Raw genomic sequence first — 217811 nt, forward strand, 5'->3', positions numbered from 1 at the left:
GGCTTAATAGTAATAATCAGGCGCGTCACGACCTGCCCGGACTGAAAGAGTTTGCTGCATCATAATTTGCTGGTAAGCAGTTAAGATTAGATTTAGCCTTCGGTATAATCACGAGGAGGTGGAGACAAGCTTGACTGAAAGTAATTATCAAACCCTGTCTCTTTTTCTCCTCCTCTCTCCTTTCTTATTTACTCTCAAGTCCTTCAGAAGTTTCAGGAATCCTTGGAGGAGACTAGTGGTTCTTAAGGCGGTTCCATGTCTGTTTGATGAGGCTTTATGGTTATTAATGGGGAGGATTAGGAGTCACTGAGGCTAGTTTAATAAGATCGAACCTTTTTTTGGTTAACCAAGGCAAAGTGGTCCTTCACATAATACAGCAGTTTGTGTTTTGTGGCCTAAAGTGTGTAAATGTAAGAATATTGATGAAGGTTGGGATTAAAAATTTCATAAATAAAACTGTGTTTACTAAAGATTTCCTCAAAGCACCTTGTACCGTATGTGTGATCGTACCAGGCCAGATAAAAGGGCATCGTATTTGTCTTTTTTGTGAGGTTTTTTTAAAAACCTCCACAACATCAGTGTTTTTTTCCCTGAAAAACGTCAAGGAAAGAAAAACATTGTGATTGTGCTTTGTGAGCTTTTGCAGCATTTTTCTATTTGCTGACGTTTTTTGAAGATTCGGTGCATTTGATTTCCCCACCACCGTATTATATGGTTGTTTACTGATTTTCATTAAAAACTTTTTTTTTTTAATTATTTTGAAATTTGTTAAAGTTTGTTGTCGGTTTACTTTTTTGCTTTTTTTGGGTTATTCACAAGTTTTATTTGTAGGTTAATACTTGTTTCATTGTTTTGTTTTGTTTTGTTGTTTATCTTGTTAAGTTAGTCAGGAAGAACTGTAGGGCCATTTTTCTATAAATAAAGAGACTGGTATAGGACCAGCATGCACTGGGGTGGGCCTATGTTTTTTTTCCCCCAGAGCAGGAGAAACAGCAGGAAGCAACAAAAATGGATCCTTGTTATTGCTCGCCAAACTGGATGAATAAACCCTAAAACGCAACTTTCAAGTTTGACAGTGGACTTCTTTTGCCTGCGTACAAAATGTTACCTCAGTGCAGCAGTGGCTTGTAGATTTTAAGTCTCCAGTCTCCCTCGGAATGCTGTTGAAGCTCTGCCGGAGGTGTGCGTTGAAGATCTCGCGGACTGGGGCCTCTGCTAGACGTTCCCAGCACACCCTCACTACGTGTTTAGGTGCACCGGGTCTGTCCAGCGTCCTCCCCCGCCACCTGATCCAACTCACCACCAGGTGGTGATCAGTTGACAGCTCAGCCCCTCTCTTTACCCGAGTGTCCAGAACATATGGTCGCAGGTCTGGTGATACGATTACAAAATCGATCATCGAGTGCACGTGGCACCAGGACCTAGAGCGTCCTGATGCCACGTGCACTTATGGACACTCTTATGTTCGAACAAGGTGTTCGTTTTGGCCAAACTGTGATTTGCACAGAAGTCCAATAACAAAACACCGCTCGGGTTCTGATGAGGGAGGCCGATCCTCCAAATCACGCCCTTCCAGGTTTCGCTGTTGTTACCCACGTGAGCATTGAAGTCTCCCAGCAGGACAACAGAGTCTCCAGGTGGAGCACCTTCCAGCACCCCACCCAGGGACTCTAAGAAGGCTGGGTACTCTGAACTGCCACTCAGCACATAAGCGCCTTGAGGCGTCTTTTGTTGTGATTTGGCGCTATATAAATAAAATTGAATTGAATTGATAAGCGCAGATGACAGTCAGGACCCGTTCCCCGACACTAAGGCGCAGGGAACAAACCCTCTCATCCACCGGGAAAAACCCCAACGTACCGGCAGCAAGCCGAGGGGATATTAGAATACCCACCCCAGCCCGCCGCCTCTCACCAGGGGCAACTCCAGACTGAGACAGAGTCCAGCCCCTCTCCAGGAGACTGGTTCCAGAGCCCAAGCCATGCGTAGAGGTGAGCCCGACTATATCTAGCCGGTACTTCTCAACCTCACGCACTAACTCAGGCTCCTTCCCCACCAGAGAGGTGACATTCCATGTCCCGATTGCCAGTCTTGGCAGCCGGGGGTCAGTCCGCCAGGGCCTCCGCTCCTGGCCGCCACCCGGCACACAATGCACCTGACCCCTATGGCGCCTCCTGCGGGTGGTGGGCCTGCGGGAGGATGGGCCCATGTCCCCTTTTTGGGCTGTGCCCGGCCGGGCCCCATGGACTAAGGCCCGGCCACCAGACGCTCGCCCTCGGGCACCCTCCCCGGGCCTGGCTCCAGGGCGGGGCCCCGGTAACCCTATCCCGGGCAGGGTAAACTGTTCCCTCGATCTTCTCTTCATATGGGTCTTCTGAATCACTCTTTGTCTGGTCCCTCACTCAGGACCAATTTGCCATGGGAGACCCTACCAGGGAGCAAAAGCCCCCAGACAACATAGCCCCTGGGATCCCTGGGACACACAAACCCCTCCACCACGATAAGGTAGCGATTCACGGAGACAAATTTAGCAAACCTTACATTAAAAATTTAGATGCTTTTTATTGGTTAGAGCAGTTCACACAATATTTTTATGCGTTGAGTGAAAAAAAAATCAGTTTTCCTGATTTGTGTGCACAGTTATAGGAACACTGTTTTTATTATTATTACACAGACAACAACAGGGTGCATAAACATAAAAACACATCACAAAATTGATAAGAATTAGAGTGCAAATCAACAAAAGTGACTCAATGACCACAAAACTACTAAATTATGGATTTGAAGGCAAACACTGTGCAGACTGTTTCCTACTTTAAATCTGAGATTACTTAATGAAACAAGTTTGCACAACTACCCATCTCAACATGCAGGTAAACGTACATATAAAAATAAATGATAAACAAACGTAACGTTAAAAAGCTGTGCACATATTTAGAGCACTGTTTGCATTTACAGTATTTAGGACTTTCTCAAATGGCCGGAGTTACCTGATTTTGCTGCTCCTCGTCTCTTCCAGTGTTTTATTTTGCCACAGTCAGTCTTCTGCTCTCTCTGTCTTCCTCGCAGCATGATACCGGTTGGAGGATGTCTGTTTTGGCTTCACCACTGACACAGTCCTGGAAGAAAATAATTCTCAGTCCGGTTATCTTACATCTTTAGGAGAAGTCTAAAAGAGTCACAGGAAATGTTTGTCTTCCTCATCCTGTTTTGGGCACTTTGAAATTTTAAGATGCTGGCAAAGCATCAAACAACAAGAGAAAAAAATGACTCTTATAATCCTGCAGTATTGGTAAACCAAGAGATGATCAGTTCCAGATTTCAGACACATTTCTTTATTTCCTCTGTCAACATCCAACATTGTCTTCTAATTTGTCTCTTAATAAGGTGATTCTCTAACACTAAACACATTTTTCATACAATTTATTATTGATTTGGTCCCCTTGTCACATAAACTACATTGTCAAATCCAAATCCAGATCATAAATCCAGATTCACATGATGAAAGGATTACAACAATGGACACAGAGAGAATCGCTTCTCTGTTTTACACGAACATCTGCAAATTCTGGCCCATGGCTTCTTCAGCAGCTGGTATTTAAATGCTGCGTAACCTTTGATTTCCACTAATGTCCGACTGAGGTTTCATTCCCATGAGTTTTAAAATCAATCACAGAAAAATAAAAATAACAACCTGCAGGGCTGAAAAATGAAGTCAACACAAAAACACCAAAAACTGCAGATCCAGGTTCTCGGCGGTCTCTGTGGCGTGTTATAATGATTAGCTTTACAGCAGAAATATGCATATTTTTAACATGGTTTATTTATTTTCTCTATATGTAACTCATGTCAGCTCTTAGCCGACATCAAGCATTGGGTTGACAATGATGGATGAGCTCATCATGACAGCATCACAACATAAACGATCGACACACAATTAATAAACACGTGCTGTCGGAGAAAGTCCAACATTTACACCTGAAGTTCTAAAACAGGTAAGTGTGAGAGTGTATTAGTGAACGGGCTGACACATGCAGAGATTACACCGCTAAGTGCTTCAGCAGCTTCACGTCAGTCAAGAGAAGGATCAGTCTTTCACTCATAATCAGCGCCCACATATCAAATCTCACAAATTCTTGACACAAAGGGTCAAGACCAGAAGTCGAGGGATGTTCAGGTTAGTGTGAATTTGCAGAGGTGGGCTGAGCTCAGTGCTCCCATTAAATCCAGTTTGACCCTGATTATGAAATCCTCAGGAGCTTAAAGACCATCGCTACAGGGAACGAGTGTTACTTAACCTCTGACACGGCCGCAAATTAGAGGTCAAGGGTTGCTGAGATGACAGAGTCCAGACAGGTGACCAGCACCGGCGTCTCTGAGAAAAATAGAAGCAAGAAGGAAGTGAATGAAGAGTGTAGAGCTCGAGGTATGAGAGGGAAAACTAATCCTTGTTGCTCCACAGTCTCATTTGATTTCTTGAAAATCCTCCATCACTGTTCTACATTAACACAGAGAAAACTACCTGAAGGCAACAGCGCAGTTTTAAGTGCTGCCCTGCTTCCATTTACTGATCTTTGGACTCATTCAGACACGAATTACTGAAACAAGTTTTTGTATGTTTTATTTCTAAGTAAGCACTGATTTGACGAAATGGGAGAGTAAAAACTTTTAAGACATTTAAGCCGATGTACATTGCATTGAATTAGGACTCGCCATCACTAATGACAATTAAGAGGGTTAAAGTTGAAAGTAATAGTTTTTTGATTGATGAAACCACATTATTAGCACTATTTCCTTGTTTGTTCCCAGAGGAAATTTTTACCAGACGCCTCTGAAAAGCAGCAAGAGATGTTAATCGTTCGAGGGTTCGAGCAGCTCTGGCTTAGAGGCCTTTTTTAAACCCCTTAACTTCTGGAACTATGTGCAGTACAGCTGTTCATCAATCCACCAACAGCTGAGTCTGACACAACAGACAGACGTGTTAATAGCATTTTGCTCTTTTCAGCTACCCAGAATTTAAAAAATACTGTATCCTAGTACCCAAAAGCTCTTGGTCCAGCATTGGCCTAAATTCATCATGCCTGGCGTTTGTGAAACAGAGTTTCATTTGTTCCAAAGCTTACATTGGCTGGATCTGCAGTAACTCTCAGGCCAGATCAATGTATGAGTCAGAAACCTTAAAATTTCCCAAATCTGGCAGCTTTGCATGACTTCTGGTGCAAGAACACACTCTCAGCTGTAGACTTGCCAACATACTTGGCTACCTTAATGGCCTTTTTGCTGGAATATGTGGAATTAGCTGGTTAGTGCATTCCTGCTTCACCTTATTCAACTTTCTCAGGATGATATGTCAGAAATCTATTTTCTCCTTCTTTTAAACCGCATTATTTCTTCTTCTTTTCTGTGGTTGCCTCACATTTTATTTCCACTCCTACGTGAGCTGCTGACAGTCACAGGATTGTGCACCACATGCATCATTGTGGTTTTGGTATTGCACAAATTTAAAACAAGCACACAGTAATACAAAGAGTCCACAGTGAAAACATTTCAGAAGCACCTTAGAAGTTGCCTGCATCTCACGAGGTTATGATTAGAGAAGCAGCTAAACTCTCTTAATGTAGCCTGAGAAAAAGAAACCTCTACACCAGTGGTTTGCAAACATTTTGTGCCTAAAGTGCAGCCAAAACAGACGAATGCACTTTTGAAAGCAAATTTATTCACTGTGAAACATCGGCATTTTTTTTAGCTTTACTTCTACAGCAGTATAGACTTTACCAACATTTCCTGATCAAACACTTTTATATAATCCAGGAAACAGTTTTGCTCCCTCAGGTTCAGGTCCAGCACCACGAAGTAAGCTTTTGCTTTCATGGGAAACGTTTAGTTTCAGTGTGGCCTTCTGCACCAGGTCAGAATTAGTCATCTCGTCCAAAGAAATGATGCTCTCAGGCCACAGGGTTAGCAGACTCAGGTTCGCTTTGGCCAAGCAGCAAAACGGTTTCTTTTTTTAATGTTCTCCTTTTGAGTTTTGGTAACTCTTAGAGTTTAGGGACTGCTGCTTTGACTAACAGGTGCTCTGACATGCAGGTAGGTGTCAGTTAGGCCTCACCACTGAGTTGACTCATTGAACTCAACCTCATCAACTGTATTATTGGCGCCTTTTAGAGTACGTTTGAGGGAAATATCTGATAAATGATATGGCTTGTTGTAAAGTACAGACCATTCAACAGGTCCGTGCACCAGCTTCTAGTATATTCTAGTATTTTAATCAGTCTGTTACTAATCCCTAATTAGCAGGTGTGCACCCATACAGTTTATGAATGTGGCTTCTTGAGCAAGCCAGCAGGTGATCATTGAGAGGCTCAACTCTCAGGTGTCAAGGTTTGAGCAGGCAGACCGTGGGGATGTGGGGAACTAGGACCCAAAACAAAGAACTCTTCAAATGAAGCAGTGTCTTTATTTACAGTGTTGCAAATATAAACCACAATAAATCCCCGTGCGCTCTCCCGACTCCCATGCAGTGTCTTTTCCCAGTGTCTGTGCTCCAAAAGTCTGCTTCCTAGTGTTCCTAGTACCCACGCTCACTGCCCTCCTGTCTCTACACTCCTGCAGGAAGAACACAGAGGCAGCCGTTAATACTTCACACTATGACAACCTCACACTAACAGACATCTAGCTGGGAAACTGACGGGAAGTCTCACGCAACGATCCAGCGTCGGAGAGAGCTCAACCACACTGCAAAGTAGCTCCCCCAGCGAGGCTGATCAGCTGCAGGTGTGTGTTATCATCCTTGGGTGTGGCCAGCCACCTGGCAGGGCACACTCAAGCAGGGAAACCAGGGACAGCACAATACAGCAAATATACACAATACCATGGTACGCCCCATCAACATATAAATAAGCACAAAAGCTGCTCGTGGACCCCGGGTCTGATGACCCAAGTCCCTGACATCTGGTCCATTTACAGTCACTTCTGCCTCCAAAAAAATAATGTCAGCAGCCATAACACTAATGTTGACGCTTCAAAACGCAGAGCCCCTAAATCAGAGGGTTGTGGCCATGTCCTATACGTCTATAATAGTAAGTAAATGTCTTCAGGTACAGATAGACTACATTTAAAATTCATCTATTACTTTGTATTTGAATTTGTGTATTGCATTGATAATGTAGCATTGACACAAAACCTCAAAGCACATCTGGGTTTTCTTAAGACGCACCATTTAAAAAAAATACAAACGTATTTTTGAATGGTGGGGTTTAGGACCCTGAACCTGCGGGGGTTAAGGGTCATTTGACGTGGCTATAAGTTAAGGGAAAACCAGACACAGACACAGATGTGAGGGTTGTGTTGTTAACCTGTAGCTGGAATGTTAATGTTTGACCGTTTAGCTCATTACATGTTTATACAGACTTGGTCTACACCGGCTCACAGATACAAAGAACAAAAAGGCTCCTAAACCAGTTTGTTGGAAATGTGACAATTTTCTGCTGTCGAGTATTCGTCATCGCTGCTGTATAAACGTTTTTGCTTGATAAAAACCTTTCTCTGTGTCTTTTGGGCTTCCAGTGAACTCCTTGTTTCAGAAACTGCTGAATATTTAGAAATTTGAATGTGTTTTTGATGTTTAAACATTTCGCTCAGTGACAAATGGTTCTTTTTAACAAACTGGAATATTATCAAAACCTGCAGTCTGACAAATGGTTCTCATGGCTTGGTGTGATTATTATACTGGGGATTTTGAACACAGAGTAAATATTGAGGTGAGATCATTTCTTATATGCACATGAATGTTTTACTTTTTTAAAAGAAACAAACTTTACATTTATTTTTATAAACATTATTTGATTCAGGTGAGTACTAGTGTATTAAATGAATATTTTATGTTATCATCTGATGTTATTTTACACTCTATTCAGTTTCTGTTTCTCAGATGTAGTTTAATATTTAATATTGCTGTTTTCACAGTGGCCACATTTATATAAAAACTTACTTTGAGAGTTTTTGCTACAGGACTTTATACAAATTTCTTATGACTCCTTTGTAGAAATGTACCATAGGATATACCATAATCAGAAAAATGCTCAACTTAATTGTTTTTATTGGTGATAAAGCCCAAGTTAATTACATGGATGGTTACACTATTAAACTGAGTTTGTGTGAGAAAGACGTCTGCAGAGAAATGAGTCATCATAAAATGTATGATAGATAAAGAATTGTTACTTGCTGTAACTCTAATTTTCTGAGTACGTATGTGAATCCAAAAGAGCTTAAGCATGATTGGTCATACGCAGAGTCTAAGGATGTCTATATACTGCAACTGTTTACTGTCACCAGGGGGCGCTATCACAGCCAACTGGTCTGTGGGCTACTTTTGCTTGTGCTGTTTTTGGTTCTTCAGCCGACCGCGGAGAAAAGCAAAGTTATGAAAACAAGGAGCTGAAGTGAAATCAACTGACCAATGAAACCTGTTCATTGCAGCGACTGTCTTTTTTTTTTTTTTTAAATCTGTGATTCTTCTTTTCTCACACTGATGTTATAAGCTTATATTTTATTGATGTTTTTTCTTCTCTGTATGCTGTTGGTCATCTGAAGGACTGCATCCAAACACATCTGCATACACAAATACGTACGCAAAGAATCACAAACAAAGCACTCTAAATCCTGCATAGCAGTGATTGGTGCACTGACTATAGTCTGTTGTGGCCATTGCCACCCCTCGTGCTACTCACTGGCTCCGGCCCTGTGTCTCACAGCAGTAAAATTAATTATATATACACCAGTGACTTTCAAATTGTGGAGTGCACCTGCTGTGGTGAGGCGCGCAGTCCCTTCAGGATGGGTGGATGACCAGTGGAAAAATGTAGAGTTAAGCTATGAAGGAAAATGATTTACAAGGGGAAAACAGAGTTTGCTTAAGTTATAAGCCTTTGTTTTATTTCACTAAAATTCAACTTGAAAGTATTTCTGTTGTTACTGACTGGTGAAAGATATGACATGTTAGGTATAAGCGTTCTTTTTCTGCAGGAGGGGATTTGAATAAAGGTTTGATCCAGTTGTTCAATTCAATTTTATTTATACAGCGACTCAAGGTGCTTTATATTGTGAGGTAGACCCTACAGTAATACATACAGAGAAAAACACAACAATCATATGAATAACATCATCTTTGAAGCAAAAAATAAAAAATAAACTGCAGTTCTTCAATTGGCCACTTGAGGCTGCCCCCAAAAGTGAGTCCTTCTCCAAATGGAAGCAGTTTTCAGCCTTTCTGCGCTCCAGCGCCTTTTCTCACCTTCGGACTCTCCATGTTGACAGCAGGAGGAGTCAGAGAGACAGCGGGGCAGCAGTAGTGGGAGAAGGAGGGAGGTGCTGGAAGGGCTGGAGGTGGAGCTTGAGTATTATTGTCCGCCGGTCTGAGTGACTGGCTGGCCGAGAGAGAGTCTCCAAAGTTTGACCGGGGTGTCGTTTAGTCGCGTTTCCTCCACATTTTCACTGTTGATCAAACAAAGTGCGCACCGAACCACGTGGACCAAGAAGTGACAGCCGGACACGCGCGGAGGACACGCAGAGAGCTCCAACAGGAGAAGCCCCCAAAGATCTGCTTTAAAGGACTCTGTGCTGGATGAGTAACCCAGGAAACAAAAGAGTAAACTTACTACTGTAGCTCCACACTGACCCACGCTGTGAGCGTCCTCCAGCCCGCACACTTTCAGGAGAAAGATGATGCACTGAAGCTTTCGGATCCGCCGCCCCTCTTCTTTCTGGGTTTTTGTTTGTATCCCACTAACAACACATGAGTTGGATTGACCGGACGCGCGGGTGCCATACAGTAAATCCTCGGGGATTAAAATAAATCGTGCAATGGATAATTTCTTCACGGAGGTAAGAAGACGCTCAAGTCTGCAACTGCTTCGTTCATGCAGCGCGCAGCACATCTTCCATATGCTCGCAGTGTTACTTTTCCTCTCGTCCTGCAAACTTTTGGAGAATTGTAAAACAAGGAAACCTCTCCAAACATGTGCAGCTCATGCACAGCAGGCTCCAAATCTTGCTTTATTGAAAGGATGCAAATACTATGAGGCATAAACTTACTACTGAGTGCCAGGAGTAATGGTAAGATAGGATACTTTAAAATGGAAATTAAACGGTGAGCAACGTAAAATAAACCCAGTGGAGTTCCTGCTCATGTCATAAAGATGCCATAAAGCACTTTTTAGATTTTTTTAAACAAATCCCTGTAAGAATATCAAACGTACATCATTAAAACATGGATCTCACAGGGACAGAGGGGGGTTTGGACTGGTCCCAGTGGACCTTTGGTATTTCCGCACCTCTTTTCTTCTTTCCTTCCGCAGAAACGGTCTTGTAAAGATATTGATAGAAGTCTAAACCTGCGGCCAAGGGGAGTTTTGTTCTGGCCAAGATGCAGAAATTCACACTTTCAGTGACTGTAGGATGTTCGGAAGCACGAGTCCTGTGCTCCTGCCTTAAAAGCTGATTGAACTTATTCAGTGTAAGCTACCACTGAGGTTTCATTAATGGCAGCAGTCACTTTGCTTTGCTCTGTTATGGTGCAGCAGAGTTTGGACTCCTCAACTATTTCTGGTTTTTATTCGTCAAAAAACATTTTCAAACACACTTAAAAGTCTTCATCAAAACAACGACATTAAACACATATTTCAATAATTAAAATGTAAATTAAAAGAAAGCTTTCCAATACTAAACATCAGTGTTGCAGCTTGCCGATTGTTGGCCTACTTTCTGCCTCTTCTTGTCTTGTTCTTTGTGCAGACTGTTGGCTTCACTCCAGGTTAAGAATGGTCATGTTCTGTGTAAGCGGTGATCAGCTGGTGAGCCTTACTGTGCAGTAATGTAATTATTATATTAACAACAAATAAGTACATTTGTTTCATTTGCTTCAGAAGTACATGCGTAGAAATTTCCTGACATTTGTGGATCTAACTGACTTCTGTTACCTGGTCATTTGGGCTGCCCTCGTCACTGTTGGGTATGTCAGGTGGTTTTTCTCGATTACCTGAAGCACTCTGTAAGCATGCTGTACGTCCACCATCTAACAGCATGAGCTGTGACTCAGGGATAAAAGGTGTTCATTGCGATACGCTTGCAATATCAGCGCTCACACCTTTTCCTCTGATGACGTGGGCCAGGTAACAGCGGTAACACTTGAGTCATCCCTGACTCATACCTCAATGCTTTCTTTTTTTCCCCTTTGGAAGCCCTCAGGAAAACAACCTGTCATCACTGCGGTTGGTTTCACTAACAGACCTGCTCAGAAAAACAAACAAACAAACAAAAACCGTATGACACTGAAAGTGATTTAAAACTGGTTTCTCTTCAGGTAGCGGCGTTAAAGGCTGGCGAACAATTATAAAAAGCTTTGCTTCCTGGTTTGAAAAAAAAAAAAAAAGAATAAAAAAACACCTGCTTTCCCATTGGTGCTTGTAAAATTTGAAATTCCAGTCTCACTTTCGGCAGTATGAAGGGCCAAAGGTCATGGAACTCACTGAGCTCATAGGTGCATGTGTGAGGCTGAGTTAAACAAACACTGCGAGGCCGAGCCGGTCTCATGACGAGTATGGAGGGCTACATCCAGCAGTTCAGTTCTGTGGAAGTCTGAGGGGGAATAATTCTCATTGCCAGAAGCAGGCAGGCGTGCACAATAGTCTCAAATATCGGCCTGCCTGCCTGTATATCTGCCAGCTAATCACAGCTGAAACAAAGAGCCCAGTCTTCAAGGAAAAGGGCATTTGACAAGGAAGTAAACCGGCTTCAGTCATTTCATACGGAGGCCAACGGTTTGACAAGAGAGGAATGTGAACTGGGAAAGAACCTGAAGTGTTTCTTATTTATGCAGTGTGTACACGAGGGACCCGCAGTCTCCGGACAGACAAAGACATGCTGTTAATAAAGGGCATCGAACCTTCAGCCGGCTGTCTTTGAAAACCTCTTTAGGATGCCTGATTAACTCCATTAGTAAATTCACTGTGTTACAGAATCTTCTTGCTTTGTGGTAATGGTCACCTTTAGAATCACCAGTTAACCTAAACCCATTCATATGTTACTGAGTGAGGGAGCTGGAGAGAACTCGTGCAGACGAGGGAGAACCTGGTAACGCTGCTAACCACCATTTAGCTACATTTTGTGAATATTTCATCTTTAATTGTCAGATTTCTGTTGGTTTTAGCCTTGCCATTTTATTTTTATTTACATTTATGCCGAAACAAGCCAGTGACCATTCACTTAGTTAGGATTCATCCTATTATTATTAACTTATTTGGCTTCCTGGGGAGAAGGGAGACTTTTATATGGAGTATTTGTGAGGTTCAAAGAGTTGAAGCAGCTGACAGGCTGAACTGGAGAATGACACATTTAAGAGACAGTGTTAAATGACTGAAAGAATGTGTTAGTTTCAGCACTTAATGGCTGTCATCTTTATGATGACTGTGGTTCAAAGTGTTTGAGGAGGAGTGCGAAGAAGAGAAATCTCACTGTCAACATCACATCTGTTAGGATCATTTTCTCCTAATTTGTGCGATTTATTTAATATTATCCATCGAGTTCTGAAAGATTTTCATATGTGGAAATGCTCGGAACGATTTCTCCAGCCTGACTTAAATTCAAAGTTATGCCTGCGAGCTACAGAAGAGCACATTGTCCTGAACATCAGAGACACGAATGCGTTGACAATGACACATCCTTCAGCAGGAGGTTTCGCATCTCTAATTACTGAGCTGCAGCCAAAACAGTCTGCAGCACTCAGTCCAGCCGCTATAAATAGAGCCCAACCACAAATCCAGACGGCACATTTTCATCACTTGGTCATTTTCTTGAAACAGGAATCGGTCTTGCAGTCCAGCAGCAATCAGAGTCGTTTTATATAGGTTTTTGTTTCACGGGGAGAAAAGCTGCTAAACATAGAAAATGGCTGCATAACGCGGTCACTTATGTTTTAGTGTTAAGGATGAACAAAGTTAATGTTACGAATGCTCTGTATTTGTCACAGAAAAACCCCTTTGAATCCAGCAGAGAGGTTGCATGCTTAGCTTTATCCATTTGTGTTATTTGGGTCGTCATTGGCAGGATGAGGCAGATTTCATTCAGACTTCACTGACCAACAGCCTCGAGAATCCTGTGTCAGTGTCAGTGATTGGCTAATGTTCGGCTCTGTTGTATCCAATAAACTGCAGAGGATCATTTTCTCTTCTGTGGTAGGAGGAACTGCAGTGTGTTTTGAGGCGGTGTGTGTTCGGGTGTGTGTTGACATAATGGAGTCACTAAGTTCAGTCGGTTAGAAGGTTTGTTTTTATTTGAACTGGTGGGCGTGGAGAGAGCTGGGCCTCACCTGTCCACCAATCAGACGGTGGCTGTGCCTCAGGTGTGTGTTTGCAGTGATCGCAGTGTAAATTTATTCAGCAATGGGGGAGTTAAAGAAAAAAAGAGAGAACAGATGTCAGTCAGGGTTCCTGAAGGCAGGGAGCAATGATAGTAGGATTGTACATTTTTGTGCTATAAAGTCCAAGACATACAGAGTTACTTTGTTTTTAATAACGATGGCTGGCTTATGTTTAAAGACCAATCAGAACAAATCATGAAATCATATTTTCTCACGTTGTTTAGGTATAATTATGCCTTCATGCCTTTTCTTGGCTGCTTTGGCTTTTTTCTGCTTTAAAGCAAACGTTTTCTCTCTTTACTGTAGGAGACAGGAAGCAGACAGCAGTTTGAGTTGTAACTTTATTATTTGTCCATGTGGTTTAAATTTTGAATACCAGTATATGTACTGGGCTTCAAGTTCAGGGTTTGCACCAGAAAGGCTGCCACTGAGTGGTGGGGATGGGCAGGTTGTAAGCAATTAGCATACCTCTGTCCACCCACCATAACACGTTTATCTCCCACTTGTAGCATAAAGAGACGGTAATATAGGTCTGTACCAGCTCCAAAGCGTGGTTAGCCTCGTTCACATGCAGTGATGAATGATTCACTGAGCTGGTGAATAAATTATTTAATCTAAATTTGTTGGTTAAAAATGAACATTAGGCTACTTGGATCCGTTAAGCTACAACCATTCAGTTAGCTAAGTTTAGAAAAATAAACTTCTTTCTTCTTTCCCTCTTCTCCACTGTTTTTCCCCCTCTTCCTTTCTCCCTTTTCTTTTCCTCATTCAAGTCTGTCCCGTATCTAGCAAGTGAAAATAAAAAAAAATAAAATAAAATAAAATAAACAATAAAAGGTGAATCAAATGGACCACTACGGCAAGGCTGGGATGGTCAATTTGGTAAAGTAAATCCGTTGGGCATCTTTCTTCACCTTTAGACAATAATTCTGATGATGAACCAAACGGGACAGGCAAAAGGAAAATAAATAAATAAATAAATAAACTTCTTAAGATGCATGTCATAAAAAAAACTCCCCAGTGCTTCGACGTGGTGAGCTGCAGGTAGTTTGAGGAAGTGCTGGTTTAGAACAACTCATCTGTAACTCAGGGGCTTCTTCTCCTGATTAACACTGTTATATTTGACTACATGACTACACACCCTTTTGGAGTGTTGCACACAGCACAGATCCTCCGCTCAAACCCGTCTCTGTGTTCATACACTGATGTGAATATATAAACGTCCATGTTGGCAGAGCTCTGTTGCATTCAGTATTGTGTGAAAGTCACATGGACCAACATGCCTCCAAAACAAACCTGTGAGACTCGGGTCCCTGTACTCGTTAACCTGCTTCTCTAGATTCCAAACGAGCCCTGAAAAACTTGCAAAGCTTTTCATTCTTTGAGCCTCTTTTATTTCTCCTCCCAGCAGCCTCAGCTGCCTGCATTTCCCATTAAAACCATAAAAAGTAACAGCTCAATCATAGACATTAATAGGCTCACCACAACAAGCAGAGGCCCTGCCCATTTTATACTGCTCCATTTTAATGATCATTTCAAGCAGAAGGGTCAAACTGCTTCTTCTCCCTCCCTCCGTTTCTCCGGTGCTTATTAAAGCTGAAACTTGACACCTGTGGAGCAGGCAGAAGGAACTGCAATTTAAACAGCTTGCAGATTTGTCATTTTGTCCCCCCCCCCCATGTTGTTCATGTCAGACAGCTGTTATACATACAGCTGAATTCCTGCTCGGTCTGCAGGAGTTTCTTCAGGTCATCTTAACAAGTGACCAGTCAGAGTTTGAAGAGTTCAAGATGCGCATAAGTGACTCATCCCCACAGTCACCCCCAGCAGTGTTCATCACCAGAAGTATGTGGACACCAATATAATGTCATTTAGCTTGCTCGCCCTGGAACGTAGATGAAAAGGCGAAAGATTTACTTACTTTGGGATAAATGATGTTTTTAATATCCCTTATTGATTATAATGGAGATGGTCATGTGTCAATATGGAGGGGGGGGAGCAAAGTGTTCAATATATGATATGTTGTGGCACTAACATGTCATATATGCAAACATCAAAGCCGAGATTTAACCAGATAAACATGAAACTTTACATATTTCTGGTGTAAATGTTTCTGTTTGGAGCTGAAGCCAAACTATCAGTGTCTCGCTACCTTGTCTGTAGCCTTCTAATTGTGTGTATGTGTGGAACAAAAAATATTCTTTTCCACAGTCACATATACAATCTTTAAACAGGGCTGGTGTCCTATTTCCTACGTCTTTTTGAGGAAAAAAAGAAAAGAAAGGAGTCGAGCTCTGGCTCACAGTCCTTTTTACCCTCCTGCTAAAATAACAACTTCTCAAGCCGGCACACACTCTGGAGACGAGCCAGAGGCGCCTGCACCCGATCCTAAACTGGTTTCACTGCTCTCAACTGACTGCATGTAGGGCAGAGGGGCAGCAGCGACTGTGGGAAATCAAACAGTCTCAGGCTTGCAGTTTCAGACCCGGGCCCAGACAGGAAACCTGTTTATTTTTATTCCCTCCGCCGACTGCAGCAGTGAGTCCGTTCCAAAACGTTCATTTAAGCTGATCATTTTAATGAGCAGCTCAGCAGGCTGGTGGAGCAACAAAAAGCATATCAACGGGCGCTTTTTTGATGGTGCTCATAACTTTCTTTAAAAGTTCCCATTTCTTTACATCGCCGCTCTGCAGGAACACGAGACAATCAGAGCTCTTAAAACCCTGTTTTTGGGGTTCTTTTTAGCTCAGCACCAGGGGAACCTTTTAGTGAGATACTAATAACCGAAACGTTTAAACATCATGGATATGAAAATGGAAAATCGATCAGCAATAAAGTTCAGGATTGATTAAGCCTTTATTTATAGTGGTTCCTACTGTACCTGAGCAGTGAAAGTGCTCTATGCAACTTGCTTAATTCACAAGCATTTTTTTTCTGTGCATAAGTGTTTCCTATCTGACATTCAGATACATTCACGCTCCGATGGATCCATCAGAAAACAACTTGGGGTTATTATCTTGTCCAAGATTATTTGGCATGCAGATTGGAGCAGCCAGGGACACTGAACCTTTCAGTTAGTGCGTGCCCTACTCTTCCTCCTGAATTACAGCCACCCCAAATGATGTAATAACAATCAAAGTTGGTGAAAATTGCCATAAAGTTGAATTCATAAAACTAAACTGATGCAAGCAGTTTTGTAATTGTTTTTCAGTTAATCATCTCTGGTCAGCTGCTTGTTTCGGTGTCTTCCGGCCTCAGTTGTGCATTTCTGTCACAGATGAGCCGCCTTCATGTTCAGTGTAAGATTTTGTCAGTATTCAGACCTTTCTGAGTTATCTTGGAAGCAATGCAGAGACATAAACACTCAACTTTTTTCACAAAAAAGTTGAAAGCACCAACGTAGCTGATCCAGACTCTTCCTGTGTGATCACATTGGTCATTCACGTGTGAGGGATTGGTTCGTTGAAGATGAGACATTTAGGACTTGAAAACGCTCTAAACGCGGCCCTGTTTCCTCATATTTGCTTCTTGTCTCAGTTTGTAGGTTAATCAATGATCTAGATGCCATTGTAGCAGCTGTGTACATGTATGTCTGTGTTATTGTTATCAAGAGAACCTCATGGTTGACATGACGTTAGTCTTTGTGTGGTTCAGACAAGGATGAGGTGCAGGCTGATCTCACACATATGTTTCGACTGCAAACACATCAGATGTAGGATTAGGATTCAAGGATTAGCACTGAGGTTGTCTTTGTTTTGTTTTTTTTTTTAAATTCATAAACTCTTTAATCTCCTTTAACCTATTTAAGAACATTGACAGCTGTTATTCTATCTAAGAGAATGCATGCAGAACTTGAATAATGAAATGAAACAAGTGGGCTTCTTATTATTTATGTATTGTTGCAGAGAAATGGAGTTTGGTTTAAGGGTGTGGCTGATAAAATGCATTGTGAAGCAGGGGTGGGGAACTCCAGGCCTCGAGGGCCGGTGTCCTGCAGGTTTTAGATATCACCCTTTGTCAACACACCTGAATCAAACGATTAGTTCATCACCAGGACTCTGGAGAACTTCAAGACATGTTGAGGAGGTAGTTTAGACGTTTAAATCAGCTGTGTTGGATCAACAGCACATCTAAAACCTGCAGGACACCGGGCCGTGAGGTCGGGAGTTTCCACACCCCTGCTTTAGTGGCTTCATAGTATAGTGGTTAACACATTTGTCTAACACGTGAAAGATCCCCGGGTTTAAGACTGGAAGGTTGCAAAATCTGCCAAAAGTCTGAGTTACAAAGTAGACAAAGGAAGCTTTTACCATGCTATCTTAGATCAACAGTATGATGTCATCATTTTTAAATGGCTCACAATTTAAACGACTAAACACATACTTGGACTTAGTCCACACTTACATGTCAAACCTGCTGGTAAACAATCACTTTTCCTTTTTCTGGAAATGATCACTAAAACAATTCAGAACCTTCTGTATTGTTCACCAATTCAAAAATAAATTGTCACCTAATTTTATTCACTAATAAAGTCAATGATTCAGATGTGCATGCTGCAGGTTTTCTTTGTCTCTTGTCAAAGATCTTTGTCAACAAAATGAGCCCACAAAATTAAAGAAGCAGAAGATTTTGGTCAAAATCCCAAGGTGCAGAGTGCAGTGTTAAAAGTGCCCAATATCCAGACACAAAATGAACAGAAAAATCATTCCTGTTCGGTTTCTTCACCTTCCTCACTCGTTGCTCGATCCTCCTCTTTTCTCTTCTGGCTTTCTGTTAAGTCTTGACTTCCTGACGGATATTTCTAAACATTCCTCTGGATCCTAACGCTTCCTAACCTCTCCCTCAGTCCAGCTTCCTCCACATGTGTGTTTTATGGAACATTGTGCACAGAGGTTTGCGCAGCTCAATTCATTGTGATTTTTATCTGTACATTAACACTGCTGGGGGAAAAAATCCTGGTGTTTTAATTGGTGACATAACTACAATTTAAACCTCCCAATAACATGAAACTTACATAATCACTTTCTGTCTAACAGTCAATAAAATGCGCTTAGGTGACGTTGAAGGATAAAGCTGAAGTTATCGTGTGCACTGTCAATATTTATTGAACTGATCGTCATGTTAGGTCATTTCAAATAAACTGTTTGCATCTGTTTTTCTTAAATCCTTAAATTTTAATTTAAATATTACCTAAAAATGTCTAAACTATATGGAAAATATGCCCACATGGAAAAGATATATATATAAAGTTTGTATCTGTCTTGTGTGAAACTTGTATGAAAAGCATACAAGAGTGAAAACAGATATAAGATCCCTTGAAAAATGATATAAATGAAACTTGTATGTTTTGGATACTTACTAAAAACAATATATGAAAGTAATGAGAAAGTGGCCACTTTTATGAGTAAATCATGTAAGCCTGATATGATTCACTATATGATGTAGGCCACATCTTATGCAAGTCTTTTATAAGTTTTTACTATTTCTTTTCCATATGGGTGTACTTAGCTGACATCACAGCCTTTGGTTTGTGGACTTGTGGCAGCACTTATGGGTGCAATAATAATAAGTGTTAAGTGAGCAACTTATAAAGCATTTCACTCATCAAAACTATTTTTTAAATGATGACAATTTTTTAAATTTTCAAAAAAGGACTAGCTGCACAAACACCATTCAGAGAGTTATTTCAGTTGCTGTTTTCCTGATCTCAGAGGTCGGAAGAAGAGTGACGTCGCTCCCAAGTTGATTATGTTTCAATATTAAAGCAGGAAAAACACGATTTATTTAGCTTCTTGGCACAATAGAGCGATGCACTCATCACCAGAACGGAGCAATATTTTGTTTTGCTTAAAAACATTGCTGCAGCATGGTCATGGATGGAGCCTGCTCAGTGTTCTGTGAATGGCTCATTTAATGAGTCACAAATACAAACTAGAAGTTCTAGTTTTATTCTTGTTTACTTTCAGTTCTGCCATCTTGGATTATTAACTCTGACTTGGTGGGGCTGCTCTGACTTCAGAAATTCCGACTTCCAAGTGACTTGAGTTAGTGCAGCTGAAGATTAGCACCGCATCACTTAGCATAGCTTAGCTAGTGGCTACATAAGACTGCTAATCCAAACTTTAAGCCTTAACGCAACATAAACATGTGAGTTATAACAAAACTACCACAGTACAGTTATTATGAAGGGGAAACTATTACAACTATTACTAAAAACCATTTTTGTATCAGACTCTAAAGATGTTATTAACATGTGAGGCACCTGGCTCTCTTTTGGAGCCAACCTCAAGTTTTTTTTCCAACTTATTTTTGTAATACAACTGAGCCATCGAGGTACCATCTGTAGGCAGATTTAGTTTCAACTTAAGGATTTTCTGTCACCTGACCTCTTTATGACCCCATCATTGTGTAATAAATCAGACTCCATTAAGTTAATGTTAAAAACCATCACTCCTCTGGTGTAACATGTCTACACACCTTTACGTTAACCTCATGTACAGACTTACTGTACAGTTCCTACACAGGAACCTGCACATCTCTGCATGAGAGGTCATTTCTTGGTTGAGTGGCTGTAGAAGCAATATTTAAGAAGAAAAAAAAAAAAGCAGTAAAATGGGTTTTAGTCTGAGATGGTCTGTTGACACTAATCCCTCAGTGTCCTGCTGAGTCGTGGTTTCCCGCTGGTGAAATGGTCAATTAAAACCAGGAATGGACGACTGTAGATCTGACCCCTTTTGACTTCTTTCAATGTTGCGGCATCACTGTGCTGCAGAAGGAGGCAGAGGAAAGCTGAGGGTATTTTAGATCTTTTCACTGCCTTTCAGATCTACACCGTCTGTTATTTATTTCATAAATCAGTATCCAAGTATAAAAGTCTGGGGGGGTTTTTCTGGAATTTTTTTTCATATAGAGTTTCTCATCTGGTTTTATTTAAATTACCAAATCAGTTGCAAATAAATCCTAAAAGTAAAATGCAAGTTAGAAATTCTGCAGTGGTAAAGATACTACAAGGATTATTTTGCCATTTATTTCTTAATTTTGAAATTAAATATCTTTAACATGCTTGATTCAGAATAACTTCAGAATAAATGCCAAGCAAAACATGATATTAGCAAATATGTCATGCAGTATAGGAGTCATGCTTTACAAAGATGAGTCAGAATTTGTGTTTTATGTACGTATGCCGGCTTTGTGTTTGTCTCACCTGTCACTGCGAGCCACTCAAATACACACCTGACAGGTTAAGTAGGCGAATAACGTTTTGATGTTGTTTGATTCGAACAGTGGTGTGGTTTAATTTAGGATTTGCACATACCTAAAGGCATGTAGCACTTTTATTATTGCACATAGCGCTACAGGGTTTACACATCACCACGCTCAGAAATGATTGTAATAATTTAATGGAAACATCTCCAGCAAGGATTAAAACCAATGGGCTCAAAGGAAGGCACGTCTGGAGACAGGGTTTGGTCATACATGTCAGCGTGTGGTTTGCCTTCAGCCCTTCAAAGGTCAGAAATTTGTGTTGGAGATTAGAGCAAGCTGCATGTTGAATGTGACAAGGTAATTTTAAATGCACTCCAGGTTTCTTGGATGGAAAAAAATAAATAATTAAATGCAAATAAAGTAAAAAAGAACATCTTTGAGCAGATGACTCACAATGTTCACTTGTCTAGGATAACATTTCTGTTGTTTTCTTCCTCTTCTTTTTCTTTATTTCGACTTGTTGGACATTTGAATTTGATTTTCACTCACCCAGTCAAATATTCTGTTATTGTGCTTTTGTTAATTTTTTGCCTTTTTTTCAGATGGGGCCTGATAAAATGTGGTTAAACTTTTTTTCTTATTTAAACTTCACATTTCAGACAGGATACAGAAACAGAAACATGGACAGATATGATCAGGGTTCAAACGAGGTCAGAGTATTCCCATAATGAGGAAACCTCCTCTGACTGTAGTTTTGTCAGGCAAAAGCCATCAATGGTCCAAACACATCACGACCCTTGCAAATATAAAAATGTAGACTGGCGCCGCAAGAGTGTAAGAGGGGCAAGATCAGTTCCTTAAAGAATCACTTTTAAAGGCTGATCTAAAGCCTGATGAGTTATCCCCATGTTGCTGTGACTGTAACTGTGACAGGAACAGCCTGAACTATTTATTAGGCTTAGTTTGGGTTTTGTGGCTCTCAGAGAACCACCTCCTTCGACATCTTGGAGCTGGATCTGACAGTTACTCTAAAATTACATCCCCTTCAGTTTGTGATTGGCCCATTATGTTGAGTCACGAGGGAATGCAGGTGTTGAACTCGGTTTATATTGCTTCTCACTATCACTGTGTCCTTGCATGTTTACAACCAGCCGAAACACAGTGATTACCTTCAGGAAACACTTTCAGTCCCAAGGAATATCATGTTTCTCCCTCTCTATGTGGAGGACCAGTGGCTGACACTTTCCTCTCTTTAGTAAATTAACTACATCACTAAAGACAACTCTAGTTCATCAGTTTGACAGCTCTCAATTGTGGAAGAAGATACAACTCAGATAAATTCACTTCACAAACTTGCTTTCTAATGACAGTTGACAACATTTTGTACAAAAAGATATCGGAGCTTTCCATTAACTCGAGTGCTTCGAAGGAAGCCTTTCAGCCTTTTGCAGATGCATTGAATCTTGCATAAGATTTAATCACCAGAACATTAAACTGGACTTGTAAAAAATGAAAAATCCCCTGATTTAAATTGTTTGAAAGATTTTGATTTTCTGAATGTTGTAATTGTTTCTTTTAAGTCGGATGTTGGTTATTGTCTTGGACATCTTTGATAAACACGGTTCTGTTTAAGATCAGATCTGAGAGAGAAGTAGGAGGAGGGTTATCTGATCCTGCACTGTGCTGAATGCAGCTTCCTGGCAACCCCATCCATGCAAACACACTCGCACACAACACCACACAAGTTAGAAGCTAGGCGCAACCCGAAAAGCCAAACATCCATTTCCACTAATTGGCTTGTTCTCATGCGATCCTGTTACCTTGTGAGAGTGCAGGTCCACTCCTCTGAGGCTACTCCGAGTTCTGGAACATCACGCTATTCTTATTTGCTCTGTTAGAGAAGACTAAGAAGTTCCATCGTTTTAAGGATCTCATTTGATGTGATTGATTTCTTTCTTTTTTTCCCTATGCTACAGGAGTCTAAAAGGCAATCAAAGTAGCTCTTTCCTTCAACCTCATATTTACTGCTGATTCTTCCAGGCCATTAAGGGGTATTTGCAGCTTGAGTGGTCAAGATAACTTTTCTATTAATATACTTATAGTATGCTCCGGGGCGGCTGTAGCTCAGGCGGTAGAGCAAGTCGTCTACTAACCGGAAGGTTGGTGATTTGAGCCCCGCCTGCACGCTAAATATCCTTGGGCAAGATACTAACCCCAAGTTGCTCTCTGATGCATCCGTCCAAGTATGACTGCGTGTGAATGTTAGATAGGAAGCGCTTAAGCACAGAAAAAGTGTTTGTATGAATGGGTGTTTTGGTGAATGAGGAATGTTGTATAAAGCGCTTTGAATCCTCAGATTTGAAAAGCAATATATAAGAATCAGTCCATTTACTACTTACCATGCTGTTTTGCTTTGTACGTAAGCAGCAATTAAGTATGCATACTCCCATTGATGGGATGAGAATACCCAGGAGGGAGAGGCCTGAGGACTCTCACAAAGGATATTTTTAAGATTCATATGTGAACAGAATGCGTGACACAATGATGTTGAAGTATTGTCTAAAAATAAAGATTTTAAGCTCCTACTTTACCTTGATTTCTACTACATGGCCTATCCTTGGGTGCCAAACATTGCTGTTCTGCTAGATGCTACTGGTGTTGCAGAAGTATCCACACTGTGTTTTCTTACCTCTGTAACTTGATGCACCAGCCGTGGCAATATTTGACCATATTAGTTACAAAAAGCTACAAAATCTGCATATAGAGTGATAGTAATTCACAAGTTGATCAGGCGGGATGGTGTAGTACATGTTTCATTTGTTGTTTTTGTTGTTTTTTCTGCTGATTTTTACATGGTTCTTATTTTAACATTACTCACTGGTTAGATTTAAACGAACTGGTTCTTATAAAGTGTTTTTCTACTGTACATGAGAGTCAAAGTTCTTCTAACATGTATAAAATTGGTGGAATCCAACAACCAACCTTTCAATTGGTACCCTCACACTTTAGTGGCCACAACAAATTGACTGGCTAACAAACGTCTATGCAAAGCCTCAAATTATTGAATTTATGTGAAAAGAACAACCTTGCATGCTAGTGGACACAGAAGCTACAACAGCACAAGACACCAAAATTACTTGGTTAAGTTTAGAAGAAGATTTGGGTTCTAATGGAGCCTTTTCAAACCCTGTACAATCGAATCGAATAAAAGCTACCCAATCCATTTAAAAGTGACAGCAAGTTACAAATGTCAGTATGTACTGAGTTTGGAGTAAAACCTGAGATTCTCCACCCAGTGCATCATGGGGATCTTGTCCACGGGTTTGACAGAACAGCACCACGTTACACCCTGGGAATGTGAATGTGTCATGTAGCTTTTGATTATCTTTATCAGTTTATGGAGTTCAGCTCTGAAGGGGAATTTACAAGAAAATGAAACTAATTCAACAGATCGGTTGAATTCAAGACTTGACGTGTCTGAAGTCTGAGTAGGACAACATTTATCTAATCTCAAATACCCACATGTCTCATTACTAATGCAGATAGTTATCTGTCATATTTCGATTTTTTCCCCCGATACCTTTGAGCAGTAAATGATGGTTCTTTGCATCTGTAACTAAGCACATGAATCACTGAACAGATTCGTCTCACTTTGAATAAAATCTTATTGAGCAACAGCAGCTAAAAGAGATGTTCATCTGCCCGCCACGCTCTAGTCCCTATCAGTCTGTCTTGTGTTTAATGTTTCATTTTGACAGCCAGGACTGATGTCAGGAAAAAGGAAGTTGGAAGGTTCAAGATGCTGATGTGGAACATAAAATCTCCAGAATAATGTTTCCAGAGCAGTCGACATCTTCCAGCCCCTGAACATGTACAGTGGTGTAATCGCACAATTGGCCTGCAAATTGTGGCAAGTACAGAGACATTTTTTGATGAACTGCTTTTGGGCAAGAGCCTAGATGAGCCGAGATGGTTTGAATCTGGGATTAGAATGTGCAAAAGCACCCTTTGTTAATGTTGGGGGAAAACCAGTTGGCAGTCTCTTGCCACGTAATTTTTTTTCGTTTTGTTTTCTTTTGCATGATTTCTTATTTTGCTAAATTTGCATCCACCTAATTGAGAACAAATAAATAAATAAATATTCAGTAAATTGAAATCCTCAATATAGTAGCACCTGACTCTACCTTCTAGTGGCCACAAGGATAGAGCGGGTGGTTGGTACGACCCTTGACTTCTATAGTCCTTAGTCAGTATTTTTGAACCCCAAATTGTCCCTGATGTATCTCTGAATGTGTTAGGTTAAAAAAAACCTTTATAAAATACCTTATAGAATAAGTTGTTATATGAAAGTATGTGTGAACAGGGATATGTGGCTTGTAGTGAAGAACCACGTTGAGTTCTCAGTAAGAAAAGTGCTAAATAAATAAATAAGCCAGTCTATTGACAATTTACTTGCTAGAATATGGTCGTGACGAGCCAAAATAGCTGAGATGTCCTTGAGAATCTCTTAATCACTGATATCTTTCTTCTGGTTTTTGACAACCATGGTCAGAAACAATTGAGTGCACAGTGAGATGAGATTGCGTCTCCTCTTAAAGTACTCAAGTTGGTGTTTACTGAGGTTAGTGATGGAAGAAGTTGTTCAAAGAACTGGTTTGCAGCAGTGCTGCTTGATAGTCCTCAATTAGCATTTTTTTTAATTTTTTTTTGGTCTGGTTTGGCGTGAAAAGTGCTGATGGGAGAATGAACTGTTTGTTTTTGCTGGTTTAAACTCTGGATGCCTTCAGCTCCAGACCTGGTTTCAAATTATTCCTGAATGAAACAAACGCTGTCATTTGGCTTTAAGCTCATTCTCTTTTGCCTTGAGACATTGAAGCCCTTCTCTGTCCTTTTTCTTCTCTCTCATCTTTGAGTGTTACAAAGTAGACTTAAAATTTTTTAATCAGTTTACAGTTTTTACAGCGATTCAGGCCTAGCAAACAGTTTTTATTCACGCTTTAATGGTTAGCTCTTATTTGTTTGATAATGAATGAAAAGCTCCCTTCTTTTTTTGTCTTTGGCAATAGACTGCACCCATTTTCAGTGTGCACTTGAGCCGTAAGTAGCAGAGAGTCGGTGTTTGTCTACCTTTGTTCGCAGATCTCTTGAGTTATATGCAGCCTGAAAAATATCCCCATTACACTATGTGAAACATGATGATTTAAACACACTCTCGGGTCTGCTGTGATAAAACAGAGCCCTAAAGTTTGTTTACCCTGCAAAGCAATTCTTCTCTAATTCATTCCTCGCCAGGCCACTTAACCCACTTCTTCTCCATCCAAGCCGCCAGAATCATAGATTGTCTTTGAGTGCACTCAGTTACTTGACACTTTTCCAAAAAAGCCATAAAGTCATTAGAGGAAGTTAAAAGCTCTGAGGCTTGAAGCATGTCCCAGAATAAGGCCTTTCTCATGCTCACCAAGCTAAGATGCTGAGACAAAGAAAACAAGGTTATCTCTGCTGTCCAGTTGGTCAGGCAGCTTCAAAGGGGTTTTGTACCTTAAAATCAAGGCTTGTTTCCTAAACTGAGCAGAGATGGAGATAACTGAGAATTTCAAGGGAGAATGTAAAAATGTACGTCAATAAAGTGTGAGCAAGACAGAAAAAGCAAATCGAATTTGAATTAAATATAAGAAGTAGTGTTCTGTAATGACTCTTAATGTCTATTTGAAGAGCATTTGTTGCTGATTTAGCCAATGTTATCTGCAGTCTCGGGATAGCAGCTCCACATTTCAATTGAATCACTCCAAGCAAAATATCCTTTGTAACAAACAGATTAGACATTCTCAAAGTTCAGGTCAGGCCACTCTAGTTAAAAGATTATTTACCTCTGCAGTTATTTAGTTACAGCAGCATGTTCAGGTCCTCCCTGTCTTTGCATGCATAAACATTAAAAGCATAAGCTAGAGAGCAGCAAGACTCTTTTAACGATCAGAGCAGCCATCAGTGACATCTGGAGGTGTGTTGCAAGAAACTTGTTAATGCACATCAACTGTTGGGAAACTGCTAATATACGAGGGCGATCCCAAAAGTAAGGTCTCCTATTTTATTTTTACTTTTTTAGAAATACAAACAACTGTTTATTGAAAAATGATTTCTTTTTCTATATAATCACCATTTCAGTCGATGGTTTTTTTGTAGATGTTGTGGCAGTTTTAGACTGCCCATGTCATACCAGCTCGCCGTCGTCTCCTTCGGGAAGCATTGAGCAATCCACTCGTTGCCGTTTGTTCTTCGTGAATTTCAGTACGACCGGCTGTAAACTCTCTACACCACTTGCCAACGTTTTTGACATCAATGCACGACTGTCCATACACTTATTGGCGATTAATTTTAACTGGTTTAACGCGTTCTGCATTCAAAAGTCGAATAACTGCACGAACTTTGCACTTGGCGGTAGCATTGAACGGGGGCTCCATTTTCAAGGGCTGCCAAGCCAAGATTGAGTGTCCCAGCGAAGCTGCTCATTCTTGTTTGGGAGTGGAGGAAGCACCAATCACAACAGTGTGGCGAACAGCCGTACGAACTGTTTCTCTACCCCACTGCTCTGGAGACCTTACTTTTGGGATGGCCCTCGTACCTTAAAGAAGGTACCCCGTATAGAATGGGGTTTTCTGAGCAGTCAGCTGATGCTGATCAGCTGTTGTGAGAATCGGGTTAGGGCAGCTTTGGACATTGTCCTTTCTCACATGTAGCAGGAATCCGCTGATGCCACTTTGTCAATGTGGAAAATTGGTTTAGTTGAGGAAGTTAGATAGTGCAGGATGTAGGACACACGACTCCCACTCTTCTGTTGTGAATATGCCAGACAGTTAAGTGCAGTATTCCCACATGAGCTCAATCTGACATCCTGTTTGTTCTGAGGAGCTGGCAGGTTAAATGACATTGACAATGGTATCTGCAGCTTTGATGGGTAATATCTGGAAAAGTTCAGGTCTGACATGCATGTGTGAAACCTTTGGTTGCTCTCCATGCCATCTTATTTTTTGTTGCTGGAAGACTCCTTTCACTGCTTTCACTGCTTATTGGCGCGTTAAATGACTTCAGATGTTTCCAGGTCACACCAAACTGCTACCTTAATTTGCAGAGTCACACAATCTGTTTCTGGGGGTAAATCCGCCTCTTTTTGTATAACAAGACGTCTGTTGCTGGTCCCAGGAGAATGGCAGAGAGGGGAAGGCGGTATTTATATTCGTCCGTTTCTCCTTCTTGGAGTCTGCAAAAGCAGCGCCATGCGACCACAGCTGGGCAACACATGGCAACTGTGGCCTCAGCTGCCAACTTGTAGCAAACACAAACCCACACACACACTAACACAATGATGCACAGAACATCCTGCAAACGCAGTCGCTGAAAGCGCCGTTTACAATGAGAGTTATTGTATGTGTGCACGCTTTTTCAGCCGGAATGCTGCACTTGTGCAAACAATGCCTTAAACGTGCACAAATTACTCTCCCATGCTCTCGTGTGCATGGATACTTTCATAGACAAACACAGAAGGAGAAAGTAGGTCAGGTGGGCCCAACAGAAAGGACTCTGGTCATTTCCCTCCTTTATGGTCTAAGTGGTCCTTAGGGATGGAAACCAGTCTAAGCTCAGTTAGTTCAACGTCAGGTCATTGTTGATCCTGAGTTTCACATCTGCAGAAAGTTTAAGAGTCTCATCTAAGTTTAGTTTATTCCTTTGAATTCAGATTTCCTCACGTGAGTTTGATTTGGGCTCAGACATGCAGCGGCGGAGACGAATCGCTTTGCATGCATGCTTGTGATGACGAATGAGTCGCAGACGAGACATTTGTTTAGCCAGAAACTGGTTCACTGTGTTCAGTTTTGTTTATACAGTGTTTTGATCATGTTTTCAAGTTGTGCATTAGATTCATGTACAGTGTAATGTTTAAATCCCTTATTGCCACTAATTTGATCTTCTTTCCCTCCCTGTGGAGCAGCGTGGAGAAAGCTCACTTATTGTTCTTCCTTTGACTGAAAGCTCTCAGAGGAGAAAATAAAATGGCTTTATTTAATATAGAGCTGTGTTTCCTGTGGTCTGGTCCAGCTTCATGAAATCTGGAAATCATGATCTGCATGGTTCTTAGCAGAAGGAGACATAAATATATGCTGAGATAGCCAAGTCTTGTGATGGGATAAACACAGTTAATAGTGGTAGATTGCAGTGGTGTGTTTATATTCACTTCCATTAGGTGCTTAGTGGGGCGAGCTTAGTGTAGGTAACATGATTAAGCAGACACTGTAAAAAGTTTTTGTTGGTGGCAAAACCATGAACCATTTTTGACCGCTGGTTTCTTCTTGTACAAAGTATTTGTTTTTCTACATTTGAAAATTAAATGAATTCATTTAAGCTGCCATTGACTTAAAGTAGCAGCCAAATAGAGGCATGAATCAGAGCTGCAGCAAATTCATGCTGTTTAATTTTTGGATTGGGGAGTGAAACACGGTGCCATCTTCGCTGAATTCATTTAGACTACAAGTGAATTCATTTAAGCTGTTACTAGTGCTCTGTAAGAGGTTTTTTTTTTGAGTCATACTTGGCTTTTCTGTTTCCATTTTACATCTGTAGTCTTAGGCTTTTGACATTTTGTTTGTGAATTTCATAGACCAGTTCATTTTTATTCATTTATGTGGAGGATTTCATTTGCATCTAAATGCTGGAAACACACCAAAGCTTGGATGGAAGCAGCGCCCAGAATACCAATTGCAACTGTGGATATATTTCACTGAAATAATGTCTTGGAAAAGCATAATTACGAGAAAGCTGATCACCAAACCTGCCTTAAATACAAATGATTGTTTTGTTTAAGATCAGATGCAACAAAAGCGACTTTGCTCATGTAAATGAGATGTATTCAAATAAAAGAAAAAATGTAACTGTAGAGAAAAATAAATATGCGGACTGGTTGGTCTAAAATCATTCATGGAAATATAAAATTACCACTGACAGAGTACAACAAGGTTGCCAGTTGAAGGTAAAAAAATGTTAGTGTTACAGAAACAAATCTTTCTCTTCGTTGAATGACCACAATAAAAACAGTTCAGTGCTTTTTAGGCAATAAAGTCCCCCCCAATTAAAAAATGTTAAAAAAGAAAAGAAAAAGAACAAATACCTGACTAAAAATGGCACACAAAGCCCCACTGGCTCTTTCTGTTCATGTTGCATGGTTGACTCACTGAGGAGAAAACAAGGAAGCCGCCCAGCAAGCATAACTGAGATTACAGCCTGGGTTTGTGGGATTCACAGTCACTTTGTTCTGCAAACCAAAAACGGCCCAAAAGTGGATCCTCATTCAAAAAACATGAAAAGAGAATTTATTTTTACTTTTGGAGATGCAGGGTTTCGACTTTAAAGCTGCCTCGCTTACCGCTTCACACCTGCAAGCTGCTCTCAAAAACCTATGGTTGGCTGTAACGTAGTTGACCACAATCATTCTCAGAACATTTCATATGGATGAGAAACCACACTGACAACCATCTCACCCGTTGTGCACAGAGGTGACCTGGGCAGAAAAAGAAAGAACTGGGTCAACGAAGACATTAGTCCTCACAGGAAAGGCAAGTCAGAATTTCTTCACTTCAAAGCTGTTTGCTTTCAAAGGACTTCTTCAGATCTCCATTGAACACGTTCGTCTTTTTTGCATGCTGCTTATGTCTTAGTTGGACTCTTAAAAGTGTGTCTGAGCCAAAGTCGTCTTTGGCTCTTGTGTTGTTTCATGTGGCTGCCTTGAAACGGGGAAACCAGAAGCGTCTTTTCAGTTGTCTGTAGCGGGGCCAGCGACCAGGTGCTGGCACTAAATAACGAGCCAATTCAAAGAAAGTCAGGAGCTGTTTAGCTGAAGAAAAAGAGAAAGGTCACAGTGTGCAGGTGGCTTTGCTAAACTGTGAGTTTTGGATCAGCAGAAACATAAACTTGGAACTATTTTTGCAGTGTGACATGCACAGCTTGGTGGAAGCTTTAAAGAGGAAAGAGGGAGAGTGCTGAACCTCAGTGGACAACAAAAGTAACAGTTACTATCTCCATGTTCTTGTTGGGCGACCACCTGCATATTTTAACACTGTGTGGCATCATGGAACAATCTACAGTATTACATCAAGTCTAACAACTTGCAGTAAGCAAGAGCTGTATACAGTATGGGCAAAGGTTGATGTATCTGTAAAGTTACTACAAATTGGGTTGCGAACTGGCTTGCAGAGGTAGACTGACTGCACGCAAACTAAACCAGCTTAAAACTGCGCTCCCAGGTGGATGTGCAGAAGGATCCCGACGGATGCCGTGAATGTTGCGGAGCTTAACTTCCTGGCCTCTAATGCTATGCTCAATTTGGCTCGTTTTTTTCAAATTCCCTCCTTTTTCTTCATGTTGTTGTAATATGTGCCAGATCTGCAAGAAAGCTGCAGCTAAGCTTGAATTGGATGTCTCTTGTGGTGCATGAAGCTCCACACCTGTTTTCTTCATCAGCCAAAACCAAAGTCAATCGCCTCTGTCAAATATTCAGGGGGAATCATTGCATTCCAACTTTCCCACGTCTGACCCCTAAAGACACATTTTTCATGTTTTGTTTTCTCTTCATGAATTGATTCATTGCACATTGTCTTTTTTTTATACATATATTTCTGTCTGTAATTACAGTGTGGTTTCCTAAGTATTTAAGGTCTTTCCAGCATTGGTCTGTTCCATGTTCATAGATTTATTCCCATGCTATTCATTCACATCCTCAGAGGTTCCCAGTATAACTCCAGTTTTGGCAGTGGCTGACGGTCCGCTTCCTCTATGTGGCGGCTGATTGCATGGTTTAAGATAATGTGTTTGTTGCACTGTAAATGTTAACTGTAATGTTGCCTGGATCTTGTTTTTGAGAGCTGCAGTTTAGCACATGTGATGATGGAGTTAGTTTGGTGCTCTAAGATAAATAAGACATCCTCACGTCTGACCACTCTAAACTAGAGATGGCACGATACCACTTTTTTATGTCCGATACCGATATCATAAATTTGGATATCTGCCGATACCGATATGAATCCGATATAGTGTTTTTTAATCAACAAAACTGTTTTTTTAAATATCTTGCTGCATTTTGTATAAGTTCATACTCAAGTTTAAAACAACAACTACACTAAAGCTATTCTGTTATACCTGTATGCAAAAAAAAATGTTTCATAGTTCAGCAATACTGATCAATCTAATAAACTTAAGCCTACACCATCCTCCCTATTCTGGTATTTTAAAGAGTACTTAGCGTAAATATTGAGCAACCTAACTAATAGGGTTCCAACTCCCAGCAACAAAAATAAATAAATAAAAAATAGGGAACCACCCCTCACGCTCCACCTCATGATGCTTAATCGACGTAATCAACCTTAATTTGATGCAGTGTGAAAAAAAATGCACAGAAATCAATTATTTTTCAAGAAATATTAAATAGATTCAACATCTTTCTTCAACAAAATTGCAGACTGCACAGATGGTACCTTTCCAAAGGAAAAAGTACTATAGCTTACTAGGGTATATATATTAGACTTAATAGTCACTATATACAGTAATTGACTTCTATTCATTTTACATCAAATTAAAACTTTGGGTGTAAGATAATTATTTATTAAAAGCTAGACATTTTAAATGAGAATAAGAAAGAAAACTATGTCTTTGTGCCCCCTTTTCCCTGTTAATGCCCTATCGGCCCCCCTGGCTAAACTTTGCTAGATCCGCCCCTGCACAGTTACCAGCCGTCAGCTACGTAGAAAAAGATCCTGGTGTAGAAAGTAATATTAAATACATTCTAACAACAGCTGATCAAGCTTAAACGTGCTGCTGTTGTTCAGCCGCTGGTTTCCTCTTTCTGGTGCAAAGTGGGCCAAAAGCAAACCAGGGAGACGGACTCGCGACAGAAAAGCCGATCAGCTGATCGTTAAGCAGTTTCATGATTGAAGTAGCAGCAGGAGAGGCAGTCGCTCCATATATCGCTTGTTAAGCTTAACGCAGGAATGCTTTACAAACATTCAGAGATGGACTTACACACTTGCTTTACTTCTCTCGGGGATAACTTTGTAGGAGATGAAATGCCGGGTTGCTAGCGAAGCTCCAAATGCTATCCAGACCACCGACAGGTCCCACATGCCACAGCTGCTCTATCACGTGATGCATACTGCTCCGACGTGCTAACGTTCTGAGGTGAGTTACGGCGTGTTGCAAGTTTTGTGAGGTGCTTTCGTGATATTTAATGGATCGGATTACATTTTTTATTTTTCTCCGATATCCGATCCAGTAATTTAGGTCAGTATCGGACCGATACGTGATATCGGATCGGTCCATCTCTACTCTAAACTCGCTAAATGTGTAAAACCCACTAATATGTGTCTTTGTTTGGCAGTTTAGTTAACGCCACATACACCACTGAGTCATTAACGCAGACTAATGAACACACAATGTCACCTTCGTGCAGTGTGACTCAAGAGTTACCAGAACAACACAATGAGAGCTACTGAATAGTTAATGAGACGCAGTGAACCAAACTGTCATCTGCAGCTCACAGGAAGTGCATGGAGACAAACGCTGCTGTCATCAGGAGTTCATTAGAAAGCTCCGAGAAATAAATAAATATCTCAGAGAACAGTTTGTTGGTGAGACACTAAAGGTGGGAACATGTTTGACTTTGAGTCATGGCGTACAATGTGGCTGAGAGACATGTTCACGCCATGTCTAAAGCAAAAAGCAGTCATTGTGGTCTAAAGTCTGGAGGGCGTCGCTCTCATTGTTAGATTTGTATTCTGTTTGCGCTGGCTTTGTTTAGTAATAAATAAACTTCCATGTCATCACTGACTGCATCATTAGTCACTGTGGTTCAGGCTGAACAGCCCGTCAGTCGTGGCTCCTGCCGTCTGCCATATGGACAGTTTCCATCAACGTGCACGCAGCTTAAACATTTTAAATTGTTTAAAGTGAATACACGAGTCTGATGTACTGAATTTTGTTTTTAAATATATAAAATTAGAAGTTCGATGTTATGTCTGAAACTATGAATAGATGTGGATAGATTCTGAAACTATTTTTATAAGCTCCATTAAACTCTGAGCATGCAGCTGCCGGGTTTTTACACATTTTCCGTTTTTAGCAATGAAATTTTAAGTAGTTTTAGCTGCTACTCCCTCCTGATTTACACATTCTCCTTGCTTATTTATTTATTTTTATAGTTTAAAGTCAACCCAAAGTACATTGCATGGAATGATGAAGGCCTTTACAGTATTATATATAGAGAAAGCTAATAATCCCCCCGGAGCAGCACTTTGTGGCAGCGTGAAGGAGAAACCACCTTTTAAGCTGTGACAGAACCAGGCTCAGAAAGAGTCTGCTTGGGGGGGGGTAAAGCAAGCAGAGCTACTCAGTGCATCGTATGAGGTTACTAAGAAGAATGAAGGAGTGGTTTGTAGCGCTAACCAACTTATCAAAAAGAAATGTTTGAAGCCTAATCTCAAAAGTAGAGACGACGTCTGTTGACTGCATCCAAACTGGGAGCTGGTTCCTGAGGAGAGGAGCCTGAAGGCTGAGGGCTCTGCCTCCCATTCTACTTTCACAGTAAAGTTCTCTGCTAAGGATGTGTAGTAAAAAAACAAAGTACATGACTTGTTAAGATGTCATTTTAAGTGTTTAACTGACAGTTTCGACTGGCTGTGATATTACAGTTTTGCCTCAAAGGCTTGTTGTACAGGTTGCGGCACATTTTCAGCCTACAAAGAACTATTGTAGTTGTTGTTTAGTCTCATAACCTGTGCTTATCTCATTCTTGAAAATATATCGGGGGTGGGGGTAAGTTTCAATTACAGGAAATATTGTAACAAAAGTAGAGCTGCATGTTGTGTCTCGGGGTTTTTCCTCATTTTGGCATAAGATAAAAATAATCTGAGTCTGACCATCTCTGTTGGTGGCAGCGGCAGAGCGGTGAAACCTTACACACCCCGCTGAGTCAGTCAAGTTCGATTAGCAAATAATATAAATTCATCCAGAAAGGCTCCCGTCAAACATGTCCAGACACAAACAGCCAAGAGCAAATTTTATTAAGCAACTGCACTTATTGGGAAAAAACAGTTGAAGCCTGTCTGGGAACGACAGTAAAGTATCCACAGATGTTCAGTCATTGTGAAATTCCTGCATGCTTCCCTCACTTTTGCTTCAGCTGAAGATGTCACGGTGTTGACACGTGGTGGGACTGTCAGATTACCCGTTGAAACGACACCCACTTGTAGGAGCGAGATGAGAAGGTAAACGTTCTGTCGTGCGATAATGACGCTGACAGAAAACTGTTATTAGTGCAGTTACAGGAATCGGCGTGACATCCAGAGTGATGTTTCCTGGGCTTCTGGTTGGCTTGTAACGCAGACTGATTCATCCTGGAAATCTGCCAATATTTCGAAACATTTCCAAATCCGTCTTTTTGTGGCTCCTATGAAAATCTCCTATGCCTTAAATCTGTTTAAAATTGACCGGTCATGTTAATCCTCAAATTTATGTGAACCATGCAAAACTACTATAGCAACTTTCCAAGTAACTTAACTTGGAAAGTTACTCGGAAATAATCCGATACTGGTCTTTGTGCAGACTGTCAGGTCTTATTGTTTCTAAAACAAGCCCTTTATGCTCATCTTCTCATTGGCTGCTCCTCGCTGAACCTTCAAACAGAAGGTTTGAACAGCAGGTGGGTGGAGCTTCTGTGCTTTTGGTTTACGTTGATGTCATATACATATTTGATCTGTTTAATGTGAGCTTCCATCACTGCTACGTGTGCATACTGTTTACAAAAAGGTCCAGTTTGACAGAGGGATTATGCACGTGCAAAGCAAATAAAGCAGACCAACCACAGTTGATGTAGTCTGCATTGCTGGAATATGTAGTTACCCTTCTGGAAAAGGTGTATGTCAGGCTACAGCGTAGGTGATTGAACACAGAACTATAAATTAAGCTTTACTGCACTCATCTGTTAGCAGTAACACACTCAGAAGAACACTTATCTGCACTGTCCTAACTGCAGATTAACCGGGTGTCTGACCTACAGCACTGCGGTATATTTTCTTCTCCCACATAAACTAACTGTTTCCTGATTGGCCCGACTGAAGGTGGTCTTTATTGTAGGCTGGTAAGGTTTCCTCCTGTTAAGGTTAGAAGTAAACTGCGTAGTATTTGGGCATCCGTCCTAGTAAGTACTAACAGAGAACTGTATTTTTATATTCAGACGTCCCTCCACCCGAGTCATACGACTGCACAGTGATTTATGATTACAAGACTTGGTTCATTTTTTTTTTGGTGACAGCTTGGCTAAAACAGGGAAGTCAGGTGAGACAGCTGATTTGGTCCCTGTGCGTGTCCCGCATCTCACCCCAGAGGAGGTTTGGGGGGGGGGGGGGGGGGGGCGACTGCTACCCTAGTTGGATATAAGGGGGTAAAACATGAATACAGTGAATATTGTGTATTGCTTGAAGAGGCCTCGAGTCCACTCCAAACTATATTTATTTATTACATTTTTGGGATTCTGTTATTAATATTGACAGTAAGTACACTTATAGTTGGAAAAGCTGAAGTTCTTCAGCACGCTGAGTCCCTAACAGAAAGAAACGGGCAGAAACATATTTAATTGGCATCAGATTCACTGACCTGTGTTTGCTGAGGCATTTCACGACAGTGACACCTCTCTGTGGCTCTGCCTTCTGTCCTGTTTGCAGTGCTCGGCCGAGTGCTGTTTCTTGTTCTCAGCTCATGAAACAGCGTACTTGTGTTTTCCCCCTGGCGGTTTGATTGTCTTCCAACCAAAAGAGGTTCCAAGTCTCTCCCGAGTCAGCTGCAAACTCACATGTATCCACCCTACAGCTGCTCTCCAGATCCACAGCGACATGCCTTTTAATTATCCACCAAGCAGCTGAAGGAGAATACTGAGCGCTTCATCTCCCAGACATACACGTCTCTGAAGCTTTAAGAATTTAGTGTGGGAAAGTGTTATTCATGCATTTATTTAAGGCCTAAAGGCTTTCTGAAATTTGCCTTTTTAAATTTGGATGAATGGGCCTTTTAATTAATCGGCTCTCTTGAGATGTGCAGTCCTGTTTAGTGAGTATCACTTTCACGAGTGTGAGGATACCTTTTCCTCTCGTCTCTTTGTGCACGTTGTTTTTGATCACTGACAGCAGGAAGACGGTCTGCTGATGAGCAGCTGCTTCCTGTGGAGCTTCCAGTCAACACCTCTGCTCACGCTCACTCCCTGACATCGGAGTATGCTGCGTGCCGGGACCTCTGACCCCTGCTGACAACGGCGTCGTTAATAATTTAAGCCTACCAGGTGTTATGTACAGTTCACTTGGTTTTGAGCTCGTTTTTTCATTTTTTTTTCTCACAGTTTATGATCAGCCTGAAAATTTGAACCATTGGTACCAAAGCTGTGCTTCCTCACACTGTTTACTTTAGAATAGGATTTATTTCCCAGTTTCTTTGCTGCTCTGCTGTCTTGATTTTTGTATTTTATACGGATACATCAGGATATATAGCTATATGGATACATCCATACTTATGGATACACCCGAAAAATATTACTACCATTTCTAGCTCAAACCAAACCTTTACAGAAATGAATGAAAATAAAAACTGCACATAGCTAAGCTAAAGACATGACATCACCTCTTTGTACTTATAGAGCTCAAGTTCGGCTTTAATATTTGTAACAGCCAAAACAAAATGTTCTTGTAATTTTGCACGAAGCGAGCGGACTCCTTCGGGTGTTCTTTTGTGAAAACGAATGCCGAACAAGAAGAAATGGCTCAGCGGAGCCAACCGTGAATCTGCATGACTCTAAGTCTTAATACAGGCGAGGTGTATGCGAACATTTCAGCCCCATCCTGTTGTCATTAAGGGCAAAACTATAGAGACAAAACTATTTTTTGGAGCCAACCTGAAGTGCTTGGCTTTTATGCCGCTGGAATATTATGCCCTAATATTCTTTAATATTTTTAGGTGGGTTTTTTCATTTGTAATAATTTCTGTCTACTTAGTGTCCAAACCTTGAAAGCCCAAGATTGGTTAAGGATGTAACTTAAAACCTTGTTTTTGTATATTTTGGCCAGGTTAAATACAGAATTGTTGTTAGCAATGTGTGTTAGCTGTGTGTTATCTTCAGCTCAGGTACCATCCCACCACAGTCAGAGAGAATTTGTGTCCTTACACATCCTCATAAGCAGAGAGCTTATTGATGTCCTCTCCTGCCTTGTAAACCAAGTGTCCATCTTCATAAATTAAATTTATGAGCTGCATTAGAATTGAGTGAAGGCAGCTCGACTGCAACATGTTTTAAAGTGAAAAACGGGGTAAATTTGAATCATTCCTGATTCCATATGTTTTAAAAGCAGCTAGTTTCTGGCTGAGAAGATTCCCTCTGAGTAAACTGATCCTGGATGAACTTCCACTCGCCTGAAGGGGGAAAAAGGGAAGAAAAACCCACACACTTGCTCTCTAAATGTTTACCATCTCTAAGCTGAGTCTGGACTCTAAGTATATTCCAACCACAAAGCCACTGAGCTATGGTGACGTCATAAACCATAAAATAAGGCACAGGAGTGAAAAGCAAGCAGAGGGAGCTTGTTAAAAGTTGATCCTGTGGTCAGTGAAAGCTGGAAGTCCTGAGTGAATGTCATAAAACAGATTCCCGTTGGCTCATTTTTATATTTATGCTTGCTTTTCCTTGACCATGTATGCAGAGTTCGCTGATATTTATCAGTAAAACTTTCATAAAAGAGTCATTTATGCAATTTCCTCATCAAGATAAAACGGTACTGCCTCTAGCACAGAGCTTCTACTACAGTCGGTTCACACTGTTGCTTTTTGTTTTATCTGCTGAAATGTGCCCCCCCCCCCCCAACGATGTTTGTCACAGGGATAAAAATGCCTGTGGTATTGAAAAGGGTTTGGAGTCTCAAGTGTGTTCTTGGGTATTGGTACTGAGTTTGAAATCCTAAAATCATCACAACCCTAGTCTGCACTGCAGATTGGCCGTAAAAGTTTTGATACAAAAAAGGACGTTTGCTGTGTGCTTGACGTCCAGGGTGAAAGTGCATGTGGAGGTGGTCAGAATGGGATTTCCATAGAATGAGCCAAACATAGCAGCAATTAATAAAACGCAATCAAACAATGTACTGTATACAACACAATGTCTGCACCTCCATCGATTTATAATTTAGTGTTTGGATTTTTACGGTTTGTTTAAATCAGGAGGGCTCGTTTAAATGGTGAAAATGGCATGAAAAAAATAATGTGAGATCGAGTTTGAAATTGGCCGCTGGAGGAAAACGCAAGTGACTAAAACATCTACGGTCATTTTTCAGTGTGCTGTAAACAGGAATGCAGTGTGCAGTAGTTCTATAAACACCTCATAAAAACAAAAAGCCTTTTTCCACAGAGCATCAGAGTCAGAATACAGCCAGCGCTCTGATTACTGCGGTGCATGAAAATCTAATCAGAAACATTATCTAAACTCAGTCAAGTCAGCAGCTCCTCGCAGCATCCGATTGGCCGCTGCGAGCGGAGCCGTGTGTGTTTTATGGCTGCTGCTCATGTCTGTGTAATGGGTCACAGATCATATACGAGCAGAGCCTGTGTGTGTGCAGACTGGGGTTTTTTTCTGTACTTCTGCATATGTCGGTGTGTTTTTTAGTGTGATAATCACAGTTCTCCTTTATCCATCATCATGATCATCAACATTAGTTATCCCAGAAAAAGCCTCTGCAACCTCCGACTTCCTTCCATAATGCACGGGCCTGTTTGTCCTCGTAAATACAGAAAGCTTCAGAACTGTCGATTGAAGCCTTCACGGGTCTCGACAGTGAATCGCTTTACTGAGAAGAAGTTTGTGTCATAGATGAGCCTGTTTGAATAAAGATGCCAGGGGAAAAAAACACACCTTTTCACTGGATTGCGGGAAAAACCTTCAGAATATTCAGTACGATGTGTCTGCAGGGCCACACACATGGTTCCATTTACCCCTGTGCTAGCGAACAGCCATGGGAAGCGGGAATTTGGCTTTTCAGTATCTGTCTTACAAGCTGAGTGGGTGCGATTTGGCTGTGATGGGACTCTGTTGTTCTGCTGCCACATCAAGGAGCCGCACACAGAGGGGGATATCTGGTGCATTAATAGTTCATTTTTCTCCCTCTTTCTGTCTCATTTAGTTTAGTAGTTCTGTACTCATCTTCATGTCTTTTTGAGAACTTGGATAAGTGGAAGACTTATATTTAAAAGCTGAATTCAGACGACAAAAAACAAAACATCTTTAAACTCATAAATAATTGTGCAGTGTCTCTACACATCGTGCAACAGTTTTAGGTTTTATCCTTACATCCATCCAGACTCACCTTCCAAAAATCCCACACTCCCAATTTATTCACGTTAATAAAACTTCTCCGCTCTCAGAAGAAATGACATGTCATGTGTCAGGACTCGCAGGCTTCAGCAGACACACTCAGCTCAGGGCACAGTAATACGTGGCACTGCTCACTGAGCCGGGTGGTTAAGTAACGTCTAATTAAGGTGCATTAAGCACTGGAAATTCAATAAGAAGGAGCTCATGTAAAGGCAGCAGTTATTATGACAGATGAAGTGTATTCAGCGCTGATCGAGCTACCGGTGGGGACGTCACTTACAGTGCTGAACCATTTCCAAGATTTGGTCCATATAGCGGCTTCAAAGAAGACAATTACATTTTCCCCGTGCAACTCTGTACTTCCTATAACTCTTGTGAATTGAGTTTTGCTTGAAGCTAAAGGGGAAAAAAAGGAAAAACAACAAGTAGTTTTGTAGCAGACTTTGATAATGTAAACTTCCATCCTCAGTGAGTTACATAAGAGCGTTCCCTAAACGATAGGCTGAGATTAGACTGCTTTTTAAGAAAGATGGAAGAACATCAAAGCTCGTTAAAGGAAAATTGGTTTCACATGTCTCCAATCAACATAATGAAAAACAAACCGAAGCTTTTAAAATACTCAATATGTAAAGTAACTGTTATTTTTAGCTGTGCTGAAGGCTGCAGGGATGAGTAGCAGTCTTCATGGCTGGAAAACTGGGCCACTAAGTGCGAAGTGATTCATTCCCCATAGAACCCTTTTTCAGCAAAAATGTACGTTTACAGCCTCATACAGTATGTGTATGTATTTGTTTAATATTTGATATGGTAGAGTTTCTTTTGTGTGTAGTTTGTGTCTCCAACGATTCTTTCCACGTCCTCCAGCATCCTCCCACAGTCCAAACACATGGATGTTAGGTTCATTCCCCCTCTCACCATATGACACCTGGAATAGGCCCCCCCCCCCAGTTTTCTCTTTTTATTTTGTGACAATTCTTTAACCGGTGAAGCTTTTCGTGACTCCGACAGACTAATTTCCCCAAATGCATGTTCAGTTGTCCATATTCTTCTTAGTATGTTTAGCTGATCTTGTGTTTGCGTGGTCGTAAAACTGTGTGCGTTTGGATTTGTCGGTGTAAGAGTACGTGTGTGTGTGCGCATGCAGTCGTTGTGCTTGTGCATCTGCAGTTTGTATGATTTGCTTGTTTCCATGTGTGAGTTAATGCACGTTTGCAAGTTTATAGGATGTGTTTTGCATTACAACGTGTTTGTTTATTGATATTACTGCGCGCATACAGTTGTGAGTGAAATGTGTGCATCCGATAAATGAGTTCACGCTGACGAGTGTGTGTATTTCTGTCAGTGTGCTTGGGTTTAATCATGTGTAATTGTCTTTGTGTGTTTGTTTTGCTGTGTGTGACACGTTGTGAGGCTTTCCCAGGCAAGTCAATACAGCGGGCTAATCGGTTCCCACAATCCCCTGATCTCACTCTGTGTGTCCAGTCTTTCAAATCTAAATAACGTCTTCCGCTGAGCTTGTGCTGGTTGGTTCTCCACAAACGCTTTGCGAGGTGATTGGTCTGCACCGCATGCTGGCAAAGGTTCAAGGTCAATTTGTGGACTTCCTCCTGGCTGCATTCCCCAGAGAGCAGTTTCACAGTAAACACCGGTGTATAGGTGTGCATTGTTTCCATTGTTTGTAACTCACTGTCATCACAGGGAAGCACAGGGAGCACATGGTTTGCAAAAAAATAAACTTTATTCTGAAGTGGCTTAAAAATCAAACACTTTCACCTTTGTGGAAATCATAGATTATCTCTCTGCGGTAAAAATGATTTACTCTCCAACTGCCACCGTCACCTCAAGTAGGGGAAACTTCCAGACAATTTATCCGTCTCACGTTAAGCTCACAACTCGGCTGACAAACACTCAGAGGCTTTCCTCAGCAGCAGTTTAAATGTCACGTCTTGATAAACTGAAGACAAATTCAAAATCACGTGAGCGTGTGACAGTTGCTAAGTCATAAAAAGTATTTCCCACTAACAGTTAATAATTAATCCATCCAGCAGGTTGCTCACACCAAAGACAAAGCAAAACAAAAGGTCTGGAGCTGCCGTCTACGACACATTGCAGGAAATTATCACTATCTGCTGGACACACAATGTCTCTCACAAAGCCGATGTGATAATAAGCATCTGGGCCTGCCCTCCGTCTGTTGTAATCTCCTGCTATCACGGTCAGAGTAAGACGGGGTGCAGGATCAGCCTCACTGTTTATCTTTACTCTTGAGTGATAGCTGTGCGTGAGTATCAGGTGGTGGAAAATTCAAATTCAAGCCACAGAATAATGTTTTCAGCACTGAAGAGAAAATAATTTAGATTTAGTAAGGTTTTGAAACCGCATGCCTGCTTCTGAGGGTTCAAGTACTCATGAATCATGTGCTCGAACAGTTGAGATCAAAATGGGTTCATAAGCCTTCTAGACTTCAGATAAGCGGTGCATGACGCAGCACTTCTGATCCGTTGTTCGGCTTTGTTTCTATTCGCAGTCGTGCAGAACTTTAAAAAATTACCAGTTTTCTTTTCTTTTTGCTTTAACCCGTCATTCGTTTCTTCTCGGCCTGATGTTTAAGGGGGATGGTGTGATGAGCATGTGGGGCTTGTATAAACAAGGGGCAGATAATCCGCTCTACTCGACTGACTGAGGGGACCTGATGATCTGCAGGTGGAGACGACTGAGGGTTGGAGACGAGATTAAAGTACCATTTGGCAGACTGTATCATATTCTGATGATTAGAGGTAGTATCATATATCAACACTGATGTACGGCTGCTGCTTTGCCAGGTCTCTGTTGTATAACAAAGATTTAATCTAAATGTCTCTCCCTGCTAAAATAAAGGTAAATAAATGAAACTCTTCATTTCAGTATAGACCCTGAACACTTTTCTTCAGTTAACAAAGAAACAAAGATGTCAGATGCTAAATGTTATATGAAGACTGCACACGAATCTTCTATCTTAGATCAGTGAATATCAACCAGAGTGAAAAATAGACAGACAGCGGAGCCAAAGGTCACTATATTTAGTCAAAAGAGCGCCCAGTTATCAGCATTCATAAGCTGTATGGATGAACTGAACACTGTCTAATAAAATAGGAAATTTCACATCTCCAAAAGTTAAGCACAAATCTTTTGGGGTGTCTGTAACACAGAGTAAGGCGTGTTATTTGTCAGGTCAAAATTACTTCAAAAGGTTGGGGACGATGGTTGAAAAGATCAGTTATCAAAACAATTGGACCTTCCTTTATATAACTGAGCTCTCTGGAAACTCCTAAAGCTGTTTAAAGTACTTGTTTGTGCAGATGCTATGCTATGGCAGTTTCTGCCCGGATTTCACCTCAGATATATCGGAAACAAGTGTGAAATCTGGGAGCAGATTTGACATGGACCATAACCAGGTGTTTGAGCGGCCTGTCAGCCGTATACTGTCACTAGTGGCTCGGCCAACAAGTAACTGATGCAGGGAAGCAGTGCAGACATCTCGCTGGCAACGATGCCATTAACACCCACCATAACGTTCAGTTCTCTTTAGAACTTCAGAGTTGACTGAAGGAATACTGTGGTAGGATAGATTCACTGCAAATATTGATGGAGGACTGCAGCTGTTGGAGATGTGCCTGGTCTCAGAACAACTGGTGTAGACGAGGTCAAAGTTCAGCAGCAGCAACACATTGCATGGATTCTTCTAGAAAACAACTGGACTGCTGCTTCCTCGTTTGCAGATACATACGTGTAAAGGCAGGCTTTTCATTTATTCTAGCTATTTGTTAACAGCAGTTGAACGTCAGAGGAATAAATGAAGATGGAAGAAAATAGTGGCGTTTGTTTGCAGGAGCAGCAGCGGGTCATCTTCCAGAGAACATACCAGCAGTTGTGTTGAGCCAAAGTTTTAATGCTCACGAAAAGATAAAGAAAAAGCCTCACAGGCTTTTGCATTGACGGCGCTGATAGAGGGGGTAGCTGTGGTCGAGCACAAGACTCAGTTTGTTGTCGGAGAGGAAGTGGAATCTCCCAAACAAGGCAGCTGCTCATTCCCGACACCGATGGCGTATGAACGCTCCCAGCCCCGAACATATCCTCGCCCCCCCTCCCCAGCTCCCTGCTGGGAGAGTATTAGCCACACATGTCGAGGTTACTCAGGGAAAATACACGCAGGCGATGGATGACTGCTTCAATTCTACTCCCAGAGCTTTCAGGGTGGGAGGTTTGTGTTGGTGTTTTGGCTCTGGCCACGAGGAGGTGTCAGGATTGAGATAACAGCCAGAAAAGAGCATCTCCCTGGATAACTGAGACATGCGTCCAACATGTTTACAGAAGATATTATACGTTGGAGGATGGATAAAGCTCTAAACCTAATGAATCAAAAATGACTAAAAATAGAAGGTTGAATCTCACTATTATATATATTATTTTTAATCTGATAGGATAAGACAGCCTGCAAAAACACCAAAACCATGCACAAAGCACTTCTTATAACATGTGTCTACCCTCAGAAAACCAATTATGACTCAAAGCTATTTCTTTCTCACTATATCCAAACACTTGTACCTCTTTTCTGGTGTAAGGGGGCATCCAACATAATTCTTCAGCAGCTTCTTTCCCACTGTAATTATCCTGCCTGTTCATACCAGTCATACTCGGACACCTCTGAGTGTGTGAGAGAGTTTGTTCAGGTTTAGCTGGACCGAGGGGCTCAGAGGTCTTTCTGGTGTAACAGCTGGGCTTTGATCCGCAGCTCCCAGTCCCAGTCGAGACTCTCAAGCGTTTCCCAGCTCATGTGTTGACATTAGCTCGGCGAGGCCCCGCTTCCTTTCATGTCAATGTGGTGATAGAAAATTAGTGTAACTGCAGATTTGTACAGGTGTCTCACTTTTCCTAATTTTGGCTGGTGGTTTTGTGTTGATGTGGTTTTGAAAGCTTTTACGAGCTGAAATTCTCTGACTGCTTCAACAGAACTTTCTTTGTAATTTGACGTAGTTTTGTGGTATCTGAACCATTGGTTGGATCCTGAAGAAAAGTTAATTAGAAGAAACTGATGCACTACATGTCTTTATGTAGTCTGCAACAGACCAGGAACACATGTTGTGCTCTTATCAGGTACTGATGCTCTGTTATCAAATCACGAGTTCGTTTTAAAGAGCTCAGAACTCTTATCACTCGTTGCATACAGACCACCTTTATTGCTAGACCAGTGTGTTTGGCTTCAGTTGTGACCCTGATGAACGCCACAAGATGAAACGCAGTAATGTTCTATGTACTGTAAATAATGCTGGCGTTTTAACCTGTTAATGATGTGTTTAAACTTGTTCCTAGCAATGAAGAATTATTCGTTTCTAAAGTATGACTGATGGGCAGAATCATTTACAGTAACAGTAACATCTTTTTCGACCGTTTCCTCTTTTGTTCTCTTTCCTCATTGAAGTTGAGCTTTACTGCTTTGGATGTCCTTTAATTGGCGATGATGAGCTTGTGATTTATTTGTGATTATTGGCGGTATAAGGAGACTCTACAGGTGTGGAATAATTTCAGCTGAAAGGCTTGTACATCAGCATGTGAAGTGATTTTTTGTTTGTTTGCATTGAGTCATGTGTTTGGAAGACTTTACATGTAATCACCAAATGTCTGTTACATGTTTGGCCTGAACACTTTTCCTCTCTTCCGTGCACGTTGGAATTGTGTGCAGCCGTCTGAGAAACCTCTGCTCTGCCTACTTGATCTAATCTAGTAAAAATATGCATTATACACTTAACTTTTGTGGTATTGCTGTTTTAAAAACATTACCTTCTTGACCATTTCCCCTTTAACCAGCCCACCTTATATCAGTTACTGAAGCTTTGTGCAGCGTGGTACGTGCTTCTTGAGTGATTTGCTAGTTTTATTAGCCTTTAACTCTGTGTGGTTTTCATCCATTAACAGATGCAACTTTAGGTCCTTAATTTCTTCATTCCTTTGTAAAGTACCAATGAGATCTTTGATGTTCAAAGTTCAGGCAATCAGTGGTGATGAATGACGGAGAGGAGGTGAAGCGGAGTCTTTTGGCCCAGATCCCTTGTTTAGAAACAGGGTAGTGTGTGTGTGTGTGTGTGTGTGTGTGTGTGTGTTCATGTAGGGATAGAGTTCAGGGAGGAGGAGATACAGAGAAGATTAAGAGGGGTGGGAGAGAAAGGATAATAAGATGTGTGCTGGATGCCTCTTTTTCTTCTCTCAGCAGAGAGAGGATGGACAAACAAAATGAATGTATGTGTGTATTTGGGGGTGGGATGGGGGGTGTCTTTAGAGGTAAAAGAGCCTTGAAAAGTGTGCCAGTGGGTGGAAGGAGACCCTCCTTTTGCTTTCTACATCCAAACTTGGTGCGAGCATCAGATTCCCGTGCTGGTGCACACCAGGAATGTCCATATGTCCCGGGCTGGTAAACAGCACACTCCTTCTCTTTGTGCGTGTTACAATGGAGCACCTTCCTTTGTTCGGTTCTTTTCTGGAGCACCAAAGAATCCGACGCCGCTGTCTGCCCAGCCTCTGTTTAGAGCTCTCATTTGTGTTTTGCCTTTGTTTCACTCGCTTAATTTCGCTTTCACTTAGGTTCAGGAATCGTGAGGGTCATGGTTTGGGGTTAAAATGTGTTCATTCATAACACGAACCCAACCCGGTAAATGATAATTTTAAAAAACAGAAAGGGGATATAGATACATGGTGCGATGGGAGAGAGGCTGATTTATACATCATGATCATTGGTAACAGGCCTGGTTAAATATAATGTGAGAATAACGGTACACTCTTGGTCCTCATGTATTCTGAGGCCTGTAAACGATCTTCTGATGAAGATATCAAAATGGATTTTTATCTTCATGTGGAGACGACTTCTTTCAACACAACCGTGAGAGGAAAAGTTCATTCAGACGGTTAAACAGGAGGAGAACATTCAGGTGGTCAGCAAAAGCAGAAAAGCATCTTAAACACTTAAGGTTTAAACTCTTGGGACCTTCCTCTTCTCCCTCTTACCTTTTGTTCGGTCATTTAAGCAGGTCTGAATAATACGGCAGACAAAACCAAAGAAGCAAGGAATGCAAAAACTAGCAACTAAAACAAAGACGAAATTGAGGACTTCATATAACAACGGTTTCATTCATAATTTGCCAAACAAAGTAAAGAATGATGAGCAGTTTCTCTGTAAGACTTCTTATGACCAAATTGGGATCAGAAGAGAAATTCCTTTTCGAGTCCCTCTGACTGCCACATTTATATCTCACCAGGAGATCCCAGGACCGTTTGAACTGTGCCGCTTCCCTCCGCACAGAGGAGCGGTCAGGGGTTTAGAACAACACGCAGCACCCCTCTGATCTGCTGCTGACACTGCAACGCTGAGCTTTACTCTGTGTGTGCACGTTTTACTCCACAGTCATTCATTCATCTGCTAACATTTTCCCACCCAGGTGCCCCTCTCTGCTGCACCAGGGCAGCTCTGTCTGAGTGAGGGCCCATGGGTCAAAGGTCACATGTATGTCTAGCTCGGAGAGAGGAGGGGCCTCTCAGTGAAGTGCAGAGCTTGTTTTTGCCATTAGCATTAGCCTGCCACGCTAATGAACAACAGCACATGTGGCTATGCGATTAGGAGGGAATCCACTCGAAGGGCCCCTCGATTCTGTAGCTCAGTCGTATTTCAGGGAGGCTGGTTTCTAGTCTGAAACTGTCCTATCAAACAAACGAATCCATCAATGATCTGCACTGTCTGAACTAAAGCTTTTCTTGATGTGAAGCTATTATTTTTAAAGGTTTCCAAAGCCAAAAGAACGATTCAAACAAAGTTTCAACCGTCTAAACATGCAGTTAAGAATCAGACCTCCTCTTGTAAATTCCACAGATTCCCTGCTAATCCTCCACAAACACAAAAGAATAGGGGAATTCTAGTCATTTCATATCCAGCTGTTAACCCTAAGGAGAAACGCTGTAGAAACCAGTGGCAGTAAACTTGACTGGTCAGCAGGTATTAAAGTCCTCTCAGGAACTCCTCGCTAAAAAGCATCAATAAACATGCAGCTTTACTGGCCTCCTGGGTGACGGCAGGTGGAGACCTCTGAAACTAAACACTGCACAGCTTACCGTGTTTTCATGAAAGCAGAGACTCTGCTTTTGGTCAGAGAAAGGTCATGCCGTGGCAACATGAAAGCCTGTGTCTTTAGCAAAGGACAAAATATACCAACAGCACCACCTCTGAAATAGTCTATTTAAATACTGTCATAAAGTTACGTTTCTCTGTCTCCCTGAGATTTCTAGAGTGCTGTACAAAAAAAACCAGACGCAGAAGTGGATCCCATTACTCAGTTAGCATTGTTGTGTAGAGTCACAAGATTGGATTGATCTGAAACCTAAAAGCGAAATAATTTAAAAGGAGAGAGTTCTAATGTTTTTAGGTTACATGAAGCAGTTTCTTGGGTTTTAATTCAGTTATTTAGATGATTCTGTTATGCAGTAATAGCATAGGTGTGGTTAGGATCTGTTGAGGGTCAACAACAAATTAAGATGCCCTTTGCTTTGTAAATTATCAGTTTAAAAAAAGAAATGTAGTAGGTTGTATATAATGGTCCCATTCATGCAATATCATTGATGACAGAAAATCACTGATTAATTGTTTAGAGACAAATGTATAAATGTCATATTTTGATTCAGAGTCTTCAGCAAACTTTTCTTCTTCCTCTGCAGGGCGACCGGGTGTGGTTACGGGAGGATGAGCAGTTCCTTCCCAGCACCGTGTCCTCTTGCTCCGGAGGTGTTGTTGTCTTTGCCACTGACTATGGCCAGGTAAGAACAACTATAGCAGGTAACACTCGAGTAACTCTACTGACTGTTAGTGCCAAATAATGAGCTTCTCTTAGCAGACATACATGTTCATTATGGAAGTAAAAGTTTAGCTGGACCTCTTTATATCACCTAGCTGTTAAAATGAAGTCTGTGCCTTTTAGGCTATAAGGTGAGACTTCCTTAGCAGTGGTGGTTCCCTGCTACTCTGATTTGCATTGGTGTATGTCCAGTGTTTAAACACGAGTTAGATGACCTATGTAGTACTTTTAAAATATGAAGTAAGAGGTGTAAAGTGCATCAAGGGAGCAAAAACTCACAGAACACAACAGGTAGAATGACCTTTTTGGCCCAATTTGCTTAAACTTAACATTAAATTTGGATGTAGTAAAATAGCACATCCTTAAAAAGCAGGTATAGTCCAAGGTTAAATTTTGGATTCTGAGGGTTACATTTCTTTGAGTGTCCTTCCATCCTACTGGGACAAAACATTAAGTCTATATGCCTGTTTGCTTAGCAGACAAGAAGCATTCCCATCTTTCCCACACCTGTTCTGTTGCTGATAAGAAAGCCCAGGCTTAGCGAGATCTTCCCATAATTTGGGATAAGCTCAAAATCCCTAAACTCCATATGGCTCTGCATAACATCTTTGATCCACATGTTTTCAAAACAGTGGATATGGAGGATGTAGGGCAGATGGAACTGGGTTTACATTGTTTTGGGTTGATTATTAAGAATTAACATGCCTCAATCAATCAAGGAGGTTTTGACGTTAGATTTGAAAACATCTTCTGTGAGCTGTTTTGTTCCATAGATTTGGACTGAAGTGTCACGAGTACCCAAAAAGTTGGTTTCTGCACACAATGGTGGTCTATTGACTCCAAACATTAAAGTAATCACTTTAAAGACAGCCAAAGGTGCCAGCATCATGTGGTGTCAACAAACCAGAGCACATGTAAGAGCAGCATTTGGCTGGCTTCCTGTAGATAGTCACACCTCTGTTCTCATCTGGATTGCTGGGTGTCTAACCAACTTTCTGTTGCGTTTCTTTATATAGGCAGATCGAAACAAAAAGTAGACCCTAATATTATTTTCATTGTTTGTAGTATTAGTTGGGATGGGATACATTTGTTAATGTGAAGGTACCTTTTAGGACAGGAGTGTCGAACTCCAGGCCTCGAGGGCCGGTGTCCTGCAGGTTTTAGATCTCACCCTGGGTCAACACACCTGAATCAAATGGTTAGTTCATTAGCAGGCATCTGGAGAAGTTCAAGACATGTTGAGGAGGTCATTTAGCCATTTGAATCAGCTGTGTTGAATCAAGGACACATCTAAAACCTGCAGGGCACCAGCCCTCGAGGCCTGGAGTTCGACACCTGTGTTTTAGGATGTTGCGTTGGCAGATGAATGAATTTAATTGTATGATTGTTTGAGTAACTGAACTACAGCTTGCAAACTGAGACAACTTCTTATGGCTGATGTCCACATGTTGGTGTGGAGACATCGGTCACGCCACTATTTGGAACACTTAGACTTTACTCCATTTCCCTAATGCCAAATTTGGCAACTGATCATTACCCAATCCACATTGCACCAGACACCAACAGCCCATCCTGCAGGAAGTTGGTCTACAGGAGCTCAGACCCATGCAGCTTATTTGGGGTCGGCTTTTCTCCACCTTTGAGCCCCTCCAGATTGTGTGGGGCCGTGGCATGGCATGGTATCTTGTTCATGCGTGAGGGAAGAGCCAAGTGGGAGACTGATAGGTGGACTGGTGCAATATCAACAGTGATAAAGAGATAAGGTGAGGAGCTTGATCATAGCCAGTTGTGGTGGTTCGGATAATTGACATTGCGTCAGTGATAACTAACTTGACGTGAACTTTCTGTCTTCTGTTAGCTGAATCGTTGACCAGGTAGTTCAGGTATGTCAGCTTTTTTTCAAGAAGGTTCTCGTCCCTCGGACACGCTTAAACTGAAACTGCTTACAGTCTTTCTACACTAGTAGTTCTAACCAGAACCAGCAGCAGGAGAAGAACTAAATGATTTGTCATTTCACTGAACTCACGCAAGTGTGGGGAAGTGAAACTGCAAAAAAAACCTGAATCTGGAGAAAAAAAAGTGCTTAAGAAAAAGGAAAAAAGGTGGGCTTGTCTAAACTAAACCCTAACAAGCCAAACCGTGGGTCACAGGTCACAGGGGCGACACACTGTCTTACAGACTACCTCAACTTTTGTGTGGACACAGTCGCCCCTGCTAAGACGGTACGGTGTTATCCTAATAACAAACCGTGGGTAACACAGGAAGTCAAAGCTGTCCTCAACATGAAGAAGAAGGCTTTCAGGAGCAAAGTGAAGGAGGAGATGAAGGCAGCACAGCGGGAGGTGAAACGCTGCCTGAGGGAAGCAAAGGACACCTACAGGAGGAAGGTGGAGCAGAAGTTGGAGAGGAACAATATGAGGGAGGTCTGGAATGGTGTGAAAACCATCACAGGCCACAACACCAAGAAAAGCACAGTGGGGGGGACTGTGGAGAAGGCAAACGAACTCAACAACTTCTTCAACAGGTTTGACCAGCCCACAACCCCCTCACCCTCACCTTCACTACAGAGTCCTCTCCCCACTCTCCTGCCTCCCTCGCTTCCCCCCCTTCCTGACACCATGACACCCCCCTCCTCCAATCCCTCTCTCAGCAGCAAGACATCTCCCCCCCTCCCCTCCTCCCAAACATCTCCCAGTGTCACAGTGGATCAGGTCAGGAGGCAACTGAGGAAGCTTCGCCCCAGAAAGGCAGCAGGCCCAGACAAGGTGTGTCCTAGGATGCTTAAGGCGTGTGCTGCTGAACTTGGGGAGCCGCTACAACGAGTCTTCAACCTCAGTCTGCGACTGGGGAGAGTGCCCGCCCTATGGAAGACATCCTGCATCGTCCCGGTCCCCAAAAAGAACCGGCCCAATGAGCTGAATGACTTCCGACCGGTGGCACTGACGTCACATCTTATGAAGACTCTAGAGCGGCTCTTCCTCAACCTCCTCCGACCACAGGTACAACATGCCCAGGACCCACTACAGTTTGCATACAAGGCGGGTGTCGGAGTGGAGGATGCCATCCTGTACCTCCTACACAGAGCCCACTCACACCTGGATGGGGGAAAAGGCACGGTCAGGATCCTGTTTCTTGATTTTTCCAGTGCCTTTAATACCATCCGGCCCTGTATGCTTCAGGAAAAACTGAACAGGATGGAGGTGGACCCCTGCCTGGTGGCTTGGATCTCCGACTACCTCACCGACAGACCACAGTACGTCAGGCTGAAGGACATCACGTCTGACACAGTGGTCAGCAGCACAGGAGCACCACAGGGAACTGTGCTGTCCCCTCTTCTCTTCACCCTGTACACCTCTGACTTCTGCTACAACTCTGAATTATGCCATATTCAGAAGTTTGCAGATGACACAGCCATCATGGGGTGTATCTGGGATGATCAGGAAGAGGAGTACAGAAGTCTGGTGAGGAACTTTGTCGCATGGAGTCACACAAACCACCTGCAACTCAACACCTCAAAGACTAAGGAACTGGTTGTGGACTTCGGGAGGTCCAGAGAAGGTCCACTGCCAGTTCAGATAGAGGGGGAGGAGGTGGAGGTGGTCAACAAGTACAAGTACCTCGGGCTGTGGATGGACAATAAACTGGACTGGTCATGCAACACAGAGCACCTGTATAAAAAAGCCCAAAGCCGACTGTACTTCCTCAGGAGGCTGAGGTCTTTTAACATCTGCAGGAAGCTCCTGAGGATGTTTTACCAGTCGGTGGTTGCTGGAGTACTTTTCTATGCTGTGGTGTGCTGGGGGAGCAGCACAGCAAAGAGGGACTCATCCAGGCTGGAGAAACTGATCAGGAGGGCTAGCTCTGTGGTCGGCATGAAGCTGGACACTCTGGTGACAGTGGCAGAGAAAAGGACATTAAAGAAACTGATGGACATTATGGACAATGCTGGGCATCCTCTGCACACGGCCATAAACAACCAGAAGAGTCTGTTCAGTGACAGGTTGCTTCTCCCCAAGACAAGAACTAACAGACTTAAAAACTCCTTTGTCCCACACGCCATCAGACTGTTTAACTCCTCTCTGGAGGGGAGAGGGAGGGGAAACAGGAGGACAAAGGAGGGGGGAACAACTAAGCTGTAGTGCCTCTTCACCTCACTGTACAATACCTTGGGCAATACTTTTTGTAAATAGTCAACAGTGCAATAGACTCAATACTTGAAATGTGCAATTCACTTGTATTTTTATTTTTTATTCCTATTTATTCTATTTATCCCCTTTGTATATTTTATTTATATTTGTCTCTGTATTTATATATGTGTGTGTGTGTGTGTGTGTGTGTGTGTGTGTGTGTGTGTGTGTGTGTGTGTGTGTGTGTGTATATATATATATGTGTATATATATATATATATATATATATATAAAAAAAAAAACACCCAGCACGCCCCTGCGGGCGGTTTATCCTTCAAGCTCGGGTCCTCTACCAGAGGCCTGGGAGCTTGAGGGTCCTGCGCAGTATCTTAGCTGTTCCCAGGACTGCGCTCTTCTGGACAGAGATCTCCGATGTTTTTCCCGGGATCTGCTGGAGCCACTCGCCTAGCTTGGGAGTCACCGCACCTAGTGCTCCGATTACCACGGGGACCACCGTTACCTTCACCCTCCACATCCTCTCGAGCTCTTCTCTGAGCCCTTGGTATTTCTCCAGCTTCTCGTGTTCCTTCTTCCTGATATTGCTGTCATTCGGAACCGCTACATCGATCACTACGGCCGTCTTCTTCTGTTTGTCTACCACCACTATGTCCGGTTGGTTAGCCACCACCATTTTGTCCGTCTGTATCTGGAAGTCCCACAGGATCTTAGCTCGGTCATTCTCCACCACCCTTGGGGGCATCTCCCATTTTGACCTCGGGACTTCTAGGTTATACTCGGCACAGATGTTCCTGTACACTATGCCGGCCACTTGGTTATGGCGTTCCATGTATGCCTTGCCTGCTAGCATCTTGCACCCTGCTGTTATGTGCTGGATAGTCTCTGGGGCATCTTTACACAGCCTGCACCTGGGGTCTCGCCTGGTGTGATAGACCCCAGCCTCTATGGATCTTGTACTCAGAGCTTGTTCTTGTGCTGCCATGATTAGTGCCTCTGTGCTGTCTTTCAGTCCAGCTTTGTCCAGCCACTGGTAGGATTTCTGGATATCAGCCACCTCCTCTATCTGCCGGTGGTACATACCGTGCAGGGGCCTGTCCTTCCATGATGGTTCCTCGTCTCCCTCCTCTTTCTTGGGTTTCTGCTGCCTGAGGTATTCACTGAGCACTCGGTCAGTTGGGGCCATCTTCCCAATGTATTCTTGGATGTTCGTTGTCTCATCCTGGACTGTGGTGCTGACACTCACCAGTCCCCGGCCCCCTTCCTTCCGCTTAGCGTACAGCCTCAGGGTGCTGGACTTGGGGTGAAACCCTCCATGCATGGTCAGGAGCTTTCTTGTCTTTATGTCAGTGGCTTCTATCTCCTCCTTTGGCCAGCTTATTACCCCAGCAGGGTACCTGATCACGGGCAGGGCGTATGTGTTAATGGCCCGGATCTTGTTCTTACCATTCAGCTGACTCCTCAGGACTTGCCTGACCCTCTGCAGGTACTTGGTGGTTGCAGCCTTTCTAGCGGCCTCTTCATGGTTCCCATTTGCCTGCGGGATCCCCAGGTACTTGTAACTGTCCTCTATGTCTGCAATGTTGCCTTCTGGTAGTTCAATCCCCTCAGTTCTGACTACCTTCCCTCTCTTTGTTACCATCCGACTACACTTCTCCAGTCCGAACGACATTCCAATGTCATTGCTGTATAGCCTGGTAGTGTGGATCAGTGAATCGATGTCTCGTTCACTCTTGGCATACAGCTTGATGTCATCCATGTACAGGAGGTGGCTGACAACTGCTCCGTTCCGTAGTCGGTATCCGTAGCCAGTCTTGTTAATGATCTCACTGAGGGGGTTCAGGCCTATGCAGAACAGCAGTGGGGACAGAGCATCTCCTTGGTAGATCCCGCACTTGATGGTGACTTGTGCTATGGGCTTGGAGTTGGCCTCTAGTGTTGTACGCCACATCCCCATTGAGTTCCTGATGAAGGCTCTTAGGGTCCCATTGATCTTGTACAATTCTAGGCATTCCAGTATCCAGCTGTGGGGCATTGAGTCATAGGCCTTCTTGTAATCAATCCAGGCAGTGCACAGGTTGGTCAGTCTGGTCTTGCAGTCTCGGCTGATTGTTCTGTCTACCAGTAGCTGGTGTTTTGCACCTCTGGTATTCTTGCCAATTCCTTTCTGTGTCCCGCTCATGTATTGACCCATGTGCCTGTTCATCTTAGCCGATATGATGCCTGACAGGAGCTTCCATGTAGTACTGAGGCAGGTTATTGGTCGGTAGTTGGAGGGGACCGGTCCCTTCTTGGGGTCCTTGGGGATCAGGACCGTCCGGCCTTCAGTTAGCCATTCCGGGTGTCTTTCGTTAACTAGCAGCTGGTTCATTTGTGCTGCCAGACGCTCGTGGAGTGCAGTCAGCTTCTTCAGCCAGTAGGCGTGAACCATGTCGGGCCCTGGTGCTGTCCAACTCTTCATACTGGAGACCCTTTCTTGGATATATATATATATATATATATATATATATATATATATATATATATATATATATATATATATATATATATATATATATATATAATATATATATAAATATATAAAAAACAGTTCTGTAACTGTAACTTTGGTCGTTGCTGTGCTTTTTTTTGGAAGTCGAATTTCCCAGAGGAACCCACCCGAGGGATTAATAAAGTTCTATCTTATCTTATCTTATTATAGAGGAACCTTTTTAGGAATTGAAAGAGTCCAGGATGTTTAATATCTGCAGTCTTCCACATGTTTGTGCTTCAGTGAGTTCCACTGCCACCTATTCTCCTGTTCAACCAAAGCCTTTAAAATCAGGCCAGCAAACAATAACCTGTGCAAGCTGTTTGGGTGGATTTACTCTGCACTACCCTCCTGTGCTGACAGCTTTAACAAAGACTTCCTGTGTAGCCAGTGAGCAGCAGAGGGTCACTACCAGAGGACAGCCGCTAAATGTGAGTGCTGAGGGATTTAGGGTCATGTTGAGCTGAAGTATTGTCCTGAAGATTTACTGGCAGATTAAGGCATTCTTATCTCCTGGCCTCTGCTCGTTCAGAGAGTCTGTTAGACCTGCCGTCCACTGAAGCTAATGACTCTCCTCACCACAGTAAAAAATGTCAACTAGAGGATGGAGGGGTCCGTCTCTCTTTACATCTGTCGCCTCAGGAGTCCACGTGAACTTGGCGTTCTTAAAACTTGTAATGTGTTTCCAGCAGGTCAAAGTTTTCTCTTACTGAGTGAAAAATCTCTGCTTTTCCACATCTACATGATAAATTAGCACGAAACCTTAACAAAGCTATCCGTGGATCAGACAGATCCTACAGATATAGGAGACACTTTGGTTTGTTATTTGTTTTTTGTAGTGCCACCATTCATGCTCCCCTCAGGATGAGTTGTAATGGTTTTATATCCAAGTAACTCGAAATCTTTTCTTCCCTCTTATCAGCCATTTTTCATTATTCCAAGTAATAAATTTCAGCCCGTAGCATGCTAACTGACTCGCTGCTTTGGAGCCTCACAGTTCAAACAAATTATGCTTTGTGGTGATAAAGTTGTCTTTGTTAATAAAGTTTTCCTCGTATTACTCATCTTACCTGTACCTTCACTTCCTGTACCTGTTTCTTCTCTTGTGTCTTTCTCTTTTTTTTTTTTTTTTCCAATACATCCATCTCTGTTGTCCATTTAATTTTTCTTTATTTTTTAAAATTAAATTCTTTTTTAAATTGTTTTATTTTAATTCTCTAATCATTTGATAATTTAACTTGTTTGGGTTTTATTTTTTCTCATTTATTTTTGGGATTCGTTTTTTTTTTTAAATGTTAAATGACTCTTTAATCCTTCTTTTTCCTTCGATCTCTTCATTATTCTTTGGGTTCCCACCTGTTTCTTATTTTTCTCTCTTCCATCCTTGTCTTTTTTCTATATTTTCTTGTTATTCATCTTTTTGATTTCCTTTTATTTCTGCTTTTCATATTACTCGTCTTATATCTCCTCTTTCTCATATAGTTTATTTTTCTCTCAGCTCCTTCAGTTGCTGTAAACAGCTGTGATAATCTTATTGAGGATTGTGTGTTGAACGGTTTCTTTTTGATAAGCTCAGAGTTAAGAACATAAAGGCACTACACTCTGCTCAAGAGCCTCAACAATACTAGTAATGGTTACTTATAATCGTTTACTGCACACCACAAACTAGTGTGACTAGCATCAGGAGTGGCCTTCTGTTCCGTCGGCTCTCCTGTAACTAAAAAAAGTGCCTTAAAACAGTATGTGACTGCAGTGTGTGCCCTTGAGCAAGACATCGTACCTCCTTTGTATCATTAAGCGAGTGCTGAAGTCGTGATACAAACAAGTGTGTTTGCATGCATGTCCATTGTCCTTTTGTGCATTTGTGTGAACTCATTCTAATTCATAGATTTAAATATGAAGGTGTGTGTTCGTGTGTGTCTGCCAGTTGTCTGTTGTGTGTAACTGGAGATGAAGGTCACCTGTTCAGCTTCAGCGCAAATGCTGCTCCTTGTGAGGAAATCCAAAGCTGACGAGTCAGAAACACGTTACTGCAACACTGTTAACATCACAGTGGCTACAGAGTGAACGCTGTGGGCTCATAAGTTACTGAAGTGCTTCACTAGTACAAGTGCAACGCTGCACGCTTTCTGATGGTTTTTAAGGCTTAAAGAATAAAAGTGTGTTATTGGAGTGGAGTTGTATTTAATTATTATTATTATTTCCCAAAATTAGCCAAATATAAAATTAGCCCAACCTGTTGCTTACAGCACTGTGCACATGTGTACACGTGTCATTTATTCCTATTGCACATGGTCAAACAACAATCTTTGAATGTTTCTTTCTCCTTTTTTTGAAGTAATGCAAAGACAACATACTGCGTTTAATTTTCTGTCAGCGTTTAAGCACCCTGCTGCTAAATGTGTCCTTTTTCTGTTACTTCGGTGTCACTTACACTTAGTGACAAACAACAAACTATTGAACTAATTGGAATTAGTGTGTTCAGCCTGAGTGTAATCTAGCTGCTAAAGCCATTAAATCTGCTGAGCTCTTAATCCTGAGGATAAATTTGGTGACACCAGACTCGGGATAAAATTCAAACTTTTATTCCTTCTACCCAGAAAGAATAATGAAGCTTTGAGTGGCCTTCAGTGGTTAAAGTGCTGTTAAATGTTAGAGTGTGTGTGTGTGTGTGTGTGTGTGTGTGTGTGTGTGTGTGTGTGTGTGTGTGTGGACACCTTTCTGTCAGAGGTTGCAGAGTTCCTCTCGTCTTGCTCGGGTTTCAGTGTTTTTGACGGTGCAGACAGTCTCCTCCTCCTTCACTGACTGCAGGACAATACAGGAGGAGATGAATGGTGATTCAAAGAGCAGCTGCTGCTTTTGATGATGATGAAAGGTGGGGGAGTGAAGCTGGAGGAGAGTGGATGGTTACCTGTTCAACTCGCTGACAGAGCGAGGGACAGCGAGGGGCCGGAGGGCTCAGTTTTCCCTCCTAACAACACATAATGAAGAGTTTCATTTCCCCTCTCCTGACAAACTGATTACTGGCACGAAAAGTCAGAGTGATTATTAAATGTTACTGAAGTAATTAGCCGCCTGCAGCCTTTTGGTGTCTGTTAACACACAGACTCAGTCTGATGTTCAGACATTTTAGGTCCTAATGCTGTTTCATTAAGGCTTTTGTTAACCCACACCTGTTCTAATAGGTGTGGGTGCAAAAACAATATAAATACTAGCAGCATAGAACTACCTGAACTAGCTCTGGGCTAGCTGTTATCTCGGACATTTGGCGGGCACGTCTCCACTCCCCCTGATTTAAAAATTTGTAGATTAAACATCCAAGAAGCAAAATCACCTGAGAGGATTTGTCAGACTCCCCATGGAGACTACATGCAGTAGTATCAAACAACTATAAACACCACAGTGGAAATTCCCTGTTTTATAAACTGAAGCTAAAGATAAGAAGCAGATAAAGGCTTTTAAATTGTTTTTAGTCTGGGAATTACACCTTTGACTCATATCCTTTCATCGTGGTAATTACAGCCATGTGGCTCGCCAAACTGATAGAAAAAAGTAGGAAAATTTCACATAAGCAAAAAATAGAGAAAAAGTAAGTACTAAAGGCTATATTATAAACATATAGCCGGGATAAAATGATTCAGAAGCCCCTTGTTTTGCTTTATGAAAAGATATTGGCAATATTTCAAGTAAAAAAAAGTAGCAAATTAAAAAAAAAAAATTATTGGGGTCATTTGAGACTTTCAGAGCGAGCTACTGGCCGATAATCTGACGAAATCTGCACTTCTCTTAGAGAACAGGCCATGGAATAAGTATCACCATGATGGGTGATGGACCAGTCGAGGGGAAAATCCTTCGCTGCTAATTTTAAGTTCCTCTCTAATTGCCTGAACGTAAAGTGAATTCACTTTCCGGATCCATCTAAGCAAAAACAACAGAGTTTATCCGGTTTGATCCAGGAATAGAGCCTGTTGATCCAGGAGTACAGCAGTGACCCCACCCCTGCATCCTCCTCGCGTGCAGTGATGCTGTGTAATGGCTTTGTTTCACTGAGATTTACTCCTGTTAGCATCTGTCACTATAGGCTTAGCACTCGGGCCCCCGTGGCTTTGTTTTCAAGGCGTGGACCTCCACGAAGACAACTGAACCAATTAGAAATCTAATTGGGTCATTGTGGATGAACAATCTGTGCTCTCCTAGTGCTACAACCATAGAATACTGTTCATAACATAAGAGGTTGCCATTTTCCATCCAGGACGGAACCTCTAAAAGGAAAATAAGGAAAGAGATGGTATTTAGAGCCATATATATATGCTCAAGGTTTTTGGGGTGTTAAAAGGTGGATTTTTTCTAACTTCATTGTGTAACATCTTAGTTGAAATAAGTACAAAGTGAAAAGGTGAAGGTGAAGTTGTTACCTGACAGATAAAGGTGTGTAAAAAGTAAATACCTGCCCTTAAGGTTCAGGGCTCGCATGTTTGACTGCTGGCTATAAACAGTGTTTACATTGGACTAGTCTAACAAGACTGTTCACCGTACAACAGTTTGCCTCATAGGGAAAAGCAAATAGTTTGAAATGGCATTCATATACGCATCTTTCTTTCTGAGGTTTCCCAATTCCTTTACTTTGGGATAGCGATGCCTTTTATTGTACACATAAAAGTTAAAAAGCCCAAAGCCCATGCCAAACTGACGTATACCGAGTGTTGAGCTAGTTTAGTCAACATCCTTGAGCAACTCCCTCATCTGAGGCAGTCAGCATTTTAATGTGGCCGAGTAAAGAAGCTCTTGTTTTCTCAGATGTTTGCTGTCAGACAACAAAAACGAAGGGAAACAGCCACATCCCGTTATGACCCATAGAGAGTAGAGCTCTGCACTCCTAAAATCCTGATCTTACGACTGTGATTGTGATCTGACAAACTCACCATTCACACGAGTTATGATCTCTTGGAAAGTTACAGAATGACGAGGCTCAACCTAAACCTTTCTGCCCCGGGAATGATTCTTAAAACTTGGAAATGAGTTCATATTTGTACCTTTACTGTTCTCTCATGTTGAAGTCAGTTTGAATTAGTTTTTGTTGGAGGCCTGAAATAAAGTTTGTTTAACGCAGACCTTTAGACATGAATTCTGAAGCTGCTGTTTGTCACAGAAAAACGTTTTGCTAAGAAGTGGCTAAATTAAATTACTCAGGTTTTTGGGGAAATTTAACATCATGCAAAACACACTAAGGATGCTTCATACATTTATAGCCCAACATTAGTGCTGAACTTATTATGATTAGTGTTGACATTTTGTAAAGATCATCTTGAACAAACCTGACAGACTTCAAGACGACACCAACAGATGAATAACTGAGAAACTTAAAGACAGGAGCGCTATAGCTGAGGGTTTCATATATAGTTTGAAAACAGGTGCTACAGGAATGTATGGGGGGATGTCAGAGACATGTCGAAGTTAGTAAAATAGAAGTCATGGAAACTGCAAGTGAGGTGACTACAGAAGTGTAAACCTCTTTCAGTTTAGCTTTCGTTACCAGAAGTCAAAGTATTTTGACTTATGTGGTGTTCTGACCTGGAGTAATGAACCCGTCTGAACATGCCGGCAGGTTTTGAACGGCTCTTGGACTCGATCACGTTTCATCCATCTAAAGGAAAAACACATTTGAGAGATGGACTGAATCCCCTGAAGCGTCACCGAGAGAGGAATGTGAGAAATGAAGCCTGGCAGGATGCTGAAGGGCAGTTTTGGTGTTAATGTGTGTGTGGGGGTGGGGGGTCAGATGTGATCATCGACTCAGACAGAGACTTGTTTTCTTCTGGAAGAGTCCCTCGGCCTCAGCGGGTCACCGAATGGCTTCAGGGCCCCTCTGCTGTTTGAGTTTGTGTGTGTGGATACGCTGAGATGGCTGGTTCATAAGGGTCTCATTTTTATTCTTGGTAACAATAGTTTATGTGGACAAAAGAAAGAATTTAAAGTACACGGCATCTTTGTAACGTCTTTCTGTAATTTTCTGTTACGTTGTTTTTCAAATTTTCAAATGATGGAATATTCACTTCATTATTTATGTTTTTTCCAGCCTATTGAAACCACAAGCCAACTTTTTCCTCTTTTGGTATCCTATAAGCTACGGCTTTACCATTTCCCAGAATGACCTTTGGAGTGGTGATTGTTTTAATGTGGTGAATATGCAAACTCTAGCTCGTCTCTAAAGCCGTTTTCACATGAAGTCAGCACTCCCTGAATGTTTTTAGGATTTTTAGGCTTTGGGCTTCATGTAATTCCAAAGTGTACGGTGAAGATAAGGTCTGAAGCAGTTAAAGCACCAGCTACACCTGTAGTGTAAACAGTTTTAATGCTTGACCAACATTTTTGAGCTTGTGAAATAAAAGTTCTTCTTTGTACTGCAAGTTTTGTTGTAGCCTTAAAGTTCTTGTTGATTAACCAGCAGAACCACATGTGAGAATGGAAACATTTTTACATTAGCTGGTCTTTAATGTGCCGGCTTGTTCTTGTGTGAAATGTGTTGAAGTCCAGTATTCACTCTTTTTTTTTTTTTTTTTTTTTTTTTTTTTTTTAGCTCGTATATTGGTCGGTAACATCTTGAGCTTTTACTGCTAAATGTCTCATTATGTTCAGCACTTTGTTTCCAGTAGAGGCCGTTGTTGGAAGAGAGGATGATAAAATGTGCTGTAATGCTCTGTATCCCGAAGTTCTGCAATAACTGAAATGCTGCATTATTTCACCTCGTGTGTCATTGCTAAAGGTTACTGAAATATCTGGGAAATGCCCCGTTCATGTGTGTTGCTGAAAATACTTCGTGGTTTGGTTGTTTGGAGAAAAGGCTGAGACAGCAGAGGGTTTGGCTGCTCTGCATTTTCCATCCCAAAGCCAACTAGACTTAAAGTCAGATGGAGTAATACCTCACTGATGAATTTATAGCAGTTAAATAAAAGCGATTACCAACAGAGTCCAGCAGTGAGGACAGTTTTCTACTTCAGAATCTGATAGTTGTCTTCTGAAAGATGCCCAGACCTTCCTGCAGTGATGGGTCATTATTTTGAGCACATCTCCCTTGGTGATCCTGCAGGCTGCAACTCCCTGCAGAGCAGTGATAATTGGAGGTCTGCCCTAAATTAACCTCTCTGTCTCTTGCTTTTCACAACTGGACCATCGTGTGGCCTTAAACAGTTGGCACTACTGACCGACTGTAGAAAGCTGCTTAGAAGAATGGCCTCTTTGTCGAAATGCTGAAGAGATTTAAGCCTGTTGCATGGTTGAAACTCTAGATTTGTTCCTTCTGTGTTTACTTTTCTATTTGGATTTCATTTTTATTACAAATAATTCCAGAAGACTAATTGGAGGTGAAAAAAGTTAATAAATATAATATTTTAATACAGAAATGGTCAAAAATAGTATATGGTAAATGTCCTTTCTTTCTGATACTGCTATCAACGTTGTGACTTCTGCATGATGTTCAGACTCAAGTTTGTGGTCTGACCATGAAGGCCAAATCAATTTTTAAGGAAAGATACTTTACCAAAGAACACGGATGAGAAATTGTGGCTTTCCAACAAGCAGAAGTCATGACATCACACGTTACATGTTTCAGCGCTCAAATGTCCGCTTAGTCTTTGTCTCTCTTCGCTATAACAGACAGGTGTGTCTCCGGCTTATTTGCATGCATAAATTCACATTCTGAACAACAAATCTCCACGAGAAGCCTTTGTGGTGGTTGAGGCCTGATGTCTTTAACTACAGTGTAAACATGCATCAGATCTCAACAAACTGAGTCTGTTTGGATTTTGCACAGTTAGTTCAACCAAATAATAATAATAATAATGAAATAAATGGATGGTGGGTTGATCTGTGCACCAATCCTTTAAGGATTTGATTAGCTTGAGTTCTTCAGAGTTAAATGTAGTGTTTGATCAGGCTTTTAAGGCTGTCTGATGATGGAAACCAACAATTTATACATTTATGCAAAGAGTGAACTTAATTTGACCTCCAAACTGAATCACAAGCAAGATAGAAAGTTGGCTTTTATCTCAGTAATAGTTTTATGAAACACACAGAAGACTGAACATAAGGTGGAAGTAATACAAGTTTAGAAAACTTTGGTAATTAAATGACAGACTGAGTTTCATAATGGTTTGAAAATGCAGTGGGGTATTTAACAGCTATCACTAGTTTTGACGAGACGTTGCAGGACGAGAGTTTAGTCTCGAGAAGCTGTTCGGCCTTGTCCTCAGACACATGATAAGAAGACATCTACTGATGGCTGCCCTTGTCCAGCTCCAGATTTCATGTAGTCTACAGGCTCAGGGTCAGGTTTATCACAACAAGCCTTGAATTATAAGCTGTGAGGAATTACAATACTTTTACATGAAACCTTCCAGTTAAATGCTGCCACCTGCAAAATAATAGCAGCTTAATGGAGGTGTATTTTCAGCTGGAGGTCTAAAACAAATCTAAGGTTTTCATTTGTTTCTTTGTAGTTTTTCTTTTGATTCACAAAAAAACTAAAGATCCATCTTGTTCAGTATTCTTGTGCACTTTCTCTTTATGCAAAATAAAAGCACCTGTTTTCAAAAGAAGCAGGGATATCTGACCACTGTGACATTTCTTAAACCCTTCAAGAGATTCTCGCCTTGACAGCCATCTCAAAATGTCTCAAGGCATTTAAAAAAACATTTTTAAAGGAGGTATTTTGAAACATTATCTATATTGACCTTTCAATGGAGCATAGAGACTGCATGCACTGAATCAGCAGTCAGTTCTGATAAATGGCTTGCAGCTTTGTCCCTAAATAAAATGTAAACTGCTTTTTCCCCTGGGAGGTAGATTTCTACCATCATCTTAGCTCTTGTGTAATTCACTCATAGATTTTCAGTGTGCTGTGTCTCTCTCATAGTCTGTGCCTCTGGTATTCCTACTTCTCTACCGTTTTCTGAAGTTGTATCTTGCATGCATTGTGTCCTGTCTTCACTAGAATTCATAATCAGTGGGTTTTTGACACCTTTAACCTTTAACATGTGGAAATTCTACATCAAATATATTGTGTTTGCCTGTAACCACCAAACTTTGCATCTCATCCTTTGAGTAACATAAGATCAAAGTTGTCAGACAGAATACTATTCATTGTAAAAGCATACAGTTATTATGGTTTACTTTTGACATCCATAATATCTGCAATTTGTAGAAAAAGAAGTTGTGTTAAGCTGGACACATCGACATTTCCTGTCATGGTTCAGTCATTTTTCTCAGCTGTTTTCTGTTACGCTTCATCATGACTGAGACATGAAACTATGCACCACAACAATGTTTGCTATGTGTTCTTGGAATTTCATGTTTTTTCTCATTCTAGTTTATCCCTGATAAACGCACGTGAATGCAATTTAATTCTAGAACTTTAATTATGTTGAGTTTCAAAGTAAAAGGGGGAAATGCCGTCGGCTTTGTTCGATACATCTGGGTTTTCAGAAGTCTGAGCTTTTTAACATTTCTCAGAAACTGCTGTGGTCTGGTGCTCTTGCCTTTATCTGTTCTCGTCTGGCTCATTCTCTCACAAAAGAGCCAAACCGAATGAAATTCAAATCTAAAAATGCACTTGTAAAACTTGTGGTAGAAAACTGGCAGCCTGATGTCCACATCTGGCCTTAAACCAGAAACTAAATGACCTGTGACCAGATCAGACTTTAAGAGGAAGTTGACATGGACCAATTCTGCTATAAAACAGCATCTCAGGAAACTGCTCTGTTGTAGGGATAAATGATTTCCTGTGATTTTTAACATGATTGCCTCTTAGGGGATATATCGCCCCTAAAGTTGGGGAAATAAAGTCTGAGTAAGATGAGGGTTGATTTTATTAATTCTACTTCAAAGATTTCCTGCAGTAGTTCTTTAATCCTCTGCTTTTAGAATGTCAATGTGGATTCATGTGATTATCATTTACGTAGTTTACATATGGACTTTTTCCATTTTCTGACCCAGGTGTACACCTACAAGCAGAATACGCTCACCAGGCAGAAAGTGCAACCCATGCACCGTAGCAGCATCAGAGGGGTGGAGGACATGGCGAGCCTTGAGGACCTTCACGAGGGCGCCATCATGCACAACCTGTACCTGCGCTATAAACAGAAGTACATCTATGTAAGTTTCCTCCAAGCAATACTTGATGAGAACAACACAGTGATTGATTTTTTTTTTTTGTCCCTGGTGAAAATCCTACATATTAATATGAAGACTGACCATGAATTGAAGCTCAGCTGATCTGCACAACAGCTGACGGTTCCACTAATGCCCTTCAATGCAAGTCTTATTAGTCTCACCTAGCATAATCTGTGCAGGGGGTCTGGCTGCTTCTGGGATTCCAAGAGTGCGAAGGAGTTCTCTCCACATCCACATCAGCATGCTAAAGGGCAGGGAGGTTTTAAGCACACAGCTATTCCATCAAATAAAAATTACCACAGATGGAAATAATAATCTTCTTTTGAGTATGGTGGTCCTGACTGAGCTTCAACAGTTCATCAACATGTGGTTTACTTGCTAAATATTGCTGAATTTGCAGTTTCAGTCCCTGGGATAACTCGGCAGAAGTAATATGAGGCAGGTTACAAAAAACAAAATCTGAACCACTAGCATCAAAAACCAGAACCAATCTGAAGTCCATCAGCGCTATCAGTGCTTGCGTTGACAGCTTGGTTTGTCAAGGTACATTACCTTCATCCATCAGCTCTGCAGCATTCTCCCATGAATATCTTGAGTTGCTCAAACATTGCACAACAGCAGGGATAACCATCTAGAAACGAGCAGGTGAAAGAGATGGTTGGGTCAGAGAGCTTTCCTCTGCTTTAAATCAGTGCCAGGAAATGGGGACGTGAGAGAGCTATTGTATCTTTCTGGAGCTTCTTACTGGTCTGTACATGACTGTAGGATTAATTGACAGTGCAATCAAAGCATATCCCTACATGGATCTTTGGCTCCTCTGGGATATCCTGTCAGAAAAAGTTTGGCTTTCCGGCTCAGATTTATTACAAACGGGACTCAGTTTTCAGGTTTACACAGTGTGAAGCTGATTCAAAGGTTTGGTTATTTAACTTCCAAGAAACACATGTAGAGACCTAGCAGGGTATCGATGAAGGGTTTCCCAAAACACAAACCTGCAGGACAGCTTCTTGATTTAGTTCCTAATGTTCACTGTAAATACAACATAGATTAAACTGATATTTTTGGTGGATTATACATAGACTTTTTGCAAACACTTTTATGGCTTAAAAACCTAATATAGTATAGTATAAATAGAATTTTGGGGTTGATTCTGATTTTCTTCTTTCTATGTCAGCTGTAGGTGGATTTGCTCAAATTCACTAAAGTCAGCTTCTGGTTTTAGTCACTTCCTTAAAACATATATATGAAAAAGCATTTCAAGAATAATAAATCATAGTAGTGGCAGTGCTCATTATTTTAACCCTTTCACACATAGTGGCCACTGCAGTGGGCAGCTAGTCAAAGGCTGTTTTCTTGTATTTGTGTCAGTGTTGATGGCACACTTGCACATAAACCACTACATTGGACACCAATGTGTCCCTCCATACCCTGCCACCCACTGGCTGTTTCATGTTACTATAGATGTATGATGTGTGTCATTGTAATTATTGTTATTTAACCCGTTCATTAAGTATTTTTATTCGTCTCTAGGCATGAAAAGATGAATAAAAATACTTAAGCCAAAAATCCTGATTGAGGTTGTCATAATTCATGCATGACAGTGTTAAAGAATGGCCTAATTATAAAATGTTAAAAGAATGTAAAATAGCTGCATAAATGTAACCATAAACAAATTGCTGTTTCCTACTTAAAAGGGTCTGTTTTTACTTTTTAAAATGCTTTGTAAAACCACATGAACACCTGCCATTGTTCTCTGTGTAAGAGCACACATGTCCCATTTCCCAGCACAGACACACACCAGTGCCCTTAAAAAAGCTGTCTCACATTCCCTCAGACATTGGCTCATCCGTGCTGGCACCTAAGCCGCACCCTAACCGCTGCCCAAATGCAGTGCAAGCTTAAAGATTTACACTGTGAGTTACTATCTTGTTAGAAGAGAAGTCTTCAGACCTGGCTAAGGTCTTTGGCACTTCGAAATGGTTTTTCACAGCTTCAAGTTGTATTTTTCCCCTTTTTCTTAGGAAAGGATTTGTGTCTCTGTCTATATAACATAGTGCATCACATCAGCCTTAACATTCTTAATCTGAACCCTTACCTCAAAAGTTGCTGCCTGCTGTTTTTTGTTTTTTTTTTTGCATTCAATTTAAGGGAGTTAATTTTAAAATGCAGGGCTGGGGTTACACAGTTGGACAGTTTTAACCCTGTTAAACAGTCCAAACACTAAGTTAACTATTTTGCTTGGATCGTTTTATTCTCCCAGAAATGGCGGCCTTGTGACGCCTTTGCAGAGTATTTATGCAGGTGGTTGAATTCTTAAACATTACTGCACTGTGACCAAAGAGCTTCAGATGAATTTAGCCTTGTTATTTGTCCTGTGGTTAGTGTGGTTATTTGCATAAACTTTTACTGTTCCACTCTGTTTTTGAGAGGTTTAAAGTATTGTTGTGCTTGTTTCTGGTGTTTCTGGTGTTTCCATGTTTGCGCTATTGACCAGGCGATGAAAAGCACCAAACCAAATAAGGCGAAGGATTTTGAGTCCCTTTCAATCAGACGTTTGTTAGAAACTGGACGCCACGTAATGGTGGTCCTTGTTTGGCAGCCAAAAACAGAAAAGTGCCAAGTGAGAGGGAACACAATTAGAGTTGGCTGGCTTAATCTCCTGAGTTGTGAGAAAGAACAGTTGAGATGCTAAAGGGACCAAAAGAAGGTGATTTTCTTGGTTAATCCAAGTTAATAAGTCTCATCGTGCTAGTTAGTGCTGGTGTGAACAGTAGTAGCTGTAACCAGGAGTGTTGATGACAGGATGTTACCATAATGTTGATTACTCCTCCTTGAACACATGATATCTGCATTGTGTTATTGTCCTTACAACGTTTTAGGTGTATGCATTGTCCTGCATCGCACAGTGAGCTAGCAAACAAGCAGCTCTGTTGCTGCCCATCCTAGTTAAAGTAAAGAAACCTTTCAAACCCTCCTGCTCCGGTGAAACGCAAAGGAATATGTGGAGCAAATGGCTCTCAACCATTTTGTGCTTATGGTTTAAAGAACAAACCTGAGCCAGCACTTTCTCCAGCGAAACAAGCTGTCAACAAAGGCGGCATTGTGCTCGCTGTACGCAACAGTCGTGCTAACCTTTGACAAATGCCATCTTGTTACTTTAATCACATCTGAATGCTCCCGTATGGTCGAAATTATCCAATCAATTCATCACAGCCACCCAATCTCTGGCCTGACTTTTTTTTTCTTTGGGCCAGAAGCTGGAAAGAGGGGAAAATTAGAGGGAATGTTTTAATGGAGAGGGTCATGGTTAACCAAAGGGAAGAGCTATAAACACAATACTGAAGTCAGAGTAGCCAACAACAGTTTCTGCTGCATCAAGGATCAAATATGAAACTGGTCAAACCCCAGTTTAAAGGGTTCAGAGTGATTTAGAGGGGTCTGTTACTACCACCACTACTCATCCTCGTCTCCTTTGTTTTCCTCGGGCTTCTTCTTCTCTTTCTTTTTTTTTCTTCAGTTCTTATAATAAAATTTATTTATTGCAAAGGAGCCATATGTAGAGTTTAGATTCCAGGAAAAGTACATGCAGTGAAAAACACAAGCAGAACAAGGTGATGCATAAATTCAGCATGTGAATAAAGAGCCTTGGTGGATTTTCTCAGCGGCCCTGTAGCCAAAATATCTTTTTAAGCTCCATATTTTGAATTACATTTACAGGATAATGAAGCAGATTTCAAGGCTTGTTCTACTCGCTGTAAAGGGTTTTGGATAAAACTTAAACTTTGGTGGTGAAGCTTGAAGAACATTACAAAACTGTTTTGTTGTTAATCCAAACAGCACAATAAATCTGAAAGCATTCCAGCTGGACAAATCACACAAGTCCTTGTCAAACATCCATTAAAAAGCCAAGCTTGGATGTGGACACGGAGAACATGGAAAGAACACAATACAGTGGGGGAATTTGTGGTTTTGATAGATTTTTCACGAGTACAAACCTGCTGCAATCACATAATTAAATGGCCACAATGAATAAATCTCTGGCCTCAAAGAAAGTTGTATGGTGATGACGATGATGGGGTAGAGGTAGATTTTTCTATCTATCAATATGTGCACACTCAGAACAAAGCAAGCAAAATCTCAATTATAGTTTATACTTTTTGGGGGCACATGTTGATTTTTGATGGTGTAAAAATACAGAAGTGATTATTTTGAGCTTTTTCTGGTTGGTTTGACAAAAAAATATTTTTGTTTCAGCTAAACTGCATCAGAGCTGCTAGCAGCACCATTACATAGACAGGGGATTCGTCTGTAGGCTACCAGACCTCTGTGTGTGTGTCTGTGTGTGTTTAGTTGCTGTGATTGTAACCAGCTGTGCTGTCGACTGGTGGCCTCACTCGTCTCCTCTGCAGATTCCACTGCAAGCGCGTGCAGAAACACACACACACACACACACACACACACACACACACACACACACACACACACACACACACACACACACACACACACCACTAGAGCTACTACCCGATTTCTAAACAAGGGATCTGGGCCAAAAGACTCCGCTTCACACACACATGCACACATACATTCTTTAACTCAGAAATCTCTGACTCGTCTGTACCCCACGGTCCTTCTTTCAAACACACTGACATTCAGTTTTCTATCACATGCTGTTCTTTTTTTCTCTGTCCCCCATCCCATCAACAATTTTCTGTGACCTCCCGCTCATTTCTCTCCACACACACACACACACACACACACACACACACACACACACACACACACACACACACACACACACAATCTGCAGGGGAGTTCATCCAATCAGGAACTCTTTATTCCAACCAGGAATGTTTTCGTGTCCCATGTGCTATAAACATAAATAGGACGATGTCATGTGATGGCAGCAGATCCCCATACAGTTTATTTTTCCTGTTTACACACAGAAAACTCTGATTGTTGATTGGTTGGAATGAGAAGTTTGACCGAAAATAACAGATCAGGTCCTGAAAGCATTTGAACAATTGCTGGTATATGTGCTCTTTGTGCCTGATCACATGGTCATGGGAACATGGATATAAAGATGAAAGTTTGGACCTTCTTACATGAAAGCTTACATAATACTTTCATACACAACTCTTCATCTTCTGGCCACAGGCTCCAAGGCTCGTTGGATCTGCAGCTACTTTTTAAACTATACAACAAAAGTTTTTTTTTTTAAAAAACAAAAATAGAAATGGGTATAAGGAGATGAGACTATCCTCCCCCAGAAATCTTCTTTTATAAGAATCAGAGCACTTTAACCTAAGTGGCTGTAGTTTGCTTTTCTTCATTTTCTATCTTAAAGACACTATGATGTTATGGTGCTCATCCTGAACAGGGCCACAAGTTTGGTTTAGTGTATGTACAAAAATTCAGACTTCAGACTGCTCTAAAATCCTGGTTTCCCAAAGTTGGGCTATATCATCTCAAACCAACCCACTTGGTGTTTAAAATCCTAAGTTTGTGAGGGGCAACCAATCAGACGAGAGGGAGACTTTAAAGGGAGAAGAGCTAAAAGGGTTCATTTCAGTCTGTGGATGAACTGTGGGTCTGCACTGATGCTCAATGTAAGATGCACACATTAGCAAAATTGGTTAGAGGTTTGGAGACGCTGTCTGTTCTGGAGGGGACGATCTGCAGAAAGGGCATTGAAGAACGTTCCTGCAGACCCGAGGAATCCTTGATCATATGAGAATCTGAGAAATCTAAAATATGTTTGTCTGTTAGACTCCCTTCTTTTGGTTTTGAAAAACAGTTTATTTTGACATGCAGACAAAAACAGTCCTTGCAGTGCATGTGAAGAGTTAAGAGAACTAAATATAATGGATCTAATAAAAGAGGCAACTGAGTTTCAAGCAACATTCAGCTCAGATGTCTTAGTGGTGACACTGAGGCTAAGCTACAGCATGTTTGTTCTTTAACATTTTGGGTTATAATAGAAGCAGTGTTTTCTGCCCTAACCGTAACCCCAACCCCGCCTACAGAACTATTAACTGTAACCACAGGGGTGGGAGCAAATGGCCTTTGTAATCAATCAGAATCGAGATGACAGCAGATGGATCATCAGGTAGAGCGGCACAAAAATGCTTCTTCATAGTTCAGAGAGGATACCTGAGAAACAGCTACTAAATCACTCTTCTTCCTCGTAATAGGTTTGATCATAGGCTCTGCCGGCTCAGGCAGATTCAGCACAGAGCAAAATCCGTCTCATCGCTCGCTTCGGTTATTTTGACAAGTCTGCATGTCTGCTGCCGGCCCGCTGACAGACTGCAACAGGCAGCTGCTGCTCCGCTTTCACAAGCTCTTGACTCATAGCTGTGAGGATAAACGGGGGAGGAAGAAGTCCAGAATGTGTAGAAAGTCTGTACTGACAATGAGATCGACTGCTCAAAACCAGATTACAGATGGACCAACTTCCAATGGTCTCATTTGATTATCTGAAGTACTTGCAAACAAAGAAGCTATGGGTGGAATGTGGCTTTATAGCAGTAGAAAGGCTGGTTTGGTGTTTTGAAATCCCGCTTTGGGGTCATGTCTTAATATCTGAAAAAATCTGGATGATGCAAGCTCAGAGAAGGGAGGAATCGAAAATGACTGTTTATGTGGAATTTTCCTTTCAGATCAATAGTTTAGCTGGGTTGGATTATGTTTCACTCGTTTTCCCTCTGTACATATCTGCTGGGTTTGGGATTAAGCCACACACACAAATTCCTTCGGAGACTCTGAAATACAAACCCAGTTTAGTCCTTTTTACATTTTTAGAGATTTCAGCCAAAGCTGAAGAGTTGTGATTACTGTCAGATGTGAGGAAACGTCCAGCGTTATACATGCATACATGTCTATGAATAACATGTGCTGATCTCACTTCCTTTAAATCCTGATTTTGGTTTTTTTATTTATTTTTTTTAAATGTTAGCAAAGACAACAACATTAGTGAACGTGGCTTTTTGCTCCATTTTTGTCTTTTTTTTTTTTTTTTGGTTTGCTAGTTACTTTGTGGCTGAAGTTCGTCCACCCATCTGTTATTTGTTGAGTTATCTTGAAGAGCGAGAAACAGATTTGTCTGGAATCTGGTGTACAGATTACTCCTGGCTTGGTTGATTAGATCTTTCTTTCAGGCTCATATCTCTGACTTATCGTTTTAGCTTCATTAAGATGTGGTTTTGGGCAAACAATCTCGAGTCTAACCACTACTCCTGCGGTGTGGTTTAAACTTACATAGCCCATTTATGCAAAATTAGGTAAAGTGTTTAATTTCTAGTTAGAAAGTTTAATGAGCAGTGCACTGACACGATTGATTCATGAACATTAATGAGACTGATGAACACTTATATGTCGAGTTAGAACTCGGTGGTGTGACTTTGTGTCTTTGAGCAATCACAGGACCTCCGTACAGAAACAACCAGGCCACAAGCTGGACTACATAGCACCTTGCAGCTGTGCAGCAAACTAAAGCAGCTTAAGGAGTCAACTTTTTTTTTATCATATTTGCTAATTGAATGTGAAGAATCTGCTGAATCGGCAGATGTCAGTTAATGTGGGCTGGATTTAGCTTAGCTTATCTGAAACTCATTTGAAACTTGTTATTAGTAACAATAAATCTTTTATAATTCATACAGCTACAAAGATGATGCTAAATGGGGACTGTACACCAAAAACACACAGTTTCAGAAGCAAACCAATAAGGTAACTTTCACTGGTTAAAGTTAAGGTTTCTGGCGCCGGTTAAGCTCACTGCACCCTTTCAAATAAAGCCGTAAAAAGGCAAAAAAAGGAAAGTTGAGGTGTCTTATTTTTTCAACTAGAAAATTAAAACAACTGTTGTTCTCAATGCATCTAATGGCGTTTGTGCTTTAGAGATATGCAGAAGTTGTTCTTTGTCATTATACACATGTTCAGTTTCATTAGCGACAACCCCAACCACAAATGAAGAAAAAATGCATGCTTGACAATTCAAACTGTTTTCCTTCCAAAAATGTCACACAGGCCACATAAAAGTTGACTAACATGAAGGAGGGAATGTGAAGAGGCAATAACTCTGCAACTGAAATTTAGGATAAGCGTCTCACAGTGCGACTTGCTATTCAAATAGGAATGCAGCATGAAATGATGTGCTGGTTAACATGAAGACAAAACAGACTCAGAGCTTATAGATGGAAGTAAAATGCTTGGGATTCCAAAATCCAGTTGAGTTGTGGTAGCAGAAGCTTTTTGTGTATGATGTATCCTCCAGCTGTTACCATGACCGTGCCAAAGAGGACGTAGCGTGGAGACAAATAACGGAGCAATGACAGCCGTGTTGGCTCTGATTATCATTATACAGCAGACATGCATCCAACTTCCTGCCCAGGTTTATTAGATCCATGTCAGCACAGCAATGAACTTGCAAGCTCCTTAAAGTGAGGTTAAGGTTATGGCTCTACTATCACGTTTCTACAGTGATATTTTTTTTCATTTGTAAGAAAACTTTTTATTCAGCATTATAGCTGAAGCAAAAGCTGCACGTTTCACAAGGTGTTGACAGTTTTGGAAAAACCGCATCGTTTCAAAAATAAATGGGCATCTCCTTTCTTTCACGCATGTGCATCAGCAGCAACATTAAACCTAAACAGCGGATCAAGATGCCTTTAAATGCCAAGTATAACAAATGCAAAGGTATGTGTGTCTTGTGACACAGTAATTCTGCAGAATATTCCCTCCTCGCTCCCCTCGCTCGTACATTTCCTGCCGTCAGTAAGGCAGGTTTGCTGATGCTTTTTCTTCTGATCCTGCAGGGTTTTTTCCCCATCTGGACTTCATTTCCTTCTCTGTGAATTTATCTGGCTCTGTCTCAGAGCCATCTTTTTTTTTTTTTTTTTTTTTTTTTGGAAGGTTCTGACGCCCTGCATGCCTTTCTCTGCTCTACAGTTACACCATCATCAGCCACTGACGCCTTTCTATAAACATAAAGGCGCTCCAGCGTCTGTTACTGCTATCTGTCAGGGGGGAAAAGATTAAGCGGAGGTCAGTTTGAGAAGATATCTGCATTTGTCAGCTGTTTTTAGTTCTTGAATAGAAGGAACACAATGTCAAAATGTAACGTGATACTTTTATCCGTAATCCTATTTTGATTATCGGGGACTCTGCACAGATTTGTTGGTTGTAGAACGTTTATAGTTTTTTAGAATTGTTCAAAATACGAATGGGATAATGCACGAAGATTCGTGGTAAAAAATCAACCAACATTGCGATCAATACGCAAAATGTTTATGTAAAAGTCATCCGAACATTATCTGTGTAATGCTTTTTTAAAATCAGCATTTTGGATTTTTGGTGAAAAATTAGGGGCAGTGCTGCCGAGCTATGCAGCTGTAGGTGTGAACTGTCTGCTAGTCACAGAACTGGGCGTCTCCAACATGTCTGTGCCTTTTGTAGCCTTTTTAATTACATTATCTTACAAATGAATGTCACCTGCTTTGAGGTAAAACCCATCCACGCAGTCTATGTTCTAGTTTTAATGAGTGGTTCGTTAATCCATTAATTAGCACTGATTAGCAGGTATGTGATCTGTGCAGAGACCCATACAGCTAATGTAGCTTGCTAGTGTTAGCCTATCATCTCTACACTGAGTCTGCAAAAAGAGCAGAGAAAAGAAAATGTTAATCTTATAAACTTTTATACTGGGGCTGCTGCTGCTTTCTTTGGGATTTGGGGAAAGCAGTGTTTCAGAACAGAAGCAGCTGATTTAATCATATTTTTTAAAGAAGCCATTATTTCTCTGGAACACGCTGAATAAAGAGCAGATTAAGATGTATTATTGTTTGTGTAACTGAAAAATGTTTCATTGGAATCCACTGTAATGCAATACATTTGAGAGAAGTCAGTTTTATTTATATAGGCCAATATTCCAAACAGCTGATTTTCCCCTGGGTTTCTCTTGCGCGCACACACACACACACACACACACACACACACACACACACACACAGTACAAGAAAGGGAAGAAACCTCCAAAGGAGCAACAGAAGAGGAATTCCTGGACAGAGCATGGATCTCGTTTCTTTACACACCTGTGGAGCTTTCATCTTATTTTTCTTGGGTGTCACTTTAAAGCTTATTCCTGCTGCCATGTGTGGGCAGTGGAATAAGCTGACGCAGATGACATTGACATTTATCTTGTTTCAATATTCACTGTGCTCTTAGCTTTTATTGGGTCTCTGCCAACTCATTAAAACGTTTGGCTTTCTTTATTGAAAATGTTTCACTTTGACTGCATCTTGTCGAGTGCAGAGCAGTTTTTGAACTTTAGGCTTAACTGGAAACTTTTTCCTGCTGCCCCAATGAGGCTGATGACAGAAATGAAAATGAACCTGACCAGAGAAAGAGCCAGAACATGCTTAAATACTACATTATACTTTTCTTTTTACCCAGTATTAGTATAAAACATAGATTGTTGGAGATTTAATAATGAGTGCTGCCCAAATACAAATGTTTCATTTACAAATGATGCATGCTCGACCATCCAGGTAAGGAAATCCCAAAAAGTTGATTGTGTTCATCTGGGCGTCGCGTTTTCAGTCGGAGAAATGTTTCGTCACTCATCCAGGTGACTTCTTCAGACTGAACAGACTCAACTTTTTGAGCCATCACGGTGTTAAAAAACTTTGCTTTCACTGCTATGAGTCCCACAGGTTAAGCACTTCAAACAAACACTGTAAAAAGTGGCTATTGCATTACTCGGGTCACCTCAGTGGGATGACTGCAAGTATTCGACACCACACATGCAGGATGAGGGGCCACAGTTAATCACATCAGCCAGCAGGGCGGGCTTCTGATGAGAGTCACAGCTGGGGTGCTGCCAGGGAGACTGTTACCACGACGGACCAACAGGGGGATGTAATTGGGTCCAAATGTTTGTAATTCATCGAGTTAAGGGCAGGCACAAATTTTCCCTAAGGCTGTTTTATTATTTATTTTTTCTCTAACTTGAAGCAGCGCTAACTGTTTTATGTGAACTTTGCCCTTTAGACTCGTGCTTAAATATTACTTTCCTTGTCATGTTTTTTTTTTTGTTTTTTTTTTTGTTTTTAAGAAAGGGTTTGAAGGTTTTTTGTGGGGGTTTTTGTCCACTGGTCGGTTTTACAGACTATCAGATGTCATTTTACTCGACAGATTAAGGTTTCTGAACCAAATAGAAACGCAAAAAAGACCATTATAAAGTTTTAGTTTGAAAAGTCATGTTTTTAAAGCCTGGGGTTTTATTATCATGGCTTTTAGAAACTAGACACTACAAGTGAGGGACAGATCTTACTGAGAAGGTACAGGCAGGATGACCTGTAGCCATATATGCTAAAGGTCACACCATGTGAATCACAAGACAGCACTACCCTGAGGTATACGGAGCTCTATTGCCATAGATGGTGACCATAATTTGGAAAAAAAATCAGGCTGTGCTTAATAAGACTTGAAACAAGAGATTGAGACGTGAAAATATTCAGGCGAATGTCTACTGGACTGTTACAGCATCTGTGCTTCCTGCTTCCTGCTGCTTTTTGCACTTATAAGAATCACTCCTCATGACTCCTGTAAGTTGCGAGGAGCTTAGAAAGGATGCAAGTTTAAGGCACGTCCTTGAGTTTTTTCTTAAGTTTGGCAATTTTTACTTGCATCTATAGCTACAAATGATATTCTGTGTAACATGGTATTTGACTTGAAGGTGACTGGATGTCTTTCTTAGGATCAAAAGATCTTAATAAATTCTCTAAAACATGACAATTTCCTATGGAGGTGTGTAAATACTGATATTATGGACAAAGGTTATGGGACAGATAAGAGGATTATTTATTTTCCTTTCTGGGGCAAATAAGATCATCATAAAAACTGCTGACAAATATAAAAAATATTTTCCCCGTGCACCTTTAAACTGTGTCAGAGTGGACAGCAGGGAAAAACTGACAAAAGATACACGGAAATATTGAGCTCATTGTAGCTGGTGCCGTGTTCACCTTACTGTATAGCGTATTGTATACAAGTAAGACTTACGATGTGTTGGACTGTTCCAGCTGTCAGAAGGTGCAAAAGTCCGAATCACAGTGTTTCTCCATCTACTTTCTCCACATACTGTGAATATAAAAATCCCAAACAATACATGACACTACATAAGCATCTGTAAAGAGGTTTACAGGATGGTCTGATCGATGCATGTGAGCCTCAGAGCCAGAGATTAGATTAGCTGTAAACTGTTTACACTGCAGGCGGAAGAAGGACTTCTCTGCTTTTATGTGTAGAAACTGATTCCTTCACCTGAGCAGAGCGCTGCCACATTGTAATAACACTCAGACCTTTATGATCCACTCTATATTATTATGACATACCATCCCTGTACTGTGCTGATTTGCACAGGCAGGATAGCCCAGACCCGGCATTTGTCATGTAAATGTCATCTCAACGTTCATTCAAATGTTTTTGCATCCGGGCCAAATGTAGGTCAGTGAGTCAGTAGGATCTTTGAATAGAAAGATTAATAGGAGGAGCTTAATGAGCAGTGCAGGTGATAAAGATGTTTGTATAGGAAGAGGAGGAGTACAGTGAGTGTGGACTCCTAGCAGACCTCTTCATCACCTTGTTCTTCTGTTATCTTGTCCAGTTATTGTGAAGCAGTGTTTAAGAACATCTCGCCTCTGTTGTTTGGGTTATATCTTATGTCTAGCCAGGAAGGAGTGATAGGTCCAAAAGTATAAAAAGATTGGTTTATGGTTTTGATAGTTTGAAAGGTCTTTTTTAGTTCAAGGTTATTCATGTAGCATCAAATCACAACAAAAGTTCTTTTAAGATAATGTGTAGTGTAAGGAAAAAAGCCCGATAGTGTTTGAAAGAGACCCCCAACAAACAGATGATTGCTTAGGCAACAGCAGGAAGGAAAAACTCCCTTTTAACAGGAAGGAACTTGGCAGAATCATATTTGTACTTTTTTCCACATGGTCAGCTTAATTTTTTTTTCTTTTTGTTGCCTGTCCCATTTGGCTCTTTTGCCATCAGAGTTATTGTCTAAAGGCAAAGAAAGATGCCCACGGATTTACTTTACCAAATGGACCATCCCAGCCTTGCCGTAATGGTCTATTTGATTCACCTTTTATTGTTTATTTTATTTCATTTTCACTTGCTAAATATGGGACAGATTTGACTGGGGAAAAGAAAGGGGAGAAAGAAAGAGGGAAAGAAAAACAGCGGGGAAGAGGAACGGTGATAAAGGGCAAAAAACAAAAACCAATAAAATAAGCAGACAAAAAATACATCTATCAATCACCTGGATCAGCTTAATTTCTTGCTGTAAATCGACAAGCCCGTTGCCTTTGCTTGTGTTGCATGGGTGTAATCAGACATTACAGGGGCTTTGTAGAATTAGAGATCAAATGGTCTTTCTCACATACACGTCAGTCTGGCAATGTCTAGAACAGTTCAGTGTTGCAATGTATGTGTGAGCTTCAGGGAGTGTTAGGTATTCATTTCAGTTGACGTGTTTTTTCAAGCAGTACTATGGACAATCAGAATTTTAACAGATTTTTTTTTTAACTATTGGTACATGGTCGTCTAACCTGGTGCCAGAAGACACTCCCACAGGTTTAACTCTTCTCTCAGATCTGTTGGGAGTGGTGATCCCATTCAAATGAATGAAAAAGCCAAAGAGTTTCACAGACTCCTGAAGTCTGTATGATCGTAACCTAATGCCACTGTATCTACAGCACTGCTCCTACAACCATCAGCTCACTTCCTGTGGTGCAAGCATGTTAGCTGACGCTTTTTAAAACATTTAATGACTGAACTACATCTTTTAGCTCTAACCAACGGTTTGGTGTTTTCTCGTATTTGTTATCAACTGTTGGTTGAGGTTGGTCATGACTTGGTCTTTGGAAAATTAAAAAACTGGAAGAGAGAAGCTGTTTTCTTCATTCCTGAGAAACCCTCTGTAAATATTTCCTTTCAGCTTGGATGCTCAGAGTCTTTAGTGTCCGACTGCAACAGACTGCTCATCAGAAACTGCATTTCCAGTGTGATGTTATTGTTGGTATTCTTTCCACGGTCTATACATCGGTATGCCTATTAACCTAATTATGCCTATTATGGTTGTAATTTGAGTTCCACTCCACTTCTGAGCTCTGCGCACAGTTTCACCTCAGGCTGGTTATAAACACACGTTTTTTTTCTGCTTGTCCAGAGCCAATAGTGTTTTGAGGCTTTTTTTCCCCTGATCGACCCCTTTATTGAGGAAAAAGGGCTTTCTGTTTGTAATATGTATGTGCTTCTATGTCCTCTTGGTGCTCTTCTCTAATCTGATAAAAAGTTTGACTAACTGTATTAAAGGAAATACAAAAAATACAGCAAGAAAACAGGCTTTAATAAATCAAGATGAAGGAACAGAGCAAATGTCAGACTGGTATGAAGACCGTGACTGACAGAAAACCGACGGTCCTGTTTGTTTTCACATGCTGTTGTCTGTCAGTGGGAACCAGGCGAGATTAGCAGGATAGAAGACAGTCGAGCCGTGTAACTGCAGAGGACGTAGATGCTCTGTGGATCGAAATGTCCCACTCTCTTTCTCCTAAATGCAATTCTTTTCCTCCTCCAGGCAACAGACTCTCAGAAGCTAATGTGTGTGTTATGGGAACACTGTGCACTGCTGTAATGAGATTTTCACTTTACATCCAAGTTGCGCCGGCAGAAATGTTGTCGTTAATTTTGATAGTGTGATCAAAAATGTTATCTTTGTCCGTGTTTGCAGAGATTAGAGGGAAAAGTGTGAGGTTTATTATTACTGTACCTTTTAAGTAGAAAATGAGTGGGGATTTCCCCTGTGAAACCTGCCACAAAGAAATATGAGCAGCGAGGGAGCTGCTAACTACTGCTGCTTTCACCTCACTGCAGATTGTCTGTGTGGCTCTTTTCTCGGCAAAAGTGGTTGTTGAGTCGCAGCAACTCTTGTGCCTGTTAGAAAATGTGTTACTTTTATTATTGACCAAACTTTTGTTTTCTCAGATGATTCTGTTGTTTGAATGAATGTTCATGGTAAGTCAGACTAGTCACATTACATTTGTAGGCCAGATAAGCAGTCAGTCCATTAAAACGGTAATTCACAGATTAACCTGGTGTTAAGGATCAGCTTCACTATTGTTAATAGATGTTTAAAGCCATATTTGAGAAGTCTAGAAATCCCTTTTGGTTTCCAGAACAGCAGCAGACAGAGACAGTAAGGGTAAAGCTGGTATATTTCATAGAGCACTTAGCAAACTTAACTTTCCTTCAGGAATTCAGAGACATAAAAATGAAATAAATAAAGAGAGGTGAGGTTTAAAAGATCGCCACATTACATGTAGCGATTGTGTTTAGCTCGATGTTTATGTGGCTGTAAATTGTTTGGATTGTGTTTTTGTTTTGTTTTTTCTTCCTGGTTTAAAAACCACATTTTGCATCAGATTGCGAGCATGTGCTGATTGATGATCGCTGACTGATTGTGAAACCAATATTTTTATGACTGCTGCTGAAATTACACAGTGGCATGTCCCGATGAGTTAACATGTGTCAGGATCATACACTGTATATAAAAGATGGACGCTGATGTCACACACTTGTTTGTGAAGTCCCGTTTGGAAGCGATAAGTTAACCATTTTGGTTGTTGCTGCCTGGGACTTTTGAAACTCGAGCAGTCATATCTGAACCAGAGTGTGGAGTGCTCAGTTACAAGCCACAGGCTAGATTACTTGTCAGGTAATTCCACTAAAACAGGTAACATCAACACCACAGACAAGATCAAACAGTCCATTTCAGTGACTCTTATTAGCTGAGGTGAAGCAGCTAGCACCCACAGTTAGCACCTCTCAGTCAAAGCTGACTATGAGTAGTACCAGGCTGGAAACGTGTGTGCTTGTGTTGTAAATGTAGGCATTTTAAAAGTATTTGCGCATGTTTCTTAGGGGTTTTCTCACAAAAGAAGCTTGTTTGGGGTAAACCAACAATGGTAGCATTTCCAAAGTGAATGACCTTTACTGTTCCAGTATTTTTGTTTTAGTGGAAAGACCAATTAAGGATTTAGTTTTCTTCTATGTGGGATGGAAAGCTTCTCTCTGTGGTTACTAGACCTTTTAGAACATACAGGTTTTGACAGTGTTACTATTTTTATGCTGAAGTGGATGTGAAAAATCGGCTTAATGCTTCTCTAACCTTTGCAAATGCTCAGACCTTCACGGTTGAGGACGAGCATTTCTGACAGCATTACCTCTTTTCCTGCCCAGTTCGAGTAACTGTGAGAATCCGGTTAATTCTGCTGTAACCGTTGCAACTTTTCAAACCGAGGCCAGCAATAGGAATATCCAGATGTTTTCTCACAGATGCACGCTGATGTGCTGCCTTTTTTTTTTTCTTCCCAAGCCTGCCTAGTTATCCATCAGTCACCACCACATCACTGAAGCTTCAGCCAAGTTTTCTTCTGGCTTCACGAGCTTCTATTTCAGCAGCTTGGTTTGTTTTGCTTTGAACTTTGAAATCTGAAACTAATTTGGAAAATCTTGAGTCTGCTTCTCAGCAGTGAAAATAAAAGCAAAAGGTCAAATGTGCTGAATGCCGTGCTGCTGGGCTTTTTGACAGCCTGAGTGGAAGCTGTAAAAGAGTGTTCATCACTAAGGTCACATGTTTGGCTGCTTGATGTTTGCTGCTGTCCACCCTCCTGGGAACCTAATAAGGGTTTTACGACTCTGTGTTTCTGTCTGAGAAATTGGATTTAAGTGCAGCCTTTGGCCTCTCTGTGCTTCCACCTGAGCAGTGACGGGCAGCAGAGATGATTTGCTCCGATCTTTGCTCAGTAGATGGCGAGTAACGACATGCAGGTCAAGAGAGTTATCATTAGAGAAGAATGGATGCTGTGCAAATGTTCATGCTTTGAAATGGCAGTGAGGGGGGTGGGAGCTTCCTCTACAGCACCAATAGCTGGTATCGAATATAATTACCCAGGTTCACTACTTCATGGCTCCTCATGGTGGCGCATTTAGTCAAATGAAGATAAAATGAGCAGAACTTTGCTAATTAGCAACACAGAAGATGAAACGGTTGGGGAACAGTGAAGAGAAGGACAGTATGGGCTTATTAATTGAACTGACGCATTAAAAATGTCTGTATTTTAATAAGTACATTTTCATCGGAGTATGAAGTATTGCAGAATCGTTGAATCTTGTTATCGTGTAATGCATCATGATAGTATTTTTTCATGTTTCTCTTTCACCTTTACTTAAAACATTCAGGTGAAATTTGATTTATTTGCTTTCTGTCTGCGTAATTATTGATAATTTACCTCTTTGATCCACAGACGTACATCGGTTCCATCCTGGCAGCAGTCAACCCTTACCAGCCGCTCCCTGGCCTGTATGACCGACCCGCTGTGGAGATGTACAGTCAGCACCACCTCGGTGAAATCTCCCCGCACATCTTTGCCATCGCCAATGAGTGCTACCGCTCGCTGTGGAAGAGGCTGCAGAACCAGTGTGTCCTGATCAGGTGTGTGATCTGTTTTTGTGAATGTATTTTATTTGTTTTTGAATCTCCAGAAGTTTTAATGGATTTACAAAAACACAGCAAGGAGTTGAAGCAAACTCATGTAAAGTCTAGCGGCTACTAGAGAGCAGAGTGTGAAACGTTGGAGTATTTTAAATATTTCGTTATTGTTTTACAACTTTTGCAGACTTGATGGTTCACATTTAGAATATCAGCACCATTTTTGCCTGAGGTTTTATCAAGCATCCTTATTGGTCCTTTGAATAACCCCCCCACAGAGTACCAAACTCCTTCATCTGGTTTCAAGTCTCCTCAGCGCTTTGGCTGCACCTCTGAGGATCTTTCTCTCTCTCTCTCTCTCTCACACACACACACACACACACACACACACACACACACACACACACACACACGCTCTTTCTATCGCCATCCTCTGTCTGCTCCCTTCCGTCCCAACATCCTTCCTCTTTGATTTCAGTCGGACAACTTTCACGTCGACTGTGGCTCCATTGTTCAGTCGACACACACAGACGTTTTCTTCCTACTAAGTTAAAAAGGAGCTATTTTTGTAACTCAGATATGATAATATTTGGCTGCTAATTTAGTGAAGGACGGATACAGGAGTTGTGTCTGAGTTTAAGTGCGTGGGAATTGTTGTTAGTTGTCATCAAGGTATCCTGAGTACGTGGCCATTCAACTTCCTGTTGCAACATTGTATTGTTGGCAGCAAAGTAGTTGTAAAGAGGAGCAAATAAATTAAGAGCACAAAAAGGGTGGTACACTACACAGAGATTATTGAGCCAGAATGGCTCTATCAGCTTTTCCTGTGACAGTTTGCTCATTAGCTGTCGTAGTTAAGAGTTGAGAGCTTAAAATTCTAGTTTCACATTTCTGTTTCTTCCATTATGAAATGCATGTCATGTTTTCATCTACAAGACAGAGCATATTAAAATGTGTTGAGAGTTGGAAACGGAAATCTCCATATTTCTGAAGACTGTTTAGAGATAGTATCTGAAGCAGAAAGAAATAAACATGGTGCTGCGTCGTGTTCGGAGAGTCTCAGTCTGCTGCTTCAGGCAAAAGTACTGCAGTTTTCTTAGGATTAGCCGGCATTAGTTTACAGCCTTGTTTGGTTCGCTTAATTGGCGTTGGGGATAACGAGGCACACATGTTTCCTTTAAACTTGAACCGGTTTAAGTTTGTGGGGAAAGCAGAAAGTTAAGTAGCTGGGATTTTGTTGTTTGCATTACACATTAATGAAACATTAATTAGCGATTATGTTTAATTCCTTCTGTGTTGCTGATGGTTTAAGTTGCACCTCTATAGTCATCACCATTGAGGGCCTGACCATCTACCACACAAAACATCTCTATGATCCACATCACTCACATGATTTGTCAACCAAAATGTCAAGTGGAAATTTTCACCATGACTCATTTTCACAGCCTTTTCCAAAAGCTGCCACTGTTGCACCCAAACTTAGAAGGCATGTTGTTCATGTTGGTGTGCTGGGAGGAGATCTCACAAGAAATTGAAATATTGGCAGATGCAGCCTACAGATTCTGTCCGCTCTGAATGTCTTCCCATAAAAATAAAATTTAGCTAAGAATCTCTTAAAGTGTGAGTTGGCTCTTAAATGAGGAGGAAGAGACGGTTCAGTGCTGGCGTCTGCATTGCACTGGTGCTGGTGTCCCATCACCTGGATCATGAGGTAGCATTTCATCTGGCACTCTCTTCAGCTCCACCATGGAGTTATTATCAGTCATTCTATAAATTTAATTTCTATGTCCCAGTAACATAAAGGTTATAATTAAGCTTAATAACTGCAGAGAGACATGAAAAAGATGGTTGCTCCATATAAAAACAGATTTTGGCTTACTTGCTGCAGCACATGTAAACACATCATTTGATCTGTGCCAGTAACCTTGCATGCATTCAAGTTTTTTTTTTTTATTAAAAACCAATGATGACCATTTTTAATCCTAACTTACAAAATGAATGGGAATACTTCCCTGTGCTTGTGCACGGCATGCAGTCTCACGTGTTCTGTCTGTCGTCTTCTGGTCTGATGATGTATTTGGGATACAGAAATTCTTTTGTCTGGCACGATGTTGGTTAGTGGGAAGAACATGCGCCATGGTGCACAGAGCGAGGCGTAAACACAAACGTTGTAGTGGCGCTACAGAAAGTCCTGAGCCACACAATGCTGTCACTTTGTTAACGAGTCGTATCGCTGCTGTGGATCTGCTTTGTGTTTGTCTTCATCACCTTTCGCTTTTCAAGAAAAATCATTTGTTGTTTCTTGTATATTGGACAAAACTGTGGAACATTTTTAACAAAGGGGAACAGAGCTTGTGAAACTTTTTAAATTCACCACAGAAAGTGAAAAGTTGAAAGAAAAATAAAGCCTACAGTTCAGTTGTGTAATTTTTTTCCATGACAGCAAAGCAGCACGTGAAGTCATCCAGGCCAGAGAGGACAGACCGCAGACCACAGCCGTAACCTTTAGCTGTTGTCTCAGCTAAAACACAACCTGATGGTTTTCTGTCTGTTAAAATAGAGTAAATGACACACTGAGCTTTCCAAGGTACACTCTGCACTGCTTGATTATCCTCTTCTAACTCTGATTGGTTTCGTATTCCGAATATTTTGAGGTTCGATGTTGCAGCTTTTTATGCGCTCCATTGTCTTAAGAATTCAGCTGGTTACAATGTTGCGAAATAGGAAATGAGGGTGATTACAATGAAAGAGCGCAAACACTGTCGTCTGACAGCCTGACCACTATATGCTTAAGGTTATACTTAGCAATATACTTAAGTTTACGTACAGAATTTACTACTACTCTTAAATAACTTGTTTTAAACTACGGTACCACCAGAGTTTCTTTCTTTTTTTCTTTTGGACCCCTCAGGCAGGGAAGTTTAAGACTTTCACTTCTAAGCACTGGGTTTGTTTTCTGTCAGTGTTTTACTGCCTCTGAGCTGCTAATTAGCTGCTAATTGTTACCCTGAAGGTAGACTTTTAAACTTTGCAAAGGAATAAAACGCTTAGGTTAAGGGTTATAGACTTGGCAGCGCTTTGTGAAAAACACATACAGATATCTATTTTTCCACTGTGAAACTGTAAAAATCAAACAGACGATCTTTGAATTAAAACAAAATTCAAAAGCTAGAAAAATGTTCTGCACCACCTTGTGTTTCTCCTGAGGGCCGCTGCCGGCTGTGTGGGCCGACTTTTTGACTGAGGATCAGAACTGAGGCTGTTTTTGTCATGCTCTGTGGTGGTCACTGAAAACACATGATGCCCTCTCTGTAACCACACAAAAGTAATTCTGAGTCATTCAACATCATATATCAAACGATATCATTTAATTAGTCAACACAGGATCCATTAAGTGCAGTTATTAATGAGTGGCAGTCATGGCAGTGAAGAAAGACCTGAGTGTTTAAATACTCGCCTCTCATATGTGATCTCCCACTAAAGCAGTTTATTTCTAACTTTCTAACCACGTCCGATTGGCTGCAGTGTGTTGAACTGGGTCAAATTAAATGTGACTGAATTACTGACTTTACTGTACTTGCATTTAAAAAGATAATTTAAATGCATTTCAGTGGCAAAGAGTGAGACGACCAATACTTGAAACCAGATCACTGACGCAGTCGTTGCCCTCCATGACAGAGCCGACTGCAGACTTTTTACAGGCAGGTTTTCAGGCTCATAAAGGTCGTATTTTTGATACCCTGAAGTTAGACTTTGGGTGGAGGATCATTTTAACACAGAGTCGAAGTCCTGCCCAGCTGCCGCAGTACGTGGCATGGTTCACAATGATCTCTGACACCCACACACATTTCTCCTGCAGGTCCCCCAAAATCACCAAAGCAGTCTCGGTGCAGACCCTCATAAAACATGTAACATGCCAGCACCTCCACCCATACACAGAAAGGTTCGCTTCATGGTGTGTTTGAGAGAGAGAGGGAGGAAGAAGAGCTATAAATCGCAAGCTGGCACTTTCAGGCGAGGCAGGAAGCTTCTCTCACTGGATTTAGGGATTGTGGGTAATCAGATCCAGTCAGGGGGAGGCGAATGAAACAGAAGCTGGTGAAGGAGGAGGAGGAAGAGGCCAGCTCTATAACACAAGGCCATCTGCTCATTAATGCTCATAAATGCCACTCTGCATTTTCAATTATGCGGGTACCTGCCTACATCGAGCCACATTGTTTTAATGGAAGCCCCCCCTTTGAGCTGGTGCTGCAGATTTCAGCAAAAATGCCCTCCCCACCGCCAGCAAAGAAAATCCTGGAAAACCTCCAAACGCTCGCTGTGCACAGAAGATGCCACCATGGCAGGTTTAAGTTTGGATAATAAAGCAATAAACCAGAGATGCAGACCTCTAATTCACATTTTATTAGCTAATTCTCTCCATTTCTTATGAACCTGATTTCTTTGTTGGCTCAGTAGCATTCTTACAACTTTAGTGTTGCAGAATAAGCCATGCCTTCATCAGAGAATTGTATTAACCACGCCCTAAATCTAAATATATATACGTCTATATCTAAATCTAAATGGAACACGAACAGGTGACTTCTATAAATTCAATCCTTGTACAGTATTTGGGACTTGCATGTATGGAGGTTACTGCCGGGACAGGACTTGACTGACCTGCAGTAAACACTGACCTTGACCCTGTCCGGCTCTACTGGGATGAACTTGGAATGCAGACTGTGAAACACCTTACCACACAGTAGAAGTGATGGACCTCATTAATGCTGTGGATGAGACCAAGCCTTTGCAGGCAGGTTCCAACATGTGAATGAAAGATTAAAGGCCGAAGAGTGGAGGCTGTTAGAGCAGCTCACTAACACTCATGTTATTGGTTCAACATTTACAAATGGTCATATTAAGCAGACAGCCAGGGTGTTTGAACACTGTAATAATCGACAGTCAGAACAAGTTTATCATTTAAGAACAAAACAAAAGCTAGCACACTCATGCCTGAAGCTTCAATACAATCAAACTTTTTCATTTGCAAACTTTGGCTTGTTGGGCTGCTTTTTTTATGGCTAGAAAGGCTCGAATTTTTAAATTGCAAAGCTGTCGAGGTGTTTTTCTGCCCAGCCTACAGGTTCCCTCCCCCAGCAGTTTGTTTCTGACCTCCTGACCCATAGGTGGGTGCCGGGTCAAACCCAATAGTCTCCAGCCTTGTTAATTATTCAGGCATGTGGGGGTCACAAAAGCCCTGCAGCAAAGCCTTATGAAAACATACCTGAGAGGGTTTCTCTTGGGATTCAGCAGGATTTCTCTGTTTCGCCTGCTTTGAGTGTCTGACACATAATTTGTGACCAAAGGAAGGAATGGATCACAGCAAAGGAAGAGAGCCTGGTGGAGCGGAAACATAACTAACTGTGCAGATTTAAGTGTAACATGAGACGAGCAGTTTTCTAAATGTGAAATTTTATGGTGTTTGCGTTTTATCAGTGTTTACATGTAGAAATAAGCATCAGTGCCTTTTCATGAGTTTCACGTTAAATAATGACGCATCCCAGGTAACTTAAAATACTCGTGAGATCCTGTTAAAGATGCTCTAAAAGCTGGGGAAGGTTTTAATCATTCTTCACCATCTGTGGGGGACATCCAGACAGGACTGGTGACCTGATCCTGGATGCTGTGGAGGAGGTTGGTGTCACATGGAAGTAAAGGCTGTTGCAAACACTGGTAGGGTAAGAGGCGGTGCTGCTATAGGGGGCATTAGTGCCTGAAGAAAAACACCTTGAACTCAGTCCATTGTTGGATAAGTAAGCAGCAGAGACTGGATCAGCACAGCTGTCTGGGCTCAGATTGAAAACTCCAGCTGTGGGTATTTTGACATTAGTCTGACGCTGGGCTGGAAGAAAAAGGTCTAATCCCTTATACAGGGTTAGATTTTTAGCACGAGTCGCACTTCAGTCTAAGCTCAGGCTTAGCTGCACTTCACTCTGATAATCAGACTAAACTTTCTGAGTTAAGCCCCGCTCCCACTGCAACATCTGCAGACATCTGGTCAGCCTATCATCACGTCTCTTATCTAATCTCAAACTGTTCACACACAAGAAAGCACTCAGCCAAACAGCACAGTGTAAATATGCAAAAGTTTGTGTTCATACATAGACTGTGTAGTGCAGGAAATGGCTTTGTCTTCATATACGTTCTATTAATACAGTGTTCTCACACCTTTCCCCCGTCACACATCACCAGCAGCCTCTTTTATCAACTTTAGCAACTTTTGGTCTGAGATTTCATTTTGTTTGGATGTCGTGAGCTGTAAGGATCCAGTGTGATCAGTGTTATTGGATGCTGCCATTTATAAATTACCCACTATTTTATGTAATGAATGATGCATTTGTTTTTAATTGGCCTTCCGATTATCAACTCCAAATGGTAATCATGTGTTTTTGGAGTTTCTAACAAGTATTTCTTTCTTGAAAAATGCATTTTTTTTTTCATGCAATAACCTGTATACCTTTATCACTCGCACGTCTACACTTCTTATCATTTTATAGTGTGCAATGTTGCAGTAATCTAAAACAGGAGGCTTTGTGTCATGAAGATGAAGGAGGTCCTCACCTGTTTATAAATCTGTGTATTGAGGAAGAACAGAGACTCGCTAAAGACAATAAAACAAAATATTTCCCTCTAAGTGTTTTAGTTTTTATATTTCTGGCTGCACATTATTTCTTATTTTAATTCTCGATTTTTACATGTTTAAAGTGACAAAAAATGTGAAGTGTAGTTAATTCAGCATTGTCTTAAGAATTCATAGTATGATTTACTAAAATGTGCTAGTAGGTCAGTTAATATTTGCTTTACTGTCAACATGTTGGTTAAAGGAATGCAAATGTTCCAGATCCTCTGGACACCCCTAACTTACACAGCAGATTAGAAACAACAATAAAACAATAAATATAGAGTGTGAGACCATCTGAACGTCCCATGATGCAATGTGGTCTAGTTATTTACTGTAAACGGGTTAATAGGCATAGACAGGGTGAGATATAATCAAGTATCTCACAGAAGTGTGTAAGTGTGTAGGACATGACGTGCAGAGGTGCCCGTCGAACCTTACAAGGTGCATTCCACACCAGCTCGACAAGTAATTTAATCTTAATCTTCTTTTATGAAAACAGCTTCTATCGGTCGATGAGAACATTTCACCTTTTTGTCCCAGTGAAAAGAGCCAGTACATTTCCCAGATTCAATTACTTGTGTAGACAGATTTTTTTTCTCTTCTCTCTTTGCGTGTCGCTCCTCATCTCGGTTTCTCTTCCCTGCTCAGAAACTCTTTCACTCTCTAGCAGAAACTGAGGCTCTTTGCCTCAGTACAAAGAGTCTGAGTGAGGTCCAGAGCTGTGGAGGCAGTTCGTCCAACACAATCAGTCGCCTGGCTGCAGACTCCCTCCTTCCTGCCTGTGGGGGGGCTTTTGCCTTGGGTGGCAACAACACGGGGGGAGCCAGGGATTAGTACAAAAGCAGGGTGCTGTATAGCTCCGTGTGTGTGTGTGTGTGTGTGTGTGTGTGTGTGTACCTGTTTAGGCATCTTTGTGGATGTGTGGGTGGGTGTGTGTGGGGCTCTCTGCCAGAAGTCTTTTAGGTGACTTGCGTTTAACAGGCCTTTTCTGATTGGCCCATTTGTGTAGAAGAAGTTATTCAAACGAGTCACATGTGAAAGCCTTTAAAGTTTGACCTGCTGCTGGTGAGACGCACTGCTGAGATCTGCCGTTTGAATCACTAAAACTTCATTTTCCACCTTTTTTAACTTCAGTCTCTTCTGTCATAACATCGACACTCATGCGCTGCCTGTTCATGTCAGAAGTTATTGTAAGTCACCCAGAGAGTTTATGTTATCTCCAGTCCTGTTCTGTGTCCATCAGGAATGTGACACTGACTTTAAGGATGTGGCCTCTCCTGCTACAAGTTCAACTTTATTTATAAAACTCTGCAAAAGCAAGCAGTGTTTCCCAAAGCACTGTCCAAGAGACAATGACAAGGCTGTCAAAGCTCTGCTTTTTAAGATGACCCACAAATAGGTTCTCTCACTACTTTGTTGAGGCAGTTTCACATAAATAAGGTTTAAACATTATTTCTAGTTGTACATTTCATCAACTAAAACGCTGTAACCCAAACCATAAACTTTTCCTAAAACCAACAAAGACTTTTTAAATGCCAACAATAAAAGTAAAATTAAAAGCATTAAGGTCCAAAAAGTGAAGGTTGCTATGAAGTTTATGCTCTAAATAATTTGAATTTAAAATACTTTAAATTTATAGATCCAAAATATGCATTAAATGCATGTTAAAGGGATTTTATCCCTAAGCTGATAATCACTCATAATATTTGTAATAGAAAGTTAAATATCTGAATAATGTTTTGCAGTCTTTAGATGTAAATGAGATGGTATCTTTCCACTTTCCCACATACAAAGTCATCTGCAGACATGTCGAATAAAAGAGAAGTTCAGCAGGATGGCTGTCAGATCACCTGGTGTAGTTGTCGGGTAACAAAGAACATTTGTGCGTTATCAGTGGTAGGCGAGGTGATGTAAAGAGCATGAATGTTTTTCATGGTGCTGTGACTGTGTGGTATGTCCATCAGGCCTCTGAACCACCATAATGCCTCGAGAGGACGATCTGTTGTAATGCAACCCTGTCCATATGTTTCCCACTGCCTCTCTTCAAGTGGAATTTCCTCAATTTGCTGCCAGCGTCATTATATAAAGCATGCATCCAATTAGTTTCCAAGGTGTTGTAATATTTCTGTAGTATCTGCTTGGATTGTGGGCTTATGAGCAGAGGACTTTAGTCGACCTTTAAGTCTTTGCCTCTTCGGTAATGTGCAGATTCTGAGAGGATTATTTTAAATGAAGGAAAGAAAGTCGGTTACAGATGATCATAATGTGAAATTTTTTTTTTTTGATATATCAGTTATTTAGTTAACAAAGTTAAAGCAGATGTATTCACTTCGAAGTATTCAACAGTGTCAAAGTTTTATACCAAAAAAAGATTAAATTCCCAATTCTTTGTGCCAAAACTTAATGGGCTGTTTTAATGCACATAAGATCCAAGTTACAACATCCTTGTACTGAACTCTCAGCCTGACTTATGTTAGATGAGCTAGAAAAACAATAAAAAATGAAAAAGAAGAACGTTACTGTAGCTGAACTAAGGCTAAAAAAATATCCATGAATGTTTTTAGTCCCATCCTTAGTTTCTTTCAGGCTTTTTTCTCCTCCCTGCATACAAACCAGAACACAGAAACACGTCTGTTCAGTGGTGAAGGAGCTACCAGCAGGAAAAACCACATGTCAAACACTGTGATCTCTCTGACGGGAGTCACCCAGCCATTATCCAAATGAAGAGTTTTCTTCCTAAATAAAGTCCCATCTACTGTCACCAAATGTTTGCAGATGTGAGAGAAACTCTCATTTAAAAAAAAAGGATGTTTTGAGGTGTCGTAAACAGGATTTCATAACAAAGGCAAACAAGCGTGCTGTGGTGCTTCCTCCTCGGGGGTTAGGTCACATAGCAATTTCGGCCCGCAGACATTTAATTAAGGCTCCCACCCAACAAAAACACATTGAAGATATGTTGAAGATAATGGTTTTCACATTATTTTCACTCAAATCTAGAAGCAATCTTGTAACTCAGGGGTCATCTTGGAAATGCCTCTGGGCATCTATCTACTGCCTAAATGAACAGAGAGGAAGCCAGAGCTTTCATTTCCATGTTCAGTGGGACGCAAACACTGCGTGAGTCACCAGTCAAATCAGATCTTTTTTTTTAAAGGCAGCTTAAAAGGTTTGATTAATTTTTCTTTGAATAAAGTTTAAAAGTTTCATCACATTCTGATTTAATTATTCAGCCCAGATCTCCAGCTCATCCCACCAAACTAAGTAAAATGATAAGTATTCTCGCCTATATCTTTATATTGATTTAAAAGTAAAGATGCCAGCAACCCATAGACTGTATATAAAAGATGGATGTAGCCACGGTGCCATCCCACAGTTTTGAAGCCCCTAACTGAGCTTTTCCATTTTAGCTTCGCTGACATTCAGATATCACAAAGGGACACTTCTTACTTATAAAGTGTCAGTTTTTCAGTCAAAAGATTGGCCAGCTGCTTTATTATCCCCATGGATGCTGATGGGAGCAAATCATGATCCAAATTATCCTGATATGTCATTCACAGATCCAGCCCATAAACTCATCAGTGTTTACTGAGGTCACAGTAAATAACTGAGGGTCATTTTTCCATAGACTTCTATGCATTTACTTCTTTTTGCATCCAGAGGTGTCGCCCCCCGTTTGTCATTTCTATAAGTGCAGGTTTAGGTCAATTCTACATTTATTTCACAGACTTGCAAGCTGCATCCGTCTTTTACCTACCAGTAGCATATTTATAAATTGAGCTATTTGTATATATCAGAACTATTTTGTTATATTTTGTAAGTTGGAGCAACTGTAACTACATAATTTCCTCAGGGATTAATAAAATATTCTGCTGGTGATTCTGACTTGCATGGATTTCTTTTCAGTCTACTTAGCACGCTCTGATGTTTCCTGACAGTATCACTGGTACGCTTCCTTCGAACCTATTTTCTCCCAGGCTTCCAGAAAAGGTCAGAGGAGCTGTTACTGCTGTAGTTGTCTTACTTATGACCACTTACAGGGCATGAGCTTGCTGCATTTCAGTTTTGTCGACCCTCTGTGCTCACCGATCAGTGAGAATAGATTTCCCTGATCTGGTCACCTGAAGCACACAGTTCTGTCTTTGAGCAGAGAGGTCAAACCCACCTGTTCTGTTTGATGCTCTGTGTTAATCATCCAAAGCTGCTCTAGTGGAGTGTATGAATAAAAATGTGGGGCTAGAAAAAGCAAAAGGAGCCATTCTTAACTATTAGTTACTCATTTTTGCTGTTTTGTTTCCCACATGAATCAGGTTTTTCATCCCGTCATGCTTCATGCCTCCCGTGGCTTTATGTCACTTCTTATTTTTATGATATTGACTTTCACTGTGATTTGATTCATTGACCGGTTTCAATATAAGAGCCAGGGATCCTAAGTCAGTTAGCAGTGCCCAGTGCGCCATCTAGTGGTTGGGTTTTGAATATTTCCCCAGAACATCTCGATGCCATGAGCTATGTGTGGAACGCTAATATTAAATTTAACATATAACCAAAACTATAAGTGTGATTTGAAACCTGCTAAAGAAATCCATTAAATCAATCTTCTTATGATATCACTGCTTAATTTCTGAGGCATCTTCATGATTGTGTTTATTTTTATTTCCTTTCCCTCAGTGGAGAGAGCGGCGCTGGTAAAACAGAAAGCACCAAACTGATCCTGAAGTTCCTGTCAGCAATGAGCCAACACTCGCTGGAAGTATCATCCCGAGACAAGACATCACATGTGGAGGAGGCACTGCTGGAGAGCAGGTAAATTACACCTATCATTACAAATTAACTCCATAGTGCTATGGGGTAATGGCTCAATTGCTTTCCTGGTTAATGATCACGTCCTTTCTTCACTCTAAAGTCCCATCATGGAGGCCTTTGGGAACGCCAAGACTGTGTACAACAACAACTCCAGCCGATTTGGGAAGTTCGTCCAGCTGCATGTCAGCCAGAAAGGCAACATCCAGGGAGGCAAAATTGTCGACTGTATCCTTTAAAACCAACTTGATGTTAAGTGGCCTACGCTTCCTTTCCCTGCTCATTTCCTGCGCAGGCTTAGCATTAAAGGAGGCCATGCTGTAAGGGGTTAGCAAAATTGCTGTCAAGGGTAAAAATACAGCAAGCAAGAGAGAGCCACAGCTTCCTGTTCATTTATTAGCACAAATCCTTCATTAGGAGCACGAGGATTGTAACATTAAAATAAAACTGATTTGACTGTTTTTTTGATGATGTTATTCCTTCATCTTTATTTATGTGTTTATGTGTTCACATGTGTTTTGAAAGTTTATTTTAAAGTCCAGCTACAATTCATGCAACGTTTAGCTAGCTGGTAAACACAGAATTGAAATTTTAATACATTTTAATGCTGGTCTTTGCTTAAGTTGTCCTATTTGAACATTTCTGCAGAATTCTGTTAGCAGTTTTGTGCGTGCAGGCTTTTTTTGACTGTTTTGTTCCTTGACACTTGACACTTTTGTGGCTGCAGACCTCTTAGAAAAGGTGAGTGTTCTTCTTCCTTCCTCCCACCAAATCTGTGATTAGGGTTGAATCAGGAGTGCTGGAGGCTGCTGGTTTTCACTTCACATTTTCACTTTGTGAAATATGTTTGTAAAGAAGGGAGGTGCAAGCAGCTCCATGGAGTTTTTGTTATCTTGTTGTAAAAGCACACCATCTTTGGGTTCAGTTTTAGAAGTTTAAACTAACTAAGGCTGCTGTTCTGTGTGTTTGGTCAAATGTGAAAATTAGCATTAGTTTTGATGTGAAGATGTATATTAACTCTCCTCTTCCTCTGCAGAACCGAGTGGTCAGGCAGAACCCAGGGGAGAGAAACTACCACATTTTCTACGCCATATTAGCAGGAACCAACAACCAGCAGAGAGGTGAATGATGGGAAAAAATACCATCATTTAATTTAATAAGCATTTAAGTAGGAAGGTTAACACAGATGAAGTTATGAGTCAGTGCAAACAGACTTCAGGCACAGAAAGAGCAGAAAGCTAACGTGGTTCAAATGTGTCATAGATGTTGTAATTAGTGTGTTTCTGTGTGTCTGCAGAGGCGTTCGGGTTGACCCATCCTGACAGCTATCACTACCTGAGACAGTCCAGCTGCCAGGATGACAAAACAATCAACGACAAGGGCACTTTTCAGGATGTTCTGGTGCGCGTGATTATGTTGCATTTACTGATTTAAGGCTAAAAGTAACAGTTATTTGCACTTTACTGTGTGTGCTGTGTTCCAAAACATTTGGTTTTGGTCAAATTTAAAATGTGGCAAAAACTTAGAATGCACAGACTGCACATACTTTTCCTTTTCCCTCATAGTTTGACATAAATGATATTTCTGTATGCTACTCATGATTCATAATCACAAGTCAGAGTAAGAAACTTTTGATCCTGGTGACTGAAAGCTGAAATCACTGCTGCCAAACCAAAGCATCAGACTTATGGCTTTAAATCAGTCCAAACCTCAAAGAACGCCCTAAAGTCTTTACAGCTTCTCAGGACGGATTGTTTCTAACAGCAACTTCCACCCAAAAGAAATAAAATCAGCTGGTGAGAATTTAAACATGAGGCCACCAGAGGCGACCTGAGGTTTTCATCCGTTCTTTTCTCCTTGTGTGTTTGTGGTTCCCAGAACGCCATGCGAACGATGCAATTTACAGAGGAGAACATCAACGAGATCCTGCGCCTCCTGGCTGGGATCCTCCACACAGGAAACATTGAGTTTGTGACGGCCGGAGGGGCTCAGATTTCCTCCAAATCAGGTAGTTTACCCTTCCCCTCCACACATTTTTCTTCATATGGTTACAATGAACTTTGGCGAGCTAATTATGGTCCTACAAACACATAAGTCTGGCACTGTTGTCAACAAAGTAGTTCTCATGATTAAACTTAACCACGTCTGAAACAAAGAACTTTTTTTTTTACTCACAAACAAAATGTTTAAAGTGTTTGTTTGGGAAGATTAGAACTAAATACTTCCACAGCTTGTCATTAGTTTGGTTTCACTTTCCTTGAAAACTTTTCAGAGTAAAATATTCAGACTTCAGGGCACAAACAAACCCAGGATCTAAGCCGTTATTAACATTGTCTCAGCATGTTAAAACTTTAATTTCTGACTGTTTTAAACTTTCATCTGCTTTCACTGTGACTTCACCTTTGGGTTGATTAAAGGCTAATGCATTTCAAGGTCAAAAGCCAAATGGAAAGGATGCTGACGACAGTGATCATGGTGTGAATGAGGACCAGTTAAATAAACACGATGTCTGGTTTCGTGGTTTCCTCCACTTAAAATGACATTTTACGTCCAAAGTCGTTAACGGTGTGTTTCATTTGTTGGCAGCACTCAGCTGGACATCTGAACTCTTGGGGCTGAACTCGGATCAGGTTGCCGAGGTCCTGACGCACCGGTCCATGATCCTCAGGGGCGAGGAGATCTCCACACCACTAACTGTGGAACAGGTCAGTTGTACTTTAAACATCCCAGATCAAAGCCATCCCACCAAATAAAAATGGCTACAGATAAAAAATAACAGCCATGTTTTGATTATAATGGTCCTTCCTTGTTGGGCCTCTAATGCATGTGAGGCCAAATCAAACTGAATCTCAACACCTTGCCACAGCCATGAGTACACTGATACAAAGCAGAGTTAGCAGTGAAGGTGATAAATATGAGATGGAAGGAAAAACCTAACGCTTGACTCAAGGAAAATGACATCATTAATTAACATCATTAATTAACCATTAACAGTATTTGTCAAGAAGAAGTTTAGTTCGAATGTTTGTTCAGGAAAAACTGGCTTTGCTGTTCTTTGGTGACAAATGCAGTAGGACCAGTTCTTATTGGTTGAAAGAGCTTAATAATATTCATGGAATCAGGTGGAAAATCTACATATTATAAACACAGATAAATATGTGCAACAGAGATAAAAAAAAAATATCCTGACTTTCACATCGTGAGCAGTCATACTATCTACTGCATCCATCCCATAATGCATCTCCACATTTAAACCTTCAACCTCACAGAGAACAATTCTTCACTAATTTTAGCCTGAAGCAGGTTCCGGCTGTTTAAAGTGAAGGCAAAACAAAACACACCCAAAACCCAAACAGTGTTCGAGCTTTCCGGCTATTCTCTGCTGTTATTGCTTTGTGATGAATGAGGCCTTTGGGGGGCTGAACTTATTTCCTCAGTTCATCAGTCTGTAGGGGGCTGCGCTTGAGTCAAAAGCAGGTTGTTTGTGCCTTTTTTTCACTAATTCATCAATGGAGGTAAAGTAAATGTTACCGGGACCTGAGAGTCCAGTTGCTCTTATGTTTCTCTGAACATGTTAACATGGAGGATGGGGACTGTGTACCTACTGGTTATGGTTACCTCCACAGTTTAACTGGCCGTCTTACATTTTTCTTTACATATAAAAAAACGTTTTTTTCTCTTTACCCAGTTTCTTGTCTGTGTTGCTAATGACAGAATCTAAAAATGATCGCTTCAATCATCTAAACAGGAAACCAAGAAAATATTTAGCATAATGGATTATTCTTACTTTTCATGAAGATAAATTTCTGTCACTTAACATATTGATTAATTGAGGAGTTGTGGCAGTGTTTATAGTAAAAATATTAAGTGAATTAATAAGAAATTAGAATAAGAGTCAGAAAATGAGGATGATGTTAATTTTCCAGGTAGTGTCAGTTTATTCATTCATGACCTTCCAATAAGCCACTAATTAAAGACTTTAGCTGAACACCAACTGTGTTTGTCCTGCTCCTCTGCAGGCCGTGGACTCTCGAGACTCCATGGCCATGGCACTTTATTCTCAGTGTTTCAACTGGATCATTCGCAAACTCAACACCCGCATCAAGGGCAAAGAAGACTTCAAGTCAGTCAGCATCCTGGACATCTTTGGATTTGAGAACTTTGAGGTATGTTTAGTAAAATTCCCCCTTAAAATGTCAATATAATGACCAAGTATTATGTGGTCCAAAGGGTTAACTCAGGAAAGACCCACGGGTGAGCAGGCTGTGAGTCCACTGTGACATGAGAATGTAATATTCCCTCTGGGACAAATACGTTTATTAAATGTAACTGAGTTCAATTAAATTTCAATCGCTTGTTCAAGCACATTCGAATAAACTTTCCCCTCCCCAAGAATTTTAATCATACTTTGTTTTTAATCAAGAAATCGGTAAATAACCCTCAGGGATTCCTCGTTTTCCAGTTCATTAAGTCTTCGTCTTTGTTTTCTGTGTCTGATAACCGCCTGATTTTCCCACAGGTCAACCGCTTTGAGCAGTTCAACATCAACTATGCAAATGAGAAGCTTCAGGAATATTTTAACAAGCACATTTTCTCCCTGGAGCAACTTGAATACAATAAGTAGGTGGAGGTTGTTTGTTCGTGATGCGTCGATTTGTTTTGCACCAAAAGTCTGTGATCTAGTGTTACTTTGCTGTTTGTTAATGCTGCTTTCAAAAGAAGACAACTGTAAAGTTTTCAGGCCGTCCAGGTCAACTCTTTGATAGTTATGTTACCTTTTCATACATTAATTAATATTAATGTATCACATTAATATTTTAGACTTTATTTTAACATTATCAAATTAAACAAAAGATCGACACATATTACAGAACAGATTTTGAGACCAGAAAAGTAGAAGGTACTCCTAAAGATTTTATTTAGTTAGTGTTACAGCAGGAGGTGCATGCAAGGAAGTCTTAAATGAAAATTGGTGAAAAGAAAAGAATCCACATATTATTAATGTCGTTTTTGCTAATTGTGAAACGCTGCCACTTTCAGCCAAGTATTTGTTACTATTATAAACCCACAAAAATGGAACTGAATCATTATCTCATGCTGAAAACTTAATGGAAGCTAGTAGGGGAAATGCTTACCACAGAAACATGGTTTAGCCTACATCTCCACAGAGCTTTGTTTATTCTGGTCTATCTCAGAATATATTAGAAGTTTGTTCATTGAATGCAATGTCATTCAAACATGGGAGATGTATGTGCAATAAAGCTTTTTTTTTTCTGATTGTGAAGCTAACTTTACTTTTTTCTGCTAAGCTAGGAGAGCAAACAAAACTAAATGTGTTACACAAAGAAAGTTTAATAATTAAAAAATAAAATTAAAAAGGGAATATGTAGGATTAAGTAAGCTAGCAGTTACAAATGCTGAAGGTATTTTTATTTGATATAGCTGGTTGAGATGGTAATAGATATATTTCTTATAGCATTTGTTTTGGTTGCTGATGACTCTTTATTAGTTGCTAGCTAATGTTTTTCAAAAGATGTTTTGAATATCAGGAAATTGTGAAGTCATGTTATGTGTGAAATAAGATTAAAGTTTATAGGCCTTTAATATGACATAAGCTCGTTCTTAACGCTGGGTTAAACAGTGCTTTGCATCAGCTAAGCTATCACAGAAAATCTTTGCAGTTTGTACGCTGCCAAATAATTTACATATACTGAACAAAATGTTTTCATATCCACTCATTTTAAAGAAAAGTAGGTTGATGGGATCAATAGGTTGAGGGAAATCAGCATAATCGCCCAGCACCTCCATTTATCCATGATTTGTCTCTGTTCATGTTTGTCTTGAGGGTTTGTTTTATTGGGAGTAACCCAGAGTAGCAGTGAACCGTGATGCTCCTTTAAAAAAGAACAAAGATTTGTCCTAAAGAAAAATCTTGTGTTATGAACTAAAACACTAAGTTTGATCGCCACCAATCTGTGCTTTGTGCTATAAATGCATAGCATCTCTATGAGAAGAAGTCAGGGATGAAAACATGCTGGTGCAGGTGGCAAAGACTAGAATGACGCATAAAACCAGATGTACTTTCATCCCTGCCTTTAAATGTGTCCGTTATTAATTCGCTCTACTAAATCCTTTTGTTTGTTTTTCCTGCTGCGTCTTGCAGAGAAGGCCTGGTTTGGGTTGACATCGACTGGATGGATAATGGAGAATGTTTGGATTTGATTGAGAAGGTATGCAGATGATTCAAGATTTGTGAAGTGGCAGTCGAATACTGTTGTGTCAGTGATTAAAAGAAGTGTTTCTACGATCCATGCAAACAAATATTTCCAAAAAGTGCAGTTGCAGGTAGTATTAGTTATTGGTTTGACCTCATTGAGACAGCGGTTATATTGCTTGCGTGGTGGTTATATTAATAGTGGTAGACTGATACTATTTTACAAAAGCAAGAAAAAAAGCAGTGATGAGATCAGAGTAGACAAGACTTGAACAAAAAGAGCACAAAGGTGGTGAGTGTAGAGACATTTAAGATGATGATGATGATGATATAAATCATGGTGATGACTGCTGATAGTAATTAAATCTGTGTTTCCATAGAAACTGGGTCTTCTGGCACTGATGAATGAGGAGAGTCACTTCCCCAAAGCCACAGACGACACCTTGCTGGAGAAACTCCACAGCCAGCACTCAGTATGTCGCGCTTGACTTTGATTCACTTTGGCAGCTGGAGCTTCTCCTTTTAACTGTTGGAAAACAGTTCAGTCCCACACGTGCATCTACTTCCCTCTTTCTTTCTTTTTTTTTTTTTACATTGCTTTAAAAATATAAGGTCTATAAAAGTGGTCCCACCTGTCCTTAGTCTTAAAAAGTTTGCTGTTTTCATTTTCACTTGTGAGGAATCTTAGTTTTTTAAATGCATGCTTTAATACTTTAATACTACTAATACCTAGTTGGCACTACAGTTAATTAATAAACACAGACTCCTTTATGGTGGGGTGAAACCCAATTTTAAATATTCGTCAGACTTCTGCGATAATGTTCAAATGAATTTCGATCAGTGCCTCAAATTTCACACAACTTCACATCTACTTTCTCCGTTTCCATCTGATAAATAACTGGTAAACTGGGAACTTCACAGTGTGTCACGTTACATGCTGTGGTGCAGCTTCACGTCTAATGTTGCTGAGAGGATATCGATCGCTTCCAGCAAACAGCGCTGCTCATTTCTTGGCGTTTGGCTGTGGAGCAAGCAGCTTGATTTGATTTGACTTAACATTGATGTCATTGCAAGTAGTAAAGAGGAGTAATACTTTGAGTGAGTGGGAGCTCTTTTTTTAATGTTGCTAAATAATTTCTTGGCTGTGCTTTTAGTGCAGCTTTACAGCCTTGTTATAGAGGATTCAGAGCCAGTAAATGACTCTTAGATATATTAAAACCAGAGAGAAGAGTGTTAAGTGGAGACTCAAACAGCAACGGTGGGACTTGATTTGTAATTTTTAGCATTAGGAACAAATATTTCCCTCAGTTTTCTGCAGGTATGACCTCAGATACCATAAAGCATGTTTTCTCCTGCAGAAAAACCCTTTCTATGTGAAGCCACGTGTTGCTGTGCACTACTTTGGAGTCAAACACTATGCAGGAGAGGTGAGACCATAATATCTGTTTCTGTTTACTGTTTTTATTGTTGTGTTTTTGTGGTTTTAATGGAGCAGCAGATTGATTTAAAGTGAAGCCCCAAAGCAAATCACGTGTCCAGGTGCTATTCGGCTTTTTATTTGCTCCAGTGAAAGCCTCTCTCTGACGCACTGTGGTGGCTTGGCACAGGTGGTGTATGACGTGAGGGGGATGCTGGAGAAGAACAGAGACACCTTCAGAGACGACATCCTGAACATGCTGAGGGAGAGCAGGTAGGCGTGTGGCCCTGCTTTGCATTTTTGCGTTTCTATTGTTGGACCACACATTTATTTAAATGAAATTAAAATAAATTAAATTATTAAATTATATTTCAAAAGGAAATGGGCATACTGATCTCATATTTGTTTAAGTTTTCACAAAAATTTAGACTCAAAAGCATTTTCCTAACCTTTCTACAGCTAAGCTCAATAATGGTTTAAGCTGCACAGCGCCTCTAAGTGGCCTCTCTCGTTTCCTTCAGTTAAATTTTTTTTTCACACCAATAATCAAAAACTGAAAACTAGAAATTGGACAAAAATGTGATTTTTCAAATTGATTGATCAGAACTGACTTTTATTTAACCTTCACTTTGTTGGGGCTGGCACTGTAAGTATTAACTAGGGTGACCAGATCCCAGCCAGCTAAATGTGGGGCAAACACCGTTTGTGTGGGAGAAAGTGAGACATGTCAACAATGCAGAGACTGAATGTCTGAGTTTATTTCACTGTTATATCAGCTTCTGTATTTAGAGATTAAATGACATTTCTGAGCCACATCTGACACGTTTAGCAGATATCATATTTCCCCCTGTGTGAAATTGAAAAATAACTCTAGCAAAAAAGGCAAAAACTTTATTTCTCAGAATAAACAGCGGCTTCATTTCCCATCACATTCAACAAAATCTGTAAAGCTAGAGCTAGTGATTTGTTTTTGTCCCTGATGTGTATCGCATCAGACAGGCTGACCTTCCTGAATAAAAACCCTTCCTTTCATATATACTGGGAAAAAGCTAAACTTTAGAAAAGCACTTGTTCTGCAGAACCACTTAAAATGTGGGACGGAGGCGAAGCTATAAAAATGCTATTCAGTCCCACATAAAGAGGGTCATCAATAGTATTAAATTTGACTTTTACATAACAACACTATTGTCAGTTTATTTCATTTTTGCATTTGCACTGCAAATTCCACATCACACTATTTGCTTCTATTTGTCAGGTTGGACTTTGTCTACGATCTGTTTGAACACGTCCTGAGCCGGAACAAACAGGACACTCTGAAGAGCAGCATCAAACACAGACGGCCCACAGTCAGCACCCAGTTTAAGGTAAGTCGCAAATAAAAAGTGTGTTTACTTTAAAGTCTTCCTGAATTGTTCTCTAGCAGTGCTGAATGCTGCAGCTGATTGATCTGTTTTTGGGAAAGTTGCACAGGTGTGTAGAAACCACCAAAAGCTATTTATTAGCAGCAGTGGGAGTTTTGCTACAGGGGCACAAATCTTAGTAAGAGAGGCAGTAAAAGAAAGAGTGATAATAGGAAGAATTGCATTAGGAGCAACAGCAGAAACATTTGTTAACTAATACCTATTAAATAATGTGCAGTTGTTGTGGTAGCAGCAGCGACTACTTTGAAAGTAATAGAGAGTGCTTGAGTAAAGTAGTTTTTCCAGATAAAGCAAAAACATGTGACTTGGAGAAATAATGGTTGTGACAGTAATTAAAAGAAGGAGACGCTATGATAATAAATCAATTTAAAAGTAGGGTCATTTTTGCATAGAATCCTATACAAAGATTTATTTTGCAGCCAAGGAGTCTCCCCCTGCTGGCCATTAGAAAGAATACATGTTTGAGGTACTTTCTCATAGGTCTTTACAGACCAGGAAATTGCAGTCTGTGGTTATTACAGCATCAGTAGTTGTTATAATAAGAGTTTGAGCTGACATAGTAACAGAAACAGTGGTTGTAGCAGCAATGTTGTACAAGTTGTAATAATACTATAAGGACTGAATGAAATGTATAGAGAGTCGTTATCTCCGAGTGCTTCTGTTGGATGTCACGGTAGCTTCTGCACATGTTCACACACCTTTAGTACTGGACCTGTTGTAAATGTTTGTAAAGATTACAAGTTAAAAAAAGGTCAAAGTGACATAAATTTCATCATCAGACGGCAAACGCAGGGCTTCGTCCTGTATTCGTGTACCCTGCTGGTTGTGGAGCTCACTCAGTAAGGGTACCAACTGTGCCTGCATCCTCAAAGCAGGCTGGAAAATAGTGGAGCAGGAGCATCTCTGTCTATAGTGTCTGACGCTCTCTGTGCTCAGACGGCTGTAATAGTGGCAGTAACTAAAGTGTTTACACCCATTTATTTTCTTACAGGACTCTTTGCACTCCTTGATGGCCACGCTCAGCACTTCCAACCCATATTTTATCCGGTGCATCAAACCAAATACACACAAGGTGAGTGCTCACGAACACACACAGCTTTGCCTTGAGCACACATTCTAGATGTTGGGCCGTGGGGAAGTCTGTGTGGGACTGTCATTTAATAATCAAACAATCCTCCCCCACCAACGAACTGCAGACAGGAATGAACAGTGTATGGCCCTTCTGGTGACCTTTCACCTCCAGTTGCTTAGCAACAGGCAGGAGAAGTGGAAAATGCAGGGTTAATGTACACAAATGATATACTGGGACTAGTGGGACTAAGTATCTCTGCCAACTAAGGATCAACCAAATCTACTGCATATTGTTTTTAATAATGTTAAATGAGTGATTTCAGTTGTTCATATGAAATATTTTCAAATTCTTTGCATGGTTGTGTTTGGCTTTTGGTTTCTTTGATTTAAGGATTGGAGGAAATAGAAAACAACACAATAGAAAATACAATAGCCCATGTGAGCAAAAACAAAGAGGGTTGAGAAAAATAGAGTCAGCATCAGCATGGCATGTGTTACCATTAGGGACCCTGGGAATGTTAGCCTACAGGAACGGTTTGCAGACCATGAATCCAAACTCTCCATTATGCTCTGAGCTGACCATCACCAGGTTGATGCACCTTACCTAAGTTACAACTTGCTGGCTGACAACCAAGAAGCCGTCTTGGATGTAAAAAATGTGAATATGAATTCATATAAGTCTGTTTTCATTTCCCAGCTTGAAGCATATATTTCTGTGATCTTGTGTTTATTTTATTAAAACAGATTTTTTGGTGATTTCCCATCATCTGACTTCCACTAAAATTGTGCGTCCTTATAAAAGCCAATTAGCCAAAATAATCAAGGCTAGCTTAGAGTCTGAATAGAAACATATGTAGCAAAAATAACTTCTAAAACACATTTTTTTTCAAACATATTTACTCATTTGGTTTTGTAAATGGATCAAAGAGCTGAAGAAGAAACAGGGAACTATTTGGTTTGTGTAGAACTACTTAACCTGTGTTTTCCAGCAGCTGTCTCGATGGATTTTATTTTACATCGTCAGCTTTTTTGTTTTTTTTGTTTTTTGTGTGCACAGTGAGAGTTAATTATGAGCCACAACAAAGGTATAATGTATTTTTATACAGTTTTGGTTCAGAGCTTGTAACTACATGGTTCTAAAACAGTGTAGTTATGTAATATTAAATGATCGGCTTGCTTTAAAATACGAATCAGTCAAAATGACCCAGTATAGTCGTAGATACTTGCTCAGTGCAGCAGAGAAGCTCTCAGCTTTTCAGAAGCAGAGCTGAGCTGAAGCTGGAACCTGAAAATGGAGCATGACATTGGATTGTCGTTTTGTTTGCTTGGTTGTCAGTTTTCTCACACATACTCTCAGCAGCTGCCTCTTTTATTCTGTCTTTTTGCGGCGTATTTATTTCTAGCTCATACCTGCTGCATGTTTATCTGCAGGCTGTGGTTTATAGAAAATGGTTTAAAATTGGCCAAATTTCCCAGGGTGCTCGTGTATTGATGGATATCATCAATATCTGTCTGGATGCCTCGCTGCCTCGTTAACGTCACTGCAAATGTTGAATGTGTCAAGCTGAATTTGAAATACTCTCATTGATTGTTGATGCCAGTGATCATTTGCTGCCCGAGAATTTCCCTCTGCTACTCGACTGTCTGGCAGACGTTAATTGTTATGTTAATTAACATTATTTCTCTAACCACAAGGTCACCAGTGATGCTCAGAGGTCATAAGCATTTGAAACTGTTTTTAGTTCATTTATGAGGAAAGTGTAACATTTTACAGTATTATATATTATGTGTTTAATTTAATAGGGATTCTTTATACTACCAGTGCTCTTATTCACAGATATCTCTAAATATCGCTTTGACTATTAGTCTAAAAAAAACAAAAACGTCCTTAAATATAGAAAGTATCTGCTTCTCAGCCACACTTTGTCTTTCTTTCATCATTATCTTACAATGGCTTTTAAAAGAAAATGGAAAAAAATAGAAGTAGAAAAAAGTCTGAGAGTAAGACTTTCACAGAGTTGAAAGGTCAGGAAGCCATTAAAAGATGGTCGAGGTATGATTGGATTTTTACTGAAAAAGAAGAAAAGACTTTCAGGGAAGTTGAAAATCTGTGGGAAGTTGCATCAACACACACATACACATTCTCCCTGTTTTCTGAAGTGGGTCCTGTTTCATTGCTGACAAATCCAACTGATATCAGTTCTGAGATTTATGGCACAGCTGTGGTATTTAAAGTGACACTATTCGCTTTATGTTGCTGAGCCTTTATTTCTCTGCTGGGAAGCTGTGGCGAAGTTGGACGTGGATACTCGGAGGTTTGTGACGCAGATGTGGTGCATCTGCACCGTCACCGTGAACATTTCTGTGTATGAAAGTGCCTCTGTCGTTTCTGGAAGTCGTCTGATTCACACACACACAGTGGGCGCTTCTGTTTCTGTGTGTGTGTGTGTGTGTGTGTGTTGTGTGTTCAAAGAGAGTTTGTCTGTTCTTTGTGCATCAGCAGTACATATGAGATGGTTGCTGCCATGAGAGTTAAGATGCATTTTTATATTTTTCCTTGGAAAACTGTAGTGAGTGTAACTGGAATAAAACCTATAATCTATAAACTAAATAAAAATGTTTTCTTTTTTATTTAATCTTTACTTAATGTAATCTGAGATATTTGAGATTTTTAAACCAGGAAGTAAAAAGCTAATCACACCCCTTCATTCAGTAGTTTGTTGAACCACCTGAAGCAGCGTTATGACTTTTATCAGTCTCTCACATCCCTGTGGAGTAATTTTGGCCCACTCTTCTTCTGTGCTTTCATTCATGCACAGCTCAGGTTGCACCACAGTATTTCACTCAGGTTGAGTCTGTGCTGTGACTGATCTCTATGAGAGTTTGTGCTGATACGTAGGGTTTGGTTTTCACCAAACGTGCCACTGTGCATAATGGAAGGGCGAACATCTTCACCTTGGTCTCATCTGTCTGAAGGAAATTGTTCCAGAGGTTTTATGGTATGTTCACCTCTATCTTTGCACACTAAGCTTGCAGAGTCTGACCTTGGGATGAATTTGCTCAGAAGATCGTGGAAACTAATGGAAGCAGTAACGTTGTACTTTTTTGACTGTATATTGAGAGACATTATATTTGTTATAGAAAACAGCAGGACAAAATTGTAGCATAGAGTGAAAAACCCACCAATTTAAGACCATACTGTTAAACAAATGAACAAATCACAGATCTCTTTGTTGCTTATACCAAAAAACACACTACACGATGTTCTCATGAAAAGCTTTTAAGGTTATATTATACACAAAGATGCAGCGGTAAGAAGCACAGACGGAGTATCTTGACTGTCCGCTGGGAGTCCAGCTGGACAGCCGGCGTGTTTTTATGAGGCGAAACACGAACGTCTGGACTCCTCTTCTGATCGAATGTTAAACAAGGCTGGGTGATGACTCCTGAGTGGAGCTTAATGTAGTGGGGAAACGAGTTGGAGAGAGGATCAGCCGCTCCCCAGGGGGATACAGGGGTCAGAGCACCACGGCACGTGGCCCCTAAAAAGCCCTCGAGAGGCGTCCCTGTCATCTGCCGTTTGACTCAGAGCAGGTGTCAGAGGGCGGTGGGGGAGAGGTGGAGGGATGCAGTGAGTGTGTTCATATGAGCAGCGGTAAAAGTCTCAAACATCTGAAAGTGAAAACCTCATTCTACAAAAAAGCAATTAAATAATAAATTGCTCTTGCTGCAAGACATTCCCTCCCTGTTTCAACATTTAGGACTTTCAGGAAGATTTTCAGGAACTTCCTATAAGTCTAGCTGTAAACTAAGAGCTTTTTTGGCTGCAGTGATGTAATGGTTTGTTGAATAGACCTGCATGGTCAATGGGACTCCTGCAGATGGTGAGTGGAGTCTGTGGAAATATCAATATATAGACTGAATGCATAATGGAAGGGACCGTTGGCTCTGAATACAACGAGGAGCGATATCAGCATATAAAATGCATTTGCATATGCTGGACATTTTCAAATAGACATAATCTTAAGGTTCTTTAACACTTGATGCTCTGTGTTTGAGTCCAACAGCCAGTATGTTAAATGGAAACACTGGCACCGTGCCACCACAGACTGGTCCAGAGCAGGCGCAGCACGCAGATCTACAAGTTATCTATAGTAAAATGAGGAAGTGTGACCCCAATGAAGATATGGTGTCAACATTACTTCCCTTTTTCAAACAGAAATTGTAACATTTGCATCTCTGCATGAACCGTTTGAAGACTTTGTCAGTGTTGCTGGTGAACTGACAGACTAGCAACTGTGAAAACTTAATTTAATTGGATGAATGCAAAGCAACAAATCTTCAATTCAGTTTGCAGCAAAACACAACATCACCCTGTTCAAAATGTTAAAGCCTGAAACGTGGACACAGAATTTTATTTAAAAGTGCAATGCAGTCACACGCAGCAGAGCTAACATATAAAACTGTTTTGTTTTCCCTGAATACACCAGACCAGCCACTATTTTTGGTGGGTGGGGTCCTTTTTGTGACACCCTCACTGCCTATTAGATGACAGAAGGATTTCTGTTGGATAAAAGGATCGTGTTCAGATTCCAGCTTTCACAGACATATTCCATTTTTTGTCTGTGAGCTGCATCACCTCAAATTCATAAAAAGCTGTCACCCTCATCATCCTCACTCATCAAATGCAGTCGACCGTTACCACAGCATCCCCGCCCCTCTCTGCAGCCAGCTTTATAGTATCTGTGTGTCTGCACTCTCTGTGACAGTGACAGTAATAACAGTTGAAGCTGATCACAATCTATTGATTTTAGTTCTTGTTTTCATCAAGCCTGACCTGTGTTGACTGCACATCGCGTGTTTCTTTGACAAATTTCACTCCACACACTCCTGTATGTGTACGTGTATATTGAACATCTTGTAATTCCTGGTAGTAATCAGTTTAAACCACAGACTGTGGCCTTTAATGTTTCCATTCTGTAGAAAAATGGGTATCCCAAAAAAAAAGGTGTTAATCCTCTGTATTTTCATAAAGACATGCACTGGATGAACACACCGCCACTCTGTTTCCTGTTTGTCATCTCATTAATTGGGCTTGAAGGCTTAAAGACCCCAAGTTCACAGAAAAGCCTGCAAGTCTTTGCGCTGTGAGTACGTGATGATTATTATAATTAATGTTTGAGGGCAAAGCAGTAATACGGTTTGGTTTGGTTAATGGAGGGATAATGAAGAGAAAAAAGCTTGTCTTTTTGCTATGTTTCCATTTATGCCAGAGGAAAACATTGTTACTCCTAGATTTGGAGTTACAGAATGTGTGCAGGCATCTAATGAGCTTTACTGAAGTGGCAACTTCTGGGTCTGAAAAATTAAGGTAATTAAACAACTGAACCATTCCAGCTTAAAAGAAATGCATAAACACCTGAAGGAACATTTATCATGGTTTGTTACAATGTTACAGTGTGGATTCTGTGACGAGAGGAGCAGAAATTAGAAACACACCATGATTAGATGTGAAGTTTATCATAATTGAAACACTGCAGTGCCTTTGGGTCGTACCAAGGATCCAGTCTGAGGCAGCATCTCAGTGCTGAGCGGACACAAAAGTCACCACCATGTTTGAAAGTAAACAGCCTGCTCTCTCTCCCCTTCACACACACACACACACACACACACACACACACACACACACACACTCCGTCAGGCCCGACAAGTGGCCCGCACAAATTAGCCTCAGCAGGAGATGCATCACCATGGCAACCGTGGCCCTCCCTCTCTCCACTCACACAGAAAAAAAGGGGGGAGTGGAGTTGTGGGGATTGAAAGCCTTTGTTAGAGTCTGTGTTGGCAGAGTGTGCATGTGTGTGTCTGAGGAGAGAGACGGGGAGACGGACAGCAGCTTTGGGAAGTTTTCTGTCAATTGTCTTTAATCTGAAAAACCCTGAAAGATCGTGGCGTGGAGGAGCTACGATGCAAGGTGAGACCCTGATGCAGGCTTTGAATGGGAAGTGGTGCGTTCAAGTACTTGCTTGTTGCATGGGGATTAAATGTCAAGCGGTGGGTTTTAGTGCTGTGGTATGAGGGGCGATGCATTGGTGTGTGTGTGGCTACATGACAGATGCACAAAGCAGGTCTCAGGCTTTTCAGGCAGATTTCATTTCCACTTTTTGCAGACAAATATATTATAATATCCAGGGACACATGGGTTCAATTCTTGTATTTTAATGTCTAAACTTGTTTTTAGTGCTTCAACTACAGACTTAACCTAATCAGGCAGTGGGGTGCAGCAGCAATTAGAATCAATCTATACATTTCTAAAGTTTGGGTACAAACATGTGAATCTGTTTAGGCTGATCTGTGTTCTTCTGTAGTCCAAGTATCTGTGAGCATATTAGTTACGACTCTGTCCAGAAAAAGATGCAAGCATGCATTCCTTAATTCATTTAAATGCCGGAATTATTCCCATCAGTGTCGTTATTCCTCTGTAACTTCATAAAGCCGTGCACTGGAGGAACACATCGCCCTTCTGATGTTTTCTGTTTGTCGTCTCATTAATTGGACATGAAGGCTGTTAGTCCCTGAGTGATGCACAGTGCATTTTGAGGGGAAGCGACACTGGAGAGGTAAGAGGGAAGAGTGAAAGCCTTTGCTTTTTGAGTGCGTGATGATTGTTAGAATCAATGTTCAAGGACAAAACAATGGTAAGGTTTGATTTAGTTAATGGCAGAATAATGAAGAGGAAAACGACTGTGTGTTTGCTAAGAATGCACTTGTAGCGTGACTCATTTTATATGTGAGCATTTGCTGCTTTTGTTATAATCATATCATTGGAGATTGAGTCCTTTTGGATTTTAGACCAAACAAATGATCTCACCATGAGATTTTGGCCTTTAAACGCTGCTTTCAGACGATGCATTGACCGGGCACTCACCCAGTGAACTAATTGATGGATTAACTGATAATTGAAATGTCTTCTGCATCAGGCTACACATTTTTTTACTGGTTTATTAATGGTTTCTCTTTTTTTGAAGTATATCAGGGCTCTTATACAGCTCAGACCTATTTGCTGGATCTCAGGTTCAGGGTTCATTAAAACTGATACTCACATGAGAGAGGGCTAAGAAGTGTTGTTCAAATCAGCACAGATATTTTCCAAAAGAGGATTTGTCAAAGATGAGCCACTAGTGGAAAAGTTGTTTTATTAGTTTCATTTCAGTTGCATTACCTTTTTTTGTGCCGTTGATGTAACCAAGAAAAGCAAACCCACAACAATCCTTCTTCAAAGTGCTTTAACTCTAAGTCCAGCAGGGTCAGGGATTTAGGCTGGATTTATGTCCACCTGTGAGTGAAAACATTGTTCCGGGGATTCCCCGAAAACTCTTTGGAGGAGCCCCCACTGAGCAGTGAGTGATAATCCAGCTGGCTCCCACAGGCGGACCTGGATGCTCACAGGAAAAGAGCCGTCTGACAAAGAGAGGTTTTGGGGCTCTTGACGCCTTCATTCCTCTCAGTAGAGCAGGAATGTTGATCCTTGCAAAGATGGAAAGGCTTCAAATACATTTGGATTGCTTGCTTTAAAGCCACTGTACATTGAATGCTTTTGGATTGTGGACTTTATATTGGACAAAATAAGCTGTTAGAAGGCTTTGGTTTAGATTTTGTCAAATTTGCTGTTTAATCCGAAGAATCTGGACTTTGAAGTGCAGACTACAGCAAATACTGTAACAGCAGTCAGTCTTTCTCTGTCCTATTTTTATACTTTCTGAGTAATGATGTTCATCATTCAATTACTGCTGCCTGTGGCCAATGAACTGCAGCTTTATATCAGAGCAACACAGTTAAACATGTATTACAGCCATACTTTAAGAGGTTCTTCCTTTTTTTTCATAAATATTCTAGAAACCCAACATTTTGTCAAAATGAGAGTTTAATTTATTACCTAAAAACAAACTTGGATTAACAACAAACCTTTTCTCACTCTGGGTCCCATCAGGTATCCACCTGACTTACACCCTGGGCTCACCAAACATTTACGATTTATAATTTCAGCTCAATGGAACCATTGCAGACACTGTACCTGTGTACCTGCACCTACCAACAGAACCTGGGTACATCGTTGTATTGTACTCATATTGTATATAGCATTTGTATTCTATTTTGTACTATTTTATTCGATTGTATATAGTATTGTATTGTATTTTATTCTATTCTATTGTGTACAGTATCTTATTGATATCTTATTCCAGTGTTGCACCTTTGCACTGTCCACTGCTGTAACAAAACTAATTTCCCACACGTGGGACTAATAAACGTTATCTTATCTTATCAGGAAAACAAATGGAAGCCAGAAGCTTCTAACATCATATTCTGCATGTTCATTTGTGTCTGTTTATAGAGATGAACCTTTTAAACACTAAGCTTTAACTATGAGCCAGTAGGTAACGGTTCCTTTGTTCTATCAAAGTAAACGTCAGATCTCATTCTGTCATTAATTAGATTTTTTTTAAAAAGAAACAATTGTAGTTCATGAAGGCGAGAAAGGACATTTTGACATCTCAGGCTTCAGCACAGCTGCAAATTCTTTTGATTTTGTTTTCATGTTTCTGCTGTGCGTTCTGTTTCAGCTTCAAATATCCATATCTTAGCCACATAGTGGTTTTGTGACTTTTACTGCACTTATCCTGAGGACTATTAAAAAAATGATGGAGCAGTCGCTGGTTATGATGAAATGCGGCTCTCTGGACATTGTCACTGGGACTGAAGGATGGACAGCTCATCCTGAGTTTGGTTGTTTTTCCTTGTTTGCTTTTTTAACCCCCGCCAGTTCCCAACCCCCTTGGGAGCCGACTACCACGACTCCTTTTGTCCAGCTGAATGCTCCGAGTTTGGGATCTTTTAGCTGGAAAGTTGGGCTGAGAAAGTTACTGAATCGACCCTTCAGGCTTTTGTTGTCATGCACCTGTGGAGGCTTGGGATGCTTCGCCTTCCCCTGATAGCTGATTCATGTCACTTTTGTTGTTCTGGGCTGATGGATTGTTAGATTCTTGGTAACTCTCCCCAAAACATGTATCCTTATAACTTGGCAGCCTTCTCAAAAAATTTGATGTTTAGTGAATGATTTATTTTATATCCAAGTGAAATTAGGTACATTTCCCCTTTGTTAAATCTAAGGCGTAACAGCCATCCTCAGACTGGGATGAGACCAGCCTCATATACAAGGGATGGCCATGTATTAAAGTTGATTTAGTAATAAAAAACAGTTGGCTCCTGGCTCCAGAGAGGGAAAAATGGGAGAATTTTCCAAACAATTATACCAAACATAATTTGTTTATGTGAAAATGTCCAGACACTTGCCCTATTTTGTGAGACCTAAAGGCTATATTCATGTGTCAAATGCTTTCACGTGATTTTGTGTAATACCAAAAGCTGTGTGAGAGCCTGGTGTATTTTCCTCTGTAGGGATATAATTTCACCTGATCTATTATCTCCTCTCCTTTCCAGCTGTTTGCTTACATTCAGCACTAAAAATACTGACTACAAAGGAAAAAATGAATCTTTCTAAAACAGAAAAAGTGATGAAGAAAGTAGGAAAGTCTCTCTCTGACCTTCTTTCTGATAAAGAAAGAAAAAAAGAAAAAATGCCAGTGGAAACATATTGGAACTTCTTAAAAATCAAAGAAAACAGACAGATTGAAGCTGGCCAGACAGCCGAAGAAGAACAAGACAGAGGAGCATCCAGACAAAGCTGTATTTGACATCCCAGAAGCAGCCAAAAGCTGAGCAAAAAGAGGAAGCGATAGTGGGGCCAAAGAAAGCCAGGAGGCAGCTTCCCGACACCGCTTGGCTTTGTACCTCCACAGCCTGGCCGTATGCAAATGCAAATTATGCTAATAAGGTGCACTCTGCAACCAGTGGCAGTAAAAAGGGCGCCATTCAATCATTCAGTCAAGATCTGGTGGTGAATTGGCCTGCCTTCATCTCAACTGCTCAAATGGACTATCAGCGGGCTATCAGGGGAGACGGTTGCTGAATAAAGGGGGCATTACGATCGAGTATGAAAGCACCCTCTTATTTGGAGTCCCCCTCTACGCCCACCGAGGTTACAGGGTGAGAGGGCTCCCGGGAAAATGGCTTTCTCTGAATGCACTTCTGTAAGTAATAATGGTATCTCAGAGCCAAGTGTGTTTTTGGAGAGGGGAGGGATTGGTTTGTTGCTGGCTGCTGCTGTCATACGCATTTCTTTGTCTCAGAGTTCAGACTTTTGAATGGCTGGTATGCAGTTGGATGCGTGTACATGAGAGTTTAAAGGGACTGAAGTTTCATGAGGCTTAGCTGCAGACGTCATGTGATATGGGTGGATTGTTTCAGTTATCCAGGATTCATTCTTGGGGATTTTTAGCTTCTTTCATTGCCTAGTTTTGCTTCTTTTTCTGTTCTCACATCAACTGAGTTTGTATCAGTAGACTGCTGTTTCAAACAAATGAGCTGTGATAAGATTGCTGTACACAATCTAACAACATGCAGCTTCTGAGGAGCCAGATAACCAAAGTCAAAGAGCTGCATTTGTGACGCAAAGTGAAACGTGACTCCAGTGGATGATAATGTTGCCATGTCTGTGATATAAGAAGGTGCTTTTCACAGGGGACAAATCTTCTAGAATGTATGTATTTTTTCTAACCTGCACTTCAGTTTATCCATATAGATAGTTTGAATTTTGAAGGCATGGACTTAAAAATGTCTGCCTTTTCTGAACATCATGAAACTTTGGTCAATTTTATCTGCTAGCAAATAACTTAGATGTGAGTAACACACACACACACACACCCCTTCATGGTACAGTACAGTACTGGTAAAGTGTGTTTGCCATTGAATGGAGTGAAGGTAGAAATGCATGTGTTAGTGATAATATGGCCATTACCTTTGATAGATTGATCTATATACACAGAAATTCCAGTTTCAGACCAGCCTGAAGCTCATAGATCTGAAACAAAAGTAGTTGGGCGGTTAATGCAGGACTGCAGTTTAACTACAAAATGATGTAGATGCTTGGCAACCTTGCTTTTATATAGGAGTATAACCAGAATACAGCCATTGGGCAAACAGGGGGAAGCATGTCCAGAAACAATTATGCCTGTGTGTAGAGCAAGCATGTTATCTCTGATATGTCAAATATCCAAATTTTAGAAAGCCACTGTGTTTCTTTAAGTTGAGCTAAAGCATTTTTCGGTGTGCAGTTTGTGTTGCAATCTATTGTGTAGAATTCATAAAGCTATCTGTAAGTGTGCACATGCCTTACTTACCTACAGCTAACCAAACACATTATACCAAGGTAACACTTTAGAACTAAGTGTTAGCCAGCTTTAGCAAGCTTATGTGCATCGGCTGTTTTGCTATCTGGTTGGCATGGTGTTCACATGTGATGTGTTGCTACTCTTTCTGAACGTTTTTTGCCAGCCACACTCACAAAGCAATGACCACCTCAGTGAAACACAACAAAATACATCAAAATCACACGATGCTGCAAACACAGAAAATAAGTCAGAAAGCAAAATCAATCAAAACTGCAGTGAAAAACATTATATCCCCGTCACCGAGCACCATGCTGAGTGGTAAGGTCGCAATGTGAAAGGCGATTCACTTTGTTAGTATTGTTGTAACAGTGTTATGAAAGCAGCATTGAGTGATTTGTAGGGGAACATCAATAGATGTGCGCTGTGTTGTTAAAGTGTTCTGTCGTCAAAGAATGAAAATCGTTAGCTGTTGCTGCAGGACGCAGGCGGATGCTCAATCTGTTGATGTTTGTTTGTGCTTGATTTTCGAGACAATATTACTTTTACTTGAACACAGAGACATTCATCTGAATATGTTTCCCGTTTTTCTTCAAAGATGCCTGATCATTTTGACCAGACGGTGGTTCTGAACCAGCTCAGGTATTCCGGCATGTTGGAAACAGTCAAGATTCGACGCACCGGCTTCCCTGTCCGGAGAACTATTCAGGACTTCTGCTCGAGGTTTGTACCCACTACGCTGTGCAATCATACATAAGCACTGCTCTACCAAAAATGTCAGACCCCAAAACAGGCGCAGGGTCATTTCAGTTCTTGAAATGCAGACATTAAAGAACAAAGCAATCATTAAAAATCATGCAAAAACCCTTCACCCCTGCTTTTACTTCTTCAGGTACAAGGTGCTGATGCGTGGTTTGTTGAATTCAGAAGACCCCAGAGGGTGCTGCGTCCAGCTGCTCTGCCAATATGACAGCAGCAGTGCAGAGTGGCAGCTGGGCAAGACCAAGGTGAGAGTGTAACCCAGGTTTTTCCCTGTTGCCACACTTTATAGCCGGTCTCTCCTGCACACGGAGTGGAGCAGGCTGGTATAGGAAAGCACTTTAAACTCAGGACTGCACTTATTCAGGGTCCTGGTGGATTGGGTAAACAGTGATTCATGAAGAAGAACAAATTTCTCACATTTTCAGGAATATAAGGTTAAGTCATCATTGTTTCTTTTCTTATTTTTTTAAAGTTTTTTTCTTCTTGAACTCCTGATAATTTCGTCTCATTTGAGCTCTCTGCATTTGTGTGGATCATTAAATAGAAGTCTCCAGGGAGGCCTTTGGCTCAAGAATTGATCCAGATTCAGTCCAGGTTATATTGTTGTCCAATAAGGTCCTTTTGAACATATAAGTCTTGCTTAACCATAGAGCTTGCTGTTTATTGGTTTAGTTTAAACTTGGTCTTAAAAGATGAAAGTGTTTCTGAAAACGATACCGTTCCAAACATCTTTTATGTTTAAGGCTCTCCAATACAAATATAATTTATATAATAACTCAGTCTTTACTTACAGGTTTGCATTCCCTTTCTGTCAGCAGTGAATTATATGCCTTCTGCTCAGTTCTCGGTGGCGTAATTGACTTTTTCCTGTCTGAGCTCCTGAATGTATCTGGCTCCATACCGGTTGTTCTGTATTCTCTTTGCTAACTTGAAATATGATTGGATGCAGACTGAACATCACTGCTGGGGGATGCCAATCCATTTTGGCTGCTCTGTGCTCCCCTCAAGGCTTAATTTGACTTCATACACCGTAGAAACTCAGCTCTATGACACCATTGCAGAGTGTGTGTGTGTGTGTGTGTGTGTGTGTGTGTGTGTGTGTGTGTGTGTGAGATATTGAGGTCCAGAGCACCTGAAGCATAGAATCCAACAATTATTGGATCCAGTCTTCAGTCTAATGCTTCCTGCTTCCACTACACCGGATCAGGAAGAATATACCTACTGCCAGGGTGTGTGTGTCTGTGTTTTGAGGGGAAATGACAGATGGGGGATACAGATCGCTAATCACAGCATGACCGTGTGATGCTGCAGGAGGTGACAGCAGTGAAGGATAAGTGTGGTCGTGGGTGGACAGACGAACGGATGAGTGGTCATTAGTATGTGTGTCAGTGTCCATCCAGGACCAACGATGGCACAGGAAGCTGAATTGTGAATACCCCGTTAGAGCGGCGAGGTGGAACAAGTGTGTCTTTGGTTGAATATTTAATGGATCCCTCCACTACATGTAGCCCATTTAAAAACCTATTTTCATGTTACTGACAGTTTTCAACATTCTGTTCATTATTTTCAAGTAAAATTAGCTATTTAGCTAAAAATAAAATAAAATACACACTGAGGATAACAAATGTTATTACAGTCACAGGAATAACAATAGACTTAAAATTGTTAAGTGGACCGGTGCTTATATGGAGCCTTTCTATGACTACAGGTGTCAGTGCACCCATATATATTTTATCTGCTTTCATTTGCATCAGAGCAGATGAGATGGATTCACGACACATATATAGCACAAAAGAGCTGCTGGGCTGATGAACTTCTGTGGCCTTTTCCACTATTCCTCATGTAGCAGTCCACCTCCTGGTATCTCGTCCACACATTTGAGACTGTGCTGACCCAGCAAACCTTCTTTTGACAGCACATATAGATGAGCCGTCCTGGAGGAGCTGGATTACCCGTTCAACCTGAGTGGGCTGCAGATACCGTCTCGCTTTACCAGCAGTGACGAGGACACAAACAAAAAGCAAAAATAGAGAGAATCAGTCAGGAGGGATGAGCACAGTGGTGTGTAGCCATCGCCTGTCAAGCCATTCGCTTTTTGGGGTTTTCTTGTTGTTGCCTCTCCAGTGCACCTGTTATCATCAAAGCAGATGAAATGGATTCATAATGGTTTATGCTTCAGAACAACAACATTTAGATTACCCAAAAGATTCTTGGAGATTATTTAGTCATCAAAAATATCCATTATATTACAATATATGTACAATCTACTATAAATAGCAGTGGTTGCTTTATTTCATATACTTTTTACTAACGTATTTGTAACAGATTTTAAAAGACTGAGAGAAACATGTTTTGTTTTTTGGTTTCTCTTTTGTTTTGGGTGTCTGCCACCTTTTACCAGATTTACACAGCTGTTCGTGACTCACCGCATACTTATTGGTTGGAAGACCTTTTTTGAAATCTCCTATAAAACATTCAGCCTGAATGGCCTCTGTAGACCTTCTAACCCTGAGACCATACTCTCCACTGAACCATGGAGTCGTCCCTGCTGCTGTGACTGCCTGTAAACTGTTAAATCAATTCCATCTCCCTCAGAGGGATTTGTCCACTTTGTCCCGCTGCCTCTCGCAGTGAGATTTACATCGAGGAGGCCTGCAGCTCTTTTCATTCAGCACATGTCCAGACTATTGTCTTAGACTTATGTCTTGCTTTTTTACCGCCTTAAACTTAATTTCCTGGAAAAGATGTGGCTCTGCTTTCTTCTCCTACTGCTTAGTTTTCTCCACGGGCCTGACCTGGGACGGTAAGCGGTGTTCCCCAAAGGCCCCAGCAGCAAGAATCAAAACGCGGCGAGGCTTAGCGAGGCCTTTGTTGCACTAATTAGCATAGTAATGATTAAAAAGGATTAGTCGCCCATTTTATTGGGATGCAAATGTGTGCACTTGTACACGAGGCTGCGCGTTCTGAGCATGTGCAGCTCATGTTGGAGGTTGTTTAATAAAAGGATCAGCGTGTGCACTGTAGAGATTCACAAAGAGCTGCTTTCTGCAGCTTATATGTGTGAGTTTTGTATGAATGCCTGAATGAGCCTGGATAGCAGCACTTCACAGGAAAATTTTAGATTTCTTTCTTTAGATTAAGTGTATATATTATTTTATATAAATACAGTGGAAAAACACATTCATGTTACATTGAATCTACTATGAAAGAAATAAGGGTAAACTAGATTTTAGTATTTAGTCCTACAGATTGGAAGTGACTTTAGTGACTTTCTCATTCAACAACTTAACTCTAACCCTTACCACCCAGATTCAGGCTCTGGCTCTAAAGTATAAAATGTGACAGCTGATGTAGACTTCTCTGGTGAATCTTTGGATAGCCCATAAAGTAATCTACAAAAGTTGACGACACCATAACCAACATTCGTGCTTTGGCATGGTGATTTATGTGTTAATTACCACTTAGTTGTGTTCCGGTATTGTATATGCGCTGCAGACGATGATAGAAACAAATGAAATGCTGCGACTTTTTCCCTCCAGCATTGCCACTTTTTGTTCTTTGTTCTTTTTTTTTGCTTTTGTTTTTGTGTCGAAGGCAAACATATTTGTCCATCCAGTTATTCCACTTCTCTGTGCATTTCCTCACAACCAGTTTTGCTCTAGGAGTCTGATGACATATGCAAGTCCTTATATTCAGGCGATTACTTTTATTCTCTTGCTGATGAATTCAAAAATTGTTCCAAAACAGTAGCCAGAAATGGATATAAGGAAGTCGACAGTACTGAGGATAGTTGCAGGCTGTACTGACGCAACATGTAGTTACAGTTCTAGGGATGTGCACATAAAGTTATGGCGTAAGGTTTCAGAGGGGTCCACAGTTGTACCTCCCTCCTGTTTGGTCAGGTTTATCCCTTAGTTTATGATTGTTAATGCTCACCAGTGTTATAAAATGAGAGGATAAGGTTGGGATGTGTTCAGAAGTTGCTCTTTCTGCCACGTAGCACCCAGCAGGAGACTTAACTTTAGGCACTTGCACTTCTTCTTTCAGCTGCTCCCTTATTAGCAATGGTTCCAACAACAGTCCACATCTTTCTATTTTCATAGATATGCATATTTTATGTGTTCTATTAATATATAAATGTATTACTTAAAATACTCTCATTTAGGCAAGAGTGCCACCTGGGAAGAGAGTGCAAGAGGCAGCATGTCCACAAGCATGCTGTTAATGAGCCCATTTTTCTGTTATTTTTAGATGAGTAAATGTACTTGTTGGTACTCTTATTTTGCTATGAATATTTTTTACATTTCACATAAATATTAATCTGGTTCCAATCTGCTTCGATACTTAAAATTTTGTCTCTGGGGCTTTTCCAGCCTGAAAACTGAATTCCTGGAGAGACACCAGTGGTTTGTGTGCTTGTCTTTGTATTGCATGTGCACGTGTTCGGCATGTAATGGATGTTTCCCTGTTAATTAACCTGCTCATAAGTGACATCCACGTCACCCTGACAAGTTTACATTTCCCCCAAAAAAATCTCATTATTGCCTCACTGCTGAGGATCCAACACTGTCACTCAGCCAACACACACACACACACACCATATCAACAGGCAGTGTGTACTCCTGTACCCCCGTAGCACCGTGATATTTCCCCACCGTCACAGTCGCCTGAGACCGCGTCCCATATCTCATTTTCCTCCCTCCCTAATCGGATTAACCCCTAGCGGCCCTCGCTGGGCCCAGTTTCTCTATCAATGGACGACAGCTTGGTTCCTGGAGCAGGCAGCTGCACTAAGTGCCCGTAAGATCGGTCTTTTCATGGAGAGATGTAGCTGAAATCACTCGCTGCAGTAATCTGCAGTCTCTAGTAGCAGGAACAAAGGGAGAGGAGGATCTGGGTTTGATTTATGTCGGCCGCTTTGTTTGGCTCTGTTGTTCTTCTGTGAGCGACTGTCTGTTAAATGGTAATGTTATAGAAAAAGAAACGGCCTGCCTCTTTTTAATTCTGTTCACTTGTAAATCTTTTATTCATAAAGTGTGGGTAATACAGCGTAACTAATGGACAAACTATGTTAAGCTGCTGGGACTTGAACATTCTGTGGCTATTAGAGATGGGGCATTTTAATGTGACTTTTGCAAATGTACACCTTCATATTCTCACAAATATGCATTTTTCCCTCTGAATATTAGCACTTCCTTGAACTATTTTACCCCAAAATTGTTTTGGTGTTGCACACTGTAAATATGACACGTTTAAACTCTGCTGTGTATTATGCAAACATGTCATGAGATGTTCTTTAACTCTTAAAGGTCAACGTGAACATGATTTTACCTGAAAAGTAAATCAAAATTAGAAGAGAAAGAAATGAGGAGCAGTTACATTATTGATTTTTCCCTTACTTCCCCTCAGTAACAATAATAAAATAACACTTTTTTTTTGTCTCTTTATCCTATCTATCAGGTCTTCCTTCGGGAGTCTCTGGAGCATCGCCTGGAGAAGCAGAGGGAGGTGGAGGTGCTGAAAGCAGCCATGATCATTCAGGCCTATGTCACAGGCTACATGGCCAGGTACAAACGATGAATAAAAACATCATAAACCTCAATAGGATCAGTTTTAATCTTCATTGAAACCAAAATGCTCAATAGCCCGGTCCTTGTCCTCCAAACAGGAAGCAGTACAAGAAGCTGCTGCGGTGTATTGTGGTCATCCAGAAGAACTACCGGGCTTTCTACTGGAGGAGGAAGTTCTTGCTCCTCCGCTGGGCAGCGCTCACCTTCCAGAAGTGTCTGCGAGGGCAGCTGGCTCGTCAGACCTGCAGCCGGATGCTGGAGGAGAGGAGGAAGGAGGAGGAGGAGGAGCGCCGCAGGTGGATGGAGGAGATGGAGAGGTGGGCTACTCAGTTTATTCACCGTGTGGTACTATAGCTACAGCCAAATGAAAAGTTATTGTGCAAAAAGAAAGTAGGTTTTTGCAAATGACTGTTTTTTTTGTTTGTTTTTTTAAATTAAAAGAAAAGAAATGAGAGAGAAATCTGGACTGGAAAATGTGTTTGAAAAACGTGTGCCCACTGTCTTCTTCTGGCACTGGTTTATTTCAGTCAGTTAGTGAGGAATTAACACAAGTCCATCATCTGGGCTGTATTCAGGACTTTCAAATATGATCATGAGTAGTTAAGGAGTACAAATCCCCTGCTTCCATTATTTCAAATGACATAAAAATACTACACGTATATAATAAAAAATGTTCCTAATGCCAGTGTATAATACTGGAGGAGAAACAGAGCATAGCTTTAGTTCTGGCAGGCAATTATTTCATTCTCAGCTGCAGTCATCAGATGAGTGGATCTCATCAGCAGCTAATTTACAAAGCTTATGTAGGACATGCTATTTAAGTAGCTTAGCTTGGCTACAGCTGCTGTGCATCTGCAAGCTGCTTTGCAACCACCTGAGCTCCTCTTTTAGAGACTACCTCACTGAATGAATCTCACATTTGTTTTCACTGATGCTGGCTTTTTTCTGCAATGGGGGGTCATGCTGCTGCTCCCCATCTTATGCTCACTACATATGCATGTGTAAGGACAACAATGTAAATTGCTACAGATGTACGCAGTGCTCTTATGACGGTAGTCATTCTGACGATTCATGGACGGGAGATGTCATCAGGCTTAAAAAACAGCATGTAATTTGTCTGTAAGAATAGAATGTAAATCCCTCAAATCCCACAATCAAGACTGAGTCATGACCTCCATATCCTCAGGGGCCACAGCTCAGTTTATACTGCAGATTGAGTGCTTTATAATCACTGCTGCTGTCACAATTTAGTAGAGAACCATTGAGTTTGTATAAACATCCTTATTGGACTACATCTGTAGCTTGCATTATGTTTTCCAAAGAAGGTTTCACAGTGTGGTGCAACATTTGTATTTTTGTTGTTTCGATAGATAGTGAACTGCATACTAAATGGGTTTCTGGTATTTTAATCTCACAGTGAGACAGGAAATGCAGTTACTCTGGTTTTGGTACATCGTATCTCCTACTGTGTGTTCGTTCAGCTGATGTCTGTGTGTTTGTGCCCTGCAGGGAGAGACAGAGGCTGGAGGCCGAAAGACTCACCAGAGAGGTATGATAAAACTGATTTAAGTGGAAAACGGTGTATAACTTTTATTGGCCGACTGTCTCCTGAGCAGCCCACTCTCTACAGCCATATCTGATTGGTAAAGAACACAGAGAACACAATTATGTTTTCTATTATGTTACACAGGCTTCTGCTTATTGTAGCAGGCTTCAGTTTATTGTACTGGGCAGTGAAAAACACACTGCCCAGTACAATAAACAGCTTGTATCCTCTCAGGTATTTGTCGTGTATAATTTGCTTATAAAAGTTGGCCCTCTCTCAGTAAACTAAGATTACTTCAGTGTTTGGTTTCTGTAAATCAACTTGTTTTGGGTATTTTGTATAAATTAATGTTGATATCTTGGGGGGAAAAAGTTATGACTGCAGTCTCATGTTTGTGGTTTCAGGCTGAGGAAGCCAGAACACTGGAGGAGCTGCGTCGTGCTGAGGAGCTGGCCTCGCTGGTTTTGACAGAGTCTCAAAATGCAGCAGCAGCTGCAGCATCACCAGACGCCCTGGAGGAGCTGGAGTCAGCAGAAACCTTTGTGGAGGCATCAGCAGAGGAAGAGGAGGCAATACGTCCGCACGAGGCATCACAAGTGGAGGAAATTCTTCGACTAGAGCGGGAGATCCAGGTGCTGCAGAGACAGAAGGAGCGCCAGGAGCTCTCTTTGACTGAAGCCTCGCTGAACCGCCTGCAGCAGCTTCGCGATCAGGAACTCCGGCGGCTGGAGGATGAAGCCTGTAAGGCAGCGCAGCAGTTCCTGGACTCCCTGAACTTTGATGAGATTGACGAGTGTGTGAGGAACATTGAGAGCTCCTTGGGCGTGGGTGAAGAAGATGAGAAGAAGGAGGATGACCAGAGGAGGGGTAACGAGGAAGAAGAGGTTGATGAAGGGTTTGGTGCTGATGATGATGCCTTCAAAGACTCACCAAACCCAAGCGAGCACGGCCACTCGGACGGCCAGCGGACGAGCGGTATCCGAACGAGCGATGACTCATCCGAAGAAGACCCGTACGCCAACGATGCTGTGATTCCGTCACTGCCACCGACCACTGTGCTTCACCACTCTTTGCCAGCGATGCCTTCGGCCTGCCATAGCGCATCATCCAGCGGGGATTCGGCTTACTGCCACCCCCAGGCTTCATCTGAGGCTCAGTCTGATGAGCTGGTAGAGCTGATACCTCCAGATGAGGATTCAGACTACGATCAGGATGACTACGATGAAGGTGCCATCGTGTCTAGTGGCAGCATGGCTTTGTCCAACCCTCGCAGTGGACAGTGGTCTCCGGATTACCGCGGATCTGTTGGCACCTACAACAGCTCAGGGGCTTACCGCTTTAGCTCAGAGGGGGCTCAGTCCTCGGTAAGCTGAATCCTTGTTTAACTTCTGTTTTCAATGACAGGGAGAACATTTCATGCCCGATTTTCTACTCAAACTTAGCTGCTCTAACTCCAAAGTAGTGTAGTCTTTGAAGTTAGCAAAAAAAACGCAGGCTTCAAAAAAGGATCCAGTGAGAGAGATCAATTAAATGGCATGACTTTAGCCATTTTACAACTCACAGGTGCAAAGAGCACCACATTGTACCTTCTCTGTTATTTGTTGAAATAATATGCAAACTAAGGTCTTGCATGTCTTGTTTAATTTCAAATTTTTGTTGATTTGCTCCAGTTTGAGGACAGCGAGGACGACTTTGAGAGGTTCGACACAGACGACGAGTTGTCTTATCGCCGGGACTCTGTCTACAGCTGTGTCACGCTGCCGTACTTCCACAGCTTCCTCTACATCAAAGGTTATTATTTTCTTATAGAACATACTCTTCTTTTAATAAACCCCAACAGGTGAGAGTTAAGTGCATCATCTATATGGCTTTAGGACGTATTTTGGTGAAAAAGCATTGTACTTTCTGTGTTACCTTCTGATTTGATTTTTTGATTTGATTTGATTTTATTGATTAGCATTCAAATATCTCAGTGAAGACAAAGAGACAAAGAGCAAGATTCTCCCCTCCAGGTGACGTAATGATGGTGGAGCATTTGAAATCTCATATCTTTCTTCTCTAGGTGGTCTGATGAACACGTGGAAGCGGCGTTGGTGTGTTCTGAAGGACGAGACTTTCCTGTGGTTCAGAACTAAGCAGGAGGCTCTGAAGCAGGGCTGGCTGCACAAGAAGGGCGGGGGCTCGTCCACGCTCTCCCGACGCAACTGGAAGCGGCGCTGGTTCGTGCTGCGTCAGAGCAAACTCATGTACTTTGAGAACGACGGAGAGGAGAAGATGAAGGGGGTGCTGGACATGCACAACGCCAAGTAAGGACAAGAGAACATAACTTTGAGGGTTGTTGTTTTTGCATGACAATACTTTCATTTACAGTAACAACAGAAAAGCTGTCAGTTAATCATTTACATGTAAAATATTCAAGAGATATATGGTTGTGTTATTGAAGAGAGATAAAAACTCAGACCTCTGAAGGATTCATGGTGAAATGGTTATGGAAGGATGTTTGTATATTCAGGGAACCTCACTCATTATTTTTCCTTTTTTTTTTGACCTGTAGAGAAATCATTGATAACACCGGTAAGGAGAATGGAATCAACATAGTGATGCCAGAGAGAACTTATCATCTGATTGCCGAGTCTGCTGAGGATGCAAGGTGAGCTGTGTGTTTGTCTTTGATGTATTGTTCTTATCTTTTCACAATAACCAAAGAAATGAATTGTGATTTGATCTGTAAAGGACCTTTCATGCAAGCATGGAGTCAAAATGACTGAAATAACAAGTAAAAACTAGAATTCAGTAGTAAGTTAGTTTCAGTGACACCACTAACTTCGCTTACCTGGTCTATTTAATTACACTGTCAGAATTAATTACATGGTCTTGTCCATTAATAGAAATATGCATTATATGAGTAGAAATATCTCAGAGTCATTTTTCAGAATAAAAGTGCAATGATTCAAAATGTCTTCAACTATTTAAAGGTTTAGCTTCTTTTGAGGAGTATCTTTAGCAACCTCTAACAGCTAACAGTAGCTATGTGTTAATAACCTACTCAAGTCTTGGTCTTAAAGGCTTAGAGAATAGCTTGTGACCCGCTGATAACCAAGAGTCGTGCGGTATTCCACAGCTGGCTAATGAGTGGTTGCTGAAGATTGTTGGTAGCTGCTAGCATTAAATAGTAGCAAAGAGGGATACGGTGTGACACCAAAAACCTCCTCACGATTGCTTTGGTCAATGGCAGGTTGTCACGGTCCCCCGTAGTTTGCATAGAAGATGCCGAGTTGCCTGTACACACTTGCAAACTTTTCACCAAGAGGTAGTGAAACTGAAAAATGCTAGGCTTACTGGATGTGGAAAACATTTGCCTTACATGTTGATTGCAGCAGTAAGTCAAACGTTGGAGGAAAGCCTCTTTATCTGGTTTACGTCACACTTTTTGAAAAGTGTTTGCAAGCTGGTTTCTTCCATACAAAGCATTGATGGCTGCATCATTTTGGTAGAAACCAAGTCACAGCAACACTCGCTTTGTGACCGATTCCACCCTGCAACCGCCAAAAACCATGACCAGCTTTTCATGGAAACCTCAGCTCTCTAGTGTTATTCATCATTTCTAGTACCTGCTAGCAAGTACAATTGACAAGAAGGCATCTTTACACATTACAGGGTAAATGGAGAGCCATGCACCGTTTCTCTCTGGTGGGCAGGATTTAAATGTGCTCTATAATCTTTTTCGTATAATGACAGTAGTGATTATTAGTCATATTGTTATTACACTCCTAATGCTCCCAGTCCTCCCATTTGTTTCTTCTCTCCTGATCCTATTATTTCCTCAACTGGCATGAGCCTGCTCACAGTCTGTCGAAAACTGTATAACAAACAGGAGGTATTGTTGCTATAGGTCAATGTGACGGTTGCCTCTGGCAACACATTGATTTCCTCTCAGACAGTCTACTTCCGCTGTGGCTCAAAAGGGCAACAAGCACTCTGTCTGTCTGAATCTGGGACATAATTATGTTTGCTCTGTCACATTGTGGGGATTTGACCTCCTTTAAGTGAGAAAAATACAAAAGGACAAATCTTAGTTTGAGGTCACAGGACATGAATGCTAGTTAATGCAATGTACTCTGAAGTGAGGAAAACATGGCTGTGGGTGTGTGATAGGAGCAGGTTTGTAAAACCAGACGCTCTCTCAGTGCGAGCCAACATCAGCTCCATGTGTCTGAGACACAATCAGACTGAACCCAGAATTGTTTTGGATTTTACACACATATAAAACTTATAGATGTACAATTTATATTAAAAGGTACACACATGCAGGTTCACACGAATAATTGCATTCATGATAAAAGTATGGCTAAAACTTTCCTTTCATTTTATTTTTCATTTTTAGTTGTTCTCACTTTGAAGTAGTTTAGTGTTGAGTAAGATTCAGTTTCAAATGAATTTTTGGACGTAGGAGGAGCCGAGATGCTTGTGTCTAACTGACCGGCCTGTATGTCCACTGTTAAAGCTGATTACTGTTTATTCCATGGTGATGATGATGATGTCACCCGTTTGACCGGCTGCCCTCTGGTCGGTGCCTCAGATCAATCAGGTTCATCCAGACTCACAGTTTCTTCCCCTGGACCATTTGGACTGCTAACAAACACTATCCCCACGCCCCAGCCCTGCCCACCAAACTCGCCAATCTGAGCCATGGCCTGAGTAACCCTCATCACTCAGGTCATTTACACACGGAGTCTATTCAGTTCTTTTTGCATTAGAAATATATTCTATATTTCTCTTGATTCTATATTTTTTTCACCTGTTTGCTATTTATTCCTGCTGTCTACTATTTATGTTGTGTCCTGACAATAAAGGGCTATTCTATTCTCTATGATCTCTTTGTTTACAGTCAGTGGTTCAGCGTGCTGAGTCAGGTCCACGGCTCCACAGAGCAGGAGATCAGAGAAATGCACGATGAGCAGGCCAATCCCCAGAATGCTGTGGTGAGTACTGTGAGGAAACAAAGCACTCTGGGAGATGGAGTTCTAATAACATTTCTGTTTAAAGAAAATAAATGTCTTCAAAATGCGGCCGTTTAATGTCGTCCTAACAGCAGAATGTTCGGCACTTTGCTTTAACAGATTTCCATAACACAAACCTTCGTCTCACACCGAGGAGAGGACGTTAGCCTTTAATATATGTTCCTCCATTTCCTTATTCATGCCTCACCTCTTAGTAGCATTTTTTCCTCCTTTAAATTCCAGCTGCAATAAAAACATAGTTAATATATGCATGTATAGCTCTGGGTTTCCCCACAATGGATAGCAATGGCCATTTAATAAATAATTGGAGATATTGTGTACTTTATGAAAAGAGATGACATGGTAATAATCAGCTGCCTCTCCAGTCAGCTCTCAAGACAAACTGGTTAGAGTGGAAGTTCTCAGCAGATTTCCAGAGCAGAACAAGCTCCAAGTTGAGCTGCAGGCAAAGGCTGTGGAGTTGGAGTTTGTCTGCTGGTGTGACAAGAAGCTCACAGAAAAGCAGCTGAATTATACTGAGGATGGCACCTGGTGGAAAAACTGAAAATTAGAAAAAAAGCCCCAAAATCTGTCACTGAGCCTTTCATCCAGCATTCATGCTACCCTAACCCCAACCCTCTTTTGTTCTCCTCTTTAAATTTTAAATTTTGTTGTAATGCTTTGTTTTGAAGTAACAGGACACAGATGTGCTGAAAATGCCACGTGCTTTTTCAGTGTTGCACCTGTGAGTGAAGGCCTTGCTGCTTGCGTGTGAGATAATTGGTTTCCACGGTGCAGCGAAGGTCAAACTCATTATCCACACCCTGAAAACTGTTTGTGAACCTCCCTCCATCTCTCTGTGTGTCTCCTCAGGGAACGCTGGATGTGGGGATGATCGATTCAGTGTGTGCTTCAGATAATCCAGAGAGGTGAGGACCTACATCAAACCATCAAACATCACATCATATATATATGGATTTTCTTTGACAAAGACTAAAGCAAAGAAACCAGAAGGTGTCGGAAAAAAGCCATCAGAGTGAAGCCCGTTGGGTTTCAGCACCTCAGCAGCTGCATTTCTTCACACGGGGAACATTTTAGATCAGTACATTCTGGTCCTGTATTTCTTCTGTTGTGTTCTAACCTATATGTGACAAATATATAATTCCTGCTATTTTATGTCAGTAGCTTTAATTCTTCTTAGTCGTCTGGTTCAAAATTAAAAGTTTAGTTCATATCTCTTAATCCAAGAAGTGCACCCAAGAGCTATTACGGTGTTAGACTATTGATCTCCTTTCTGTCGTCTTATTAATTTCTGAACTTCGACAGGCCGAACTCCTTCGTCATGATCACTGCGAACCGAGTGCTGCACTGCAATGCTGACACGCCTGAGGAGATGCACCACTGGATCACTCTGCTGCAGCGCTCCAAAGGAGACACCCGAGTCGATGGACAGGAGTTCATCATCCGAGGTGACAAATGATTCGTTTATCGTGGCCGTTTTTCCTTTTTTAATTTGTGTTTAAAATTTTTAACTACAGGTTAAAAGTTGCAGGTTAGGAAATCAGATTTTAAATAAAAGAAGTTTCCCCTGTCATATCTACAGCTCCAGTGGTGGGTGCTCATATCAATGTTATAATTCAAGTAATCAAATGTGTATATGTAGAAGCTGTAAGGCAAAAGCTTCAAACGCTCAGTTTTAAGCAGGTTTGATTTTCTCTGTTATTAAAGAAAACCGTAATAAAGCTCTTTCACAGAGAATAAGCTTGACCTTTCTGCATTTTTATAGTTTTGAAAAGTTCAGAGGAAACCAGAGAATACAAAAAGTTATTTAATAATTATTTCCCACCAGGCTGGCTGCACAAAGAGATGAAGAACAGCACCAAAGCTTCGCTGAAGCTGAAGAAGCGCTGGTTCCTGCTTACCCACAATTCCCTGGACTACTATAAGAGCTCAGAGCGTAATGCCCTCAAGCTGGGAACGCTGGTGCTGAACAGCCTCTGCTCAGTGGTTCAGCCCGATGAGAAGGTCTTCAAAGAGACTGGTAAGAGAAGAAAATGGCAAGAACTGCCAACTCATTCTCTACCCAGTAGCTTCAATTTCTCTCCGCCCCTCTTGTCGTGTCAGGATACTGGAACGTGATCGTGTACGGCCGTAAACACTCGTACCGTCTCTACTGCAAGCTGCTGACTGAAGCCACACGCTGGGCCAACTCCGTCCAAAATGTCATAGATACCAAAGCTCCCATCGACACACCCACCCAGCAGCTCATCCAGGACATCAAGGTAGGAAAACTCTGAAAGTGCAAAAATGGATGTCAGTGGTCATTTTAATTCTTTCCTTCCAGTAAAGCCTCAGATAATCAGCACTGCACTAAACCCAAGCTCCTCTTCTCTTTGCAGGAGAACTGTCTGAACTTGGAGGTCGTTGAGCAGATCTACAAGAGGAACCCGATCCTTCGCTACAGTCATCACCCTCTGCATTCCCCGCTGCTGCCACTGCCCTACGGGGACATTCATCTCACCAGTGAGTACCACTGAGACAGAATAGGATTAAATTGGGATTGACAATCTAACTTAGTACTAATGTCTTTAACGTATCTCATTTTTACCATTTTAGTTAAGATATTAATGTACCATATGTACTGATTTAATCACAACTTCTTCCCTGCTCAGCTCCAAGAAGCAGAAGCTACACAACCCTGCAGGATGAAGCCCTCAAGGTGTTCAGCTCGCTGCAGCATTTGGAGGGCGTGGCTGACCCCGTGCCCATCATTCAGGGCATCCTGCAGACGGGCCAGGAGCTCAAACCACTGCGAGATGAGCTCTACTGCCAGCTCATCAAGCAGACCACACGGCCGCCACAGCCCGGCAGCCCTGGGAACCTGTGCAACTGGAAGATCCTCGCCTGCATGTCCTGCACATTCGTCCCGACAAGGAGCATCCTTAGATACCTCAAGTTCCACCTGAAGAGGTGTGCACTAGGCTGCCACATGTTTATAGATAAATTACTTTTATTCTCTCAAGCTGACCATTTCCAAATTGCTCTCTGCAGGACTCGCGAGCTGTTTCCCGGCTCTGAGATGGATCGTTATGCTGCCTTCGCCGCTGATTCATTGAGGAAGACTCGAGCCAGAGAGAACGTGCCGTCTCAGGAGGAGATCCGCTGCATCGTGGCCCGACAGGACATGAGCACCACCGTTCACTGCCACGGAGGAGGGTCCTGCAAGATAACCATCAACTCGCACACCACCGCAGGAGAGGTAGGTTTGTGGAAAACGGGGTTATGTGCCAAAGCATACAAATAAACAGTGTACTTTTTACTCAGCTCTAGTTTTTATGATTTAAGCACAGTATAAAAGATATGTTTGTACCAACAGAACAACCCAACAGTAAATACAGAGCTGAAATCAATCATCTATTTTAATTGAAAATGAATTGACAGCTGTTTTAAAAATGACTTTGTATTGTAACAGCCTGAGCTTCTTATCTTCTTCTCTTCTGCTTTTTTCCTTACAATTTTCCTTATTTGTTATTCAATAATAATTAACAATAATTAATTAACAATTAATTAATTCATCAGTCACAGCAATAAAATCCTGCTTTTATTCAGCTCTTTTGGCCTGGAGCCTGTGTAAGCATCCAGGCTTAAATGCTCATACACTGACATGCTTGCTGGAATTTATTATTTTCTGATGCTGCAGAAAATATCAGAATCTGGATAATATGATGAGCTAAGACCCTGTTAAAAGGACATTTTAAATATTTTATAGTTATAGAAATTGTACTTTCCACCTTTATTGAATGGCAGTCCCAAATGTCTAGAATTTAGACAAGAATTCATGCTTTTTTTCTTTTTTTTTAATCTCATCTACAGTTTTAAAACCAGTTGCATGTGTCCCTGTTGTATCTCATCGTGTGTGTCAGGTGGTGGAGAAACTGATCCGCGGTCTGGCCATGGAGGACAGCAGGAATATGTTTGCCCTGTTTGAACACAACGACACCACAGAGAAAGCCATCGAGAGCCGCACTGTGGTGGCTGACGTGCTCGCCAAGTTTGAAAAGTAAGCCCCACCATGTTTGATTCTGAAGCAAATGTTTTTGTCTTCTGGCCAATGCTAACACAATCACTCTGTGGTCTGCAGGCTTTCAGCAAGCCCAGACGAAGGCAGCACTGGATGGAAGTTTTACTTCAAACTCTACTGCTTCTTAGACACGGACAACGTTCCCAAAGACAGCGTGGAGTTTGCTTTTATGTTCGAGCAGGTCAGACTCGTGGCTCATTGTCTGGGGATGGGACTAGGAGACTTTTGTAGCTGATTCTGACTGAACTTGGAAAGATTTTTTGTGGAAATTAAAAAAGAAAAAATGCTTAGATCTTATAGTTTTAACTATAATTTTCTCTGTGTTCCCTCAAAGGCCCATGAAGCTGTGATTCGTGGTCAATACCCGGCCCCTGAGGAGACTCTTCAGTTTCTGGCTGCTCTGAGACTTCAGTACCTTCTGGGTGATCACAACTCCCAGTCCACCATCCCTGAAATGTCCCAGGTGTTCCCCATGTCTCGACTGCGGGCCCGGGTGCAGAACTCGGCCAAGACATTCGCTCCGGGGACCGGCTCGGTGGCCGACCGCTCAGGCACGGCGGAGAGGAAACGCTCGAGTTTCCTGGAGGGGACACTGAGGCGGAGTTTCAGGAGCAGCTCGCTGAGTCGGCAGAAGCTTGAAGAAGAGAACAGCCTGGAGGCCTGGATGAGGGAGGAGGCGGCGGCCGTGAGAACCAGCGTGATGGACAAGTGGAAGAAGCTGCAGGGGATGAACCAGGAACAGGCAATGGTCAAATACATGGCGCTGGTGAAGGAGTGGCAGGGATACGGATCCACTTTGTTCAACGTCGAGGTGAGAAGAGAAATCACTTTTCTGTTTAAGCAAAAACTTTGTTCTCCATGATAAAGGATGGTTATGTTCCCATAAAGACAGCTACACAGCCATAGGTGGAAACATGGGATTGTTTGGTTGGTTTAAAGTCATCTATTGCCAGTTCTAAACAAAACTGATCTTAGAGGGAATGATAGGAGATTTTGATGTTCCATGCTTGCTGTTTCAGTGCCGGGATGGCATGTTCCCCTCCGAGCTCTGGTTGGGTGTGAGCCGGGAGGCCATATCAGTGTACAAGCGAGGGGAGCCGTGGCCTCTGGAGGTGTTCCCGTATGAACAGATACTCTCTTTCGGAGCTCCGTTATCCAACACCTACAAAATCACCGTGGAAGGCCGAGAGCTGGTGTTTGAAACCCAAATGGTGTGTACATCCTCACTCAGTCATAACTCCTGGTCTCCCCATAATTTCAATGCAGGTCATTAAATACAACACCAACATTTACTCCTCTCCTCTGCAGGTGATGGACATCGCCAAGCTGATGAAAGCCTACATCAGCATGATCGTCAAGAAGCGCTACAGCAACTGTCAGTCTGTCAGCAGCCACGGCAGCCACTGTAGCACCTGGTGAACTCCGCCCTTTCACCCTCTGCCTCGCAGCCACATGCAGGAGTGCAGCCAGGGGGCCGAGCGTGGCCGGTGCCGGCCATGCATGGACGCCCATCCTCTGCACTCTGGAGAGAGCAGCTCATACATTTCATGTCAGACTGACTCTGAATGCTGGAGGAAAAAAAAGTTAAAAAAACCCAATATGCTCTTAATGTAAACTAGCTCAACTTATCTTGACCTGGTTTCTTTTAGAAACAGTACACATCCACTCCTTATTCATCACGATAAAATGTAGGCACAGGGCTGTGGATAGTTCTGTAGCAAACATGGTGGAAAGTTATCCATAAAACTCAAGAAAACAGAATGAAGTCCAAAAGTTGACTGAGAAAGCAACATGAGAATGCTTCTTGTTATCTAAATCAACAGATATGTGATAACGAGCAGGGACCAGACTTTAAAAGACTCAAACTGCGGGCAGCTTCTAATTGGTTTCCCTCAAAGCCTGCCAGCTGTCAGTGTTATTTTATTTTTTTATTTAAGATCCTTTAGGGCTTAAGATCAATTGCTCCTATAAATTCCACAAGTTAATTACTATTTTTCATAAAGTGATAAAATGCTTGAAGGACTATCATCCTTGTCACATTCACCTCTGTTCAGCCAACATAATATGAAGTTTTTGTTTTAAAGATGGAAGTTGTGTACAATCTTCACTTTCTTAAATAAGCTAACAAGTGCACATTTTTGCCCCACATTAAAGTAAAGGGGACTTCTAGCTAAGCTTCCTAAACTGACTAGAGAAAACAGAACAAAGGATCAGTTTAATCTGTTAATCCCAAGGCGTACAAAGTGTACCATGACAGACGTTCACCCCCAGACTCTGATTACAAACCACAGTCTCTTAGACCAAAGAAAACTAGGTGGTGGTTATACACAATCATATTTTTATATTAGTCTTCATGAAGTCAGATGCAGCTTCTAAAAGGTGGATGTGTCTTGTTTTGAAAAGAAACAGTTAATTTTCTGTCCGATGGTAAACCTCTGAGGCCCTACAGGGACTGTTTTTGCAGAAGGGGTCGATTTCTCACAGAGGTTGGTAAGCGTGTGTGTGTGTGTGTGTGTGTGTGTGTGTGTGCGAGGAAGTATGTTATTAGAAAAAAAGAAGAGTGTCTACAGGCTGTCCGAATGTATAAAAAAATTAAAGGCAAAGAAGACGGAGGAAAAACAACTACAGCCTACAAGCCTTTTCCTCTGCTTTGAGAAACTCTGGGACTTGACCTTTTCCTGTTCACTGTAAATAAGATGCAACTGTACCTTTACGTTTGTGACTGATTGTTTTGCTTACGATACAAAGTGCCTGTTCCAACTGAAGCAGGATGATATCTAATCAGATTTAGCCTTTATTGGTGCCACACTCGTTCCTGTGTAGCCTGAATCTGAAAGGTGCTCCCACACACATTTCCCTTTAACTGCCAATGTATTTGTGCACTGCAAACTCTGACCAGCAATGGACGTCATTCAAGGGTTTTTAAATCTGTCAGTTGTGAGAAACTAAATGAATTGAGGCGTAAATTGTTTATAATATTAAAGATACTGATATAGGGCAGCAGCCTGGATCATTGACTAATTGAACGTTTGCAAATGTACCCGAGTACGTGAGTCTTACTGACAATGTTGCGTTGACAATATTGGACATATACATGCAGTTGTTTTTATCTTTTTCTCCAAACCTTTTTTCTTTCTTTCTTTCTTTTTTGCTGTTGGGAAAGAAAAAAAGAAAAAAGCTATGTATAATAAAATATTTGCAGATGGGTAATTTGATGTCAGACAATCTTTTACGTCTCTTTCTGATCCACGTTGACATCTGCTGGCAACAAATGTGAACTGCAACACCATCTTTCCCTTTAGAACAACCTGAACTTAAAATGTAAATTGGTTCTTTGGGGGGTAGAAAAGAGGAAATATTGGAATACATTTTTTAAAAACGTGAAATAAGAAGATGTAGATATTTTTTCTGTCTGCTGCCTGTCTACAAAAAGCACTTACAAATTCAAAAAGCTATTACATGATGTGTTTATTACATAATAGACATAAGAATTAATCGTTGTATTTCAGTGTAATCTGTCACGATTTAGCTTGAATGGCTTGTTCAGTTGGACTGTTTGCAGTGTAACATTCCTAAAAACGTTTCACTGGACCTCCGCGGGCGGCAGATCCATCCAAAGATGCGTGTGCAGGTTTCCTCCACAGTGCCTTGTTGTATATGATGTACACTTCTTTTTTTTTCATGTGTGGGTTCTTTTTTTGGTATATGTGCAATGTTATATATACTTTAATCATGTGGCTGTACATTTTATATTGTAAGTCTTTGCCTTCTATTTTTTTTCTCCTGAATCCTGATCAGATGGCAGTTTTCCCAAGCTAACAAATCTTGTATTTTTCTCTAAACAACTATCTGACAGTGGATCTTTGACACAATGTTTTGTGGGGGGGGTTTCCTCCTAGCTGTAATTAGTGTTATGTGCTGAACTGATGACTCTAACAATAAATCGCTACACTTTTGGTCTCAAGTTACCGTTTTGTTTTTCCTGACTATTAAAAAAAGGTTTAGTTTAAGAAAGTTAATGTGACAACCAACGGCTAAAGCTGCTGGACACACATCCAAGAACCTAAAAAAGGCCACAAACAAATACACCTCACCAACAGCAGCTACTTTTTTTCCTTTCTACTTATCATCACCATGTATATATCTCACATCCTCTAGTTGATCTCAAGGGTACTTAACTTCACTAACCAGTCAAGTCACTTCCTCTTACACTCAACTTCCACCACCTTGATTCCTAATCTTGGTTGGGGGTGATGACAACATCTCCCCCCCTGACCTGTGGTCCTGGCTCCCCCTTGACGTAGTATGTGTGTTGTACCTTGTCAATCTGTAGCTGTGAGAGCCAAATGTTGAATCGAACTTGCGGCTTCCACTCCAAAGGCGTGTAGTCTTACCACTACGCTATCCAGCTGCTAGCTCGCTATATATGTATGTATCTATATATCTATGTAGATAGAGAGATAAGATCAGTATTAAACACATACCTAACAAGAGCAATCTGGAACAGCGCTTTTGTTGCAGAAGTCAGTTAGTTGTGGTCATAGTTCTTCAGCATGTAGCTCACACTGCAGAAGCATAAATGGAGTAAAAAAAATTTAAGTGACAGGTAATTTAAAATGCAACATTTCTCACAGCTCAATATCAGCTAACACTAAATGTTTGTGTAGTTTGTTACACACCTAATTTTGCTAACTGTGGTAAAGTTTACAGCAATGCACTAAGTTGGAGTGGGACAGAGCAGCTGTGCTGTTCATGGTCAATGTTAAGTTACTGCTTTTTAGTTTTAGTTTGACTTCAAGTACATTTCTGAGCTTGTACTTTTTCACTTTTACTCGAGTAAAGACTGCTATTATTTCAACACCAGTATCTGTACTTAAGTGACGAATGTCTGATATTTCGCCACCTAGGTTTATTGATGTTACACTGTCTGATCAGTGTTCCCATGGATGTCACCAGCCCAGCTGTCATAAATAAAATTTCTGTGATAATATGCAGTAGTGTTCTTTGGTCTAGATGAGCAAAAATGATACCTTTCATCACTGGGGGTTTGATTTCATCTCTTGTAACGATGCCACACACGTAGCATCCTGCAGCAGATACTCAAAACCAATATGACGTTGGGCAAATAACTCGCACAGCTTTGTATCTATAAATATTCTTTATACATTACATCCATGTTACAGTCAAAACAAATAGAAATACAGCCAACAGCAAAAGTCACATTCAAGTCATTTCTGTGCTGCGCATTGCAACGTCGACACCCAGCCTCCTAAGGCACCAAAAAAAGTAAATGACTCGTAGGTCAAGAACAGATTAGCCCATGGCCCAAACATCACAGGGCTCATGGAAGCTCAAAAGAATGGTTTACAGACAGGGAAAAACACAATTTCCAATAGCTATATTTATACTGGCACAAACCATCTGAGGATCAGTCCTTTGAGGCAAACACTGCCATGCTGAACAGATGTCACTTTGCCAGCTTATACCAGCACTGGAAATGTTATGAATGACAATGAAATCTAAAAAAGGGGGATCGGGGGGGGGGGGGGGGGGGGTCACGTTATGGCCCCATGTCATAATTTAAATTGTGTTTATGTACATTGGGTGTCTGCCCCTTCATCCCTGGGTCCAACCATTTCTGCTTACCCATTATGTTGAGTTCTATGTGGCACCTGGTGATTGGACGGGAGACTGATGGTAGCTCCTTTAAATTAGAGACCTATTAGGCTGACCTCTCTCCTCCTTCCTCCTAAGAATCGATAAGCATAGAAAGCCATTTCTATGGACATTATCTTGGACATTCCCTCCAGGAAGCATAGGTGTGGGAAGCATTTTTCTTTTTCTTTGGCCTCGTGCACACCCTGATATTGTCTACATTAATAGATAAATAAATCTCTTCTTTCTGGAGTGCAATTCTGCCGTGGCACTCTTCAGTCCTTTAGATTGGTGAAAAATGCTTCTTTTCACTTTTTATGCTACACCCATGATTCTTCTAGGACTGAGAGTAACATCATGGGGGCTCATCCAGGATTTGGACCTCTTATACCCAAAGCAAGAATCACATCCTTAACCAGCATTAAATGTTTGCTGGATCATTTTTTTCAATATCATTTTGACATCAGGTTTTTGTGCTCATATGAAATGTGTCATAATTCCTGCATCCCTGTCTGTCAAATCCTTTTATCGGCATAAAACATAAAGCAGGACATCTGGTTGTATAGTTACAAAGCTCAGAGACCCTGCTTAAAATTAAAAGCTATACATCATTCCTAAGTACAGCTCTGAACCTAGAACACTTTTGTGTTAGCAGTCCTGCAATGATGCATTAACAATATAACACTTTTGAATAATTCGTAATAACAGTAAATTGTAACACTGATTTTCAGCAGCTGACAGTGTGTCCAAAAATAGCCGACCCAAGAAGAAGAAAAAGAAATAAAGAGAGGGTGATGCCCATATGGCTCCCATATTGGAAGACTTGCTTCTCGAAAAAAGTTCATAAAATTCACTTTGTCTTCAGTCTGATCAACGCCTATTAGTTGATAATTTGGTCTATCTCAGCAATTTTTCCTCAAATTTTGAAGAAATTTGAGAAAACTGAGAAAAATGGAGGACAAAAGAATAAGTTGCAGAAAAAAATCTATATACAGCAGACGAACAGTATCTGAAAGCCAAAAACAGGGAGGAAAGGCTGAGGAATGAAAATTACACAAGAACTGGACTGGAAGTCAGTGGCATCAGTTCTTTTTGAGTTTTAAATGTAAAATGTTTGTTTCAAATCATTCAATATTTACAAGGGCGTCTATAGCCGTCTGGAAATCATGGTGGAGGCTCTGTCATAATTTGGGGCTGAATTTCAGCCGGTGTTCTTGGGGGATGTTTTCTAAATGTATAGAAGTCTACCATCAGATTTTAATTCACCATGAATGCCATCCACAAAGCTTCTGATCATTTTCAGACACACTGCCAACACTGTCAGTCATGGACTGACCTCCCCAGAGCCTTGACTTCAACATTATTGAAGCAACGTTGAATCATCAGAGTAAATGGAACAAAAAGACAGCCAACATCCAAAGAAGAACTTTGAATGGCTTTTCCAGAAGTCTGGAGAACTACTGCTGAATGCTCCTTAAAGAAATTACAAGAGGTAAGTAAGCTTGTCTAAGAAAGTTCTGGCTGTGTTGAAAAAGAAATGTCAAACCAATTATTGACTTTCAAGCTTGTTAGAATTGTAGAAAATATGTTTTGTTTTTTTGCCTTATATCCTGTATTTCCATCTATGTTTGCACTTATTTGAATAAATCGCTACACTTATTTCACATTTTCCTAACAAAACCTAATGAAATTAAGGGTGGCTTGAGACTATGACACCATACTGTCTCTATGCCACATTAGAGCAGAGATATATGAGAGCGAGAGAGAGAGAGAGGATATTGGCTGTGTACAGTATTCCTCAACCTTGAACAGGCAACCCTGTGATCCTACACCATGTCTGATGTTGTGCCTTAGATTTGTAATCTGGATAATCCCATCACTTCCTTCAATTCCACATGACATGAGTGCCACACAACAGTTTAAAAGGAAAACCACAAAAAAAAAAAGATTTATGTGAGGGTGGCTCATGTCTCTGTCACAAAATAAACAGTGTTATATCTCAGAGTAAAAACAAAGGCACCAACACAAAAATGTGAGTTACTGAAGGTATTAGATTGGTTTGAGGACCAGCCCCAGACAGCACACACAGTTCAAATAATTAAAAGTATTAAGTTACGGAAAAAAATCTGCAACAAAACAACTTTGCAGCACAGCTCAGACTGTAACTCCCAGATGTAACCCATCAGATGCTTCGTCTCTCCACAAATACTGCTTGGAGTTTATACCGATGTTACACGAATGACAACCTCTCCCGAATCACTGTCCTGGCTGAGGTTGTTTCGGGCTACCATTCTGTGGCAAAAGGGTGCCAAACACAGGCAAGTCCATGGATGTGATCCCAGCTGGGTCGGGTGTAAGGGGCCGCTGGGCCCAAAAGTGGCCAAAGGCAACCAAAGTGTCCTGGGGGCCAGCGAAGAGTGACCAGTGCTCGTGTCCTCCATGTCCTTGGTCTTGTCATAGCTTTGAACATCCCAGTGGAGGTTCACTGCTCGCCAGCGTAGAAACACGTTGTATACTGCTGCCCCCTCGTGGATGATCAAGCCTGTTATGATGACAGCAATTGACACATTTATAGGAATTTTGATTTTAGGCAGTTTGTCATGACCAACTTTCAGGAAATCTTTACTGTAAGGTTTTCTAAGTGCTTGAATTGAAGGCAACTCGATTTCTTTTCCAAGTAGTTGAAGACATTTCACCTCTCATCTGAAAGCTCTAGCAGCTGATGGGAAGTCCCACATATTCAAACTGTAGTGGTGTTGGTGCCTTGCTGACTGTCCTGAGTGCTGTCGATCTACCTGGTAATCATGTGAGCCATTATGGTCACGTGAGCCAAGGTGCGAATTCTTAAATGTCTTCACCAACTTAAAAAGTAGTCCAGTTGCCTTCAACTTGAGCACATAGAACTACCACGACCTGGATGACTGTTAACCTGCACAGACAGATATAAAATATTTTGCAAGTATTTTGTCTTTTTGTTTCCTCTTACATATTTCATCTTTCCTCACTTTAAAGTTGCCCTTCTCTCCTTCTCTTCCAACAACATCTATAAACTATTTGCTGAGAAAGCTGTTTTATTTTTTGTGTGTGGATCTAGAGTAACACCAAAGCCTTTGTTGATTTTAAAGGCTGAACGTGGCTTTTTATATGCATGTTAGAGGAAATCTGAAGGGAAATGGATTTTCTGTATGCTCCACTGACAAAAAACCCCAGTGGAGTGGTAGATGAGTGACAAATTTAGGGATACCCTGCCTCCCTAAATTGGAAAAATACATAAAAACCTTTTTAGTGTTTGTACTGTCTGCTCAGAAGGTGGTATTTTATGTTGTTGTTTTTTCTAGTGATTTATTGTGTAACCCAACCTAAGGTGGCTGTGACATTTCTTGACAACAGAGAGCGGTTGTCAAGAAATCAGTGTTGGAAAGGTTCAGTCTGCTAACATGGCTACAACAAAAGACTGAAGAGAAATACTCCCTTGGATATGCTCAGTACTATTATGAGATAGCATGAAACTGACTGTGAATGAATCAAAAACACAGGAGTGCATTATTTTCTTGGCACCATAAATTATAAAGAGGTCCAGCATTATTCTGAGAGATGAACTTTTAGACTGCTAATCTTAGAAACCTTTCATATTTGTGAAACTAATTTGTAGCACCGACTGCTAAAAAGATCATTTACAGTCATTTATGTCCTGCAAACCTGCAAGGGCGGAGCATCGACATTATCTCACCAGTCAAAACTGACACAAGTATGATGGCAAAAAACTGCATCGTATATAAACACATGATGACACAGTTTCAACGTACAACAGACCAAGAACAATCATTTAAACAACCCGTTCATGTGTCTGTGTTAGTTCTCTGTCATCCAGATCACCGTAGTCTTAAGGGCTTGAAAAAAGGAGACAACTGGACTGAACTGGTAACTGAAGAAGGCTCTTGGATGACTCCATTAAGCTACTGGGAAACTTCAGCAGCCTGCCTGATCTGAACCTAAACGGTCTTCTATTGTTGGACTTCTCTGCCAACCACCGATTGTCCATGACACACACCACAGTGACCAATTTTACAATCATATTATCAGACCTGCGCTCATGTATACGTACTGACACTCATTCAGTACAGTGACTCATGGTCTCCGCAGAAAGACACTGTCATTTTGAATCTCTTAGCGATTAAATGGCTTTCATGTCTTCCTCTTCTCACAAGCCTAAATGTTTTATTTCTTTCATTTTGTTTTTGTTTATGAAATGCTAATATAAAATAATTATTGAATAAAAACTTTATTTGTACTAAAGAAGTCCAAGAAAGACAGACACCAAGTCCCTGCACAACTTTTCATTTTGTAATTACTTTTCAGTACATGAAAAATTATTAAAGTTTTGGTACCACGATGCAATAAATAAGCAAACTAGAGATCTGCAGTGTGCAAGCTGTTATTTTTCTTTTCCCACGTATTGACTCATATTTCAGCACAGCACCTGTCCCATTTTCTGGTGTAGATGTGCATGTATCATATCCTATTTTGATATACCTTTATTAGTCCCACAAGGGGAAATTTCATATTATATCCTATTTTAGGAATTACTTTTCAACCAATTTAGATGTTGAGAAAAATATTATTTATAATCCTATTTGACAGAAAATCTTTAAGATGGCAAAGAAATATTTGCTAAAATACTGAACTGATCACTAAACTGTGGTTCCAAGGCTGTTCATACTTTAGTCGATAACCTCAAAGCACAATGCAGTATTTTTTTGCCCGAGATCATACACTGTCCGTGAAGTGTAAAGTGGATCTTGGAGTCTTAGGAAGGATTTATGGTCTGTCCAACGTGTATATTGGATGGTTGGATAACAAAAACCCAACAGCTCTGACTCATAGGGGGAATCATTTCTCAGACTTTCCACACTCACTTCACGTTGTGATCGTCCAGCTTTGCAGAGGTGAGAGGAGACCTGAGCACTGAGTACTGACTGTACTTTCTAGCTCTGTTGCCCTCAGCCAACCACCCCCTCACTCTGTCCTCAGAACAGCTAAACACGTTTAAGAGCATATCTGAGGAATGAGTTTATAAAGACACTGATTTTAAGCACTGAAATTTAGGCCTATGTTTAGGAATTTTTGTTATACAAGTACATTTGAGATCAAATGCTCTGCTTGAAACTAGAATGGTTGCCTTGTGGTGTCATGCCTTTGTCAAAAAGTCAGATACATCCACGTCTGAGTTTCAGGGAATTTCCTAAAAGTTACACATTGCCACGACAGAGAGTCAGCCACATCAACAAAGCACAGGTGTTTGGTGTGCAGCCGCATGCCCATTCTCACCTACACAGACCAGGTCCATGAAGCCATACATGCCGTAGCAGATCTGGAAGAGGACATCGCGACGCTGCCAGGTGGCCTGAGGGCTGAGCGCCGACCAGAGCAGCCAGGAGATGCTGGCTACAAGGAAGAGAGAGCCCAGGAACACCGCAATGATCTGCACCTTCTCCACCAGGGTAATGGTGATGGACTGCCACTGCACAAAGAACAGAGGCAATACATTAAATACACACTTTGACTTTAAAGACTTTGTTTATATTTTAGCAAGAGTTAAGATAAAGTAAGATCTTTATTTATCCCGTGGGAAATTCTTTTGTCATGACAACCTAATCAAAACAGTATTTTTGCTCCATGTCGGATCAATCTGCAGCACCACAAAATTCGGATGCCCGACCTGTGTTAATCAAATACATAAATAAAGGAGGGCCTTTCCACAGTATCATGTCAGTGTGACAAGGCAGTCCGAGTCCCATTTTTATGATTAAAAACAATGTTGGACTTATTAATGCATTATTGAATATATAATTATATCCATCCATCTGTTCATTCCATGCATCTGTCAATCAATCCGTCCATTTTCAGAAAGCAGCAGCCTAATCAGAGAAGCCCAGCCCTCCCTGTCCCACCTCTCGATGATATTAATCTCTTGGTCACTGCTCAAAGTTCAGTGTGAGGGTGGGACTGGAGCTCAACCAGTAAACTGTAGTGAAGCGAGTTCTTCTCACTCATCTGTCTACACTACAACAAACTAGTACAGTGTATATCTAAATAATATTAAACAATATAATAAGTTGTTAATTGTGCTAAAATAATTTTTAATTATTATTATTTTTTTTTTAGTTTGGGCAAAATGACTTGACTTGACCCTTAAATGTCTTACAATGGTTTTGTCCACCTCTTACCGTTCCCTAAAAGACATTGTTTTCTATATCTACCATACAGCGAAGCATAAACAGTCTGGATGTAAGCAGAACACATCTGTTTTTTTGTCACCTCATTTAAATAATCCTGGTAACAGGTACTAGACATAATAGTGCCCACTATCATGTCTGGGAGGAAGGTGATTTTTTCTTTTCCTTTTCTTTAAAAAATGGAAATAACACAGTGGTCTCACTGAAAGCTGAGTTTTCAAGGTATGTTATGGTGATGAGCACTCTGTAAAAACAAAAGAATCAATAGGAATACACTAATCATACACATTTCACTGCAGGTTGAGATGCGCTGAAGCGAAGTGTGTGTGTGTGTGTGTGTGTTGGCTTCAATGACTTGGTCTCTTAGAACAGCGGTCTCCAATCTTTTTTGCGCCACAGACCGGTTTATGCCCGACAATATTTTCATGGACCGGCCTTTAAGGTGTCGCGGATAAATACAACAAAATAAAACTAGTACCGGTACCGAAAAAAAGAAAATTTATTCATAACACACGTGAAAAGACCCAGGAAAACAGAGTAAACGATAAAAACGATAACAAAATAACGCTGAAAACCGATAAAAACCCTGAAAACCCTACATTTCACACCTGAGCCTCAACTCTCGCGGCCCGGTACCAAACGACTCACGGACCGGTACCGGTCCGAGGCCCGGGGGTTGGGGACCGCTGTCTTAGAATACATTTAGTTGTATCTGTGTTAAGGATCACCTTGTTTTATCCCCCCTCTCAGTCTTCTGACCGTCCATTTCGCCAAGAAACGCGTCTAAAGTTTATTTATACATAAGCATGAGGCCAGCAGGCATGAACCCTGTGGACACTGCTGCGAGGCAGAGAGATTATCCACTATGTGATTGGTGAACTCTGGCAGTTCTTTCAGCTCATATCCGGTTTCTATATTATTGCGGGTCAATACAACTATTCATACCACCAGAATACTCCCCACAGTCCGCCACTGAGCGCAGGGATAATTACTACACTCGTTTTATTTGGCGATAACAGAGGCGGAATTGCACAAAACCACCCTGTGAGGACCAAAAAACACAATGAGAAACCATTATCCCCCTAAATTGTGCTTTTATTTTAGACAACACTATGTTTTAAGCAGCAGTAGCTGTGAACAGTTCACCAACAACGATTTGAAAACAACACAGCAGTTTATGTTAGTTTATACAGCCTCGTGTGATTTTAAATGATGCCTAACAAAGAAATATTTTCATACAGCAGAAAAACGTGACGTCATGTTCTGTTCGAAACGAGAAGCCACAAAACGGAGCCGCGAAAACACCTCGAAAGATTTTAAGTTGTCTGGTTGTTGTACACAGAGTTTTTTCTTAGCCTTCCTTTTATTATACAACTATCAGTTAAGAAAAGCCTGAAAGGAAGCGAGAGAAGCGCGCAGAAAACCCTCCACCGAGATGGTAAACACTCAAATACTCCACTCACTAACTTGCTGCATATAACTACTTTTATTAAGTATAACAAAGCAGCTTCGAATGATATCAGTGCAGTGATGTGGGGAGGCTCACAAGACAGACCTGCTAAAAGTGACCTTAAATATGCATCATTATGCATCAGATTCAAACATGCATAACAGAATGCATCAGTGTCGCACTGTACTGCGCTACTTTAAATTGGTCATTTTGCATCTTTTCAAATTTTAACTGCTTTCAAATAGGCTGCACGCTTGAAAATAGCTTGGTGTTCATGCATTGTCAGTATGGTAATAATGCACTGGGGTTTGATCTCAGAGGGCATTTTTACATAACTTGGGACTTTAGGACTGCACCCTGTGCATGCGCAATCTGGTCCAGTCTCGGAAACTAAGCATTAGACTGATTTCACAGTTTTAAGCTCACATAGCCTACACACGTGTGCCACAGTCCTGCTAATATAAAAATCTATGTATCAAAATAAAAATGGGCCTCTTTATTCACCCTAAAGTCAGTGCTTTGCTTAGTAGAAAATAAAACTGCACCAAAATAAACCTGCTTTTTTTTTTTTTTTTTTTTTTACATGGTGCCACATTCCTGTTAATTAAAACATATTTGCATACAAATAAGGTGTGTAGTCAGGTGACTTTAGCTTGTCTCATTCAAGAAAAATATAACGTTTTTAACTCCATTCATTGCACCTGCATAATGGACATGACTAAATCTCGTTGCAAAGGACTCCGAAAAAATTCATGGATGTTTAACATTCCAATATTGTACACCGATTGTGTGTGCTAATGGAAAACTAAAGTGAAGTTTGAAGGGTTGCAGTTTTAAAACACGAGAATAAAGGTGGTGCACTAAAGCAAATGTAAAAGTGACTTCCACAGAGCCATTTAACAGTAGAAGGAGGGCTGGGGGTGGTCCAGAACGGCACAGAGAGGCAACACATAATACAAGAATAAAATACTCTGTAAAGTTACTCTGTAAAAAGCAAAATTCCTGCGTTTAAAAAATCTTGCTTGAGTAAAAACTTAAAAAATATTATCAGAGAAATAAAATAAGCCTGATTTTATTTATCCCAAAGGTTGGGAAACTACTGTCTTGATATTGTACAGATACAATTACAGATAATTACAGACACCAAAACATGAAAACCAATGTTGCTCAGTAAAGATAAAAAACATATGAATTTAAAATCTAAATATAGTATAATAAGGAGTTTAAATCTAAACTGAATACAGGTAATTTGGTGGTAAAGGTTTTCTTTAAGTGTCCTTGTGGGAGTATAGTGAAAAAAATGATGTAAGAAGATTTAAAATAAGTTAAAAACTGCAGTAGATGTTGTTAGGCAGTCATCTTTGTAGCAACATTCTTGGTAGTATTTGTGATTTGTTATTTATGTTTCTTTGAAGACACAAAGTAGGATGAAAAGACTGTCACTGAGCTGGAGTAAACTCCTGAGCAGGATACGAAAAGTAAGGAAAACACAAGAGGCACAAAATGTAATTAATGTGATGCAACTTCTGCTAAGTTATATATTTATATATATATTTTGTATACATATGTAAACAAAAACCTGAGTGAAAGAGCCTGTCATCTCCTCTGTCCAACAGGCTATAGCCAACCTAACTAGAAGGACCTACACATGGCTGGATAAACACATTAACCAAAACAGGACGAGGAACTCTGACAGACGACAATACAAAGAAATGACCAAACAGTTCAAGACTACCCTGAAAACATGCTACAAGAATGACAAAGTCTCCAAAAAGGAGATGAGGATGGCCAAGAAGCAGTGGAAGGAGGCCATGAAGAAAGTAAAAAAGGAGGACAAAAGGAGGGAAAAACTATGGAGCTCAATCAATAACAATAAGAAAACAGAAAATAGGAGAATGGAGAGGGAGATACCAGAAAGTACAGAATAAACTTTTGAATAAAAATACTTGGAAACAGAAGATTGTTGACAACGAGCAGATGACTGAAGCTGCACGATGCTCATTTCAGAAGAAAAGACTTAAGGCGGACTTTGTGGACAGAAACTAAAGCTCTGCTGAGCCTCAGCTGTGTGTTTGTTCAGTCTGCCAGTGACTCAACTCCCATCTGGAGCGAACAGATATGAAAAGGCCTGAATGTTCTTCAGTGAGAGAAACGATCCAGAATGCAGATATTTTAAGCCTCAGGAGTCTCTGTCTGTTCGGGCTTTTGAAAGAAAGAACGACTGCAGGAATCCTGATGCTCCAAAATGACAGCAGTGACGTGAAGTGGCACCAGAAACACACAGCAGGTTCATACTCAACGCTGCATCCATCTCAAGCTACCAAAAGCAGCCATCGCTGTCTCTGTTTTCATCAATAAAAAATTCTGTACTTGATTACTTTAAGAGAAGAGACATTTTCTTTAAGTTTAGCTGAGCAAAAAAAAAAAGAGCAATGGAGGCAAAAATATCTCAGTTATAGATTTCTATAATTCAGAAAGATCACAGCTGTCACTGGATACTGGTTACACATCTTTTCTCTTTTTTTTTTTTTTTGTGTCCCGTTTGGATCTTTAGCCATCAGAATTGTTGTCTTAAGGCCAAGAAAGATGCCAAGCGGATTTATTTTACCAAGTGGATCATCATGGCCTTGCCATATTGGTCCATTTGATTGACCTTGGTTATAATTATGCATTTATTTTATTTTCGGTTGCTACAAACGGGACAGACATGACTGGGGGATAGGACAGGGAGAAAGAATGAAAGAAAGAGAGGGAGAGAAAGAAAACCAGAGGGGAGAAGAGACGGTGAGAAGGGGGGGAAGAAAGAAAGAAAAACAAACAAAACACCTGGATCACCTGTATGGAGAAAAAAAAACTGAAGAGAAAGCAAACAAAAAAAGAGCAAAATAATAAATACAGCACCATCACAATAAACGAGCTAGCAGTAGATAACAGTAGATACTAAATAATAAACGATATTGTGCAGCACGCAAGACAGACAGCGCACAATGTGCTTTGAGGCAGCAGCCAAGAAAGCTGTAGTCCTTGTCTGTGAACACCCGTGTGTACACCTACACATCTTTTCTCTAATGTCACACCATCCGTTTGTTAACCAAGCTTTCTCTTAACAACTTCTACTCTGAAACCTATAGGTTCTCTTTATTATTGAGTGCTAAACTTTCTCTTAAAGCTAGCAATCTTGGTTAGCAAGTTGCATCCACACAGAGAATTAACTTCTTCTATAGTCTGTACCACGCAGCAAGATATGCTATTTATCAGACAGTGACACTGAAAATACAAAACACAAACACAGTTCAGAGGTTCAATTCAGCGACTCAAATAAGCAGAGATTAAGCCTACGAGATATCAATGGGCTACAGCCGCCCATATCAGCAGCACATCTGTCAATCAAAACAGCCACATTTCAACTATAGACCAAACTCTAAATGGGTTATTTAAAAAAATATCCTTGTACTGTTTTTATTTAAAAAGCACTGTTGTGGCACAGCACGAAGGTCCTGAGTTCAATTCCACCATCAGGCCGGGGTCTTTCTGTGTGGAGTTTGCATGTTCTCCCCGTGTTTGCGTGGGTTCCGTCCGGGTACTCCGGCTTCCTCCCACCGTCCAAAGACATGCAGCTTGTGGGGATAGGTTAACTGATTAATCCAAATTGCCCATAGGTGTTAATACGGAAGTGAATGTGAGCACAAATGGTTGTCTGTCTCTGTGTTAGCCCTGTGACAGACTGGCGACCTGTCCAGGGTGTACCCCGCCTCTAGCCCTATGACAGCTGGGATAGGCTCCAGCACCCCCCGTGACCCTGAAAAGGATAAGCGGAAGCGAATGGATGGATGGATGGATGTTTCTATAAAAGGGAAAATCAAAAGCATTTTTGGACCGTGCTGTGTTCAGTTCTGCTGTAAATTTTGACATTTTAATGTCAGCTCATCAAATATATGCTGACATGTTTCAGTCTAAGAACTAAAGTGGTAAAGCAACTGCTTATTACAGCCATCACTAGTGCTCAAGTCTTTCAAATTTCTAGCAATGTAACCGGAGTAAATCTTTTTGAGGGCTACTATTTCAAGTGGATACTGAGATTCAACTAAAGCTAGAAATGTTAATTATGTGCGTCTGTCTGGTGAGGCTGCATTACTTATTATTGACTTCAGCGACTACATCATTGTCATATTTAAACCCTCCATCCAACTTTTTAACTGCTTAATCATGGCAGGCCCGAGACAGATTACACCAGATCAAACCCAGGGTACACCTTCAAACCAAATGCCTTTTTGCTGTAACAGGTACTCCAGTTCTTTTATATTTCTTGGTTTAAGAATACCGACATTATATGTTTGCATTGCCTTCTCTGTTATTTCAGCCCTGACTGCAGCATTGTGTATTTCCAGCTATGGATCTGATGTGTCATTGTGGTTGAAGCTGTGTAACTGCTGCTAAAAAAATCCGTCTAGTTTATAATCTAAAGTTTTTGCAAAACAACTCTGCATCTGAAGGGTTAAATCCTACTTTGAAAAAGGTCAAGATTCATCCACTTATTTCTACTTTCTGTGCACAATGAGTCACTGAACTGCAATTAGAGGCGCTTATTTAAACGTCAGTACGGAGAAAGGTGTGCATCATCATCATCATAGGATAAGTGCACTTCCACATTTGGGTTCTGAGTATGACTTTAAGCCAACATTTTACAAGAGCAGCTCTAACAGACGCAGGTGGGTTTATCTGTTGTCAGCTTGCCAGTGAAATGGCTTTTTACCAGTTTGGCTCCGTGAGGCTGTTTTTACTCCAACTGAGAAGCTGTGAATATTTCTGAGCATAAATCCAACTGATGGGTCGATAACATCAGTGACTGTAAAAACAATTTCTAGTTAATGCCCCTATAATAATTTAGAGAGCATGCTTAGTGGGGGCAAATTGTAACCTCGACGGTAGTAAAAAGCAGTTAAAAAAAGGCGGACAGGAAACAAATGGCTGCAGTTTGGTGGCATGTGTCATTTTTAGCCTCTTAAAACTACAAATCTCAGAGAGCATTTTGTTTTGGAAAAAAGAGCACTCGCTTTTTCAATCATATCCATGTACACTGAATTGGCAGTTACCAAAAAAATCATCAGTTACTCCATAATGTGACTGTTTGGTATAATCATGCAGAGCAGCAAAGGACTGCTGAAGGTCTCCAAAACAGCTGCTGTTTTCAACGTTAATGGGGTAAAAAGAAAAAAAAAACATGACAGGATCTTTTAGCTCAAAATTGTATATTAAAAATAACAGTCATCGAAATGACCCTGAAACATCTGTTTTTTGATGTACTCTGTCCTTTCCACACAGTTTGCAAGTATGAAGACTGAAGAATCTCATTTAGAAAGTAGTGAAGTGGAATGACCTTATTAGACAGTTAAAATAAACCAGAAACCACCTTTTATGTGGTTTTTACCTCTGCCACAGAAAACCATGAAAAACCAATGTGAGATATTCTATTTGTTCAGTTCATGAATAGGATTTGGCCATATGTTTTTAACAAGACGTTAAGAATGACTTTGAAACTCATAAGGAAGTATACTTTGTGCATGCAGCACATATGTTGTCAAGAGTCTCCAGGGGAAAGAATATGGAGTTTAGAAAAACCAACAACCTTTGTATTTTGACCCGTATCATGTTCTTTTTCTTACCCTAACCTAACAGTTTTATTAACATGAGGCCGGGCATTGTCGAACAACAGAAAGAACCCAGGACTCACTGCACCCGCATGAGGTCTGACAGTGGGTCTAAGGTTTTCATGGCAGTCAGGTTGCTGTTTGAGCATAACACTGTCCATGGCTTCTCCAGATCCTTTTTATGTCTGTCACATATGCTCACACTGAACCTGCTTTCATCTGTAAAAAGCACAGGGATTTACCAACTCTAGTATTCAACTGGCATTCACAAATGCCTACCTGTGCAACCTCTACAGGGCCCAGGCATTGCCAGTTGACTCAAGGCACTTTAAATTGTAAGGCGAAGACTCTACAGGGGTCTCGAACTCAAGTCCTCAAGGGCCGCTGTCCTGAAACTTTTCCATATGTCCTTGCTGCAACACACCTGAAGACGATTTGTAGGTTATTAGCAAGACTATAGAACTTGAATGCATGCTGAGGTGGCAACAGGGACACATGGAAAAATTTCAGGACACTGGACCTCAAGGACTGGCGTTTGAGACCTTTCCTCACCAATAATATAAAGAAAACAGAGAAAACCCCCAAAATCATATGATTCCCCTTTGAGCAAGCTATTAAGTAGTGACACTGACCTAGCCAAATGCTAAAACTAGTGAAACCATCAGAAAAGATGAGGAGGGACAAAGCGTCAGTGGCCTCCACCTATTAAACCAGTCTTGCTTTGGCGGTTGTGTCATTGTTGCCCCTGTTTTTAATTTAACATCAAAGCAGCTGAAACTGATTAACAACCCTTAACTGACCAGATCAGACAAGATTGTTTTGTTTTTGTTTGTTGTTTTGAGCAGTGTACGCAAGTGGTCTGATAAAAAAAAAAAATGAATTCAGGAAAACCAAAATAATTGGAAGTACTTGACCAAGAATGAAAAAAAGGAAAATTCACATGATGAAACAGCACTCTGCTCTCCTACGCTACTAGCTTATCCCAGCCTACACTAAGCATAGAGCAGGGTACCATGGAAAAGTTGGCAGGGCAAACACAGAGAAACAGACAACCATTTATACTTATATTCACACCTCAGGCCAAAAAAAGAATAACCAATTAACATGTATGTCTTTGGACTGAGGGAAGAAACTACTTGGAGAGAAGCCACACAGGCACAGGGAGAACATGCAAACGCCACACCCTCCAGCAGGTTTAAACCCAGGCTTGCTGTAAGCAAGTCCTAAGCACTGCCCCACTGAACAGCCCTTTCACAAATACATATCAAATTTATTTAAAATGTCACAACACAAAATGTATGCAGTCAGAGTGTAATTATTTATTTATGTGGTCAGCTAACATCTTCCATATCTCCATTGTATATAATGACTGCCACTTTTCCTGAACCTTAACTAAGCAGTTTTAGTTGCACAAATCTACCCAAACCTTAATCATAGAGGTAGAAGTTTAGAAAAGGCAAACAAATCTATTTTGTCATTCCATTTGGAGGACTTTGTATTATTTTTCATAACAAGTAACTGACTCACAAACAGTTAGTGCCTTTCCTAAAAGCCCCTTAAACCCCTTTTGGGTTGTGTGTGTTAAATTTAAAAGTTTTAAAGACACTAAACAACAAAACCAAACAAAAGCCTAGAAAAATAACTCAATTTAATCTGTTTGTTAAATAATCCATGGTTGGACCTTTCATGGCTTTAATTATGCATTTCTCTATTGAGTTATTTTAAAAGTTGTTACTGCTATCATAATAAAGAGAGAACAGTTAAGTCTGAAAGTGAGGCAACCTTCAGCAGAGGGTAAATACTCTGCCTTTCAGCAGTATTATACCTGCCATGGTCTCTTCAGATTGATGGCGATCACCTGGAAACGGTAGCAGCACAGCTCGCAGGTCCAGCAGCCCCGTTCGCTGATCCACTTCAGCAGGCACTGCTGGTGGGTATACCGCACTGAGCCGTCACACCTGCATGGGTTCAACAAGTCCCCCTGGAGACCAGAGAGAGGGCAAAGGTCAAACGTAAACAGAGATAAATTTTAAGGGAGGGGACAAACTGACACAAATACACAAATACAGTTTAGACCAGAGCTGTCAAATTCATTTTACATCGAGGGCCACGCACAACACGCAAGGTCCCTGGACCTTATGTTTGACACCACTGGTTTATATGTTAAATGATTGAGGATGGATTAAAAATCATTCCAATCATGTCAAGGAGATAGTTTAGCTTATCCAGCTGTAGCTTGAAACTAACTACTAAATAGCTAGACTATCTTCATGACGACTGATGCAGAGATGATTTCTGATTAGTCTAGCCTCAATTGTTCATCAATAATACTCACAGTGAAAGAAAAAGCAAGTGCAAGTTCCAAGAGCAACTGTTTATTTACTGTCACTTCCATGCCATGGGCAGCTTGAGGTCCTTTGTCACTTTTTTGAGTTTTATCACCCGTCTCCAAGGTAAATGGGGAAGAGTCTGAAGAAGTTAAAGGTCTGATTAAACTTAAATACCATTTGTAGGCATTTCAGTCTAAAGCAGCTTAGACCGAGTGCAAATTCTAGGAGCAACTGCTGATACCTGTGCTAAAATACTACAGTTTTTGCTGGAGCATTGACTTTAAATGCTATATCCAAAGTTTCATCCTACCAAGCTATAAAGTATGATAAAACTTTGAGACCTTTCTCATTACTTGTGCAGTACTCACTGGTGCACCAGGCACACACAATTTTTGTGATTTCGTCCTGTTTATTAGGACTTTACATCCTCAAACCTCTGCTTAGATATCTGTTATTGCACGGCATCTTTAAGCATGTTAGCATCAGCAAAAACAAATGTGAGGATCAGTGCATAAACTCTAATACACCTCTTCTTTGTAGTTGTGTGACATCACCTTTAATTTTCTTGGTTAGTTATCATGAGTAATGAAACATTTTCAATCTCTGAAATATCATTCTGTGACATCACTGGTAAGAGATGCCACATGATGGCATAACATCATTCCCTAATGATGTTGCCTATTTGAGGTTGAGGCAAGAGGCCCACAGCCTACTGACTGCCTAGCAACAGGTAAAAAGCCCCAAATTTGAACATGCTTCTGCATCCGACCTGAAATCTAACACAAATCTAATTACTCACCAGCAGGGGTCAACTCCTGTGATTGCAAAAACAAGTCATATCTGTTCCACTGACATCCCAAGGACTCACTGACCACTGAGAGATTTCAAAGACAGTCCAAAAGATCAGTGTATCTGATGTCATCCAAAAGTTGGCAATGATTGATGATTGGATCGTTGGCTGCACCAATGACGGCATGCTCATTAGCTAACAACTTGTGCCTTTTCAGCAAACCCTGGAAAATCTTCCTTTCTGATTCGAGTAATGACCATAATTTATTTTTACTAAAAAATATACCATTATGTTTCATTTATATGATTCAAAAACGATGACTGAGCCAATAACGCAACAGGAAAATGTTTACTGAGATCGCAGCCAAAGAGCTATTGTTTGATAGACTTTTATTCATCTGGATAAAAGTTGTATAGCCCATGGAGTCTTCCCTTAAGGCAAGCGGGTTTTAGTATTCAAACCTGGAAGCTATGTTCATATACAAAGTGACTTTATCCATTAGTCTGTGGTTGCAGATAATGAAACTGATAGAGCACTTTTCTCTCCTTCTTTGTACAAGGTTCACGATATGAACTTGTGTTTCACAATCACTCTGCAAACCCTGCATATGGTAATGCAAAAGCAGCAAACAAAACCTGGAGCTATACTTGCTTGACATTCATATCTTGTCTCGTGTTTTATCGTTTTGGCTACTCTCTGTAGTACCAGTGATAAATTAAACTTCAGACTCTTTTCAGGAACGGAGAGAAACTATCTGCTTTCGGTTTAATATTGGAGCTGTCTATCCAATATTAATCTTCTATCCATTTCATGGTCCATGTGTCATCTTTCCTATCATCCAAAAATTCTTGTTTTCAGGCCTCAGTTTGGCCTTTTATCCCAACATGTCATACATCAAAGAAAACACACGGCTTGTTCACCAGAGGCCCTTACCAGCATCGCTCAGATCAATGACCATTTCTCAAAGCTACAACACTTACGGATATTAACGGTGGGATGCAGCCTGACATTAATCATTACAGCCGCATCTATTTGTTCCGATGGGTTCTTTTCTTTTTTCTTCCTCTAGGCATTCCTCAAGCAGCCATTACTGCAGCTTTGACCTGCTGGCTGGGCTGTGAGTGGCATATTAATAGTATATTAAGGTCAGTGGTCAGAGAGCTCATTTTTCATCATGTCATATTAACCTTGTGGGTTTAAAAGGACCTCGGAGGCTTTCGCTTGAATGAACTGATGCAGGTCAGCTATGCACTGAAGCAGAGATTGATAAAGCCAACTTCAAGGATAATTTGAATAAGTCAGAGAATTCTCTAAAGGGGCTCTCTGAAAACAGTGCACTTATTTTAGTAACACAAGGTCGTTCCATTGAGAAGTACACAAGGTCAGAAAATAATGTAAACTATTTGTGTATTTCTTTTCCAGCTGAACATTAAAGAAACATCTATAAAGAGACGATCGTTAATGATGAGCATTGATAACATTTTATTGATTTTCCTTATCATTCCCTTCTTCCTTATTAATTCCTGATCAAGTTTCTCTGTGGGAAACTTGCACAGGTGTTCAGCATCAGTGTTGCGATTTATCAACAACTCACATATTAGTGAATCTGAACTGACTGAAGAAATAGAGCAGAAAAAGGGACTCAGTTTATGAAAAGCTCCATGGTCATGAATATGGGTGTCTGGGTCAACCGATACTGGGCTTGGTGACTAATAATGGCATATTGATAAGCAATCAATTCACCTGTGTTCTAATCTCGGGGCATGCCAGTGTCACAGCAGTCCACACTGTGCCTTAATGCACCGGCAATAACAATATTGCAGGGTCTGACATAACCACTGGTTTGGCACCAGTAAAAAAATTGTGTTGGGCGAGTTGATCAGCCAGCTGCTGTTCGGGATTATTTTTCCACCAACTGAAATTAACCTTCACTTAATAGTATTTTCATAGAAAAGTACAATTAAAATCTTTCATCAAGCCACCTATTCATGTAGTTTAAACATGAAAAAGTAACCTTGAGGTGCTCCCGTCCTCTTTGTTCTGCAGAACAGTAGCACAACTGAATTAATAAGATGTTAAAATGTCTATATGCAGATTAAATGCATTATTAGGTTTTTTAAATCATTTGGCAGCATTTGTTGGAGGCTGGCATTAACCACCCTATCGCTCTCTAGAATTAACACCTTTATGTTATGCTGAGTTTGAAGTTGTGTAGCAGTAGTGATCTTTGTGTTTTTCTTTTGTTTCCACTTTCTGAATAATTTCCCCTTTATACTTTCATTTTCATTTTGGGTCAAGGATCAAAAACTAGATGGTTGGATTCCGGACCAAATGTTGCTTTCTGTTAAAATAGCCTCGTTCACATTGATAAATGATGAGTTGGGACTGACAGCCCTATTTCACCGATGCCATAACCACAACGCCCAAGGACACTTTGTAGTGCACACTAGCAGCTTTGACAAAACGACACTGTTTTATGTTGAGGGAAGGAAAACGGCCTGGTTGTCAGTGGTTGATATTTATCTGTTTTGGCCCATCCTTTTGCACTGTCAAATATCCTGATGAGAGTTAAGCTTTAAAGCATTTTTATTGTATGATAAAAATTGCAATACAAATTTTCTGTCTGCAGACACAGAGAGAGGAAGTAAACAAGCAGGAAAATATCAGTACTGGGATCTGATACTGGTTAAATTTGTGTTTGTTTTGCATTCAGAAATAAAATTTCACTGGTGCACAATAAACTTACACTTCATTGTTTTACAACGCACAACAAATGAGAATCATGACAGTATTGATAAGAGGAACTGACAAGCTCACACTTACCCCAGAGCAGATTTGGAAGTATATGATCAAGTGTAAAAATCACGTCTCATATTTTGACTTTATCAAATAGCAGTCCATTTCAACAAACTATTACCACTGACCATGAAAACTGATTCATTGGAAATGGAGTGTGACAAAATTTGAAAATAAAAGCATATTGATTACAGTGTTGAGTTTTACTTGCTGTGTGAGTACAAAACGTACACAGAAAATGCAAAGAAAGAGTTACTTAGTGTCAGCAATCAATATAAGCATATAAAAATAATCTATAATAATTTATAAAATAATGTAATAATGCATCAACATCTTGCTTAGCCTGCTGACTACCAGCTGCAAAATCAATTAAATCTCGGGGAGCTGGTTTATCTTAGCGGATTCAAGATCATTTTAAATGACCTGGAAGCTGCTTCTGCAGACTTACTGCTTCCCCTGTTGGACCTGAGCTAGGTTCACTTATTCTCATATTTCACATTTTCTTAGTTTTGAAGTTTATCATTTTGTGATATCTCTTTGTTGCACACATTTGTGTGCACTGCTGTTTGTTTATTTTTGTGTGTGTATTATAATTGAATGTAACTGAGCTGACAGAGCTACCTATTTTGACCTGGACACCAACAACATCTCAAGAGTCTGACTTTCCAGGATAAATAACAATAAATTGTATATGAGATTTTAAATAAAATGCTCAGCATAATCGGTAATCCATAAAGGACTCGTATATTTTGCTTCTGTGTGCACCTCTGTCTATTATTATTACCATGGGGAGGATAACAGCGTGAGAAAAATTGAGCAGTCACAAATGAAACTATATGAAAAATAAAGCCCACACAGCAGCGCGGGGTGTTCAATCACAAAAAACGATTTAATGTCAAAGTCATCATTAAGGCCTTTAGGGGCTGAAGTGCTCAGTGTGTATATACAGCAGAGTTCAAGTTTTAGGAGCAAAGAGTTTATATCTCCCACTCTGGGTGGATGTTTTATTGCCTCAATACCCACATATCTGAAAGAGGAAGTGTTGCACTTTGTCTAAGTGTACATCCACAGCACTAGATGTCTGTGATAGTGCTGCTGTGTTCAACTGTACAAACTAGTGTGTATTAATCCACACTGAGGTGTGTATACAATGTAAAACTTGCTTAATGTTGTATTTTTTTCCAATGAGTTGGTGGTTAAATGAGTTATAATAGTTGGCAATGAGCACCTGGGTAATTTCCAGATGAGGAAATGTCAGGGTGATGCAGGGGAAGGTCTGCTCAGCTGAGAGGGCCCTTACAGCGCGTTTGAGTGGGCTGAGAAAAACAATTGTTAAGAACTAGATCTGTTTCACAAATAATGCCAGGCTTCTTTGATTATACTCTTCACAGCCTCAAATGCCAGTAAATACTGCGTGGCATAAACAATTCCTTGTTCTCCTTCTTTAGATTTGTAATGATAAGGTATTCAGCTCGAGATATGTTTAAAAAAACATGAGGCTTTTTTAATCAGAGCCTCTTTGAATCCTCTCTGTCTGAGGCTTTTTTAAAGCATCTTAGCTTTGGTGTGAAAGACCTCATTACAGATGTAGATCTTGTAATTCTGCTCTGAACCGAGAAACAGGAAGATTTTTCTTAAGAGACATTGGATTATATGATTAAAGCTTTGATACATATAAGCTTGGGGAATAAACACGTTTTTAGCTGGATGAGTGGATTTACCTGATGAGTGAAGATATTTTTGCTATCATGGCCGCTCCTAATCATGTCTGTGTGGTATAGTCTTGCTATTAAATGGTCCTCGAGTTATGATTAATTTGTCAAAAAAACAAACAAACAACAAAATCCAACTTCATTGCAAATTTTCACTCTAACCCTTCAACCATATTGCAAGCTCTGCGTTAGACAATGTATTTCTTATGTAGCTGGACCTTGTGTTAGTAGCTAAACATTTAGAGTAAACCTTGAAGGGGGCTATTTTTTTTCTTACTCTCTGCCATATTCATACTGTTACAATGGTGGGTGCTAATATTAAAAAAAAAAACATGTCCAAAAGTTTGAATAAGGAAGTAAGCACATCAGTGCAAATACACCCCCCAAAGTCAGAAGCTCAAAACAAAAGCTCTAAACACCGTTTTTTCACCTTTGCTGATGTCAGTGAGAGCAGATATGCCTAATGAAGGTAATCTATAGCACTGCTTTGATTGTCTGAGTGAGACCCAGTATAAAACAAATAAAAAGCCACTCTAGTACATTCCAAGAATACACTTTTGGAGTTGGGAATGAACACAATATGCTTCACATTAGAAAATCGTTATTTAAACCATGATAAGAAAAACAGCAATGTTCTCATGTCATTCATGGCACTCTTATAGCTTTTTAGTGCGGCTTTTAAGAAACACTTTCATAATCAAATGGTGTTTACAGTGCAGATGAAAGCTCCAAATAAACAAGTTCATGTCACTGACGATGCCACCTCAAGGCCTGCGTATACACTTGTTGTGCAGACAGGCAAATGCAAATGTAACATTTAAAATAAATGGAAAATCGAGGGCTTTTTATTCAGTTGTTCTGGGGAGCTCAAGTAAACAGTCTGATGATTGTTAAAGAGTAAACAATGCAACAAAGTTTCTTTAAAAAGGCAGTAAATGAATCTAGAGCTTGTGAAAGAACTGCCATAATAAAAGATATAAAACTGCTCAAGGCCTAAAGCTTTATTTGCTCTGGAGCTTTTCACAGGAACACTCGATCTTTAGACTGAGGAATAAGCAATGGAGGAAAAATCTCCAGAAAACTTTAGTGAGTAGACCAAAGGTAAAGAATTTCAGTAATTTGCAATACAACAGCTATAACTCCCTTTAAGGTTTTATCTAGTTTTCCACTACTTTGGTTTGATAATTGTGTTTATATATCATAGGCCAACCCTGATTGGCTCTTGTTTCCCGCTCTGCAGTCCTCTTTTAAACTATACACTCATCAAATTCTATAATTTTAGTCCACCTAACAGCCCTTTGGGGCACCCTTTACCCACTGACGATTGTTATGACATGTGGTTTAAAGCTCCAGAAAAATCCCATGTAGCAGCAGCACCTGTCAACTGCTGTTTGAGTGAAATATCAAGCAGATCTATTAAACAAACAAATGAGAAGTTCTCAGTGTGTTCAATACATCTGCTGGTGGATTAGCCCGAAAGCTGCAGAAAATGTGTAAAATTAGACCCCAAGTTGTGGTTGTTTTTTTTCAGCTCCTCTTTCCAAAATTAAGATAAACTACAATCATTAGCCTGGACTGTTGAATGAACAAAATAGCACTGGTTTCTGAAAGGAAGGTGGTATGGAAGATGTCAGAGTATGGCTTAAACCAATCAATCCAAAGACCGGAAGAGGATTTTTATGGTGTTTACGGCACATTTTCACTCTATCTGCCGAGACATGAATATTTAAAATGTTAAATGTCTGTTTTGCAATTTGCTTGATAACTGGTGAGTTTGCCCAGCCTGTGGCCGTGTATCAAAATCAAATATCAGTCTGGACCCGGGGGCAGCATTATTAGATTAACTCTGCTAATAGGCTGTAGCCCACGTTCAGAAGACAGGATATTCACTTAGGCATTTACTGCCCTTACTCCCCTCTTCCCTTAAGCTCCAGCAGGGATGTATCGTCCCTCATCAGCCATCACTGTCACGAGCCCAAAAGGCCTGCAGAGTGTCAGGTTTCAGAGCCAGTAGGACAATGTCCATTTGTCCCTGCAGGTCCACATCAGTCCATTCACCTCCAGTAAAACATGCAGACAGTTAGACTGATGCATCGCTTCAGGGAAAATATTTATTATTAATGGCCTATGATTCAGTCACTGTCATCCCCCTCTGTTACGATGAAGGAGCTGCAGTTTTCTGTGTACGGGTGGAAGGACTCACCAGTTTAATCTTAGTTTCATCTATAACAGGAGCTTCACTTAAACAATAATAAAATGTAATGTAATATTATACTGGACTTCATTCATGATCTACATGCTGCCTCCACCCTTACAAAAATAATGCTCAGCATGTTTATCTTTTATCTGCTTTTATTTCTCAGTTTATTGTGTTTTAATGCATTTCTACAACCCATTTAAAGCACTGCTAATTTATTTGAGTGTTTGAAAGGCACTTTATACACAAACAGGATGTAAATAGTTTTGGAGCATCTAGCATCTCCTTCAAGAAAGCTGCTCTGAAATGAAGACTTTGATTTCTTAGTGTGTTTGTAAAGGAAGCAGCTAAACACAAAAACTGATTAATAGAAATGTTATTTGGATAAATTAGAGATTATTGACATGTGGCAGAAAGGTGTACTTAGCTGCTAACAATCCAAAATGCTAAACACTTTGAGTCCTTATGGAGGGATCTACCATCTTCTCTGCACTTTGAACAGTTTTCATTTAACCTTCCTGTTACAAAAATACAATAACAGAACTTTAGCCTCTGAACCTGGAACTTTTTATCATCCATTTTTCGTACTTTGGACCCTGCTCAGGATCTTGCATGAAGATCTGTTGATCTTTATTTTTGTAAACAAATAAAAGTTTGCTATTCTGTTGACTGTTTACTAAAATTCAGCCTTTCTGTCTGTATGTTTGGTTGATTTTTATTTATTTGTTATTGATAAAAATCATGGGTTGTGGGCTTGCACTATTTTGGCTTCTGAAATGAGGCATGTCTGAAAATAAACCAACCAGTGGAAATCTATGACATAGTACTAGCAATGTTTAGTCAATGTTCTTGTCTAGATGCACAAATTTGATTTACTTGAATAACTAAAGGTGTCCCAGAGGCTTCCATTTGAGGACATATTTTGTTTTATAATTTTAGAAGTTATCTTAATACTACAATAAAAATTATATTTCAGCAAGAATACATCTCTTTGCTGATGAGACTGTCATTTAAATTACACAAGTATTAGGGTATATGGATAAATGACAAGCTTTTCTTTATTGTACAAGTTGGCACTCTTATTAGAAAATACAATTTATAGATTTTGTTTTAATTGTTGAAAAAACTAACGTGGAAGCTATTTTGAGGATTGATGGTGATATTTGGTGATATAATGTATGTTCAAGCCACCTCCTCACTTTTATTGAACATTGATTCAGCATATTGCTCATCTGTACTTCTTTATTTATACAGATTTATTAGAGAAACAAAATCACCACTCACCACTGCATTCTTTAATCCTGGACATCAGTGACCACAGAGGAAACAGCACCGGTGTGTGTCTGTGTGTGCACGTGTGTGTGTGTCTAAACAGTTGCTTCTGATGTGCTGATGTTTTTGACAGATTTGGAGATTTCAAAACAGGATCTCACCAAACACCTTGGAAATGAAATACTTGCAGAAAGAACCAAACTTAAACATGCTTACATCTGTCTCTGGATTTAAAGGTGCCATGTAGTGAATGTCTGCATATCATGCATTTCATGTTGTACTTATTGCATTTTTAATACAATATGTTTATATTTTGTATGCCTGTCCTTTTTTCCTTGTGAACATTTTATCTCAGTGGGATTTCCTTATTAGATAAATAAATAAATAAAATTAACCCACACATTATCAACATCGTGTTGCCAGTACCACAACAGAGACACATTTTCCTCTAACTAAAGTGTGTGTGTGTATATAAGTACACACACTTTACAGTTATGTTTTTAAGCCTGTAATTCCAGTCAGTGGGATGAATAGTAAGGCTGGGATCCTTCATCCATAAAGGGATGAATTATTCAGTCTCAGTATGTAAAAACTTTAGTTTATTACTTGGTAAAAAGATAAATATTGGCAGCTTCTGACTTCATGTTATAACACAAACAACATTATGTAGGAACAGCTGTGTGCAGGCATTATAGACATGGGGGAAGTGGCATGTGGTTGGGTCAGTGTGATTTCAGGATTTTTTTGTTTTTTTAAACAGAACTGCAACAAGACACTGGGTTGTGTTTAGAAACTGCTTCAACTGCTTCAGCAGTACCAGTCTCATGACCTCAAGACTCCTTTCTAAGGCTACCTGTGCCTGAATTTTGTCACCTGCACTAAAAGTATAACAGTAGATATTGATGCTCACTGAATCTACTATAGCATTGCAGTATAAATGTGCTCTGAAAGCTACTGGAGTTAAGTTATACATCTATTACACCCTCAAAGGGCAAATATTATATAAGAGTTTGTGTTGGTGGGTACAAAATTTGTAAATGATAAATAAATGCCATGGTGGCTTTATCGGTTTTACATATATCATGTAGTCAAAATGTTAAAAGAAAAATGCTTTCTCCAAGTATATGTATGAGGAGCTGGCAGTGAAAATGGTTATGTTGCAACAGGTGTCTCACTGCAGTGGCCCCAGAGGACATCCAGTGCACACATTTAATAAAGAGCAGTGTTTGATGCCCTGATCAGGAATTAATCCTTTACTACTAAACACAGTAAGATCTGACAATTATTAACAAATACATTATAATATATAAAATCTTATACGTCACAATGCAGCTGTACTTTATGAGTTATGATACATTAATTAGTTAATTCATTAGAATGTAATAACTTAATGGAAATTAAATGGAAATTGACATTAATTAACTATGGGATTTAATTAATTACGATATGATTTTTTTTTGTATCCACCGGTAAGTCAGTTGATGAATGGTAAAATATGACTGGCTCTTGAGGACTTCTAAAGAAGTACTTGTGCTCAGCTTTGGAATTGCTGCCCTTGGTGATTTCAGCACCACGGACAGCAGCAGGTCCGGCGTTACTGAACAAAACCTTTCCCTGTAACATCTCAGAGAATTAAAAAGCTCACACACTTTAAGCTTTCGGATTCTCTCTCTCTCTCTCTGTGTGTGTGTGTGTGTGTGTGTGTGTGTGTGTGTGTGTTTCTTTCTGATTGGCTCTCTGCGCTACTGAAATCCGTCCAACCAGGCCAGCCAGCAGGATATGAACTCAGCAGGTTTACCTAATTTTAATTAGAAGAGTTGCTACATTCAGCCAATCAGGGTCAAGCATTGCGAGGACCGAGCCCTCACCTTCAGTTTAATTCAACTTCGACCACTCACAAAACCGGGGCTGTTAATCTGCCAACACTACAAACACATTTGGTAACACAATCTTGGACACACATTGGTTGGCATCAGTAAGCTAAAAACCACATGTACCTGCTCTGCGCCTTGGAAGCAGATCCTGCAGCTGGGAGTGGGGATGCAGGTTTCGCTGCTGCAGTTTGAATGCATTGTCTGAGCCTTGCAAGAGCTCCCCCCGACAGCCCCGTCCTCACTGGAAAAATTCCCCTCGTTGTTCTCCACAGTGAATTTCTCTGTGTCACCCCCACACGCGTCCCTGCAGCTCCGGCCCTCCCGGCAGCCCTCTGCCCCCTCTCCCTCCTCTCCTCCCAAGGCTTCGTCCTCATCGTCGGGGTGCGGACGTCCTTGGAAGCCGTGAGGTTCGCTTTCCTCCCAGGTGTGGCGGTGAGGTATGGTGGTACCTCCACTCGCCTCCCCACACGCGGGACCCGCCTCTCCCTCCTCTGTGCTCATAATAAAATGAAAAGTCGAAAATAAATTGCATAGATGCCGCCCGACACGCTCACACAGTATCCACCACCACTGCGACGCAGGGACGCGATGCAGCCTTCAGGCTCCTTGATTACGGCGCTCTCGGCGAAAATAACTCCGCTCCGTGGCTTCCGAACCGAGCCGTGCACCTCCTGTAACGGAACCTACAGCGTGACAGCCTGGCAGAGCTGCAGTTGAGCCGCAGGAAGCTCACGATGCTGCTGCGGACCGTCGCTCGGCTGGAACCGCCTCATGCGCTCCGGAGACCCGGGGAGCATTTCCAAGCAGCCTCCATGCATCGCAACGAGACTCAGCCGTCCTGAAGCACCCAAATCCCCCTCTACCCTTCCTCCTCCTCCTCCGCCTCTTTAGTCCCCACCGATAAAGCCGATGGCAACAGAGTAGCGGCACGCAAACAATCTTCCGAGCGGTCCAACCCGGGCTGGAAGCCGCCTGATGTGCTCGAGCATTCACCCTGCTGAGGGGCTCTTGGGCACGAATCCACTTCAAGTCAGCTGTAAGTTCTCTGATGAGTCGTGCACTCTCAGGAAGCAGAAAAGACCATTTCCCCCGGGGGATGACCAATCAATCATATTATTATCCCATTAATATGATGGAGGACATAAGTTTCCAGACCCAGGCAGGCACTACTTCAGCACAGCCAGCAGTAAGAAAGAAATGAGAAGCATCATACTCACAGCAGCAGCAACTTGGCCAGTCCGCCCGCCTGCCACAAAGAATATTTTATGTGCTGAGACGTGGCGACCCACAGCAGCCTCCCTGTGTTAAAGGGGTCACCTGCTGGGTTACAAATGCCATCATTATCAGTGGTGGTGGTTAAAATCTTTCTGAAACTTAAAGAGGAACTTCAGCCTGTAAATGATAGACTTATTAAATGTCGTAGAGGGCTGAGCCTGTGGTTCTCTAAAGGTGGTTCATGGTGAATTCCGGTGTCCTCTGCTTGGAACGTGTGGTTAATAATCTTACCGATCCAAAATGAATCTAAAAGAAGCATTTAAAGGGAACTTATGAGTTAATGCTTTAATGAGGTAAAGTTAATTAATGCTCAACGTTTTTTTTCTTATTGGCTGCTTGTCCCAAACAGAAAACTTTGCACATGCAGAGCTGTGTCATAATTTTAAGGATACAACCTTTTAATAACAGCATGCAGAGCCAAGAGCACAAAAAACTATCTGAAACAGAGCTACAGTTTCCTAGGAGGCTGAAGCCTGATCTTAAAGTGGCTGATAATGAATTTAGGGGTGCAACAACAGGAAGCCATTAATAGTCTAAAGAAGGTGTGGTTGTAAGTGTTATTTATGCACAAGTCATTTTCATTTTTTGCTTTGAGTGAAATGTCTTTGGATGGTGTTCTTTAATCTTTCTCACTTCTTGATCTTGGGTTCTGGTGATGATAGAGTCACAAACAGTGTTTGTTTTAAAGGTCCTGATTGCATTTAAGGAGCATTTGACAGGGTAAGATAAGATAAGATAAGATAAGATAACCTTTATTAGTCCCACACGTGGGAAATTTGTTTTGTCACAGCAGGAAGTGGACAGTGCAAAAGTTATGAGGCAAAAATTAGAATACAATAAGAATAAATACAGTACACAGCTGTACAGAATAGAATAAAATAATATACTATATACAGTAGAATAAAATAGAATAAAAATATACAATAAGATAAAAATAGAATACGAATGCTATATACAACTGAGTAAAAATACAACGATGCCAGAAAGGATTATTGCACTTAGTGTTATTGCATATGTGTGGATGTGTGTGTTTGTTCAGTTAAAGTCTTTGTTGTGGAGTCTGACAGCAGTGGGGAGGAAAGACCTGCGAAATCTCTCCGTCCCACACCGTGGGTGCCGCAGTCTCCCACTGAAGGAGCTGCTCAGTGCTGTCACAGTCTGCTGCATGGGGTGGGAGACGTTGTCCATCAGGGATGACAGCTTAGCCGCCATTCTCCTGTCACTCACCACCTCCACTGGGTCCAGAGGGCATCCTAGAACAGAGCTGGTCATTTCATTAGTTATTCCATGAGTATCCATTATAGGAAAGTGTCTTTTGATGGTTGTTTTGGGGCCACGTGGAGAAGTGTTCTAACAGCCAGCTAATGGTCTTAAAGTTAAACTTCAGTATGTTAACAAGAAGTTAAATGTGACTTATTATACTCGTTTCCAGCTGCTTATTTCTAGTCTTAGGACTCTGGCATTGTAGCTTTGTGTAATTTATAGTTAATCTATTACCTGAAACAAGCCATTTAAACTTTATTTTACCTTTAATTTTATAGATCCACTAAAGCTGGGTTCTGTGAGTTTGTGGGAGACAAATGTTAATTATATGCAGTTATGTGAAAAACTTGTACTAGTATCACAGGCTTCTTTAACACGTTCTTGCACTCTGGTGATCACAGTGATGACAGTAAAAGTATTTGTTTTATGGATCTTTACGTAGACCCTGGATGCCATTTATATACAGGTGAGGGGTAAGATAGCCTCCTTAGAAATGAATAGAAAAGGATACCAATGGGGTATCTGATGTTACAGGAGCAATAAATCTAATGTCTGCTTCAGATCCCTGTAATGCCTAAAGGTTTACCCCATTTCCTTCAACACACTGAGAAATTTTGCAGTTTTAATAAAGCTTTAAGCTTAAAACAAATGTAAATAACGAGCGGGTGGTGGAATTATCTTTAATTACATGCTAAAAACAAACAGCAAAGAAATATCCTCAAATCAAATTTGAGCAAATCACAAATAATGTCATGAAGTTAAGCTGAAGTATTTTACTAGAATTTAACCAGTTCAGGTTAGCTGAGACTGGTGGGTTAAATGAGTTGGTTTCTAGATATGGTTTTGGAGATGACTTGATATTTGTTCTGTGCAGGATACAACTCTTTATAAATTGTAAAGGGCAGTTATTGATTTAAATCGAACACGGGGTCTTAGTCTACAATCTGCATTATTGCTTACAAGTATATCTGCCCTCCGAGGGGGAGTTTAAACATTTTGGCTCAGTTTCCACAGCACAGATGAAGCCTGGGCTGAGACACAAGCTTTTTCAATACGTTTCTGTGTAACAGTTTTAATCCACTACTGCAAAAATAACAAGCTTTAAATAAACCTTTAAATACATACATGCATCATTATTTAAAACAGACATTTTCAAATGTGAACCTCATTTTAATATCTAACCAGCTGGACGAAATTTGAAGAAGTCATCAAAACCATTTCTTCAAAAAAAGGAAAGACTTTCCATATGGGAGAAGCTCGTTGGAATTTCATGCATGACAATCCAGAGTAGTTGTCAGTGTAAGCTCTTTTTCTGTGTTTCATGCCCCTGTGGGAGTGTATTTGTGTTCATATTCAGCATATCAATGTTTCTCATTCAGCAGCTACCCACCCCCCTCTTTTTTTCTTTCTTTTAGTAAATATATAGCCTTGCTGCTTCACAATTTCCACTCGAACGTGAAGAAAAAGGATCCCAGTGAGTAAGAAGAAACAGGAGAATGAAACAAAGGATGTCACGGTGGCAATGAGTAATGATTCACCCAGCAAAACAAACGCTCCCGAGGAGCTCTGAGAGAGACTCTCAAGCTGAGAATAGTCCTGCTCGGCCTCCGTGGGAGGAAGTCTGTAAAGGTTAAAACTCAGCTGGGATTCTTTCTCTGAATGAATATAATTCTGTGTCTGTATATATCAGCTTTATTTCATCTTTGTTTTTCTTATTTAACATACGCAACACCCCCAGGCTTGAGAAAACGACAGAAAACGTCTCAGTTAATGCCAGATCCTCCTTTGCTGTTACCCAGTATCTATTATCATCCTCCAAATGGACCTGATAATAAAGTTCAAGGAGCCTCAGCTGGCGAATCATTTGTCGGAGACTGCTTTTCCAAGAAGAATCTTCTCTCTCATTTTTTTTTTTTTTTGAGGATGTCTATCGCTTTCCGGGGAGCAGGCCAGTAATGGACTCTAATGCAGCAAAGGAAATTATCCACTCATGTCCAATCACTACCTACGAGACACCGATCAATACCAGGTCCCCAGGGCTCAGAGGGAGACCGGGATCGTGCTGAGAGCAGGGAGGGCCGGGTGAACTGCTTCTCAACACATTGTGTTTAGGAGGGGTGGTGACTTAGGCCGTCTCTGAATCTACTTTTGAGTTTAACCTTCTGCCTGATGGGGCGGCGCCAATCTTCCTAATGAATTCAGACAGAGAAACTGAAATTTTCTTTCATATTTTTAGTTTTGTCTGTAAATATTTTATAATTTGTCTAAAAACAGCAGTTCTAATAATTCAGAAATTCATTAATTACTTAAGCTAAACGAGTTATACACCATATCAGACACAAGGCATGAAATCCTTTTTGTTGCCAGGTTGTAAAAAGTCACTTTTGCTGTCTTGAGGAGAAAGAAGAAAAATAATGTTATTAAAGTTATGATTCAGTCAGAAGAGCTGCAATAAATTCATAAATGAATAAAGAAAGTTTGACAGTTTTAAGTATTGCAAGGGATTTAACAGCTGACTCGTATAGCATCTAAAATAGACAGAAATCGAAACTCTTGCCTTGAGCTGACCTCTGATTGACAAAACTATTTTTAGAGCCATTCTGCAGCCTCAGTATAAGCTTTTAAATGGTTAATAAATGCACTTATGTTTTATTACTATGGTCACGATTTGTGGGAGAATAAAGGCTATGGAGACGATGCTAGGTGGAGCATCTCTAGCATAGCACTCCTGTTGTAGTTTTTCACTTTTTAACACATAATGAACTGTAGACAGTAAGTCCTATTTAATACAATATGGTTATTTTGCAAATTACGATCCATAGAATCAAAAAGGATCAATTCAATTTGTCTTAAAACCACAGTTGTGATAAGTCAGACTTTCATAAACTGCTTCAGTTATGCCAAACAAATTATAGACTGATGCATTTTACATCAGATATAAGAGATCAATATGAAATCCTTTTTTTTTTGTCAGGTTTTTCCATCTTGAGTGTTTTACAGTGTGGCCAAGACATTGTTACCCAATGATGGCATCGGTTTCACTGTCAGGTCCAACTCTAAAAATTCCCAACCAGTAGAGGATGTAATGGTGGCTACATCCATCCTTTATGCAAGTCTATGAGTTTAGCTCCGAGTACGATTACATTTACCAGTGATCATTTCAGGTGAAGGTACAGTGAGAGGATTTTGTCACTCTGCTTTGCTGGGAGGGGAATTTTGCTAGCATGCTTTTCGCTCCACTTTTCTTGTGCAAATCTATACAAAGGTATTCTGAGTGATCATCTTTTATCCTGTGATGAAACATTTCTATTCTAATAGGAGGGGTCTCATCCAAAATGAAAATGGCTCCAGCAATGGGGTTTGAGTATCAACATAATGTGAACATATCTGAACACAGATGGGAGTGCCCGACAGTGCTCTCCAACTTAAACATACAGAATGAAAGAATATCATTTGGAAGAACTGCGTACACCATCGATTAGAGTTCCAGAGACTTGAGGAACCAATGGAGCTTTGAAGCTGTTATGGAGTTAGGTACTGGTCCAACACACTATTAGGACACCGTATGTTGGTTTTTTTTCATTGTCACCTTTTATATCAACTGAAACACTGTTGGTACTGAAGGGAGAATCATTAGAAATATCCATTTATGAAATAATTATTGGATAAACAAAAATTCTGACCTGATCTCAAAGATAATTGCTACGTTCTACGACTCATCCCGAGAGTGAGAAAGATTAAGGAACACCATCCAATACCAAAGACATTTCACTCAAAACAAAAGATGTTACTCTCACTATGGTGCGAGGGGAAACGTCGGTGAATTGTGAAAGTGGATCAGATTCAACCTCTGTGGAAAAATAATATCTGCATGAGATTTAGTGCCAGTATGATCTTAGATATCTCAGTCTGGACTAAACTGGTGGACAGGCTGATGGACACTGCTGTCCTGAAGCCATGCTGCCAGCATGACTAAAAATAATTATTTCCATGAAAGTGAGGGGGAAGATAATCAAGCCCAGCTATGATCCAATCATTCAAATCTCTTTAATCACTCAATTTTTAAGCGGATGAAACAAAAAACACACCCCCTAATGAAAATAAGCTGCTAATTCGTTTGGGAGGAGGGGTCTTTACATGAATTTGGTTTATTTAATTCCATTTTAATTTCACAAAAACACCCTGAGGTAGATTTGTCACAAAAATGTTCAATGAGACAGTGTTCTATATCATCAGCTTCTAAAACAACCTGTATCAACCATCAGAAAGAAGTCTGTCTAGTTAGCATCACCTCCTCCAATGACTTCCACAGTGCTAACGCTTCTTAGCCATCTGCCCCATCCCTCTCCACGTCATCCTGATCAATTAGTCTCCTTCTCGCCGTCGGCCAGTCTGCATGGCCCCTCCTCCTCTGCTTTTCCTGTCGACTATGTCAAACAGTGGTGTGCTGTACGGGCAAAGAGCCCTAAACCCCTGAAACCATCGAGCCGCAAACACTCTCCCAGCCGACGAAAGGAAGTGGAGAGCCTGCCAAAGATAAAGTGGAGCACCACAAACAAATGGAGTAACTGAGCTCATTAATGTGGCAGTGCGGTGGGTCAGCATCCTGCCGAAGCCCAATCGGCTTTCGATTACATCATCTGCACGAGGCTCAGAGTCATTGATAAATCTGACGTATCTGAAAGCAGCAGAGTGATCATGGGAGGAAAATTGCAATGTCACAGTGAGGAAAAAAAGTGTTTTCAAATTTCTCATAAATGAAAAAGAATAAATATAGTAACAAGCATCCAAGTGTCATTGATAAGAGTAAATACTTGTGAAGTGAGGTGTTGCTTCTCTGACTGTGGTGAATTAAAAATGATAGAAAAACATAAATGGGAAACAAAGAAGAGAAATGTGGTAGTAAATATGTCATAACTGCCAACTTCAACCACTGTTGTGAACTGGACTTAATGATAGTTGTATATCCATCAACCACAACATTGCAATCACCTGTACGATACCACGTAAGTCCTCGTCCTGCAGTTGAAGAAGCTCTGATCTTGAGACTAGTCTTGGGCCTAAGAGGCTGTCTTCAAAATATTTAGGTGAACAGAATTATTTTGAAGTTGCATAAGTGTCCATTTACATCAGCATTTGGCTGAAAGGCACTTTATATTCCAATGTAAATACCCGATTTCTGAGATTGAAAACCCCCAACAATCAGACGATCCCCGAACAACAATTAGGGACGTGAGAGAAACAGAACGCTATTAAGACGAAGAAACCTCCAGACAGACTGACGTTATCACGATATATCATTCTTTTGCCCAACTATAAATATTTTTTTGCTTCAAAATCCACTGTGGTAACTGTACAAAACGTATGCACCTGACTGTATGTCTCATATGAAGGGCCTGTTTCATCTAGTTGGAAGCGAAGCAATCGTCACATTGTTGAAAGGATGAGGAGTTGATTGATTTAAGCACAAACAAAACAATGCTGATTTTAAAGATTCAGTTTTTTTCTATTTAAACACAAAATATAAAAAGTAAGGAAACATTGCATCAGGAAGACTGCGATGTATGCGGTAAATATCAAACATTTATTTATCATGTTGAACGACAAAGATGAAATCCTATCAGTTAAATAAGTTTTGTCCAAAGTATTAAAACAGTTTATCATTTATGTAATGTAGCTTTTACAGGATTTATATAATTTCAAAAAGAACTCATAAGTGTGATTCGTGTCCTTGATCTGTTTTCAAACAGGCTGTTTTCAAAATGAAGTCGATAAGAGCTTCCAGGATCTCTATCACAATTTCAAGGAGATTTACAGAGAACCTGCACTTTGTACAGCAGCATTTGAGAGATGACAGATGATTTTTTTTACCAAAGTAAATTAAAGGCTCTAAAAAATTCAAGAAGCTTTATCGAAGATCAAAGATAAAGATTTACCACATCAAAGATTCCCTGCAATCGTCAACCCTCAAAACTGGCATTAGTGCATTACTTTAAACGCAACAAAGAATGACTGTAATCAGGTTTTCAGTATAGGCTGTACACAAAAGATGGGTGGACCCAATGGAGAAATGCTTGAAACCTGCATTTTTTTCACTTTATCTATGACCTTTTCTGATGAGCATTCACTGGTTTCAACTCATATTTAACACAACATTTTAAATTTTGGGAATCTTGGTCGTATTTAGAGTAAAATAGTTGATGAAGAAGAACATAATTTGAGGTCTTGGCTACCCTGTGATAAATAAGGATCCAGAGTATAACCCTGTAGTATCTTTTGGTTTCCTGGTCTAATCCACACATTACTTATGACATCTCGCTTAAAAGTGTGACTGACAATTTTCTGTGTTTGAGGCTTAAAAACAAGACTTCACAAACCAGTGAGTGACACAATGGCCACATCCATCCTTTTCATACAGTCTGTGCGTTTGACGAGCCCGATTTCTGTTCCTACCACTGTTCAAGGACATCTGCCTGATTTCTTGGAGTTAGTGAAGATGTTAAACTTCAGAGCTTGCCAGTCCTTTTCTCATTTAGCTCCGTCCTGTTATTCAGTCCGAGTTTAGAACATAACTTGGGCTCTGAAGTGCTTCTGCTTGATGGTGTTGTGGCTTATGCCCATCTTCAGCATCCACTTGGACTTCATCATCTGTACATACTGCATGTCTTTCTGTTTCTGATTGAGGGCACTGTTACCTAAGAGACAGAAAGATGAGGGAGTTAGTAACATGTGAGCAGTGTGTCAGAATATCAAATCGCAGAGGTTTTCTCAGTTAAAATTTGATAAACAATGAGCACAAGGTGTCACATCGACCACAGACAGCAGCAAATGACACAAATTTAAATTAAAACAGTAAAGCTAACATTTTGTCATAAGTGATTCTTGTGACCATTTTTTTGGTCTTAAAATATACATTTTCATTATTATTTGCAAGTAAAATGTAACACGTTCGCCTTCTGGCCACAGTAATAAAGCTAAAAATTGTTGCCATTATTTAACAGCCCAAATGGGACAGTCTGCGATGAGCTGCATGGAGCAGGGCCACCAAAGTGTGCAGCAAAGAGAGGAGAAACATGCAAAGCCAACGACATCTAAAGCCATCAAACAATGCTCTGTGGAACTCCTTAGAAATTTACCAAAATCTCTCTACAGGAGGGGGAGATACAGGAGAGGTGGAGGAAGATCTCAGCCTGGGCGTCTATTGTCTTATGTAGTCTGGAAGAAGAGTGGATGGTGGGGTGGGTGCAGTTTTCTCTGTGGTGGGGTTGGGTGGACTGTCCTGGGCTCTGTGGGGCCGGGAGGCGCTGCTGCGCTGGGCCCCGGTCTGGATGGGCCTGGGCCCCCTTTCCCTGGTGGGTCGCGGAGTATGGGGGTGCCTACTGGGGTCAGCGGGGGAGCTGGCCCCAGGGAGGGGTCACTTGCCCCTCCCTTCCTTCCCTCCCCATCTCCAGCTGCCTCCCTCTTCCCGCTCCATCACAACCACCCACCTTGGAGTAGGGGTATGTCACCAGGGTGAAGAGGAGGCCACCCCCCCCTCTGTCCCCTTCTGGCTGCCTCTGCCTCAATTTTATCCCACAACTTAGACATTCACATTACTCACACTCTCATTACACATACATATAGGATCTTGGGGGTGGGCACGATACACGGAATCCAAAGTACCATCAGGGTGTACACCCCACCCCTGGCGTCGTTGCCCACCTCTCAATGTTAAATACACGTAGACATTGAGGGCCAGCAGGAGGGACCATGCGCTTACCTGCTGCTCTCTGGCAGGTAGCTCCATGCCCTCCTGGGTTTTAAATGCACCTTAGAACACACATGCATCAACACTACAATGAGCGGGTGGAGGGAGGTTTGGAGTCTTCTCTCACCCCCATTCTCTGCGACCTGCTGGAGCGGGGGGGCTAGGAGGAGGAGTTGGCCGTCCGACTGCGGTCTGGAGTGTGGGGCCTCCCTGCTGCTGCGGAGTCGGGGCGGTCTGCCTCCCCCCACCGCAGGGAAAAGGGTAACACCACCTGGGTCTGGGTGCAGTTCCCCCCCCTCCAGGGGCGGGGGCACCTAGACCCGGGGCTTAGAGTACGCTTGGGGAGTGTGATCGTGTGTACAGCGTCTCTTTATGTCTGTCTCCACGTTGGTTGAGTGTGGAGTAAGTGCATATGAGAGCATGAGGGTGGGAATGGATGTTTGTATCTGTGTGTGCCTGTATGTCTGTGTCTATATGTCAGGTTGGGTGTCAGGCGCCACCTCTCTGGGGACACCTCAGGCCCTCCAAGGTATGGAGGCCTATCTCCCCCTACCACCACTTCCCCTGCCAGTGGCGGACTCCCTCAGACGTCGGTGCGTTGGTGGTTCTTTGTGTCCGGGGATGGGCGTCCAGGTACACACCGGCTCACTCCTTGGCGGCCGCTTATCGGGGCCTGGAGCCTGGGGCTCGCTCGGGCCACTTCGGAGGTGGGGTGCCCCCGGCCTCTCGGCCTGGGGCTCGGTCACTCAGGCACGGCTGGCTGCCGGTGGAGCTCACGGGCGCGTCACTGCAACTCCCCCTGGCTTCTGCTCCGCGGCTGCTGAGTGAGCCCTCATCTGGGACTCTCCTCAGCTCTTTCTGGGACAGTGGCGCGGCTGCCCCTCTGTGGGTCTTCCTTGGTCTCTTGTGTTCTGGGGGCCTCTGGATGTCTGGAGTTTTGATCTCCTCCATACCTGCTTCATGCCCTGGAGGACGGGGCTGTGGCCCCCCCACACCCTCTAGCAGATCATTACATGAAGGAACCTTTTAAAAACAAGCGCGTCCATGCTCACAGGTGTACACACGGGTGATCACACCCACAAACTACACCCTTTTTGGCTCCTACCTCAAAGCACACTGTGTTCTGTTGATCTTATGTGCTGCACAATAATGTTTAATATTTAGTATTTACTGTCATATTCCCATATATCATTGTGATGTTGTTTATTCTATTACTCTTGTTCTCTTCTGCTTGCTTTCTTTTTTCTTTCTCAGCAGGTGACCCAGGTGATTGATATATGCATTTTCTTTTCTTTTTTTCTTCTTTTTTTTCTTTTTCTGCTCATTCTGTTGGTTTTTGCCCTTCTCCCCCGTCCCTCTTCTCAGCTGTTTCTCTTTCCCTCTTTCTTTCTCCCCTTCTTTCCCCCAGTCAAGTCTGTCCCATGTTCAGTAAGTGAAAATAAAATAAACAATAAAAGGTGAATCAAATGGACCATTATGGCAAGGCTGGGATGGTCAATTTGGTAAAGTAAATCCGTTGGGCATCTTTCTTTGCCTTTAGACAACAATTCTGATGGCAAAGGAGCCAAACAGGACAGGCAAAAAAAAAAAAAGAAATTTACCAAAATGAGTCTCGATGCTAAATAATTGTTCAATATGTCCCTGCAAATATTGAGCAAAAGTGTTTTTTTAAATGCCTTTACCACTCCAAAAAAGGTTGACATTTTATACATTAATATAAATGTTATATGACTGAAATAATGGCAGTTAATCATTTGTGCATGTGTGGCTTAACTTCAAACAGCTAGCACTGTTGTTGGTCCTATCTGTGCATAATAGTCTAGTTTGTTCCACAGAAGACAGCCAAACAAAGCAAAGCTACCAAATCTGTTTACAAATGGGTTTAACTTAGTAAATAAGTAAGAACCACATAATTAACAGTGACTAATATGTTTCAATCCTAACTGATGCTTCGCATTTAACCCTCCTGTTATGTTGGTTTCCTGGAACACCATTTATGGTCCTGGGTTAATTTGACCCGGGGCAAATTTACTCATCCAAAAGTGTCAGAAACACTGGCATTGATTATTTTACAATTTTCTTTTATAATTTTTATTTTTTTTGTTTTCTGTAGTGATGCAGATGACGTGTGACATCTCTTCTGTTCTGGGTCAATCTGACCCGCAACATAACAGGAGGGTTAAAAAACAAACAAAAAAAAAAAAACCCCAAAAAACCCCAAACAAAAAAAAAACATGTTGGACGACATATTCCATGATTGTGGAAAAGAGATTATTCTGTTTCAGAAGGTTCAAACTAATAGTCTGCATCAAGCAAAGAAAACAATTGAGAAAAAGAATTAAACTACTACAACTGGGATAAGAACTATACATATACATTTGGAAAGTGTTGCTCAGTGTTGTGAACATCAACTACTTCAGCTGTTAGTGAGGGTAGGGGCCGTGTGCCTGCCTGTCTGCAGCATTGCTAAAGGTGGTCCAACAAAATATTAGATTGTATAACAACCACTGGGCACCTACTCGGTCCATCGCCATTTGTGTTTTAAGGGGGGAATCTTTGCATGAATTTTTCTTTTGGCAGTCCTTTCCCACTGGCTCAGTACAAGTCCTGGTGCAGAGCCAGTCCAACTTTGATGCCTAATGATAATCATCCAAGCACTGACATCAGTGGAAGCAATCATATTAATGCTCAGTAATTTGGGGAGTAAAAGCGTATTTCAGAATTAAACTGTAAAGCTCAGTTGCCAAATAGTGCCAGAAGGTGGCGTTTTTGTTTTTTTTGTTGTGTTGACACTGATCTTCTGCTCTGCGATTTATTGTTAGCAAATATATTGCCATTTAGGGCCCGAGCACTAAGAATGCGAAGGCCCTATTGTATCTGCTCCGTTTCTTCTTCTTATTATTATTATTCAGGCAAAACAAGCGCTTTTTTGAGGGCTCAAAAACTCGTGAAATTTTGCACATGCATCAGGTCTGGTGAAAAATTTCGTATTTTAATTGTTTTACATATGAGCACTGGGAAATGGCTCTAGAGCGCCACTTATGCGTTGTTAAATGCAGCCCTACGAACACATCGTTTGAGCTACATGTATGAAATCTGGCACACGTGTGTATCATTCCGAGACGAACAAAAAAGTCACTGGGCCCATTGACGCAAACCCAACAGGAAGTCCGCAATTTAAAAGTGAAGGTGACATTTTGGCTCTAATTTTGCCATTTCCATGCCTCGAACTTCTGCGAACTCCTCCTTGGGATTTGATTGCATAAACTTCATCTTTGGTCAGTGTCAACTACACACCTGGGCCATGTTAAATTGCGGAGATTTTGAGTTTTCGGGATACGGTGAGGCCGTGGCGCCATGGCGAATTTCGATGACTCGCCATGAAAATCTTATTGTCTCTCACTCTGTCATACATTGTCCGATCTGGACCAAAGAGCACACATATGATAAAGCTCCACCCCTGAACATATTTCAACTGCCACATTTGACATCGGGGAGAGCGCCACCTTTTGGGAACAGGAAATGTCATGTTTTACACTTTGGGGTACAGTATAGTGATGGGTGACATCTGCAACCTCAAAATTCTCCAGGAAAGCCTTAAGGAGTTGGTCTTGGGTTACAGTGAAAGCTGTGAGTTTTCGCAAAAGGGTGTGACCCCAGCAGCATGGCGAATTTTCATGTCTCACCATGAAGAAACAAATTAGTATAACTCAATGAAATCCAGTCTGATCAGTACCAGACTTTACAGACATGATGCCAGACCCGCCCTGAACAGATTGATATGCCCATTGTCAGGAATACGCAGAGCGCCACCTAGTTGGAACAGGAAATGTCATGTCTTACACTTTGTTGTACTGATTTTCACAGGTTCGTCGTGGCCACCTCAAAAGCGATGAATATCACCATCAGTCCCTCATGATGCTTCAGTGCGAAAATTGTGACTTTAAACTGAACGGCACACCCTGGTGGCAACGCTGTTCACCATGAAAGATGAAGTGGTTTTTGAGGGGCTTGGAAAGTTCAAAAAGTCTTGAAATTTGGCACACAGCTCCAATGTCATGAAAGCTCTTGTTTTGTGATCATTTTCATTGAATAGCGCAAAACTGAACAGCACCCCCTACAAAATGTCAAAACATCAGCCCCTGCTCTGTGTTTCATCTACGAGTCTGAAACCTGGTAAGCTTATGGAAGATATCAAGATGTACAAAAAAGTCTCTTGGAGCAATATCCCAAATCCAACAGGAAGTCAGCCATTTTAAAATTAATGTGTCATTTTGGGGACATTTCCCCTCTTTTCAGGCTCCGTATTTTGACGAACTCCTTCAAGGGATTTCGTCAGATTGACGCGATCTCCAGTGCGTGGAATCTAAAGACCTTTGTGATGTTAAATTGCAAAGCTTTTTACGTTCAGGGAAACGGGGTGGTCATGCGACACGTGGAGTTTCAAACACTCGCCAAAAAGCAGTAATCTGCTGTCACTCAAAAACACAATGTCCAATCTCTCCCAAAGGTCGCAGGCATGATGAGACTCGAGCTCGGAAATGTTTGTTATGCCATTTGTCAATAATCGTAACGCTGCTTGCAGCTTTAATTGTATTTGTATCTGTTATTGCTCTTAATTGGTTCTGTGAAGCACTTTGGCATACCTCTGGTTTTAATGTGCTATATAAAATTGTATTGTATTCTATTGTATAGCTGTGTGTTGTTTGGCTCTGTTTTTAATCGGGCTATATAAATGGAATTATTATTATTATTATTGACCTTTATCACCAACAGCAGCTGAATAATGAAGCTCCCAGGAGTTTCTGGGTATTATTTACAAGAATTGAGGAAGGATTAATAACTGAAAATCATAATGCTGCAGGCTGTAGCATAGCGATACAACAATGAATAATGATCTGGACTAAGATCCTCAAAGATGATTGGATAAACAGAGGAAATTCAGCTCTGCACTAGGGCTGGGCGATATATCGAGTTTTTAAAAAATATCGATATATTTTCATACGAGATATAAGATGTGACAATATCGTTTATATCGATATAGTCTATGTTACGTTATAATTATACTTGTGGAGCCGCAGGTTTGCCTCTCTTTCGTCCACTTTTGTCTCTACGCAACGTTACTCGGCCTCGCCTCTCCTGCACTGAACACAACTCCCCCATAGCTTCACCTGCAGGCAATGACAAGATGAAAGCGGAAAATCTCCGTTAGCAAGTTACCGTGCGTGGGGCTGGATGGCGTCAACGTGTTAGCGAGCTAACCGCGCTAACGACATGCAGCCCAGAGGGGCTGCACGGCCTAAAATCCTTTCCTTTTCTCAAAAATCGACAGTGCGCCTTATGTATGAATTCTGGTTGTGCTTACTGACCGCGAACCGATTTTATGTGGTACACAGCGCTCAGCAATCTGTCAAAAAATGTTTTAATATGACTTTGCTAAGCTACGGAGCTGCACCGCTTGATGGATTGTCGGAGAATTACGGCTACAGAGGAGGAGCCTCGCGGAGTGATACGTACTGTGTGTGTATAAGGACCACAAATGGCACCTGTTCAGAGACGTGGTGCAGCTGTGAAATCTGTCTCTTTGTTATTACGCTCAGCGTCTATTAGTTTACATTTTGACTGCACAATTGTGAGCTTTTTGTTATGCACAAAAACAACATTGTTTTCTTTTATTTATGGACCATGATTATTTAATATATGCTGATAATTTATTTTTGAGTAATATCTACGCTGTATGTAAATAAAAGTGCCCGTGTGACATCTGGGACACAGTGTGACTAAGAACTCTCTTTTTGTTCTTAACTTATGGCTTAAAAAAAAAAAAATCGAGATATATATCTTATATCGCCATCCAGCTAAAAAATATCGAGATATGAATTTTGGGTCATATCGCCCAGCCCTACTCTGCACTATAGAAAATCATGTTTCTTATTAAAAACCTTTCCACAGCCACATCTTTTTCTAAACCTCTTAACACTTAGAATCATTATTTTCTTCTATTGCATTTTTAAGACATAGTAACATCATTGATTAACCATCATCTTCATCATCATCTTGTAGCTCAGCTTGCTACAAAAGAATAGTGCTAACAGTAATGGTCTCCAAGGGTAGAATGACTGCTGAACGGCGCACACAGTCTACGCAGCATGTGGAGGAGTAACAAGCCTAAGCTAACACAGTAAAGGCTTTGACATGGAAACAGGGTCGACAACTCATTGCTGAACAAGCAGGCTGCACTGTCATAAAGTCATAAAAGTGATTCATAAATTGAGCTGCGACAAAACTTACTAACTAAATGATATCATGCTTTTTGACGAGTGTTTACTGACTCTTACCTGTATCTCCTCCCCAGCCGAGGGATTTGTACTGCCGGAGCACTCTGCCAACGGCGTTCTTATTGTGGGTCAGAACCACCGCTCGCTGGGCTCCGAACCGCTGTTTGTAGTACCTCATAAGAGAGCGGTGGCCAATCTTAGCACCTGAAGAAACACACAGCAAAGACATGGATTCTGTTACAACAGAGAAATCTAAAGAAAGACTTGCTCAGCAGTTCTGCAGCAGCAATCAATTCTGCCATGTTTTTCCAGTCGGACAAGGCAAATCAGACAACGATAAAGTGCTAATTATTTTTCTTCTTAAGATAAGATCAACAGGAAATAGAAGAGGCCAGCAGTGAGTAAGCAGTTATCCAAATGTACTGCTGGCGGCTCACCCTTTCATTGATTTTAGTAATAGTTATTTAATATTTTTACTATCCAAAAAATCCCAACAAAAACGGCAAAATTAATACATACTTATATGTATTATTTTCCAAATTTACTAAACCCATTAAGATGTTGCCTGTTGTTTTTAATAGGTTCCAAATTTGTAAATTTAGAATGTACACAGCATTTCAGACAGGGATGATTATGAAATTATTGATATTATGAGCTGATGCAGTTGGTCTGAACAGGTTATATTTTCATAGGACTAGATATCATTAAAACTACAGAATGTGCCTTAATTCCTTAATTTTGGAATCATCTGAATTTATCACATCTTTCTTGTGTTCTTCTCTTACTAAAACCCCCAAATTCCAACAGCTTGTTAACTGAAAGTAACTTTCATTCTTCAGACGGAGCAAACTATCAAAAAAATCAATGGTGGAGTCTTGCAAATTAATTTATTTCAACATTCCTGACCAAAAGGACTACAAATATTAATTATTGTTTATATGTGATTATTTTACAGGTTGTTGTTGTTAATACACCACAGCATATATCTAAATTTGGACAATCAGCATTGCGGTCTGAATCTATGTGACCCATTACCAACTAAAAACCAAATCGGTGCCGATTTTTATGTTAGCTATGAAAAGTTTAGAGTTATGGCTTATAGAGCAAGCATTCATATAATTCCTTTACATACATTTAAGACTTGACCAGGATTTCCAATTATAAAAACTAATCTCATTTCAAGTCACCTGAAGGGAGCATCAGCTCCATCGTCTCGTCGTCATATTCCAGGTTCTTGTCATCAGCCAACTCTTCATCATCCATTTCAGCATCCTCCCCCTCTTTTCTGTCAGGGTAACTATTCCTGTTGGCAAAAGAAAAGTGAAAATCAATGAGCCTTTGATGGGTTTAACGAAGCAAGATGCATTATATCCATTCCCACTAAACAAAAAAGGACCCTATTTGCTAAACATTAAAGAGAGGCTCTGGTTAAAAGTCTTTATTACCTGAAGTCATAGAAGTCTGCAAACTCCAGGGCGGCATCGCCATCTGTGAAGAGCTTACAGTGGCTTTTGTCTAACATGTGACTCTGTACTGCTTCTGATGAGTAAAATGAACGCCCCTTTTCGTTACACCATAAGCACACGTTCCCAGCACCGACTTTTTCTCCTGTAAAACAAATAAATTTTAAAAAATTGTTAGAGCACAAAAGAAAAAAAAACATTCATGTGCAAAAGAATGTTTTATTTTTTATGTATGTGATAATCCTGACCACATCTTTCTGTAACTACACCATTATATTAATACAAGCCTTGCTGCTGCAATTTTACAGTCAAAACTCACCGAGGTAACGGATGAGGCCCTTCAGATCTACGAGGAACTCCACATCAGGGATGAAGAAACTGTGGACTTTGGTCATGTGTGTGACGTTCTTCATGAGGGACTTGGAGTGGTGGGAACAGAACAAGCAGTCAGTGACGGGGATGGAGCCGGGTAGAGCGGGAGGTTGGGTGTCAGACAGAGCGGTGGACTCTCCCTCCTCCTGATCCATCACCTCCTCTTCATCATCTGCCTCCATCTCATCACCATCATCGCCCTCATCATCTTCATCTACATCCTCCCAGTCTTCTGCAACATTTTTATGGAAATACATTCAAACTAAGACAACATGACATTTTCACTGCTTTTTCCCCTCTAAATTTAGTGCAAGTGTTGATGTCAACGTTCAGTTTATAATGTTCTGTGGGTGCGGCAGGACATTCAGACAGTTGAGAAATGCTTTTTATTTCATTTAATCTGCTCACCTTCACCTTCGCCAGCTGTGCCACCTTCTTCTCTTTCTCGCCTCTTGGCTTGCTCCTCCAGCCACATCATCCTGGGAGGTTTATCCAGCTTCTCAGTCCTCTGCTTTGTTGCTCCTTGTGAGGTCTGTGCATGGTCTTGCTTGGCAGGGCTCGATCTCTGCTGTTCTTTCAGCGCCTGTTGCAGGGCCTTATTCCTTGCGTCATTATCCACCTTTTCATCACTAAGCCCCTTCTCCAGGTTCTTCTCATTCATCTTCTCCACTCTCCTCTGGGCAGCGAGAAGGGTCTGCTTTTCGGCCTGTTGGTGTTTGTGGGACTGCAGGTGGTTCTGGTAAGCATTGGCGCTGGAGAACTTCTTGTTGCAGATGGTGCAGTACTCAGTGGCTGATGCATCGGTCAGCTGCTGGTCAGCAGCGGCCCTCTGAGCGAGGACACGTTCCTGGAAGTTTTCAGCAGTGACGGGGGGCATGTCGGCCACCTTCCGCTTCAAGTTGTACCGATGCCAGTCGGTTTTATAGTGTGCACGCTGCACCTCACCATCTGCGAAAGCTACTCGGCAGCTGATGCAAGTATATGAGGCCATGGGAACCTGGGGATTCAAGTAGGTTTACTTTCAGCATATAGCACAAAAAAACCCCAAAAAAACAACAACAAAAAAAAAATCACAGGCATCTCAATGTAGAGATGTTTAGCCGTAAACAATTTTATTTAAAAGAAAGTTGGTTCTCTGGAGTTGGTTATGTCTAGTTTGTTAAATGTTTTATTTTGTTTGCCCTTTCTGATGCTTCTTAACGATACCATTAAAATTAGCCCTTAAAATCTGAATTTTAAATGCAAGATTAACTGAAAAAACGACGTTTTCACGTACAAACATTCACCGTTGTTTTATGTGACAACCATAAAATGCATATTTTTAAAAAAAAGAAAACCACGTGTAATGTTTATACATTTCCTTTTCAGACACGTGATGACGTCATTATTTTTAATGACCCGTCTGTATATGGATGTTAGCTAGGAGGGTTAGCATACGGAGCTAGCCATTAGCCGGCTAGCGTTGTGAAGTCACGTGTTTACCTAACCACGCAGATTATTAACGATACTACACGCACACTGAATCTAAAATAGCTGCTACAACATTCAGTGTTTACACGGTGGCGCTGCGCTGTTCCGAAATAAACGTACTGGGCAGAAACCAGCTCGGAAATTTCACGCATTTCACCGCAAACATTGAAGCTAACAGCAGCTAAAATCATACGTTTGTAACGGTGACGACAGCAGCACATTACCACCACCGACTCTCCACCAATATTTACTCACCTGTTCAATGAGATGACTTCTCCGAAAAAGGTGTTTTAACCACTTTCTGGTATGTGCGCACCTGTCTCAATGCCGTAACTACACCACAAAAACACGAGGATGACTTCCTGGTGAACTTTGAACTTCCTTTTCGTGGTGGGGTTTTTTCTGATCTGGCGCATCACTGCCACCTACCGTGTATAAAACGGTTCCTGTTATACAAGGATGGCTAATCTTTCACAACAAAAAGCTTTTATGGTGAACTGAAACTCAAGTAAAACAAAGGCTAGCCGTTAAAAAAAATTTTTTTAAAAAAGAGGAAAAACAACTTGAGAGCTAAATATATATAGAGAGAGAGACATATAAAGAGACACAGACATGTCTTTGGACACGTGGCCAGCTGGTGGATTTAAACAACGTAAACCCCAAATATTCTTGCTGTGAGGCCATAGTGCTAACCACTAACTGTGGGCAGATTTTTTGGTTTTGTTTTGTTTTTAAGTCAGATCTGTGATGGTAATCAGTTTAACCTGGGTGATAAACTGAGAGGGTATAGGCTTGAACTGTTGGATTTTATTCCCACTGCTCTCAACACCTGTCTTATCTTCTGGAGGTATCTTGCATCCTGATTGTTATTCCCTCTGGTCTGCCCTTGTGACATTTTTCCCTTGTAGCTGAGTGTACACACTGAATGGATCTTTGGATCCAAACAGGCCATTTATTTTCTTGGCCTCTGCTTCCGTCGTATATTACTACTATAGTTCCCAGAGCTGTCTTTGTTTGGTAATGGTAAATGGCCTGCATTTGTATAGCGCTTTTCTAGTCCATAGGACCCCAAAGCGCTTTACACTACATTCAGTGATTCACCCATTCACACACTGGCGATAGCAAGCTACATTGTAGCCACAGCTGCCCTGGGGCGCACTGACAGAGGCGAGGCTGCCGGACACAGGCGCCACCAGGCCCTCTGACCACCACCAGTAGGCAAACACGGGGTTAGTATCTTGCCCAAGGATATTTGGCATGCAGCCAGGATGCAGCCTGGGATCGAACCACCGACCTTCTGATTAGTGGCTGACCTGCTCTGACCTGAGCTACAGCCACCCTGGCAGTTTCTAGAGCCTCAGTTATGGACATCTTGTTTTACTTACTTTTCATATGCCTCTGCTTCCCCGAGTTTTGCTTTAAGATTCTAAGTGTTTATTGTCAGGTGTCCAAAGAAAAAAAGGCATTTTTCTGTGCAACGAAATTCTTTCTTTGCTGTCCACACACAGATGCCAATTAATATACAATAGAAATAGAACATAAAAAACATAAATAAAAAAATAAAAAACATCACTCACATGTGCTGTACCAATGTACCTGCACATGTGATGTGACAATAAAAGTGATTTAAAATACAAATAGTACAAATAAATAAATTAAGACAAAAAAGAAGAGAATATTGAACTGTGAAACAGAGATGTGTGCAAAAGAGCTATGAGCTTAATATGCAGGATGACCTGATGTGCAAAAAATTATTATTACTGTTCAAAAATAGATCAGCTGTTCAGAAGCCTGATAGCAGTGGGAAAGAATGAGTTGTTGAGTCTGGATGTTCTGGATTTCAAACTTCTGAAGCTTCGTCTGCAGAAGGAGAAGTGTGAACAGTCTGTGTTGGGGGTGTGTGGCGTCTTTGAGGATGGAGGCAGCTCTCCTCTGGACTCTGCGATGGTAGATGCTCTGCAGAGAGATCAGCAGAGTCCTGATGATCTTCTCCGCGGTTGTTATCACTCTCTGTAGGCGTTTGCGGTCCACAGCAGTAGTGCAGTAGTGCTGCCGTACCACGCAGTGAACAAAAAATAGACACTTTTCTTTTGTTCATTTGGCATCATTAGCTGGTTATTTAAACAGGACCATTCATCACTCATTTGATGTCCAGTAGTCAGATTGAAGTTCAGTCTCTCCACATTCTTTATTAAGATTGCATCAATGTTTTTTTAATCCTGCAGATGGCGCTATTGAGCCAAACACCAACACAGTATCAACACAATGTTGATACTAATCCGTCCCCCTGTACTTTTCCACGGCTGGTACTAGCAACAGCAGCGTCCTCTGACTACAAAGGCTTATTGTTATGAATACTATTATTGACAGTTGGTTCATTTGACACATTTGCATTTATTTTTTAGGGTTTTTTTTCTTAATTTTTCAGCTACTTCTTCCACATTAAACTCTGTTGTGCTAGGTGCATGAGCACACAGTGAAGGTAGGGGAGGGGCCCGGTGTTTTAAGAGATTTCGGTCAGGCCTCTTCCGGGGTGTAGGGGGCCCTCGGGCCTTCGGCCTCTGGGCCTGCGGCTCGGTTCACTCTGGCACAGCTGGCTGCCAGCAGAGCCGGCGGGCACGCCTGTCCAGCCCCCTCTGGCTTCTGCTCTGTGGCTACTGGGTGACCCCTCATCTGGGACTCTCCTCAGCTCTTCCCAGGAGGTGGCATGGAAGTAACACGTGCACACCAAGACTCATACAATGACATGAGAACTTTACACTAGGACTGGGGACAAATGGACATGGAGCTATGACAAACTGGGGAGACTGAAGGTAAACAAGAACAGAGATAAAGACCAAACACAGAGACAAAACTAGAGCAGACTAGACATGGAAGGGGAACCAACATAACAAAACAAGAAATCAAGAATTATAAATACCAAACTCAGAGGCACTAGAAAGTAAGATACTCAGGAAGCACATAAATTATCTCTTAATTCCAAGGAAATTAATCACAAGTTCAAAATAAACTCAAAAACTGAGTCAATAACCCAGGACGTCCAGATGAACAGAATCAACTTTCTGGGATGCCCATCAAATGGGCATTTTATATCTTATATGATACTTACATAAATGTGATTTCATACAAGTGGTACTGGCAAGAGGAGGGCAAGAAGAAGAGGAAGGAATTTATACAACGTGTGTGACTTGACTCATTTTCCGTTCACCATCAGCTTCTTTAAGGCTTGACGATACTATGTTCTTCATAAAATTTCTATAAATGTTTGATTGTGGAGATTGTATTCATGAGAGTAAAAGTCTGTTACTAATAGCAAAACGTGATTTAACAAACAGTTGATTACTAACTAATTCAAATGCTATGACCAGAGTTTAAATAAATAAATAGGGTTCAGTTATTCCTTTGCCAATTATTGTTCAGTAATAATGAACATTTTGAGTGCATTCCTGCTCTTTGCATATAATGATGGTAGAAGTACTGATGATACAATCATTCTTTTGATATTTATCGCATTTAAAGAATTATTTAACTTGTCTACAGTTATTGTTTATGAATATAAGCTCAGTACTACAGCTCATACTCTACTGCCTCACACACTACTTAAAAACATGATGTGTGTGTCATTGTGTATAAATTTCTATTCATACACAGGCATAATTTCAGAGCCATTAATTACATAAAGGTCAAGCAAGTACATTTTCTTTTTGGTTCCAGAAAAAGGTCAACTTAAGCTCTGAGTCACTTACTGGGGTAACAGACTCTGAACCCTCTGTAAATGACCTCATTAATATTTTGTAAAGTGTTTTGTAAAGTTATGAGTTACTATTATATTGTTGGACCCAGTGGGTGCTTTTATTTTGAAAGTCACAGAGCTACAAGGTGCCGTAAATCAAGTGGCGTAAACCAAATAGCAGAAGCGCGAGTTATGCTATATGGTTAATGGACGGGAATGGGGAAAAGAACGGCTATTAAGGTGCAACACTGAGTTGAAAGCAGTTTCTTAGCACCTGGTTGATGAGGGAACAAGGTTCGTAACAAAGTTTGTCCTGTGGATATGTACCTTGTTGTTTTACGGAGCATATAGCTGCTGACCGCTACTAAGGATAAAGGCTAAGTTTTCACCCACTAGAGGGCGCTAACGTACCTCGTCATGTTTAGGCAGCGATGCAACGATTTCACTTATATGCTAAATTTGTTTCACTGTTATATGTTATGTAAGGTAAAGATAATTACTTTGTGATTAATGAGTAAGTCAAAAGGTTAAAGGTAATACACTGTTTGATTTACTAATAGTCTTTTATTCTGTATGTTGTAGCTCTTACGGTGTGTTCACATACACGGCTGTTTAATAAAAGGATTGTGAACCATCAGTTTGAGAGACCATCTTTTCAACCGGGGATGCTGCACCCTCTGACTCCTCCTGCTGTGCCTGAACAGACCAATTTAAACACTGATATCCCAGTTAGCACAAGCAGACTAACACCCACCCCATCTGAATGCAGATAATGTAAAATGTGTGCTGTAGTTTTAGGGTTGATTTTCCTCAAATCACAAAGGTGTGTGGGAAGAATACATGGCTGCCCAAAACGATTATTTTGATAGTCGACTAGTCACTGATTATTTTTGCGATTAGTCAACTAATCAGATCATGCATCCATTGGACGTAAAATGTACAGCTTATTGCACCAGCAGCATCTATTCTTATATAACTATCATTAGCTTACAGCTTGAAGTGTTTAAGGAATGTGATACAAGTCTCCGGCCTCATCCAACTCTTCTGCCTGTGCCAATTCAACAAACACTTTGAAAAACCCTCACCTTACATACCTGTGTTCAAGGATCGAAAGGAGGAAATGCAGCGTCACTTCCTGTATTTATAGTTTGTTATAGAAAATCTTGAATAAACTTCAACAACCAGGGTTATCTTTGAAGTGAGGTTTATTAAAAAAAGAAAACACTGCAGTGGAGAGAATGTTCAGACCAAACACCAAACAATTTTCTGAAGAAGGACACCGCCCTGAACCATTTTATACCTTCCCAGAGCACTCTCAAACAAAGAACATTCCACAGCACATCATATAGCTCTATGCCTTCAATCCAGCTCATCCTTGCCCCTCTCCCACTCTAAGAAAAGTTACGACCACCCGTCACCTCCCTAAAAGCAGGATGTTCTGGAGATCTTCAAGTCTACACCTCTGTGAGGTGTAATAAAACCTGAGGCCCACTTGTGAGAACATTTCACATGCATGTATACAAAGAGGTGTCAGGAGTCATTTTGCCATACTAAAGTGATGTAATTAAAATATGTGATCAATACATAAAAATAAAGAAATTTCCAGTACAAGTTTCCTAGTTAGTCTGAGGTCACCGGAAGAGACCAGGTGAAGAAGGAGGAGAATCCTTGTCACTTATTAAAGTTGATTTTAGAGTGTGTTTATAGCAAAATGGATTTAGTATTGTGATATGTGTTGACTACACCTTAGAGTTTTTATTGCTAGTAAAGAATAGCATTATAGGTTTGAGTAGGGAAATGTTTGTCTTACCTACGTAATGGAATAGTGAGAAAAATCAAGCTTTAGCTAAAATTTTAATATCTACTAAAGCTTTATTTTTCTGGTTGCAATCAGTTATACTTAAGCTAATTGGAGTAGGGCAAACGTGGGATATTAGGACGTAAGATGACAGACGGCTTGGCTGTCATAAGGGATAGTTCAAGAGCGGAACATTCCCCTTTGTTGTCTAGGAATAGATCTGGAAAAAGCCTTTGATAACGTTAACCATACTTTTTTGATGAAAGTCCTTAATAATTTAGGTTTTGGGGAGGGGTTTAGGAGATGGATCCAGGTGTTATATAATAGTTGTAGTAGTGTGGTTGTCGTAAATGGAACACTCACCGCTACGGTCGGAGGAAAGTCTGGAGTACGACAGGGATGTCCTTTGTCCCCTATTTTGTTTATACTGGCGATGGAGCCACTAGCATGTGCCTTAAGACCGAACGAGTCAATTAAAGGGTTAACACCCCCCGGGTATGAAGTGGGGGGAATGAAGTAAAATTTACCATGTAAATGTTTCACAAGATTTTGAGTTGGTCAGAGAGTGTTGAAGGCATGGGGCATGCGATGCTCCCTTAATACACCTTTCTCAGAACAATACCCCGCTGTTTATGATGTAGTAATCCAATCACTGAAGCGTTTCGCTTCCTTTGGGGGGGCCAACATGAAAGAACATGAAAGACTGAGGAGATTATTATGTATAGACCTTTTTTTTTGAGGTGTCTGTGGCTTTGATGTATCCCTTTTGTCTGTTCCAGTGTTGAGAATTTGAATAACCTTTCTTCAATGAACAATAAAAATTGGTTCACCCAGGGCGAGGGTGATACCCCTTTGCTTTTTTTCATTCAAAGCTCCCATCATTTCCGCTTTTAATCTCGTTATCTCCTCATTCACGTCAAATCCCAAGAAGAAGGTTATAATATCTTTACAATGTAGCTTGCTTCCTTCTTTGCCATTGCGACCTAAAAACATCATTCAGGTTACCATCAGTAATTAAGTTTTCTAACGCACAGGAACATCCCCTCTACCCACAGGGTTCTCCCCCCGCCTGACTTTTTTTCCAAGGATATAATTAAAATATAATATAAAAGACATGCACTTAGTGGGGATAGGTTAATTGGTTAATCCAAATTGCCCATAGGTGTGAATGTGCGAGTGAATGGTTGTCTGTCTCTGTGTGGCCCTGCGACAGACTGGCGACCTGTCCAGGGTGTACCCCGCCTCTCGCCCTATGACAGCTGGGATAGGCTCCAGCGCCCCCCGCGACCCTGAACAGGATAAGCGGACGCGAATGGATGGATGGATAATTAAAATCCCCCCCTACTATATTTCTTCTACTACAAAGAAAGGGTTGCAAGGTAGTCCGTTGCTTCTTGTCAGTATATCCATAGACATTGATAATCCTAAATTTACTCCCATATTTTTCTGCATCAACAAGTAACACTCTCCCATCCACCACAGTCTCCACATTTTCTATGTTAAAGGTTCTGTTGTTAAATAACACTCCCACTCCTGAAAAACGGTTCTGGTTATCCCCTGACCAAAAGGATTGCCCGTATGCCCATCGTTTTGCAAACTTTACATAGTTGTCCATGTAAGGCAGAGGTTCCCAAAGTGTGGGGCCCGCCCCCTGGGGGGGGGGCAGAGCTATTGCGGGGGGGGGGGGGGAGCAGTATGAAAAGAGAAAAAAAACAAAAACAGAAAACGCTTGGACACTGCTAGCATAATGGACAGGTTTTTGACGGGGCTCCCACACAAACGCAAAGCAGGAGATGAAGCATCGCCAAGTATGTTTCCAAACCTTCTTCATTCTAAGCCAAAGACTAGAAAATATGGTGAAGCAAATCTTCCCTTTGGCTTCACCTGCACAAGTGCCAAGGTAGGTCTCCCCTGCAGAATTTGTTTCCCCTGCATCGGGAGCACGCGCTGGGCTCTCCAAATCACGGATAAACAGTATCCCACATTCTTGATTTTTAGTTCACAAACCTTTCTTGTAAAGACTAACTACTCCTGACATGTTAGCTCTGTATACAGTAACGTTACAGTGGGATACAAATAATATCAGGCTGATCCTGCCACGATTTGTTCCCTCAGTTCAAATCACGGACAAACAGCATCTCACAGTTGTTTATGTTTCTAAACTGAAGGATACAAAAAAACAACAACAGCAATAGAATAATATTAAACACAAAGTGAACCCGTCTTCCTTCATTAAATAGGTTCTTTTAGATGTTAAGGAGGAATTGACTTAACCAGGCTGGCGGAGAATGAAGACAACCGGACACCTGCGGCAGATGGGGAATCAGTGAACTTTTATTGAGACAGAGACAACCTCTCAACACAGCTCACATCAGGAGATTCCTAATATTTGCTGTGAGGATGGGTATATATTCTCTAAAACTTACAGGAGGGGGTTGTGAGGAAAGTGCTGCATTAGCAGAAAAACAACTCCATAAAAGGAAATCGGCCTTGGGTGTTCTAGTCTCTTCGCTTGCAGATATCTTGCACCTGCAGGATGAGGCGATCGCTTCTTATCGCTCTCAAGGCCAAAGTCGTGAGCACATTTTTATTACACAGTTGCACAGTAACTTTAAAGCTGAACAATATTTAAAGCTGAATAATGTTTGATCAGATTATATTTTCTTCAAATCCCCCTTTTGACCCATCTTAAATGGGTCAACACACAAAAATAAGTAACATTCAAAGGAACACAGAGACGTGTCGAAGCCTGGCTCGAAAAACTCCTCGGGTCTTATCATTTGTCTTTATCTGTCATTGCAGATGAGGAGAAAAGAGTCCAGGCACCACCCTGCCCAGGGGTCGGCTGCAAGCAGTCTCGGTTCCCGACGAAAGCAGTAACAGCTGTCCTGCACACAAGGATACAACGAGTCAGTGCAACCAGGGTAGTGACACAAAATTAACAGTTCCTGTAACCCAGCAACCAAAAAGCATAAGTAATGATAAAAATGTGGAGAGTACAGAGTATACTATAATAATGAGAGATATAAACGTGAAAATGTGAAAGAATAAATCAACCGTAAAATAAACCCAGAACGGTAACTGCTAAGGACATTCAAAAGTGAATATGGTAAAACGTGAGGAAGGGGTGTGGAAAAAAACAATTTATATCCAGTGGTGGGAGTGCACATTCGCTCAGGCTTAAGTCCGGAGACCCTGAGAACATCGCTTAACCCTCACAACCCGACCAGACACAGTTCAACCAGATATATCCTTCAAGAGGAAGTGGGTGAGGGAAACAATTAATAACAAGCCTAATACAAAACACCACAGAGAAACAACCATTCTAGAAGCATTTAAACAAGAGAAAGACGATAATGTTCGTCACCCTCACGATCAGAGTTTTCATCATCCGTTGGCGAGGAGGTGGGAAGTTGAGTAGCCAATAAAGGCATCTGCCGGGCGAGATCCTTATCCTCAGGAGTGAGAGCTGTAACAATCAGTCTCTGGAAGAGGGATCGAATGCATGGAATACAACAGCAACCGCAGGTGACTAGGACAGCAACAAAAACTGAGATGGAAACTAGGATGGAAGCTACAAGGGCCTTATATTTGCCAAACATGTTAAGCCAAGAGTCCCACATGGCAGTATCAACGCCCGAGTGTTCCTTCATTTTAACAGTAAGAGCTGTGAGACCAGTAATAGCTTTAGTGAGGGAACCATCAGGAGCTGTGTTATTGGGGATATAGGTACAGCACTCCTGACCAAAAAGGCTGCAGACTCCGCCTCTTTCTGCGAGGAGAAAATCCGTTGCGACCCTGTTTTGGAAAGCCATTAGGGAAGTGGCAGATAACTGTGCATGCACAGCTTCAAAACCATCTCGAGTGTAATTAGCCAACAGTTGCACATTAAAGTGAATGTAGTTAATTCTGTCTACATTCGCATTTATTTCAACCATCCAAAGTATCGAGGCCCATCCTGCTTTAACCTGGTCTCGCAGTTTATATTCATCGGGGACCCCACGGGGTATACCTACAGCATCAATATAGGTTGGATTATGAGCTGAACCTGGGATTAGAGAACGTTTAGAGCGGCGTTCAGAGGAGGATGGGAGGCCAACTTCGTGTACTTTTATAGAGAGATCTACTGGAGTGACTAAAACAGGTAAAATAAGAGTTATGAGAGCGCAAAGACCTGACGCATCCCGAGGGAAACCATCATATAACTTGTTATTGCCACACCACCACCACAAATCAGCCCTAGCCGTAGGTCGGAAGTTTGGTTTCATAACCGTCATCTCAGTGCACCAAGAAGAGTTCAAGCTACCTAGTTTTACTGCATTGCCAGTCAGGTTAATACAAGTGAAATTGTTCACAGCTACATCTGAAGAAAAGAAAGGTGGTTTATTAGAGACCGAGCGTTGAGTTTTAGGAAAGTGGTTTTCCAGATATGAGCAATGACCTCGTTTTGTATTGTTCATAAGATGCAGGAGGCATGCACTATTGACTGGCGCCGGTACAACTCTTAAAGTGGGGCGGGCTCCCATACACACTATGCAGTCGGAAGCCGTCTTGTCAGCAGCTTGTTCAGCTAGTAGTAACCAGTTGTTTGTTGCTCCAGAAATACCGGTTAGAATTTGGAAGAGGTCATCTTTAGACATTTTATTTGTGTCTACAATGCGTATTCGGCCGTTTCTCCCCCCGTTTGTATATGTCACCGGAGGGCCATTAAAGGTGGGGTTATCATCTTTAACTACAGAGCTTGGAGCTGCACCAACGCTAGGGCATATTTCCATTTGCCAATACAGGGCGGTGCGATCAGTCCAAGGGGCAAGTATAAATTGTTGACAGGAGGTCAAGGCCAGATCCTTTAGGGTAAAAATTAAGCCTGAAAGATCCGGTTTTTTTGCTATTCTGAGCATATTTTGGTTTCTCCAGTGCAAAGCCTGACCCCTAGAGTGCTTGGACCAATCGAGGTCCGTTTCTGACACTAAACTGGACCACTTCCACTGATGCCAACCTCCCAGGGTTATATACCACACTGAGGAGGAGAGATGTACTGCAAGGTTAAAAAGATCCCCCCCTTGGTCTTTGGTGACGGGAGTGACTGGGAAGCTAGCGAAATCTATTTCGACTACCCAACTTTTATTGTTGGGGACACAGAGAGTAATCATTCTAGTCGTACTTGGGGTACAGGAGGTAACCGTGTCTCGTTTCTTTCTAAATCGATCGGGCGTGGGCAAAACTGGAGAGGAAGTGGTGGGCAAGACCCTAGGGGCTACATTTGTCAGATTGGGACTGTCAGAAGGGGGCGAAGCTTTTGAACTTGAAGGTGTCAGAAGTGTCGGGGGCCCTTCACAGATCAGGATTATGCCAATGGGAATGAGACCCAGGGCCAGGAAGCAAACAAAGACGCAACATCTTTGCCTGCCTGTCATTTCAGGGGGAAAGGGCCAAGACATGTTTACTTAGCTTGGATGTCTTCTAATAGAGGATGATGGGGCAGAGAAAGGTGGTCCAGTTCCCCCCACCTCGCCAAGGGCGTGTTCTAGGAGTTAAAGAGCAACAAAAAGTATCAGTGACACAACTTTAAATGAGCTTTCAGCGGTTAAAACTATTGCAATGTAAAATGTAAATCTTAAAAACTCAAGCCAATATAAAAGCAAAGTCATAAAAGATGTTAAAAATAGAAAAATAAAAATGTTTAGTTCAGTATGAAGAACACCCCCTTTTGTAACCAGCCGGCTTGTAGGTTGAGTTTTGGCTCCCTCAAGTGGTTGGTGATGCTGTTGCAGCTCCTTCTGACAGGTCCTTCTGCACCTCTTTCAAGGTTCTTCCTGGTTCGGTGGCAGCAGCGCACTGTGTGTAATGAAACCAGGTGTCACCTTTCCCTTCGAGCCTGACAGCGTGGGAGGTCCGCTCTGTTATGCGGTAAGGGCCTGTCCAGCGAGGCTCAGCCCACTTTCTCTTTGTGACTTTCAGGAGGACGTAGTCCATTCCAGGTGTAGCCGCCTCTTTCAGCTCTTGCTGGTTTCTTTCAGCGACCTGTGAGGAATACTGGGCAACAAAACTGCGGAGCATGTTATAATATGTCCTCGGATCGAGGTCTGAATCAGCTTCATCCGACATTAACAGGCGAGAGGAGGGGCCAGGAAAAGGCCTGCCATGCTCCAACTCAAATGGGGTGTAACCAGAGGTTTGATTTACTGAGCATCTTATGGACATTAATGCAAGAGGCAATGCCTTAACCCAATCTAATTTGGTCTGTGCACAGATTTTAGCCAATTTAGTTTTTAGAGTTTGATTCATCCTTTCCACTTTCCCCTGGGATTGGGGGTGGTAAACTGAGCCAAACTTATGTTTCAAACCTAATGCGGCTTCGACCCTCTGCAGATCGTGGTTCCTGAAATGTGAACCATTGTCCGACCTTATGACCTCGGGAAACCCATGCTGTGGTATATAATGATTAATCAGACACTTCACCACAGTTCTACTGTTTTCACTTGCTGTCGGCCAGGCTTCTGGCCAACCTGAAAATGCATCCACAGCCACCAGCAGGTACCTGTAACTACCTACTCTGTCCACCATGTCTGTGTAATCAATGATTATTTCTTTCCCTGGGCAAAGTGGGATGGGGAAGTACCCTGCTATTGGCTTGAAGGCGGGCTTGATTCCAAATTGGTTGCACTCCTTACAGGTTTTAACCATGTATTTTGTCATGTCTTTTAGATAAGGGTGCCACCAGGCGGCTAAGTTCCTCATCATTTGTGCAGGTCCCACATGCCCCACTCCATGTGCCTCTTCCATTGCTGTCTGTCTGACCCCTGGCGGTAGAATGGGCCTTCCATCTGGGCCACGCCAAACATCTGTGTTTGTGGCCCCTCTTGTTACCCATAATGATTTTTCCTGGGGGCTGGCTTTGTCCTGTAACTCTCTGATTGTGGCTAGGCCTAGTTGTATGGGTGGTCTTTCTGGAGGGGGTGTGGCTTCTGGGTCCATTACCATAATCAGGGAGGGTAAGTAACCAGCTGTCTGCTTAGCTACTAAGTCGGCCTGTTTGTTACCTAATGCCACTAAGTCCAATCCGGCACTGTGTCCTTTGCATTTTACCACTGCCACCTTAACAGGTAACAACAGTGCTTCCGCTAATTCCCTCATTTCTATCTCATGTTTAATAGGCTTTCCGCTGGCTGTCAAAAAACCAGCTCTTAGCCACTGCTTGAGCTCCACATGCACTGCTCCCACAGCATAAGCTGAATCACTGTATATATTCACTTTCTGTCCCTTTCCCATCCTTAAGGCTTCAATCACCGCTCTCAGTTCAGCTCTCTGTGCAGACTGTTGTCCTGTCAACTGCTCTGCCTTCACTGTTTTCCATCTCATGTCTGTCTGTTCCACTATTGCCCATGCAGCCTTCAACATTCCACTTTCAGTTCTGAAACAACATCCATCTGTGAACCAATCTTTTTCTGCATCCATTAGAGGTTCTGCCTGCAAATCTGGCCTGATTTTCTCCTGTACCTGCACAACCTCTTCACACATATGTGGTTCCCCTGATCCCATGTGATCAGCCATGTTTATGCCTTCATGTGAGTAGGTGATGTGTGGTGCTTCCAAAATGGTACTGAGGCGTCTCTGCCTGAGTGAAGTGAGTGTGAAGGCCTGTGAGGAGACGTAGGCCACCACACTGTGTGATGTCAAAATTTTTAGTGGGTGGTTCATCACTATGTGTGCTGTTTTCTGAATGATTTTTGCAAGTCCAGAAACGTGTTGTGTGCACGGTGGGTGGCGTTTTTCAGTGTTGTCAAGCATTACGCTTACATATGTCAACACTTTTCTCTCTCCCCCTTTTTTCTGGAACAGGATACCATTGATATGGGTTCCAGTTCCAGAAACATCAAGATGAAAAGGCAAAGCATAATCTGGCACAGCAAGGTCAGAGGCGACAGAAAGCTGTTGTTTTAACTTTATAAACGCCTGTTCTGTTTCTGTAGTCCATGAGAGGGGAGCAGAGAGGTTTCTCATGCCTTGTTCATTTACCAAAACGCGCAAAGGGGAAGTAAGGCCAACATAGTCTGGGACATAGGTCCTGCTGTAACCAGTCAGGCCCAAAAATGACAACATGTCTTTTACAGTTAGAGGTTTTGGATGGTGCAAAATGGAGTTCCTGTGTTCTGGGGACAAGGAAATACCGGACTGTGAGACCATGCGGCCTAGAAAAGAAACCTGTTTTCTTGCAATCTGTAGTTTGTTTTTGCTCACTTTAAAACCTGTGTTGGCCAGGTGGTGAAGTACCACTCTGGTGGCCTCCAAACAGATGTCAGCCGTGGGGGCAGACAGCAAAAGGTCATCCACATATTGTATTAACATACAGTCAGATGGTAGTGGGCTGGTTTGTAAAAGTTCTTTCAAACACTGATTAAACAGTCCTGGGGAGAGGGCAAATCCCTGTGGTAAGCGAGTGTAACGCCATTGTCGGCCTCTAAATGTAAATGAGAAAATGTCACGCAGTGACTCACGAAGTGGGAGGCAGAAAAAGGCATTAGCCAAGTCAATGCAGGTGAACCAGGCATGAGATGGTGGGAGGTTGGTCAAGGCAACATAAGGATTAGGCACAGGCAAAGTAGGAGTGCCAAGTAAGGCATTAATCCTTCTCAAATCATGTGCCATTCTGAACTTCCCCGTGCCTTTTTTCTCAACGGGTAGGATGGGCGTGTTCCACTTAGAGCAGGAGGGCTCCAAGACACCGGCAGTGACCAAACCAGAAATTGTTTCTGCAATCCCAGCCTCAGCCTCCGGTCTGTGTGGGTACTGAGGCTGCCACAAAGGGGTAGCAGATGACAGTTGAAAAGAGACTGGCTCCACATCAACTAAACCTACATCTGTGGGTCCAAGGGACCACAAACAATCTGGAAGAGAGTCGAGTAAAGGCGCAGCATCACAGTGGTCTGTGTGTTCTCTTCCATGTGACCCGCTGACCACTCCATGTTGCAGTGTTGAGGAATTAAAGCAATCATTTAAAATTTGGTATGTCTTGGTAGATGGAGAAAACAAAACCTGTGGGAGTTTTGTAGGTGTCCAGTCAGTGGCCGCAAGGGAACGTTTAACCATTCCACCCAGCTCCTTAGCCTGGTGTCCAGGATGTAAGGCCAGTGACACATGGGGAGCTGCCTCATCAGACATCATGTACCACTGTAATTGATCTGTTGTAAAAGTAACCGCTGCTGCCACTCCCTCCGGTGCCGCAAAAATGCACGACATGTTCAGAGACCAAGCCCGCCCCTCACACTGCTTTTGGAACATGTGCTGGTACCAGGTGGTGTCATGCCTGTCATAAAACAGTGTAACATGAGGTGGGTCAGGGGGAGGGACATAAGGATGTAGGAGTGAGAGCCACGGCCGCCATTGCTGAAAAGCAGTCCAAACTCCTGGTTCAGCAGGTGTTTCAACTTCCAATAATGCCCAGTAGATGTCAGCAGAGTCCGCCAAACAGGAGGAGGGTTGCAGCAGAAACTGACCACCTCCCTCTGGCCCATCAGAGCAGGGAAGTACAACCCCAGTAGGGAGAGTCACAGTTAGGCCTTGTGAAGAGCAGAGTATTGTGGCTCCTAATTTAATCAACAAGTCTCTTCCCAGTAAATTCACAGGCGCCTGTTTTGAACAAACATAGCTGTGTAACAAGGTCTGATCTCCAACCGTTGTGGGGAGGGGCACGGTGTAAGGCAGAGTTTTAGGTTCCCCAGATATGCCCACCACTGTAATCACTCTGTCAGTAAGTCTTTCACGAGCAACATCCTTAATGGTGGAGTACGTAGCTCCAGTGTCCACTAAAAAGCTGCTTCTTCTTCTATCTACAGTTATGGACAGCATAGGGTCCGCCGTTGTCCCTTCACCGTCCTGGGCAGTCTGTGGGGTGTCCTATAGCTGGGGACCACCCTCGTAGTACTCCCACCCCATCACAGGCATCTGTGGGGCCGGGGGCACTCCAACTAAAGCACCACGAGGTCCACCTCTGTGGCCAGGATGCTGATAGGGCCCACCACGGGCTCCCCTGCCTCTTCCAGCAGCCGGGTTCAAAGGGCACGCTTTAGCCCAGTGTCCAGGTTGTCCACACCGGAAACAAACATACATCTGGCCTCCCCTACCACCTCCCATCTGACCCCTTCCCCTGAAACCACCTCTGTTTCCTCCAAATGGGGAACCTCTCTGCCCATAAGGGGCCGGGGAGTGATAAGCACCATACTGGGGGGGCTGTGGATCAGTTGGCCATGGGTTCGGATACAAATCAGGGGCAACTGGACCAGGAGGGGGAGCCGCAGCGGCCACAAGCTGCTTTTTAGGCTTGTCACCTTTTCCACCCAGGTCGTTTTTAGCTTTCTGCAGCTGAACCTTCAACAGTTGCAACTGTAAATCTTCGACGCTCTCCGCTTTATCATCAGACTTAATCTGCACTTTGTTAAGATTAAAAATCAAATGTTTCTTCCAGATTGCAAAGTCACAGTCCTGCAAATCAGGATTATCCTCCATTTTCTGGCTTACTGACTCCGGAATGCCCCTCAGCACCGCCCTTCTAAACCACATGCTCTGTGAACAAGTCCTACTGGGGTGATGACCTGTATGGTTCACCCAGTCTTCAACAGCCTGATTTAGATAATGGGTGGGATTTTGCTTTCCCTCCCATTTAAATTTCTGTAAGGTGCCTTGATTTTTGGGTGGGAATTGTTTGCGCAGGGCCGGTCCAATAAACCTCAAGGCCTGCATTAGTGGCACCTCGTTCTCATGCATGGTAGTACCCGCATTTTGTTCCAGGTCCGCTGCCTGAGATCGGGATGTGCACCTAGTTATAATAGCTCTAAAATCTCCCAGTGCGAGGTCCTGTCCAGCTGTGTATTTATCCAAACCAGCCAACCAGGCATTCCCTCCCTCCGTTATGTCAGGGAGTTTGTCCACTAGGGCCTGGACATCTCCGAATGAATAAGGTTGATACACTGGTCTACGTTGCGCTTTAGTCTGGACCAGGGGAAATATGCCTGGAGGCTGAGGCACAGGGCCCTTAGATCTAGTCTGATATCCTAAACTGGGAGGGGTAGAGGGGGGTGTATTGTTAAGGTCACTGAGTTCATCATCAGTATCCTCAGTTTCTTCCCCGCCTGGTGGGGTAGCAGTGTCAGCAAAAACGTGGGCTAAACTCATCTGTGTTTCCGGATCCTGACGGCCCACCAAAGACATGGTAACTGTGACATTTGGTGAAGTGCCAGGCTCAGTTTTTGCAGTAGCGGTCAGATCTCCCTTAACAGCGACAGGAGTGCTGGCAAAGGGGTTGGACCGGGAAAGAGGGGCTGACGCAACACGATTATTCACCTGGACCACTGACCTATGTTCATTTAAGCAGCTGCGTAATGCTGCTTCTTGATCAGTTAATTGTTGTTCAGTGGGTTCCTGTCTGTTCATTCGAACCGCAAATGGTGCGCTCGCAAAGGGGTCAGTTAGGCCCTCAGATCCGGTTCCAAAACAATGGGACATAGAAGAGGGGGCTCTACTACTAGCTGAGGATGTCGCCGACAGAGAGGAGCTTCCTGGGCAAAAATGCTTGGTATCTATGGGAGTTGGAGCTACGGGCGGTTCTTCTCCAATAGTCATTATTCCACCAGAGATATTAAGTACCGGATATATGCCTGCTGAGGGAGGAGTTGAGGCAGAATAGGGAGGTGGCTGAGACCTATTTTTCTTCATGTGTGGTTTTGCAGTTTCCCATAAACACACCCAGTGATTAAATTTAGCTTTGCGGCCTGCGTGCTTATCTGCTTCCTTTCTGTGTCTCACCCCGCTCATCACACCTGCACCTGCTGCTGCTGAGTTGGCTTCTTCCTCTTTCTCTTTTGCCTGCATAGCCTTATTCTGCCAAATTATTCCCCAGTTACCACTACTCCCCTCGTCCTTTCCCTTTTCTTTCATTAACCTTTCAGCTGTTTTCCTCAATGACTCTTTCTGCTTTTTTGCTTCTTTAGGCTGGTGTGTGGAGTTGATGACTGTCTCAACACATGTTAATTGTTCTCCCAATGTGCTAAGAATAACACCGGGACCCCAACCATCATCATTAGTTTCTCGATCTAATTCTCCATCCATTTTACTGTCAATGGAGGAGTGTTCTTTTATTGATTTTAAAGGAGAATTTGGGCCAGCTGGGTTTCTGCCTCTGTTAGGCACTAACAGCTGGGGCGCTGCTTTAAAGGTGAGTCAGCACTGAAATATCCCTTCAGGTGTTACCAAGCTTCTACCAAACCGGAGTCTGGCGGGTAACCTTGCCTAGAGCTTCCTGATAGGGGTGCTAGTTGGTTGTCACCTTGTTCACACGTCTCATTCACACTTCATACATTACCTGCAGTCACTCATTACCCTCCTTATGTATGTAATAAATGTGTAAAAAAAAATTCTATGTGTGGTGTATTATTTTAACCAAAAGAGGAACCTAGTTCCTTTAATTGTGTAATCTGTGAACAACGGAGAACCAAACTGTCCTGCCCAGTGTTCCACAGCAAGCATTCAGCGTGTATTTATGTGTGTCCAATATCAAACAGAACATCAAAACATTTAAAACACTAAAATCATCGGGGTTTTAAGAAGAGATCCGTTTTCTCCTATTGATCAAAGGGACCCCTCCTTTGGACTCCAACCAGTACTTCTCCTTTTTAAGTTTTAGAGGATCTTTTCTAATAAAGTCCTCTGGGCCTTCCTAACCCTTCTGTAGTTTAGAGAATATTACTAAAAAATATTCTCAAGGCCTTTAACCTTTTAATTTGTTTAGAAAGGCGTTACTAATAAACCCTTTCAAGGTCCCAGACCTGCACTGAGGTATGTATCCGACACCGGAGAGCAACCCGTCGGCTGCAACCGTGGTCAGACCTCAGTTCACTCTTATCTTTATTCACTTATTCACTTATTTCTTATTCACTTATCTCTTATTCACTTATTTCTTATTCACTTGTCTGATTCTCAACAAGCCTTAAGTAAGCCAGACAATTTTGGTTATGAATTACTAGGAGTTTGGACACTAAGTATTTTTATAATGTTCAATATAGCAGAAATAAAAGGTCTGCTTACCTTGTTTTTGTGTGCACACAGCTTTTGTCCAAACTCCGTTCACTCAGACCACGGCCGAAGTCCTCCCATCCGTTCCAGTTGACCTGGAGCGGATCCTGTTCGTGACGCCAATTGAAGGATACAAAAAAACAACAACAGCAATAGAATAATATTAAACACAAAGTGAACCCGTCTTCCTTCATTAAATAGGTTCTTTTAGATGTTAAGGAGGAATTGACTTAACCAGGCTGGCGGAGAATGAAGACAACCGGACACCTGCGGCAGATGGGGAATCAGTGAACTTTTATTGAGACAGAGACAACCTCTCAACACAGCTCACATCAGGAGATTCCTAATATTTGCTGTGAGGATGGGTATATATTCTCTAAAACTTACAGGAGGGGGTTGTGAGGAAAGTGCTGCATTAGCAGAAAAACAACTCCATAAAAGGAAATCGGCCTTGGGTGTTCTAGTCTCTTCGCTTGCAGATATCTTGCACCTGCAGGATGAGGCGATCGCTTCTTATCGCTCTCAAGGCCAAAGTCGTGAGCACATTTTTATTACACAGTTGCACAGTAACTTTAAAGCTGAACAATATTTAAAGCTGAATAATGTTTGATCAGATTATATTTTCTTCAAAACCCATTTTGCACAGAGAGGTATTTTTCGAAAAATGTATTGATAGCAATGTTAAATATTATTACACAGGAAAAAAACAACTACACGTAAAATAATTACACCGTGACGCCTCTGCCTTTCTAAATAGAGGGACAGTAACTGCGTATATAAATGTAAGCGTGTAAAACCTGAAGATAGAGACAAAATACTGTTATTGTTAACCTTACTATCTGTCATTCTGCAATTAATCTCATTTAAACAATAACATGGTGCACAGCGTGACGTGGACCTTTACCTTCTTTTCCTTTTTTAATACCAACCACGCCACGGGTGTTCCAAGTCAGCATCTCCAGCTGAAGATTCCGTTGACGTATTTATTTGCCGCTTTAGTGAACCTGACACATCATATGGCCCAGGTTGTAATACTAGTTCAGGGGAGCGGGGCAACTTGTCTTCCATGGCGTGTGCTGGTAAAGGGAAAACCTCCTCATCAAACTTAACAGTATGTTTTGTCTCCTCCATTGGAAAATCCGGGAACATAAAATCCAACAAGTCTCTGCACTCTTTTCATTTGTTGGAAGGGTAAGGTCTGAAGTTCCTAGGGAGGATGCCATCTCCTCGTGAATAATTTCAACTCCATTAGGTTCCTTTGATAATTGTGAGACATCGTTGTTTCCTCGTACACAGCTGCTTGGTGGAATGACTTCCCAGCTGGTTCCCCGTCCTGATTAGCCCTTGTTGGGTTCTCAATGGCTTCCAGCTGAAACTCGTTAACTTGGTTGTTACCCTTATCCACATTCATTGGCGATGAAATATGTTTATGTAGCTCAAAACGCACAGCATTCCTCCTGGAATCTGTCAAGGTCATAGTAGCATTTGGTGTCATCATCATGGAGGGTGAACCAATTTACAATTTTCACGATTTTTTATTGTTCATTACAGAAATGTTATACAAAATCTCAAACGTCTAGACCAAGAAAAGGCATCAAAGCCACAACACCTCAAAACAAAAAATTGAAAAAATAAAATAAAAATAAAATAAAAGAGGTTCAACAAAGGATCCCATATACCAGGGGTCAGCAACCCTAAATTGGAAGATTATTGTGATTTTGAAATATAAAAATAAAATTATATCTTATTATGTTTTTCCGCTGAAACGCTGTGCATTTATCGAGACTTTCAACCCCAGGCAGGCCAATTATGGATCTTGGATCCACATTATGTCGGCAGCTGTTCTCCACCGTGAACTATGTTAAAAACAAACACCGCTTACGCCTCACAGATGACAGCTTACAGTCCTGCGTAAAGATGAAAGTGACTTCGTACAGCCCCAATTTGCAGACGCTGTGCGCAGAGGTTCGGGACCATAAGTCTTATTGTAAACATACCACGGCAGACCCGACGATGTTTGTATGAACATGCTTTTCAGCATCTCTTTATTGACCACTTTTCACACACGGTTGCTGTACGGATACGGGCTGTAGCTTTTCAGCTCACAGCCCGACAACACAACAGCAGAGAGAGCACAGACTTTAAGGTGGCGAGGCGTGATTGCGGGTGCTGCTCAGGTGCGCCCGACTCCCATGCAGCGGCACTGCAGACCACGCCCCATCACACACATTAACCAGGTAAAATACATATTTAGGCAGAATTTTGCAAATAGCCATTTTTTTTTCAGCAGCATAGAGCTTTTTTTCCAATTACTTTTTAAAAGTCAGGTCAAGGCTCCAAAAGCCCAAAGGCGATATAAGGGTGGCGACTCACAACAGTTTTTGTTTGCTACATGGATCATTTTAGTTCAGCTGGGTATCTTTCCTTTTGTTATATTTCTTTAAGAGTTCAAAATGTGTTAATTACAGAAATAAAATGTAATTTTCTCTGTAGCACTTCATGGATTTCATAAGCGACACACCTTAGTTGCTCTGTGGATTCTTTTAAAAAGCAGTTAAAAACTTTTCTGTTCAAACAAGCCTTTTGTTGATCTACGTATTTTATATTCTTTACATTTGATATTTTACATTGTGTATAATGTCTATTGATTGTAGTGTTTATTTTAATATTTGTGTACAGTGCTTTGTGACTGCCTGTCTGTGAAAAGCGCTTAATAAATAAACTTTACTTACTTACTTTAGTTGTTCACACAAAGCGTAAAGGTAAAAAAAAACAATATATACGGTGTTATCTTCATTTTAGATTTCAAAAAGTATTTGCGGCTCCCAGTGTTTTCTTTTGCGTGGAAATCAGGTCCAAGTGGCTCTTTGGGTGTTAAAGGTTGCAGACCCCTGCCATATACTAATGTTCAACTAACATCCATACATTTTGTTTTACTCCCTTCTCCAAAAGGATATCTTCCCGTAAAGTAATCATTAAACAAATTAAAGGTACTATTTACTACAACTCTTGCAGGAATTTCATATTTTTTAAAAACACAAATGTTTCTCGCCCTCCATAATGCATCTTTAACACAATTCACTGTTATCCACCAACAATCTTCCCCTCTTCCCCCACTACCTTTCAAAATCCCATGCATTATACATTCATATGTTAAATCCCCCTTATATAGCTCTTTCAACTGGTGCCGTAATAAACACCACATCTCATTCTTGGGCACTGCGCACTCCTCGTGCACTCTCTTACCTTCAAAAAGGCTCTTGTGGGTAGACATTCTTGAACAGCTTGCCACGCTAAGTCTTTGTGGGAATTTAACAGTATCTTATTATTAACATTAGCCCATGCCATTTTACAGAGGTTTTCAGGAAGTCTCCCTACTGGAGTCATTCTATGCATTGGAAATAATATCTCCTCTAAATTGGCTCGAGTTATCTCCCGAGGTGTGATCTGAGTCAAAAAATGCTTCAGCGATTGAATTACCATATCATAGACAGCGGGGTATTGTTCAGAGAAAGGTACACTGAGAAGGCATCGCATGCCCCATGCCTTCAACACTCTCCAACCCACCCAAAACCTTGTGAAATATGGCCAAATCTTATCTTTAGGGTCATTGAAGCAAGCCCTGAGCACTGGGACGATAAACATTGCATTAAGTTTAGATGCAATTTCTGGGACTGCTCTCCCCCCTTTTTTTACCGGTCTGTAGATAATTTCTCTCTTCAGTCTCTCGTGTTGGTCTCCTCAAAGAAAGTGAAACATAGCCTTCCTCAGCGAGGCTAATATTTTATATGGAATTGGTAGTGTAGTTGCCAGAAACATATAGACACAATTACTTCAGCCTTTAACACCAAAACTTTACCTATAAAGGAAAGTTTTCTGTCCTTCCAACTCAACAGCTTCCCTTGTATTTTTTGTAGTTTTGAATTCCAATTCTTAGTTTGCATATTTTCTCCTATTTCCACCCCTAAAATTTTCATTGTTTCAAAATTTTCAATCAATCCCCAATTCTCCTTAATCTCCTGCCACTTAAAATAAATAACCTCGCTCTTACCCTTATTAATTCTCATCCCCGAAGCTGCCGTAAAGTCTTCACAAACTGCCAGGCTTTCGTCTATCGACTTATTATCCGTAAGCAACAAAGTTATGTCATCCATATACATACACTGAACAAAAATATAAACGCAACACCTTTGTCACTGCTCCCATTCCCCATGGGATGGACGTAGAGACCTAAAATTCATTCCAGATACACAATATAACCATCCCTCCCAAACAGTGGTCACAAATCAGTCCAAATGTGTGGTAGTGGGCACATCTGCTATATTGAGATAATCCATCCCACCTCACAGGTGTGCCACATCAGGATGCTGATCTGACATCATGAGTAGTGCACAGGTGTACCTCAGACTGCCCACAACAAAAGGCCACCCTGGAAGTTTACAGTTTTTTGTTCTATTGTGGGTCTGGGGACCCAGAACCGGTCAGTATCTGGTGTGACCACCATTTGCCTCATGCAGTGCAACACATCGTCGCATGGAGTCTATCAGATTGTCAATTGTGGCCTGTGGAATGTTGGTCCACTCCACTTCAATGGCTGTGCGAGGTTGTTGGATATTCGTGGGAACTGGTACACGCTGTCGTATACGCCGGTCAAGCACATCCCACATATTAAGCACATATTAAACAAATATGTAAGACTGCTTTCTTCCATTTGCGCAACATCTCTAAAATTAGAAATATCCTGTCTCAGAGTGACGCTGAAAAACTAGTTCATGCATTTATTACTTCCAGGCTGGACTACTGTAATTCATTATTATCAGGATGTCCAAAAAACTCACTTCCTTCTCTCACCCCAACCGGTCGCAGCAGATGGCCGCCCCTCCCTGAGCCTGGTTCTGCCGGAGGTTTCTTCCTGTTAAAAGGGAGTTTTTCCTTCCCACTGTCGCCAAAGTGCTTGCTCATAGGGGGTCATATGATTGTTGGGTTTTTCTCTGTATCTATGAAGCGCCTTGAGGCGACTTTTGTTGTGATTTGGCGCTATATAAATAAAATTGAATTGAATTGAATTGAATTGAATCCCGAACATGCTCAATGGGTGACATGTCCGGTGAGTATGCTGGCCATGCAAGAACTGGGACATTCTCAGCTGCCATCTGCCCTGAACAATGTGAACCATGATTCATCTGTGAAGCGCACACCTCTCCAACGTGCCAGACGCCATCGAATGTGAGCATTTGCCCACACAAGTCTGTTACGGCGACGAGCTGGAGTCAGGTCAAGACCCCGATGAGGACGACGGGCATCCAGTTGAGCGTCCCTGAGACGGCTTCTGACAGTTTGTGCAGAAATTGTTTGGTTGTGCAAACTAATTGTTCCAACAGCTGTCTGGGTGGCTGGTCTCAGACGATCTTGGAGGTGAACCTGCTGGATGTGGAGGTCCTGGGCTGGTGTGGTTACACGAGGTCTGCGGTTGTGAGGCCGGTTGGATGTGCTGCCATATTCTCTGAAACGCCTGTGGAGACGGCTTATGGTTGAGAAATGAACATTCAATGCACGGGCGACAGATCTGGTTGACATTCCTGCTGTCAGCATGCCAATTGCACGCTCCCTCATTGCTTGTGGCATCTGTGGCATTTTGCTGTGAGACAAAACTGCACATTCCAGGGTGGCCTTTTGTTGTGGGCAGTCTGAGGTACACCTGTGCACTACTCATGATGTCAGATCAGCATCCTGATGTGGCACACCTGTGAGGTGGGATGGATTATCTCAATATAGCAGATGTGCCCACTACCACACATTTGGACTGATTTGTGACCACTGTTTGGGAGGGATGGTTATATTGTGTATCTGGAATGAATTTTAGGTCTCTACGTCCATCCCATGGGGAATGGGAGCAAAAACAAAAGTGTTGCGTTTATATTTTTGTTCAGTGTAGAATATTTAACTTCCATCCCCCCACTACCTGGTGGGGTTAACCCTTTAATTGACTCATTGAGTCTTAATGCACATGCTAATGGCTCCATCACCAGTATAAACAAAACAGAAGACAAGGGACATCCCTGCCGTACTCCAGATTTTACTGTGACCCAATTGAGATACATGCACGTTAGTCGTAGGCACTTTTTGTGTCTTTAATAGTTGTTCACTCCCATCCATTAATCCTGTGGTCTCCCCTGTCACCACCGTCGCTGAATCCTCGTGTGTAGTTACTTGGCAGGGCTGGTCATCTACTCGTTCCCCTTCCCCCGCTGTAGGTCGTTTGGCCCTCAATCACTTCCTGCTGGCGCTCGTTGGCTTGGTCGTTACTTGCATCTTCATCAGCGTGTGGACCTCCTCCAGTTAGCATTGGTATCTCCTCTAATTGCTGCAGCTGTGGTCTTTTCACTCTGTTTGCATAGGATTGGGGACATGCCCTAAAATTATGTCCTTCTCCCCCGCAAAGATTACATTTCCTTGCAATGTGCTTGTCACTGTTACAGTTTTTACAAACCACATTGTCGCACTCTGCGGCTAGATGGTCGTTGCCGCCACATTTACGGCATGTCTTGGGTTGCCCGGCATAGAAAACATATCCTCTGATTGCCCCTAATTGGATAATTGGGGGCAGGTGAGTCAAATCACCAGAGTTCTCATCTCTATGCAGGTGGACATAGAAACGATATGCTCCGGTTCGGATTCCATCTTTGTCTTTTAAGTCCAAACCTCTCATCACCACACATTTAAAGGACAACCAGATCTTAATATCTTCCCCTCTCACATATTCCGAATGCATAATCACTGTCACAGCTTTGGGTTCTCTGCCTGATAACGCTGTCCTCTTAATATTCTCCAGCTGAGGTCTTGATTGTTTAAGTCTATTAAACTTGTCAATACATGATTCAAAAAGCGTATTGGTGGCAAAAATCACCTCATAACTTTTCTTTCCAGGCAAGCCGAAAATGTAGTCAATCTGCGTTGGAGAAAATCCCAATTCCTTCTGGATAACAATCCTGCTGAAATGTAGTCGATCCCTTTTGCAATTGCCTTGCATCTCAAAACGCACAGCGTTCCTCCTGGAACCTGTCATATTAGCCGTCGATGTTGCCATGGTGGGTCTGGGTGAACCAATTTCAATTTTCAAAGAGTTTTATTGTTCAAAACCAAAATTACATCAGTTCATTCATAAAAAAAATAATGAAACATCGGAAATCAAAAACCCAAATGGGGAAACCCACAAAGGAAAAACAAAAACAAAAAGGTCCAAAACAACGACTATTACTCTCACATTATTCTACATACAAATGTTCAAATACTTCCTTGGTACTTTACACATCTTTCTTTTGTTCTCTTCACTTTCCCCAAAGGGGATTCTTATAATATAATCCTTCAACAAACGAATCATGCTGTTGATTACAACTCTTTCCGATATTTCATACTTTTTAAATACACAGATGTTTCTCGCTCTCCACAAAGCATCTTTTACACAATTCACCATTATCCACCAACATGTTTCCCCTTTCTCCCAAGTTGTTTTCAAAAAAACATACATTATAATTTCATGTCAACTCTTCTTTACTTAGATCTTTCAACCACTGTCTTAATAGGTCCCAGACTTTTTTTTGCAAAGAAACATTCCCAAAATATGTTTAATCGTCTCGCCTTCCCCACACCGCTTTCTTGGGCACTGTGCACTCCTTGTGCACTCCCTTTCTTACAAAAAAGCTCTTGTCGGCAGACATTCTTGGGCAGCTTGCCACGCTAAGTTCTTATGAGAATTTAGCAGAAATTTATTATTTACATTACCCCAAGCCAGTTTAGTGTGGATTTCACGTAATTTTTCTATCAGTGACATACTAACTGTTGGAAACAATATCTCCTCTATAGTTGCACGAGTTATCTCCTGAGATGTAATCTTATTTGGAAAACGTTTCAACAAACGAATCACTACCTTGTAAATTACAGGATATTGTTCAGAGAAGGGCATGTTAAGGGGGCCTGTAACACTCTCCAACCCACCCAAAACCTAGTAAAATATGGCCAAAGCTTATCTTTAGGGTCACTAAAACATGCCTTAAAAATTGGAGTGATAAACATCGCATTACACTTGGACTCTACTTCTGGTACTGCTCTCCCCCCTTTCCCTACTGGTTTATACATAATTTCTCTCTTTGCTCTCTTATGTTGACCTCCCCAAAGAAAATAAAACATAGCCTTCTTCATTGATATTAATATTTTGTAAGGGATTGGTAACATTGTTGCCAATAACGCTATAGAAGCCATTACTTCAGCTTTTAACATCAGAAACCTCTTGGAGGCGACCTCGACCTTGGACTAAATGAAGAAATGGATAGGCTCAACACATCAGGAACTCAGCGCAATTGGCAACCAGTAAGGAATATACTTTTTTCTCACATGTTCATCAGTCCTACTCTCGTCTGGATTATTTTTTGGTCAGTAGCTCACTGCTGAGTGACATTTCAGACACTGAGATTCAATCTATAGCTGTCAGCGATCATGGTCCTGTATCTTTAACACTAATGCACAAGAATAATACTACGCCAAGTAAAAACTGGAGATTTAATACATCGCTGCTTAAAGATGAAGACTTTATTAAATATTTTAAAAAAGAGTGGACTTCATATTTAGACTATCCGGTTGTTCAGTCTGACGTCACTAGCCGTGTCTGGGTCTAAACTCAGCTGCAGGTTCATATATCAAACGATCACTATGGCATTACTGAGAGTTGAAAAACTGTCTAAAGTCTTTCATCTTTAATAAAATGATCAGCGTTCTGCTCTACCAGGTGTAACAATTGAGTTTAACATCCAGGCATCCATGAAAACGGAATTTATGACATTTAACAGAGTTAGAAGTTAGCAGGAAGTTAGCTCGCTAGCTTCTATCTAAATACAATATGTCCTGACTGCGGGGTTTTGGAAACAAATTAAAACGTACAGCTCTGCTATCACTTCCAGCATAAATGAAGACAGAAAACTAAACAGCAGTGACGTTTGTAGGGTTACTGAAGTTGGGCTAGCTGGTATATAATGATGTGCTACGTGACCGCTAACGACACAGCTATGTTAGCATAATATAAACAAGCTAACTTTTTTTCCACTCGATAAAAGTTACCGTGAGTGTTCTCGGTGGTCAGGAACAAATGTAATCGCATGGCAGGATGCTGTAAAAGGACCAAACTTCAGCCAGGAGAACAACTGAGATAATCCATCAACAATACGAGGTTAGTCATTCATATACTGCTGCATGGGCTGGGCTGTAGTTACATCGTAAGGTTTTAAAGACTGAGCTTAAATAAATGATTAGTGGTAATAAAAGCCGAGGGAGGTCAACAGGGATCACTGACTGTTTTAGGAGCTTTTTGAGATCAAATAGAAGAAAATACATAACATTAAACATGTTAACAACACAAAAGCCATATTAAACGCAGACTACTTTAGACCCGGAAGTAGGATTCGTCGCGTCATCACTGAACAACCGGATAATGACACTCCTGGAACATCAGCTGCTGTTCTATGGGAAGCAGGGAAAGCTATGATGAGAGGTAAAATAATTTCTTTCTCTTCATATAAAAAGAAAGAAGAAAACAAAAAATATTCAGGAATTAGAAAAAAAACATCAAATCCTAGAAGAAGCCTACTCGTCCCACCAAGATCAGGAAACATTGAACAAAATACACAAAACAAAACTAGAATTAAATGAGATAATTGATAAAAAAAAAAAAAAAATTCTCAGTACAAAGACTACGCTTACAAAATTATGAACATAGTAATAAATCCGGTCAATTTCTAGCAAACCAGCTAAAAATAAATAAAGAAAAAACTACTATATGTGCTGTTCAAGATTCATCTGGGGTGTTCCCAGATGACCCGAGACAAATAAACAACATTTTCAGGGATTTCTATAAAAGAGTGTATTCACCACAAATAAACCCATCTAAAAAGGAAATTGATCAGTTTTTAGACAACATAACTCTTCCAAAATTATTAGACACTCAAGCACTGGATTCGCCACTGACATCAGGTGAACTCCAGGAAGCCCTGATAAGTATGCCCAATAATAAGGCTCCAGGTCCAGACGGCTTTCCTGCAGAATTCTACAAAGAATTCTGGATGATTCCAGCACCAGTTTTTTACAGAACGTTGGTGGAAATCAAAGAAAAGGGCAGACTTTCATCCAATATGTTTTCTGCAAACATTGATCTCCTGCTAAAACCAGGCAAAGACCCTGTATATCCCTCAAGCTATCATCCAATATCCCTTATGTAACATGGTAGACTAATGTGCCTGTGTTAATCCAGCTCCATATTATTGTGTGAAGTTGCACTGGGTTGGGAGTGGTTTTGTGTGTGTGTGTGTGTGTGTGTGTCACATTTTTGGTGAGCCAATGGCTGGAATGGGGTTGGACTAATTAGAGGCAGGTGTACTTGATTGCACTGATACACTGGTCTACTTATAGACACACTACAAACACTGCTGTGTCATTTTGTCTCTCTGTGCAGGTATGTAATGTGATGAAATCAGATATGTTTGGGATGGATGGATTTTGTGCTATGAATTCTATAGTGAAAGTGTCGTTTTGTCTCTCTGTGCAGGCCAGGGCCTATTATATGCCACAGCCTAAAGGTAGCAGAGTTGCAGAGGCTGGAGTGACCACTGGCTATATGCTTGCAGGGTGGTGGGTCTCCAAGGACAACTTCTAACCCTGTTACAGGCAACACGTGGAGTGCAACTGGCCGTGTGGCATAGCTGGCTCTGGCCTTGGGACTGTGTGTTTTTTATATAATTCATAAATGGGACACTGGACTGTTTTATCTTTTATCTCTTGATATATTTTTTTGTCAATAAATTATCTTTTAGAATTTTATTCAAGTCAAGTCAAGTTTATTTATAGAGCACATTTAAAAACAACCAAGGCTGACCAAAGTGCTGTACAGTAAATACAGATAAAAATACAATAGAACACAATTTCGTAATAACACCTCGCTGATAAAAATAAAATAAAAATATATAAAACAAATAAATTAAACCTTTCTAACAGCCAATGAAAAGAGGTGAGTTTTAAGAGCGGTTTTAAAAGTTTCTAGGCTTTTGGAGAGTCTGACATGAGGAGGTAAACTGTTCCACAGTCTGGGTGCAGCCACAGCAAACGCCCTCTCTCCCTTTGTCTTTAATTTATACCTGGGAACATCTAAAAGCATCAGGTCGGCTGACCTCAAAGATCTCCTGGGGCGATAAGTACTAAGGAGTTCTGACAGGTAAGAAGGTGCAGTGCCATTTAAAACCTTAAAAGCCAGCAATAAGATTTTAAAATCAATCCTAAAGGCAACTGGGAGCCAGTGGAGAGAGCAGAGAACCGGAGTGATGTGGTCTCTTTTTTTTGAACCGGTCAACAGGCGAGCGGCAGCGTTCTGCACCAGTTGAAGGCGATGTAGACAGGAACGATCTTTATTGACTGTCATCTTTTTGCCCACGACAGAGACGGTTGGTCAGACCTAGAATCTTTCTTTGGGTGTGTTACACTTACAAATGTAGACCTTAAAATAATCTGCAAAGCTCTCTCAAAAAGACTGGAGAAAATAACCCCCCTCTTAATTCATCCTGACCAAACTGGTTTCATAAAAGGTAGGCACTCATCAACAAATACACGCAGATTACTTAATTTGATAGACTACTCATACAGTAAAAACCTAGAAACTACAATATTCTCTTTAGACGCAGAAAAAGCATTTGACAGAGTTAACTGGAAATTTCTATTTGCAACTTTACACAAATTTGGTTTTGGATCCTCTTTCATTAACTGGTTAAAAATATTAGATAATTCCCCAACAGCTTGTGTCAAAACAAATGACCAAAAATCCTCCAGCTTCTGTCTCCTGAAGGGCACCAGGCAGGGATGCCCACTCTCCCCTTCACTGTTTGCAATTTTTATTGAACCACTAGCAGCAGCAATTAGACAGAATTCAGTAATTAAGGGCATAAAATGCAAGAACGTGGAACATAAAATCAGCCTTTATGCGGATGATGTGTTACTTTTTCTCCAAAACTCACAAACCAATATCTCTGTGGTGATTGAATTGATAAACTCTTTTGCAAGAATATCAGATTACTCAATTAACTGGTCAAAATCTACAGACCTTCCGAATAATTGCTCCTTCCATAATTCTTCTTCAACACCACTGCAATTGGGAAATATAAAATATTTAGGTATTAATGTTTCTCCCAAGCTTGCAGATCTAACTAAATTAAAGAATATCCCACTTTTAAAGAAAGTAGAAGGTGATCTGGCTAGGTGGAAATGTCTACCCATATCACTCATGGGAAGGGTTGCCGCTATAAAAATGATGGTCTTACCAAAAATAAATTATTTATTCTCAATGATCCCAACTAAACCGCCACAAGATTGGTTCAGATCTCTAGATTCGTGTATGTCCAAGTTCCTTTGGAAAACTAAACCTCCACGTATAAGCTTAAAAACACTACAAAAGACCAAGGATAAAGGAGGATTAGAACTACCTAACTTTCAGCACTACTTCTTAGCCAACAGGCTTCAGTTTATCTCAGGATGGCTAAAACATACTCTCTTAGATGAACCTTGGCTAGATGTAGAACAAGCACTTTGCAATAATCTAGAGATTTCAGATCTACCATTTATCAGCTCAAACATCCAATGACATGAATGTGTTAAAAGCATCAGCATCAGCTCTTCTCTGACAGCATGGTGGGAGTTTCTAAAATTGACGGCGTCTTCATTAATCCCATGCAAACGTACACCTATCTGGAACAACCCTGACATATTACAAAACAATAATATGATAAACTTTTCAGATTGGAGTGGTAAAGGAATCAAATACTTAGAACATATATTAGAAGGAACAGAATTGATTTCATTTGACAGACTAGTTACACAATATGGGATCAACAAGAAAAGATTTTTAGAATATCAACAAATTAAATCCATAGTAAAAAAGAAATTAAAACTGGGTCAAGTTGAACTACAAACACCACCAAGTGTGGTTCAATTTCTTACTCTTAAAACCCCCAAATTACTATCCAAAATATACAGAATGCTTTCTAAAACAGATGAATCAATATCACTTCCTATTGCAAAATGGGAAGCGGATTTATCAATTAACTTCTGAAGTTTTGGCGCGAGATATGTGAAGACTTATCGAAGTGTCTGAAATGTAACATTCTAACTTCCCCCTTAGTGTGTTTGTTGGGCAGCTTAGATAATGTCACTACAGAAAAGAATACCGCCCATATAGTTTTCACTGCCCTATGCATAGCCAAGAAAACAGTCCTCATGAAGTGGAAAAATAAAAATAATCTTAATTCTAACCAATATAGAAATTATCTATTAGATTACATTAGTCTTGATACAGCCTCTGCCACCACATAAGATCAATTGCTCTGGGCTCCTTTGATCAGCTCCATCACCTAGTGGGGGTGGGGGGGTCATAGTTTGGTCCCACCTTCGCTGTTGTGATTGGTGTGGGGGTAGGAACAGGCTTAGGGCGTCGGGGGGTTCCCCAGAAGCATCTTCCTTGGGGGGCTCAACCCAGGGTAGCGGTCATGGCCTGTTAAGGGCTCTGTTGGCTCTTAGGTGACGGTTTCCTTGTGGCTGCGTGCAGCGAGGCTAGGGGAGGGTCTGTGCTGACGGACGTGGGTTACTGACCTGGTAGCCTGGCTGCCCCGGGGTGGGTCCGGGGTGGGTCCGGGGCGGGCGTGGGGTCACAACACTACTACAACCATAGTACAACACACGAAGCCATCTCCGAAAAACTTCTCCAAATCCTAATTTATCTAGGACTTTCATCAGAAAGGCATGACTGACATTGTCAAAGGCTTTTTCTAAATCCAAGCTTAACCCACAAAGGGTTTTTTTTTTTCAAATACAAATTACAACAATTCATCTAAAGTAAAATAAACAACAAATATACAAAGTGAGAAAGCAAAGGGCAAACACCACTACAGGCTGTCACAACACAGAAATACTTACATTTGGCTTTATATACAATACACAGGTAATTCTTGTTACTTTCCAACTTTCTTCTTATTCTCCTTCTCCGATTGGACTTTACCATTTAATCTTTCCACAAAACAATCATACTGTTTAGATATAATTCTTTCAAACATTCACATCTTTTAAAACACACAATTATCACTCTCCCGAATACCGTGACAGTTCACCATTATCCACCAACTACTTTCCCCCCTCCCCCCAGATTACTTTTAA

The 217811-nt window shown here is 41.2% G+C and overlaps 5 protein-coding genes and 2 long non-coding RNA genes across 8 annotated transcripts; 2 read left to right on the forward strand and 5 right to left on the reverse strand.

Moving 5' to 3' along the window:
• Positions 1-9348: 9348 nt before the first annotated feature.
• Positions 9349-137113, forward strand: myo10 (myosin X). The gene is made up of 41 exons (XM_085253476.1): positions 9349-9882; positions 48786-48884; positions 65585-65743; positions 83137-83324; positions 94651-94785; positions 94886-95010; positions 95510-95523; positions 95819-95903; positions 96080-96183; positions 96661-96790; positions 97369-97487; positions 98802-98948; positions 99302-99402; positions 100946-101012; positions 101377-101469; positions 102355-102423; positions 102604-102686; positions 103669-103777; positions 104826-104906; positions 116789-116913; positions 117083-117197; positions 122413-122519; positions 122621-122839; positions 124032-124071; positions 124473-125432; positions 125739-125859; positions 126131-126374; positions 126623-126718; positions 128957-129050; positions 129942-129997; positions 130395-130537; positions 130918-131109; positions 131193-131350; positions 131468-131591; positions 131741-132038; positions 132120-132327; positions 132992-133128; positions 133210-133330; positions 133484-133960; positions 134169-134360; positions 134458-137113. The coding sequence occupies exons 1-41, from the start codon at positions 9862-9864 to the stop codon at positions 134566-134568; spliced, it is 6267 nt and encodes a 2088-aa protein (XP_085109602.1). The 5' UTR covers positions 9349-9861; the 3' UTR covers positions 134569-137113.
• Positions 137114-138316: 1203 nt separating this feature from the next.
• On the reverse strand, positions 138317-165961 carry marchf11 (membrane-associated ring finger (C3HC4) 11). The gene is made up of 4 exons (XM_085255536.1): positions 165233-165961; positions 153964-154119; positions 144133-144325; positions 138317-141346 (listed from the first exon to the last, which is right to left on the reverse strand). The coding sequence occupies exons 1-4, from the start codon at positions 165608-165610 to the stop codon at positions 141024-141026; spliced, it is 1050 nt and encodes a 349-aa protein (XP_085111662.1). The 5' UTR covers positions 165611-165961; the 3' UTR covers positions 138317-141023.
• LOC146552919 (uncharacterized) lies at positions 146320-148849 on the forward strand. The gene is made up of 3 exons (XR_014889544.1): positions 146320-146478; positions 147906-147968; positions 148107-148849. It is a non-coding gene; the product is annotated as an uncharacterized LOC146552919 (long non-coding RNA).
• A 7249-nt stretch (positions 165962-173210) lies between the features above and the next one.
• Positions 173211-185389, reverse strand: znf622 (zinc finger protein 622). 2 transcript variants are annotated; one of them, XM_085255506.1, is made up of 7 exons: positions 185233-185389; positions 183922-184504; positions 183455-183739; positions 183118-183280; positions 182860-182975; positions 181733-181876; positions 173211-174342 (listed from the first exon to the last, which is right to left on the reverse strand). In XM_085255506.1, the coding sequence occupies exons 2-7, from the start codon at positions 184496-184498 to the stop codon at positions 174209-174211; spliced, it is 1419 nt and encodes a 472-aa protein (XP_085111632.1). In that variant the 5' UTR covers positions 184499-184504; positions 185233-185389; the 3' UTR covers positions 173211-174208. The 2 variants fall into 2 exon arrangements, with proteins under 2 accessions (XP_085111632.1, XP_085111631.1); XM_085255505.1 differs by having other exon boundaries at positions 183916-184504.
• Positions 185390-192822: 7433 nt separating this feature from the next.
• On the reverse strand, positions 192823-196214 carry LOC146552921 (uncharacterized). The gene has a single exon (XM_085253468.1). The coding sequence runs from the start codon at positions 195947-195949 to the stop codon at positions 193844-193846; it is 2106 nt and encodes a 701-aa protein (XP_085109594.1). The 5' UTR covers positions 195950-196214; the 3' UTR covers positions 192823-193843.
• LOC146552922 (uncharacterized) lies at positions 192823-204201 on the reverse strand. Its single transcript, XR_014889396.1, has 2 exons — positions 203589-204201; positions 192823-193396 (listed from the first exon to the last, which is right to left on the reverse strand). It is a non-coding gene; the product is annotated as an uncharacterized LOC146552922 (long non-coding RNA).
• On the reverse strand, positions 200406-203335 carry LOC146552923 (uncharacterized). The gene has a single exon (XM_085253467.1). The coding sequence runs from the start codon at positions 202611-202613 to the stop codon at positions 200406-200408; it is 2208 nt and encodes a 735-aa protein (XP_085109593.1). The 5' UTR covers positions 202614-203335.
• Positions 204202-217811: the final 13610 nt, after the last annotated feature.

The sequence above is a fragment of the Mchenga conophoros genome, linkage group LG18, assembly GCF_057382185.1.
Source record: "Mchenga conophoros isolate Kocher_MC1m ecotype Shallow Benthic linkage group LG18, M_conophoros_male_GT1.1, whole genome shotgun sequence".
NCBI lineage: Eukaryota > Metazoa > Chordata > Actinopteri > Cichliformes > Cichlidae > Mchenga > Mchenga conophoros.

Coding starts and splice junctions, on each gene's coding strand:
- myo10 (XM_085253476.1), top strand. CDS start 9,862: ATGGATAATTTCTTCACGGAG. Junction 95,904..96,079: donor AACCAACAACCAGCAGAGAG/GTGAATGATGGG, acceptor GTGTGTCTGCAG/AGGCGTTCGGGTTGACCCAT. Junction 102,424..102,603: donor TCAAACACTATGCAGGAGAG/GTGAGACCATAA, acceptor GGCTTGGCACAG/GTGGTGTATGACGTGAGGGG.
- marchf11 (XM_085255536.1), bottom strand. CDS start 165,610: ATGAGCACAGAGGAGGGAGAGGCGGGTCCCGCGTGTGGGGAGGCGAGT. Junction 144,326..153,963: donor ATCTGAAGAGACCATGGCAG/GTATAATACTGC, acceptor TTCTTTGTGCAG/TGGCAGTCCATCACCATTAC. Junction 141,347..144,132: donor CATGGACCTGGTCTGTGTAG/GTGAGAATGGGC, acceptor TCATCATAACAG/GCTTGATCATCCACGAGGGG.
- znf622 (XM_085255505.1), bottom strand. CDS start 184,498: ATGGCCTCATATACTTGCATCAGCTGCCGAGTAGCTTTCGCAGATGGT. Junction 182,976..183,117: donor GCAGACTTCTATGACTTCAG/GTAATAAAGACT, acceptor TTTTGCCAACAG/GAATAGTTACCCTGACAGAA. Junction 181,877..182,859: donor GGAGCTGATGCTCCCTTCAG/GTGACTTGAAAT, acceptor GTGTTTCTTCAG/GTGCTAAGATTGGCCACCGC.
- LOC146552921 (XM_085253468.1), bottom strand. CDS start 195,949: ATGTCTTGGCCCTTTCCCCCTGAAATGACAGGCAGGCAAAGATGTTGC.
- LOC146552923 (XM_085253467.1), bottom strand. CDS start 202,613: ATGGATGGAGAATTAGATCGAGAAACTAATGATGATGGTTGGGGTCCC.